Here is a 241,347-nt window from a genome sequence, read left to right on the forward strand (position 1 = left end):
ACCACTGTTGCTAATTAGCATAGCATCAGTGCTTCTGTATATACAGTAGTAGTCAAAAGTTTGGAAACACCTTCAAATTCACAACGATTTTCAAGCTATTCACGCTGGATAATGCACAGCTGTGAACTAAGTCATTCCAGGTCCACATCATAAAGCGGACCGAGCAAAAATATGCAAAACGCTGTTACCTGGGCAAAAGGGCCCTAGTTCGAAGACGTGAAAAAACATTTTGGTCTGATTACCTTTTTCTTTTGTCTACCAAATAATTCCATCAACGTTTTCTCCATAATGTTAAGTATGAATCTACAATTCCGGATTTGTTTAAATAATGGAAAAAAAAACTGAATTGAAGGGTGTTTACAAACTTTTCACTGGTACCGCAGTATCGCCCCCGTACGAGCCAGTCTGAAGCCTTCATGACACAGCTGCCTGTTGGATTACTTTGGTTTGCCTTTTGAAACAAGCCAAACATACTCTGCTATACGGTAAAGGACGGAACATAAAATTGGGGTGTTATACGATGTTGTAGTCACCATTTGCAAGTCAAGTCCAGTACAGTACGGTCAGTAATGGCCGCCTATGGGTCATCGTGAAACATTGATCAAGTTCTGACCTTCTGAAGTTCTTACCATTTTGCGTTTTATGGCGAGCCATCAAACCTAGCTGGCGTGCACCGCCCACACACAATGACAATAACTCTTGACAATTCAGCCTCGCTCGGCTGTCTAGTTTACAAGGTTCAAATTTGGTAACTTGGGACTTAATCTCATGGACGTAAAAGACGTTCGTCTTTGGAAGAGGCTCTTGGAAAATGAGCATAAAATGTCCGCTTGGGCCCAAAATAACAGACTTCCTGTGTCTTTTCAGTAATATTTTTTTTATCATTTTTTTGTGGCTCTTCTAATACTAGAAGCGTCTAACAAATTTCATATAGTTAAATCAATCTGGCTTGGAGGCAGAATTTTCAAAATCTCACAAAACTCTGCCGTAAGACATTTGGACAAATCACCTAAAATGGCCGCTTTGAGCCAAAATGTGGGACCTTTTTTTGTGGGTCTACTCATTCTTGACGTTGCTACCAAATTTCATGTTGCAAAACTAAAATTGCTTCACAGGGACTGAATTTTCAAAATATGTACAATGACACCACCTATCCCCCACTTACAACGCCGTTCTTTTGTCCATTCCAAAGAGACTCCAATTTAGCCAACAACAAATAAGAAATATTTTCGGGGCTGTTGAGGCAGTTCAACTAACTTTTCACAACTTTATTGATGAGGGAATTCCCACCCAACAACTCTTGTTGTCGGACGGACAAGTCATCGTCACATCGGTTTGCGTTCCAGAGCAGTTATACAATTCATGGTTGGAACGTTACAATTCTTTCCCCACAGCAATTTAGGCTAGTTTTGTCCTAACTAAGCTTTTGTTGCATGAACTGACATAGCCTGCTCAGATGAAAGGCGAAACGTCTTCTGAACGTCTAACGGAACGCTCCAGATGCAATCGATCCAATTCCGTGAGAATGAGACGATCGCATTCCCGATGAGTCCATCTTTTAAGGGCACCTGAACATAGTCGAAATAAGCCCAAAATGACCAGTTTAAACCAAAATGGCTGTCCTTTTTTTTTTTTTTTTAGTGTGTGTGTGTGTGTGTCCATGTTACGCAGCAAAATTGGCTTCGGGGTGGCTGAATTTTCCAAATCTCGATCGAATCATCTGTTTAAAAAAAGAAAGTCACCGAAAATGTATGCTTTGAGCCAAAATGGCTGACTTCCTGTTTTTTGTTTTTTTTTCCAGGCATGGCTTCTTGAGACTTTTTTGTCATTTCAGTGAAACTGGCTTTTGGGGCTGAATTTTCAAAAGGACTCGAACGAGTCCATCTTAAAAGGACAACATAAGCTACGTGCTGCTGCTTCACAATCAAGGGCTGACGCACTATTGTTTATCCGTGTCATAGATCAATCACGTGTTTGTCCTGTTGACTGAAAGCCACGTTGCCTTCCTTAACGTTAAAACAAAGCACACCACTGGACTTTATTTTCACAATGATAGTATATTTTTTATGAACGAAGGCACGTAAAACAAAACACTCTGTTATGTTCTTTATCAAGCAATAGGTGTCATTAGATGGGCTGGAACGCCGGATGTGCATTAAAGGTGTGATTTATAAGCCCCTCCCTTTCCTGTTCTGTGCAATAACGATGACAAATGCCTGTAAATGGATCCTAAATTCCATCCAATGCACTGTAACTATTTATTCCCTGTCATTAAAGGGCATTCCTTATTTTGGAATACAACCATTAACCCGCCTCTTATTTGGTCGTGTCGTTGATGTGGTATGCTTTGGGTAATGGACCGATTTGGATTTAAGAATTGAAGTTTGCTCGTCATTACCTTTTGCCACCATGCTAAGCTATGTTAGCATTTCATCCTTTTTCCTTTCCTTAGGCCTTCCCTGCTTCTTTCCTTCCATATGTCCTTGTTTTCTTCTCGTTCCTAGCTTCCCCAGGTATTTCTTTGTTCTTTGCTGTCAATCCTCCTTCCTTCATCCTTGCTTCCATCTGTCCTACCTTCCTTCTTTTCCACCTCCTGTTATTCTTTCGCCTTTCTTGCTACCTTTATTCATCTCGTCTTTCCTTCCTTCCATCCATGCTTGTGGCCGAGCTTCCTTCCTGTTCCCCCGTTACTACATTGATTCTTCCTCCAAACCTTCCTTCGTCCTTTCTTTCATACTACCCTTGTCTCCTTTTGTCATTTAATCTTCCTTCATATGTCCTTTTACCTTCCTTCCATATCGTTCCTGTGTCACTCACACTAGGTTTCAACCTTTCATCCCTCCTCTTCCTTCCCTTCCTTCGACTATTCAATATGCTTCTTTCTTCAATTTTCTCTCCACCCTCTCTCGTTCACATACCCTTCTCCTTTACTTCCTTGCATCCTTCCTTCCTTGCGCACTATCCTTTTACCATTTCAACGTTGTGGTAAAGTTGTATTTTCGTTTCTACTACTAGTGTCCGACTTTTTGCAACGTTTTATTTCATTTCCACACACTCGTGTTGCGGTGAACGAGCAGGAAATCAAACTTGCTCACAAGATTTGTTTTGGAATTGCAGTTAGGTACTCTTCACTGAGGTGTAAAGTTACAAAATGCTTGCCATTGTTTTGGAACGACTGCGTGCAGATGCGTAGGAAGTCTGGCTTTTTTTTTTTTTTTTTTTTAGAACAAAGGATGGATTTGTGCGATGTATGAGATTCTTTCCGAGCCACAACCGCTGTCGCTAACAACAAAGCGGTGTTCTGATGGTTTCAATGGGCCTTCTTGTGATTTTGACGCAGTCTGTGCAACATCTGCACGGGTCCGCAGGGAGCGCATAAAACATGGAAAGGCGCGCCGGGAAGTGTTTTTCCGTGCCGGGCCAGGAGAGGTCGGTCAAGTATAGCTAACGCGGGGGAACAATGGCTCCTATTGAGCCATCTGCTCACAGGCTACTTCCCCTGCTGTTTCCATTTATGGCCCCTCTGCTCACTCACATGGATTGTCGGTGAACCAAAAACAGTTAACGCACGAGGAGGAGTGGGACGACATCCATACGCTTCTCAAACTTCACCCTTCCAAAGAACCACACCCCCCTCCCTTCCTTCATTTTTTTACCACTTAACATAATTTCTCCCTCCCTTCCTACCTTCAATTTTGTCCTTATTTTCTTTCTAGTCGTATTTCCTGCCTTCCCACCTCCCTTCAGTTCTTCTTACATTCATTTCTTTTCCACCTCCCATGCTCCAATACCTCCTTCGTTCTTCCTTGCTTTTTTTTTTCCTTGATTCTTTCCTCCCTTCCATCCTTTCCTCCTAATTTCCAGTCTTCCTTCCTTTCACACCTTCTTCCTTCATTTATGACTTCCCTCTGGCCTATTTTCACCCTCTCCCTTGCTTCATTTTTTAATCCTTTACTTTACATGCCTTCTTGTCTTCTCCTTTCCCTCCTACCCTCCTTTTATTTTCCCTTCCAGCCTTGATTTGTCTGCGTCTGTACGTTCCCTGAATTCTTCCTTCGTTCGTACCATCATTTTCGCTTCCTTTCCCATCATCCTTGTTTCTATCCTTATTCCTTCCATCCCTCCTTCTCATCCCCTTCCACCCAACTTTAAATGATTTCTTCCTATCTTCCATTTCCTTCCTCATAACCTCTCTCCTTTCCACACCTTTATTTACTTCCTTCTCTCCCTTCATGTCTACGTTCCGATCTTCCTTCCATCCTTCGTCCCTTGCATTCTCGGTTCAATACCCCCCCCATTCATCTTTCCTTCTTTTTTTGTACCATACCTTCCTTTCCACCCTCATCCCCTCTTCCTTCAGACACCCCCCCCTCCCCTGCCCCAAATTCCACTTTCCATACTGGTTTCCTTCCCTCTAACTTTCTTTCAAACCATTCTTGATTTTTACCCTCCTTTCATTTCTCCCTTCCTTCCCTTTGTACATCAGTCAATTTTAAAAGTGGCTCCCTGCTTTTGTACGAGTATATTAAGCATGATGGAAGTGAGGGCGAGGAGACGTGGGATTGGAGCAGTGACGTGATCCTCCGCTGAAAAGAGGAGGAGGAGGGGGAAGAGGAGGAGAAAAAGGGGACGGCTGGACTCCATTAGGACGAAGCCTGCTGGAAAAGTGCTTGGGAATACTCCACTACTTGTTCTAAGGGCGACTCGTCGGGATTTTCTTTCCTCTAATTTTGGACCGTCTTCTCCTCCCCAAAAAACTCACCCTGTATGTTATAACCAAGGACAACGCAATTTTGTATCGTGTCGTCGAGAGTTTGAGTGTCTTTTTTCGCGTGAAGGTGAGTGTTTTATCCAGTTGACTAGAACAGTTTAGGTATACAATGCCGCTTTTTAAACGCTAGCTTTTAGCCGTTAGCATCCAACTTTTAGACGTGTTCATTTCAGCTATTTCGCCGCTGTTTTAAATACTTATTGTGCGTTTGAGGGACGGTACGACGCTTACATAATGAAGCAGAGGCGACGAACGTGGACTTGTGTGGTGTACAGCGCGAGACCGTTACTTTACAACAGGTGAATCACTTCCGCAGGTAACAAACTGCCGTAAAGAGGTCCGGTGGCCCCCACGGGGACCCCCACCCTCAACCCGGGCGAGAGGCTCCTTTTTCGGCCACGTTTAGCCCGGTGTAGCTGCCCCACCCCCTCTCCTGGACTGGACCGGCTCGCGTTGAAAAGTGACAGATTGGCATTTACTTTATTTCTTCTTCTGCACAAATCCACCATAGGGCGCGTCTAGGACCACCACAAGTTCGCCAAATCGCGTTTTAAAGCGATATTATTTTTTTTTTGTTAATGTTAAGCCTTTTTTTGCGTGTTGTTGCGACTTTGGATGGAGGCGGTAGCATCTGCGAATTAAAACAAACATTACGAGAGAAAAATGGTGGGCAAGCTGGCTAATTTGTACTCTAAATGCATTAAATTAATGTCAATGTTAGTAAGTGGAATAATGTTAATTCTAGCAGCATATAACCATTTCAAACACACATTATATTTAAAGGGCCGTATACCAACTGCCTTACCTTATTTTCCATATTTGGTCAATTTTGACACATGCCAATTTTTTTTTAACAATTATCTACATCAAATAAAGTCCAGGTCATTTCAAAGTGTTTTACAGGCTTGTCTGGTTTTAGTAAAAGGATGATTAATACGTTCAGACAAATATTATTGCCTGTTGCAAGTAGTGAAAATCCAAGTGATTCAAACACTACTTAAAAAGATTTTCTATTTCCTATGGATGCTTCAAAATAGTGGCTTATGAAACGCTTCAATTCACTTCAACATGCATCCTCGACACCAAGATGCTACCAGATGGCACAAGAAACGGGGGAGCGGTTCCAAAAAGAATCTGCGGATTCCGCCTGAATGTGTGAGGGGTTCGCTTATTTGCTTTTGCGGGTGCAGATCTCATGCCTGTGTCAAGACACACTTTGACCTCGGCATGACTTCTGTTCTACTCCATCATGGCTCTTCAAACTTACAGGTTCATGTTTCCAGGGAATCTGTGCAAATGTGGTGGGAACACAGACAGTTCAAGCTTTCTGTTGAACAGTGGTACCACTATTTCATAAAGTATGCACGTATTCCCACAATTTTTCTTGATTTAATACAAAATTTTAGCTTACATGATTCAAATTTGACCTGGAACAGCACCAGTGTCGTCAATTTCAGGATGAATGAATGAATATTTAATTTTTTTTTTTCTGTCAAATGTCAAACTGGGTCACGTTTGACCCAGAAAATCTGTAATGGTTGAAAGGATACTATTGTAGATGTTCATTTCAGAATGTTTACTCCTTTTTTTCCTGTGTAGATTCTTAGTCAACCAGGTCATGATAATCTACAAAACTTGAATTGAGGCAGCTGGCTCTTGCTTTTTGGCGCGGCTTCACCTCTAACGCAAAAGCCTTTTTCAGTCAAATCTGTTGTCACTTAACTGTAGTTTGTGTGTTCTTTTTTGGGGGATCGGGGGGGGGGGGACAGGAATGGCGCTGGACGGGATCCGGATGCCTGATGGCTGCTACGCCGATGGGACGTGGGAGCTGAAGATGCACGTCACTGACCTCCACCGAGACGTGTCGCTCAGAGTCACTGGCGAGATCCACATAGGCGGTGTCATGCTAAAGCTGGTGGAGAAATTAGGTGAGCTACGGCTTAGTGTTTTGAAAAATCTCTAGCGCAGTTTTGTGGAGCTTAATTGTGCTCCACCATTCAAACGGTGCTTGGACCAACTTGACACCTGCATTTGTGTGCGTTTATGCCGTGAAGCGTTCAAGTATTGTACACTTTGCCAGTTATTTATAATCTTCACTACCTTGCACAACATAATCAGAATAACAAGAAGTTTTCCAGAGGAAAACCAAAAACAGTTATTTTCTGGATTTGGTCACGTGTAGTTCGCAATATGAACCCTGAGCAACTGTGATGTGATTTTCAGTCGACAGCAAGTTGGAAAATGGCTGCACCCTGAGATGTGGAAAAAAATGGCGGTTTTTGTGGTTTAATTAAATTTCCACAAACACAATATTAATCAGAATGCCGTGTTTGGTGCATAGAACATATTAGTGTAAAGAATTATTTTTTCAGAGTGTTATATAAATAAACTTTTCATATGAATTCATGGTTACTTTGCCTTTATTTCCATGTAAACCTAACTTACAAGACCAAGGAAAACATTTATGTATAATACATCTCATATTGTTTATTGTATTAGAGATTAATTCATTGCTTGTGTTTGTTAAAAAAATAAATTGCAAGAGGACCTTCAAAAAACAATCGCTTATTAAATCGAAATTGCGATATTGAGGGATGGGGGGGAAATCGCAATTATGTATATTTTCCAAAATAGTTCAGCCCTACCCACCATCTTGCTCAAGAGAAATAAATAAAAATAAAACCATAAGAAATAATCCACAAAAGTCATTGGCTCAAGCTATAAGGAAAGGATGCAGTTGTGCAAGAGTGGTTCTGTGTTGCAGCCACTTGAATAGTGCACTGTTTCACAAGGGCCACAGAGAAAAGAGCTGTGATTTTTTTTTTTTTCTCCTCGTCCCTCTCTGGAGGAGCGGGGGTGCTGGTGGGACAGTGTATCGTGTGTGGAAGGCTGCCTGCCCGAATGCCCGACATTCCTGCAGGGCTGCACTAGGCTTTTATTCCCGGCCCACGCTCCCGTTTTTAGCTCTCCTGTCCCGGACAGTTTCATGATTGAGGCCTTTGTTCACTCAGCTCATCTTCTGACGGTCAATGAATTGCGTTTTTGAGTTTGTTTGTCTGTTTTCCACTCGCCATTTAGCCTTTGCTAACTTTTTTAGCATTCGAACACCCGCAAAAGCTAGCATGTAGACAGATAAAACCGCTGACGTCTTCGGTTGGTATTATATTCCACAGTCTCCACTTTGTGGCAGGGCTCCCATTCCTTGTTGTGCTGGAGCTCATTTTTTTTTCTCGATGCCATCAGTCTCCTCTGAGATAAAGGTGGTCGCCTTATGTGGAAAGGTAAATACAGAAAACCTTTCTTCTTCTACATTGTAGTTGTGGTACTATGCACCACATTCTCCACTTTTTTGCAGCACTCCCTTTTCTCACTGCCCACAATCTCCTCTTAGTTAAAATGTGCTATACAATACAATATAGTAAAAGTTTATTCTGGTTTATCGTTGTAGCATTTTCTGCCACATAGGTGAATTGTTCTCTTTTTTTTTTTTGTGCCCTTAATGACCTTTTGCATAGAGTTGGTGTCCTTCTCGTGAAAAGTAAATGAATCTCATTTGTGTTTTTCCGCCATCGCTCTTTTACAGTATACTCCACACTCTCCACTTTCGAGACACTTTCTTTGCTCTGCTCTTATTCTCATCTTGGATAAAAAAAATTGTCTCTTTGTTTTGAAGACAAATACACGCGACCCACGTTCTTCTCCATTGTTGTGGTTTTATACCCCACAGACTCTACTGGGGCACTCCCGTTTGTCTGTGCCCTTTATCTCCTGTTGGATAAAAGAAGTATCCTAGAATTGAATACTGTAATTCACCTCCATTGCTGATTGAGTATGCGCTCTCTTATCTAGCTGCCCTCAATCTCCTCTTGGATAAAACAAGTCTCCTTATGTTTATGAGGAAATGGGTGGGAAAATTATCACCAGTGTTTATTTTAATATGGTACACTTCAGTCTCCACTTTGTTAGTATGCTCCATCTTCTCACTGCCCTTAAGCTCCTCTTGGATAAAAGTAGCCTCCCTATGTGGAGAAGAAAAATCTCGTTCATTGCGTATGTTTATTTTTAAACCTAATCGCCTGATGCTCCGTCCATGTTGTGAACATTCGCGTCCACATGTCGTCCATGTTCAGCACATCCACGCGGCAATGTGTTGACAATCGCAGCTGTCCTTCCAAAATGCATTTCTCGCCGGTACCCACGCACGTGTTAGCGCACGTGAGCACGCCCACGCCATTGGGCGGACGCTTGCTCATTTACTCGCCTGCTTCAATCAGTCAACTCTTTCTCTCCCGTCGTCCTGTGCGCACTATCCCAGGCTGAGATGGCCTTCGATAATGGATTAAATAGCCAAATGCCAGAAAGGCACTCAACTATTGATCACAGCTGTGCTCCCCCACAGTAACCCTTATTTAAAGCCAGCCTCTTGTAATGCTTTCACAATTCTCTCAGTTCACTTGTTCTCTGACAAAGTGCTGCCCGTGCCTGTAAAAGAGAATACGAATATTGCACAAACAACGTTTGCGGGCGGGGGGTTTTATTAGATTTCAGATGCTCTCGTTAAAGGGGCAGCTTCAAGCGTCAAGTCTGGGGTTATTGGCTTGTATCAAGTGTTGTTGGCCGGCAAAAATACAGTATAAACAAAGTGCTGTTTATAAAAAGTCTACACCCCCCTGTTGGTTTGTGGTGATAAAATACTAAAAATAACTTCAAAACGTTGTCCACCATTAATGTACCTAAAATCTGTACAAGTTAATTAAAAAATGTTTTTGAAGGGAATTAAAAACAACCAACAGCGATATTTTTGGTTGCACAAATTTGCCGTTCCTCTTAAAATTGGGGATGTGGCAGTGCTGAGAATGATCCCATTCAAACTCATGTTGAATGGGAGATGGCATAGCACACATGGTGCCCCTGATTGATCCCAAATCAAGTCCATTTGCTCTAGTATGCTTTTCCTAACATTTTTGAAGTCACTGTTTTACAGTACAATGCAAGCCAAACATGAGTTTGAATGTATTTTTTTTATAGCAAAAAAAACTGGCATGTTATATTCTTATAGTAACATTTACTCTTCAGCCTCTCCTTTGCCTCCGCTCTCTTTTTCTTTTTAACCATCCCCTGTATAAGTAAAATCAGTCTCCTTACTCCTGATGCCGAAAAACTTTGAAAGATTTACAATTTCGTCAGAGATGATGATGCCCATTTCTTTTTCAATTAAAGGCCCAAGAATAAGGTTTATTAGCTGTTATCACAAAGTCCAAAGAGAGGCAAACGGAGTGCTCTTTGCTAATGGATGCTCAGTGGGATGCATCAAAGTCCTCTATAATCATCCGTATTTAGTTTGATACTCTTAAAATATGTAGTTGTGTCACAACGCAAGGATGCTTATGCTACTGAATTTATTTTTCTAGTATCAGCTGGGTACAGTATTAATTAACAGTGTTGCAGCTGAGTGTAGGACGGGGCTGCAGGGGTGGGGGGGGATAACGGTGGTGAGGGGTGACGCATGAAGTAACAATGGGGAGGGGTCGGAGAGAGGAGCTCATCAGCCACACTACTACTAGAATTCCATAAAAGTCTTGGATGCAGCAGGAAATGACTTCCAGGGTCTGGCATGTAGTTTCCCCTGTCGCTGCCGTCACCGCTGTATTCTCAGTTCCCTCCCTCTATCGAGTCACTCACCCCACCGCCGCATTACTACTTTTTCCAACTCTGAGTTTATTCCGTCTAGTGTGGACGGACAAATAGTTGGAATCTTTGGATTATTTGAGGCATTGTAACTGAAACGGGGACCCTTTGCCCAGAATTTCATCGCACAAATTCACAGACTGAGCTTTTTATCACAGATGTCATCATCACTGTTCAAAAAAATAATTCGTCAAATTTTGTGGTTTCAATTCATCCAAAACGCTGATTTTTTTTTTTTTTTGGGGGGGGGTTATCTTATTTGTTTTTTTTAGAGTTTATATGTTACAGTACATATGCTTGTTGTCACTTTCTAACAAACATATCTGTCCATATTGTCTTTCTATATTTTTTTCCAAGACATGTTTTGGGGGGCGGGCAAAATTTGGGGATGCACCAAAAATTTTTTTTTCTTTTTTTTTTTAAATAAATGCACTTGGAAATACTTGCTTTTTATTGCAGTTGAACAAAAAGCCGGAAAAATTTTGGGGGCGATACTTTTTTTTTTGGGGGGGGGGGGGGCATTTAATTATTTTTTTTTTATCATAAAACATATCCCCCCCCCAATTTTTTTCTGAGCCGGGACAATAAGAATGTACCATAGCTCCGGATTAAAAAATAAATAAATAAATAAATCCAAAACAAAGGGGAAAAAAAAGAAACTGAAATTCAGAGATGACGTGTTTGTTGTTGTTGAACTATGAAAACCTAATTCGTAACTACTCTGTCCATTTTTAAAACATTGTTTTGTCTGATTACGTCTGTGTTGACGCTAACTTTTAAAAATGGCTGGAAATTATATTCCCTGTTGAAAAAGTCGCCATCTACATGGGCATTAAGTGTTTCTGACTCCTGCCGATCTGCTCGTAACATATCAGAACACTGCACCGCTAACTATTGGACTAACATCTTCCAGCATCCTCACTTGCATTTTTTTTTCAGATCAGACTAAAAGTTGTCCTTTCCATTTATTACTGAAATGTTATGGCATAAGCAAACCTCCAGTCTTTTGTTTCTCTGCTGATAGCTCACTGTAATTGCGTACTCTTTGCACAAGCGAGCCATGACCAACCATGGCAATGATTTAAAAAAACAAAACAAAAAAAAAAACAAGACAAATGCATAGTGCTCCATTTTGAGGCGATACGTAGACTGCGGTGCTGCCTGCTCAGCTGTTCCATAAATAGAAGTTGAGCAAACATAAAATGTTGTACTGTGATAGTTCATGTCGTTGTTTCCAGTGAAGGGGAGCCTTGAAAATTAGCCGACCGGAGAACTTTCCTCTCACGTCATGGATGCTTTTAAACATATAGGTTGGTCGTCAAACTTCTCATCTGTTTCTTCTCAAACACAAGTACGAAAAGAATGCCACGTGCGCTCCAAAGTGTCAGCAACCTAAAAGCGGCAAGCGGCTCCTGAATCAGGTCCCGACTGCCCAAAAAGGCAACGTAGCTTGCTGTGTTGGTGCTTGTTTATTTTGCTCATCCACACATCTCTTAATCTTCTTGTGGACTCGCTCAGAAAGTGACTACTACTTCTAAATTTGGTGTCCTGCTAGGAACTCTGTCGATTTTTCATTTTGCTTTTCCAACAATTGGAGGGCAAGTTTTGTGCGGAAACAGATGTGATATACCACAGGATGTCAAACTTCCTCTGGCCTTTTATACGCACCTTCTTTTCACCCTCGGCAGCTTGGCCAATTCCCGCTATTCCGTCACTTTTGATTTTTATTTTTAGGTTGGAGCGCTCGTAACACTTCTTGACGAAATCTAACCATAATCACTTTACCCAACTGCGACGTCATTCTCAAAGTGTAGAGTCATGTCATTGGAACTAGCAAGGATCTGGCTTTTATGAATCGAAAAGTGGCCCGGGGATCATCCTGCTCCCTAATCTCCCTGGCAGGAAGTAGTTAGCCTAAATAGCGGTCCTGCCCAGGCTAGCGCTTTCCTGTTTCACTTGCAAGATGCTGCAGGGCAGTGATTGTGCCGTTCTCTACTCATATGCTGACTATGGACAACATCCAGCTTACAATAAATCTGCAGCAAAATATCGATACCATATTGTATTGTATGGTTTTGGCTTACAATACACTATCGTATTGGTACTTTGACAAATTGAAACTGTAACCTGTTGTGAACGTGTTGTGGAGGCAAATGACGATTCATATAATATCGTAGATGGTTTTATTGCAATATTTCCGTTACCCCACAGTCGCTGATATTATTGGTGTCATTGCAAAATGTAACGTACATCATACAAATGATGTATTGCGATGTTGTTGGCATTATTGGCAAGGTATTGTGATGTGATGTGATATTGAGGGTTCATTCGTTACGTAAATATCGTGATGTTTCACACGTGGTTTTCTTCCAATATGCTGATTTCCGCCCAATCGAAGGCTTGATTGGAAAAATATTGCGATTATAAATCCGATTTCGTTAGTTATATATGAGACATCGTGTTGTATTGTTTAAGCTTTTCCAATATGAAATGGTTAGCGCACAATTGCCGTCGTCTATTATTGGTATCGTTGGTACAACTGTTGAGCTCAAAGCATTTTGTGGGTTTTCAATAGTTACGGTAGTGTTCTCTCAACTTTTGCGTTTCCATTAGTTGTTTGGACTGAGTGATTTTGTCTTTATTATGATAGTTTGCCAATGCCAATAATATCGTGAATTTGTATCATCTGATTTTGAATACCTCCGATTAACCACACAGAAGCTTAGATACCCCTGCATTCAGTCCCTTCACTTTTCCTTCTGTGGTTTATGATGTGACGTAAGGAATTCAGCGCGAGGACATTTTAGAACCTCTGACATTGTTGTCGCAACACCCCACACCTGAGTTTCAATGCAGTAAACTGATCTGGTGCTTTTTTTGTTGGAAGTTCTACAGTCATTGAACAATGAAGACCCAAACAGGTCCTGTTTATCCATCGCCAAGGCGTAACCTTTTACCCAGCTGGGATTTAATGTTGTTTATTGTCGCACAAAGAATAGTTTAATTTAAAACCTGAAATTCGCTTTTGAGTGCCTGTCCTCCCTCCCCCACTTCAATTAAATACAATGAAACATGTTCTCGTTCTTCGATGAGGTATCACTGACGAGTCGTTAACGGGCTTAATTGACCGAGTGTAAAAAGGAGTTGATGTCTACTGTTTGAATATAACGTAAAAAACAAAAGCTTCTTCTTTTCTTGGATGCAGGATTCAGTTTATGAAATTATTTTAACGCCCTCGACACTCTTTCTTGGTGCCCATGGTTATGAATAAGAAGCATTGCAAAATACTTGCTCAAAAAATATTAAAATGTTCACAGAAAAAAAATGGTTCTTGTTAGCTGATAATGGCTGGATGTTGTGACGTTTGCTGTTGCCATCTAGTGGTGGAGTTCGTACACACACAGGGCAAATAAAAAAGGACGCTTCGTCATTCAAAAAACTCAAGTTCGGACACTCGCAAGACAACTTCATAGCATCCAACCTCAGTTTATTGCATTAGTTCTCCTGAAAGTGGGGACGCAGCTCACGATCAACCCCGGCGGAGGCCATTATGCATATTGCATATCTGCGCCATTGATCTGAGTCCCCTCTAAGCTTTCTTGGTAATGTTGTTATTCCGCAAGGACTCTAATTGTATCAAGCTGCGTCAGGGTGATGCGAAGCACTAAAGTGTAATATTGTTTTGCTCCTTTCTGGATGTTGACACAAATGGACACAAACTACCTGTCTCAAAGGTTTACGCTAATAGCCATTTGGCTTCTAATGCATCATTGCTAGCACAGATGTACTCGCGGACTTATTATCTCGCACTACCTGCTCGCATTCTGCCTTCACCTACTAAAATGTTTCATGTACAGATCGCGCTACTATTTAAAACAGATAGCCAAAAATCCAGAATGATAGATGAGTTTTGTTTCTCAAGAAAACACAGAACTGCTACTCTTGGGTAAAATTATGTATAAAAAAAATAATAAATAATTATTCAATGTTGGGTTAATAAATGTCATGATTTGACATATTATGCATTAAGCCGCCCCATTTCCTGAGAATTTAGTAGAAAATTGTACAAAAGCAGTCAAGCCTGCATGCTATTTAGTATTAGCGGTAGGATAAATCGCAATCTTTTTGTGTCACAGCGATCTTGTGATAAACAATATATTGGAAGAAAACCATCAATGATGAGTTATGTGTATGTAACTCTAATGTTGGCAATCTTGACCAACCGCGTTGCAACTCAAATTTTGCCCTGAAATTTATGGTTGATTTCCGAATTATACAACTCCAAAAGCATCATATTTTAGAGTGACCACTGTACCTGTAGACGGCCTTTTAATCCATCCATGCCAATGCTCGGGTACAGAGTCATCCCCACCCGGTGTCGCGTCCTAGGCGAGATTAGAGTTGGGCGGTTAAAATGCCAAAGATGCATGTGGCAAAATAACTTTATATGAGACGCCGTGGATAGACTTCCATAGATTGCGTTCCACCGTGTTTTGTCAGGCAATACGAATGGCCAATAAGGATTTTTTTTTTTTCCATGTTGAATCAACCATGACGTGCATAAAATCATGCCAAGTTAAGTTGACACACACAGCACAGTCGCAGCCCATCATAGCAGGCGCTGTTTGTATTGTTGTACTGCTGTAGCCGAGTATATACTTAAGCAAGCGTTTCCTTAGAGGAAAAGATGGGCGACACAGCCTCAAGGCTCAACGGATGAAAAAGCCCAAAAGTTTGGCAGTGTGGACTTTTTTTGGTTTTGTAATGTCAGGCAGGAAACAGAGTAGCGTGCACTACAAATTATGTCTTGGTGCATGTTCGCATAAAAACAGAGGATACCACTGATCCTTTTTTTACCGCCTGAAGCAGTGCCACCCACAAACGCTCGTGCAACAACAACAGACCTTGAAGTTGATTTTATTTTATTTATTCTTTTTTTTTTCTTTTTTGTAGCTCACATATGGCCCAAAATGTGTGTCATCCCCCGGGTGGGAATGTTTGTCAGCACCCCCTGTCGACAAGCGTTTCCCGTTGTAATGGTTTTAGCGGAACATATTTGTCAAAAATGATGTATATTATCACTCAGACTGTGTCAGCAATTCCATCCGGTATTAATTCATGACTAAGATGTTCTCAACTAGACTTCTTAATGGAAATCACAGTCGTAATATGCCTCTGAGATGGGTATGTCGAATTTCTGCTGCAAAAATGATGAGTCAGGTGAACCCGTTTTGCTGCTTTTGTCACGAGCTTGTGTTTTCTATCACTTCAATCAGCCACGCCAAGATTGTGTTTGTATGTGCTGTGCAGATGTTGTCATCACCTGACTTAATCGCATTCATGTTGACTATGTGGTGTTGATGGTATCTCGCGCACGAGACTGAGTGAAATGGCGGGCTTAGTGTTAAGACCATTTGCATCATGTTTTAAACGTTAACCAACATTGCCTTTTCTCAAACTGGATGTTTGATTTAGGCACGCCAACCCGCAGATGTGTCTATGTTGTGTATAGAAACAAAGTTGCCGTCTAGCGGCGCCAAATTGGAGTCACTCTAGAAACATCATAGCGAACCTCCCCTTGTCGTGGTTTTATCAACTGAAAATGGTGAACTTTGCCATCATGCCCCGGCAAAACCCCTCCCCCGTAAGCAGCGCACCTTTGGAAAAGCATCACAGACTGTAAAAGATTACACTGCGCGTGGGGGTGTGTGTGCGTGTGTGTATGCGTGCAAACACTGTGACTGGCAACATGTGTCAACTCTTATCTGTCAATGTCACGAGTCTCGTGTTTTGCATGCGGGCTCAGCTGACTGTCACTGCTATTTCTTTTTTCCTCTCAGTTGAACCACACTAAGCGTTTCTTATCAACAGTATCTGCATTGTGCTGTTTCAAGACAATTTAGATTGAATAAAATTAATCAGCATCTTGTAAATAAAATAAATTTCAACCATCTCGGCTTGAACAAAATCAATTGCAGGATTTTTTTTTCTCAATATTAATATAAAGCTTGGCCTAACAGTAACCAGTTTGTGCATTTATTTATATCTTTTTTTTTTTAACCCATCCTCCAATATTCTAAATATGCATCTTGGTGCCACGGAATTGTTTTGACTAGGGCTGCACGATATTGGAAAAAAATGACATTGCGATTTTTGGGGAGGCTGCGATGTAGATTGCGATATTGAAACTCGAAAAAATTTTCACCAGATGACTCAAATAGCAGTTTGGGAAGACTTTGCTTTGTTTATCATACAGCTCTGGGATGGCCACTTGATAGAAATACGTGCGCCACGCCATTTTATACCTTTTGTCGAGCGTTTTTTTTAAACCACTCTTTCGTGACGGCGTTGTGTTGCTTTCGCTTTCCCCCCGGGAAAAGTTATTGCCTTGACTAATTAGCAGGGGGCGAGAGCAAGACGGTCTGTGTAGTCTCAACAATGTAGAGCATAGTGTAGCGTGCTGCTTTTATGAAACAAACCAAAAGTTTCCGTGTTCTAAAAAAAAAAAGAAACATTGCACGTCCTACGATGTGACTATTGCGAATGCGCACATCGCAATCGCGATGTTCAAACCGCATATCGTTCAGGCCTAGTTTCGACCATGTGTCTCAAACTCTTACCTCTACCATCGGTGGTAGAGTCTGGGTGAGGCTGGACCGCATGAAGTAATACACAAAAATTGATCCAACCCTTTAACGGTTCATCTAAACTCGGACAGGTACTTCAGAACATGACCCATTCTTCCACACATTGCCTTCTCTTTGCCTGCGCCCTTTCCTCAAATTGTCTGTGCAGCAGGTTTTGAGAAAGACGCGACTGGGGCTCAGTGACAGGATTTATTTCCCTTCCTCATAGTGTCACTTCGGAATCACGTTGCATCCAAATGACTAACATTTTGAATTTGAATAGGATAATTTGGCGTTAAACACATCCAGAAGCTGTCAACATGATGCTAAATTTGATAAATGATGATGACGCATTTGGAGTCTTACTGCTTGAATGTGAGCCTGCCTTCCTTTTTGTCATTTAACACCCCCCCCTTCTTTTTGTAGAAGAACAAGCAAAACCTGCATTCAAAATTGTGCAATTCATTCGTATTTAATCACAAGAGCGAAATATTGAAACGAGTTACTTCTTGTTCTGGCCTGCTTAGTCACTTATTACAATGACTCCTCTTATTGATCTGCCTCCATTTTTTTCCATGTCCTTTTCATTTTCTCCTCCATCCATCTCTATTGTCTCCTCCCCCAAAGGCCTCCTTGAGCGTCAGCGCTAACGTGACCATGCGATATGGTATCTATAGCTTCTGAAGAATATCTGCCTTTACGGATTGACTTTATTCTTCTTAGTTAACAGTGTTAAGCCGTTTCGCTGACTGCTGTAGCAAGGCAAGCGGTCCTGCTTGGAAAGTGTTAAATAAAATGAATCACTTTACCATAAATTATGGATTAATTTAGCTCGTTAAAGTGTGCCCACGTACAAACACACGCGCGTCTAATGCATTTAATGGATGGATAAGAACACGGTACACGCATTCAATCTTTGCCTCATCTTTCCCTGTCCTGTAGCGGTCATAAAACGCCGCCTCTCCTGTTTGCTTCCCTTACCCTTGTCTTTCAAGACACAAGCCCATCACTCCAACAAGGGGCTCGCCGGTCCACGTTTAATGCACCCAATTACTTAGCCCCCTCAGCCAGCCCCCCTCCTGCTTCTTCTCCGGGCTGCCGCATTACGTCAGGTTTGACAGGCTGTATTTTTAGCTTGGATATGCCATTGGCCCTTCCCGTTCGCTGCGTGTGGATTAAGTTACAGCCTTGTTGCAGAAACAACCCATCCAACGTCCTCCCTCAAGCCCCACGATGCTTCCAAACGCAGACGGGACGCTGTTTGTCCCGTTGGGGGGTTGAGTTAGGAACAGTAACTGAAGTGAAACCTCTTTCAGGAGAGCCTGCAAAATGATTGCACCGGAGCCGCATGACGCTTTGACACTGTGACGCAGGATTGTGAATCGGCAGAAAAATATCAGCCAACATTACCACGTTCGAGTTGTAATAGTAGAAACAAATCGGATCAATTGATGACGCTAATATTTGTCCACTCTAGGTTTTTGAAGCCCTTTGAAACTGTTTTGACGAAGGGCTATGCAAATAAACTTGACTTGACTTGAGGGTAACTGAGCTCTCTTTTCACACAAAGATCCCTCAGAATTGCCACATCGAAGTCCAGCGACGCGAGATATGTCTGCAATGTTGCGGTTTCACACTGTGACATTGCTGCATCCTGAAATCAGATAATTGGATTGTGTGCGGTAGGTCCAAACTAGTTAAAAGTTTAGCACAACTTGGTGGGAGCCTTGCAGCTGGGAAGGATTTGTACCTTTAAGGTTGTGGGTGTACCTTGGAACAGGCAGGAGCCGACCGGTGTCCTGCTTCCATTACGGCTCTGATACTACTTAAAATGGTGGAAAATTCCTTGGTTGACTTCTTCATTGCGATCATGTATACGGTAACATCACAGACAAAAAGAGCACTTTGACAGGCAGTGTGGAAGGGGCTTAATGTGTATTCGTGGTTCCCTCCAGTCAGCGCAGTGGTTTAGGTAGGCTGAGTATGTGCGGGCTTAGATTTCCCTATTTCTATAGAATTTGGTCTGCGGTGAAGAAGGAATGGTTAAGTGCTAGCGTTGCTGTCAGACACTAGAAATGACATGTTTTGTTATAGAAAAAAAATCTGCTATGCAAATACATTGGACTATTTTCAGTTTTCCCTCCCAATCTCTTTCCTGATTAGTCCTGTTGCCCTTTTATTTGATCTTATGTTGTGAAGCTGTAAATCTTCCACTTTTTGTGCATGTGATTGCCGTTCATACACGGCGGCAATGTTGAATTGGGGTATGAAATTGTCCCTGCAATATTCCACCTCTGAATTTAGTGTCAGATGCCTAACAAAGGCACCCTGGCTGCATTCTCCACGGGCAAGGTTGTGCAGAAAAGTGTTGTCTTCAACTCTCATAGTCAAGTCCTGAATGCAAATCTTAACCCCCTTTTTATGCCGCTGCTTCCTCAGTTTCAGTGTCAAGGTGGGAATGGACTAAGACCATCTGACGTTTTCTGCCATGCAGCATTTTATCCGACTGTGGTATGCCGTGTAGTTGTGCGAAAGTGCACGCAGAAGTGGCAAGACCACGCTGTTGGGCGAATGCTGGATTTTCTGATATGGCAATTTTACGACGTAGCTCTTCAGATGAAGCTTCAGTTTACCATCAGCGTGCTTCTTCTTTGTCCCGAGAGTCCACTGGAGAACATCTCCTGTCGAACTAGAGCTACCATTCGTGCTCTGAAACAGAAATTGTGCAGGATCTGTCTGTGAAGTCGGCTTCAGTTGTCCTCCGTTTTTTCCTTCTGAATTTCGGTAGTCTCCCCCCACTGGACAAAACCTTCCTGTCTGCTGTTACGGCTCTGATGCAGCAATTGTCCGGGATCTGTGAGTGAAATATGTTTCAGTTATCCTCAACGGGGTTCTGATTTCTGGTAACTTACTCTCAAACTGATTAACACCTTCCAGTCTTCTTCAGTCTTTTGTTTCAATTTTAGTGAATCTCAACAGATTCTGGCTCCACTTAGTCCCAACCCATCCTCAAAACCTAACAAAATCTTCCTGTCCTCCTTCTTCTGCTGTGACGGTTCACATCTGTCAATTTTACTTGGATATCTAAATTTTGCCCGATCACTTGTTTTGGTAGAAATGAAGAGGTGGTGCACAGCTGAGACATCAGGAAGTGGTGATGACAGCTCGACCCCATGCCAGGAGTAATGCACTCAATACCCCCCCCCCCCTCAAAGAAAGCTTTGGAATGTTTTCACACTACTACCGAGTGTTTTGTAGCATAAACCTCAGTCCCCCACTTGGGCCCCGCAATAATGACTTCTGCATTGAGAGGCTTGTGGCCGCTCTCTTGTTGAACTTTCTTTGCAGTCCTAATCACCTTTGTAATCTCTTCCTCAACCCGGTTTGCTTTGCCCGGCATCACAGCGGTCTTGTTTCCTGATTGTAAGCAGCCAATCTTGTTTCTTTACCCCCTTAATCCCTTTCATTCAGCCTGTTTTCGATAGAATCTGCAGGAGGGCGTCAACAGTTTTTTCGGATGCCCCTTTCAAGGGTTCCAGTTTCCATAGCATCCAGTCACTTTCAAGATCAGCGTAATATTTTCCTTTTTCGAAGGGACAGAAGCAATGAGTCAGTAATTGCTATTTCTGATTGAAAAAAAAAAACACGCACTTTCAATGAGAGCTTTCCACCTCCTCCTTATGATGCAGTCATGTTGTTGTGACATTTGGTGCCACATTTGGCTAATGTGTTGGGCCTTGAATGATAATGAGCAACTCTCGTCTGGTTCACTTCGGCCTGGAGCTTTGAGTAACTCTGCGTGAGCGTTTACATTTTTTTTTTCCATCAGCTATCACTGAGGAATGACATATTTTACTCCAGGAGGTTTTAGAAATATGTTGTGCCATCAATTTTAGTTATTTTTTTCCCACTCTGGCACTCTGTTTTTATATGAACCCTACATTTACCCCTAAGTGCTTTTTGTCTGGTCAGGTGTGAACACGCTAATTGAATTTGAATGCGGAAAAAATTTCGTGATTTCAATTCCACACAAATTTTGGCACATTTCATTGTTGTCCTTGCAAAACGATTCAATGCGAATTTAATCTAACGGAAAACAAGTGAATTGGGTGGGACCCTAAACCACAAAATGGTGACGTGACAGTAAGGCTACTTATTTCTTTTTTGACAGGAGGTCTGGAAACCTTCCCCATCCACTATAGGGTACCGGCCAGACCCAGGAATCACAAACAAAAAAAAAACAATCTGGGTCTGAATTTATGTCCATTTTATATTTGGGACCTGAACCTGTTGTCGCTCCAGGAATGCCAGGAAACACTCCACAGCAACACGACGGTCTATAGCCGGCCAGACCATTGTTTGGTCCACGTAACGGATGATAGCTTGCGCCGCGTTAGTAAATCCTCACTCCTCTAAGCTTTCAAAGGGGCTGCTGGCCGTCGAGTTGGTGGCCCAGGCTTTTAGTTCAGCGGTCAGTGGCTCAGCGCTAGCCTTCCAAGTCGGTGACGTGTTGGCTTCGGCAATTTGAACATTGAGTGAACGCGGGCTGGAAGGCACATCTGGACCTGTTGTGTTTTTTGGGATTATTGGTTTCATCGGTTTATCAACTTTATCTGCTACACGTCACCGTTGTGCAATTTATTTAGGTTCTTAGCTGGTTTGCCAATTGGATCATTTTCTTATCATAATCGAATGATGCTGTAGTTCGCATAGCGACTGGTCGATTTGGTTTTATAACGCTCACTTCCTTGGCAGAACAAACAAGGTCGATTTTTAGGTTGAAATTAAAATATTGTAGCTGTGTTTGCTGTTAAAACCAGCGACACAATTTTCGACTCATGAAAAGACAACAAAAAAAGTTGGAAACAATTTACGAACCTATCGACTAGAAATCTAAAATAAAATTCTGTGGTGAAACCGTGATCTGAGCCATTAAGTAATTTTGTAACGTCTTCACTATTGCTTAATTAGGATGAGGTTTGGTGTAAACATTTAATATGGTCATTTTGCTCTTTTTTTCCCCCCTTTATTTTGATGTATTATTTTTGCAATAACTACACATCTTCGTTCACAGAGCCTTTAAAGACCTGTGCCCTATCTCAATATAGTAAGTCAGCTAAACTGATAAAAGGATGATTTAATAAACGAAGGTCTGCATCCGAGCGGTGACTCAGCGAGCAAAGGGAAAGACCCGCAGGGAGACTGCGCATGGGCTGGACAGTGTCGAGAGAGTCCATGGGCGTCGGAAAGAAGACACCACTTCTTGAGTAATGACATCACTACTCCAAGGGGAAAATTTGAAATTATAATGACCAAAGTATTCTTTCTAGGATGTAACTTAAATTAGGGCGTTAAATCAGTTCTGCATGCAATAGTGGAGTTGTCACCTGAAATGGAACACACATGGTGCCCAATGTGAGCAAGGCTCAGTCGTCATTATGTCGAGTGGCTGTCGACCAACAGCCTGGAAGCATTGTTGGGTTTTGGGTGGGTTATCGCGATCACAGCGCGACTTTTGCCAATATACCCCCTCCAGCTTTCACACAATTGCTGGTCTCCTCACACACACTTTGACTTCACAAATATTCTGGAAGATCCCCGCATATGATCTTCTACCCAGAAGGGACATTTGCTTGACACGTTGGACCAATGACAATAGTGTCATTCACGTATGCATTCCATTGGATGAAAGGAATGACATTGGAACCTCTCCATTGTGTCAGCCTGGCCCAACCCAGATTTCTTGGGCATCAACAGCGACGTTTGAAACCATAAACACTGGCAAAGATTGCTACAAATTGTGTTGCATATTGATATGTATCTGTTAATTTTTTACTGTCAGTCATTAACATGATCGGTATCTTCATAGAGATGAACAAATAATAGTAATTTATTTAATATTCTTAAAGGTAATTTGAGAAAAATGTATTTAAAATCAACTTGGTAGCCCTTCGCATTAATGAGTAACCAAGAAGGAGCTCGCCCCTTCAAAAAGGGTGAAAAGGTTGTTGACCCCTGCTCTTAATTGTGCTTCGGTGTGTGAATGGTTGTCTATACGGTTACTTGCCCTGTGATTGGCTGGCGACCATGCCAGGGTGTACCCTACTTCTTGCCGGCTTGGATAAGCGCTAGCTCCGTTGAGAATAAGCGGTATAGAAAGTGGATGGATGTTTGATAACAATTCTTATCAGTACTTGATTTATTTATTTTTTATTTTTTGAAACCCTTAAGTTGTGCACAAGCCACTAAACGACTGTTTTGTAAACCAATAATGATGTTTGCTTTCTTGTTCCGAAATTGATAAATATTGTGATTTGGTAGAAAATAAACAAGATTGGAATTGTGACTCTAGACCAGGCGTGGGCAAACTACGGCCCGGGGGCCACATGCAATCGTTTTAATCCGGCCCGCCGGACTTGAAATAAATTAAATCAATAAACCTTGTTCATGTTTTATTTTCTAAAAACTGTGGCGTGTCAAAGACAGATATTTTGTTATAAATCATTTGTTCATTATCATTGAAAATGAAATGTATTTTTTTTTTTTTGTCCGATGAGGTGAGGTTACCAAAACACTCCATCTGCTCCTGGTCCGGACCCTCTGTCAAATTTTAGAAACCATTGTGGCCCACCCCTGGTCGAGACTGAAATCTCCTTGAGCCACATTCCATCTATCATTCAATCAAGAAAATGACGAGAAATTAAAAAAAAAAAAAAATAAATAAATAAATAAATAATTCTTGGACTTGAATTGACCAAAAGTGGGCACAATAGAGCCTAATGGTACAAAATAATTATTATGAAATGATGGATATATTTAAAGAGATGATCTTGAAGCAGACTAAAAAATGTTTGAAGTGCTCCTCCATTTTAATTTTAATTTATTTTTGCACGTTTTGATGCTAACATTATGCTCCCACCACCAGACGTGAAGAAGGACTGGTCGGACCACGCGCTGTGGTGGGAGAAGAAGAAGACGTGGCTGCTGAAGACCCACTGGACGCTGGACAAGTACGGCATCCAGGCCGACGCCCGGCTGCTCTTCACGCCGCAGCACAAGCTCCTACGCCTGCAGCTGCCCAACATGAAGCACATGAAGGTCAAGGTCAACTTCTCCGACCGCGTCTTCAAAGCCGTCTCTGACATCTGCAAGACCTTCAGTAAGTGGAGCGTTATCATTCTTTTTTTTTTTTTTTTGTTTCTCCCCCAATATTTTACAGACTTGCATCGTTGTGCAATTCCCACCACTCGTATTTACCCAACACGCTCAGTCAGCTCTGCCAACTGGTAGCGCACTGTTTTCTCTCGACTCATGTTCTTGGAACCCAGGCTCCATCTTGTCTTGTGCTTCTATTTGGTAAACACACATTATCATTTTTGGCTTGGAACATAGCAAGTGCAAATCATGCAATATCAACTGCCTGCTCACTGGATTACTCCCAAAGACAACGGAGATAAGAGGGTGGATGATGTCACAGTTGGATGTCTGGATAAGTTCTCATGGACAAACATGTTGCTTTCAACTCAACAGGGCTGGAGAAGTCACCGTCAGGTGTTCAACTTCACATACTTATCACGGTATTGCGGAATACCCGTAAGGCCTTTTCACACTGCGCTTCTTTTTTCTTGGTATACCATGATGCAAGCTTCTCTAAATTTGGATATGGTTGCTGGGCGATGGCCCAGAAAGTAGCATGGATACTTTCCCACTAGTCAGTCTATTGCCTTTAGCACTCTGAAGTCACTCTGCCAACCCTTTTCCGATTGGATGTGCCCTCCAGTGTCACGTATTGGATTTTTATTTTTTTCATTTATTTTTTACTCAAGGTGTGTCATGTCAAACATCCACCTCAACGTGGTGTTCCATACTCGCTTCCTAGTAGCACATGCACAATGAATGAGTTCGTCGACTGCATGTTGCTAAGTGCAGTGTGAAAAAGCAGAACGTTGTTTCTGCAAATAGATAACGCCGCAGAACATAAACAATGTGAAAGGACCTTACATGGCACCATCCCCATCTGAGATGTCAGACTTAGCGGGTCAACCTGCTAATTTTCCTTGGCCTTAAATCACTCGCCTCCTTTCTGCTTGTGCTTCTTTTGCTTGTTTTTTTCCCCAACTGCGCCTTCCCAACAATTTTGTGACAGCAGATGCAGCTTTCTGTAAATGCATTCCAATCTTGGCATTGCAAAATGGCCAGCGTCTGGCATGTGCCTACAGCTCTGATACCCTTTCTCAAAAAAACGGTGATTTTGCAACTGGTACCACACTATCTCTATCGCAGACCTAACAGTCAGGGGTTGGCCCCTTTAACCTTCTACTTCCAACTTTTCTTTATGAATCTGTCCATCATGAAGTGTCATTGCACACGTGTTGCCTGCTTCTTTATGGATGGCGTTCGGCTGGCAGGCAAGATCAGGTGGCAGTGTTTACCTGCATTTTATTTCATCAGAAAGGCGCACATTTTTATTCTCTGTAGGGCACAGAGACATTGTTTTGGAAAGCGACAAATTGTGGAGAAACAGGGCTGTATCTTTGGCTGGGGCCGCCCTGGTCGGGAATGCGTCTGTATTAGATCTATTTTAGCCGCTTTGGCATACTTGGTGCATGCCGAGTCGTTGCAAGATTTGGCTGTCAAGGCGGCACTTGGTTGCAAAACGCAGAGACGAATGTGCTATTAGTAAGAGTGAAAGTCAAAAATATTAAACATTCTGGCAGAAAGTTGTGAGCTAGTCCTCGTTTCTATTTACTTTTATTATAAGTAGCTCCCAAACCTGTTCTTGTTAGTTTAATCCTGGCGTTTTTCTATTGACTACGATATTGGCACAAATCTCCAATTCTACAATGTAAACAAACTCTTAATTTATTTTCCAGATATTCTTTCACCAGTCAAAGCTCCTGAACACAAACACTCCCATTCATTAGCACAGTGTCGGAAGTCCAGAGAACACTCCCATCTTAACAGCTTCTCCCACGTTCACAGACAGTCCTATACTGCGCTTTTAATAAATGCTGTAAAAATCGCGCCGTTCCACCCCAGTTTTGACCTTTCTTCCACGCGGCACTTGTCACAAGACGATAACGCTTGAGGACTCGTGCAGCCTTTTTAGGAAATTGGAGACTACAGTATTTGTGCCCATTCCAGTCATAAGTGTGTCTCAACTTTAATGTAAACCCTTAATATGTTAAAGCAGCGTTTAAGATAAGATAAGATAAGATGTCCTTTATTAGTCCCACAATGAGCCCATCTATCAATGCATCCATCTATCTTATCAGGTACTGTATGTGACACTCGATATTACCAATTTGCGTTAAAATGCTTTATTATGCCGTTCCGCAACCGTGTTTGTTTTCCACCAAAACCAGCCATCTGCCACTAATCAGAACCACCTCCTCACCCATTTGTCCAGTCAGACATGAGTTTGTCTTGTCTAGACATCCCAGAGTTAACTTCAGTCACCTTTCCCGTGTTATAAGCACAGAGCGCCATTGTTTACCTCCTCATGATTGAGTCTTCACAAGTGACTAACGCATGACCGGAGCTGCAAGTCCAAAGGTGCTGCAAAAAAAAAAAAAAAGGGGGGGGGGGGCTTCTATTTCCCAGCTGAGTTCCACCACTTAACGTAAACAAGAATCAGGTTGCTCCACTTAAGCACCACATGAACGACTTTAGCGAGCATCTGTGCGAAGACAAGACACTTAGTGTACTGAAGGCTTGTAAGCATCAAGCAAGTACCAGATTTCTTAAAATGTGGAACTTCTTAATCTGTGCCAGGACCTTTTTTTTTTTTTTTTTTTTTGCGTTGTACTGATTTTCAAAACAAAGGAAATGATGAAACAATCTTGCACATGATATATGATTATGGTCACTATCGAGCGGAATCAAGAGTTAAATGAGGCCGGGCGTTTATTTTCTCAGATTTTTCTTACCATAAATAAGACAAAATGAGTCAACATCAATGACGTTTTCTATACACGAGTAACGACGAGTTTATAAATAGTTAAGTTATTTGAGGTGGAATATGTTTTGGCAATCATGAATCTGACTGAATGTTTCAACACCAAAGTTGCCAATCTATGGCATATTTGATTGTTTTGTTCTGTTACATCCATTCATTCATCCCCAAGGCGGACGGTGGTCAGTGCGTAACAACATGTTGATTAAATAAAGTGATCAACAGCAGTTTCCATCCTACGTTGCTTTTCAAGTGTTGTGCTCGAGCACTAAACATGCATTTCAGAATGCCAAAAAGGTCCGTCCTTGAATACATTTACAGCCCGTCAACTGACGTCTGCTTAGCGTGCCTGAACTCTCGTCACACCAAATGTGCTTTTGCTTTCAGCTAAAAGTCCTGTTTTAATGAACATCATCGGCGTTTTTGCTCCTTTCTTGATTTTCTTGGTATTTCTGTACCTCTTCCAATAACTTAATCGGGCCTTGGCGGCCTCGTTTTGATCTAGTTAGGCCAGAAAAATTGCAACGTAATGATCGAATTGAGTTTCTTCCCTCATATTATTTCTCAGTCCACAGTTTATTAGTCTCTTATTAATTGACTGCTTTGTTATTGATCCAACAGACAGGAAGTCGCTCGCGTTGCATCTAAGGTACATGAGGGAAATATCAGCCGATACATTTTAGTCCTTTTAAGGTCTTTTTTTTTTTTTTTTAAATCTCCGATTCCGTTCTTACTCTGTAAATTTAGAATGTGATGGTGTCGTGATTGGCCTTAGTCACTGCAGTGAATCATGTGTTCCACTGAGCACACATCTCCAGCACAGCTTTTTTTTTTTTTTTCTCTCTTTTTTTTTTTTTTTCGTTGCTGGAATTATGTCAAGCCCTCAGTTCTGGCTGTAGGCCCGCACACTGCCACAAGTCTGCAGAATGGAAGATTGACTCTTCTTCTGGAGGTGTCAATTCCGCTAATGGACCTTGTTTTTTTTTTTGTTGTTGTTTTTCTCGTAAGTGTCAACACACTAGGCCGCAAGTATGTGGCATGTGTCGGAGAACTTTTTCCTGCTGGCTTGTGAAATATTATGATCCTATAATTCAACATGCGCTGTCAGCAATAAATTAGAAAAATACTAGCGGGGCGCAGTTAGTCACATGTATCTCTATTGTTTCTCTGCCAGGTAAATTCTACTTCTGCTGGTGTTTTTTTGTTTGTCTGAATTTTCCCAGCAACGGAAATCCTTTAGGCCTTTTTTTCTTTCAAAAGTTAGTGACGTTGCGGCAAGGGGAGACTTTGTTTCTAAGAAAGAAACACAGTAGTCATTCATATAATTTTGGCGACGAGATTAGTTGTACTAGTCAAGGTCAAAATTAATCACACAAGTTTTTTTTTTTTTAAGGTAACATTTTAACATTCCTAACTGCCTCGCAAGTGTAAAAAAATGAGTTCTTTTAATGAGAAAGCTTAAAAATAATAAATCGAATGTTCTATACTTGTACACTTTCCTGTTCTGAGATTTGTAGAACTCATTGCATCGCTGGTAAATTTCTGTGAGGTTGTCGCAGGGGGAAAAAAATAAAAATAGTAAGCAAAGAAAGTCTCACACATAAGATTTATTTAAAAAAAAATAAAAAATGAGAGACAAAGCCTCTGCCTCTAAGCTTTGCAGTCATCATTTTTCGTTTTTTATGGTTGCTACAGACTCGAGCCCCCCCCCCCCCCCCGTCGAGAAATAAGTCTGCAGGAAGGTGGTGAGCAGTTGTTTCACATTTCATTTCAATGAGTAACAAAATGCAATGCTGACTGCAAAGCAGAACTTGCTAAAGAATCACAATCCCAACACACAGACTGCCTCTGGATTAGTTGCTCATCAGTAAAACACTAACCTGAGCGCGCAACCGCCATTTTTACAACTTTCATTCACCGGCTCCCATATCACTCACCAGGCCAGACCCCACCTTTTTAAAGCAACACATACTCAAAGTCACAGTTGTTAAGATTTAATAACGGCAAATCATTTTTTTTATCTGATTACTCGATTAATGCTTAGGATAATCTGTAGAATAGTTATTTCTAAACATCTACAGGAGCTCATCCCGTTTCTCCTCGTTTTGCAATACCCTTCTGAGGTGGTATTACAAAAAGTCCAAATGAACGCAATGAATATTACAATTATTAAACCCCCATTTTCCCTCAGTAGTAAGTAAAATTGCCACGTGTCTCCCAAAACACACGTGTGGGGGTGCGCGTGAGTGTGTGTGTTTGTGCTGGAGCCCAGCTCAGTGGGCCTGAAGCTCACATGGCTGTATAAGGGCACAGGGATTGTGCTTGAACGCTACAGTGAAGCCAGAGGAGTAGAGGGGGAGAGCCCGAGCGAGTGAGAGTGAGCGAACTCCCATCTGGTAGTTTTTAATACCTTGGAATGCTTTTGCTTTAGTTACACAAAGCAAACAAGGAGCTTTCTTGCTACCATGTTCTCCCTCTGCTCACGCTTCCCTTAACAGACTCTTCAGTCACACAGCGCCATCCATTATCAGAGTTCCAGTGGAACCTCCAAAATTGTCCAAATAATTTTGCAAAATGGCACCTTAAGATGATGACTTCAGTTTGGTGTGCTTGGATGTGATAATGATGAGAACCAGAGAAAAGAAAAGTGTGACGATGGCGATGGCTTCACGGGACAATATGTGAAACTGGATTGGGGGCAGCTCACGGTCATCATGGTTAGCAATCCTGCCACACAATTTTGAGGTTCCGGGTTCGAATCTCCGCCTTGGCGAGTAATTTTACTTTATTTAATCAAGCATGTCAAAAGCACATTGGCTGACAATAACATGGATTTGACTACAGAAGGAAGTCTGTTGGACGTCTTGGGTCTGGGTGATAGACTGGTAAACGTTTTTTAATACTTGAGAATACGCGAGAAGCACCTCGCCAACACAAGCCTCACCATCTTGTGACGTCTATGCGCACGGATGCTTTCCTGGCCTCCGAGACTCGAGGAGGGGGGTAAAGAGTGGGAAGAAACTGCTCTGGTTTACTCATCATTTTGAATTGTGAAGTTTTCAAGGCACAAGCACGCTCTCACACACACACGCACACTTTTGAGATGCGTTCAAAATTCTACTGCTCAGCAGCAACCCAATCGCACGAGTTTGAGAAATGGTTGTTGAAAGTGGGGGTGGGATGGTTGAGGTTGTCTGGCCTGTCTCACTTGGGGATTACACTCCGAGCAAAGATTTGTGGGGCCTTGAGAAAAGGGATTTATATTTTTTTTTTTTCCAATCCTCATGCGCGGCAGCTGTCTGTGAATTTGTTACCTTCGCCTGTCTCTCTTTGCCATCTCGTTCCATAGTTTTTTTGGGGTTTTTTTTACTAGAAATGCTTTCTTAACCATGGCCTTTTCAACCCTGACTTTTTTTCCCCTGTTAGGTTCAAACAATCAACCGTCTGTTGATTGTTCATCCTGTATCTCTCTCCACAGATATCCGTCACCCAGAGGAGTTATCTCTACTGCGCAAGCCGCGTGATCCCAAAAAGAAGAAAAAAAAGTTGGAGGAAGCCGAGGAGGATGATCTGGAGTTAGAGGGTCCTCTGTTAACCCCTGGATCAGGTCAGTCCCTGAGGCTATTTTATCATGAACTAAACGTGTCACACTCAGATGGTTCCGATGGTGCCTGGATTTTGAATCTGGGTCCGACAGCCACCAAAAGATGCGTTGATCCAAATATACGAGCTCTACGTGGCCTCTGCAGCCCCGGCTTCCTTGGCGGGGAGGAGGACGGATGGTTGAGATTCCACACATAGTTGGTCACGCTGCCGTTTTAAACCCCGCTTTTAGCCTAGCCGGTGATGAGTTACGACCCAAGTGGCCGCTAGAGGAGGAGGGTCAGCGACACTTTCACCGTTTAACCTAAACACCCATTTGTGTGTGCAAGCAGCATCCCCAAAACACAATTCCATTTTAAATTTTTTTTTTTTTATATAATGGAGGACTGCGGCAACACCCAAAAACCCTCGTCATTACATTTCCTCCAGGGTGTCTTTATCTTTCGATGGACCGATATATGATTTCTGTTTGATGGTGCCAAGGGTTCACTTAACGACAAGAATGTGCGCAATCCACCCCGCCCCCCACCCCCTCCCATCAGATCACATACTATAGCTCGCCAAATTGCTCGGCGTTCTTCCGTCCCGTGTGTCAGGGCCTGGCCGGTTAGCCCGGCTCTCCTGATTGAAATCACAATGAGGGAGGAAGCGATGTAATCACTTCCAAAGCCGACGTGGTCACTTACTTTTCCTGCGTGCTTAATGTACTCAGGGTAGAGTTGCGCATATCTTGGATGGACGTTTTTGCTTTCCTACACACAATTAATTATTGCGTTAAAATATTTTCAAAGGCAAACTATTTTGAACTCCTGTTTCATGTCATTGCCCCGCGTGGAGTTATGTGCGAGGATTTGGAAAATTTTACTGCTTTTACGTTGACTTCTTTACATGGCCATCAACTCAAAGCTCGATTCCCCACATTCCTAAGAATTTTTTTTTTTTCAAATGTGATATTCTCAATGGGATGCAAGTAATTCTTTCTGAATATTTATAACACCTGCTTCAATGCTTTTGCACTTTTCCGCAGATGAATGACGTTGCATAAGCAGATTCTGCATGATTGTCCGTCGACTTTCAATTTGACAAGTTGACGTTTTTTTTATTTTATTTTATTTTTTTTTAAAGATAGCGAATTATCTGTCACTGGTTGCTGCTTTGAGATGATGCACTCCACTTAATGTAATTAATCAGTCAATTCTGAACTATCTGACCCTGGTGTTTTTAGAAATTAGCTGCCCGTGGATGTTATTCAACTTCCCTTAGCGAGCTTTGTGCACCTCTTTAGATACTGAATCAACAGTGCCTCCCTTGGTCGCTGCTAAGCGGTGTGCTCCATTGTGACGGAACTAAGCAATCAAGTCCAAAGTTTTATTTTTTTTCCCACCTACTAATGTTTTGGGGGAGAATTTCAGTTTCATGAAAATGATGTTTAAACACATAATAGCGTACCCACGCCGTATGGTCGGAGCCACAAATAACAGTCTGCGAATAGCCCTGAGGTAATGACCAATTATTTCCTCTTGGAGACTGAAAACCTCACCCTCCATCTTTTAAAAGTACCGTTTAGAAAATACCTCGTGCCAAGAACACTGAAGAACATCGAAAGAGTCCATTTTAAGACTTGAGCTAGTGTCTCCAGTTTCTTGGCTGGCATGTTAATACATTGTGTTCGACATGGATCAACATGGACGCTTGGGACTATCACAACAACGCCTCGCCTGTTTTGACGCCCCAATGAGTGTCTCAGAACGGGCGGGCCTTCCATGCCTCTACCAAGAGGCTAACTTGAGTCATTGTCGCTCTCACCTCTAAAAATGACCAATATCTCCTCCTACTTTTTTCCTTTCTACTTCTTTTTCCATCCTTCCTTGAAACAAACAAAACAAAAGTATCCTGAATATTCCCATTGACATTTCGTCCACTGTCCTCTTTTCCCTGCCTTTCTGTCTTTATCCTAGCCTCTGAGATAATATACATCGGACCCGTCAAAGGTAAGCTTTCCCCTTCTGTCCTCTTCTGTTTCTGCAGCATTGCTTCCTCGCCAAGGCCTTCCCTTTCCTTCATCCTCACCCTGACCACAGCTGCCGTGTGGAGATCACACGACGTCCATATCCTTCGCAGGACTCGCACTAGTCCGGGTGGTCTCCCTTTTTTGAGGGGGAAGTCAGCTGACTCGCAGGGCCACGTAATGAGAGCTTTGGCATCCCTTGAGCTGGGCTTACGCTGTAGTTGTTGCAAATAATGGCAAAGTGTGTGAGTTAATATCTGATTGAACAGAAGTCCTTTAGGTGACATTAGCGTGCATTTTAATTGGCCGACGACTGTCTGTTCAAATCATGATCAAGACTTTTTCACTGTGGGATGGGATTTCTAATTGTAAAAGCAGGACTCACAAATTGTGTTTACGATATCAGTTGTGAGGAGATCGCAATGTCTGGTCGAGTCTTGCATGGTTCTGTGTGAATGGCAGAGGAAGACCAATGCTGTTATACCACTTGGATGTACCAATGTTTCCGGAACGCGTGTCTGCCTCATTTGTTCCAGATCACTGTGTGAAGGCAACCCATCTAAATGCTACGTATGTGTCTCAGATGGGCCGATTTCTCGTGGCGGTTTCCAGCTTGAAATGTAAAACGTCGTCCTAATCGTACAGTCTATGGCTAGCAGTCGTTTGTTTTGTTAGAGCGTCGCTGAAAATGCTCTTTCTAGTGGAATTCCAAACATTTTAAGGAGTGAGAAAGTTTCTCCTTAACAGCCTTTGGTGGTCTACAAATCCCATGTGTGGGAGTCTTAGGGAGTTGATGCATGTCGGCATTCAAACTGACTTTGACTCGCATATCAGAGTTTGTAAACAGGATGGAGGAGTTGTGTTTTGAAACCGGCTTTTCCCCCCTTATACAAGGTCTCCACTTTTGGATTCCTCAAGAGACCCCTGTTGGAGTGACTTCCTGACCTGCTGAACTTGGGCATTAGAGAAAATCCAACCAAGGAGCGCATGAATAACACGCTTCTCTGCTGAGGATGTGCGGCCCCGTCCTCCGAGCTTGCACCCTGTTCTCATGACCTCCGTTTGAAACCCAAACCAAGCCCACTTCCTGATTTCAGAAGGGATTCGCTACAGTGTTGCTTGTTGACGCTACAGAAGGCGAGCAGCAATAACGCTGCAACGATGTTTGACGGAATCCAACTAGATCCGATTCACTCGCTTAATTGTTCAATAGTAAGGTGCTTTGGCTCACATACCCGGAAATCTTTCCGCTTCCCCTCCGTGCCAAGTTGTGCGATGTCGTTTTCTCCTGCCCCACTTTACTCACAAAGGGGGTACACACATTAAGGTAATCTGGCAACTTTTCTAGCATCATTTCCCTCTTACTGACAAAAGCAGGCAAAAGCTTGATTATCCATCCCGTGGCCCTGAATCAGCCTTTCCCAAACGGACATTTAAAATATAAAGACGATTCAGTGCAATGGAGATAAGCTAATAAATTCTTTTTGTGGCGGTGAGGAGGTTGTCAATCTTTTGTGTGTACCCCCCCTGAGTGAGTAAACCCTAATCATCTCGTGCATCGTGTGCATGCTGATCCACATCGGTCCCACCGGGACGTCGTTATTGAAGTCACTCATCTGCAACGTGTGGAGCTGGAACATGGCTGAGCTGCTAATAAGTGTGGGAGTGTTCACCTTCGGTATTTGTCAACGTGCACTTAGTGGAGCAGCTAAACTTGATTTATTTTTTTTTTTTGTTTGTTTTGAGCAAGCATTCAGGTGATGATGCAAGCATGGAATTTGGTTTGAATATAACCTTTAAGTTATTTGAGGGGAAAAAAAGTGCTTGTCATCAAAAACTTTGAATGGCCACCATTTTTCGTTCAAAATGGCAACCAGTGCTCTGAAAACTTTGTCAAAAGATAACAAAAAAAATATGTTGTATTGACAGATATTAAGTAATGCTCTGGGTCGTGGCATATTATGCAAATGAGGCAGTTAATTGGTGAACATTTGGGCAAAGAATGACCCTAAATTATTTCATTAATTGCACTTTGTTTATAAAACAATAGTGTTGTTCGAATGATTTTTTTTTTTTTTTGGGCTAGCACTTTTTTTCTAAGTCGATCTCACAACGAGTATATCTCTGCCTAATTTCATACGTGCATCACCAAACAAACGACAGCTTTTCGTTTGTGCTCCACTGTTGTTTTCCCCAAGTTTCTAATACGCCCCCCCCCCCCCGATGACTTTCAGGAAGCATCTACTCCAGCCCGGGCTTGTACAGCAAGACCATGACGCCCACGTACGACTCACGAGACGGCAGCCCGTTGTCACCCACGTCCGCCTGGTTCGGCGACAGCCCCCTGTCGGAGGGCAACCCCGGCATCCTCGCCGTCAGCCAGCCCATCGCCTCCCCGGACATCCTGGTCAAGCTTTACAAGCCGCAGTCTCTACTGGATAAAGCCAAGATTAACCAGGGGTGAGGGGAACGTCACTTAGTTGCTTGCTGCGCCATATTTTGTTGGAGTTTTACGACCAAACGACTGTTTGTGTCCAGGTGGTTGGACTCCTCCAGGTCTCTGATGGAACAGGACGTCAAAGAGAACGAGGTGTTGCTGCTAAGATTTAAATACCACAGTTTCTTCGACCTCAACCCAAAGGTAACTGTCCATAAAACACAATCAACACGGCTTTTTCAGGAGACTGCGCTAAGTTAAAGTATTTAGGCGAAACTATTAAAACAGCCCAATCCGGTTCGGGATGTTAGTTGAACTCAAATTTTGGCATATTTAAAAAAAAAAAAAAAAAAAATGAATTGCTATTTAAACACGCCACTGTTGGGCATTTTCTTGTATTTCAATGATATTTACGTAATTTATCATATTGCTTCATGTGGTACTGATCAGCCAAGAGCTGTAACTGGTGCTGTTCGGCTCTTTGGTTAATGTCACCCTTTTTATTTCTGCTATTTTCCTTTGCATCTTTGAAAACTTGCTGGGAATTTATACTGTCAGATGCTTTCCAATGCCGTGCTAAATTTTATGGAAAGTCCTATTGTTTATAGGTGATATTTTAGTTTAATCGTCATTGACGTGTCCAAACCACTGTGAATATTAAGTCGTAAAAACAAAGAGTCAGTCTTACTCTGTGTACAGTGAAAGTTTGTCCGTCCTTGAATGCTCTCTAAATTGAGTCGTGTGTGACATAATCCTTGGTGGTGGTCCATCTTCTTGAATAAAGGTTGGGGAAGAAACCAGAGAATTTGGGTTGGGACCCAAAGTGTGCCACATTGGGGGCTTTCGACTGTCGTTTTGAAGGTTTCCACTCGTACCTCTTTTGACTGTCAGCCTCCTGTGGGTGCGTGTATTAACTGCTGTAAACAACCTCTCATTGCCCAGTATGACGCCATCAGGGTGAACCAGCTCTACGAGCAGTCCAAGTGGGCCATCCTGCTGGAGGAAATCGAGTGCACGGAGGAGGAAATGATGATGTTTGCCGCGCTGCAGGTAAAGCTGCCTTGTCTTTGATGCTTTGTCAACGGTCGAAATGATGATGATGATGATGATGATAACATTACAGTATCTTAGTTGCTCCATTTCTTTTTTTCACTTCACCCGAGTGGCGGTACATCTTAAGTTTGCACAAAGAAAAACCAAGTGATTCTCGTAAGTTGAAAGAATTATAAATTCGGGCACTAATAAGTCAAGGCCTTGATTTATCTATTTATTTTTTTCAATTAATTAATTGATATATTTATTTAAAATATCTGGTTTATTCCTGTTAATTTCTGTGGTTTCCAAATAACCATGCGTGGTGACACACTAAACAATAAAGAACAGTAAGCACACTTGCATATTATTTTTAGCCTTGTCATTTTAAAAATCAGTTACAATGTTAAGACTCTCTGTGTGTCCACCTCTTTAGTCTGTAACTATTTCGGACCCTCGTTTAAAAAAAAAAAAAAAGAAAGTGCCCATGCCAGGTTCCTTAGGACACCACCCTGTCCTCACCCTTGGGTTTAATTATAGAGCATCTTCAGGCCACAGGATGCTGCATTTTTGACCAACCAGTACCCAGCGGGACACTGTTCTCGCTCATGAGTTTCATCTGAGCGGTTATAATTAACTGGTTTCCTGTTACTCCCCACTCAGGAGAGACGCTAATCCAACTTGGGTGTTTGGACGCTCCCCACCGTTTGAGACTATTTTTCATCAAGGGTTGCATGAGCTCACGGAGTTGGCTGAGGTTTCACGGGAGGGGAAGGTGGATACTCGAGTCTAAATAAAGAGCCCGCATTTCCCACATTCAGTACGTCGCCGGCTACTGTTGGCGGCACACTGAGATGAGATAATCAGGTGTTAGAAAATAGACTCAGGTGACGTTTTGAACTTTGCTGCGAACAGGAAGTGACCTCGCCAGGCCTTGCAAATGTTTAAAAGGCAGCTGTAGAGGAGTGATGAGTCACATATGCACCCTTTGTCCCACATTGGCCAACCTAAACTATCACAATATGTCTGTGTGTCTTTCACAGGTCAGCAGCTGTTCATTCAAATAACAGAAGGGGGGGGGCTGGCATTAGAAATACTGTTTGTCAACAACTTGTGTTTAGTGTTGTAGTAGCTAACGTTGACGCTTATCCTTTAACTTGGCACCTCTGACCGTCTGGGCTCTGTGCTGACCATTTTTTGTCCACATTGCCTTCTTTTTGTCAAGCATTTTTTGCTGTGTTGATATAAATGTAATGAAAGTCACCAATGGTGCGGATTTTTATCTTGAATTTGTAATTTTCAACTTTAGCTACCTGTCGGCTTGGTTGTGTTCACTTTTGAAAGTATTACATGAAATTGCTTTCGTAAAATCTTAAATTTCCAAAAGAGGTGGTTTATTAGCTTATTGCACTCCAACAGAGAAAATGAGTGACTTAATAATAAAATAAGTGTAAAGACTGCACTGTTAGCAAAATGAGGATAAAATTGGGCGTTACTGAGAATTAGCGGTTGAAATATCACCAATCACCATAGCTGCATTCAATGTAATTGTGATTTATTTATTTATTTTTTAATTCTTAATTAATTTTGTCTATAGCCGTCAATCAAAAATGTCTTCACATGAAACTGGTCCAAGGAACAATAACATTTTCGGACTGCTCCGCTATACTATCAATCAACTTTGACTTTCATCACATGATACTCAACTGCAGCAAATCTTAAGTCATTCAACCGCTATTGACAATATAACAAAATAAAAAATCTATATTTTCATAGTCGTCTTACGCATTGTGCAAACAAGTTGGAATTTTGAAGGGTTTAAACATTTCCAAATCATTTCAATGGTGACAGTTAATATTTAGACGCAAGTGAGTCACGCGTGTACTCACAACAATGAACAAATTAAACGTGGTGCTCATGATTCCCAGTCATGGAGTGTAATCCGTCCTGACTGTCCTGCTTCTCCTCCCGCCAGTACCACATCAACAAGCTGTCCATCATGTCGTCGGACAACCACATGAACAACAGCGAGAAGGAGGTGGACGAGGTGGACGCCGCCCTCTCCGACCTGGAGATCACGTTGGAGGGAGGAAAGACATCCAACGCCCTGGTAAGGAAACATCCTCCAAATGACTCTCCCCAAAAGTCCCACAAATATTTTCTGGGGGAAAGAAATGCATCAAAAGACAAATGAATCCGATCAACACAATAAAGGACGACTGGTGGCAAAGAGGGAAGGTATGATGATAACCATAGAACAAGAAATGTTATTGTGCAAGGTATCTGGTCTGGATGCTCGGTAAAATAATTTAGCAGGCAGATGAGGCAGAGACTTGCCACAAATTGTAAAAATCTGCCAGTAATTAACCGCAACCACAAAGTTTTATATTATACTGCAATTGCCTCCTGATGGGGTGGCACGGTGGACGACTGGCTAGCACGATGGCCTCACATTGCAGAGGTCGGGGGTTCGATTCCACCTCCGGCCTTCCTGTGTGGAGTTTGCATGTTCTCCCCGTCCCTGAGTGGGTTTCCTCCGGGTACTCCGGTTTCCTCCCACATTCCTAAAACATGCATGGAAAGTTGATTGAACACTCTAAATTGCCCCGAGGTGTGAGTGCGGATGCTTGTTTGTCTCTTTGTGCCCTGTGATTGGCTGGCAACCAGTTCAGGGTGTAACCCGCCTACTGCCCGAAGCCAGCTGGGATTGGCTCCAGCACGTCCCTGCGACGCTTGTGAGGACAAGCGGTACAGATAATGGATGGATGGATGCCTATTGATGCCGAAAGATGGTGCCAAATGACTACTCTTGTCAGAATGAAGCTGCTCAACTCACATTAATAGTTCTTTTGCACCAAGTTGCTGGGTCCCACTTTATAATTCAATTAGGTTTTATGACAGGATTTTAAGCCTGGAACTAATGATTTTTTGCTCCAATGGGAAAGTTTTACTAGGTTAATGGATGGATGGATAATTCTACTTTCAAAGTTCCACAATACGTCTGCAATCCTTGCATAACGGATGTTGAAACCACTCTATACTCAGCTAAGCATGACATCATTGTTTCACTTTGTTAATTGTTAGGATTTCCTCAGCTTCGGCTAACAATGTTTGGATTTTTTTCTGCCCCTATTCCTCGCAGGGTGACATCACGTCTATTCCCGAGCTAGCGGACTACGTCAAAGTCTTCAAGTAAGCCCTCCGCCAGCCGATACCACGAGACAGCCTTCTCATTCAGAAAACATTATCAAGTGCGAGGGTCGGACGGTGCATTTATCCAAAAAGCAGGAAGCAGGAAATGGCCTTAAATAACTAGTCTGCAAACACGAAGGCCTGTTTAAGATCCACGTTGGGTTGTTTGCCAAAAGGCCTTTCTGTTTAGCTTTGAAGTTCAATAGTAAGCAGGTTTTAAAACTTAATTACTCAGTTTTTGGCTTTGAGCCTTTGCTGACAGGCTGGGGGATCTTGAGTTGGAGGGTAGAGAGGGGCTCTCATAAAATGATTGGAGTTGATTTGAAAATGCACTGCATCCAGCCTTGTCTCCCCCCCCCCCTCCTCTTTACTCACTGCAATAATTCTGAAACTTACTACATCGACTCCTACGTACGATGTGTTTCCCAGACCGAAGAAGCTGACACTGAAGGGCTACAAGCAGTACTGGTGCACATTCAAAGACATCACAATTTCCTGTTACAAGAGTAAAGAAGAGGCACATGGGACGCCTGCTCACCAAATGAACCTCAGAGGTGTCAAAAAAAAAAAAAAAAAACTTTTTCCCCCCTCCAATTTTGTGTTTCTGTGTACTTGGGCTAACGCTGGGCTATCGCTGTACTACTTTAGGTTGCGAGGTGACCCCAGATGTGAATATATCGGGTCAGAAATTCAACATCAAGCTGCTAATTCCCGTGGCGGATGGCATGAACGAGATCTGGCTGCGATGCGACACGGTGAGCCCTCCGCCGACATTCTGTTGTGGCGCACTGAAGAATTTTCGAACGTTTGGATTTGGGGTCAGTGTGGGAATTTGGAGATTTTTATTGATTTATTTATTTTTAGGAGAAGCAGTACGCCCACTGGATGGCCGCCTGCCGCTTGGCGTCCAAGGGCAAGACCATGGCGGACAGCTCCTACAACCTGGAGGTGCAGAACATCCTATCCTTCCTCAAGATGCAGCACATGAACCCCGACCCGCAATTCATCGAGCCCATCACCACGGACATCAACCCCGAGTGTCTGGTGTCACCGCGCTACCTGAAGAAGTACAAGAACAAGCAGGTGAGTCGTGTGGGGGCAGATAGAGGAAGCGAGACACAAAAAAAAAAAAAGCAATGACATTACATTGCGGTTATTCAGTGAGAGTCTCCAAGTACGCAGTGTGTGCTCAGTTAGACTGTTAGCGTTGTGGCTGTGTGAGTGTTTCGTGGGAGCTTGTTGACATGTTGATGACTCTGCTGGAGGAGTGGGTCGGGACAGAGTGGCGTCTGATGCTTCCCAGATGGGCGCCTCCTGGCATCGGCCTTGTCTTTCCCTGGAATGCCCCCCCCCCCTCTTCTACTGAGTAACTGACACTATAGTCGACAAGCGCATTTGAAAGACGTGAGGGTCCCTGCACCCCAATGCACCCATCTCTTATTTTCAGATTTGCGAGGGGAAAATCATTTGCTGAGGATCAGGAGTCAAAAGTACTGATACTATTTCAAATGTAAGGATTCAAAGTAAAAAATGTTGCCGGAAAAATAAATACACAAGTAAAAACCTAAAATATTTTTACTTCGTTACTTCCCACCGCTACTCATTGTTACTCTCATGCAGCTATGTCACATGTAAGCCATAATGAATTGTGGCTTTGCATGTAAGCATCAGCTGTCTGTGTGCGCTTTGCGAACAGCTGAGTACACGGCTGCCATCAATGTGTTAGCAGTAGGGTGAGGTGGTCTCCATAGTAGAGTCACTCCATGCGGTTTCATTTCAGGAAAAACACGGACTACAGTAAAGTCCCATTACTCACTCATTTTTAAGTGAACAGAACAGCTCATACTGTAGGGGGTCAAAGAAGTACTCTGAAATGGGAGTAGTGCGCGCGAAAACTGCCTGGGAAAAGCAAGGTCAGCTTTGATTCCCCCATCCCCCTAAAGCCCTCCCCATCCTCCTTCAAAGAGGACTTCCTGTTAGCAGAAAGTCCCAGTGGACGCACACGGACACGCACTCACTCCCAGGAATTCCCCATCCAAAGCGCGCGCATGTTCAGAGAAGAGAAAACAACAACATAATAACAATCAACTTCCTGGGTGTGTGTGCGTGTGTGTGTGTGTGTGGTTCGAAAAACAAATGGCCAGCAGACGTTGCGTGACACTTGCTCTCCATCCCCCTCTTGTGGCTGTAAAAGGAATTGCAGCATTAACGTATGTGTGCCATAGACCATATACATTGCCTGATTGGAATTGAGATTGATAAAATCTCCAATGCTGGAGGAAAGACATTAAAAATGCAACTTCTAATAAAGATAGAAAGTTGTTTCCCAAACGAGGGTCAAAATGTATGTATATATTTCCCTCAAATATTTTGAATACAATTTAAAACATGTCATTACGTTTTTCTGAGCACGTCAGGTTTTTGAAAGATTTTCATTTTTTGGTTTTTAAATTTGATCTATAAACTCTTGAGCAATCTGGATTATACCATGCATTGTAATTTATACCTCCGGCATTTAAAAAAAATCATTCTGTTACTGAAGCTAACCCTTAAATCATAGATATTGTAATAGTCTTTTAAATAATATATAGTTATTATTATTATTATTATGAAAACCTGCTAAATGCTAAATAAAAAAAATGCCGCAAGATTAGGAATCGTCCCAAAATAATAATTTAAAAAGTTTGCTCATATGTGTTTTTGCCGTCATTTGTGAATGCTGTGAAATTATTTGTATTAATGACATGCAATCACAAAATAAAATTGAATTTTGCCCAGATCTGACCAAATGTGGGATGACCTTAAATCTCGACAAAGCAGACCTCTCTCTGAATCGCCACTTCTGTTCTTTTCTTTCCTCTTTACTTCATCCTTGTGGACATGACTTCCTCCGTTCAATCCGTTTTGATTCTTTCTCCTCCGTTTCTCATCCCTTCTGCCCTGCCTCTCCAGCAAGGTTTAATCAGGGATTTGGTAAGTCAATCCTGAGTGTCCACTGGGTGCATGTTTGATAACCTGGCAACTTGTAGCGAGTAGCTTTCTCTCATGTAACCACATCTTGGTGTCAAATAGTGGCGAGCGTGCAAGATGTAGCATCTAACCCGTTTTAACACGCAACTCATCGCCGTGTTAAAGAATCGATTCAGCTTTTATCTGATCGCTTAAAAGCCTGAGATTTTACGCACAATCCGGTGAGAGCGCAATATTGGCTCAACTGTCGTCGCTTTCGCACAGTGACGAGGCATCCACGTCCGGTGCGATGTGGAATGTCGTTTACTTGACGGGCCGCGACAACTGCTTTCCACGCAACAAGAGTGGATCAAGTTTGGATGAAGAAATTTGTCCTGGCTTTAATGCGGCGTTTCGGATCGTATCTTGGTTTACAACCATAACACAGATTTTAGACCAGGTGTGGGCAAACTACGGCCCGGGGGCCACATGTGGCCCGTTAAACGTCTTAATCCGGCCCGCCGAACTTGAAAAAAAATTCAATGAATAAATCTTGTTAATGTTTTATTTTTTAAATACTGTGGTTTTTCGAAGACATACATATTGTTGTAATGCTTTTGTTCGCTTTCATTTAAAATTAAATGTATTTTTTTTTTTTTTTATCCGATGAGGTGAGGTTACCAAAAAATTCCATCCATCAGCAGCTGGTCCGGCCCCTCTGTCAAAATTTTGAACCCATTATGGCCCGCCAATCAAAAGGTTTGCCCACCCCTGCTTTAGACCAGAGTTCTAAATTGTAACCCAAGCTTGAAACCCTAACATTGTCTTACAACCTGACCCTAACACGGGTTTGGTTACCCTAATTTGCAACCCCAACCCTAGTTTGAAACCCTTACCCTATCTTAGCACCCTTATTTGAAACCCTAACCCCGGGATAGTTTGAGGAATTTCAAATTAGGCTTTTAGAAGACAGATTTATTGTTTAAAAGTAAGGACCTGAAATACGGTTTTCAAGCCAGGTTGGGGTTTTAAACTAAGGTTTGGGTTTTCACGATATTATTTTGAAATGGGGCCTCAATTCAGTTTTGAACTAGGATAGGGTAGATTCTAGCCTGGGTTGGGCTGGCAAACAAGGGTAAAGATTTCAAATCGGGATTGGCAGTGTCAAATTGGGGTTTCAAGACAAGTTTATAGTGTCAAAGTAGGGTTTCAAGTCAGGGTGCATTTACGGGAAGGTCCTGTCACGGGCGGCAGGTCATGCATGCAGTGTTGCACGGGTTGGATTTTCCTTCAGCTCGTGTGTGCAGCCTGGTTTCACTTGGTGTGGATTTTGTTGATTGCTCAGCAAACAAGGAGAGGATTTATTGTGTGTGTTTGTTGCTCCAGATCTCGGCCCGCATCCTTGAAGCCCACCAGAACGTGGCCCAGATGAGTCTCATCGAGGCCAAGATGCGCTTCATCCAGGCGTGGCAGTCGCTGCCCGAGTTTGGAATCACTCACTTCCTGGCCAAGTACGATTAAGTCCCAGAATAGACGTATCGTGACGTCAAAAAGTATTTTATTTTTTTTTTTTTAAAGCCGTTCAGAAGTTAGCTTGCTAGTGTTTTGGATCGTTGTTCAGCTGCAGAACCCAAGTTCGGATTTTCGGCTATAGAGCCGAATTCATGGTTCCATCAATCACAGATATCACTTATGTTTATTTATCTGTTCTTGATTCCATTTTTGTTTTAGATCTTTCGGCTGACTGCATCTAGTCTGGAAGGTTCTTTTCAAATGATTTCTTGATTGAATACACCTGGCGGTAATCGGTCTTGGGGTGTGGTCCATGAAAAGGAACGTAGCTTTGCAAAAAATGTGATTTTTTTTTATTTTTATTTTTTTTAAAAAGGGGGCGTGGCACTTTTTCCATGCAGGCCTTATAACTTTGAATTCCCCCCCCCTGAAAAGTTCACAAAAGCTCCCTATTCATTCTGGTGATTTGGAAGTAGTAGCAACTCGGAGGACTGTGTTCGGAATTAATCACCTGTTTCCTATTCCCTAATCACTCCTAAGCGATTTTAGGTGTTTGAGTGGCTAGGGAGGGTTTTTTTGTTGACACACAGCTGTCGTTAGGTTCCAGGGCGGGAAGCGGGACGAGCTGATCGGCATAACCTACAACCGTCTGATCCGCATGGACGCCGGCACCGGGGACGCCATCAAGACCTGGCGTTTTAGCAACATGAAGCAGTGGAATGTCAATTGGGAGATCAAGATGGTAAGGAAACAAATCAAATCAAATAAAACTGCCGTCTCCTCACAGGTTTCAAGCCACGGACGGGTAGGCTTTTCTGTTCAGAATTTCAGTCTCAAAATATGGTTTCAAACTTGTCTATTTTGGTTTGGGGCTTTTGTTAGGATTTCAAATTAGCTTTTCAAGGTGGGGTTTGGCTTTCAAACCTAGTGTTCAAGTTGTAGAATAAATCAGGATTTCAATTTAGTCCTTAGAAGTAAGGTTTGTAGCCCGTGGTGGGATTTCAAGACAATGTTGCAGTCAGGTTTCGCATTAGGGTTTCAAGGCTGGGTCAAGATTTTATATTGGGGCTTCAAAGTAGGGTTCTGAGTGTAATGATTTCATGTTGGGGTTTTGAGTGCTTGGTTTGTTTTTCATTCAGGTTTCAGGTCATGTTATGGGTTGAAAGTAAGGTTTCTAACACCAGGGTCAGGGTTTCCAATTCAAGGCATTGAGCCGAGGGTTAAGGTTTCAAACGGGGTTTAAGCAAATATTGAAGAAGGGTTACAAGCCTGGGTTTGGGTTTTGAGTTAGTTGTGTACAACAAAATTAGGGATTAAATGTAAGGTTTTTAAATAGGTTTATGGTTTTAAAATAGTTACGGTGTCAAGACTCAACACAGATTTTAGCATAAATAGCATGTAGCATTATCTTGTCTTCATTTTTCACCCCTGCCTTCTGCAGGTGACTGTGGAATTTGCGGATGAGCCCAGCCTGTCGTTCATCTGCGCCGAGGTGGACTGTAAGGTGGTCCACGAGTTCATCGGAGGTTACATCTTCCTGTCCACGCGGGCCAAGGACCAGAACGAGACCCTGGACGACGACATGTTCTACAAGCTGACCAGCGGGTGGGTCTGACCACGCGTCACGTCATCTGGACCACCCGCTCGTCCACTACAGCACGCTCCGTGGACCGCCGCGCTCTTGGTTCCCACTAGTAAAGCGCGCACTACATGCTAACTAGTTGAATTTGATGGCACTAGTAGTGTCCCGTATTGCCTCACCGAGTACCATGTAGTTGTCCCACTAAAGAGGACAAAGAGCGTCGTAGTACGTGGACCTTAGGATGGATATCAGATGAATAGTATACAGTATAATATTTATTCAATATCCTTCATATCCAGAAATGGCAAGTTCAACTTTGTCATACTAGTAATGTTTTTTCCACCACTGTATGACATTTCTACACGCTAGTTGTACAGCCCAGGCGTCCTGGTGGAACAACTATGTGTTACTAGTGAGGCAAAACTACCAGTGGTAACTTTGGTGCTATGAGTAGGATCCAGGTGGTTACTAGTGTGTGACACAAGCGGTTTGAGCATTTAATTCGTTTCCTACTAGTGCGCTCAACAACTGGCGCATGACGAGGGTTCACGAGTAGAATAACTAAGTTACTACTGAGGCAAAACTACTAGTTGGCACTTTGGTGCCACTGGTACGGTCCAGGAGGCTACTAGTTTGTGACACATGCCTCTACAGTCTTTTTTTGTCACTAGTAAAATGACAAGCGTGTATTAGTCGACTTATCATGGCGTATTAGTAGGATAACTATGTTGCCTGTCAAACAAGACTACTAGTTGGCACTTTGGTGCTACAAGTTGGGTTCAGGAAGTTACTAGTTTGTGATATGTCTTTGACCTCGCAAGTAAGACAAGCGTACTAGTAGAACATTAAGGGTGCACTAGTTTAAAGACTAGCGCGAACCAGCGCACCATTTTTACCACAAACTCAGCAGGAAAAAGGTTTTTCCACAGCATGCGTTCTTATGTGTGCTTTCCAGAGAATCTTTTACCACAAACTGAGCAGGCAGTTTTTTATTTGATTTTTTTTTTTTTTTTTAATAAGTAGCACAGTAGTGCATAGTTTTGCCTCATTAGTAACACAAAGTTGTTCTACTAGTGCACAAGAATGCCATACAGTAGTGAAAAAACGTTAGATACACATTTTACTTGCGCTCTAGTTGTTCCACGAGTGCACTAAATTGTTTTACTAGCAAGGACAAAGAGTATACTATTGTATGAGTAGGGTAAGGAATAAATGCTCAAATGGCTTCCCCTGGCCTCTCCCCCAGGTCCTAAAAGCCACCACTTTTTTGTAAGCACTTAGACACCATTGCATTGAATTTGGGCCAATGTTATTTGAAAAGACAGCGTCCACTTTGCATGAAGCATTATGGTAGGAGGCTGGACCACTTTTAATATCAAGCAAAATTATTATGAAATATTAATTCAGCATTTAAACATAAAATACAAACACTCACAAAATGGATGTCTAAGTAATCTTCATATTACCTCTACATGTCTCTCACGCCACAGTATTATTATTATTCTTCTGATTATGAATTGTATGAGAACACACCAGCAAAGGCCCACAATCAATTATGCAAGCAAAATGAAGTATTATTATTTGTTTTGTAACTAATGTACAAACACAGCTTTTATAGAATTGTACAGTCTTTTTCTCTCTGCTTTCAGGGGTAAATATGTTTTGTGTGTATGTGTGTTCGCGTGTGTTGTGTGTGGGTGCGCGCGTGTGAGTGTTCTTAACATGACTGTCATCACGTTAAGATGAAAATATCCTAAACTCACGGAAATATATATGTTCTTTTACCCAAACACTACTTTTGCAGCTTTTTGTTGTCGTCCAAAAAGTGAAATATGAAGGAATTCGCTTGGTATATATTTTTTTGTTTTTTGTTTGCCATTCTTGTGTCAGAAGCGACAGTGCATGTCCTGTGGTTTCGTTTTGCTTTTTTTTTTTTGGGCGATTGTTTTTGACTGTAAAAAAAACAAACAAAAAAACATGCATTTATTTTAAAGTAAAATAAAAGTAATTTTTATTTAACGCCTCATTTTTGCAGAATTCTTTTTGTGAATTTATGATACTATACAAATTTTATGAAATTTTCTTAAAAAAAAAGACTGCTTTCCTGAAATTAGAATTAAAAAAAAATAGGTATATAATAAGTTTTTTTTTTCCCACATTATGCATTTCAATTTTTTTTATTCTATTTCTAACAGTTTTCTTGTAAAAGATTTTATCGGTGATTTTCTTGTTTGTTTTTGTTTTTGAAATTGCGAAAAAAAACAAAATGTTTCAATTCAAATATATAACAGGTCATGCACAATGTATCTTTTTTTTTCATAAAGTAAAAAAAAAATGAATATTTAACAAGCAAAAGGCACGACTATTCTCGTTATAATTCACTTCAGGAAGCAATTTTATTTATTTTTTCGCCAAAAGTAGGACTTTTCCCCGCATCATTTTTTGTAACTGGAAAGAAAGAAAAGTATTATTTCTACGGCTTTTTTTTTTAAATGTGTAACTTTTCTGAACTTTCCCTCCAAGAAACAAATTCCCAAAATATGGTGAAAAGTTGCAGTATTTTCTTGTATTTTACTGAAATTGTGAAGAAAGTCAAGTCATTTATGCAACTACAACTACTTTTAGTCACAAACATCTGTAAAATTACATTCCCATTTTCACCCCCTCCCAAAAAAAAAACAATCACACTTGCACTAACTATGTTTTTCCACCAGAGGGCAGTACAGTACCTTGTATTTGGCTTGCCCCGCCCCCCAAATGGATATTCCCTTCCCTCCAGTGTGTCAACAGCAATCGAACAGCACATAGTGGAGTGACGATAGACGACAGATTGAAAAGTGGCAGCCTCGTCTTTCACGTTCGGATGAGCTGGCCTGGTTTCATCATAGTGCAGCGATGAGACAATATCACACTTTTTTGGTCACCTGAGTGTATCACACACAGATGAAAAAAAGGTCAAGGGGGCGACGGCTCAACGCCGGAAAAACAACGCACCACCCTGAGCCTTAACACCAAATAACACTTTATCTCCTTTTGTCCTCGCCAGACGCTCGACATCATTAGTCAAAGTCAACGAGGCCACTTGAGAGCCGTATCAAAACATAAGTCACTTGTTTCCATGGAAAACGGCTAAACATGACGCCGGGCCAAGACGCTAACGGCAAAAATCATCAGTAGTGTGTCACAATGTTCTCATCTCGCGTCTTGTGGGATAACGACAAGCCTTTTGTTCAACAATTTGTCCAGCTTGATGTCATTCGTAAGCAACCATTACAAATGGAGTCTTTTGGATGCTAACGTTGGAGCTCAAAGGAGCTCAACCTAGTCATGTCACATGATGACCCAAAAAAAAAAAAAAATGGAGCCTTGTGCTGTTTTTGATGACGATGAGGATGTTCCTTCTCATCAATTTCATCTGATTCTTCTCAGCACTCACGTTCACTCAGAACTTGGAGCATTTCAAAGATCTCGTAAGAACACGATGCAATTGAACTGTTCTGGCGAGCTTATTTCAATCATGCAGAATTCCAATGCGGCGGGGATGCCTCGGCATCTGAAAACTATTACGAGCCGCTGGCCATGATGGATGGCTGATATCTGCTTTAAATCTCCGTTCAAGTGCCTGCCACGACCATTCCTCAGCCATAGTTTGGAGGAACAAAGCACTTTTTTGTGTTTTTCAGAAGAGCCTTTAAAGGTCACGCAGGTAATTCCAATGTTCTGTTAATCAATTTAAACAAGGCCGTTTTGACAAGCATCGACCCAAAAGAGATAAATGAATCTGCCTTTTGAATGTCATCCACACATGCTGAGCATGTTAGTTTGAAAATATTTTTTTTGTAATTACATTCCGATGTAAACGGCACATTTGACACAATGTGAATCTTTTGAAGTGAATTTTATCTTGCGATGTAGATGAACAGAATTTACAATTTTGCCATTTGTTGCTTGGTAGAATTTGCCACTCGTGCCTCATGGGCCAGACGTATGTTTCCGCTTTTTGATGTAAAAGGTAAGCGTCCCATAGTGATAGGAACCGACATCCCTGATTTTAAGTGTCCACCAAATGTTTACCCTGCTCACCATGGGGACCCAGGCACCCCGCTCACGCTCCCCCCATCCAGGCCGCACACAGCCCAGGCCCATCTCCATGTAGCTGAGAGGATGTTTACGTATTCCAGGATTTAGGGAGGGAAAAAGCCGGAGATGCAAGCCAAGGGAAATGGCGTGCCAGGTCGGCCTCCGATTGCGGCCCTCCACCCGCCTCCTTTGGGAGCGCTTTACATGACGGGATGCCAACTGATAGGAATCGAGGAGGAGGAGGAGAAGTGGGGCAATTAACCTCGAAACCTCTTCAGTTCTTTTGTGGCTTCCTTCATTAATCGCTCGTGTTAGGCGAACAAACTGAAGTTTCTTCACATCTGTTTTCTTTGGAACGACATGACAAAGTTTCGAGATATTCTGCAGAGACTCATGAAGTGCTGTTGTGATGTTGTCAGACTAGATGCAAACTAAAAAATATCATCCTCTAGGTGGCGCCTGAAACCAAAGTATATAGCCCAGAAGAAGTTTCTGAGAATGTGAGTCAAATTTTCCGAGAAGAGTTGCTAAGATTGTTATGCATACTTTATGTGCATTAGCGTTTTTTTTTAACACGGAGCTTTTACAGTTGTGCTCATAAGTTGACATACACGAGCAGAATTTGAAAACATGAGTGACCAACCTGACTTGCATGTTATTCAACAAGCACGCACAAAAAAAAAATGACATTTAATGACCGAATAAGCGAGAGGCTCGGGTATCATTTTTTTCTTTGTCTGATACTCCAGTGGAAGCGCTTTGAAAAAGTGTTGTCCATGCTTCTGAGATGTAAACCTCAATATCCGTCGTTGTGAAACTACTTTAAAAATTTTGGGACCATTTCTTGCAACTTCAAAATTCTTTGCCTATCTTGTTTTGAGGGAAGTAAAAGCTTGGTTAAAAATAAATTAAAAAAATAAATAAATACTATATATATATATATATATATATATATATATAAAGTTTTGTGTTGGTGCACCAAGGTAAAAAAAAAAAAAAGAAGTTGGGTGCACTGGTGCGCGCATCCAAAATGTTCATCGAGAGCCCTGCATTCACAAGGAGATGAAATATAAATTATCCGTATGCGCATGTCATGAATCCGACGGAGATTTTGCATATACACTAACTCTGATGGGAAACCGCTCTGTTATTGAGCCCGGCAGCGTCCGTATGAAGCTGAACTTGGTCAGAAGTAAATCACCAGTCAGCTTTTTTCCCTCAACAGATGCAGCTGCCCGAATTCTCAAAGTCACCGTCAGAGTCGATGCCCTTTTGATCCCCCCCCCCCCCCACTCACCCACCCACCTCCGCCCGCCACGTTTGCGGTACACCCCACTAGGAAACGGTGACTCATTACTCTGAGCAGGTTTACTCATCTCGGGGAGGTTTCACTTCTGCCTTTCCATAGAGTTTCCACAACCATCTTGTTGTTGTCCTTCCCTACGGACCTCCCTCGCAGAATTGAAAAAAAAAAAAATCTCTCATCCGCATTTACCAAGCTTGTTGAAAATCAGAGTGGATGGTCTCAAAGTAAGCATAAAAAGCTCAGAGGCAAACATTTGGGTCCCAGTGGACTCTCCAAACGAACTGTTTCCACATGCTGCTGCAGCTGGCGGAGCAGCTTGCTGTCGTTGTGTGTTCAAAGAGCCAGACAAACTGTAACTTGAGAGGCTTAAACAAGGAACATTCAGACTTGATTATTAGGGATTGCCAGCTGCCAAGTACATGGTTTCGTTCACGCTGCATGGTTAGTGAATAATTTGTAATAATTTGCCACCGGTGAGAGGAAAAACTCAGCGTTTGTTCACAGTTGGGATGAACTCCAGTGGGATTTTTTTTATCCCTGCAGATTAGATGCGAACATTATCATCGGAACGCTGGTGTCTTAACGAGACTGCTTCAACAGATGAGTCAACAGGCAATATCATGGACGTTTGGATATTGTTTCACGTTTTTTTCCACTAAAAGTCTTCCCAGTCGCATTTGATCATTATCGTCGCTATCCGAGCCTCACGCGTCTGTTCGTAACCACAAAATGGCCTTTTTCACAAATCTCTAGTCAATGCTAAAATTGACAGAGACTCAAATGAAGGTAACGTCCAGATCTAATTGTCGTTACTTCGTTTTAATAATGACCAAAATGTTGAGATGATTGAACTTCAAATTGCCGAAGCAAATCGGAACAATTTCTCCAGTTTGCGGTTATCATTGGAAATGAGACATCTTTTGAAATTTAACATCGCTCCCAATTCCAGATCCAGGCTTCATTTTCATGCAGCCAGTGCAAAACCTTCAAGCGAAGCACACCATGAGTATCGATCAAATTTAAAAAGAACACAACAGATAGATAGCAACAAAACTTGACTATAAGTATGTGGTGGCACTTTCAACTAAGTGAGCAAAAATACCTGTGGATCTAATGAAGAGCCAGGTGGAACTCCTACGAGGTATTTTAGCTAAACCTTGTAAAAAAAAAAAAATATATATATATATAAAATAAAAAAATAATCTTATGGAGGTTCTCTGTGGTTCCTTACCAATAATTTGAACATGTTTAGTCAAATTATAATTCTTAATGTTGCATAAACCCTAAACCACCATGGGCAAGGTAGTGATGTCGACAAAAATGAACGGCGGCCAAAACAATCAGGAAATGACTCCGTAACTTAGCACGGGATTGTCTTGGATGACTCACAATTGGCCAAGCAAAGCACGAGACAGACACACACATACGCAAACACTTGTAGACGCTCTCGCAGCTGCACAGCCTTGCCGTGGTAGCATAGAGTTGCGCTAGCATAGCTGCAGAAACAAAAGCAGCTGGCAGCTAAGGACTGTCATAAACACAGACGCCTCCCTGGAAAGCGTTCATGGAGCATTCAGGAATTTGCCGAAGCGTAACGAAACCTTCTGTGGCGGACGGGCTAGTTACTGTTCACCCGACGATTGGGAGGGCAAGGGCATGCTACTGTGTCGGAGTTATTGGAGGTTTGAGCCAGCGACTGGCTAATTAAATCGTAAAATATTATGTTTGGTGCCATTATGGGCCCGTCACCGCGGAACGGAATGGTTTTATGTCCGCTGAACATTGTCTCACAGCCCAGCATGGTGTGCCAGAGCCCATACAGATATAGAACACGGAAATACACCGACAACATTCTGTAGCAGGGACCACAGGGTCGCAGAAAAAGCACAATGAGGTGTGATTCGGTTATCCTTCATAACGCAGCTACCTTGATGGCAGCTGAAACGATCCATGGTGGGGGTCTACAAGGTGTGGCCAATTATTTTCTGGCCAGGTTTTATGAGCCTCCGGAGCGCTGTAGATTCCCATAAATGCTACTGTTATGCGTTGGGAAACCTTTTAAGGTAGGGCGATGGTGGCAAAAGCACCCGCAAGATTTCATTTTTATGACAACCTTGAAGGGCGTTTTTTGTGCTTTTCACTTTTGGAAACAGTTCCACTGCAGTGGATGTTTGTGGTGTTCTTTGAAATGGCATTTTTATGGAAGCATAAAAAAAAACTATGAAATACATGAAGTTTTTCTGCTGCTATGGGGAGGAAAATAACAAAACCATGCTGATCTTTGTGGGTGTTTTTAGTTGGGAACTCAGATTACAAGAATAATGCGAACAAATCTGTGTCTTTATCACATCAAGTTTTCATGATTTGTAAAAATGTGAACAGCACTCATTAAAGGGACAGCAAGGAGAATTTTGTGCCTTCTAGTGGTGAATTTATAGAATGCAACAACGTCTCCACGTACACGATGGTGCTGCAGAGGGACCACACTTCCTAAGCCTACCACAAATGTCTTCAGCAGAGGAGCATGCAAAATATCATCACAAACTAATTCTAGCATTCGATCAAGTGATGAAGTACGTTGCTTTTGTTACACATGTTGTGGTCATTGAGCTATGGATTATTTATAAAAAAGTGTACAGTGGTATGATAAAACATCCACCCATTATCTGATCCACAAAGGTCGCGGTGGTGCTGGAGCCTCACCCAAACATAGTTGGGTGGTAGGTGGGGCACACCCTGAGCTGGTTGCCAGCCAATAACAGGGTACAAAAGACAAACAAGCATTCACACTCACAATCACAACTACGGACAATTTTGAGCTTCCAATCAACCTACCATGCGTGTTTTTGGAGTGTGGGGGGAAACCAGAGTACCCAGAGGAACCCACAAAGGCCCGGCGAGAACATGGAAACTCCACAGAGAAAGGCCGGTGCCAGAATCGAACGCGCTGTGGGACAGACATGCTAATCAGTCGACCAACTGAAAAAAATAAAGCATACCAATCAACTGAAATCTGCAGGTTGTTTTCCCTACTTGCAGTCTTTGTGATTTGAAAATTGCATTCAACTCAATTGCTATATATCAGCCTAAGCAAACTACGGCCCGGGTGCCACATGTTTAATGTTTCGATCCAACCCGCCAAACTTGAAAAAAATTAAATGAATAATGTTTTATTTTCTAAATACTGTGGTGTGTCAAAGACATATATTTTTATTTTGTTGTAACGCTTTTGTTCATTTTCATTTAAAATTAAATGTACTGTTTTTCTCCGATGAGGTGAGGTTGCCAGGATGGCCGAGTGGTCTAAGGCGCCGCGTTCAGGACCCAGTCTCCCCTGGAGGCTGGGTTCGAATCTCGAATTTCCCCATTGTGGGACTAATAAAGGGAATATTATTATTATTATTATGTTACCAAAACACTCCATCCATCTCCTCCTGGTCCGGCCCCTCTGTCAAATTTTAGAACTCATTGTGGCCCACCCATCAAAACGTTTGCCCACCCCTGCTATATATGTTTGAATTTGAGTAATTGTTAAGCCCTACTAGAAAAAAAAACAAATATAAAATTCCATTGTGATGGTTTAAGTCATACCAAAGTAAATTACTGATAATAATAATCGCTACTTTCCAGCCCTTTTGAACAAAATACAGCAACTCCCACCAAAACAAGTCTGCTTACGTGTAATGACAGCGTGCGCGTGCAAATGTGTGCGCGGGCGTGCGCGCGCGGGAAACCTGCTGCTGGCTCCTCATCCAAGCAGGCTGACGCTCACTCACTAAGCCGCAGTCAAGACGACGAGAGGACTCTTCCCGAGACGAAAAAAAGAAGAAAAAAAAGTCGCCTTTCAATCAACCGACTGTGGAGGGTTGAGGAACAAAAAAAAAAAAGAAGCGAGGACATGTTTGCCACGACAAGCTAGCTTTTTGGGAGACGAGCAGGACGGGATTTGATTTGTGGGGAGGCACAGGCAGCACGTGAAACGTTTGAAAGAAAAAACACACACGCCGGTGAGTAAACATTAACGTGTTGTGTGTGTGTGAAAGCGAGAGATGGGTAAAAAAAAGTTTTAACTCGTGTTCAAAGTCTGATTCCATGTTTGAAATCATTCCAACTTGCTTTGTTTGTATCGGAACACGTGTACGTGCAGGTAGCTAATTAAACGCCCTTTGGTCCTAACTCATTTTATTTCTTCCACGTCAAACTACGAATTAAACATTCTTTTCGTCAATGCCTTCCTTTTGATATGCTGATTCTGGAAGTTCTCCGCTTCAAGTGTTCATTTAGGTGACGTAAGGTTCCGAGTGGGAGGTAAACGACTCCTCACGTGATCATCTGGAAGGATACGAAAGTGGCGCTTCAAGCCTCAATGATGTGCAAGTGACATGGCTGCCAAACTAGGCTCCAATACCGAGTCAATTTGGCTAGATATCAGAATTACAATCACATTATATTACAAAATAATTGATTGGACTTTTAGCGGTTTGACATGAAATGCGTTTTCCCATGTTGAATTCACATTTCTGACAAATCTGCCTCCAGTCCTCATTAACATCACCTTGGTTTGACATATTATTCAGGTGTTGCCTATTGGAAATTATTGTTCTGTCCAATAAAACTTGAGAAATATTTTCATTTGTTGGATTGCAATTGCTGCCAAATCCAATTTCGTGCATCATAATATTTGACTCGCCATGGACATCCAGTTTTGACTTGCCAAATCTCATGTGGTTTAGTCAAATTAATTTTGCATTACTGCCAAATCTTTACAATACAACTTTATTTATATAGCGCATTTCACAGCAGCTGGAGCTGTAACAAAGCCCTTTCCATATGGTGAAATATAAATTAAATTTCATTGAATTCAGAACACAAATTAAGACAATAAACACCAGAAAAACAGCAGAACAACAACCGTCTCATGCTGAATTGAAAGCTAAAGAATAAAAATGTGTCTTCAAACGAGTCTTAAAAGTGGACAGAGTGGGGCTTTGCCTAGCATTTAAATGGAAGCTCATTCCATTTAGAATAACCGGCAACAGAAAAGGCACGATCCCCCCTGAAGCTGCGCTTAATCCTCGATACCTCCGGTAGCATTTGGTCCGCAGACATGAGGCAGCGGGCAGTTGTGTAGGGGCGGAGGAGCTCGGAGAGGTACGCTGGGGCGAGGCCATTTAAAGATTTGAAGACGAACGGAAGTATCTTGAAGCGAAGCCCAAAGTGCACTGGTAGCCAGTGAAGAGAGGCTAAGATTGGGGTGATGTGATCCGTCTTCTGAACTCCAGTTAAAAGACGAGCAGCAGCATTTTGGACCAGTTGGAGGGGCTTGAGTGAGGACTGGCTGACTCCAAAGTAAAGTGCATTACCGTAATTTATCCTTGAGGTATCGAAGGCATGGATTACTATTTCTAAGTTTTTCGTTCTGCTCGGACTTTAGCTGATTTAAATGAAAGAAGCTGGATTGAACACCAGCACTCATTTGCTGACCTAATTTATAATCCCTGTCCAATTTAAAACCCAAGTTTGAGACTGTTGTCTGGATTACATTTGTTTTTTTTCTGTCACAGTTTGTGACTGTTCTCAAACAGAGTAAATTCCATACAAATTAGGGCTGGGCTATGATTCAATATCAATGTGTATCGCGATTGACACAGGATTGATGTCAATCGAAAATTCCTTTGATAAAATATTTGATAGAAAAAAATCAGAAAGCAAACCCGAACGTGTTTTTGGGCGTGTTGTAGGTAGCACGTATCTCACGTACATCAAAAATATTGCTTTGGGGTGGCATTACACTAGATTAAAATGTACTAAAAATAGATAATTATTTTTTTTAGTAGAATTAAAAAAAGAAATCAATTATCAGTATTGACCGATGTGAAATACTTATTGTGAAACATTTTTCAGACACATTGCACATTATGGTTGAAGGAGTTTATTTCATCTTTATATTGACCAGTATGAGTGTACCTCTACACTAGGCGTGGGCAAACTATGGCCTGGGGCCACATGCGGCCCGTTTAACGTTTTAATCCGGCCCGCCGAACTTGAAAAAAAATTAAATGAATAAATCTTGTTATAAACACTGTGATTTTTCAAAGACATATATATATATTGTTGAAATGCATTTGTTCATTTTCATTTCAAATTAAATGTATTTTTTTTTCTCAGATGAGGTGAGGTTACCAATCCATCTGGTACTGGTCTGTCCCCTCTGTCAAATTTTCGAACCTCTTGTGGCCCGCCAATAAAAAGGTTTGCCCAGCCCTGCTCTACACCATCAGTGACCTACGTATCATATGTTAAAATAAAATAACGTAAATCCAGCCTTTTTTCTCTGGGTCCTTAGTTTAAATAGTAAAACAAAAATAAAATATCAATACACATATTTGAAGTACTTTTATTGTGATATACTTTTCAGTCATGTCGCCCAGCCCTAATTCAAATGTGACAAGATTTAACAAAAGCTATAAATGACTTCAAAGTCATTTTTACGTGTTAGATTTATGCTAGATCTGGATCCAGTTTGGATGAAACCACATTTGATGTAATTGCTTTTGACACGCCATCAAAGGCAAACTTTGACTTTACAAGTACACTAACTGACTCAACATAACACGTTAAATGATTTGACAAATATCTCTCGGGACAAAATGTCAAATGGGGCTTGTTATCCAAAGTATTTACAGTGCTGCCAAATTTGGCTCCAATCCAGAAATTTTACAACACTGCTTCTGAAAGTGCCTATGCAAAAAAAAATGTTCACTTGTCTTGTTCAAGTTCCATATTAATTTTTCATAGTTGGAGGTGGATAACTTGCTTGTTTTTTCTATTTGTTTGTTGTTGCACAAGAATGACCCTTTTAGATCAGCGCACAAAGACAGCATTATTTCCTGATTTTTGACATGGCATGACATCACGTTCCTCCTAATTTCTCAGAAAACATTGTTTGAATTTTGTCCAATTTGGAGCACTGTATACTGGCGTGCAATTTGGTGTCTGTGAAAAGTTAAACCTGGCTGTCTTTTTTTTTTGGGGCTCTTATTAGCCTGGAGGCTTCTTATCTGACCTGTGTTCCCAGCTGTGAGGCCCAACTAACCCACTTAGGAAAAATTATTGCCTCTTCTCTGGAAAGTGTTTAGGGGCAGGGCTTGATTTGAGATAAGCTTATATCTTGCTCTGTATTTTTTTTTTGTCCAATTAATTCTAACATCATGTCTGTTGTTGGGTTCTCTTCTGAGCTGCGTTTACCGCCTGAGCAAAGAGAAAATATTTTCAATTATTTAATTTCAAACCTGATGGAAAATAGTGTGCAAAATTTTAGTGGCTGGCATGATGTTTATTGATTCATTGTTAACTTCGTTCATGAGTTGCAAAGTCACCGAAAAAAAGTTATTCCTTAATTTTTTGGAAGGAAAAATGTTTGAGATCGCTAATCTTTATCAATGTCCCCTCATAACTAAATTTCACTCGTTCTTTTTGGTCCAGGCTTACAGTAAGTCGAAAAAAAAACTGATATGGAAGCATAGTCTGAAACTGGTTTCAGACTATGTTCACACTTCAGTCATTTCATGACCAAAACTGAAGTGATACATTTGCTTCACTTTGTGTTTAGACTTAAATCTTTAAAGGGGACATAGAGCTGATAATCGGCATTGGAATAGCTTTAATATAGATAACCGGGTCTCTGGAGTACCTGCCCACCTGGGAAGTGTGAAATTAAACAAGTAAATCCTGTGTGAGCTGCCCATTATCGAAAAACATGTCTGCAAGGGAACCTTTCTAATTGACAAAATACCAATGCCACACCTTTGTTTCTCTGCCTATGGCATGACAGCTAAGATGGGCAAAGACGTGTCATATAGAATATATGTCCTGGAGTTAATTTTCTACAAAATTACTCGAATGTTAACAATTATAGGACTGCAAATGCTGCAAAACAAGGTCAAAGCTAAAGCTCAGCTTCAAAGCACCAATAGTTAAAACATATCGTAATGTTCCCACAAGCGACCAAGGATAGACATTAAACACAGCCACCAGTATATTTTAATTCACTTTAAAAAAAATGTAACAAACGTTCTAGCTAGATTAGCGAGTTAATAGCTAGCCGCTAACCTAAGGTCACAACAACAAACTCTTCTTTCATTTGCTGGCGCCCACATCACTCACCGGGCCTGGTCCTACCTCATTAAGCCATACACACTCAAAGTCACAGTTACGCTATAGGACGTAGCAATAGCGACCCCAAGTGGACAACAATAATAGAACTAGAGATTCGAATGATAAAATGTGTCCAAACCTTTGAGTCGTTGTCTAGCATTTTATGAATGGGATTTCCGAGACAAGAACACTAGATATTTTTGGCATTGTTTCTAAATTTTGCTAGAGGACCCATATTCTATTTTCTTAAATCTTCATGTAAGCTCAATCGTGTTAAAGCCAAATGTTAAGCAGAGTTGCGGCAGTGTTGGATGCACATGTTTTTATTTTCTTGTTTCGTAATCGCCACTAGCTACCTTCTAGCTCCTCCCCCATTCATCATGGTAAACAAAAAATGTGAGTGGTTAATGTGGTAAAGCAATTGTCCATTCATTTGGGATGGGAATTTTACAAAATGTTCTTGGATTAAGAAGTTACGGGAGGAGAATGTGTAATGTATTTATTTATTTTATTTGAATGCGTGGTTTCTCAAGTGCAATCCATGTCATGAGAAGTTGCAACACAGACGCATTTGTTTGCCTTCCTGATGTGTCGTTTTCAGAGTTGCCAGGGACGTCACATGCACAGTCAACAGTGCGGTGTTGGCACAAGGTCGCTCACGAAAAGCCTCTCTCTTCATTTGTCACGAGCTCAAGTTACCCCGTTGCCTTAAACTAACTAAACAAATAAGAGACTCGTAAAACTGATAAAGCCTAGAATATCTTTTCAATGTTTGGATAAAACCTAACATTTAAGACGGGTGGAAAACAAATCAAATGGAATTTTGTGGTGGATTGAATTCTTGCCTGGCCTGGATACGCAATCCTACCTTTGTGCTTGTTTTTCCCCCCACTTTGCGGCAATAAAATATAAATGTGTTGCTTTCTATGCCAGGAAAAAAAATAATGTTTTTACAACAGCGCCTCAAAGCAGGAGAGATTTGTGCGCGAGTCCCCAAGTGTAGCATTGGAATGATGCATTGTAGGACTGCTCAAAAAGTATCATCAGGCATTCATACCGCCCCGTAAATAAGAGAGGGAAAGTTTTTCCGCAGAATGACATGACTTGGAAAGCTTCGGTGCACATTCGAAGAAGTCATGCAGTTACTGTCGTTTGCTCAAACTTTGCATGCTGGAACTTTGCAATGTAGCATGTTGCAAAATTCCATTCCTTGCCGCAGGAATGTCACTTTTACTGTACTGTACATCCCCAAATGTGCACACGTGGCCATACTGGATAAACAGCTGCCCTAAGAAGCACTGATGGTTCGACATCACCCTCAAAGGATGTTTGCGATGTAAAATCCAAGCCTGTGAGTCATTAGGAAAGACGTCTTTTTACGACTACTGCTCGGAAACAAATTCCCATATCTACGCATTGGTTGTTGTAGGCTCACAAATGTGTGTTTGGCGGCTGACAGTCCTGACAGGTTAACAATCAATCAAACGGGGACGCTGTTGGCTGCTTTTTGCTAGCATCTGGTTGAAGGTAGCCGCCTGGCCCGCGCTCCTTCGCTGTTGTCTTTGCTCAAAGTGAGGACTGACTTCATTACTGTCTTACCGCATAAAGAGGCCGTAACCAAACTTCATTTTCCTCATTGGCATTGTGTAATGCAAGTACAGTACTGTAGTATGCTTATATGCATGTGCCTTTAAGGGGTGTGGCCTTCTAAACAATAATTCCTTCTAATTTTGATCTCTGAGCATTCATGCAAACTCCCTGAGCCTTTATCGGTCCGAGGTGAGCAACATTAGACATGCACAAGGCGGCCAAATCGGTATCATACCTGTCCAAAATGTGAGATAATAAGTTATGTGGTGTATGTTCCAAAAAAAAAAAAAAAAAAAAAGAATCCTTCATGTCATCGTCACAAGAATGCAAATCGGCAAGAATTGGGTTGCAAAATTAATTAGTTCCCTCACCATTGTGCCACTGTTTCGGGTCAATCCTTATCGCTTTGCCCTCGCAACTGAATCACTTGTAGGTGGTCTTGGTTTGAATCTGGGTTTGATTAACGTAATGATCCGGACCAAAAGGGGGGGAAAAAAAACCAAACCGCAATTTGCTTTCTGAGTAACATTCAAACTAGCATCACTCTTTCCATAAAGCAAGCCGCGAGATTGATCTTTGCAAAACAAGATGAATGCGACTTCACCTCCGCGAACTGCTGCTTCATTACTTTCTAATGGAATCGAAAGATTTTGAAGCGGCACCATGCATCCGTGTCTTTTCGTTGCTTTTTCCCGGGAAAAGAACGTCTACTTTGTAACAAAGCCAAGAAGCGAGCAGGCCCGGTGCCTTTTGGCCCAGCTCCGTACTCTCGGGACTTAACGCCGTGTTTTTCCTTACTGGGTGATAATCGGCCATGAAATTTCTGCACGTCGTTTGGCTGCCCCATCCACCGAACATTTCGTAGGACGGCTCCGAGTCGAGGCATACGCTTGGCATCATAGTTGGTTTCATGTTACTGCCTGGGGGCTGCTGTCTGCCTCTTCTTGGTGTTTCTTCTTCCTCACATCGTCATTTTCTCATGCTTCAGTGGGCCACCTGAGGGGGTGGAAAGCGCTCGCATTTGCCTGGTGACAGCTTGCGGGTAGATGCGGAGCAACCTTCCTGCTCAGCTGGAGGAGGAGGAGGAGGGGATTAGGGTTCCCACTGAGAGCATCTTTAACGTTGGATTGTAAGTTTGTTTCTTTGTTTTTTACAGGTAGGTGATTCATTGAAACATGAAAAAAAAAACGTTTTTTTCTGCAATATACTCTGGAGTAGTGAGGCACGGACAAGTGAGAAATTAATTATATTGAGGTCACGCGAAACCAATAAAACTCCCTTTGTAATCTTAATCACAGAAGTTGTTTTGCATCGCCTTGCACGTGTGGAATTTTGAATATTCGAAATGGTCATGCAAAAGCGAACTGGTAACGTCACATGACGATGGCTGTTAGACTCTCAGTCCTTTTGAATGCGACTTTGCTTACCTCGCGTAACTTCCGTCGCATATTTTTCTTCTTTTTACATCATTCGTCTCCACAGCACATCAGCTGGTTCTTTATATAACTGTCACGAAAAACGACAAAGTTTTACAGTTTTATGTTCTCACAACCGTTGACTATATGGGGCGGAGCTAAAGAAGCATACTAATTGTCTAGTTTGTGTTTCTATGGGTACGACAGAATTAATTTCCTTCCATGTGTTCAGTTGTTTATTAAGCCAGTGTACTCATCGACGATGCCGATGTAAATCTTTCACCAAAGAGCCGTCTGGCGAAAATTTTTTAAGCTGATCACGTACATTTGTTGCTGTTGCAGATCTCTATCACTTGGCTTTGCCTTTGCGCGCTCTGCTAATCAGACTCGCGTTATTGCTTTTTTTTTGCATTGCTCACTTCCAAGCCCAAGCGAGATGTTTCAGTTTGAGTTTTTCTCCCAGAATCGCTCTTTAGTCCGGCGCCAGAGCTTTTTATGTTGCACTCTGTTCCCTGGAGGTCGACGTCATCCCGACACAACAATGACCTCCGGCCAACAATAGCCCCCCCCCAACCCCCTTCCCGCCCAGACGAGACTCGTTTGTTTGTGTATTATTTACTGCTCGACTGTAGCCTGCTTCTTACTTTGCTGCTCCCCTCGGCCCACTAGATTATTACTTTTGAAAGATTGCGGCGATGGAACAAAGAAACTTTTTAATTTTTAAGTCTGTTATTTATTATCTTACTAAAAATAATCTGTTGGGTTTTTTTTTTTTGGACGGACTTTGCTTTGCCGCACAGTAGTTCCTTCACTGGTTACGAATGACAAATTGATTCCTCGGCTGTAAGGGTGGTGTGTGTGGTTTGGAGTTTTTGCGTGTCTCCCCATTGTGTAGCCGATCACATCCACAGACCTCATGGAAGCATTTGGATGGAATGAATCCACTTCTTTGCAAAGGCATGAACTTCTAGTTCGCAAAGTTGAGGACTAGATTGACCGACTATCTTGTGATGTTGTGCTTCCTGTTTGCAATGGATTATCTTCATTCAACACCAAATAAATGTCACTTGTCGACTTGGCTGCGTTGACAAAGAATTTGACAAGCTGCTAAAAGCAGTCTGCTCGCCACGACATCTGTCAATTAGAAACTGAGTTGCGCTGTTTGTTTCCAAATTGCCACATGATGTGGCAAGAATATGAAGCAGTTCCACTTTTGGCCCCTTACTAAATACATTCCATGCCAGAACTTGGTATTCCTCTCTATAGAACTGAATGTTCTGTGCCGAAAGGTCAATTATACATAGACCTCTACACCTCTTGACTGTGCCGAAGCAGTCTGCCAATTCAATGAGCGTTTACAAATTTCCATAAGACAAGAATTATTTTTTTTCTTTCGTCTCTTTTATGTTGTATTTTGCTTTTATACAATACAGGGCTATTGTTCTTGATTAAAAACGCTTTACGAATTATTTTTTTTTTGCGGGCTGGAACGGATTCATGGAATTTCAATTAATTTCAATGGGCAACACAGATTTAATATACTGTACATGTAAATTTAGTTACGACTGCAGCTTGGTCATAGAACAAATTTAATTTATGTAACGAATGAAAAGGAAATCTCTGTTCAATATAGAATCCTGTGAAATTGAAGCAAAATTTTGGCCCGCATGTTTCTATTGGCCAATTTACAGAATTTCATTCATTTTGGTTGACGTACCAGTGCTGTACAGTGAGCGCTAATGACGCCATACATCGCACGAAAATGAAATGTGTTTGTTCGATCACAGTCCACGTGATCAAATGTCAATTTCTAATTAAGATTACCTCTCAATACAATGCGGCAAGTCATTTTTATGTGTTCAGGTCAATCTCATTTATCTTCCTTGTCCCGTCTCTCCCCTCCACCGACACAGCCTGAGAGTGCAGCTCACCGTCGCCCTGCGGAAGCCCTTTGCCAGCTGACCCGCCAGCTTCCAAAATGAGTGCCAAAGCTGCCATCAACAAGGAGGTCTTCGTTCCCCACGACGAGAAGATGTTGGCAGCCGTGCAGGTGAAGCGGAAGACTAAGAAGAAGATTCCTTTCCTGGCTACTGGCGGTCAGGGAGACTACATGACATTCATCTGTCTCTCAGGTCAGACCTTTTTAACGTCTTCCTTAATTCCCTTGCTGATGTCCGCAATCATGAGCTTGTTTTCCCTCGGCCAATAAAATGACACACTAAATCAATTAAATGCCGAGCTGTAGGTCAATACAGATTAGATTAACGCTGAAACCGAATTATTGTTTTGCTAACAATTGGTTTAATTTTTGTTTCACGGCGTGTTAATTGAATCAGTCCTGCATAGCATTCATGGCTGGAACGTCAAGGGCCTGGTAATTTATGTTTCACAGGATCATTGAACTTTGAAATTTTGACGGCTGGGTTCATGCTGTGTGTTTGGTAATGTGAAAATGAACTCTGGTGTGATAGCGCTGCGAGCGCGATCCATTTTGCTATGTGTAAAAATTCAATACGTGAACCGTGGTGTGTACCCAAGAAGCAGACGGAGTGATAGTTAAAATGACTTAATCTCCAGTTACCTGGATAAAGACGGTGTATTTTCTTAAAAGGAGAAACAACAACCGTAAAGCAAAAGCAGCGTTCACACTGAAAACTCTAGATTTCTCCATCCGTAAATCCGTAAATCATGTTGGATCATTGTAACTCAACTGAGCAGCAGCATTTTGGACCAACTGGAGAAGCTTGAGGGAGGACTGGCTGACTCCAAAATAGTGCATAAACATAGACAATGCACTTTCTGGCTACCATTGTTTTCTTATATCGTAGAAAAAAAGCATAATCAGTCAGTTCTTGCTGAGTTTGAAGTAAGTTACATTATTTACGAATACATCTAAATGTCCCAATCATTATATGCATTTTTCATGACCTAGAACACTTGAACTCTGGCTGGAACGCTGCATGACCCACCCTCATAATAACAGCCAAAAGTATAGTTGGGCTGTGTCCACCACACTTTTCGTGCGACTGTTTTGCTATTACAGTTTGTTAAGTCAAAGGTAAACTGTATAGAGCGAACACTGGTGCGCACCCAACTCACATTCGAAGAGGTGCCCTCTGTCTGTTCTGGTGCTGGTCGGTTCAATTCAAATCTGAACGCTGCACGAACCAACGAGACAGATTAATATGGAAATTCCCAACAATCATCCGAACGATGGTGCACACCATACACGGATTTTCAAGTCAAATCTGAAGCTTTTTATTTCACTTCGGTGCTAATGTGAATACCCAGCGTTAATGTTACTGATACTGTGGTTTGATTGGTCAAGCGTGAAAGCCATCTTCTTCTAAACCCCGATGCCCAACAAATATACAATCTCAATCCGCTTGCAAGCGAACTCTAGTGCGCCTACTTGAGATGACATTTTTTGTGTGAATGTGTGCATTCGCTGCACAGCCATACAAAGAGTGATTATTCAGTCATGGCCGGTTTCTGCTGACTGAACACGAGGTCAATGCATATGCTGTACATAAAAGTGAGGGGAGGGGACTCTCTGAGACTTCCAGTAGTGGAAAGTTGAGGCCCTCGGGTCATACAGTGGCTGAGTTATGTAACGTGTGGTATGTCACAGCTGAAGGAAGCCCACAAACTGAGGGAGGAGACTGACTGCGGTGTTAGCTACAACCAAGGAAGGAGAGAGTACCACCGCGAATGCTTTGCATAATATCCAGAGGCAGTTTCAAGAGATAACTTCAGGTTCATCTTGTTATAGGAATTTCTACTTAGTGTGTGATGTCTCTTTTTCAGGAGAATTAAACTGTTTTATAGCTCTCATATGTATATAACACTCCGCAAATTCCGGTTGTCTGACACATTTAGCACCAGAAATTCTATGAAATCTTTCCACTGTGTCAGAGTGACGAACGTGTGCATGTTTGCTTATCAGGACGGAAGCCGTTTATTCAATGGGTAGCATAGTAAAACGACGTATTAGCATGATAGTTTACATTTGGATTAAATAAACGCAACAAAGTGCAGTGGCACCTTGTCTCACAAGTTTAAGTTTGCATGACCAAGCTCATAAGGTGAGTCATTTTTAAATATTTATTCCTAATTTGAAATGAATTAAAAGGCCATCACTCTTAATAAAACACAACCAATTTTTGTCACTTTTTTTTTTTTAAATAATGCATTAAAATGTACTGGTATTTTAGAAAAATGTAAAGAAATAAATTGGTTTTATAAATGAATCAGTGTACGTTGTGACAAGCTAAGTCCCAGTTGTCGTGTTGTATGTGTGCCTTTAAGGGGCGTAGCCTAGTGAGTGATATGAGGAGCTCTCCTCGTGAGTCTTGTGAATGCCAGGACATGACTTTGGGCCGACTGTACCTGCTTGCAAATGTTCTTGTTTTGTATTTGTATTTTGTTTTGACCGTTTAACGTTTAGTAAACGGCTAAAAGTGCATCGGGGACAGTTTCGCTTCCCTCGAGCGCTGGTGTAGCTGAAGTTCACTCGAAACTCTTCGCAACAAGAAGCAAAAAAAATCACCAAGCAAGCGGCTTGTGAGCTGAAAAAGTCTTGTCTGGTCTAGTTGTGAGTTTTTAAGTCGATGAGTCAGTTGGCATTTGTCTTGTTCGGTCTTTGCTCGTGTTCAAAAAGTAACTGAGGGAGTTGAAATTTGAAGGTCAAGTGCCAGTTTTGATGGACAATTCTGGTGGCCACTGGAGGTTCTCAGTTTTCACACTTTTAAATTTATAGTTTATATAGAACGATGGACGGATGGCTGAAGGTTTCACTGGTTCCGCAATTAATGAGAGCAGTCCGCGTGATGTTTTTTGTTGGACCTCGGGTCATTCCTTCAGTTTTGGAAGCGGCGGAATAATCAAAAGGTCTGGCTTGTTCCCCACTTGGAGCGCAAGGCTTCTTGTCCTGTGTGGCTCTTTGAAAATAAGTCTGGATTTCCTCACCGGGCTTATTGTTGTTTGGCCTCCAAGTGACCTTGTATTTCAGAGTCAGAACAACACTATGGCTGTGCTCAATTTGTTTTTTTTTCAATCCATCCCCCTCTGTTCAGCGTACTCTTATCCAAATAAGGTGCAAAAGCAAACCGAGAGTCTCGCTGGTCAGTGCAGCAACGATCTGGCCAAGTAGGCTCGCACGGAATTGTTTGAACGCCCTAACAACAACATCACGGGAGTGTTTGCTGGAAGCAAGCCAGCAGCTCGACATGGTCCAAGTCAGTTAGCGAGCACCGTCTTTGATCACTGGGCTCCATGCGGTGCCTTATGGCGGGACCTCGGGGCCGAAAGGCTGCGACGCCAACAGAATGTTTGGCAAGGGAGAGACGAGAGGCCCGTTGAATAAGATAAGACCCAGTCAATGTTTCATCAGCGTGAAGCAGACATTGATTCGCACAGCATCCCTCGCCACTGTACGGTTTCAGAAGTGCCGTTATCGGATTCACACTGTGCGAGTTAATCGCGTGCGACGGAAAATCAACGCTAACGATTGAAGTGCTCACATGGAGACGAACGACTTGACACCGTATGTTCTGCTTGTTGCTGTTTCGTGTGAGGTTTGTAGGTGACACCACTTCAGTTTCAGACTTTTTGTAATGCTACACGTTTGTAGCCTTTTTTTTTTTTTTGTATGGGAAATTCTGTATTTTACAGACGTACATAGTTACCATGTTAAACATTGACACAAGGATCTGTAACTGTAACTTGCGTTCAGCTCTGCAAAAAATAAAAATAAAATAAATAAATAAATACAAATAAATAACTAAATATATAATAAATAAATGAATAAATACACTGCAGCTCAACCTATGACAAGCAGAGGTCATGGCGAATGATACTTTGTTTTTGGCAGAATTTAGTACGAGAAGTTTTCAATTTTTATATTTCATTTTTAAAACTCTGCTGTGTCTGACAACTACGACTCACATTACACAAACCAATGTTATTATTTCAATTGGATGTGAACTTGTCATGCGAATACTAAAATGGTAGCGTTGATCTGCGCTAAATGAGACACAACAACAACCTTCAAAACCCCCAAAAGATTACCTTAAATTTGTTTTGACTTTCACGCCGATACTGTAATTTATTTACTTGTGGTGAATCCCTCCTATGCGCACATCCTCATTGCTTTTATTTATTTATTTCCATCTCCTTGGTGATGTGTTTTGGAGTGCTCATGTTATCTTCCGAGCAAGCCCATCGGTAATCATTTTACAACACAAGCCTGGTGCGTTTATGCTCTTGTGAGAATTTCAAAGTGGGATGCATGTAGGAGTATTCTTGAGAGAGTATTCCAGCTCATGCGGTTGTGCGGGCATATTGTTAAGGTTGTTTGTTTGCATGCGTAATTCGAAGTGTAGGCCGTCTCATACGCATCCGCATGCTTGGGGAATCTCTTTGTTTGGCAACATTCAGCCGCCTTTTGGTTGGACTCACAGAGCAGGTGTTTAGTGCCTATATATATTTATATATAAAATCTATTTTCTGATATTTTCAAGAAGACCGTGATTGCTACCACTGTTAAATTTATCGATCACCTGACAACAAATTGATTTAAGTGCAGGTTCCCGACCAGATGCCACATAGAACGGCCCACGTTATATCACAAGTAAAACAACTCCATTTTCAATAATCTTATTCCAGAGCTGAACTCTGTGTCAATGTTTTTGCTTCAAGCCACCTGGTAAATAAAATCAGCTGTTTCTCCTTGGGCTTCTACATTTCAGTCCCTCCTTTGCTGTTTTGATCATCAGCTCGCTGCCCCGAAGCTATTGATTACCTTGTGAGATGGATGGGCTGGGAGCCTTGTGTAACTCGCTGGTAAATTAAGCTCCATAGGCCAGAAAAGTTATGATTGTTTGTTTGGTAAAAAAAAAAAAAAAACTTTCTGTATTCCATGTATTCGTTATATATCCAGTTGTAGGTGTGCTCATCCAAGTTATCTCAACCTGAAAAAATAGAAAGCAGGACAATGGATATTTATATGAATAAAGCAGTTTTTGATTTATTTGTCTATAGGTGCATGGAATAGGCCCACTCTGGAATCTAATTTCCATAGTTTGGGGACTGAGCACTCGGTGTGACTGCCTTCTTAAAATTCTTTCCTTTGTTTGTTGTTATTAATGTGGGGCTCAGTAAAATTTTATTTTGAGCGATTTCCTATACAGAAAAAAAAGTTTGCTCATCCTGGTTAAGTCTTGGAAATCTTTTTAAATATTAAAATTAAATTAAAATATTCCACCCCCAAGCCGGTTTCACATAGTAATCATGAGTAGGCCTCACCAAAAAGTCTGTAAAACCAACGGCCTTCAAAAACAAACTCCTCCTCGAGATTTTGTCCAGTTGCTACCAAGTTTTGCCCACATGAAACTGATAGGTGGATGGAAAATTGTCGTTATCGATCACTCAACTCTAACAACTCCACATAACCTTGTCTTTGTAAGATACTCACAGGTGCTTCCCTCCTGAAATAAATGATAGCGCATTGTTCAAGTGCCAATTTTTTTTCATAATCAGCATATTCATATTGCATTTTTTTTTTAATCAGTCTTCCTAAATTTCTTGTGAGGCATCTTATTGCATCTAGTCAGACCGATTAGGTAAATATATCCAGCACATATTTTCTACAGTTCTTGTCCTCATTAGGTTCACATATGAGCTGAAGTTTATCCTAGCTGACTTTTAGTTCAGAGGTGAGGTACATCCTCTGTCGCCCATTAATCAAACGTCGATTCACATTCACACCTTTAGGAAATTAAGCATTTCTTGGAATGGAGGAAGCCAGAGTACATGGAGAAAACCCACGCAAAGCCTGGGGAGAACATGCAAACTCCACACAGCCCAAGGCAAGCAAAAATGACTTTAAACGGACTTGGCACAAATATATTTTATAATGTGGACAAGTGATGTAACCTAAGGTCTTAGGGAGTTTGGACCAATGTTTGTTAATGAGGCGACGCCAGACTTGGGTGTGTGGGCGGCCTGTGTTCTGAAGAATGTTGCCTTCTGTAGGCTTCTTGCAGGGCCTGTGCATCGCTTGCGATTGATGCCAGCCTCCAAGTATTCACTGACAAACGGCCCACTCACACTGGACTAATAGCACATTCTGCGTCCATTCCATGCATGCACGGGTCGTGTGTGCATACCTCAGTCCCTCCCCATCATGGTGGACTTCATTCGTACTAATTAGCCCCTTGCTACAGTTCAGATACTTTCCAAAACACAGACAGACTTCCCACTTGCATCCCCACCCATCGTGAAAAACTCCTCCTCCTCTCTGTCCACCATGCGCATATCTCAGAGAGTCTTTCAGGGTTTGGGAAAGTTCTCTGTGATTGATTGACGAGAGCTCAACTAGGGAGAGACGTAAAAAGAAAGATAACCTGAGGGGGAGCTGCAAAGAGTGATGGATTTAAGACAGGTGGACTATAAGAGATTAAAGATCAGGTGCAGTGCAGGTGGACTGACAAATACACAATATATGCGTTGGGGTTTAAAATGTCGACGTGAATATGCAGTAGGTTTGTGCATTTGCAATTCATCCCAACTCTGTCAGCTCTGCGTTTCTGTTTTATACCAAACTCGGCGTCATCCATATTAATCAGCAATTCCAGAGTCTAACTTTGATTCATGGAGCACCCTATCATTTTCGCTATAATGTCACAATGCAACTCTTCTTCTCCCTTTTTTTTAATGCGTTTTTGTTTATGTGCCTCTTCCCTGTGTCAGCTGTAAAAGTGAAGAACTTGGGTCATGGAGTGATTTCCTGGCATGAGTTGAGACACAACTTTTATTGAGACTATTGGGATTGGGACGGTCCAGGATAAAAAGTTCACAGGAGCATTTGAGCGGGATTTAAATTTTCTTTCAATTCGTTCTCTATTGCATGTCGTACGAAATAGAGGGAGTTCATGAGGAGAAAGCGGGCAACAAACTGTTCAATGAATTACTTCCCAAAATAAATATAAATATATATATATATATATATATATATATATATATATATATATTTTTTTTTATTTATTTTTTTATTTTTTTAGTTAGTTTTTGTAAAATGTAGCTGACCTCCAAAATGGGAGTGGGATTCATTTTGAACGGGAGTGGGAGTTGAATTCATTGGGAATGATACGGGACAGGATTTTTTTTTTTTTTTTTTTTTTGGTGGTTCTAGGTCTGGGCATTTTTTAAAAATTTTTTTAATTTTTTTTTGGAGTGGGATAGGGCAGGAGTGAAAATCCAAGTCTGAAAGAGTGTCACTTGAATGCTGCAAATCACAATGAGAGGGTGGTTAGCAAGTATGTCGTGCAGTCAAGATCCAGGTTTGAATCTCTGTTGACCAGTGGAATTGACATGTTCTAACTCTGTTTACCCCGCCGAACTATTTTGGTTTCACTTTAAAATACAATGTTAACTTGTTAAAAAATAACTCTGTACTCTGTTCATTTAACACCAACTGAGTAGTTTACTCATCAAGCGTGGTGTCCAGTTAAATTGGTAACGGCCGTACAATAATATCAATGCCTCATTTTTTTCGCGCTGGTTGCACCCACTGTTTATTTTGGTCTATTCTTGCGCGTGACTCAGCAGGATTTGCAGCTACAGATCAGTTGATGGTGGCCTTGTAATCCTGGAAGGTAACGACCAAACATAACTGCCATTGTTTATGCCTGTTTGCCATTCACATGGAATTCTCGACGTATAATTGGGTATTTGTACCAGTTTTTCAACTGAATATTTTTCGATGATGATATTGAAGGTGTCCAAGTGTCAAAATAATTTGGTACTTGTGTGCTCAGTATTTGATGTCCTTGTGACAAAACCATACTTGCATGTAACAGCCTAGACCCCAGCGTTCAATAATCTCCTGTGAACAAAGAACTGAGTCAACTACCTTTATTTATTCATAGCATGGTTCAGGAATTTCAATTTTAAAAAATTATGATTTGAACAGTTTTTATACAAGTTGAGTTTTGGGCTCACATATCGTACTCCTAGCCCATGTTTTCATAGTAATGTGTGATTGAATTAATGCTCGATACTCCCTCATGTCCAAATTTAAGTTTAGTGGGTGGAAATGGAATGAGTGACCGTAGCAATCTTTGGCTGTGAAGTTTATTTTAACAGAATAGGATACATTTTAGTGACCAGTAGAGGAAAGAAATTTGGCATTGTTCCCACCCAGGAGAGTTCAAACGTGTCCTCGGGATGTCATGTCAGGCTAGCCGCAGAAATCTCACTCGTTTCGACGACTCCTCTGAATTGTGCTTCCGGTGTGGACAGAGCAAGCGCCCACTCCCTGCAGATGAATGCAAAAACAAACTTCACTCGCCGCCTCATCAATTACGTTTAGATTATAGGAGCGTTCTGCAGACGGTTTCATCCGAAAGATGGATAACCTCACAATATAAGAAATTTGACTTTGTAGTGGATGTGCAAGGAGCCTTCCCACCTGGTGCCGTCTCCACGTTCATCGGAGTCGGTATTACCGCAGCGCTAGGCGCGGTCCTCCGCGTTGACAGTGAACAGGTTGCTTTTCTGGCCTCCGTGCCGGGGATGAACTCTTGAACCAACATGTCGTATGACGTGTTGATGGCACCCGGCGGCAGGAAACAGAGGAGGCAATTATTTGCGATGAGCACACCGCCACATGGTTTTGATCATGTGGACTCTGACCGTACGTATTGGCTCGGACGTGACAAGCAAATTCCCCGCGTACCTGGAAAAAGTAGTCATTTTCTTTTGTTTCTGCAAGGCATAGTTTGGGGAGAATCAAAGAATGTCCGGACGGAAGAAAGTTGAAATCCAGGAAAGATAGATTTGCGATTGACCTGAATGAGGAAAAAAATGCTATATAAATTTTTTTTTTGCACACTAGTGGCGAGTATATGGCAGGTAGCTAGCTAGCTAGTTATAGGCTAGTCTGAGACAACATCGTCTCCACCTTAGACCATATTTGATATGAAAATGATAATGGGAATAAAATAGGAAGTAGAAGTACAAGAAACGTACCAAGATATAACCAGCCCCAAAAAAAGAAAACAAATGAAACATCCTTCAGGATATTTTAGTAAGACTGCAAATTTAATTGAGGCCTTTGAGAGGGGCAAGTCCATGGTAGGTCAGACGTGGTGGCGGATCAGTTGAACAAAAGCAAAATAACGCTTTCTTGCTCTTTGTCTGTGTGTGGACCATTATTTATAGACGTGTTCCTCATCTCCTTTTCAGTTGCTCAAGTCCATTAATTCCTGCTGCTCAATTGTTTCTGGATTCTCTTGGATGCACTTAACAGACTTTGGACACTTTTGAGAGGCCACTGGTTCAGTCGAAGTTGGGTGTAACGAAGTTATTGTCATGTGTTGAATTATTTATCTATATGGCTAATTTTATACTATCAGGGCAATTCATCTAGTTCTATCAAATTTAATTCATTTACATTTTTTTACAATTCTCAAATGTTCACATAGCAATGTCTATCTTGCATTTTTGACGAAGTTCAATTAAAAAAAAAACACACACACAAAAACTGGAAAATAGATTTGGATGCGGCACAAAAAAACGGTAAAACTCAAACAATGGATTGAGATATTAAACATGTCTTTAGCTCAACTTAATGCAGACATGACTTAAAAAAAAAATCAAAACATTCTGTTGACCTTAGAAAACATGAAACATTCCCTTAAAAATTCCCCCTTAAATGAAAAGCCTCCAGTCTACGGCTGCATCCAAAACGCCCGTTGATCATATTCCTTGTGAATAAAGCACATTATCTTCATGGATGGACATGACAGATATGACTTTGGCAGCATCCCCCATCGCGTTAATATACAGGTGCAGCCCGTAAATCTGCTCGGTCCGACTCCCCGGATGCTTCTATTTGTCAGGAAAGATTTATCTGAATTATTAGAGCACAATACCCGCTCCGCCACTGGGACTGGGCCGAGGGCGAGGCGAGGCGAGGCGGGGAGGATAGGAGTGGATAGTATCACAGGAAGCAGACATCTCATGAGTACTAACCTCTTCAAGTCTTGACTGGAAAGTACAATAATAGTCTTTTGTGCTTCAAATGGAACAAACAAGATGTGATTTTTTTTTTCTTTTTGTCTTAAAACGGACGTTGGAATGACAGAAAAAAAAAAAAAAAACTCAAGTAAAACAAGATAAAAGGGAGCGCACTGCCTGGCAGCAGTCGATTGAGATGCCCTGGTTTTAGAAGTCGAGATGAGTCTTCAGCAAAGTGACATTTAGATTCGTCCATCACTTCTTGTTTCCCTGAAGCCTTAAATTTTAAATTCATTGATTGTTCACACTCAAATCTCCGTTGATAGGCAGAGTTAGAGTTCGATGAGAAAATCACTTTAAAAAGAACATGGAACTCTTTTGAGCATTTTTGGAAAACAAAAAGAAAAACTTTTAACAAACACACTTTAAAAAATATATATTAATCATGAGTATTTTAGTAATAATTGAAATTAAAAAAATATCAAACGATTAATTTTTGGGAGGGGAACTAACAAAAAACTTACTACTAAAGTCGCAAAATTCATCTTTTCTTCATTATATTAAATCGTTGATTTTTTTTTTTTTTTTTTCCCTCCCGAGACAAACGGAGGTTCTTTTTTTTTACCTCTACTTGTTTTGATGTGCAACTGCCGTCTTCTTTGAGATCTTTAAAAAAGTCCTTGATGATCCAATCACATTCAGGAAACTAGTAGAGGTAAAAAAAGAACCTCCGTCTGTCTGAGCAAATGAAAAAACTCAACTACTAAGAATGACTACTGAATACGACACTGACATTGAAATTAATTAATACCGTAAACGATAATATGCATATCAATTTATTGATTGTTACTTTTCTCCTTGGTGGATCAAGGAAACTCCTTTCCCCCGGGACAATCAATGCCACTTTTTGTCTCCGTCAACATGACAACGCAGTTCAACTTTGACGTCTTACATCTAAATAGCAGTTCTAATCTGATGTTTATCGTCCGGTCGGTCAACGGAAATGGTTGAGCGGAATCTTCGTCGTGTGTCGCTTGCTGTTGCAATTTACAAACCCTGTAATGGCAGCAAAGGCGTCTGATTCCTAAAAGCGCATAATATATTATCTGCGACAAATAGATTTGGATTTACAGCATGCCTGTCAGATTTCACCTTGCCAGCTCGTCGATCCACAAACATGCTTCTCAGAATGCATCTTGATTTGACCCTCTTCAGCCCGTAAGCCGACGCAATGCATATTATCAGCCACAGCCCAAAAAAATAAACTCATTCAGTCTTGAAGCAGAATCTGAGGAGTCGGACGTATTTATTCAACTACCAAAACTACAACACGTAACGCCCCCCCCCCCCCCCCGCCCCTCCCCCACCCCCAGACAGCCTGAATCCAGTGCACTTGAATAATTGGACCCGGCGGGCAGATGCGCATACATACGTACCCTCGCGCCTCATCACTCTTCCATTGCATTTATCAGATAAAACCAGCCTGTTGTGAGATTAGAGTAAATGGGCTCTCTGGACTATGCTTGCCTTTCTTGGCCAGCAACAAATCTAGCAACAGCGGTGGGGCAAAGCCAGACTCCCATCGGGTTATCGGAAAGAGACATCGCCTTGGATAAGCCGCTCCGATTGTACGAGTGCTTTGCCCTCTGAGCGAGGAAAACCGCATACGGCTTAAAAAGTCTGAATTGGCAAATGTCATCCTGGCCAAATATTTGACAGATACATGTTTAGAGGGCTTACATGATCGGCATTTCTTAAAAGTATTTGCTGCATTTGTCTTGCTTGCACCAACAAAGAGTATATTGTCTCTTTCTGATGTGAACCATGTACAACCGGTTTTAGGTTTGCAGCGGGCCTGACATCAATGTTTAGAGTTTGCGAATGCACTTAATTAGGTCCAGGGGTGTTAGAATATGCGGTGATGCAGCACGTAGAAGTGTTTGCCGTAGTTTTGACTTCACGACTGTGCCATGTTCTGATGTGTTCCACTGTCGAAAAAGAACTCCACAGAATCCCACTTCAGGGGCACAGTTGCTTTTTCTTGAGCAATTAAAAATGGGTTTCCAGTGACATATTTTACAATACCTACTAGGGCTGTGTTGACAATTTGATATCAATATGTATCGTGATAGTTGGGTGATTGATATCAGTAGAAAATGGTATCGATAAATTATCGATAAAAAATAAAAAAACTAACAGATTCGACCTATTACTGCCCAACTGGCAAAAGGTCGACTTACCGGCCGTCTTGAGGAAATGGCCCGTAGCTCCATCATTCGAGAGCTCCGGAGAGGTGAGGCCGGCGTACGTAGCGGTTAAGCCGCTAACAAGCACCCTCCCCGGACACGCATCACAAGGGAGGCTGGCGTGCGTTTGACTTTTTTTCTAGTTCATTTTGAAAGTTAAATTTTTATATTTTGAAATAAAACAAATCGGAAATCAGCCCTTTTCCCTTTTTTATTTTCAATAGTAAAAATAAATAAATAAATATAATAATAATTCAATATATATCAATCGACCGATGCTTGCGTCACAATATAGTTAGTTATAATATAGTTTTCAGCCATATCGCCCAGCCCTAATACCTACCACAAATCGCCGCTATTAGACAGCTTTTCACCCATCATCATGATGTTGTCTGTACGCTGTACATTTTGTTTAAGCAGATTGCTGACTAGGCTAGGGCAATACAATTCGTGCAAATGGCTTACTATAAAGAACGGTTAACGACAACCTGCAAAGCGCTTGATGCACCAAAGCCATTCTTCCGTTAAATATCCAAGTTTTACGGCTCTTGGCTCATTAAACCAAAGGGCAATCAGCTTTTGTCTTGTGAGTCAAAGTTCATTGTTAAAAAATATCATAAAATGCCTTGACGAGGTTACCAGCAGCCCAACGCACGTTCAACATAATTGAACTACAAACCATATAGCTTTCTTCTTCTTTTTTTTTTAACTCTCATTTGCTCTTTGCCCTGTTTATCATCTACACTGTTACCAGCAGTTCCAAACACATTCACGTAAACTTTTCCTAATATTCCTTACCATCGTACAAGCTCATCAATGGAACGAGAGATGCGTCTTAATTTAATATGCCTGTTGGGTAGAATTCAGGAGCTCTCAAACAAACCAATTAGGCCTCCTGTTTTGTTCCCGCTGCTGCTTTGTCCTGGAGCCTGATCAGGCATATAGATGAATGGCAGTGTTTGGACAAGAAGAGCAAAAGGGTGGCTAATGGCCTCTTTGTTGACCTGGCTTGGCTTCGGCCGCGTGATCGATCAGCGTCGGTATAACAAACAAAATTGGGGTCATCAGCTGCAATATGTTGATTCTTTCTATCTTATCTTCTTTTTTTGTCTTTTTTCTGTTATTCAGTTAAAATCATTTTTTTTTTAAGCCTTTTTGATCATTCGCTTTCTTCCAATGCATTCATCCCAGCGTTGCATATCAAATATATGAGTGGCACGCATATTAATTGTGGTAATGAAGGTCAATCGGAGGAGCAGCTGGAGTCCTCCTCTGTTTCGAAAACACTGGCGGTGGCTAAGTAGCCGCCTGCCGCGGAACAAGCCCAAGCAATCAAAAACACCATATGCTTCCTCGCCATCACCCGACACCTTTTGCAGGGTCGCCACAGCGAGTTTTAGCCAAAGCACTTTGAAAGATTTTTTTTTTTTTTTTTTGTGCTATTGGATCCAATCTGATAAAACTTGCTTTTTACCCAATAATTGTTGACTAATTTTCGAAAGGTAAAAAAAAATAACAGAGTTAACTCAGGATCATCTGGTCTTTAGTGCTATCGTTATATATTCCTAACTCAATGCCGTGTACCACTAACGTTTACTAACACGGTGGTAAATTCATGATTATACTATTTTTTTCCTATAGTGATAAATTAAGGTCAAATTGACGTAATCATCTCCATCTTAAAACTGAAGACGCCGTTGTGACGTTTTCCGTATTCTGTTCAGCTTAGTTCATCAGCACATTATTCCAATTTACACCACTTGAAAACAAAGAAAAAGTACAACTTGAAGTTAGTCCCTCGTCTTGGATTCTTTTGAGTCGTCGCTCTCTGGGTAATTTCTGTAGCCTGGCCTCTCCTGCGCCACGTTTTACTTCATTTATGGATAATGTCTGGAGTCCTACAATTTTAGGAATGCTTTTGGCAAAATGCGGAATATCGGTACTGATTATTTATTTATCTAATTTATATATTTGTCTGTATTATTGTTGTATTGCACTGGAGAGGGGAGCCCTCTAATCTCGTTGCACACTTGAGTACAATGACAATAAAGGGATTTCTATTCTTTCTATTCTATAATTAGCTTGGGTTATAATCAGTCTACCACTTAGCTTGGGATTTGGTTGCGTCTTTTTGAGATATTTTGCCCAACTTAATTTTAAAAATGAACAGAAAAATGTGATTAGCCCCAGTAAATTTTTGATTAAAAAACGGGGGCCAAGTACTTTTTTACACCAAAAAAAATTCTCTGAACAAAAAAAAATAAAAAAAATAACACAAGTCAAAACCTCCTGTAAAAAAAACACAATTCAAAAACTGCTTTAAAAAAAATGCACCAGGGGAAATTCCACCCATCCATTATCTGATTCGCTTTACCTCACAATGGTCACGGGCGTGATGGCGCCTATCCCAGCTGTCTTCAGCCAGTTGGCGGGGTCCCCCCTGGACTGGTTTCCAGCCAATCGCAGGGCACACAAAGACAAACGATCATCCATGCTCACAATCACACCTACGGGCAATTTAGAGTGTTCAATCAACCTGCCATGCATGTTTTTGGAATGTGGGAGGAAACCGGAGTACCCAGAGAAAACAAACCCTGCACCTCTGAACTGTGATGCCACCGTGCCGCCCTCTGGGGTAAATGCTACACTAAATTAATTCAAGAGTCTAAATAGTTTATCACTGCAGTGTGCATTATGCTGAAATCTTGCAAAGTCTGATGAGGTTTTGCCTGACTTTTTCAATTTTATGTAATTCCACTGCATCTCATTTTGTCTTCATCTTCAATTCTTGCAATAGAAGGAGGTAACAAAAAAGATGTTTGCCTCATTTAACATTTCTCACGTCAGCTTCGTGGGAATGAACACCACGCCAAACAACTGTAGACATGCATCGCAGTTCATCAGTTGATTCTGATTAATTTCAGGTAAAATATGAGAGTGCAGATGTGTTGGGTTGGGGAAAAGAAAGCAACGGGAAACTTATTAGCAGTAACTCAAACCGTAACAATGTGCAAAGTGACTGACAAATGATTTGATGTTATAAAGAAACATCTAGATAATAACTAAAAGATGATTCGCACACAAAGCAGTCCATGCAGGTGGCTCATCTCCCAAAATGTGTCCTGGAACATGTCTAATGTTGACTTGACGCCAACGGCTGATGAATCAAAAGAAGTTAAGGTAATCGCTGTGTGAATTCGAAGAGTGAAAGCGGACCAGAAAAAGTGTGACCCTGATGGGCATGTCATCCTTCCCTGTACGTATTCATCAAAACGGTGTCATTAGAGGGCACAAATTGCCTCCTCTGCCAAGATGGCTCACACACACACGCACACACACACACACAGGAAGTTTCATTTGTTCGCTGTGTTAAGTGCTTTTCCCCCATCTGGTCTCTCCGTGCAGCAGGAAAGCAGCTGGGAGTTGTGTGAGTGATATTAATCTATGATATCATTCTTCCTTTGCTTTTGTGCGACAGGAAGAACATGTTGGACAAAAAAAAAAAAATACAAAAATGAGATAACCTCAATCATTACCTTCAACACACCCCGAGACTACGTAAAGAACAAGCCTGATTATTATTATTTTTCACCACCAGCATAAATTACACAACATATCCAGAAAAAAACTTTATGAAAGTTGGTGTGTTCTGTGGGCTAAACAGATTACTGGGAACTTTGCGGGGGTGGTGGAGAGGGGTAAGGGGGGGGGGGGTCATCCATGCCCTTAATGTGAAATACCAAAGCAGAGCCCACCCATCATCTGACTCAGGAAGTCGCAGCAGCATAGCCGCGGGGGCCCAGCAGTGTGCCGTCTCCAGGCTGTTGGGTGACATCGCCTCCTGAGGGGAGATAGATGCCAAGGTGCCGGTCCACATCCCGTCTAACCTTTAAACCCTGATCGGTACCAATGTGATCACCGTCTGACTTTGAACCACATGAATTCCATTCATGGATATTGGGGTCACCCGTCCCAAAGTGTCCTTCAACTCGACACCACTCGTGGCCTCACGGCTAAACAGTCCACCTATGACTTCACCAGAGCGGTCGCAGAATATGAAACAAGGTTTACTGGGGTACATAATTCATAGACGGGGTGCTCGCTTTACGGCAGAATTTGTTCTCCTTCACATACCGAAACTATTATTCAGAAATAGACCATTACCTCAATTAAGGTGAGAGACTAATTTGATTCACGCGCCCACGTTATTAATGCCCAAAACATGTCATTACTCACTCGTCAACGTCAAACTCTAAACATCATTGTGGTGTAAAGTAAAAGAAATCAACTTGACTAGTTTGTTATACGGTTAATGTAAAATACAGAGCTGGGCACTTGACCCTTTTTTGCCAGTCAGTCCCCGCCCTCCGGCCTCAACCCTCCGGCTTTATTCATAAAAATTGGCGGCCCTCAACCCTGTTCCAGCCCCCCCGCCCCAACCAAAAGAAAAAGCATGATGTAATGGTGCGCCCCTGTAGCAGGTGGGAGGCGTGGGTTGCGTGAGGTCAGAATTAGGAAATACAGGCACGCTTGAACGCACATTGCTGTCTCGTGTCTTTTCATACACAAACTGTTGGTCGTTGCGCTTTTGTAGCGTTCTGAAGCGATTTTTGTCATTTGCCCATTTCGCAGGATGTTCATCACGCGCACAAGGGCCAATTCGTGGGCCGGACTAAAATGAACTCCAGCCTTTTTTAATCGAACACTTTTTTAAAACACCCCAGGGACAGACTGCCCAGCTCTGGTAACATGTTAATAAACCTTTCCATGAACGGCTAATAAAAGTTTCTCAAAGCCGTTTCGAAATAAGAAATCTGCGCAGTCTCATTCCAGAATAAATGATGTGTTCCTTAGTCACTTTGCCATTTAAAACTCTCAGAATGCTCGTCTCTGTGTCAGCTTGTTGATCTCCCTTGAGTGATCTGCAGAGGAAATAAACCTTTAGATAAAAAAAAGTGTAATCCAATAACTCCTCTCCCCTACGGAGCACGTATGAGGGTGCTGTTATGCACAAGGGCATGTTTTTATTAAATAACACGTGGCTCTGTCGTGTGTCTGTCCAACCTTGACGCAAGATAATACTACCTGAGGAGTGGGCCTGTCAGTTGACAAGACGATTGATGGCTGTTGTATAACAATTCAGTGACTTTGCTCATCAATCACAGGCCTCAAAAAGTTTGGAGTCCAAAACGTATTCACGCTGTTCTTTGAAATTTGATGAAAAATGGATGGTTTCGGGATGGAGAAGCTGTGAAAGAATGGATGGATTTAAGATCGCTCATCTGCTTCACAGCTGTGTGTGATGAAATATTACCTTGCTACAACATACAGTGCTTCCTCAGAGGTCAAAAGCTTGTAAAATGTTTTCCCCCTTGCTTTTGGGGGAAAAACCTCATCTTAAGACGTTTAGTGCTGTTGCTGGTATTTGTTCCTTACCTCGATTTTGTTTTTTTTCCCCTTCTCATTTCCATTGCCATTTTAGTTCACAAGATGAGCCAGTGCCAGATATTGATTGACTATAAATTTTTGTGACCCAACAACAACTTCCAATTCTGTCTTCTTTAGCCAGCTGTCAGCCTTGTGAAAAAAAATCGATTTTGTTTGGAATATGTCTTCTCGTCCTGATGTCCTGCATTTCAGTCCATCTTTGTGATTTTTGACACGATACGTACATTAGCTTCCCATGCTAGTTGCTGGGAGGCTAGCGGCCAAATTTTGGCACAAAATTGTTTTATTTTGATATTTTGACTGGTGTCCTTTCCATTTGTTTGTGCTGCTTGACGAGGTGGAACACGGAATAAAGATATCGTAACAACTGCTACAGTAGCTTCTTGAGCTAGCTGCTGATTGGTTAGCTACTGACTGACAGGCTAGATTCTGAATGCCTAGCTGTTAAACTTTTTCTGAACGAAGACTTTGATTACAATATTGTGAATTTTTAATTTTATAGATTTAGCTGTTTGTGATTTATGTCAAAAATTAGCACTAGCGGCTGACTGGATCTGATCTGTGAGTTGGTCCAAAGTTCTTTGAACATTTTATTTTTTTAATATATTAATATTATGTGTTTGGTGTCATAGATATGAGTGCATCTGCTGGTGGTGATTAACAAAAAGGAATGCTGAGTCAGGATGTAGACTGCTAGTTTAGCTTGCTGCACTAGCCTCTTCTGGCTAACTGCTGACTGGCGAGCTGCCAACTTGTGTATCAACACATTTTATTTGAGCCCCTCTGCCTGCTCACCAGTGTTTGAGTCCATCTGTTTGTGCTGAGTGAAGACTTCGAAAGTCATTTTAGCTTTTTGCGCTAGCTGCTGTAAGCTAGTCAGGTCAAAAGGTAAAGTTCCTTTCCAAAACTGCTGGATGTCAATTGTTGTGTTTTCTTAAGTGTCCTCAAACGTTATCCCATTTTTGGATCTTTTTTGTTGCGCGGTTGTGCAATCTTAATCCCGGTAAAGCCGTTCGTATTAGCTACAGAGACACCCTCCACTAGACCTTGTTTAAAGGAGAACAGCTGGATGAAGGAAATGAGGTCTGGAGACGGGCCCGAAATTGAATGTTTTGATACATCATATGTTTTCACTTTCAACGAGCTCGAGGTAGCCTTCCCATCACAGTGAGTTACGACTGAAATCTGTGACATAAAGTACTGCAATAATCTAATGGAAGAAACTTTTTGATATAAATAATCTTTATCAAGCAATTTGTGTGGATTTTATATGAATTATCAGCATTAAAACGTCTGCCTTGTTGCATGTGACCCAGGTTTACAGATTTTTTTTTTTTTGCTTCCCGGAATTCAGTTTAGATCATCCTGAAGGCCTAAGTGTCCAGGAATGTACTGTACCTTCTTTTGAAATAACCCTGTTTATTCGATGTTTACTGTGTGATGACAACCGGACAGTTTATTATGACGTCTTTTCGCGTGAAACACTCTCCAGAGTTTTGGCACGGAGTACTGTACCTAATAGACATATTTTCCAAATAAGGCTTCTGCAACAGTTTGGTAAATATCTTTAAATCGATGTGGAATTGAGCAACTATTTTTGTAACCCTCCTTTTCTATCTTGCGGGTCAAATGCACTGCTTTTTTTCAAGTAATTTTTGGGGTTTATTTTCTTATAACAAAGTAAGTCAAAACAATAACAGCTCAAAGTACACAGGCAGAAATGAAATGGAACGTAAAACACTTGGTACAAAAACTTGAATGCCGCTAGTGAAGCACATTCCTCTCATAGCAAACATCACGGAGAGAAAGAATGCTCAAGTCCGAGGCCTGGTGTAATTAAACATTTGCCCGTATCCGAGAGCTTGATCTCCAGAGGAATGCATTGTGTGTGTGCGGAATTGGCACAGCCTGAATAGCAGGATTATTAAGTGGCCTAAGGGTTGTAAGGTGATGGACAAACTTTCTGGGACAATAATGTGCATTTATAAGACTTGCAAATGACTTTAATATGATGTTTCCAGGTGGAGGAATACATTCTTGAACACAATGACTGTCATTGCGAATAACCTAATTGCTTTCTTAGCATCTGGATCAACTATTCTGACACTCATTCGACTTGGCGGGAAGAATTTTGCTTGTCATGCTGATGAATTAATTAATCAACTCAAGTTCTACTATGCATGTTAAGAGGGGAAATGTGGGAAATGTCACAGTAATCAGCAGCGTCTTTGTGCCGCACAGCTCTTGCTCGACAGCCAAAACACTGCAAAGATGTTATTAAATTGGTCAGTCCTTATGTTCTAAAAGAAAAAGTTGACGTGCTATGAGTATTAATGTTGTGTCCATACTTGGGAAGATCGTCATCTTCGGTTATGTAATTAGCCACTAACTCTGCAAGAGGTCCTCAGTTTGCAATGGTCCTGAAATTTGACATTTAAAGGGTACGAACGACATGCGACATAAGAATTCGTGGTCACTCTGCACGAGATGGAACATTCGGTTCTCTCTGTACTTTGTTTCATTTGATTACCGTAAAAATCCTGTGCATTTTCCTTCTTCATTATGTGTTTTTTGATTTGTTCAACTTGTACTTCGGAGCAAATTGCTCTCAAATATATGCTACTTGGCAACTTACTCTGGCGAACTTCCAAAAGAGTAAAAAAAAAAATGCAAATAGGTGAGTTTTTTTTTAACAATTAGCGGAATAAATAAATCGGTGAATTGACCAATTAAATATAGCTTGTTTCTGTGCTTGAAATGAATTGTGTGTAAAATGCAAAATTAGTTCCCTTTGACGTTGTCAAGTTTTTATTTCTCAGATCCGAAGCTCACCAGAAAGCTCCCTCCTGATTCTGCCCCGAGTCGTCATTGTAAAGAAAGTTGCACCCGCCAGTGGACCCGCAGTTAGAGGAGGCAGTGTGAGCAGTGGCTCATTTGCATGAGACAGGATTGCCTCTCAAAACCGGCTAATTTTAGCCATGTTTAAAACTTCAATTCTTAATTTTGCAGGGGATTTGGATGAAAGCAAGTCACATTTTGAGACTTTTGTGAACCGTTAATGTTACAATATAAGTTGTAAGTAACTTGTAATACCGTTATTCTCGATGTCCCTGCCTCCGCTAAGAGTGCACTCGTTTTTGTATGGCTTATGTTGATTTTCGTCTCGCTTCCAGAATGCTTTTAAATGTCAACCTTGGCTAAGTGTTGAAGCCGAGTGAATAACTGGTACAACTGTGGACAAAAGACGACTTTTTTTCCACCCAGTTTATTCATCCTTGTTGACCTGAGGCAACCACACATCTTCAGACAACCTAGTTCTGAACCCAACAGCTTTGCTACTTGATGTGGTGTCTATTTAGTCGTCCCTCCGTTAATCTCTTAAAGGGCCGATTGTTCACCGAGGTACACGCGGTCCTATTGACTCCTTGTGTCTTGTCACTGCATGGCCACCATTCTGCCTGGGAGCAGACGTCGTACATTGGAGTCACAGTGTTCAAACTTGGTGAAAGCACTCAAGAGGCCTTTTGTTCTACGCCGTTGACGCTGGTCTCGCCACTGCTGACGCTAAATCCTCTTGGCAGCCTTTCTGAAGATAACCACTCCAGCAGAGTGTACAATGTTGACCTGTAAGACTGATTTTATTTTTCATAATGTATGAAAACGGCCGGCATTTTGTCACACATTGCTGCTACTTTTGTTAATGACAGAACAGATGAATTCAAGGTCATGTTTTCTTGACGTGCTGTACAGAAACGCATTCCCTTGGCAACCGTCTACTTGATCTTGGTATTGAGCCATTTTGCACAGAGATGATGCAAAATTCACAGAACACTCGTTTTTAGGCTAGCTATCCACTCTCTGAAACTTGGCAGACGCTGCTAATTAAGCGGTTTACCGTTATATTTCTTGCACAAAGCGGATAAATGCAATGCTAAAAATCTGTTTTTAACTCTTATTATATCCCTGTGTATTTTTCTTTGACTTCTAGCTGAAGCTTGCGCATAAGGATAAAAAGAAGCGAGGCGGCTTGTTTGGCAAAGGAAATTACTAAAGTGTCATTTGCTTTCGTCCTCCTAAAAAGCAGGGATTCGTTCATTCTGCTATGATAACATCCTCATTCGTCCCCGCTTCCCTCGTTTCCCCCCCCCCATCTCAACACAAGTCTAATGTTTCCGCATTGGATAGCCAAACATTTGTCGTGAGTAGAATTTTTGCCTTTGGGCTGTGACAATCCTCGCCAAACACCACAAGGAACTAATCCACTGGTGGAAGTGACTGCATGTCACCATCAGAGCATGGGAAAGAAACTCCGTCTGACAGCCAGCAAGCAGGGGAACAAAAGTCTTTGCAAGGTGATTGCCGCAGGATTTATACATTTTCACAATGCAGGCTTCCGTTTGAGGGAAGTCTGCCATTCTCCAATTTTAAAGTCTATCCACATGCGACCTGAGCTCGCAATAAACCAGGAAATCAGTTTGTCACTAAGATGAATAACATTTGTTGTCGGGTTTGAGCGTGTGCTCTCCGTGGATTGATTGATGGTTTCGGTCAAGTCTGCACTTGTAACTTTAAATCATTGTTTAATATTCTCGACTGCTCGGACAAAAAGTCAAAGTCACCTGAATATGAAATTAAGTTGAGAGCCTCAAAGTTGTTTGGCACTTTACGGCTTCATTGCCAGTGTGGGATTGTTCCATGACCTTCAGACAGATGTTTTCCAACATTAAGTGGCAAGTGTCACGAGACTTCCTATTTAACGGAATAAAACAAACCGTTTGACAAGACTGCCAGTGAACATGCAATGACTAACATATTTTCCCTGTTACATAACCGCTTTTCTAATCCTCGGGCCCCTGCGTTTGTTTACAATACAAAGATGGCGTCAGTGAATATGTTAATTTCTTTTCACATATTTGGTTCGTGTCAATTGCACTCAGATCTTATCTTTTAGGACTTACAGGGCCGAATTGTGAAATGTATTTAGTTTTCTTTTTCAATACAAGATTAGTCATATTTTTATGAGAAATAAATCTTAAAGGGGAAGTCAAGTCAAAAAATTTCTTGACGACAATATGTTCTCCGCTCCTCCACAAGTCTCAAGACTGTATTCTGATTACTATTGGATTTGTGAAATTTGAATCAGTCAGCAAAATCCATCCATTTTTATCCATCTCTGCAGGCGGCCATTTTGCCAATTGCTGTTGGCTGAAAATGACATCACAGTGGCTAAGCGCTCAGCTTGGCAACGTCCCATAAGCAAACGCAGAAAACAGGTGATCCGCGATTCGTTGTTAGCCGAGGCACTGTGATGTCATTTTCAATTGTTGTTGTTACTGCTCGCAGGCGAAGACGTGTGGGTTTGGATATTGACACTGAAATGGTCGATCGCGGGAAGATGGCTGCTTGAATAGTAAATCTTGGGTCGGAAAAGGTTGAGCGCCCCTGATTTACCGCAACATCTGTGCTATCGTAAACGATAGATTATGTTGGCCGAAGCACAGAATGACCCCATATTGTGGTCAAAAAATATTTTTTTTCCTCATACTTTTTGGCCTGAATACTCCTGCAATAAATGTAGTTGAGTCTTTGCAGAATGCAGCATGCTTTTATTTTTTTTTTTTTAAATAATAATTTTCTCATGTGACCCGCTTTGAACATTCTGAACATTCATTTTTGCTCGACCACTTTCTGGTGGAGTGACATGAAGATGTGTTTCACTATGCTGTTTCTGGTTGAGTTTACAAAAAAAGCACTTCTCTGGTTTTCCATTTCGCTACTGCCAATCCTCCTCGGGAAAATATCATTTATCAGTAAGATCTCTGGCTTCTCTTCAAAATACACTGCCGCAGATGTAAGAAATTATTCTGTTGTGAATTCGAGCACCTTTCGTGTCGTCAGTCCTCCGCTACTCTGTTCCATTGAATCCAGCTGTCATTCTTTTAGTTTTTGGGGGGGGGGGCCTTAGAAATTCTGTATTGTGATGATATCGCTCACCTCATCGGTTTGCTCATGCTTGTGGCTTTCCGTCAGCCTTTGTTCCTTCCCGTGACCACTGGCCAACACCTTACGTATTAGCCGCAGCTGTCCAAATGCACACGCAAAACATCCCCAAACATCCCCTCGCTCGCCGGGGGAGCTCGCTCACTGAATAGATCACCTGATGCAACAATAAGGCCCTGCCCGTATTGAGTCAATCATATCTAAAGAGACGGACAGCAGAGCCGACGGGAACCAAACAAAAGTGGGGCGCTTACGTGATGGAACGTGACATGAGCCAGGGATAGGCGCGACTTTCGCAGAGCGGCGGAATGGCGCAACAATGGAGAAAGTGACCTGAACACTTCCTCTTATCTGAGGCGACACAATAGATCACGCCGGATGGCGGAAGCGGAGGTCTACTCGCCGGGTTATAAAAGCAATAAAAGGAACAGGTCCTCTCCGAGAAGTATGATCTGTAAACAAACATGGACGTTCAAAGGAAGTGTACATAGTACTGTAAGAGAGGGACGGACGGGCCAATTGAGGACAGGAAGCGAACAGAGAGTGAAACCAACACCAGATCTTCTAATAAAAAAAATTGAGAACACATTTATACATTTGATTCCGCCGTGGAAAGGGTGGTTTTTGCGGCGCACGCCTTGAACATCTCACATTCCTGTCTTTTGTTGATTTTGAGCGAATGAAAACCACCACCACACCTGTTTGCATTTTTTACTTTTTCTTTTTTTTTTTTCTCTTTTTGAAATGCCCCAAGATGGCTCAAGCACTGTCCACATTGGACCGATTGTACTATTTTCCTAAGAAGTTTGAAGTGATACGTTTCCACTAACAGATGAGATTTTTATGTTGAGGAAGAGCGAGTCTTTGGCGCATGCTCCTTAATTGATATGCATGATATTCTTTATATTTTGAATAAGGGTCAAAAACATTTTGGGGGGGGGGGGGGCGTAGGGCTGTGATGATAATTCGATATCGATATGTATCGCGATAGTTGGGTGATTGATATCAATAGAAATGGTATCGGTAAATTATCGATCAAAAAAATAAAATAACGGAGCAGATTAACTCAACTCGTCACAACTCGTCCCTCCCATTTAGGAAATACAACCTGAGGCTTACACATGCACCGCTGAGCTAGCGTGACTCCAAACAAACAAAAAACAAAAAATGGGTAGCCAAAGGTTGACTTACCGGCCGACTTGAGGAAACGACCCGTAGCTCCATTACGTGAGAGCTCCGGAGAAGCGAGGCCGGCGTGCGTAGCAGTTATGCCGCTAACAAGCACCCTCCCCAGACACGCATCACAAGGGAGGCTGGCGTGCGTTTGACTTTTTTTTCCTAGTTCATTTTGAAAGTTAAATGTTAGATTTTGAAATAAAAATCGGAAGTCAGCCCTTTTCCCTTTTTTATTTTCAATAGTAAAAAATAAATAAATAAATAATAATAATTCAATATATATCTATTGTCCAATAAAACATACTTGCGACATAAAGAAGACAATATGAATTTTGTGACTCCATATTGCCCTAACTTAGTTTAAAATAAAATAATAAAATTACGTATTTGCTTCAGTTACTTGCAGTTTTTCGGTATTCGCTTCAGGGCTCTGATTACTGTGCGCGTATTCTGTTTTACTCTCTGACATTGCAATGTGACATTTTCTTGGCCCATCTATTCATCCTGAATCCCTTCTAAAAGCGAACTTTTCTCATATGTAATTTCTAAACATTTCTTCCACAGTGACAAATAAGAAGCCAGCCCACGTCACCATCACCAAAGTGAAACAGTTTCAAGGATCGTCCGCCTTTGTCAAACGCTCGCAGTGGACTATCGACCAACTACGGCAGGTCAACGGCATCGACTCCAACAAAGTAAGCCACGTTAAATTTCTGTTTTGCGTTCTCAAATAGTAGTCGTTGAGCAACAAATTCACTTCTTCACCCACGCTAAGGACTCCCCAGAGTTTGACCTGACGTTCGATAACGCCTTTGATCAGTGGGTCGCTGGTTCTGCGGGAGAGAAGTGCACCTTTGTCCAGATTCTTCACCACACTTGCCAGCGCTACATCCCGATGCGGAAACCGGAATTTGTCAACTGTCAGTCCAAACTACTGGGAGGTGAGAGACTCTTGTTTCTGCACACTTTTTGGAGTTTCGTGCTCCCCTGCGTGAATTATGAAGTGTATTAAAATGCATGCTCTTTTCTTGTCTAAGTGATTGTCAACACAGTTTGCCTAAAAATCTAATGTTGTTCTAATTAGGGATGGGCATAATATCAAAAGTTAATTGGGAGTTAAGAATTAATTTTAGATGAATTATGCAGTGGAACTTAAATTTAAGGCTTTTTTTTTTTATTTTTAATAATAATGCCTTTATTAGTCCCACAATGGGGAAATTTGAGATTCGAACCCAGGCCTCCTGGGGAGACTGGGTCCTGAACGCGGCGCCTTAGACCACTCGGCCATCCTGGCAGCCGAAAAATTTGAGATTCGAACCCAGGCCTCCTGGGGAGACTGGGTCCTGAACGCGGCGCCTTAGACCACTCGGCCATCCTGGCAGCCAATTTTAATTAGTCAACTCCCCCCAAAAAAGTCCTTATTTTGAGCATTTATTGGTGCACATTATTCAAATGTAAGATGACAATTTTGTAAGGGAGAATATTTAAACGCTGCAAAAATGGTGGCTTCACTGTAATCAAGTACATTGAAGTAAAAAAAAAAATAATAATAATAATAAAAAAAATAAAATTAAAAAAAAGCAAAATGATTTGCTTTGCTTGGCTACGTTCACCACAAGTGTTGTAGATCTTTGGTCTAAAATTGAATAAAATTCCACCTACTCCCGGAAGTTGAGCTCCAGCCACGCTGGTCTTTTACTATGACACGACTCATCCCATACTCTGAATCAGGAGTTCAAAATGTCTCAATAAAATCATTTTTTTATTTCATCAATGCCCATCCCTAGTTCTAATTGTGAAACATTCCAAAACATTAACAAACGAGCTGTAATAAACCCCGTCATTCGAATTGCTGAGTTCATTTCTGCCCCTTGAGATAACCTTACTATTTTATGCATCACAATGTGTGTAGTTGCAGCACCGCAATCTGAAGCCCCAACAGCCAATTTTGTCATTTCCTGGCCGCAAGGATGTAAATAGTTTGCTCATAAAGCAAGCAGAGAATGTAGCATCCTGCTCGGATAAATCAGATATTGATCTGTTTACCCTCAACTCTCATCTTTGAGCACTATTCCGCTTTTGTATTATTCATGGCGTTGTGAATACAAACACATCTCGCCTTCTCCGCCACCCACTCTCGGCCCGTCTTGGCTCTCGCCTGAGTTCCATCAAGCGCAAGCACCTTGGCTCTGTTTGCGCAATCCCGCAAAGAGACAAACACGCCTAGTCACTTAATCTTCTCTCCTTGGCAGAGGTATCGTTGCTTGTTATGAGCTGGAGTTTTGTTGTTGCCCAAAGGCTACTTCAGGAGGTTTTTCCAAACGGTGACGTCGTTGTCTTGCTTAGTCTTGACTGCTGAATGTTGTGAATTCTAGACAGTTGCATTGACTGGTAAGGATCGAGGAATTGAAGAAATGCAAGAGGCTTTACTTTACAACTCTTTTACATAAGGCTGAGTTTTCATTCAAATTTCCAAAATTGATTCGATTGGATACACAAGGGCCCGAATCGATTTGATATTCGATTCACTTTTATTGGTTTTCGATTCAATCAAGGATTTCACACAGTACCAATTTTACTTTCTTATGAAAATCATTCTCAGCAGAACCAAAGCTGCAATTAGTTTAGACTGCTTTCTGTAACTCCTTACATGAGTAAAAATATGATTTACATTCAAATTAAAGCCAATACAGTTACATTAATCGTACATTTTACTTGACAGGAGCTGCTCAAAATAATAAATACATCTGCCTTCCTGCTTGTCTGCTTCCGCCATGTGAAGTCATGTCAAATTATGGGGGGAAAATACTATATTACAAGTATCAATATGGTTTTATGAATCAATATTAGACTATGAAAAAGAAAATCGTTTGAAATCGATATCATTTATTTTTTTTTTAAATGAAGCCCTGGTTTTACGTGGGTGGAACAATCAAAACTCATTCAGTTGTTACCTAGTTTTTTATAATGTGCTCAGTAAAAAGATATGAAGTCTTTCATTTGACTTTATTACATCCACAGATACGATATAAAAAGACTTGCAAAATATAATCCAGCTGTTCTAGATCACGTTCTCCTGACATTTCTATGCACGAAACGTTCTCATTGGTTATTTACGGTTTAAAAAAAAAAAAAAAAAGCAGATTGCCATTATGTTCAAGTCAAAAACCTCTTAAAGTAGACCAGATGAACTTGTCGTCATACGACGACAGTAGTTGTTCAAGTAAACAAATGATTGTTTGAATTTGTAAATCTAAGTAACCTCGAGTTTTATTGACATTTCGTTCTTGAGGTCAGATTGCTCAGAGTGTGTGACAGGGTTCGCTTGGAAATGAGACTGAAGTTACCTTGTGGCTGGAGCCTCACGGGACGTCCGCAACGCTGTCCACTCCAGTTTAAGTCTCACACCAGTGCAAAACAAAAATCATAACGCTGCTCAGGTGTGGGACCATAACTGTGGGAGACTTTCATCGCCTGAGACTTCTGTGATTGCCTCACTCCCAAAAAGTTAGATGGAACTGATGGCGCAAGTTTTTACAAGAATAGGCTTGAGGATCTTCCATCTTCATGTGTCAGAATTTTAAGGCTTCTTAGAGGCACATTGATGATATAAGGAGCAAAGTCTGAGGAGAAAAAAAGTAGGCGGTGCTGGTAGTTGTGGCGGTCGCGATATTTGCGATTTTTTTATTTTTATTTATTTTTTTTAAAGGTCCTTTAGACTTTTTAACAGATGCCTTAACTGTCCATTTAAGTCATGACTGCCATTTTTATATTTATTTATATTTATTTTTTAAAGCTTATTTTAGAGTTTCACCTTAACGTCGGCAGCCTTCCTCCTCCATTTAGGAGCCCCTGTCTGTCATGGACGCACTATTTCCCTTTTAGACAGTTTGAAAGTTTGCATGCGTGTGTGCGCAACAAATGTTTTGGCTCACTTCTATAAAAACTACAGTGGCCCCGAAATGGTACCTTTATCATCCGTGGCTTAAACATCTGTTTTCCGTAACATCAAGTTTTTTTGTTTTTTTTTCTCTCATTAAAAGTAACTGCATGTCAAGCTAGAATATTTATGGCCTTCATACTAAACCCATCACGTCGTAACCCAAAACTCCTTCGGACTAATGTAAACCAAAATGGTTTATCGTCCTAAAAAGGAATATTTACTGTCGATATTTCTTCACTGCAGAAGGCCAAGCGGTAGATTCAGTCGTTGTCCGTTGCAAAGTGTTTATGAACAGAGTGAGGAAAGATCTGGTTGCTCACCATAGTCATCTCCAACGACGAGGTAAGACATCTGGACTACCGTATTGCCTGTAATACTGTACTGTAATAAGCGCTGCTGTACAAATAGTCACTAGGTACCAAGAAGAATAAATGCGTTTCTCAAATTAATGCCTCCCTGTTCTCTTCGGGAAAAGACAATTGGTCGTAACCTTGAATTATCTCAGTTTATAGATGCTATCATTCACACAAGGTCATTCAAGACTAAACAAGAGAGAGCATTTGAACGCGTTTGCCAACCAAAACAGCAGCTCCTACCAACGCATGTTGAATTAACATGGGGAGACTTACCAGAAATTGCAAACCAGTCAAAGATAACCATTTAGACAAATTATGTTTCCAGTAGTCAGTCTTGTGTGCATCTGTGGGCGAAACTTAAGACAAATAAAAGCCATTTTGCCATTTCAACTGTTGCTAACCAAAACAGCAGCAGCGACTGAAGCACATAGACAGACTCTCAGATGAATTCAAAGGTGGAGACGACACAAGTTAACGATGACAATTTTGCTGATTAGCGTGTTAGACTCTGACATTTGATGGCTTCACAATATTGTGTGCATCGCAGGCTCCCGCTCAAGACTATTATCACCCCTTCTTGTTCCCGTCACAGAAACACAATCGATCAATACTAACTTTAATTATCTCAGGTCATCAATGCTATCGTTCACATCGACATTAAAGCATTAACTGCTGAGCCAATGTGCTGCTGACCAAAACGGCACCGTTGACCAAAGCCCATAAACGGCCGGCAGTTGAATTAAAATGTGGACGCTTTCCGCATGTAAACGAGTAACAGATGAAGACAAATCGGACAATTAGCGTGCCAGGATTCTGTAGTCGGCCGCATTGTTCTTTGCTTTTCTGCCCTCCGTAGCTACGTCACTATTTGTTTCACTGCTCTAAACTAAAAATAAATCAATCCTGTTTTATTATTATTATCCAAAAAAGTGTTCCCCTGCAGCTGAAGAAAATCAATAATCTCTGATTTCTCGGAATACAGTAAACACATCCCTTTTTTTTCCCATTATATTTAAGACATTTACTAAACCTTGCATCGGTGTCTCAGTGGATAACTGCGAATGACCTCGGCTGTCATTTTTTTTTTAAGGCTGACACTACTGTGGATATGACTGGACGCTCACAGCAAGCGTGAGGTCAAAATCATTCCCCCCCTACCTCGATATGACTTGTCACTGTAAGCAGGGAGTACAAGCTGGAAGGCATGTACAGTTTATCCCTAAAGGTTATTTGTGAGTTATGTCCACTGTCCGGGCCTCTCACTGTCAACCCGGCGCGTCGCTGACAAATGCCACAGAAGGAGAATTACGTTCCGAAGGGCAGCGCTTGATGGAGTGTTCTTCTGCTAATAGTTTTGCGCGGTCGCCCGCGCAGCCGCGTTGCCTTTTGGCAAATTCATTCAAGTCGGGACTGTAATGATTAAAATGATGCGTTTCTATATATATGTATATATATGTATATGTGTATATATATATATATATATATATGTATATGGTGAAATGTCTTGTCAATAATAACCGAGAAGTTGTACAATTTGGAGTTCCATTTTTTTCTTTTTTTTCATATGAACTATTTTAAAGCATTGAAAACGGCTATTAATACTCTCTAATGCGCCATGTGAGAAACGTAAACCCCGGCCTCTTCCCTCACTTTGTGAAGCAGTACGAAAATAGTGAAAAGAGTTCGATTTGATGCAATTTGAGTAATACAGTTTTTTTTTTTTTTTTTTTTGTTTTTTTTGTTTTTTTTTTAGAATTAGAATTAGAAATCCCTTTATTGTCATTGTACTCAAGTGTGCAACGAGATTAGATTTTAAATGGATTGCCTAAATGCTTTGGTGCACTGAAGTGGGTCAGCCACAAAGGTAATTGCGTGCTGATTCATTTCTTTGTTTTAAACGGCTTTCTCAGTGCACCATTTTATTTATTGCATCACTCATGACTCCCAAGACCTTTTGGAAATGAGTTTGGGATGATGAGGTAACCAGTCATTTGCTTTTAGGAATTATTAAAGGCTGTTTGTCTGGCACTGACCTGCCCAGCTGGTGCCAATGCTGTATTCTATCACATTTTAATCAATGACAATATAATAAATTGGTGATTTTTTTTTTCTCCCCCCTTTTTTATTTTTATTGTTCATCTGAGCACGCAACACCATATGATAGCAATGGATAGGATATAATACCAACTTGAACAATGCGGTTTGTAGTGACAAAAGAAAGATAGCATTTTCTTCATTTCCTTGGATTCCGCCCAGCAGCAATATGTGGCTTGTCTTTGCTGAATATTTGCTAACTGCGAATGGCTTTCTTAGTAAATAAAGCTTCAAAATGTGCCAGAACTGGCAACCACACGTTACATTCTAAAAAATTCACACCCTCATGAGAGCGAAAAGGCTTAAAAATGACGGCCCCCATAAGTAAAGGGCACAAAGGCAGAAGCAATGTTTTAATCGTGTTTTTTAGAATGAATACTTTATAAACAGCTGCTTGTAGACATGCACATAAAAGACAATTTTGACATCTTGGAATTTGTTTGAACAATGAAAAATTGGACAATTCTGGTTTCAAAGTTAAAGTCATGGTAATATGGCTAGTTTAGGCTTATAACTCACCAGCCACCTAAAGAACGAGCAAAAAATACGCTTCAAGTCAAAAATCAATCAAAAAGTTACTTTTTTTAATTTAAATGGGCCTCTAAAGTCAACCATGCCTCAAATTAGCATTTAATCATCAAACTTGTAGTTTGATGATAACCATCAACCAATCGGAAATTGAATTTGGTCGTTTTTCCAAACTCATGAATTTAAGTGCAGAGTGCACAATCGTCGATGGCATCTCTTATGTGTCTGATGGGTTTTCTCTCTTCTTCCTCTCGTGAACATGAGTCGCTGAAGGTCCTCTCACAATGTGCCACTCGTTAAGGAGATTATTTCGATGGAACTCAGTGAAGCGCTGATAAGTATGTGCTTGCCAATATTTGAGTGCGGCGATTGTAAAAGGAAGCCTCCTTGCCCTTCCACCCCCACCCCCACACGCACACACACGAGCGTCCCCCCCAGTGTTATCCTTGCACAGCAGTGATAAGACACAGCGTATGCCCAACTCTGGAGTACTCACCCGTGCACTTAACAGTCCGAGTGAATTTTTGCTTTTTCTACCCGGCAACACAGCAGCGGATCCCGCAATGGCAATCAAGAATGATATTTTACGATAAGAAATCAAGCTGCTGGCGTGGTAGCAATCGCTCCTCACGCCCTGTTTTGACTGCCAACCAGCATATTGTAGGATGCAGTGAGACTCTCGACCGGCTTGCATTGATCATGTCATGTGCTTCACGTTGATGACTGCCATGTTGCTGTTGTTTAGATCAATAACCGCGACTGTCCACCGCTTGAGGAGGTATTCACTCTTGAGATTAGATGCAATTAGAAATGTAGTTGTTCACCTTGCTGACTTCCAGGCAATGACGGTCAATCAGTCCAAAGTATGGTCAGTCTTAGGTCCAGACTGACTAGCCCTTGGCAGTGTGTTGATTCAAATGTCCTTTTAATTAAAACAAAAGACTCACCTAATATATTTCTAATATTTTATTTATTTTATTTTTTTTTTCAATTAAAAAAATGTGCTTTTTAATTAATTATGAAATATTTACGAGATTTTTCTTTTTAATTTCATTCAAATTGAATTCTTTATTTCTGTAAAAAAATATATATATACAGTTATTGTATATATTTTTCAAATTTTTTCCAATTTGCCCACGGCAGTTAAACAACAAAAATAAGTGCACGCCCCGCTATTTGCATGAATAGGAACCTGATCAGCCGGTGAATAGCATAATATATATTTTTTTGTAATCCGAAAAACATCTTCAATAACACAGGAGCAAACCCCTAAAAACAGGGAAAAATTAAAATAAAAAAACTAATCAAATAAACCACATGACTTGAACCCAGAGTATTTCATGGCGTTAATTATTTAGGTGAGATTCTCAGGGAATTAATTCCTGCACATCTGAGCTTTTCTGATCTTCACAGACATTTAGGTGAGATGCAAGTAAAGCGTTTGCCATCCATTTTGCCCTTCTTTGGTGGCATCGCAACAAAAACGTTTGGCTGCTCACTGGTAAACTCACTCGACACTTTCTGAGATATGTAGGAATGGCGGTTTTACGCCTATTATTGTTTTTTTTTTGTTTTTTTTCAGCATGATCCACTCACATACCTTCCAATCAGCCCCGTCTTCACGAAGTGTCTCCACCCTGCTTGTCTGTAATTATTATTCTCCACACCGGCCGGCAATGACGGAGGCCTCGGGAGAAACGGAGGCAGAGTGAAGACAAATACGATGGAGATGTTTTCCCCGGCACGCACTTGTGGGAGGGGGTCAGGAGCGTGGGATGATTACGATGATGGGAGTATTACTTCCTGGACTCCCTTGAAGGGATTTGTCTGAAGTGGACACCAAGAGAAATTGTCTTTTTTTCCCTCTCTCATCCAGACAGGAAGTAGGCAAGAATGTTATACCTCCTCTGAAGGAATAGCAGTTCTCCTTGCCGTGTGCTTCCTGGCTGTCGTTCAACACGCGATATGTTGGATGTTCGGGAATATTCTCCCTGACATGTCATCGTAAAATGACAGATGACATGCCGGCAGCTGCGGGCTTGCTGTTCCTCATCTCGCCGTTAGCGTAGCGCAGTAGCGCAGTTGATGTGCTGCAGATGGATTGCTTGTCAGGTCAAAACCTGCACTCGGGGGGCTTCCACGAATATCCGAGGATCCGTCCTGTCTTCGATCCACTTTTAAGCGTTCAGTGAGTGCTGCATGAATTTCTGGTTCAAACTCCAGCCTTGAGAAATCCAAGCACACATCATGCCTTTTGTGGAAATGACTTAGTAGCGATTGACAACGCTTACGTGCTTGCAAATGGCATGGAATGAGTTCCCACCAAACTTGACTTTCAACTTACAACTAACTAACTTTCAGTGTAGGGTGTTGCAGGACGTCTTTGTAATTTTAACACAAAGTTAGTTAGGTCTAAACTTGAAAAACAATTAAATGCATAACCCTTGTTAATGTTTCATTTTCTAAATACTGTGGCGTGTCAAAGACCGATATTTTGTTGGAATGCTTTTGTTCTTTTTCTCCCTATAGTCCAACCACGAGGACTGGTCTGGTCCCAGACTCTCCTCGATCATTTGTTAAATACTCCGCTCCATCTATTTTATTCCCCGGCTGATCATGTCCGTGGCTTTTTCCTTTTCTCTTCTCCCCCGTTGGACAACAGGCAACAGTATACTCCACTCGGCCGCAGACAGCGTGACGAACGCCGTGCAGAAGGCCAGCCAGGCCCTGAATGAGCGAGGCGAGCGACTGGGCCGCGCCGAGGAGAGGACGGCCGACATGATGAACAGCGCCGAACAGTTTGCCGTCACTGCACACAAGGTGAGACCACCGTTGCGTTTGACATGTGGTTAAATAGCGTTGCATAGCGAAACGCACTCTACTGGCCGACAATTATGGGGATAGACTGCTACTCCTGTGAACTGATATGATACAATAATATCGGAGAGAGAAAGAGGAACGCGGCCTGCTTTGATTTCATCGCACTAAAAGAGAAAATTAAATCATGTTAGAATTACATAAAATACATCTTGTGTTTATATTTTAATAACTAACCCAATGCTTCCACATAATGTCTTATGCTTCCTCTCATTTGCACTTGCCCTCCGTTCGTTCCATATCCCTCCCAAGTACTTGGCATGCTGTTCAATTCAGCTATTAGCATGCAAAATGATGAAAAAAAACAATTTGCAGTGTGGCTGATTATAATGGTTACACCGCAGTTGTCTGTCTAATCGCGCAATGCATCACGCGCCACCCAGGCAGACCCAGTTTCATTGATAACATTTGCATTAAGCCCCGTTGCTTGAATATTCTCAAACTGTACAGAAAAGAAAAAAAAAAAACATTGGAATGACCTTTTTGCACAGTTGTTTGTGTGTATGGAGCGTCATTAGCGACGGGCGGGTGGCTAGCTCAACATGAAAAATTAGGGCTGGGCGCTAATGGCCTTAAAATAAAGTGTCAGATTTTTGTGGAGGTTTTTTTTTTTTTGTCCACAAAAATTAGATTTTACATCTCCTCCGCCTCCCTGCTTCACTTGGAGAAACAGCAAGTGACATCACATTATTCAAAACAAGTTTTGCTTCTTTGATTTATGTCCCTTGTGGGAGTTCCTTCATTTCTCTTGATGCAAAACAAGTTTTGAAACCCAACTTCCAAAGAAATGGAAAAACAATGCCTAGTTTATCTTTAAATATAAAATGAAAATATTATAAATATAAACACAATCCTTAATAAATGTTAAATGTTCCAAAATTGACAAAGTGTTCACAGTGCTTAACATTAATTAAAAATTAAACAAAGAAATCAAATGCATTAAAGATGAATTTTCCCATCTTTAAAATTCTTATTCCGTAAATCTGTGATGATGTGAGTCCTTATTGGCCACTCCTCGTGATCATTCAGTGCTAGTGAATAAAAGGTTGCTGACACTCTACTTTTGGGGCCAAGGAAATGATGGTTTCTCCCATTCGGACAAGACATCTGTAAAAAAAAAAAAAAAAAAAAAAAAAAAACTCAAAACAAACCAAAGTCGTTTAAATTTTTCATTTTTGCCACTGTGCTTCTCTCATTCCTGCACTTCCCTTGATGTGTCGTCCCCTCTTGCTAATGGCAGACTCTCCAATGATGATTCGAATCCAGGTGTCATTCATCTGCCTCCCCTGCATGAACCACTTAACTCTTCAATGATATTTTGACTTTGTATGTCCATCTTTAATATTTGCTTATAGTCAGCCATACAGAAGAGAAGTGTGCAGGCAATGAGAGGTCACCTTTTGACTCCTCCTACTTGTACAAAAGCAGAAACACTCATTCCTGTGTGGTGCTCTACTGCCCCCTTCTGTCACGGCGCATCATAGCAGCCCAAATACGCTGTGCGCGTGTGTGCACGAGCATGCCCGTGTGTGAAAATGTCTTCATGTAGTGGCAAAGTTGGTGAGAAGAGAAACAGTATATACTAATATTTTTTTTTTCATGAAAATATCAAGTCACAAATTAACCATAATCTAGTAAAATTATATTTACTATGATATTGATATATAATTTATTATAAAGTATTTTTTTAAATATTTATATATATTTCATTATACACATTGGGAATTGATCATAATATCTAGGAATCTTAATAAAACCGTTATACCACAGTATTAACTCATATCGTTGTTTTATGCACAATTTGCAGAAAAGAAAATTAACAAGTATGCAATAATTACATTACCGAGGAAAAAACATTAACGAGGTATACATACAGTTATGTCAGCTTACGGCACAAATGAACAATGCTTCACAAAGATAATTAGATGCGATTTGCCTAATGATCCGTAAAATATGGTATGTAATACTGTTTACATTTTGTGATCTTATTTACGCAATCTTACAACATAAATGTTCTTATAACAATATAACAATACAAGACCTTATTGTGTTTACATTTATGACCATGTAAGTAGCTGACAGCTTTTTCTTCTGAAGTGCAAACACCCTACCGATATTGTGTTTTTCCGACAGCTTGCCATGAAGCACAAGTGTTAAAACAACCACTGCCAAAACCAACTTGTCTTCGGGAGACCAGGAGGGCCGGAGGTTATCGCCAAACGCAGCTCACCGTCCAGGACTCTGGATTTTTGTTGCTTTTGAAAAAGACATTATAATATTTTAGTATTGAAGAAGATGGAGAAGCGGTAAATTTGTTGACTTGAAGGCAAATGATGTGCTTTTCTGTTAACGACTTTTTCTCATTTGTTCACACTGACAAGCGATGACTCAAAGATGTGGACCATTTTCTATGGCGGTTTTACTTATTTATGAGCGCTGCAGTGGGTGGTAGCCAGACATACACAATCACACACACCTTTTTAAAGCCAATCCCGTCTCAACATTAATATTTAGACAACTCCCTTGGGGGAAGGCCTAAATGAATAATAACCTCTGTGGTATAAACGAAGAACATCTGCTCGCCTCAGCTTTGTGATCGATAAATTAGCAAGTGTCCACTGGAGACATCCTTAGGACTGTTTGGGATGTGGTACGCTTTAAAGTTGACGGTTGTTGTTAATCATTTAACAACATACAAAACATGTTTGGCAGAAAATAAAATAAATAGCACATACAGTGGAACTTCCTTCTAACGGTCTGATTCAAAACTAAATTGAAAATTGATTATCATGAATATTTTTTTTCTCCATTTTTCACACTGCCAACATCTTTAAATTTTAAAATAATTATAATAAAGGAGTAAACATAACACATAAAAGTAACCAATGAAAAATATTTGGCCCCTGGCTAACGGCAACAGCTAACAGTCTGCATTGTCTAATTAAACGGACATAACAGTAATTTGTTTAAAAAAAAAAAAAAGTTGATCAATACCAGCTGGGGTTACTTTGATTGTAATCAATAATTAATGTGATAACACCTACTTTTTGATCTCAACATGAAAATAGCTGCTGGTTAGCTAGCAGAAACTGCAAAAAGCTTACGAAGGAGTCTGTATCGTTACTCGGTTCTCTTTGTCACACAGAATCAGCAAATGGACTCAAATTCACAACACCAGTCACAGAAAAGCTCAAACAACGCCTTAACTCACAAAAGTTGAGTCAATATCAGCCCCATTCCAAGTGGATTGAGATTAAAAAAAAAACAAGTAGAAACCTTGCAAAATACGATTACTGGTGACGATCTTATAGCCGCTAGCTAGCAGCTAACGCAATAAGTGTATGGCTGCTCGCTAGCAACTAGCGCATCTAGCATCATCTCATCATCCCATCTCATGCAAAGGCTTAACATTTACAATTGCCGGTCTTGACTGTTTTCCCGAAAAAGGATATTAATGACTTCCGAAATTTGAGAGTTTGAGGTTCCACTGTAGCTCACAAATACATGTCACAAACTAAGCCAGACTGAAAATATTTATTCCCGTTTTTAATATGTTTTTGTTGTTGTGAGACCGTCCTGCACTTGAAGAACAATATATTATTTTACGTATTGGAAAATGTTTGTATTGCGGGAGGCCCCATGTGTCGCTTGGATCCGCTTAGCTTCTGCGTGGTGAAAAGCCAAACGTGTCAATCTTCTCTGGTCCGTGTTGTACTGCTGGTGATGCCATTCAATGCTTTTTTTTTCCACTTCAAAGTGCTTTAAGATGGCTGCTGCTTCTGTAACGGTGGTCGCACATCACAACTGCTATTTTCTTGGAGGAAAAAGTTATTTCACTGAATTTTGATGTGACTGACTTCCGATATATTTTCCAATTGTCATTTTAACACACACTTTCGGCAAAAAAATGTCTGTGCTTTCACTTCCTCCGTCTAACGCAGCTCTTTTGATGTTTATTGTTTTAATAATAAAAAGAACAATGTCCAATTCATTTATCAGTGTCCTTTTCTTCCCCAGAGTCAGTTATTGCATTGCGCTGTGCATGTTGGTATTGAATTGTATCTTCCAAGCCAATCAGTAAAAAGTAAGTTTTTTTTATTTTATTTTTTTTTCCAGCTAAATGTCACTCGTCAGTTATTATCGGGCAGCACATGGCATGGACACAATTCTTTTGCTGGCACATCACTCCCAAAGTTCAAGTGGATCTTCTCGTCCAACTTTGATAGTTGACTTTATTCACTGTAATGTTTTTCATAGTATAAAATGTTCCAGTTTTACGTGTACGATATACATATGATGCAAGACTGCCCCCGTGTGCGTGGCTTAGACAATTTGTCATCCAAAATGTATTCTGTAACCGCAGTAATTACAAATCAGTTCTGTAAAATATATTCAAATGCAATCCTAGTGAAAAGCATGGCCTCATTTGTGTTTCCTTATGAATTTATTTAACATTTTTTAGTTTTTGTATTTTAGTTATTGAAATTGAAAATAACATTTATAATTTAATGTACCCTACTGTTTTAATTTACAAAGAAAAGACATTTCTATTTATTTTTCATTTTATTTCCGATAACATAAGGGCACTTTTGACTTTAACATAAATTATTTTAGTTTACTGGAAAATAAAGGACATTTTTACTCTAACACAGTTTTATTTTGATATTTCTTCACCGATGGTGGGTGGTCAAGGCCTTCTCTGCTGGCCTAACATAATCAAGAAATCATGATCATATTCTTCACATTAATTTCCCATTATATCCTAGTGTTGTATTTTTAGTGAGGGAATTTATCTGAACAAAATTCAGCTAGCTTGTGTTGCCAGGCAGATTTCAAAATACCAGTAGCATGCACTCAGATACAATCGTGTCTTTCAGAGTTGATAGACAGTTGCGATAGCCAATCAGATCACGAGTTGGTTTCAGTGAGCCTTCTCGCTGGCTGAAGGTGATGAATGCGTTTGTGATTGGATACTCACTCGTGAAGGGGTGGCGCTATATGCGGAATCAATACGCTCGTAAATCGTAACTGGTAACCGTTGGAAAATGTAAAATACATTATTTCTTTTTTTTACACCACAATGGCCGAAGGAGGGAAAAGTGTGGATTTAATTACAGATACACGTTCGAGGCCATTTTCAAGACGGACCTTTAAAGAGAAGCTAGGTTGTCCAACACTCACTCAGTACTGCGTAAGTGTCTTTCTGTATTTTGTTTGTCCAGTCGTGGTGTCATAAATGATGATAATATATGAGGGGTTCATTCAAGTAGGACTTCACTGAAGGCCTGCGTGTGAAATGCACGCCCGCCAAGAAGCAACTTTCCCTGTTCACTCACGTGATGCTTCTGCTACAGAATATGTAGCGTATGTATCGTGACATCTTACTCTTGAAATATCTCGTCTGGAGTTATCCCACTCTGTCTAAAGATGTCTTCGTCTGTCTTTTTAATATCTGTGCTATGTACATCATGGTCTCCTTGTGATGGAGCCAGCTAACAGAATGCAGGCGACATTAGCAGTTGTGCCCAGCAGACTGTGAGAAGCCTCTGAAATGATATCGGGCATAGTTGGGGGGTGCGCCGCCATGGGCGACGCGTTCTGTCTCTTCCGGTTTGTTGGTGATCCATCCGCGCGGCCTCATTGATGTTCTCCATATTATTCCACTTGACTGGGTCACGCCACAAAAGTTTTTGTGCCGTCACAAACCGTAATGTACAGCTTCTTAACTGTGTGCCACAAATTGGCATTAAGGTGAATCAACAGCCGTTTTACTGAGATGTTTGATTATCTGAGCATCGCTATATCAAAGTGGCGTGAAGCATGCTCCACAAAAGTTAACGATTTATGCCACTAAGGCACGGTCACCTTGGAAATCTTCCTCCAATAGAACGATAAAACAAGAATATTGAAGTTAGTTTTCTATTTACTTTATATGAACTCTCGTGAGTAATTGAATCTCCAATATGAATGTTGTTTGAATTAGTCATTTTAAAGTCTTCAATTAACTGAATTAAGTTAGTCACCTTGTTAACATAATGACTTATAATTTAGTTTTCTGGTTAATGCATTCTTTAGCACGACTTTAGCCTATTTTAATGTTCAATTACCTTGTTCAATACTTGTTCTCGTACAAAGTAAAGAGTCTTCAATTAACTTGGAATATGTGCTTTAGTAAGAATTAAAGCGATTTTCGTCTTCAATTGCCCGGAACATATTTTCACAAGAGTTGGAGTTACTGTACTGTATTTCACTCTTCATTTATTCCCAAACCCAAACCACTTTGGTCTTCAATTACGCAGAATGCATGTTTTAGTAAGAATTAAAGCTATTTACGTCTCCAAGTTACCCAATACACATTTTTGTTAGAATTACATGTATTTTCAATTACCCAACAAGCATGTATAGTAAGAATTAAAGCAATTTCAGTCGGCAGTTAATTTAATATTTATGTTTTAAAGACACTTTAGACAATTGCCTAACAAGCATGTTTAGTACAGATTAAAATATTTGAGTCTTAGTCCACTTTAGTCATAGCCATTTTAACTAATATGTACGTTTTAGTAAGAATTAAAGGATTCAGTTATCCATCCCGTTTTATTAAATTGCCCTAACGTGCATGTTTTATTGATGATCAAAATATAAATTTCACCTAATGTGAAGGTTTTGAGGTGTTTTTTTACGTTGTGTCTGTCTCCAACTTCACCACTAGATGCCACTAAACCATGCCTCCTTAAAACCGACGAGTGACTTCATTAAGAAGCCTCCAAGCATGACTCTTTCTTCTTCTGACGTCTCTTGTTGCAGCCATGCTCAACTCTGGACGACAAGTTCCACTTCCCACCACTGAGTGGCGCTGCTGCACCAGCGAGGACGAACCCGTCTGAACCTGCTACCACCAGCTCAAGGACCAGTTGCAAAGCAGCCAGTAAACGTTATCCGGTATGCCTAAATGTGCTGAGACTGAGACTTTTTTTTTCTTTCGTTATGTTGCACTCTTCCTTTGCTCTCTCTCTCTGCTTCGATCGTCCTCTTTCTTTCTTCGAGACATGAAGTCCAATCCAGCTGCAGTCAATCTAATCCCTCTAATTCAGTTAATCTTATTTTCTGGGTATGCACATTGCGGATCTTTGCTTTCTGGCGGATTTCTATGCGTGTGAATGTAGTCCTGAATACCCGCACAGTCCATCTCTAGTCTACCCTGGCCTGCTTGCATTTGCACTACATTTACTCTTTTAGACTGGCGCTCTGTATCGATAAAAATGTTGCTTGTGCTTCTTTTAACAGCACTTAATGCTTAAAATTTTGATTTGTTCCGAAGGTGACCAATTGTTGAGCGGCTGAATGTGTGCAAGCGCAATCCTTTTTGCCCGCTCAACCATTGAAACATTATGTTGGCAACACCTGTTAGGCCATTCAAATTGCTAAAACCCTCTAAACCAGTGCTTCTCAATTATTTTCCATTACGCCCCCCTAGCAAGAACAAAACAATCACCCCCCTCCTCCCCCCGCCCCATCCTTCCGCTCTTCGCCGCAAATATAAATAATAGCATCTTCGTTGTAAAACAAACCTACACCGCTGCGCACAATAGGCATGGAGAGCGCCACTGCCAACTATTGGAGTGGATATGCAATTACACTTTATTGTACTACGGCGGGAAAAAAAAAAGTTCCCCAGGTTCACACACGCCCCCCCCCCACTATTTGAGAATCACTGCTCTAAATACAAAACAGAACAAAATGTGTCCCTGTTGTGATTTTGGGTTAAGAATTTTAGCAAAAAAAAAGGTTTTTTTTAAATGAGGTTGTAACATCAAATGTGGAAGTTGAGTTGGGAATACGGTGCAGTGTAGTTTCTAGCGGCCTCATCAGTATTCATCAGCGCCTCCCCGTGTATATGCTACATGCGTGTTTGAGGGATTAGTCAGCTCTATTAGCAGATAAGAGGGACTTTCTCGGTGGAAATGGCAGCAGATAGGCTATGTAGGTTAAATGACACTCGCTTGTTAATGACATTGACGGATAAGCACCCTCGCCACTTGTTTTAAGCATTCAGCGCTTTCTCTCCTGCTGTTGAGGGAGGGTGGGGGAATCCTTCAACTTGTCATTTAAAAGTAAAGCAAAATCCAGTTGGCGACAGCGAGCGTTCTCAGCAAGAGGACTAGCGACAGGACGCAACCTGGTGTTGCTGTCTGCTTGGGTTTCTTCTGCCTGGCGGTAAAGTAAAACAAAGCACATCATGTTCATGAAGTTGCCAGGTGACGTTGGCATTGGGCGGCTGAATCAAGCAAAATCTCTAGGACATGATCAAAAACACTCTGAAATGGCTGCTTCAAATGACAATGGAGAACTTCCTGTCTCTTTTTAGGCATGACACAGGACACTTGGAAATGAGTCTAAAATGGCCGCTTCGAAGCAAAATTGCTGCCTCCATGTTTTAAAAAAAAAAAAGGGGTTTTGAGATTTTTTTATGCGTATACACATGATGGACATGCCCGCCAAATTTCATAATATTTACCGGAACTGACTTATGACTCTGGATTTCTAAATCTTCAGGGCAAGTTTGACATGGTCGCGCCAAAGCACAATGTCCAACGTCCTGCGTCTTTTTTGAGCATTAATTATGATGGACATCCATCCATTTTTTTAGTTGGATTCTGTCGCATGACGCTCTTGTCACTCTCTTTTTGTATCTATCCTTTAATCCTGTCTTTCATTTAACTAAAATTCCTTCACTAAAATTGTGTATTGATTTATTGATGGCGGCTTCCTGTGATCTGGAGGTTCATCATTTGGCATGTACAAAAAGAAAAAGAAATCCCTCAGCTGTCAAAATAAGTGTGGGCCTGGTAGGTTATCGAGGGCACTTCATCAAAGGTGCTCGGAGAGCTTCCTTCTCAGTGGGTAAGCGATGCTACAAAACCCTCAGTGGGGGGAAAAAAAGGAATGATAAAAAAGCATCTGAAAAGTTAAAAACTTTAGACCCTGAATTAAGAAGACAATTTCAGACCTTTCGTGCAGCATTTGCGGATCCACACACTTGTCATTTGGAAGCTTTGTGATGAAGTGCTGCCTCCGTGAATGAAAACACAATCCACACTTTTACTGTCTTTTATAGGAAATCTCTTTCTGTTCACTTTGTGGGATTCCGCTTCAATAAGTAGTTTTCTCGTGAAGTGGTTTATGATACGTATGCAGATTGGGTCACTGACTCTAATGTAATAAATTGGAAACATAATCGGACCAAAAACTACTTTTTGGCGCAAGATTCACCATCACGATCAATGGGTTTGTTATTAAAAGAGCTTTACAGTCTCGATTAGCAGAGGCCGAGATTGACGCTGAGCCAAGAAGCTCAACGGCGAATGTTGTTTTTTAGGCTTCATATTTATGCAGAATTGTAATAATTGATAATTCATTCATAATTCAACATCTTTTAAATTAGGTCAGCAAATCAGTGCTGTTGTTCGATCCAGCTTCTTTCATCTTAGGCAGCTGGCGAAAGTGATGCCCTTTCTTTCCCAACAGAACTTGGAAACAGTAATCCATGCCTTCGATACCTCTAGGATAAATTACGATAATGCACGTTACTTTGGAGTCAGCCAGTCTTCCCTCATGCGCCTCCAATTGTTCCAAAATGCTGCCGCTCTGAACAAGATACTTATGTTCGTCTTTGAATCTTTAAATGCCCTCGCCCCGAGCTCCTCCACCCCTACGCCCCTGCCCACTGCCTCCGATCTGCGGAACAAATGCTGCTGGGACGTATTCCTCTCGATAAACAGGGTTTTACTGTATTATCATATATTGGCATATTTTGCATTGTTGCAACCTTATAGCTCATACGTGGAATTTTAAAGTATCTTTCTCCCCCTTCCTGGCAGCCTCTCTTGTGTTTCTATTAACATCAGCTCTCCATCACCCATCTACACCATCCCTCCGTCCCCCGACTCCCGGGACTACTGCCGTACTGCTGATGCATCATCGCCTCCACATAATTTGTTTAAATGACAGATTAGGCGCGTGACTCCGTTTGCATACACTATGTAGTGTCTGTTACCAATCCAATAAAGCCTTCGTTCTTAAAAAGAAAAAAAAGGAAAAACAGCCGGAAGGGCTGTAACATCATCCTGAGGCCTCCGCCCCATAATTGAATCGTGCTGGCTGGGGGAAAAAAAAAAAAAAGCGTGGAGGTTTTGGGCATTGATCGGCGCTAAGGGGGCTTCGGAAATATGCCTGGCGAGTCCCGGCCAATCAATCAAACAATTAAGCCGTCTCTCCGGAGCCGCCTGTTCTCCGTTTAAGTCTAACCTCCTCTCTCCTCGGCTCACCGCACTCCAAATTAATTGCTTCTCACCACACACGCACACAAAATAAGCCCGGAAGCTTCTCCTCGGCTCCCTGTGGACGTCCCCTAACCCCACCCCCGCCTCACCCCCTCTGTGGACTTGGGGGAGGTAGCTGTGACTTTGCATTGTTGCACTAATAATGTCTTGGCACAGCTTTTGGTGGCGATGCTACACCATCGCTGCACTGCGTGTCCACCGGGAAAATGAGCCCGTCGACAAAAAGCAGAAACAAATCGACACCGGTCACAATGTTCACACCAAGCAATGAGATTCCCAAATAGGGCCGACAGTGTTCATCGTCAGCTCCTCTGGCTTTATCGCTGATTTTTAAGAGGTTGTTTTTTTTTTTAATTCGTTTCCATCTCGTAATGCTCTCACGTGTTAGAAAAGAGAGCACAATTGCTGATGCACTTTTCAGTTTATTGCACACAAGGAGAACAGTGAGACATGCTGATGCGTCCATTGCGCCACAGACACACACTCGTGGTTGAATGATTTGTCTTTTTTTTTTTGTGTTCGACGCTAAGATAATGTGAGTCCAGTTGACGTCAATTCATCCGTGACGTATGTAGATAACACGACGTGGTGACAGAGCAGTAGTATAGCACCTGTGAAATCCATTGCTGTCTACGATCTGTCAGCTGACACTATTGCATCATTCCCGGTCTGTAGCCGAGTTGTCTTTTGAAACTAGTGCTAGCACATAAAATAAAAAATTGAGGGGCTTAGTTCCCCTAAAACTCAAATTTCTTAACGATTAAATGCAAAATGGACGAAACTTAAGTTAACGATCACTGAAATGTTCTTAGGGCGTGATTCTTTCAAGGGGCCTCGCGTACCACCATTGCGACGTGTGCCGCACTATAAAAATCTCTCCTCTACATGTAATTTATTAACTTAACAAATAGTCGCGTCAGCGAACTATCTAGGAATCGGGAATAAAGAATAGAAATGAAAGAAGCTCCTTACACTTCCTTCCTTCCTTCGCCCCTTCCTCCATTTTCCCGTAAAGGCAAGCCTCAACAGCGCCGTAAAATGTTGTCCTCTCACATCGTGTATTCCTCACACCCCCATCTGTCGCAGGGCGCCAGTGACTCTTTCTTACACTTGCTGTCCTCCACCATTTTTCTTACCGTATCTTCGTAAGTCATCACAGGGGCTGATAGTAGCCTTTTTTTTTTTTTTTGGAGGCAAAAAGAATGTCCGTGTTGTGCACATCAGCTTGATGGGACCAAACAAATGTGTCTTGTCTATTCTTTATTTTATATTAGCAAGATGTCCGCAATCTAAACAGCCATCTGCTCTCTCATATTCTCGATGTAACCTTCAACACGTGTGTGTCAAGACGCCACAATGTCTCGATAATATGCACACACTTATCCAAGCTGTATGTCCTTGGGCGACGCTCAGGAGAACACACAGCACATGCAAAATATACATATACAAACAAACACACGGACACTCAATTTGCATAAATGTCGCACATAAATACACGGACAACACTCAATGAAAACGACAATGCAAAAGACACACAAAAACAAAATCATCCGTACACATCAGAAATATGCACACGGGAAAAAAAAAAAGCCCCATCCAACTCAAATGACGCAGACACACGTAAACATCACAAACTCTTACCAAAACATTCACTCAAAACAAAACAACAGCATCAGCACATGACAGAAAACTCGCATCACAGTCACACAACCTCAGAAAATAAATTCCTACACCTAAGACTGGGGAAAAAAATAGACCACAAAAAGCGTTTGCCCTGAAGCTTTGTTGGCACATTTCTATTTCTATATAAAACTACTTTATTCAAACTCCTCGTGTCCATTTCAAAATCTAGTGGTGCCCTCGTTAGGTGGAAAGTTAAAAGTGGAAATAGAAAGTTGGAAATGGATACGAGTTATATTTTGCAGAGAATCAAAAAATATGCCTGTTGTCTGTTTACATGTGTTGCTGTAGCATTTGTGCTCAATCTGTCCCTTGAAGTTTTAAAGCACTTCAACGCAGTTGCTATTTAGTGTGAAAAATCCATAAAGTATGACTGTTTAAAAATGTTAAAATACTTAAATTACTTACCAGATAAAGGATTTATCATAGTTGCTATTTGACTACTTCCATTTCTGGTCATTCCTAATTCTTATGTGGATAAAAATGGAAACTCCGCGTTTTGGAACAGATTAAGTTCCACTTTAGAGGTGTCATTTGAATTGGAAATGCTAAAAAAAAGTCAAAAATGTTCATCTTGTTGAAAATCTACAAATTCCCTGCAAGACTCAATATGGTCACAATCGTGAGCTCGTGACAGTGACTCGGTGCTCTTGCAATGATTGATGGGTACATATGCGTGTGTCTGCGTTCAAAATGTGTGTGTGTGTGTGTGTGGGTGTGTGTGTGTGTGTGTGTGGGGGTGTGTGCGTGGGTGTGTGCGTGTGCAAAGAAGAAGCTGGTCCCATCCTGAGACTGCTGACAGTGTTCAGCTTTGCAGTGGGGTCCCTCAGGGATGCTGTCCGGCTGCTGAGGCTGCACTGCGCACACACGCACACACACGCAGACTTTCTCCACTGCACTCTAAGTGGTGGAGTTTTGTGGTTGCATTTTTATTTTGAACACACCAAAAGCACTTGTTCATATCAAATAGTGTTATTTTCCATCCCACTATTTGTTCTCTTGTTTATCTAATTTATATATTTAATTGAATTATTGTTGTATTTCACTGGAGAGGGGAGTTCTCTAATCTAATTGCACACTTGAGTACAATGACAATAAAGGGATTTCTGATTCTGATTCTGATTCAAGCCCAACTTGACTCGTTTTGGCATTTGATAGCAGTGGACACAAACAAACGATTTAAATGTAACGGATTCACACAGATTTTTCTTTTTCCTAAACTGAACCAAAATACAGCATGGAAAGTGGTTATTTTTTTTACCAAGTTTTACTACCATTAGATTTAGATTTAGATTTTTTTTTCTTTCCCATTGAAATGAATAGAAATGCCACTAATCAGTTCTAGATTTCCACTGGTAAACGGCAAAAAATACAAAAAAAGCTCAAAGAAAAATGTGCTCTACAAAAACATGCATCAATGACATAATGTAATATAATTAAAAATAATAAAACATTTTTTGCCTCAATGCTTCAATTGGCCATTGTGCTCTTTGGGGGCTGGATAAGACATACAAGCAAGATATAATGTTTTTCGAAACGTCTCGACTCCTCACAGCTCATCAGTACAGCACTAATATTCGCCATTCTACGAAGAGGATAAGGATTGTATGACTGATGTGTTGCTGGATTGTTTGTGGTCATCCGTCACTTAAAGTTTTAATGCATTGCATCGAATATGCTACACAGCTTCAACATTAACCTTGGGAGACTGAAAGATATCGAAAATTTCTACGACGAATCTCAAATAGACCTGGAACATGTGTTCTTCTGAAAATGAACCGTTTGCAATGCAACTAGAGGAAAAAGCTTCTATTGAAGACGTTAAAGGGCGCATTGATCGTGCCTGGAAGTGGTCAATAGAATGAGCCTCATGATAATCAAAGATCAGATCAATACGTGACTCCGTTGGCTAAAAAGCAATCGATACTCATTCTCGTTTTTATGGTAATGAATACTCCCTTTTGTGCGCGCTGCATTAGCAATGCGACTGCTTCTACTAAACTGTATCGGCAAAACCTTAACTGTCTCGGATCAGTGGATGGGTAGAAGAATGAATGATGTGGTATGCTTTGGATCCTTTCCATGGGTGGATGGAGAATCGATTTAAGTGGTGTGGTTGGAGCTCGAGTTTTTCCTCTGTGAATGTATGAATGATGTGGTATGATTTGGATCGTGAGCTTTGAGCAAGCCCAGTTTCTGCACTAATGCACCCCAATGTGAATGACCCCTCCCCGCCAAAAAAAAGGTCCAGTGGGATGGAAAAGCAAGGAAAAAACAGATACAGGGTGTGACGGGCGATTTAGAGCAAATCAGAAATTGTGGTGTCTGTAGCAGAGACGATGCATATGTTGTTGCAAACCAAAACAGCAGCATGTAAATTGCCTCTCTATGTGGCAAATAAACAAGCCTAGTATTTGAAAAAATGTACAGGTATGCTCAGATGCCGTCGTTTAACGTTCTATTAGAGACTGACGTGTGGTCGCTCCACAATGTTGTGCAAACTGTGCTAAAGTCATTTGAACTCTGTTGTTAACCAAAAAAGCAGCACCCACCAAAGCACTCCATATTAATTAGTGTGTGTGTTTAGGTTATGTGGCTTCCCTGCATTTAATCCATTAAAGTGACACGTGGTCGCTCCACAATGTTGTGTGCTTGTTTATATGCAGTTGACTTAAAGCAGGTAGCGAAGGATGTGTGTCATGCCGTTGCATGCATGTGATTCACAGGACCGAGGTCGTGTCATGTGATTCAGGCATATGATGTCATTGAACTGCCCGAGCTGACAGGGCGACATGACGATTGTGTGCGGGCGTGTGCGTGTGCCTTTTGGTGAATAATGTGTCTGTTAGCCAAGAAGAAGAAGAGGAGGAGGATGGAAGAGGGGTCATGGGTGTCTAGACATTTGTCATACAAGGAAAATGATGCCCAAGACCCCCACAAACATTTAATGTCACTTGGAAAACGGTTGCGTAAGAATGCACCAGCGAAAGGAAGGGCTTATTATCCAACGCATCCTTCTACAGTATCCATCCTAGCCATGGATTGAAAAGGAAACCACATGTCCTATTTTGTATTCATCCATATAAAAGAAAGGTTATCGATCCAAAGCATACCACATCGACTTTGTCCATCCAAAGCATAACCGATTACTTACCTATCCTTCCATAGGTTACACCTTGCAATCCAAATCATACAGCATTCATACTTTCAGCCATTTGAGAAACATGCTGTGGCAGGCGCTGCTGTTTTGGTTATCAATCATCTCAACTTTGTCGAAAAAGAATAATTTTTTTCATTTTTATTTTGGCAGCCCTTTGTTTGTCTTCAGCTGCATGCGTCTGTCCACGTGATATCAGTGCAGTGGGCGGTGTCATTTAAAGAAGCGTCTGCCAGTCTGTCTCAATCAGCTGTTGCTCAATTTTAACCATGTCATTTATACCTCATCTGAGGCTTCTGATTATCCTCCGTTTTGTCTAAATTTGTTTGACATTTTAAATATTGTTAACAAAAAAAAAAGACGCTAGCCATCACCCGCTTTAACCTTCCTGCCCTCATTGAGTTAACAACCTCTCGTAACAAAAGCGCTTTTATCATCTTACCACTACATGAACGCGTCCGTGTGCAATTAGGCAGTGAAACTGCTTGTTGTGCGTTCATGTTAAAAAGCTATTGATTTCCGCCGCCCCCGCCCGATCAATAGCCATCCGGGACAATGCATGTGAACACGCAGTTGCAAATCAGGATACAAGGCTTTTTAATGTGATTTTTGTTGGAAAAAAGCACTGAAAGGTGTCTAATGCTTAACGTTCCCATCTCGAGTGTTACCATTTACAGTGGGTTGAGTGCTTACTTGCAACCAGTGGTGGGAAGTCAAATAAATAAATAAACTAAAAAATAAGGTGCTAAAACAAAAGCCAAATTTATATAAATACAATACGCTGGATTGTGGCTCAACATACAATATAGCATTGCTGTATTTTTGAAAATTTTTTGTGAACCACAGAAACATGGCAGGGTTGTCAAAGAAGTAAATTGAAATTAAAGGAGAAAGTGTGAATATTTGTGTGTGGATGTTGGCAATTATAAATCGCCCGTTCCTTGACTGCAGCTGCGTATTTCCCGTGAGTTAATGTGACATTACAAAGGTAGTTGAGTATAAAAGATCATACACTTTTGATTGGATTTTACGGCTGTGATGTTGCAACGAAACCAGTGGCCGGCAGCAAAACCCGGCTTAATGTGTGGTAGCCAAATTGGTTTTGACCATGTCGCTCAGGGTGGGCCGGGCTGAATATAAAAAAAAAATATATATATACAAATGAAGAAGTTTCTTTTTTATTTTTTATTTTTTTTTACTCTACCCAGTTTGCAATGTTAGCAAAGCCAAAGTGGAACAACAACAACGTTACCTTTTTTTTTTTTGTTGAAAATTTCACATTTTTTAAATTTCTACTTTTTTATTTTTACATACGTCAAATTACTTCTTCTACCAGAAGTTGTTTTCTTCCAGATTGTGTATTTTTGTCACCTGCTTGTTTCATGCTAATATTAGCATTGTTATTACTGCAAGTTAATTAATCTTGGATTTAGAATGTCGGCACAGTTTTAATTACTGCAGCTTTTCCACCTGACTTCATTGGCCGAGTGCAATTAAATATTCATTGTATGAAAACCAGTTGTGAAGGTAATTAGGTGCCGCGATAATGTACAGGCTAATCCGCCGCGCGGCTTTGAAGTGACTGACAGCTGTCACGGGCCGTGTGGATCCTTCCACTGTATCCATTGAAGTCTGTTTTGTGTACGTATTTCATAATGTGCGTTGTGCTTACAGTTCAGTGCGTGACGCTGCAGATTAGTCGGGCTTAGTTTTGTTGTATGTTCATTTATATGATGATATTATAGCATGCGGCGCCACGGCTGCTGTTCCATCTGCTCGGGTCCTTATGGGGGAAAAACACCAGAACCTGATTGGAAGTCATGATTCCATTTATCTTTCCAACTCCCAGATGCTGACTCGTAAAGATAATTTCAGCAAGGGGACTGAAAGGTATGTTGCTTGAACCTTTAGGTATGATCAGTGGTGATTCCTGGCATGTGCTGAATGTGAAGCCGTCTGTACGTGACTCAACATCTCTCAGTAAGTGCATGAGTGAATCTTGGGGCTGATATTGGAAGATGGCCTCCGATTTGTGTTTGTGTCCTTGATCGATCGGGCACTACCCAAAGTGTAGAAGCTCCCGAGGTATTTTGAGGCCAATTAGCCAATTTGATTCTCTGGTCCACCTTGAGCTTATTGCAGATTCTCAAGCAAGACAGTGAAACCCGTTTTTATACTGACTGCGTTTTAAGGGGAAATTTGAGGATTTAGGGACGGGACAAACAAACACACCAACAGCTTATGAGACACCACAAAAATCAACACAACAGAACTTTATAATTCGGTTGTAGAAATGCCGAGAAAAAAAAAACGTTTTTGGTAAAAGAAGAAAGTTCAGAGGAATGAACTAACTCACAGGCGTCTGTTGTAAAGCTAAAATGGCAACGTAGCATCGTTCAGTTCAGCTTGTTTTCCCCCAAATGTCTCGCTCATTCCGTCAAGTCTCTTATCTTCGCATCTGTCTTGTCCTTGAGGACGTGTGCCGTATATTTCCGTCCGCCCCAAGTTCACATATTCTCAATGTGTTGGCCATGTCTAATCTTTTACATGTACAACATTATTTTAATGGCACCATTAAATGACATCATCTGTCAGAATAGCGACTGCAGGGATGTTGCCCTTGACCTGTTGGCTTCTGCACTTTTTATATGCTGCAAAGCGGAGGATCTGCATCCTCGACTTCTCGGTTGTTTCTTGATCTGGATAATACTTTGCCCTGTCTTCTTTCATATACTTAGGGTCTAGGATTAGGTTATATCTATATATAATTAAGTTGAAAAATAAATAACAAACACAATTTAAGCATCAAATTGTGTAAACATTTTTCATCTGCGCAATAGAATTCAATTTGATGAAAGGATCCCGTACAACACATCGTAAAATCAGAAATTCAGAATAAATAATAAACTGTATATCGCCGGCGTTAAGATGAAACTTTCTGTCACATTTTAGTGAAATTGATATATATATATATATATATATATATTTTTTTTTTTAAATAAATGTTACTATTGGTCAGTCCACACATGTGGCGTTATTTTTACAAATTATTGATAAGTGTTGAAAATGCCTCACTTGCTTTGCTGACGCAATGTTAATTATTGAACATGTTTGATTTTTTTTTTGGGCTCTGCGTACAAGTAAATTGTGTGAAAGCATGAAAATATGGACGTTATGGATGTTGCTATATTTAAGATAAACTATTTCTACATTTTCCTTTTTTTTACCCAGTTCATATTGTTTCATGTTTGACAGCCTCGACTTTCTTGCCCACATCTGCGGGCCACGAATGCTAATCCTAAGTGACGCAAACACAAAGAGATGTTCACGGATGAGACAATTCAATCATGTAGGACGGAGCAGAGAATTTATTTATATATTCTTTTTTTTTTTTTCATTCGGGTTCCAAATCATTGTTTCGTGTAAATATGTCAAGAAAATTCTTACAGTCGCCATAACATTTTGAAACACGAGCCCATAAAAGACAGTACAAATGTATTCCGGGCACGCACAAAAAAAAAGAATAACACTCGTGAAAAAACTCAAACACAAACAAATAAAAATGCAAACACACAAACACACACGCTAAAATACACACAAGAACACGCGCCAGAAAATGCCCACACCCCTAAACGCACATGCAACAAAGCACAAACACACACAAATGCACACACATTAAAAAAAACAAAAAAAAACACAAACACAAATTTGGCCAGCTCAGCTTGCACTTCATCACTTATTCACCAACACAGCACACTGCGACCAGGCGCATCCTTTCACCAGAACATTTCTTCTCAGCATTCCTCACTTTCCCTCACTAAGCTCTTTTCTTTAACGATGCAACGTAGCATCCATGTTCCAAGATAATAGCGACATGTTGTTACGGTGTCAAATAGTGCTGAGGGGAGGAGACGTTGGCGTAACCGAATACTTGCATGCATCGACATGGAGTCATGTTTAAGACCATGAAGGTGAATTCCAGTGGATTAGATGTGCCCGTCTTGGTCACCAGAGGGAAGTGTAGTACAGACACACAGAGAAGAATTTCTGACTCTGTATTCTTGAAATGATGAAGAAGTTGAACTTTTTGTACACTGCCAGAAAAAAAGGATACTGCATTTTGAGTTAATAAACTCGATTAGGAGCAATCAAGACCTGGGATGAGCAACTTAAATGCACTTAAGACACTTTAAACGAACTGTCAACGGTTCTTGTGAATTATTTTTCTTTATGTACTTTTCGGCTGCTCTTCAGTTTCCAGGATGGACTGCAGCGTGCAAAGTGGAACGTTTTCCATTATGAAATTATTAATCATATTTAAGTGTGTTTATGTACCCGCAGTTAGTTCATTTTGTGTCTTAATTGAAGTTTTAAATCACACATTGTTTAACTTTTTTTTAACATGAAACCGTGACTATGACTTGTGTACGACATCCTGTTGGGTGTGCTACTCATCTAATGCCATCTAATGGTGAACAGTGGCATTACAACATAGAACCAATCGGGTATGGCAGGGGAAGCGTTTTTATGTTGCTAATCCCTTACCTTGACAGTTCCTTTTTGTTGGCAAATGTAATACACAAACCAATGTTGTAATATTTTTTAGATAATAGTTTTTATTACGTTTTGACTTGTTTTTTAAATTCAGTTAATTTTAATTAGTTTTTACGGTGTGTTTTTTAGTTTAATTTGGTTTTTATTTGTTTTAGTATTAGTTTTAGTTTTTATGTCGCGAATGTCACAATGAAAATTGTGTAATAAAGTAAATTAAACTGCGATTCCCAAATGACTGTTTGACCTTCCTTCTTCAATACGGCCAGACATTGACCCTAAAACCTCGTGTAAAATTATTTACTATTTTTATAGTTATTTTTAGTTAGTTTTAAGAATGTAAAATTTAGCTTCAATTAGTTATAATTTTCTTAAAGCACTTTAATTTTTTTATTTTATTCCGTTAAATAAAATATTTGCGTTTTAAATAAATTGCCTTTGCTTTCTAGCATGGCAGCATTTTAACAGACGTGGTGCAACGAAAATAAACAAGCAAACAAAAAAGAACCTCTAATAGTAAAATTCCAAGGCGCGTCGCATTGGAGGATGTGTGTGGCGAGGTCACAGTGTCACCGCTGTCTCCAGGCGGGCAGGCGGCCTACGGGTTTACTTCCCTCGGGCTGAGTGAGTCGCATATGCCACTGAAAGACTCCTTCACTTCCTGTTAGTCACATGCACGCGGCAGAACATGGCTGTCCACGTGTGAGTCCAAATGGCTTTCTGCAATCGTTGCTTTCACTGTGATGGACAGATTTTCTCATGAGGCCTTCATCAGGACATTTTTCCTTCTCATAGGATCGCCCTCAAATAAACCGATTAAAAAAAATAAATAAATAAAATAACATTTTAAAAAAGGCAGGTTGTCGGTGCAATCAAATCAGTTCAGAGATGCTGATGTTCAAAAGTGTGAAATTCTATGCTCATTTGAACTCTGTTGCTAACAAAATCAGCAGCTCTTTCAAAGGCACAAGAACAATTTCTGTGTGTGTGAGTGTGCAGGCTGACTGCATGTTGTAAATGGCAGATATTAGTTTTCCAGTTAACACCGACGTGATCACACCAAAACAGCAGGAACTATTGAAAGACCTAAAACGAATTAAAGACAATCTTATGTTGGATGTGGACAGCATCTTATGATGACATTTAGCGTTTCAGTTGACTAGCAGTGGATCACCTCACAATGTTGTGTGCATTGTCCATTTGAGCCCTTTGAATTCTATTGCTAACCAAAACAGCAACAGCAGCACCAATCGGAGGACACGAACAGTATTAAAGATGAACTTACGTCACTTGGAGATGGCATCTTAATAAACGATTAGAGCCCCACTAGATGCTGACGTGTGGTCGCCCCACAATCTTACGTGCATCATCCATAATAGCGCTTTGGACTCTGTTGCTAACCACAACAGCAGCACCTATAAACCATATTAAAGATAATACGGATTGTTAGATGGGGATGGCGTCTTCGGCAATCATGTGTGTTATGTCCATGGTCGTTCTTTGAACTTTGAAAGCCTCCCCCCTCCCGTGGTTGATTCGAAAACTGCCCTCAACCTCTGTGAAACTATGTTATGAGCTGACATCATTCTTCCACTCGCTTTCTTCACTCTGTGCACAGTTTAATATTTTCATCTTTCCACAAGGTGTATTTTGAAATATGGCCCGCTCAAGCAGTATCGACGCTTCAATAAAAAAATGGATGTTTGCTCATTACTCACCATGGCTCATACACGCTATTGTATGAGAAATGGGTTTATAACACACATTGTATTGTATTGTGGGGGTGTTAAATTGCACACGTTTGTCATTTTTCACCGCGCTCCTGCAAACATGTTTAGAAGTTCCATGTCTGACATGAAAGAATGAACTGCTGGGGCACATTCAAACTCTATTGCCAACCAAAACAGCAGCACATACGAGCCTTGTCAACAGTCAGCGTGACGACTTAGATCTTGTAAAGGAATTGCCTACAGATGATTATTGGGCTGTTGAATCTTCTAACGTTAATTAGAGTTTCAACAGACTGACAGGGTCGCGCCACAACATTGTGCGCTTTGTCCATAATAGCCATCAGAACCCTGCTGCTAACCTAATCAGCAGCACCTACCGCAGTAATGACATTGGGCTGCCCCACAATATTGTGTGAATTGTCCGTAAGAGTCATCAGAACTGTGTTGCTAACCAAACAGCATCAGTGACTAAAGCACATGAATGATTTTCTTAGGTTAGGGGCAGGTGGCGCCTTTTATAACCATTAACATTTCAGTAGACTCTGACTTGGGATCGACCCACAATGTTGTATGGGTTGTTGATAATACACCTTTAAACCACATTACAACTCAAAACAGCAGCAAGTCTATAAATGGTAATTATAATGATTTCAAAATGTATTCTTTTTAAACGGACGTAGATGTGTCGTTGCCCCACAGTGTTGTGTGCATTGTTCATAACAGTTATTTATAGCTAGTTGCTAACCAAAACAGCAGCACCCACTGACGCACATGAACAGTATTAAAGATGAACTTACATTGGTTGGGCACGGCATTTTTAATGATGTTCCAGGAGACTGCAAGTGGTCGCTCCACAATATTGTGTGCATCCCACTTTGCTGCACTTCTCTATTCGTGGCTCTATTACATTTGATCTACAGTATTTTATTTCTCAATTCGTTAGTTGTTTATTAGTATGTTTTATTCATTCTGTGATTTTTTTTTTTTTTAAACACATGCATTCCCACTGTAGGATTGGGCCTGGCGTGCTGCATACCCGAAATGCCCTCCCCCTCCCCCTCCCCCAAAACCTTGCCAAGGAAGTAGCCTCCCTGCTTTAGCTTTTGCCGCTTAGCATCTGCTTGACCTTGAGGGATCGATGGCAAAGCGCTACATTCGAGCCGGGGCTCATAAATAACAATGAAGGATGCGGCGGAAGATGGCGGGGGGTCGTCACACGACACCCACGCAGTCAGCCCTCGCTCACACAAGTGAAGATTAAACCGACCCGTTTCCTCCTCGTCCTCCTCCTCCTCCCTCTCATTTATTCCACGAAACACTCGATCTGCACACGACATCACTCCCATCTCATTTTTTGAAAATGTTGCTCATTTTTATAAAACAAACATTTTTTTCAAACTGGGTTTATGTTTTATGCTATTTTTACACAATAGCTGGAAAATTAATCAACTTCAAATGTAATAAAATGCTTTATTTTCACAAGAGGTTAATCTATGAGACCACAACATTTATGTCTAATAAATCTGATATTTTCTATTTTAATACTGATTAATTTAATGCTTGTGTTTGTAAAAAAAATAAAAAAATACGACAAAAAAAACATGGGAAGATAACTGACCATAAAAATATAATCGCATATTATATCGCAATTGCAATATTGAGGGAAAAAAATCCCTTCCCTGTAACATTTCAAACTGCGTAGGTGCTATTTTTAGATATGTTAAAAACAAGAACAAGAAACAAAATTGTTTTATTTTTCCATTTTATTTATTTATTTTTTTTTTGCTGAAACATATTAGTGGCACTACATTTAATTTCATCGGGAAAAGGTGATTGAAAAAAGACACCGACCTGTTTTATATCTGAATTCAATCTGTTTCGGTGTTAATACACATTTTTGGGTCAACGTTTGTTTTCAATGCCAAAACTTAATAGCAGTGTTTTGGCTTCATAATTTTTGGCATAATACTCCTTCACAAACTGTGAATTAGAAACAAAAATATAGTAAGGTTCTAAAAACAGGGGTCATTATACCTACTGTAGCTGCCAACCTAACTAAATCTTTGAATATCCCAACACAATCGATACACTTTTGCTATAGATCTGATAGAGTGCGATATGGAGTTATCACCATTCCAAACCACTTAATTGTTAAACTCATTTTATCTGGTGTGCGTTTCTTTGTGTGTATTATTTACCACTCCCCTCTGTAGGGTTACGTCGCCTGAGGAGCCAAAACAATGGCAAAAAAACACAAAAGTGTCAGGCGGTGAGATGTGCCGAAAAGAGATTAAAAGAAGAAAATGGCAACATCAGCTTGGATGCTTGAATTCACGATAAGGATTCCATCTGATCCATTAGACGTGGCCCTCGGAAAATCAGGAACGATCATTTTTCAGAAGAGTTAAAAGAGTGCGCATTAATTGGAAAAATTTAAAATTTGTGCTGATGGTTGTACATTTGCTGACTTTATCGCTAGACTCTTTTTAAACTTTTTTTTCCTTGGCTTTGAGAGGGTCCGCCCTCCCCTCCCCCCATCCCCCCTCCTATTAGCCCGTCCTTTGGTGTCTCTTCCACGCTCAAGCTGCAAGAATCATTTCAATGGCATCTTTAACTCCAATACACTGAAATGTAACCAGCACTTCGCATTAAGGGCATTGTCTTTTAACGTCTGTTGTTAACCAAAACGGCAGCACCAACTGAAGCGCGGCAATGTTAAAAAAAGGCATCCCACAATGTTGTGTGCATTTTCCATGTTAGCCCTTTGAACTCCCTTGATAACCAAAATGGTAGCACCTCCAAAATCACTTAATCAGCATGAAAGAGCTCACAGATCTGACAAGTGGTTACTCCACAATGTTGTGTGCTATGTCAGTAATGGTCCTTTGAACTCTGTTGTTAACCAAAACAACAGCACCTATTGAAGCACGTAAGTGTTAGTGAAGACGATCTTATGCTATGCGAAAATGACATTTTTAAGCCGATTAGACCGCCAGACTTGTATCTTCCCACAATATTGTATGCATTGTTTGTAATAGTCTTTTGATCTCTGTTGCTACCAAAAACAGCAGCACCAACTGAGCGATGTCAACGTCAGTTAATACTATTAATGTAAGATGTCTTTAACCAAAATTAGCATGTCGGTCGACTCTGCCAAAACGTCCTCCAACAATGTTGTGTGGATTGTGCATTACGGTCCATTTTGCGCTAACCAAAACAGCAGCAGCATCGCGACCATTAGCACGGCAGTAGACTCCACAATGTTGTGTGCATCCAATGTTCTTGGTTTGCTTTATTTCTCTATTTAGGTTTTTTTGTTTTGTTTTGTTTTGTTTTTTAACCAAAAAAAAAATCTATAATAATCTGCAGTCCACTTTTTTTCAACTAATCTCATCTACTGGCCTGTCTGTTGGTGTCTTCTTCACATTGCAGGATTGCCAGATGTGCAAGTGACTTGTAGTGGCACTGTGACGATGAGTTTCCTGACTTGGCTTTTTGTTGCCGTTCCCTTCAGTCGCTGTTTCGGGCTCTTAGTATGAGGTCGTATTGTTCTTGTTGTGCATACTACGGAGAAGATTGCGATCGGTGTGAAAGAGCAACACAGACGGTCTTGTTTGAAAGTTAAGGGGGGAAAAAAAGAAGCTCAGAAACTTTCCCTGCTCTCTCCGTGGTACTCTTTGCTGCGGCCCTGATCTTTCGGAAATAAATTTGGCATGCAGCAAGCGCAACTTGCTTATATGTATGCAGTGTATATCTATATCGTTAAAGCCTCCACCTCCCCTTTTTCTGTCAGAATCCTCTTTGCGAAGGGGATGAAACATTTTTGAACAGCACGTCCCGGAACGCTGCGGCGTTTTTTTTTTTTTTTCATTTTCTACTGCAGTGCAGTAAGAGGGTTATATTGATCTATGTGGAGGCTCGCTCCTCCCGAAATAGCCGCCGTCAGTGTCGTTGAAGGAGAGGAAGCAGGCGGGATGTTGTTTCAGGTCCCCTGATCCGATTCCCGGAGAAATACCTTGACCCACTCCAGCGCGTTGGGGGGGGGGGGGATTGTGCCGTGCGTGCGGGGAGTGTCATAAATCACACTTGTGTTGTCGTTAATAATGATATGTGGAGGCTGCAGCTTGCTGATGATGACATTTGGGTCTCGCAGGGTGGCCTTGTCGTCGAGACAAGCGGGTGAAACAGGACCGTAATTCGGATGCGGATTTTCGGTACGGTACGAAGGAATGCCGACTTCGCGCATTGTAAGATAAGAGATAGGAAGTGTCACTGTCGTGCTCTGTGGACAACTACAGTGCAGCTCAGCCTCTGACGAACGATAAGCATTTGCAGTACGCCCGCTCGCCCGGTTGTTTCGACCGGTCTCGTGATACCTCTTCTGATAATCTTCAAATGAACTGACGCGCCATAATAATGCCTCGATACGTTCCATGAATTCCACCTCAGGGAAAAAAAACATGCTGGGTTCTTTTCCTCCACTTCTTCTTGTATCTCCTCCAAGTTCTTGACTCAATGTGTGCTAAGAAATGGAGCAAGCCCTGTGGTCCAGGAAATATTTGAAACTAAATAAAATTAATACAAAGAAAATTTGTTTAAAAGGGACAGTATCATTTTAACCAAACATCCCATTCTCTGAATTTGACTCGCTTTAATGCCGATCCTGTCTGGCCGTCCTTAGGACATGATTTGGCTGATCTGTTCTGCGTAATGCAAGTTGACACCCACGGATGTCAGCAGAATTTTTTATGGAATCCAACTTCCACCTCCCCCTCAGAGCCACGGCGCTCTCAATAGGACGTCACAGCACATACTTCAATCCTGTCGAGCGCTCACCTCGCGGAACAAGGGTGACGTTGTTGTATTGGTATGACCTTTCATCCTTAGTTTCAATCAATGTTGTGATGCACTTGGAGGTGGAACTTGGAATGTATTAGAGGGGCGATTTGATTTTGGCATTTATTTATTAGCCATTGTAACGGACAAAATGGAGGCATCTATTTCGGGGCAAATGTGTATTTTTTTTCATTAATACAATTATTACCCAGGTGACACTGCCTATTATTTTTCTTCCTCAGAGGTGAGGTGTCTATCAATGACGGCACCATCAATTATTTGTTTTACGGCATTTACGGCGTTCAGTAGCCTAGGTAATTAAAGCCTCCCTGTCGTACTAGTGGTTATTTGGTTTCCTCAAGGAGGAAATGCGGTAGCTATTTGAATGGATTACGCAGCATTTTTTTAAGCCGTAGAGGATATTATAACTATCCATCCATCCATTATCTGAGCCGCTTCTCCTCACGAGGTTCGCAGGGGTGCTGGAGCCTATCCCAGTTGTCTTCAGGCTGTGGGCGGGATACACCCTGAACTGGTTGCCAGCCAGTCACAAGGCACACAACCATCTGCGCCCACACTCACACCTAGGGGCAATTTAGTGTGTCCAATCAACCTGCCATGCATGTTTTTGGAATGTGGGAGGAAACCGGAGTACCCAGAGGAAACCCACACAAGCACGGGGAGAACATGCAAACACCACACAGGAAGGTCAGAGCCGGAATCGAACCCACGTCCTCTGCACTGTGAGGCCATCGTGCTAACCAGTCGTCCACCGTGCCGCCCGATATTATTACTAATGGCATTTTATTTGCTTTCTGGGCCAGAGAAAAAGGTATATTTGAGGAGCGGTGTTTATTTTGATTTGAGTAGACTAGGTAACTACAGCAACCTGGCGGCGCCACCTGTTCTTCATTTTCCACACGGGTTCGGTATCTCTTTGAGCCAAGCTGTATTTTTTTAACTACAATTACAGCTACCTGGTTAGCACCACCTGGTGTTTGTTTTCCTGCAGAGAGGAGGCGTCTATTTAAGGATAGGTGTTCAAATTAGGGATGCTTACCAGTGAGAGATTTCATCAACCGTTGTGGAAATATGGATTCATTTCACACTCAATGATCTGCAGAAGCAGCTCCTTCGTTATATTCTGCAGGGATGACTTTTTTGCCAAAACATCTCATGTGACATTTTCAAATCCAAGTCTGAACACACGCACCCCCCCACACACACACTTCTTATTTGGTGCCAATTTCGACGACGGTCACAAGTATGGATTAAAGCACCTCAGACGAGGCAAACACACCTTGTTATCTTTTTCTTCCACCCACGTCTTTGGGCTTCAAAACAGAAATACAGATTATGGATGTTTAGAATATTAAAAAAAAAAAAAAGGGAAGGAAAATGTCCATGAGAGGATTCACAATGGAGATGGAAGATGTTGTACGCATGCACATCTTCAGGCCTTGTTACTTCTGCTATGTGGACACAACAAAACATTTTTCAGCCAATATGCTCCCTCCTTTTTATGAAATAAATGCATGCAATCTAACTGCTGTCAGCAAATTTTGCTGGCGTGCACATGCAATGACAAAAAAGAAAACGCCTCTCAGTTTGTCACCGGCCGTTTGGCTTGTATACGGGTTTCGGATTTGGAAGTTATAGTAGGCTCCATATTGTCATCTCTAAAGGGAGTCCATTTTTGAATGACTGGAATGCTACTCGTGATAGATGCACTCTGTTTAAGTGAAACCGGCTTGAGGGGCTGAATTTTCAAAATCTCTTCAAGTCGTTCGTCTTCGAAGGACACTTGGAAACAGACAAAACAACCCTAAATGGACCCTTCAAACCAAAATGGCAGACTGCTTGCCACTTTTAGGGCTTAGATTCTTTGGGGATTTTATTGTGAGTCTACTCTGTCTGCCAAATTTCATGCTGTTGAATAAAAGTGGCTTCAGGTGCTGTATTTTTATAATCTCTGTCGTAGTCTGTTTTTGAAGGACACCCAGAAACGGACAAAATGGCTGCTTCAAATCAAAATGGCTGACTCCCTGTGTCTTGCAATTTTTTGGAGACTACCCATCATAGACACACGTCTTCAAAATGTCATGTTTCCAAATGAAAAAGACTTCAAGGGCTGAATTTCCAACTGCCTACAATCGGCTTTCGAAGTTCCATTAAAGGCTGTTCGCGGGGCTTCATGCTGTCGTTATTCGTCGCAAATCAAGAACTTGGCAGAGGGCGGTTATTCGTGCCATTGAAATGACTTTCTTCACTTTAACCTTAAATGTCTTTAACAACTCATCCTGACATCACCCCCTAATGAGAACATCTGCTGCGTACTGCACATATACACTGTAGTCATCGGTTTGTACTGTTTGAGAAGTAGAGCACTGACTGAAGCTATAAACTTGATAGCTGCCGACTGGCTAGCTACCATATGCTTGTCACTTGGTAGAATGTAACGTTTAATGTTTTAAATGTAACTTTAGCTTTCCTCTTTTTAGGAGCTAGACACAAGTGGACCAAGAGATACTTTGTGTTTTGTCTTTTAACTGTTAAATTAGCATATCATGCTATCCGCTAGCTAGATAGCTACCATATGCTTGTCACTTGCAAGCAACATGTTGAGTAAAATGTGTGCTATGCTCTTTTCAAGCTAGCCATTGGATAGTGACTGACTGGAGAACTGACATATACTCAATTTAGAGCAAAAAGGAGCACAATATTGTCTTTGTACTCTTTTGTTTCAACTGTTGTATTATCTTCTGGCATTATCCGCCAGCTAGCTTAGCTACTCTTTTTTGACACTTGTCAAAAGGCAGTGTGTATTAGTTACATGCGATTGTCATTCCTGCTATCTACTTGTCACTTGTGACCATGTTAGCGTGATGCTAGCCACAGTGACTGGCTAGCTACCATATGCTTGTCACGTGCTTCAAATGTTTTTTTTTAACTAGTCCAGCTGCCAAGAGTTGTATGTGATGATTAATTTTTACATTATTGATTTGGATTCTACCTTAACTTGCAGCATTACACGTTCTATTTGTAGTGTCAGGTTAGCTTCTCAGGTCTGCCGCTAGCTAGCTTGACTATGCCTGGCTAGCTACCATATGCGTGTCAATTTTGTTCAAAGGGTGCAATGTTACCTGTGTGTTATGTATTACCTTAGCTTCTTCCGCTAACCAGCTAACTTAGCATCCAGCATTTTTCATCTATGCAGTTCCATCTTTATCTAGCTCCCACTTTGTCCTCTGAGGCATCTGCCTCAAATTGAAGTGTCTTCCAGTGAAGCAGGTGAATTAAGAGTGTAACAGGGTTATGAATGTGTGAATTTATTCATTTAGTGACCATTACGTTCCTCCGGCTTCACACGATTTGTTGCCACCATCCATCTTCCATACAGATCAAACACATTTGTTTGATCTGCTGCGCCCCCTCCCCCATTCCACTGCACATGTGCACGACATGTTTATCTTCTCCATGGATGGCAGCAGAAATGGGGATCCGGAAAATGTGGATTATTTCGAGTCGTTCTGTGTCCCTCAATTTGGCAAGGAGGCGGTCGTGATGATTAATTTGAGAAGTGAATCCATTAATTATGAACATTTACTGTGCATCTGCCCTTGAGTAAGTTTGTTGTGGACACATTTTTGACTTTGTGGATTATTTCTAGTTCTGTTTACTTCTGTTGTGCGTATTAATTACGGCGCATGCATATGCCTGTGCAAACTATGGACTATTACTTTGACTGTGGATTATTTTGGATTATTCAATTTTGTTTATTTCTATTGTGCAAGTTTTTAATTTTTTCATGAACCAGTGGAAGCACATTAATCTTTGTTGCATACATTGTACACCTTGTCTTCTAACCTATTTTTCTTAGCACTGTGTATTATAGTGATGACTTGAGATATGAGTTTAATTCATTCCTTGACCATACTTGCAACTCAAAACACTCAAATTCTCTTTTCCCATTTAAATGCTTGAAATTCCAGTAATCCGTTCCAACCTTGTGAAAAAAATATTTTAATATGCTTTTTGAAAAATAGCACTTTATAATATTGTACTTTCGAAAAACATACAATCACCACACAATTAAATAAAACGTCAAGAATTATTATTATTTTTTTAACTTGGTGACAGTATAACACAGACATAGATAATTGCTCAGTAAGACACCGTAGTATTAGGCATTCTACGCAGAGGACAAAGAATATATGCCGTAAATATTATTATATTATTTGTCTTTGACATATTAGTTTGGCATATAAAAGTCTTTTTATTCTGTGGACTATTCGATTTCTTTCTTGCTCTGCTTTTTCGGGAGTACCTGGCAATTATAAGGAAAAAGAGTGAATCTGTCTTTGTTGTGTTCTTCCAGTCTTGGCTGTCGCGACCTTCATCCTAGCGGATTGTATTGCTCCCTTGTGTCAAAGCTTCCTGACCTTTATCGCTCCTCAAAGTGATCTCGTCTCAGCAGCTTGTCTCTCGTGCTAGATGCTATTTTTTTGCATTGTTCTTGCCTTTTAACCACATCTCAGATCCACACTAGCAGGGATTTTTTTAAGCATTTTTTTTCAATGCTTTTTGCTCTGATAATCAAATGAAATGTACATTGTGACGCACGCCTGAGTGTGCTGTGGACTTTTTGGGACTTTGTGGATGAACAGTGCCGCTTCTGTATATTTCTATTGTGCAAATGTGATGCTCATCAGGATAACTTGCAGCCGGTGTAGTCAAAACTGAATAATCGGGTTGGGTACCAAATGGAAACACACAACAAAAAAAAAAAAAATCACTGTTTAGTGGGCTTAATCTTGGCGACAAGGAGACAAACAGCACCTTGGTGGAGGTAATGATTGCTCGTTAAAGTGTGTCCCAGTTTTCCTGGGAGCACCTTGGCCGGCATCCAGCATCAAGACGGATTGTCCAGCGTCCGATCGGCACGCCTTCACCTCCACATGAGTTTACATCCTGGCTGCCCCTGTTGGCTCCTCTTTGCTTATCGATCGCACGTTTTCATCAGCAGTCTGCTGTGAGGGATGGCGCGTAGGTGGGGGTCGTCAATCTGAACGCGGAGGGGACATAACTTAACCCAAAATACACCCGAAGATGGAATGGAATCTGCCACTTTGTCAGGAAGGAGGTGGAAGCCTGCCTGCTGTATTCCGATAGGAGTGAAGTCATTCCAGATTTGCAGATGTTTCAATCCTTCTATGAAATTTTTATCTTTATCTTTAAATTTAGCAGCGCAAAATAAAAAAAAAAATGGAATTCTGTGTAAAATAATCACTAAAATAAATGTTCAACTGTGCATACTGTTCACTTTTTTGTTTGACATTAGGGATGGGTGAGTACCAATCCCAGCTAAGAAACTACCTCCTGGTTCACAAAATTTGTTATTGAACAACTTGGGCAATATCTTTTTTTTATTTTTTGGGGGGGTCATTTCCAAACATTCTCCTTTCCTTCTCTTCTCTGTTCCTCTTCTCAATTTTTCCTTTTTCTCCATAGATTCTCTTCTTTTTTTCCTCCTCACATGTTCTTTTTTTTTTCCCAACCCCTTTGCTTTTCCTTTTTGCCCCTTCTTCCAATTCTTTTCCTTTCTCCTTCACCTTGCAATTTCCTTTTCTCATTTTCCCTTTTTCATAGTTTCCCTCCTCTTCTCTCTCCGACTTCTCTCCTTTTTTGCTTACCTTCTTTCCTCACCTCTCCTCTTTCCACATTTTCCCCTCCTCTCCTGTTCTCTTTCATCTGTTCTGTTGCGCTTCTCTTCTCCATTCTCTTGCTGTCTTCACGCCGCTCCTTTTCTTCTCCTCCTCTTCCTCCTTTTCATCTTTTTCCTCCTTCATTCATGGCTCCCTTTTGTCTTTTTGTTTCATTCTTTACCTCCTCCTCCTGCGCTCTCTTCCCTTCTCTTTTTTTCCCCTCCTTTTCATTTTGCTCTCCTCTTCTCCTCTCCTTTCCCTCTGCCCTTCTTTTCTCCACCACTCCTCTCCAGCTCCCTTTCTTCTTCCTCCTTCTCTTCTTTCCTCTTTAAAGTCTCCTCGTTTTCTTCTTTTTTCCTGCATGCCCTCCTTTCTCTCCTGCTTGCCTTTGCTCCTTTTATTTTCCTCTTTTCTTCTGCCATTCACATCTCCCTCTCCTCTTCTTGTCTCCTTCTTCAGTCTTCACCTGTTCTTCTTTCCTCCTTTACCTCTCATTTTCCTCTCCTCTGAGCTTCCTTCTCACCCCCCCTTCATTTCTCTCCTCACATCCATTTGCTGTCCTTTTAATCTTCTTTCTGTTCTCCTCTCGCAGAAACAGTCTCTTCTCCTTATTCTCCATCGCCTTTCCTCACCTTCTCATCCCCTTTTTAATCTCCCTGTTCTGTTATCGCCTCGTCTCTTCTGGGCTTCTCCTAGAGCTTGCATAACTATTGAATGACGTGCACCTGACAAACAATCGTCTACTCAAGTGTATATAAACTAATTGTAGTGTGTGTAGGTATATATGTGTGCGCGTCTGGTAACACTGTGTTGTTCCTTTTAAGTTGCGTAACATTATCATCAAGGTACAGTCGCAGCAGACAGATCCCAGATCAGTTACATGGTAATCCACTTTAGGGTCTCTTCTTCACATGATAAACACACACAATCTGGTTAGCCAAAGCCTTCTTAGCGTTCAAGGTGAGGCAGCCGCCTGCCAAGCTGATTGGCCGTACGCGTGCGTGTGCGCGCGCACATTCGAACACAACGGCATAGTTAATTGTGTGTGGACAGCCTCCCTGGAATAATATTACATTTATCGCAGTGGAGGTAAGACAAATTTGTCGATGAAGTATAATGCATAATATAAGTATGAGCTGCAGTTGGTCTTCTTTGTCGCTCTTCACGAATGAGCATGTATCCCGCTGGCAACAAAAAGACAGCAAAACAGCTTCATTTCTGCCAATCTATGAATCAAAAATAGGAGATCAGCAAAACGCCTGGAAACTAGGTAATGATTAACTCTGCTTAGGAAATATATTTTCACTTTTTGTGAAATTGTGAAAAAGTCACTATTGAACACCCCACTCACACTTCAGATGAAAAAAAAAAAAGAGTACTCAACTCATCCTCAAAGTCACAAAGTAGTCTGCTAAAAAAAAAGTGGTATGGTCCAGTGTTGAACCTGCAAGTGAACAACCCAAAAATAAAGTATTTCTTGTTTTTACCAACTTTTTAATTGCCATTTAATTTGTCTTTTTGTCAATTAAGACATGATGGAATTGCCTCAGATCTCAAGTTAGCGGGACATAGCCCGGTAGTAAATCCTTCCTCCCCATCCGATGATCAAAAATGGTACAATCCGGTTGCCTTGAGTCTTCCGACATCATCCAGTAGTGAGCCTGCTAAATAACAAATCTACAGACAAAGAAACAAAAAAAAAATCCTCTTTTAAATTTAGCCAGCTCAGAAGCTACGTACTTAGAATACCGTCTACTTTGACATAATATGACACAAGCTAAGCATTGCAGTCTTGTCACGAACGTCTCATTTTTTTTTTTCATTAGCTTAGCAATTTGTCTATTGTCACACTTTTGAGGTCATCTGGCTTGTTTTCCGGCCGTCATGGTGGCTTCTTCCGCTTTTCATTTGGGTTTTTTTTTAATTCCCCAACCCTTGTGTCCTCAAGCCAAGGCCAAACCAATAAATAGACTTTTAATTAGATCCCTCTACGCACGCACACAGTGTGTGCGTGTACGTGCGGGGGTGGGCGTGGGTGTGTGTGTGTGTGTGTGAGGAAACAACCAGTCGGATCATTTAAAGGGAGCTTAATGACTGTGTGCCCTGCAAGTGCTCTTCTAGTGTGGGGTTCTTCCTTTACACATATACTGAACAGTGAGTCGGCTATAATACCGTAGTTTATTTCGCCGTGACTATCCCTTTAAAACAGCTGCTGCTGTTGTGTGTGTGCGTGTGTGTGCGTGTATGTGTATGGGTCAACTTCATCTCCTAAGTCAAGGTGATGTAAAAGAAACCCTGCTGACTGCTGCCCTTTGTGTCTTTGGCCATCTATCATGCTGAGTGCGTGCACGTGTGCCACGCTCATATTCAGACGAGTATGTGCAAAACGTCAGCCATCACGGCGCCCAAAAGCTGCATGGCACGCATTGTCCTGGCGACAGGAGGTGCTTGTGCAGACAGTATTATTTTTTCGATGTATTCATTACGCATCTAATTTTTCTGTGACCGCGCTCATGTTAGTGAACTAAATGGAAATGTCATTAATCTGTTCACATTTTTTTTTTTTTATTTTGAGTTTGAGTGGACATAGTGCACGTGTTTTTATTGGACGTCGATAGATTTATGAAATTCAACACTGTTTTTACCAGTTATCAGTTTTGCATGTGCAGTCATACACTCTCACTCCCCTTGTAGCACTACTATGTATTATCGTGTCTTTTTATGATAAAACATGTTTCCTCCCAGAAAAGCCATATAGGGACATATATATTCCCAAGAACATTATAGCCATCAGCATTCCGACACACTAGGAATGTTGCGGTGGCACCTCAGAGGGGATTAGCGCTGCTGCCGATTCCCAGCGGGTTAACACTGCTGCTCTCGCTGCAACTGTTGTGTGGGTTGGATGTGTTTATCACACCAGGCGTTCCCCAAGGCTCCCTATTAGAGCCACTACTGCTACTTTTCTCTTTCTATTACTCCTTTGAAGAATAGCCATTTAATCTCACCCACGCCCTCTTTCTTTTCTTCGTTCTTTGTCTGCCTGCCTTCTTTCTTTGTCATTACACTGCTGGTGCGTGTGTGTGTGTGTGTGTGTGTCTGTGTACATCACACTGATCACTCAAGGCTGATTTAATGCCAAAGGTGCAGGAAATGGAGGTCAGAACTCATCATTAGTGGCCAATGAATGCTTAATTAGGGAAACAAGTGGTGCAGTGCCCGCAGTCAGTGGAGTTAGAGCAGAAATACCAGTCAGCACCACCCTTTCTTATTATGAGATACCCTGGTAGGACTGCTGCATTCCATAATTGCATTTTTTGGGTGGCTTTCTGCAAGAAGAAGAGCTCTGAGCAAAGTGTTGATGTGCTTTCGTATTCCAAGAGCCATCGAAGATAAGAAGAAATGCTCTGTGCCGTTTAATGAGGATCCAACTGCTACTTTGAGACAATGGCAGCAGCTTCGCTACAGTTTTCCAGAAATTTGATTGATAAGAGTTGAATCTAAAAGTTAGTTGAGCTTGTTATTTATTCGTTTGATAAACTTGATTTCCTTTAGGAAATAATGTGAAGCAAAATCATTTTGTGACAGGCATTTACTCTTGAATTCCTTTCCATTGAAATTATTTTCCCATATCTTTAGTCGGGCTAGTAGCCCTTAGCACTAGAGTTAGCTGTGAGTCTCAAAATGGTTAGTGAGTACAAAACATGACTCCCTCTCATGTAATATTGTTTATTTTTTGTTAATTGGTTTTGTTCACCATTAAAAAATTAAACAAAAATAATTGGTTAGTAAATAATCAAAAGAAAAGGGTTTAGCGTACATTTTAATGTGAAATATATATGTGAATTTAATATTTTAATTAATGCATGGAATAACCGATTAAAAAATATTTGATAGTAGCTGTAGTAATCTCAAGACACTCTTGTGCGTTTGCTGTTTTTCCATTTTATTTTTAGGTATTTTAATGCTTTTTTTTCTGGAGGAGGGGGCATGTTTTTTCCTCCTTATTAACGTCCGCCGACCCCTAATTTTCCAAGAATATTTTTCGGAACCCACCATATGAAATATGGTTGCTGAAATGAAAATACTGTGTGAGAGGCTCTACGTCACGTTAACCTGAAAAACTTCAAAATTATTTTTCCAACTTAATAATCAAGGCTTGGAACATTTTCTTTCCATCTTTTCCCGCAATCTCCCTCCCTTCCTCCTGCCGTCCATCAAACGTCCTTATCCTTGTCGTGTGCTGACAAGCTCCCGGGCTATTTGGAGAGTGGGAGGGGGGGCACGGTGGGGGGGTGAAGCCTCTCCTCACGAAGCCCCCCCCCCCCACCGTAATGTCCGAGTGAATTCACTCTGCCAAGCGGTCATCACGGTTGACCCATCTCGGGAAAACAAACCACGGCTGTTTTAGTTTGTGCATCTGTAATCAACGTCAAACATCTCTGGTGTGCAAACTGTTGACGTTCAGGCAGCTACCAGAGGACATTGCTAGTTCACAAAAGCAATTTGCATTCAGTCTCGACGTCTAGATTCTAGATGGACCGAAATTATTATTATTATTATTTTTTTTTTTTTTGGGGTGTGATAGCAAACAATCTGGATCAATGTTCCATATAAGGATTCAAATAAGGAATTTAAGGTGATTGATTTATTTATTTATTGGACCAAAAGTGTATCAATTCATATATAATCATAATATAATCCAAAGGGAAAACGTTTGTCCTGAACCACACCAAGTTAGTTTACTACCGAGTTGCAATTCAAATAATTAGGAAAAATGACCTGGATGCAGATCCACATAGTAATCCAAAAAAAAAAAATGTTTTTTTTTTTTGTTGAGTGTCCTAGATTATTTCTATGATAATAAAATGAACAATTCCAGATAGATGCCGGAAATAATGATCGTCATCAAGGTAACCCATTTGTCTTTAAATCAAAGATAATTGAGTTTTTATTGAAACTTGTTCACAATATTTTCAGTTATATCCATTGGACAAAAATATTCTTGAACCAGGTTTCAAATATTCATAAAATACCTGCATCTGGATTATGAACTAAAAGTAATCACTGCTTCATTAAATCACACCAAATTTACACATCAACTTTAATCAAATCATTTATGGCTAATCAGGACCAAAGGTTGGAGTCATTTGAATTGAATCCTTGCACACACACAAAATCCTTATCAGTTTCAAGCTATGCAATATATTTCCATTATTCATAACATAAATATGCTATGTTGCATATTAAGTGCTTATAAAGCAAGTCAAGATAGGATTAGATAATGTAATGTTTGTGTAAAATGTGCTGCTTCTTCCCTTTTTGTCCTCGTATGAACATCTGGCATGACTTCCCTTCCGATCTATTATTGAGTTTTGTGTCGCACACGCACACACACACGCACACACATGCATGCACCCCCACGCACACACACCCACGCACGCACGCACACACACACACACACGCACAAACGGTCACAAGTGATGAATAAGTAAAGGCGACACCACGAGAGTTGGAGATGAGCCCAAAGCGAATGACAATCACGCTCTCTCTCTCTCTCTCTCTCTCTCTCTCTCAGTCTCTCTCTAAAAAAAAAAAAAACGAAAAAGATTTGTTGCTCTTGGTCATGGGCTTCCCTTTGGGCAGAGAAAATGATCCCAGCTAATCAATCTCACTCTGCTTTGCAAAGACTCTTCTGCTTCTTCTACTTCTGCTCCTTCTTGTGTGCCCTGTGGGCGAGGATTGTGTGTTGGCATGTGAGGGCGGATTCATGCTCTTCAACCCCCATATGAAGATGGATAAAACAAACAAACAAATAATCTGTTTTTACATAAAATGATCGGGATCCAAATGTTGGATTCACATTGTATGTCTTGATCAGAATTACACGATATGCATTTTATCCTTTCATCACATCAAACGGCAAATTGATCGACATCTCTTCACAATTCATACGCATGTTCCAACAGTTAATCCGGAACCAAATTTTGGATCTATTGTGCATTTTTGGATCTGGATCGTAATCAAGAATATCACAGCTTCACATGAAATTGTTGAAGTTTAAAAAAAAAACATTTTTCGATTCTATATTTGAATCAGAATTCAAAGTTAATTGATCGACAACATTTGCAGTCACTGTTGTGCAAAATGATTTGGATCCATTCATAGCAAAGCTACACAACAAATTGTATAAATCTATTCTTAACATTTTAGAGTTTGGCTTTGTAAAATGAAATGATACAGACCCAGATTCCAGATCCAGACTTCAGATCTGGATTTCATATCTGGATCTTAATTATTAGCAAAAACAATTATTTATTCTTTCCAGATCTCGAGCCAAATCATGATTAAACGTAAATAAATGTGTCCTTTGGTCACAGCAACGGGATCCACAAAATGTCATCAAAATCTCAATTTCTGATCTACAAATGCAGGAAAATTCTATTTTTACATTGGTGGAAGTAATGTCGCTTTCTGAAACCTTCACTTCCCGTATAACAGACACACACAGATGCACAAACACACACACACTCACACTTGCACACGTTGACAGTGTCATCCTCCCAGTTGCCCACAGGGTGTCACGGCGGAACGTGACAACAGCCCTAATGAGCTCGCCGGACTGGGTGACCATGTCGCCTGGCGGGGGAATAAGTGCTATCGCCATAGCGACAAAGAAGTTCTAAGTCATGGTGTCATGCAGGTGTTTGAATATGAGAAACTGTAAAAGAGAATTAAAAAAAAAAAAGTCTTCATTTGCTTTGGGGATTCACACACACACGCACGCACACACACGCGAGCGCGTAACAACATTAGCAAACTTTGCTTGCTTTAGCAGGCTGAGCAGGCGGCCATTATCTTACCTCATGGCCCCAAACTGCGAGTCATTGTTTTCCTGCCTTTTTAATCATGTCATTTATATATAATTTAGAGAAGTAATTCTGAAGTCAATTGCCGAATTGTCATTCAAAGAGCTGAGTGCATGCGGTGTGGCTGCTTTATGGCAGTAGAAACATCCCTTTATACCGTCACTATCGGTGGTGAACATGTGTGACCTGATATAGGAGGACATTTCTTTTTTTTTTTAAACTCGGATAAAGTCTCGGCCCCCACTTTGCTTATAGCCAAATTAGAAGGTACGCCAAATGAGCCTTTATCCCAGCAGGCTGCCCCTTCAACATGCGCAATAATGTATTTTTGATTAACGTGCACCAATAGATTTACGTTGTTATTATTTGTAAGATACTGTAAGTCATAGGTGTCAAACTCTGGCCCATGGGCCATATTTGGCCCACGAGGCAAATGACTACTATACCTCTTTACATTCTATATAATAATAGTAACATTCAAAACGATAATAGTATTTTTAAAACTAACTTGCATTAGTAACAGCACTTATAATAAAAAATTTCAATTAAAAAAAATCTGCATTTCTATTGTTTTTAAAAAATTAAATGCTGGCCCGCAGCTTTGTTCAAGTTTTACTTTTCGGACCACTGTGAGTTTGACACCCCAGCTGTGAGTAGTTGGTGAGCGAATTTGCTTTAAAGAATTACCTTTGTGCTCCTTTATATAACTGTTGCTGCGATGGTGGTTAGCATAGCATTTTTTTCCCGATTTCCTTATTTGTGGTTGATTTGGTTGATGCATCGCACATGTGTGAAATGTAACCCGTAAGCAAGCAGTTTGGTGTTTTCCGCGCACGCACAAAAAAGAAAAAAAAAAAACAGCGGCTAAAGCAACAAAGCGCTGGTGTGAAACGGCGAGAGAAACGGGGAGCCAGAAAGTGACGGGTGAGGGATTTAGAGCTGAAAAAAAAAAAAGCTTGGGGGCTCCTCTCGCCGCGCCGGGTGATGATATGCGGGGTAATGAACTTCTCCACTTTGCGCATGAGAGGCGTGACTCTCTCCTCTCTCTCTTGCCTCGACTGTCAGCGATTTGTGCCGCGGCACCACCCCACCCCAAACCCTCCCTCGCCCTCTTCTATCATGGAAGAGGCCTCCTCTAATCTCCTTCCATCCACTCCGTGGCAGCCCAAGTGGAGCCTCTGCTGACTTAAAGCCCGCATTTCACTTGTCAGCCTAATGGGGGAATTTGTAAGGCGTTTAAAATGCAGACCCCCAAGCAATTCCATCCCCCACCCCAGAGGTGTCAGGAGGAAATGGAAGAGTCATCTCTAGAAAGTTCAGACACAGTTCTTGGAGCTGAATAATGTTTTTAGCATGTAGCATTCATCTAGCTATGCTGCCCGCTGGGCACGACAGTATTATAGACACTCGCTTGACTCACAGAACAAAACGTTCAATTAACATGGCGGTTAATAGCAAGTGTTCTATAAAACACTCCCAAACTTATGTATTTATAGCAAACTCATGTGAAGGAGGTGCTGTTGAGTCATGAAATTAAGCCACTAAGAAAATCTTCAAAAGTTACGCCCAGTGCGCCCCCTTGTGTTTGTTTCGCTGGCAAACCATTCTGAATTCCCACCCCACTTTGATGCCCGTTTAGCCTCAGACTCAGTAAGGCGGCCAGATTGTTTTAATCAACACTTTAACTTTCCCTGAAGTGTCTCTCTTGAATGAGCTCACAGCCTGTTAGCATGCTAGCTAGCTCATGGTTAGCAAGCTCTTGATTTTTCATCATTCTGAAGTCCAATATAATATATTTGCAGATTTCTTTTAAATTTATTTTCCTTGACAGACCTGTTAACAAGACTGTTTACGGCGACTTTCAGCAAATGTAGCACATTACGAGCCAGTTCTGCATCAGTGGATGTATTCAGTGCCATGAACGACCGGAGGTTGCCTGGTGGGATATGCCACGGTGGTCCACCACCACGCATGCGTTGACATCACTTGGCATTGTTGTCCTGCGGCGGCGAGAGGCAGGAGCCTCTCATTGCGCATGAATAATTAAAACCTTTGCTTTCCTGCAGGGTCAGCGACCAATAAGCAGGCAAGGTCGGAGCGGGGGGGGGGGGGGACGACTGTGTTTTGAAGTGTGTGCGTGTGTCGTACGGATGAAAGTGTGGTGCTGAGATTGGATGAGGATGGCGGCGGGAGGGCTGGTGCATTGAGGTGATGTTGAGGTGTGGAATGAAATGAAATGGCTTTGCCAAAGGTTGCAGTGATTACAGTACAGGATTGTGGTATTGTTGGAAGGGTTGGTACAGTACTGATTGATGATGACGGGTTTAAAGCAACACTATGTAGTAGACCTAGCTAGTAGATGGCCTTTAAAACAATATCTCCATATCCACTTTACTATACAGTTAACTGTTCGCAATCAATGTTTATCAAAAACTTGATATGAAATGCATCATGCTTACCGGAGATTTGGACGCAGACTTCGAAATAAACAAAGCTGAACTAATCAGAGAATGGAAAAATGCTGTCGTCACTCCGAGGCCGCGTCCAAATTCGTAGGCTGCGTCCTCCGAAGGACCCTTTGCAGGATCCTCCTCGTGTAGACTCCGTTTACTGCATAAACTGCGACGAATTTGGGCAGGCCGAACAACTCACACTTGACTGTCTTCTGTACCGCCACAAGATGGCAGCATTGTGCTCGGCTAGTAGAAGAGTGTCGCAAAGGATGCTACGAAAGTGTGCTCCGAAGGAGACTTTGCGTCTCCATGGTAAAGTAGGCTCGATTCGAAGGCTGCGTGAATTTGGACACTGAAGTGTAGTCGCGGGAGTGACATCATGGACGTCAGTGACGTCGGAATTCGGCCTTTGGAGGAAGTCAGACTGAGCCTTCACAAAAACACAGAGCGAAACAAAGGAAACAGCAATTTCAATACTGTGTCGTCGATGCCAGAATTCAGAAAGGCCTTGGGCAAATTGGATTTATATTGCAAAATGTAGAAAGTGAAAGCTGATTGGACAAAAAAATAAATAAATTAACCCACAAACAACCGAAAGCCAAGACACACTATGAAATGAAGACAAAATGACGTTGGAAATAAATAAGGTCTTTTGAAGTGATTTGAGGAGTTTCACAGACAGCCGTTGTGATTTGTTGCCACCTTGTGGCATCTGTAGGTAATTACATTTTTTGGGTTCTAAAATATAAAACAGGCTTGAATTTCTCTATGAGCTGCATCAACTTTTGACTTTCATGGTCTTAAATCTTAATCCCAGACTGGCATGACCTCAGCTTGGTGTCTGCCGTGGCCTCACTCTCTCTCGCACTCTCTCTCTCGCTGTTTTTCTCTCTCTCGCACTCTCTCTCTGTCTCTCTCATCATCAATTGGCAGCAGCAGGGATGTGGATTAGACACAGGAACAGGAACATGAAAAGGTTTGGCTGCACAATGCAACGAGCTGGCATCACGTGCGCCCGTTACTCACTATAGGGAGGGAAAGAGGTGGCGTGTGTGTGATGCCAGTCCAACACTGCTGTCAGGCATCGCTGAAGGCACAATAGGACCATATCCAGATTGGTGTGTGTGCGTGTGTGTGTGCGCGCGCGCGCGTGCGCTCCCGCTGTTCATGTGTGGCTTATGTGATCGCGTGTGAAGTGTACGATAGCTTGTGCCTCCTCGGAGACGTTGTTTTGCAAAAGGCTATCACTGTGCATCATGCTCACCCCTTGAAATCACACACGCACACACACACATGCTTATCCCCTCCCTTATTGCACATCTAAAAATAGATCCCCCCCCATTTTTCTCCTCAATGATCTGTCTGATTCTCAAAGGCTGCAAGACAGGCAGGGTTAACTGCAGCCCATCCTCTGAAGTGTGCATGCATGCTTTAATTCTTATCACGTTTACGTCAATTTAACATTTTCTCTTTTTTTTTTTTTAATTAATTGCCTTTAACTCTTTATAGGGACTTAATCATTTGAGTTGGATTGAAGTCTTATTTTTTAAGTCCAATGTAATCAACTTTTTAAGAGCTCGAATTATTTTTACGGCAAATAATTTGCCTTTTACGGGTGCTTTAATTCTTCTTACTTTTTACACCAACTGAACTGCCGGTTCTCACTGCTTTAATCCTTATTTTCCTCAATGATCTGTCTGCTTCTCAAAGGCTGTGAGACAGGCTGGGTTAACTGCAGCCCATCCTCTGAAGTATGAACACATACACACGCACACACACACCCACACGCATGCACACACTTCCCCATTCAGGGTGCAGATGGCAGCCAGTGTGTGTGAGACAAGAGACCCCAGCTTCTCTGCTCATTGACATGCAGGCAGCGCTTCCAGTCTTGCAGTCTGGAGGAGTGAGCTTGGCACACCAATGCTGTCAAAGCCATGTTGCACCCCCCCGCCCCCTAATCTCCATTTCTCTCACCACCATTCACCTACATTACGGAGCGTAGCACACCTAGCCTCTGATCCGACCTGCCACACATCAAATACTGGCTCTTCTCAAGGGTCATCTGAGGTAATGTTGAGTGCGGACAACTCTCTGTGATTCATTGGAAAGCCCAGCAAACCAAACGCAATTTGAGTCTGGAGCTGCAACATGCGTAGGGTATTGCAAGATAATTGGTAGCATTGTTGCCGGGCGGAATTTGCATTGCACAATTATTATGTTAGCCCAAATACCAAATAAAAATGATTGAAAAAAAATCCCCCTTTTTGGATGCACAGCTGTCTGGAAAAAGAAATCAAAGAGACATTGAAGGAATGACTCGTAATAATGGTCTGATGATTATGAGATTGCGACTTGGTTGAATTTGAAATGACCTTAATACATTTTCATACTGTTAAACATTTTTTTTTTGGGCTCATTTTCTTCATCAATGCACGTTGACGTACTCGAGGCTCAGCCCCTCTCTCGGTTTCTCAGTACAATAATAATATAATACTAGCCGTTCTTTGCAGAGGATAAAGAATATGAGCCGGTCAGTGTTGTTACATGTTTTATTGCACTGTTTGTGTTCAGGATAAAGCGAAAAAGAGGCCGATCTACGCTCTTATCTTGGAATAAAGTTGTATCTCGAGGCAACACTGTAATTGCCTTTATTGATTTTATTTATTGGTAAATTAATCTCCTTTTGAGGTTGCTTTGATTCTTATTATCTTATGAAACCTTATGTAATCTTTTTCTTACATTTCCATTTTTGTGGCTTTGTAGTTCTGGTCTGTACGATAAATATAGATTTTTATGCACCATTCCCAATAAGCTGTGGGTGCAGTTGATTTTTTTTTTTTTTTTTTTAATTCTCCTGACACTTTAGCCTGTGCTCATGCAGCTCATGTTTGTAGTAACAGGGGTTAATGGTGGTCCATTTCCTCTACATTAGACAGGCATTACACATTGTCGCTTTAATGGCGCCCAACGAGCCGTGTCGAAACACTATAAACTGCCCGAGCCATTCACATTCTTTTTTCATTTTTTTTTCATTCTCTCCATGCTGTGTTAATTAGTAACATAGTCACTGGTCATAAATTGGGATCATTTCTAAAGCTGCCACTGCCTGCGTAATCCTCTGTGGGGATGTGCCTTCATGACAGCGGCGGCCGGTCGGTGTGTGCTCAGACAAAGTAGTGTCTATCACTCTGCTCAGCCAGCCTTCGATAATAATTGGGTTAGAATAAATGGGCCATGATTTTGGGAGAGAAGGGGGAGGGAGGGGAAAAAGAGGCGATTTTGCCAGCAAAAACAAAGCCAATGACGGTTCAATAACTGAGTGAGCCAAGCAGATTGAGGAGGGATGTGCTCTGAATAAAGATAAATGTGTTACCATACACAGACACTGCAAAAAAAAGTATTAATTTCTTTGCCTTTTTAAGGGCTTTAATTGTTATTAGTTGTATGGCATCTTAATTGCATTTCGTGGGGCTTTAATTAGTATGAATTTGATGACAACTTTAATTATTTGTACAGCTATTTCATCCTCTTAATTTTACAACAACGTAATAACTTTTTGGGGACTTTAATTCTGACTATTTGTGGGGCTTTGATAATTATTTTATAGTGACAAATGGCCTTTTTAGATGGCTTGAAATTTGTATTATTCCTAAAAAATATTAACCCCTTTTTGGGTGCTTTAATTCTCACTTTCCAACAACGTAACCACCTTCCTCGGTGGATTAATTTATTATTTTTGGGACCTTGCCTTTTTAGGGGGCCTTTAATTCCGCTTACTTAAACGGCAACTTCATCACCTTTTTAGAGGGCTTTGATTTTGTTTTTGTTTTTTTGTTGTTTTTTTTAAAATATTTTTTAAATTTTTGTATGATTTGTATGCAAGTAAATTGACTTTTAGGAGGCTTTACTTTTTATTTGTATGGTAATTTCATCATCTTGTGGGTGGGCTTTAACAATTTTATATAATAGCATAGTATAAAGAACTTATTTGCTGTTTTTGGTGCTTGAATTCTTTAAAAAAAATCACCTTTCTAGGCGGCTTTAATTTTGATTAATTTTGTACATTCATGTAAACACATTTTCAGACACCTTTACTTCTTATTATTTTATTGGTAACTAAATATCACATTCTCTGGGCCTGTAATTTGCATATTAGTTGCTTCTTAATTCAATTTTAAGTGCTTTAAATCCCCTTATTTTTACAAAAGGAAGCTTGAATTCTTATTATGAGTAATTATTATTTTTTGAAAACTTAACTAAACTAAATTATAATGCTTGATTATTATTTTCATTTTTTTCTTTTTCGATCAATATTATTTTTACACCTGCCTAAACACTTTATTCAGGGATTTTTTTTCATGGTTTAAATCTTCTTACTTTAACAGGAACTTAAACACTGTCCATTGTTTAAAACAATATAATTACACACCCTGCAACCTCAGAGATGGATATTATTTCACAAGTTCTTACACTTTTTAGGGTGCTTTACGTGTGGGCGTGGCACGTACATTTTGCATTGAGTACCTCTCATTTTAAACTCAAACATGTATCCACGCTCTAACAATGTGTTTCGCCCACACATTGACGTGACAAGATAGCAGCATTTCCACGCATATAAGCACCACATGGCTCGGACACATTTCATCATACACCTCGCTCCTCGCATTTTTGGGGGCAGGGCATTCCACGGTGCGGAGAAGAGATTAACAGTGTCGTTTGAGAGCGTGAAGCAACGGATGGGATGCAGCCATGTGTTGCACGGTCCCTAAAGTCACACATAATCTGCTTTTTGAAACAATAGATAGCGTCGCCTTTCACTGGGCTCCGTTTTTAAGCCACTGCAATGAGAGAGATATTGTGTTGTGTGCGAGTTTTTTTATTTATTTATTGATTTTTATAAATATAAATAAATGTCTTGCAGAGAAAAGACTTGGCTTCAGTTGTGTCGACCGCATTTTTGGACAAAAATAATCCCTCCGAGGTGCTGATCCCAGACAAGCTGCAGTGCTTAATTTTAGCTTAATCTGCACATTGATCTCGTCTTGTGAGGACACTGCAAGTATAAGCGACAGTAGAACAATACACCGATTAGAATGGCAGAAAAGGCTCTTTCAAAAATGGGCATACAGAAAAATGATGTTGAGTCTGTTTTGACACTTGGAAGCTGATTGGATGATTGCAATCAGATCATTTAGTAGAACAGTAAACATGCACAAGTAATGAACTTTTCTGTACAAATAAAGCAGGTCACCAGTGAATATGATATCAATATTATAATAAATGTGCTGCCCTTGTGGCATGTCAAATGGATAGAAAGGTGGCGTTTATTTGCCGTGTTCGGCGACACATTCTGTGATTAAATGTGGCGTGGAACCACTTTTGGAGGAAACGTGTTCTAACTAGAGCTGCACGATATTGGAAAAAATGACATCGCAATTTTTGGGGTGGCTGCGATGTACATTGCGATACTGAAACTAGAAAAAAATGTCACCAGATGACTCAAATAGCTCTGTTTGGGAAGGCTTTGCTTTGTTTATCATACAGCTCTGGGATGGCCACTTGATAGAAATACGTGCGCCACGGCATTTTATACCTTTTGTCGAGCGTGACTAATTAGCTGGGGCGTAGTCTCAACAATGTAGAGCATATTGTTTAGTGCTGCTTTTATGAAACAAACCGAAAGTTTCCCTGTTCTAAAAAAAAAAAAAAATCGTGCATGCCTAGTACTAACTATACATTTATATAGTATAGTATAACTGCAGAACATACATCTGGAGAAGAAAATGTGAACTGATGACGATTTTTCCATTATTATTAAAGAACCACAAAGTATAGCTTTTAGTCTCTATATCTAATAATAAGCCACCCAGCGCGTTTGTGAATTTATATAAAAGCTCCACGGATCAGGATGAAGTCTTATGAACTTTTGAACCCTCAATACAAACACAGCTTGAGAGCACACACACACACACACACACAAACACACACGCAAACAAGGCGTAACGATGTGTGCTCTATATATATTTAATCTCCCCACAACCAATGAAGGAGAATTATTTATGATGTCAATTTAGACCAATCCATATCTTACGTGTTCGTAAGGGGGCAGCTTTTTATTGCCTTTATTATCGCCATTACCAGGCTGCTGGTGTGTGAAATTCACTTGCGCTGCCTCTCCAATGACTGCAGTCCATAAATTCAACCTCCTCCTACTTCTTTTTTTTTTTTTTTTTTTTTTTTGTTCCCTGGCTTTTATTTGTATGGTAATATTTGAGGAAGACGCGTGGAGCTGAATGACATTCCCGCATTACACTGAAAACATACGGCGTAGAATACCAACGAGTGCATTTAGGATGTGAGGGCGCAAAGGACATGGGATGCTCACTGCGGAATGTGTCAAAACATACACCACAAGATTGATTTTTATCTTATGGGAGAGCGGTATGCATGGAAAAGCGGTCCATGAATTCAAACATTTCCAGTGGCGATAGCGAGAAAAGGTTGAAAATGGGTTTGAGAATGATTGATATCAAACACGGCGTGCAAAAACACTGACGAAGAAATGTGTAGATAGTATCATTTGTTATTTATTTTTTACACACAAACACCGAAGAACTTTAGTGGTGATTAGGGGAAATAAACGAACACGGGGATCATTACTACAATATAAATAATTTGATGCTCATGGCGGTATCGATTGATATCAAACGGTTCTTTTTCAGGGTGTAAAATCTGCTGAGTATTGTTATATTATTGTTATTGTTTTTATTATTATTATTATAATTATTATTATTATATTATTTCAATATTTCTGGCAGTATGGATTGGTATCGTTAACATGTATCGTAAATATGTATTTTTATTAGAGCCCAAAGCTTGATGAAGCGTGTTGGTCACAGGGAGCAAGAATTCAAAATAGGTGGAACAGTCCCACAATGCCGATACTTTTATTCTCATGGAAGTATCGATTGGTATCAAACATGTTTTGTCAGTGCGTAAATATTGACGAAAAGCGGTGGAAAGGGCTGAATATAGATGGCTCGCTTATGCGAGTCCTGAAAGGTACCCGAAACAGTTATCATGTATGAATGTGCGTGTATATGTATATTTAAATGTATGTGTATGTTGCAATATCGTTAGCAATTTGAAATGTGCGTTATCCGTTATCCTGTGTAATTAAACAGCTGCCACCCTGTTCAAAAAGAAGCCGGCCGTGCTTTAATCTTTAGCAGGTGCACAAACAGGGAAAGGGAAAACGGACACGAAGGAAGGAACGAGGGAACAAAGGTTAAGTGGAGAAAAGGCTTACAAAATGGCTGCCATGGCAACCTGCCGCAGGTATGAAGTGACTTGCCTGTTGCATAATACCGGCAAATTGGCATCCACTCAATCTCTCCACAATCCCATTAAGCGACGGCAGCTCAAGTTTTATCAACCGTAATCAAGAGAGCAATTTATAATAACGTTGACGTTAGTCCGGCTCAATTTTCTGCCTCTGCTCTGACCTGTCAGCTCTTTTAACTACAGAGCATGTTATACTTATTATCATAATGACATTTTTGTCACACTATGCCCATTTTACATCCCATTACTATGGAAGATAAGAAAATGGCAAATTTGAAACGGTTGTATCAGTGTTTTGACGATGACTTTGGTGGCTGCATAACTTCAAAGGAGGAAAAAAAGAATGCAGTTGAACTGCTTAAAGTTGTCTTTTGTCATAATTCTTCTGGGATGCAATCTGCTGTTCCATTTTAAGAATCTCTGTCTGTCATGGTGATAGGCAACTATAAGATCTCCAATGTTTGGCATTTAGAATTTAGTAGCGTTTGGTGTAAACGGTACACTTGATGAATAGAAACAAAATATTTTGCTCACCATGCGTACCAACGCCCACATTGTCTGTTCCAGCAACTTAATTAACCCCTTTGTTCGTAAAGTCAGCGCAGCTTGGTTGATCTTTTCAGTTTTCGGCCCCAAATAATAATAATGGAACTCAACTCCTTCCTCCCGTTTTCATTTGCTGGATCTGTTTTTAGCATGTTTTGCACTTTGATTGATTCATTTGAATTTATTTGGTGATAGAAAAGAAGGAAGCATATCGATATTTTTTCCCCACCTCAAAAGGATTTCTTGCACAAAAATGACAATTCAAGGATGGCACAAAACTGCTTCACAGCATACCAACGTTAAGAGGAAGAACCCATTTTGTGTATTTTTTTTTTCTTAAAAAATCAACTTAGCCATAATTTGAATATTATTGAAGTGCTTTGTTTGTCATGAATATCATTCCAAATCTACATAAAAATAGCTGCAACTGTCTGCCCTCTACTGGTGAATGGTGACATTACAACTTAAAACTACAGTCGACCCCTGCAGACTAGAGGTTATTCGCCACCCGTGAATTTGTATGTTGTGATTTATTTTTCTTTTCACTTTGTAACTTTTTTTAGTATTTTGGATTTTTTTTCCACTGTTTTTCTTTTCCATGATTTTTTGTTTTGAATATTCATCGATTTTGGAGGATTGCTGTGGGTTTGCCCCAATTATTCCTTTCTTAAGAAACCTTCTTTGCCATTCTAATTACATTTCAGCCACCACGTTTTCCGAATGGACGTATTTAGCGGTATCATTGGAGTTTGCGCCTTTCTAGTTTTTTTTTTGCTGACATAATTTGCATGACCTTGTTTGTCATCTTGTTTTCCTGGCACACATTCTTTTATTCTGGACCTCTCCCCTGATCCACCTCTGTGTGTGTGCCAGCCACGCAGACACTCACTGTCACTTAATTTTTGCTGGTCAAACGAAAAAAAAAAAAGTCTGACAGGCTTCCCTCAGGCCTGACTTCTCCCCTACCAGCCCGTCCCCTTTTCCGTCCCAAAGTACGCGTCCCACATTGGCCTCTCAAGTGACGGCAAACAACGGGAAAGCATGCTGATGCCTTGATATATAAGCTTGTTGTTTGACGTGATGGTGACGCGGGACTTTCAGATGTCCATCTGAGGAGAGAGCATAGACAAAATTCTACTGGACACTCATGCTGACCTCAGCTTGTCCCATAAAGTGCTGATTCATTGTGTCTGGAGAGTCAATCTCATAGAGTTTGGGTGAATATATTTTGGCCCGTTATTTTTGGGCACAAAAACAAGTTTGATGAAGGATTCTCGTAGAGGTCCGACAAGTCCAGTGCACCAATTTGTTTTTGATACAAAGCGGTATACGAATACAAGACTCGTCTGCAGGGAAAAGCAGAGATCAGGCGCTGTTACACCTTCGTTTTGATGAATTATGCAGTTTTCGGCTCATGCCAAATGTTTTTGAGGATTTGGCTCTCTCGCCGTGGTAGTAAACACTGCATGATTTATCAAAGACTTGATGCAGATTGAACGTCTGCTGCGGAGGATGGCGAGGAGGCACGTAGGGCATTGCTCCAAAGTCTTCCTTCTAATGCTGGATGGCGACATCCCTGCCCGGTGAGGTCATTTTGTGCAACCCGCGGCGGTGAAGTAACGTCTGCGAGGAGTGGAGCGCTCGCGCGGCGCCTCCTTCAGGTGTCGTTTGTTTCCTTCTGCTCCACGTCCCCCGGCACCCCACCCCCCGCCTTGGCTTTGTTGTCATCTCGTGCTGACTCACAACACAGCGGTGATGTCATGGTCATGAATGTTTGAGTGGAAATTTCACACTCTGTTTCAATCCGATGAAAATCCTGCCCCGCCCCAAGCGTGTACTCGATTCCAAAACTTTTGCAGAATTAGAATTTCTGTGTGATTTGTGCTTCTATAAGGTCACCAGGCGGTGATTTTCCCGAACCTAATCTAGTCTGTTTGAAGGCGGCACAGTGGCTTTTCATTTTCAAACATTTCTATGGAATTTTTTTAATTGAATAATTAATTTAATTAATTTTTAATGCCATTTTTTATTGAATACATAATTTCATTTTTGCTCAGAAAGAGTAAAAAGGGACAAGACACACAGCACATCCTGTGTAGAAGTAAAAAGTAAGAGCAGCCATTTTTGTAGGTGTCGCTCAACCCCTGCGGCCATTTTGTCATTCCTCATGCTAACATATTCCTTGTAAGTAAACCTTTTTCTTCATCCATCCATCCATCCATCCATCCATCAATTGCTTGCTAGATAGCTATTGCGGTGGGTTATCTTTAAAGATAATTTGGTGGTCTAAATTAACACATTTGTGAAGCGCCGTGTTCATACGTGCACTTGGTTGCCATGCCGATATTGAATCGGTTGTTTAGTAGTGGTCCAAAATACATAATATGGTTTGTTAGCAAGTTTGCTAATTTGTTTTGCTCCCTTGCTAAGTTTAAGCAAGTGTTGTATTGTTTCTACTTTATGTTCTCCAAAATAGTTGTTGATATGCAGACTTTTTACTCAAGGTACGTGGATTCGCCTTTCTTGAATTCCAAATCAGGAGAGCTTTACCCCTGGCAGAATATAGAAATGGACAAAATTGCAGGATATTGTCCAACACTATTTATGTCCGAAGTGGGCCTCTCCTTCATGACTGTGAGTCATAAAATACTTTATGCAAATGTGTTTTTTCTTTCCCCATACATTTTAAAATATATTAAAGAGAAGGAAAAAAAACACAACCAAGGCGGTTCGGGGATTTGATACATGAATTAATAAAAATGTCACTTTTTGAATTTTAAACTCACTACAAAAAAAATATAAATATAGCAAAATAAAATAAAGTCATACATTTACAAGTAAGGAAATGTCATAAGAAGATGCCTAATTACTCAAATGCATACATTAATAACATTTCTATGTAAAAATAACACGACTAGTAATTAAACATGTCCAGAAAAAAAGAAACAAGACTGCAACTATTTAAACAACCCTCCCCCCCAAAAAAATCATAACAATCAAGCCTTTCTCTCTGCTCTCAAATGTGTGACTGTGTCTGCCGAATGCGCTGAAACCACTCCCCGCTCAATCAAATACCTCTCCTACTTTCTAATTTATACTACACATGTGGGAAGCACTTTGTTAGCGCTCCAGCTGTTGTAAAATGTACTATATAAATAAAGTTGTATTGTATTATATATTTTGAACCGCAAAACATGCCCCCTTAAATTCCAATCAGATCCTTACAAGTCCATAAATGAATAGAGAAAAGGGATTTCTTTCAAATGAATACTCTGCACCTTTTTACACTGTGCAACACCAACATGGAGCATTTCAACCTTGCGCTCCGGTGCTTGCTGGCTTTATGGCGTTTGCATGTGGGACTTTGCAAGGTTCAAACGATGGCCCTGCGCATGCGTGCTGAAAACGCCAACTCTGGCTCTGGATGCAGCTCTGCACAAGCGCATGCTCCTGCTGCTGCTGCTGCTGCTGCTGCAGGGCACGACCACTGCGGGCCAAAGCTGCTCGCTTGCTTGAGTCATGTGAGCCCAAATCTGTGTTTGGAGGGAGAACAGCTTGTCTCCAGTTGTGCATCCTCGGGCCATGTGAGCGCTTCCAGAACCGCTCTCTGTTTTCCCTTTCTTTTTCATATGTATATGGACGATAAACCATGAGAGAGGGAAATTATACATAGAAACCTTTTTGTTTAGAGGTCATGTGGTGACCCAGTTGAGTGCAACGTGTGACTCAGATTGCCCTATCATGATAGCGTCTTCACCATTGCGGCTAATTAATGATGAATGAAGTCAGCATGACTTTGTATGACGACCTAAGATGAATGGCTCATTGGGTCACGGTTGCATCATATTTTATTTAGATGCTTTAATATAAACGACATCGACAGGCCGCTACCCAGTAAACAAGTCATCAGAGGTGAGTAGCAAAACTCAAATACTCAAGTAAGAATGTTGTTATTTTAGAATAATATGACTCAAGTTGAATAAATAAATAATTACATGATGAAGACTAAAAAAAAAATGCAAGGGATGAGTAGCTAGTGAGAAACTTGTGATTTATTTATTTATTTCCAAATCAGAGAATGAACGGCAGATAAAATATTTTAAAAATAGATTTAAAAATATTTCAAATGTGCAAATTCAGATATTGCTAAAAAAAAATAGATAACAGCATAATATATTTTTTTTAAATAAAATTCCAAATGATAAATACAATCAGAAAATCTTTCTAAAATAACATAATTTAAGGCAAATACTTCCTCCTTATATTATTTTGTCTCCGCTTGTTCAACAGCGCCAGGCAGAGATTGCCAAAACAGGAACGAGTCAGCTCTACACAGAAAATAAAATGTCAACACACCTCCTTTTGTGAATGTTTTCGACTATTAATGTGACCTGTAACCTGTACAGCAAAACTTGATTGGATTTAAAAAAAACAACAAAAAAAAACTTTCCTCAAGGGGTCATAAACTGGGAATAACTGAAATAATTTTTCACAAGTGTACACACCCTCTTATGAGTCACATTTCAACTCATCAACAGCTGAGGTCATTAGAAAACGACCCTTCGGCTGGTAAAGTTGGCCTTCTGTTAACAGAATGATTTGGTATTGATCTTAGAATACCATGAAGGCGTTTTCTTTAAGGCTTCCACTACATCAGCAGCTACAGTCGCTGCTCGATTGGTCGAAAACTGCATAATGAGCTTCGACTTGTCTCTCCTCGCATGGATACATTAACTAATCGCAACCATTAGGGCTGGGCGATAAACCGAAAATTTACCGTTACCGAAATGTATTACAATGACCATGTCGGTAAATTCGGTGTCTAAAAAAAAAAGAAAAGAAAAGTCTTTTCTGTCTGCGGTGATGTTCATGCCTCTTTAAGACGGCTACGGCGCTTGTAGTCACGTGACTGTAGAAGAACGTAAACAGAAGACGCGTTCGTAGCTGGCTATTCAAATCCTGAAGCGGCTGACACGGCTGCAGACGAAGTAACGTGAGTTGAAATTGTTCCTGTCGCGCTTGTCCCGAAAAGAAATTGGACATCTGTCGTTTGGAAATGTTTTGGGTTCCATGAAGACGATGTCTGAGCAAAAGAACATGAACTACAAAGTGCGTCGTAAGCACCTGAAACAGCACGTCCAAAATTTTCTTTTTCACCACCCACAACACAACCATGCTGTTGACGTGGAGCTTGTGCTAAAAGTTCAAAGTGAGGAGCAAGTTTGGAGAAGTGACAACAGCCCATAACGGAGGCGACACCATACGAGAGAACGTCTCAGAGGTGGACGCGATAGCCGAGCACATAGCTAAAGATAGAGCTCCTCTAGTTACAGTGGAGCGCACAGGATTTAAACGCCTCATGAACGCAGCCGACAAGAGGTACGAAAATATTTGTCGCAAACAGCACTTCCCGATATGGACAACATCGGGACGGGAGCGGAGACATGTCAAGCATTTTGCATCCGACTTGTGGTCGAATCGCAACATGGATCCCTGTTTGATCCTGAATGTGCAGTACATAGACGACAAGTGGCGACCGCGCACCGGAGTACTCGCACATTTTCCTGATGAAGCACACGCGTTTATTTGGCATTGGCATTCCATTGACATTTTTTTCATTTTATTTAGCATTTTGTTTACAGGCGACTAGCTCCTTTGCACATGGCATTATCTTGACATACCTTTTGGCATACGCAAACAATAGTCTGTCCTAAGAAGTGCAGAGTCTATTAGGGGCAACGGGGCACTCGTTTATATTGAATACAGAGTCATGCGGTAATTTTACGGGAATCAGAGTCATTCGGACAGCCTGGTGGCCGTAGCTAAAATTCCAGGAAATAGATGGATCCTGTCTTACAAGTAATAAAGAGTTAGATGTTTGTTTAAATGTGATATTGTTACATAAAAAAAAAAAGAAAAGAACATTTATGAATACAATACAAAATAATACAACTTTATTTAAATAATATAAATAGTGCATTTCACAACAAAATGAAGACTGCCAATATTACTTAATTTTTCTTAATTGTATTCCAAATATATCATAGAAATAATATATATATATATAATATAATATAAAATAGTATAATATATATATAAATAATAAAGTAAATACGTTAGATAAGAAAACATAGATGTATAATAATAATATAAAAGTGAAAGTAATTATTTTCAGGAAATAATGCTAAAAATAAATATTTTATTTAAAAAAAAATACGAACATTAATCACTGATTAAAAAAACATTTTGTAAAACTTTTAATAATAATTGTCCAGGGTTAAAATTTGGAAAATCTGAAAGTACAGCAATGGCAAAGGTGCAATTATAAGTGTGAGTGTTAAACACGACTCTAATGTATCTCACATTTTAGGATGTTTAATTTCATAAAAGTGTAAAAAAAAAAAAAATAACCGGTGTAAAAATAAAACATTACCATAATAAACGGGTAACAACACCAAACTTCCTGTGTAGATTTGACTTTAAACAACAATTGTTGATGCTGCTCCTTATTTCGGAATAAATCACAAAAACCCCAAGAAAAAGCAAAACACTTTTTTTCATCAGCACGGTTAGACATGGGCCGGTTACCGGTTTGACGATCTACCGTGGTTATAAAAAGTTAAAGTTTAGTATCAAAATAAAAACATTAATTAAGGAAACATACATTTATACGCGTCTTATCAGTTTTCTTCATACGACTTATCTTCCCAATCCTAATAAGTGTTTGCTGCATCCTCAGTCGAGCTTGTGGTTGTCAATTCCATGACACCAAGATGTCCTCCGTGTTACCTTTTTGGCTGCACAAGCTTGGGGAAGTCATTAGCACGATCAACACTCGCCGTACGCCAAAGCCGGCCTGCCTGCCGATGAACTCATCATCTCGCAAACCCACGACAACACACGAGGCGCATCTCTGCTCGTTCACGGCGATGATTTCACGCACAACATCGCGAGTGGCATAACGCTGACGCATCTTACTGGCACACCATGTTTTTGAACCCGAATGTGTGTGCAAGACCGTGTGAGGGTCCAGGATGAGATTTCGCACTCTAATTAACGCCTGGCCGAAGCCGACAACAGACTACGTCTCGGCGCACGTTTTCCAGCAAGCCCATTTTTTTTTTTTTTGTTGTTGTTTTTTTCCTGCGACTCGCTCGAAGGGAACTGGGAAACGCCGACTGTGTTCAATTGTAGGTCATCTCGGGCCAATGCCTCAGTTGCATGCTGTTGGGATTGTTTGTGGTTCAAAGCCACCGCTGGACCGCAACTTTTCCGCATAATTCTTTCTTGAAAATGATGTGTAGTTGGAAGGTAACCGAAAACGCCGTGGCTGACAAAATGTCACACTTTGAAGAAGTAAGAATTTTTCATCATCATGAAAAACATTTGCAGTTGTGTAAATACACATCCTCGTCCACGTCCACTAGACTTCTATCAAGTAGTGCGACAAATCAGATGCAATCATCAAAATATGAACATAATTGAAAAGATCACAACCTTACATCAAGCGAGTTAAATCCGGCATCTGTTTACATTTTGTCTTTGTGAATTGAGATAATTTTGGCTTTTCCATTGAAAGATTTGTTCCAAGCTCTTCTTCAGCAGTTGAATGAGCTAAATTCCCCAAAGCATTTGTAATGTAGAACTGTCAGTCATCTGCGTATACAAAGATATTTCTGTTCCTGACTGTCTGCGTGTTGAATAGAGGACTAAGAACGGAGCCTGGGGGAACTCCACGATACATTTTCTTGTTTTTGTTGATTTGTCTGTCTCTGCCACTGTTTTCCTGTAATGCTGCTATTTGATGACAAGCGTGTCTATCCCATTTCTGGTTTTGACGGCAAATTATATCTTAAAGACAACATTGGAGTAAATCTGTCTTTTTTTACAGCCGCCGCTGTCGGCTGTGCAAGTAACGCTTTAAGCGAACCGGAATAGCTGTGTCCGAACAAGGAAGAACATAGTCGGTCGAGTTTGGTGCTTATAAAACTCCTTAAACTGGTACTGAAGTGCATTCTGGGACAGAAAGCAGGCGTGTCATTGGCAAGGGATGAAAAACTCCGTACTTATATGTATTTACTTTGCTGTTCAGCAATTTGGTGCCGTGCTTAATTTTCGTTGGAATTTTTATGCATGCGAGCTGATCACATTGATTAGCTACACATTTTTCATTTTTAGAGTTGCTTACTGATGATTATTGTAATAATGGATTAATTAAATTATGCTTTGTTTAATTGATGAAACATATTTAAAATAAATATTCCATCCAAATTTCCATCCCGTTGTTCTGCAAAAAGCAGGCCATTATATTAAATTCAAAGTGGAGACAATGGATAAACGTATATCATGATTCAATTATTGATTTAATCTGTAACATGCAGTGTTTAAAAAAATAAATAAAGGGAGTGGACGCTACACTGCCCACAGGCTGGTCTTCAGTTGGCTGCTGGCTGCAAAGTACGAGCTGCTCGTGATCAGTTTTGTGATCGGCAATAAAGGGCATTGATCGACATTACGTATGATTGCGTACTTTTCCGTGGAAATCTTCTGATCACGATGGGTGGTTGATTGATCGGAGCACCACAAGTATGTGGTTATTTTTTTAAACATTCAAAACTCTTCATTTTTGGTAGGCTGGATACGTTTATTGAAAATATATTGTGAAAAATGAAATAATAAGAGCACATATGTTGCATGAATTTTGTCTGGCTTAAACAAGACATTTTTGACATTTGTTTATGAACTACATGTTTCTATTTGGCCCGTCAATAATACCGCTGAAAAATGTAACATTTAATTTGGCCGTCCGTGGCCTAAGATGTCAAATGCTGATGTTCTCGCGTCTGTCTGAATGATACCTGAAGCCAATAGATAAGCAATTGGATTTTTTGGACAACCTGTATGAATATATGAATGCGACCAAACGCAACAAGCGCGCACAGCCTCAATCTATCACTTTCTGCTTCAAAGCTTGTCCCTTGAAAATAATAAATCGTGGCATCAATAAAACCCTTTTGAGCCGCAACCATAAAATGTTTTTTTTTTTTTAACTACTCAGTGAAAGCATCACAGAGATAAAGAAGAGCAGGTGAGGAGAGCAACAGACTACAAAAAACGATATCAAGAAAGACTTGAGTTAGATTCTGAAGCCAGAAAAAAAAAAATCGTTGGATCAGTGGTAGCCTGTGGAAATGTATCTGGTTCAAACAGAGTCCAAAGGTAAAGCGCAGGCAGATAGATTAGACGATGAAGCACAGACAATGAGTCCATCCCACATTGTGTAATCTTACAATTCACCCGGGATTTGCAGAAGAAAAAACATTCATCGTCAATGTAGTGATTTTTCCTCTTCATTTCCTTTATTTCTTCTTTTCTTCCTTTTTTTTTTTTTTTAATTCCCCTTCCACATATTGCTCACATGATGGGAATTCTCTCCGAGCCTCCGCTACACATTGCGGTGATTCATATTCTTCTTTTGTATGCGACTGTATTTTAATGTTGCCACTGCTGTAAATGAATATCAATACTTGTGTTTCTTCCATCGTTCCCGCTGCTCCGTCTCAAGTCCAATTGTCCCGCCAATGTTCGCCGCGTCTGATTAAGACCTGCCAGCCGTTGATTTTTATTGGCCGCGTAATGGCGCAAAACCTAAACATTAATCAGGAACAATGGAGCCGTGTCTTGTTCGAAGCTATTAGGCCGTGTGAATGGGGGGGCAAGTGGGTGTACAAAGTAGGCGTCGGAATGAACTGTCACCTCTGCGGGGAAATGAGTGTTGTTACTGGAAGGAAATTGTTTTTGTTTGTTTATTGCGCCCGTGGTGCTGCATGGAAATGTAAGCAATCTAATGAGAGCCAATACAAAATGTGAAAATGTCTGCCTTTAACAAACGTGATCGTGCTAAGGTGTTTATTTTCTCAACTGCAGAGGAGGCCAGCTCCCGTACTATAAAATGGGATGCACACAACATGGCAACTGGAACGCTTACCAAAGTTATTATAGTTCACGAAAACTAACAAAATAACTGAAACTAAAATTAAAAAAAAAAAAACGTTTTGGGTTACAAAAGTGGAAATGCTTTTAAAAAAAAATAAAATAAAAATAACATCTTATATTCATAAAACCAACTAAATTGTTGTCTTTTTCAATTATTTCTCAATTAATGTTAAAGAAAATATTTGAGCACTCAGACTTCATTTTAAATCTATTTATTTTGCATAGCTGCAAGGTGACAGTTTTTTGAAAATGGTAGCTTGCTTTCTTTATTACACAATATTTGGTGAACATTCTTTTAATCTTGCGCTCGACAAATACTTCATATATTTAACAAAAACTAAAACTAATATTAAAACTAATATAAACTAAACTAAAACAAAGCATTTTCCCCAAAAAACAACAACTATTAAACACTAACAAACCTGCTCGAAAAATGTGTTAAAGCTAAATAAAATGAAACAAAAGTCCAAACTAAATAAATCTATAATGAAAAATGTAATACTATTTAATATAATCCTGATGGTTCCTGGCAGTGTGCTACACCGGGATTTTAATTTTAATTTAATTTTAATTTATTTTTATTACAGTTCATTGTTATTTGCCTTTGACTTTTGCTTTTTAAATTTAGTTATTCGTAATTCGATTTTAGAGCGGGTTCTTTCTTTTTTCTGTTTTGTTTTTTTGTTTTGTTTTCAAATACTTCATTTTAGTTTATTTTTTATTCATTTTAGTTGAACTTTTTATAGTATAGTATTTGTGGAGTGCAAGATAAAAAATGTCTTGAAGTATGATGCAATAAAACATGATAAACCCCAATTTGTAAACAACTGCTTGTCCTTGTTTCTTCTGTACGACCGCGTCTAATAAATAAATATATATATATATATAAAATAAACCAGGAAAGCTCATGTACAAAATTAATTGACAAAGACTAAAATGAAGGACATTTTTTATATAGCCTTAGTAAGTTTTAGGAATGTAAAATGTAGTTTCAGTTAGTTATTCCGTTTTTTTAAAACACATTCAATTTCATTAATTATAATGACCTTGTTCGAAACGTACGACTTCTGTCAGAAACATAGTGATACTTATATAATACCGTTTGTCAGTGCCAATCAAAACAGAGGAATATTTTTAGGTTCAATGTCACCATGTTTCACTCGAAGTTAACCTGATCTGGTGGACAATTGAAAAAAAAAATAATTAAATAGAAGTAGCGGAATGTCAAATTTTTTGTTTTGGGTGCATTGTGTCCTCGTCCAGGTGTTGACCATCCCACCGTGAACCTGTGCCTTTGGCAAATCTGTGTATAATCCGCTAATGTTCTTAATCCCCGGGGGCGGGGTCACCTTTTTTTTTTTTTAAATAAATCAGAAATTAATCTTCTGTCAGGTAGAATAATCTGTCACTGCCAGTGAGTAATATTTGCCACCCCCGCGCGCACGCAAATCCTTCTGTCATGTGCGCCAACCAGGAGCCAAACCGGAACACCAAATCTGGTCTGGTTGGGCCAGTCAATGAAATATGCCTTTTGTCCTTGACGCTATCATTCATAGGTTCACAACTTCAGTTTAGTGGACATCTAAAGAATTTGTTGCAGGAATTTGTTTTGATTTTTCTTTGGAGGTTTAGTAAGACCGCAGAAGTGTAGCAGTGATGCGATAGCACCAGAAACAACATTTATTGTCACAAAAGTATTAATTAAAAAGCAAACACCGCTTCAGACAATAAAAGCATTTTCACTCGTAGCGGCAGCACTTCGTCTTATCGAAGCGAATGTCGCTTTAAGATAATCTGTGCATACAGCAAAATTGATTGCAGTCTGCTTACCTTTGATAGCAGGGGAGTCGCACGGGTGGGTGTTTCTGCATGGTCGTGTGTCTGCATGACATTTTTTCTGATATCAGTGGGCAAAATATGGCCTGCGGGCCACATTTGGTCCGCTCATTTTTTTTTTTTTTTTTGGGGAGCTGGCCCCAAGCATTTTCATCAAGAGTCCCGTAATGTTTCTATTCTTAGTTTCGCAATGTTTTCCTTACACTTGATTCAGTAAAATGTATTGATTGATGTTTTATTACTCATTTATCTCTTTAATTGGCGAAGCGATTTATTGTTACTGAGAAAATCAAAATATTCAAAAAATACATTTAAATACTTATGGTACATTTAACATTTTCAGTGTTGATTAAAGGAGTTGCAAATAAATTATCATTCAGTTGGGTATTAAAACTATTTTACCATTTTGAAAAAAACTATTTCACATCCGCATTTAAATTTTTATTTGGACTTGGCCCGTTTAGCACTTTTAAAAATCAAATGTGGCCCACTCTGGAGCGCAAAATTAAGCCCAGCCTTGGCGCAGTTGCTTGAAAGTGGCTCTGGATCTTAGCCCAGCCTAGCTGTTTGTATTATGGTCAGAGAACATGGGCAATTATTATGTAATTAGCCGTGTTGTTACATAACATTCAGGTGAAAGTGTAGAATGGCTTGCCAACAAACACAATTTCGGAAATTGACAGCCAACAAACAACACATTTACTGGGTTGTTTAATTCGATTGGTGGGTGGACAGGCACCCCAGAGACCCAATTTGTTGTTTACAAACATCAAAAGTCGTATTTTCACAAAACTGTCCATTTAAAATGTTGCCTTTATAGTTACTAAACCGATATGTAGAATTTCCATCGTTTCCCAAGGGTAAGAAGTTGTTTTAGCGTTGCTAACTATGGCGGTTGATGGTTTCCATTGGAGTGAGTTGAAGAAGCGAATGTTTGCGCTTTTAGCAAAGTGAAGTGTGCAAAATGTGTTAGCATGTCCTCCCCCGCGTGTTCTCAACATCAAGTGTTTCCATGTTGCAGCGGTTGCCATATTGCTGCGCTACACGACAATCACCGTGCTAATGTCATTGTTTCTGCCTGAGTGCATCAAAACAAGACTTGGTGCAATTTGGTTGTTTTTCCCGTCTCTTTGCGGGGGAAAAAAAAAGAAAAAAGGCCCAATCAAAGCAAGTCTCGCCCCGCAGCCAGCCTGCTTCTTTTCAAGTTGGTCGGAAGACGCAAGGGAGGATATGCTTGTTTTTGCCATAAAAGGAGATGCAAGAAAGCGAGGCAGGAAGGAAGTCGGGATCCACACGCAGGTGAAAGCCCCTTATAAAAATGTCACTTTTTCTGACAGGCATAAAAAAAAAATAATAAAAAAATGCAAGCGCATAGCTCTTTCCGAGGTATCTAGAACAGTATAACGCAACAAACTACAACTGCAATAATAATATATAATAATTTTCTGAGGATGATTGTCAAGTTTTGAGACATCGCCTTTAGGTGTACCTAATGTAATGGCCACATGACAAAACAATTTTTACAGTTGTATTACAAATTAGATTCATTGGCAACATTGCTTTTGAATGTAAAAGAATAGCATTAAATGGACTGACTTAAGGCTGAATTGAGAAAATGTAAATATATCTTAGATTATCGCTGAAAAACACAAAATACTGATATAACATAATTGGTTTAAAAAAATAATCTCTAAAAAACTCTTGAGAAAAATAGTGAATTTTTTTTACAATTAAAAAATAAAATGTATTAAAACTAATTTTAAAATATACAAAAATATATGTTGTATTTAAAGTAGTAAGTTAAAGAATATGTTCAAACAGTAATTAATAAATAAATTAAAAAACTAGTTAATGAATTAAAAACTAAACAAACAAAATAATCATATGTCAAAATAGATACTCTGTAACATTACCTAAATACTAATAGCATTCATTTAATCAAAATACACTTTAAATCCTAAAGAAATAATACAATCATAAGCTTCCTGTTCAAATGACACATTTCAAAAATCAAAAAAATCTGGCCTCCGTTTTTCATTTAAATTTTTTAATTTCAACATTTTTTTTAAACTTTTAATTTCTCTGCAATATATGATTTTTTTTAAATGATTGAACTTGAGTGTCACATTGACGCGTGTTGTTAAGAAACAACCACAAGAAAATAATTTACTATATAATACAATTACTAAACATTTCAAATTAATTTTAATCATTTTTATTTTATTTTATGAAATGCTCATTAACAATATTCAGTATATTACAATTTAAGTGCCGGAAAAGTGGCATCTAAAACAACATAAAAAGGACTTTACAAAGAAATTCTCGCAAGTGGCGGACTGGGGACGATGACTCAAGTTAAGTGTCCCAGAACATAACGTTGTGGAGCCGCCACATGTCGCCGTCTACTGGAACGCTATCCATCAGCAGAAATGCTGACTTGCGCATTCCATCGACGTTTCAGGGCAAATATATTCATGAAGCTATAGATTTACATCAAGTCAGATGGGCTTGCCGAGCCAGTAAGCCATATTCGCATCCGCATCAGTCAGCGCTCCATATTGACACCCCCCCCTCAACATGCATGTGTGCATCCCAATCCAAATAGTCTATGTGCCTCACACACGCCTCCCCTGTGAACATTCAGGATTAAGAACGTTCCCAGCTGCGGGCGCACGTGTCCCACACGCCGACGTGCTCCATACGACATGTTTAATCTTTAATCAGCGGCGCTGAATCACACATTCGAAGGTGGGATCTGGTGGAATTGGTGGCCTTGCTCCTAAAATAGCTCGGTGCCCTCTGCTGCACTTGTCATGGTGGCTCACTGTGGCTCGGGCGATTATTAGGCGCACCTGAACAATCCGGTACAACTGGAGTGCAATCATACTGCCTTCCGAACGTCACTGTACACCTATATTTGTATTCTCAATGTGGAATACAGGAGGCACATACATATGTATTCTTGATTGAAAACATTGACTTTGCGAACATCTTGAAGTATATTTCTTGTATTGTGGAAACCCAAGGGCCAAACAATCAATACCTGGAAGATGGTCAGATTTGTTTTGATTTTAAAGAATCTCCTGGGATGTGATTGACTGCAAGTGGCAAAATGGCCGCCCCATGAGAATGACAAAAACGCCTGGATTTTACTCCTTAATTCATATTCCACAAACACAATATTAATCAGCATGCCATGTTCAGACCAGTGGAAGTGCATAGAACATATTACTGTGAAGAATATTTTTGATTTGACGTCCCCTTTAAGCAACATTTTTTAAGAATTTGATCAATCACGTAAAAGTCAACCACGGCATAATCTAAAGATGTAAAAACAACAAAACACAGCATCCCAAATCTAACAAAATATTGAATATAATTAGTGAAGGTTAAAAAAAAAAGACATTTAACGTGAAATTGAATCGAAATGTTTACTTTTGAACACAGCCACATGCCACCTTATAAGAGGGTGTGCACACTTGTGCAACATTTTTTTCTCTCTTCCCCTCTAGAAATTACCCCCCAGTGGAGTTGTACAGGTTATAAGTTACATGAATATAGATGTTTGAAATCTTAATTTATTTTTGACAATTTTAATTTAATATCACAAAACAGGGGTGTGTAGACTTTTTATATCCTTTTTAAATTTCAGGCAAATCTCAAAATGACACAAAATGTCAAATTAGCGCAATTAGGTTACATGTTGTGTCCGCGTACCAAATGAAGTTTATTCTGCTATCTTCAGGTAGTCATAAGCGAGCAAGACGTTCAGCTACTCCGTGTAATCTCCGCTAAAAAAAAAAAAAAAAAATGCACAGCAGCGTGTGTAATCGCATTGCACCACAGCCCAATTATTTCTGCCATTTTTTTATTTATTTTTTTACGTTTGAGAGGCGAGCGACCGGATGAAAAGGCGTCAAAAAGCGTCCCGGCTCACAGCTGCGACGATTTGTCATCGTGACGGACGCTGATTGCGCCTCCATTTAGTCACACTTGTGAACTGTGAGCAACAAGAGAGTTGAACATCAAAGTCATTTTCCCCCTCTCCCCCCCTCCCTTTTCTTTAGTTTTTCTTTGCTTCAAGTCAAAAAAGAGAGCATACGGAGAGACGGCTGCACCGTCGCTGCTGCTGGTCGTTTCCTCCCGACTTTGCAGAGTCACGCTGGCGAGAGGGCTTGGCCTTCACTCATCACCTGCAATGGCCTACTGCAAGTCCCCCTTTTCTTTTTTGCTTTTTTCTGTTGCAGAGGAGGGGCAGCCCTTGCTCTGTTTTTCCTCTTCTTGTTCTCTGCTGACCTTCAGGGAGCACACTTCCTCCTCATCAATCCCGCCTCGTTCCTCTCGCAAATGAGAGGCGAAAGGTGGAGGTGAGCAGACCAAAAATGGGCTGCTGCTCATTTCTGAGCTGCACGTGCACCAGAACAGTTGAATCGCCACACCGGGATGCAATGCACATCAATTAGATATAATTAAGTATAATGAGTGAATATTTGAAAAATCCAAGGTAATATAAAGCATATTATACATATTACATGTAGTCTAGATGTCATTTTTTTGTCTAATTAAAAAGAAATACTCTATTATGCTTAATTAATTTGATTAAAAAATCCACAGTATATTATATTACGGTCATGCAAAAAAATACAATATACCTTTTTAGACTAATATTGATCAAATGTTATAGGAGCATCACAGTGTCACATGAAACTGAAAGTAAAATTAAATGTCCACGAAATGTGTTTATTTAGAATAAAAAGAATAGAAATCCTTTAAAATCTAAATAATGGCAGTGATTCTCAAAGTGTGTCCCACTAGTGGTAAATGAAAGAATTGCTGAATTAAATCTGAATGAAATTTGCAACATGAATGAACTACAAGCAAACATATTAGAATGAAGCTTGTAAACATGTCAGTTTGTCATTTAAAAATCCGTTGTAATATATTTTTTAAATACTGTCCAGTTGTATTTAATCTTTGACTGTTTTTAGTTTTTAAATAAGTGCAATTGCGTGCACAAATGCAACTTTTCCGTGCAATACACTAATTGAATCAATCTTCATGTATTTGCTATGTTCCTGCATCTGCAACAAATAGGCTCAGAAATTAACTCTTTATCTGTGTTAAAAAAATCACATCTATGAGCTTAAGTAATGACATTTGCTACCCTGATGGGAAAAGCGAGTGACGACATGAGGGCGGCATTTATTTTACTTGAACGTCCAGAATGCGGTAACCAAACGTATACTGCAGTGCAACCCCAGTAATATTACACAACTGAAGACCCCCCCCCCTCCAAATAATGTCAATCAAAACTGACTTCTCGTGATTTTAAAGGCAGATTTTAGATATTGAGTCTCATTCAAAGGTTCAGGTGTACCTAATGTTGTGTCCGCTGCATAAAAAAATGGACTTGTGCTTCAGTGATGCGGCACCACTCGTGTGAAAGGTGTGTCCTGCAGTGGAGCGGGCGTGGCTACTGCGCCAAGCACACGCACACGCACACAGACACACACACGCGCACACACACACACAACTGTCGCACAGAAAAAAAACTGCGCCTCACACACTTGTGGTGTACATGAATCCCACTTTTTATTTATCATTCCTTAATTCTGATGTCTTTTTGGTTACATTTTTAAACCATTCTTTGAAAAACAAAGCAAAACTGTAGCACCAGAGCATTTCTTTTTAATGAAAAAAAAGTCAATTTGTGCTATATTTCTTATTTGGAGCTTTTTGTTCATGTGTGTGGGTGGGAAGAGCATTTAAAAAAAAAAAGAGACTTAATTACTTTATTTCCCACAGTTGAAATAAAGCTGTCCATTTGCTTTTTTTTTAATTCATTGGAATCACAATAAATGCATTTTAAGCATTCTTTAAAAAAAAAAGCAAGCCGGGGAAATAAGCTTCTCATTGATGGAGAATATTTCATTTATATGTATATATATATATATATATATATATATATATATATATATATATATATATACATATATATAGATTTATGTATATATTTGTATACATTTATTTCATGTCTATATACAAGTATGGCACTTGATTACACCTAAAGAAAAGCGAAAAAAGAGAAACACTGAATAAATAATAAAAATCTGTGGGCGCTTTGGTGTGTCCTAAAAAAAAACATTAAGGTAAAGTCACAGACGTTAGCGTTTGCAGCGACGGTTGATATAAGAAAGCAATGGAGCGGCTGTTATGTTTTAAGGTCAAGTGGTGTGACACAGGCAACAAAAAATACTGACATGTATGTATGTGTTTATACATTTATATATTTCTATATGTATATGGATATATTAGTGTCCTTTTGATGGTGCCATTTAACTACAGGTAGAGATGGAAAAAAAAAAAAAAAGCACATTTTTGGATCAAGCCTGCAGGTGTTTACCTCCTTTTAGTGCATTTTCAAGGGGACTTGGTCACATCATTAGGTACATCTAAAGCATTTAAATGAACATATTGTGGTTTTCTTTTTGCTATCAAGCCCACTCATAAGTATATTGTTCAGATAATTCGCCGATGAAAATCTCATACCACTATCGCTGGTGTACCTAATGAAGTGTCCAGTGTGTTGTAGTCAACACATGGTTGCTCTTATGGAGTACAAACTCAAAAAAGATGCATCAGTGCAGTAATAACCATAAATTAGTAAAACGGCGCACGCGTAATCCAAGCCCAAAATTCATGGAAAGAAAGGGGAAATCAAACTTGCCCACCGTTGAAAAGTCATGACATGTGTTCAGGCGTGCGTAAGAGTCCCAAGTTCCAAACGTGTAAGGAGGGAGGAAGTGGGGGAAATGCTGTCCTCTCTAGACGTAAGCCGAGTCGCTGGACTGCGTGCGCCCAAAATTGGGCACGCTCATCCGCGGCAGGTCCTTGTTCCGGATCTCGTAGATGGACTTCCTTCGGGCCTGCACGCCGCGCACCGCCGTCTTGATCTTGCGCCAGCCCAGGTGGTTGAGCTCGGCTAGGTTTAGTACCACGCAGAAGCCGCTCACGGCGAACATGAAGACCAGGAAGACGGTCTTCTCCGTGGGCCGCGACACGTAGCACTCGACGTCCTTGATGCACGGGTAGCGGTCGCACTCGTACACCGAGGGCACGTTGAAGCCGTACAGGAAGTACTGACCCACCAGGAAGCCGATCTCCAACGCGTTGCGGAACACCACCTGGATGATGTAGAACCGCGAGATGCCCTCCTGCCGCCTCATTTTGGACTTTGTAGTTCTGGCGGCCGCCGAGTTGGGCATCTCCTTCACCTCCAGGCAGTCGGGCTCGGCCTCCTTGGTGGAGTTGTCGGTGTTTTGCAGCACCACGCCGTTGACCACCGTGTTTTTGATCTTCTTGGCCAAATCGTCGCCGCCGCCGCCGCCGATCCCGCTCCGCTTCAGCAGCGAGTCCGGCTCCTTGTCCAGCGTCAGGTAGACGGTGGAGTAGCGCCGCTCTTTCTGCTTGGCCGACTGGTGCACCGAGTAGGTGATGAAGCACAGGCTGGGCGTGCACACCATGATGATCTGGAAGACCCAGTAGCGGATGTGCGAGATTGGGAACGCCTTGTCGTAGCACGCCTGGTTGCAGCCCGGCTGCAGCGTGTTGCACACGAACATGGTCTGCTCGTCATCGTACACCGTCTCGCCGACGATGGCCACGATCAGGATGCGGAAGATCACCACCACCGTCAGCAGAATCCTTTTTCAATAAGGAGAAAAAAAACAAGTGAAAACAAGTGAACTCGTTTGAAAGGGGACAAAGGCGCATGTTGAGTGCGTTTTTTTGCGCGCTGGGAGCTGTCCGGTGCTGAAGTGCTTTTCTTGCTTACCGGCTAACCCTAATTCAACATCTATAGTGCAAACCACAACACACACACACACACACACACGAAGACGAGGAGGGGGGTACACACAGGGTCCTGTGAGAGGAGGGTGCACAAGACAGAAGCTGGGGGACTGTGGACCATGCTAAAGACGATCCTGGAGGCTGCTGTGGTCTCTTGTCCTTCTTGTCGCCTTACCTTCCGATCATAGTCGAGTGCTGCTGGACAGCAGCCTCCAGGAGCCTCTCTAGTATAGTCCATTCCCCCATTTCTGAGCATCCGGAGAATCTGAAGAGGGCACAAGTGGTGGTGGTCCAGCAGCCTTTCCCACTCCCCCAAAAAACGTCGTCTTCTTTTTTCTCTTTTGGGTTTTTCTTTGCTTTACTTCCCCGCCAAAAAGAGTCCAAGCCTGGCGTCAGAGCGCATCCCGCCGCGCCGAGCGTCTCTTTGTCTGCCTGCGCGTCCCGCTGCGTGTGCCGCGCGCTCCCACCGCCACACCGCCGCCGCCACGTTGCCCCCCGTCATGTGGTGGTGGTGGAGGCAGCAAGTTGGGGGCTTGGTGGTCGAGAGGAGGGGGGGGGTTGGGGAGGGGGCGGGGGGGGTTGCCTTCTAATCCCTCCGATGTGCACGATCCTCACATCAGGTGTCTGTGTGGAGGGGAGCTCGCGTTGAATGTCTTTGCCAGCGTTAATCCGCCTTTAAGTACTGCCCCCACCACCTCCCCTTCCTCTCTGCTCCTCCTCCTCCTCATCATCACGCGCACACACGCATGCACACGCACGGGGCTTCTGCTTTGGAGTAATTCACTTCACTTGAACATAGGTTGCCGTTTATGCACAGGGCAGGCACGGTGATCCAGGAAGGCCAATTAGTGGATTTTTTTTACATGAATTCTTTAAATGTCAAATATTTTTTTCATAATATTTCATGAAACCAGCATCATTTTGAATGATAGAAATCTTTGTTTGTTTTCAGAACTATATCTTAGGAAAAGAGCTCCAAATACATGAACAAATCAATCACAATTTTCACGACTGGTCTAAATTGTAAAAGCAGATTAGACTCAATGTTAATTTCGCAACTGAGCGCACACTGACGGATCTACAAGAGGGAGAGCTGCGCCTCTTTGGGCGTGGTCAAAGTCGACTTCAAACATGCCCAAAGTGGCTCAGTTCATCCCTTTTAAATGTGGCACGCTAGTCACGTACAAGAGTCTCGACTTGGCGAGAGTACATCTGCACCATAAAGTGACATTTGGAGGCCGCCCCCTCCACCCCTGATTGGTTGTGAGCCCACCCAGAGCGATGATTTAAAAAAAAAAATGTAGCGAGTCAGAGTTGTTTATGCCGTGCTGTTCATATACTTGCCACGATACAATAACAACGTTCGATCTTGTTCATTCACGGCCCTGCAATGCTAAACAGTTTAAATGGCGCTGGCCGGAATTCTGGTACCTCCAAAATCCTCACTCTTTGATTCTTTGTTGAACCATTACCATTGCATCGACCAAGAGAGCAAGACAGTTTCAACACTTTCAACAATACGTTGTCACGTGTGTGGAATGACCACTAGTATAGAATTCTGAAAAAATGTGAAATTACGACATCGCTCTCGGCCTTTTCTGTAGAACTTGTCATGTGATGTTCCTCTGGTGTTAATTTACTTTACAAACCGGTTGCTAACTCGCCGTTTTTTTTTGTTAATAGCAGCACCATCTGCTGGATGCAGCTGGTCATTGCGCCTACTTTGCACCAATGCAAGTGGACTGTGACAGTGGCAATTAACACCGGCCAACAATTTTTAATCAGAGATGCCGACTTTTCTTGGTAATGTTTTTGCGCTGATTCTGAATTCCCCTTAAATGTAATTAAATAAATTAATTAAATCAAATAATAAAATCCATTTTGTGCAAGAAACTTAAAAACAAAAACTTTATCTTATCAGGGGGTCGCGGGTGAGCTGGATTTGGGACGAGAGCGTACACTTTGCACTTGTTGCCAGCAAATTACAGTGCACATACTGTAGACCAGGCGTGGGCAAACTACGGCCCGGGGGCCACATGCGGCCCCTTAAACGTTTTAATCCGGCCCGCCAAACTTGAAAAAATTAAATGAATAAACCTTGTTCATGTTTTATTTTCTAAATACTGTGGTTTTTCGAACACATATATATATATTGTCGTAATGCTTTTGTTCACTTTCATTTAGAATTAAATGTATTTTTTTCCTCCGATGAGGAGAGGTGACCAAAACACTCAATCCATCTGCTCCTGGTCCGGCCCCTCTGTCAAACTTTAGAACCCATTGTGGCCCGCCAATCAAAAATGTGATTATTCTTAATATCATTCTTCTCGTACGCCAGAGTGAGGTTTGCCCATCAATGTAGCAAAAGGGATTAGGGAGGTCACATGACCACCTGTGTTTTCCCTCAATGAAACGGCACAGTGGCTTATCTTCTCCGCTCGCCCTAATCTTTTCTAATTCAAATCTTTAATAACCTTTATTCGGCGATCACGTGAACAAAGGACACATTCTGTTTTTATCCCGTTTTAATTTAAGAGCAGCTCACCTTGCATTAGCCAGCCTCATTTGTCGCACTTGAAGCGAGCCGTGAAGACGACAAAGAGGCACGTGTTGTGCGTTCTGTGTTCTTGTTTATTTATAAAGCGATATATGTATAAATTGTAAACAAATTGTAGCAGATTTGTGGCTTTGGGAGGAACGGGGGGGGGGCTGTCTTAGAAGCACTTCCTGTGGACGATGGAGGGTCCGGCCTCATCGTACTCCTGCTTGCTGATCCACATCTGCTGGAAGGTGGACAGAGAGGCCAGGATGGAGCCGCCGATCCACACGGAGTACTTCCTCTCAGGGGGGGCGATGATCTGAATGCAAGCAAACACGGGAAACAAGGATATAAGGATTTTGTATGTCAGGGGAGTGTGTGTGTAATATTTTTATGCGTTTTTTTTTTGTTGCTGAAACTGTGGATAGAAACTCCATCAGAGCAGGGAACAAAAGCGTTCTCATCGTGAGTGATAACCAAAAACTAACTAACTAACAATATTTACAAAAAATAACAATATTGATTTGGACATATCAATGGCGGCAATCTCCGTGGAATGTGTTGAGGTTTGAGGTCATACGCATTAATTCTCGCCGGAAATGTTTTTTTTCTCAAAGTTTTGCTTTGCTACCTTGATCTTCATGGTGCTGGGGGCCAGAGCGGTGATCTCCTTCTGCATGCGGTCAGCAATACCGGGGTACATGGTGGTGCCACCCGACAGGACGTTGTTGGCATACAGGTCCTTCCTGATGTCGATGTCGCACTTCATGATGCTGTTGTAGGTGGTCTCGTGAATGCCGGCGGATTCCATGCCTGTGCGAGAGTACACAAGTTGGCAGTTTGTGTGTCGGGTGGGGGGGGGGTGTTAAGTTAAACTTAACCATGTGTATGCCCCGCGACCTAATCACGACAGAGAAACTGCCACAGCTGTCAGCTGCCGTAACATGCGCTACGGCAGACAGCACCCCCCCTCCTCCTCCTCAGCAGCTGACACCGGCAAAGGTTAACATTATGCAGCCGCTTTAAAAGAAAACGTTTGTGGGGTGGGGGTGAGGTTTGGTTAAAATGCAACTTCGAGTTGACTATCGGCTTATTTGTGTGTTGTTGACTAAGCACTTTGTGCAGGCACAATTGTGATCCCCTGCATATTTGGATGAGCATATTTTTTTCGTGGAGACCTAGCGTCCATTATTCACTGTTTTTGTGCTTGGGACAAAACCATGTTTAATATCAAAATGTCGCTTCAGTGATTGGGAATTCCTCAACGCAAGTCTATGAATGACTTCCTTGTAGTTGGCTTTCTACGCACCGATGAAAGAGGGCTGGAAGAGGGTCTCCGGGCAGCGGAAGCGCTCGTTGCCGATGGTGATGACCTGACCGTCGGGCAGCTCGTAGCTCTTTTCCAAGGACGAGGAGGAGGCGGCGGTGGCCATCTCGTTCTCAAAGTCCAGCGCCACGTAACACAGCTTCTCCTTGATGTCACGCACGATCTCACGCTCGGCTGCAGAAGCGAATTGTTCACGTCGGCCGAGCGGAACAAAAGGAATAATAAATAAATAAAAAAATCGGGATAGGGTCGATGTGCACCTGTCGTGACAAAGGAGTAGCCTCGCTCCGTCAGGATCTTCATGAGGTAATCGGTGAGGTCGCGTCCGGCCAAGTCCAGACGCATGATGGCGTGCGGGAGAGCGTAACCCTCATAGATGGGCACGTTGTGTGTCACGCCGTCACCGGAATCAAGCACGATACCTGACAATCAAATAACGGCTCCGTTAGTTCATGCAATCAATCACCGGATTGTCCCTGATTGACATCTCATGAATTAGAGATAAGAGGTGTAAAAGAATTACGGATTGAGCGTACCCGTGGTGCGACCGGAGGCGTACAGCGACAGTACGGCCTGGATGGCCACGTACATGGCCGGCACGTTGAAGGTCTCGAACATGATCTGGGTCATCTTCTCACGGTTGGCCTTTGGGTTGAGGGGCGCCTCGGTCAGCAGGGTGGGGTGCTCCTCGGGGGCCACCCGCAACTCGTTATAGAAGGTGTGGTGCCAGATCTTCTCCATGTCATCCCAGTTGGTGATGATGCCGTGCTCGATGGGGTACTTCAGGGTCAGGATGCCCCTCTTGCTCTGGGCTTCGTCGCCCACGTAGGAGTCCTTCTGGCCCATGCCCACCATGACGCCCTGAGAGTGCACGAAGGTGGCAAGGCTCAGTTATGGGATGGCGGAGACTTGCCTCGTGTAGCTCCAGAATGCTTGTTTTAGTAATTCTGTGTAGCTCTCTACAAAGGCGAAAATGTTTCCTTAGCTTTGTATTTCAGATTCACAGATGCAGTTGGAAGGCTTTGCAAGCCATCAATGTGCCACCACACCCCATTTACAGCTGCGCCATAATAGTGAAATGGACAGTTCTTGCAAAGTCAACGAAAGGTGTTGCGAGATAGGGTTGTGTATTATGTTTGGGTGATCATATGAGTGTGTGAGTTTTCTCTCAGCATTCTGTTTTTTTCCATCTGTTAAATTAGGCAAAACAGACTACACAGAAATGACAGATTCTTGCTAGAATGGAGGGAGTTCTTTTTTGGTCCTTGCGCCAGTTCTTAGCATTTTTTTTTGTCATTAATGTGTAATCCTCTTTGAATACACGGCTTTACAATGACTGAAAAAGATGTCTAAAACAACAACTCTAGTGTTGGGCTCAAACATTTTGGCAGCATCTTTTCATTCATCGGTCACAGAATTCTCGTTTTTTGATGGTTTTAACATTGCTAAAACAACAAAGCTAGTTGTGGCGCATAACTGCCAGAATTTTGAGACATATTTGATTGAAAGTGGAAACGTTGCGTATGTCACAATGCTTTCTTCTGTCCCTTGACAAAAAGTCATCAAATTATTTTTTCTGTAATCTTGTGAAATCCTGCTATTGCTGTACAAAATACTTAATTCTAGGACATAATTGAACGAATTGATGCTGCGATTGCAATTCTGTATCAAAATTGAGTTCGACTCATATTTTTTCCACAAATCATTTTATTGGTCAGGCCTCGCATGGGTATATTATTTTTATTAATTCTTGATGAATATAAATAGTTAAAAATCAATTTCTGTCTTTGATGATTCGATGATAATGGCTCTGGTTTTGGAGATGTGAAGTTAACGCACCCCTGACCTCTCCCTTTGTTCAGTTGTTAGACATTTGAACAAATTGTCAATGCGACTGTGGACATTTTGTCTTTGGTTTCCTTTCTACGGGCCTCGAGCCATGCCTCGACATCAATTCTCTAAAACCGCTTCTGCAGTTCAGCTTTTTCACAGTCCTGTATCTCTCAATTTTAAGATATTTAATTGAACCAAATTGTGGCCTCTATCACGTAAACGTCGGTAAGCTTTACCTGGTGACGAGGGCGTCCGACAATGGACGGGAAAACGGCACGAGGCGCGTCATCCCCGGCAAACCCGGCCTTCACCAGACCGGAGCCGTTGTCGCACACGAGGGCGGTCGTCTCGTCGTCGTCGCACATGATGTCACCTCTGAAACACACCGATAAGCGATTAATAGTTACGCTATGGAAGCGTTCCCATTTAATTTTCTCTGGCTTCTCCAAATACAGCAAAATGATGCAACAAGAACGATGAAAAATATTAGTCAATGGTAGTGAGTGAAAAATCAATTCCCGTCGAGTCCACCTTCTTGGCATAAATCCACACTTCCATGGGTTCTCGAACTCACCAGATCAGCACTGGGCACCTTGAGACCTTGGGAGAGTGTCAACCGGGGGGGTGTCAGAGTGTCAGGTCATCCCATTTTATAGCCTGAGAAGGGGGCCGTGCTTTCTCCATGTATGGTAGCCGGCCGCGCCATTGACAACTGCGCTCCATGAATGGCATGACAGGGACAAGCAAGTCTGTCTGTGCCATGTATGGATGGCGACGTTGGTCGCGGTGAGGACAGACGGACAAAGGCAAGGGTCTTCTTTAAATCTTGACTCCGACTCGTGAATCAGTCGCCTTCTGTCATGTCGACAGGGTGATCCGCTTTGCTCATCTTTTGGCTTCATGCGAGAAGAGAAAGGCAGAAGATGAGCTTGCTATTCCATTTTATTGGATTTTGTAAGACATGTAAACAAAAAAAAACATTGTAACAGTTTCAAAGTCATGTCAAAATATAACCAAAATGTATCATGTTTATCGCAAAAAAATAAAAATCACAACGCATTTCAGTCTTTTATATTAATACATGATGTTATTCAAACATGCTAATTTCTCTCGCTGAAATGTGATAATGGATTGTTATATTTAACTCATTTACTGCCATTGACGGCTAAAGACGTCAACGATCCTTTTTTTTTTTTTTTAACTCGGCTGGTAGCGAATGAGTTAAGTGAGATGAAATGTAACATTTTCAGCACAATGCGCATTTTTATGGAGGGTTCTGTAACTATTATATCCGAAGCACCTTTGAATTTTCTTTGATCTATAATTTACTTTAAGACAGCTGAATAAGACTTACTCTTTACATAGTCAAATGCATTATGGTAAAAAAATCTGAAGTTCTCGCCTAATATACTTAATCTCATATGTTCAACTAAGTGTATGTAAATTATCCTAAAATAATTTACATTCATGATGTAAATAAAAAATCTCGCACAAACACTTGAGTTTTTTTTAACGCCCAAATAATGTTTTTCTGGAATATATAATGTTTATTAAAGAATTGTTATGATGTAAAATAGTTGGGCTAAATATTAGTAATTGATTCATCTGTCGATTATATTTTCCAATTAAAAACATTTTTCAATTTCCATTGGTTTATTAAAAAACAGGACATTGTTTCAAATTGACAGACAATACCCAAAAAAACGTTTAATTGTCATTTTAATTATTGTCATTCCAGGTTACGTGTCAGAACATAAGCAAAAATATTCATCGTTGTTTTCCAAAGTAAAAGCCTATGTTTGGAAACATCCTATTTTGACGAGTCTGTTTTCATGCAGGACTACAGAAACCTGAGAATATTTACTCTTGAGATGCTGAAATTCCAACAATTTCAATTAAACAATGACCCAAAACGATTAATCGAATTTCAAAATAGTTGTTGATTTATTGATTTATCGTTGCAACATTTCACTTCTTTTTATGCTGGATTATTTGTAGAATTTGCAACACATGTTGCCCCTGTGTAGCGACATTATCAATCACTGCCTGACTATTTTCCAACTTCTTTATTGTGATTATTTTTGGGGTTTTGGGAAGCCCTGCCAGGATCAAGTTTGACTGTCCGGACCGTCCACACAGTAGCTCGGCTATGGAGTAGCGAGTGTGGCTCACTTGTCAAACAGCTGGCGTCTGCAGCTGTTACCTCTTTCAAGGCCTCGAGGCACAAAGAGCGCCCCGAAGACCTCCTTCCCCCACCACAAAAAGAAAAACAGTTTGATGCTTACGTTCCTTCTCGGACAGAAATAAACCAGTCATGGTCAGTGAGCGACAGCGGTGTTGGGCAAACACATTTGATTTTATACTGTTGTCGCTGACCTGTGAAAAACATTTACCAGTATGTCCATATTTTTTTTTTTTTTATGTCAATGGTGTTTCTGCATTACGCCCATCCTATTAACGCAAGCATTTTTTTTTTTTTACATCACAAAATTGGACATGCGTGTTTTTACAGGACAGCGACGATATTTTTTAATTTGTGATTTACAATAAATTTATAAACCATTTTTGGGAGATATAATTGAATACAAAAAAAGTATAAAAAGGGATTTTTATTGATGATTTTTTTTTTTTTTTTTTTGCATGGCCAGAGATCAAGGTAGCATAGAAATCCATACATACTATTAAGCATAATGAGCTTCTTGGATTGTTATTGACGAAAACGTCCTCATGGGAAATATGTGTTGTCATATCTTAATCTTAATTGCATGGCATTGTTGCGCAATCCTTATGCAGATAGCGTGTGGAAGAAAGAAGGAATGTACTGTATGTAGTTCATAGCACATTCCAGTAAAATCCAACATCCCTCTACTGTGTTTATGATCACTTTACGGGGTCTTTAGTTTTTCATGAAGATGTCACTCTCCATTTCATTCTCCTCGCTTGACACTGACAGCAGTGCTCCTGCTGCTACAGGAAAACTCTAGCTGTTGTCAGATGCACACATTCAGTGTTACGGTGAAGAAGATTGAAAATCCTTTGGGAGTTGGAATTCAATTTCATCATCAATTATTTCAGAAAATGAAGCGCCGCAGGAAAGGCACCCTTGGAGAAATGGATCCTCCTCAGACCTTGTCCCGATCAGTTGGCGTAAGAATTCTTCATAGCAACAGCAGCACATTCAGTCATCATCACCACGGCCGCTCTCCAAGCAGGATAGGAGGGGGGAAGAGTGTGGGGAAGCGGCAGCAAAACAGGACAACATGTGGCTCAACTAAAAGTCTGTGCCGCTCGACTGGGATCAGGTCATTCTGCGTCGTTTTCTTAACTACAGTTTGGCTGTTCCTGAATCAAGTCTGCATATTGGCAGTTCGAAGATGGAATAGGGGCGGGGCACAGTTATGATTGGTTGAAATGCGTTTTGAGCATGTAAATTAAAACTGAAACAGTACGCTAATCCAATCCAATCCAAAGATGTTTGGGGGGGGGCCCATGTAAATTCGGGTGAGAACAAATTCCACACACAGCTGCAATCCAGAACTGTGAGTCGGACGTACTCACCGCTATCCCACCGCGCGGCCTCCAGCGAAATCCCCTCCATCCCGACAAAAAGTAGTTTGAAGCTGCTGACAATGTCTATTCTTTGCGACGTCAGCACAGCGAACGCTAAGGGGACATGTCTTGTTGCGACATGTGCCATATTCTGCTTTGATTTGCCGCTCGGGAAAAGATGGAGGCACGCGGGGTGACATTGCCGCTCGGCGCCAAACGGGCGGCGACGTTGCGGAAAAAGGGCCACTGGCGGAGGAGCTGCGGTCGTTCCCCGCCGCCGCCACGTGGACGAGGAGGACGGGATAAAAAGGGCACACAGCGAGCCGTGAATCATATGTTGTTGTCAGCGGACCCCCAGCGATGACCTCTCTGCTTTGTTGGCCTCTTATGTAATGAAGGCAAGCTTACAGCATCCGCTCTTCCAACGCTGCAAAAACAATACAAGCCATTTTTTGCCCTTTGGAAATAATGGATTTAAAAATTTTTTTTTTTTTATGTTGACCTTTAACATTCTTAGGCATATACGAAACATTTTTGGTGAGCAGAGAAGAAAAACGAACCACATGCTGCTTCACTTTGCCTGAAGGCATCCTATGAGTGTAAAACCGTGGCTCGAATCGTTCCATTTTAAAATATATTGAGACGGCTTTTATTCGAGAGATGTATCGCAAATTCATTCAAATATAAAATGACAACAAAAAAAAGTCTCTGCATCAGACCGTCTCGAACTGAGCCGTACGAATCGGGATCCTACTGAATCGAACAGAATCGAATCGTTTTGCTCCCCACATATTGAAAACGGATCGAATCTTCTTTTTTGATGCTGCAATATGTTCAGTATATCAATGAATATATACACAATATACTCCACATTAAGATTTTAAAGTCAGTGAAATAAGAAAAATAATTAAATAAAAATATTTCTTCAACTGGTACAACTGTTTTCCATCCAAAATTCTGTATGATTGTTTCCTTGTTTGGTTTCATTATTTATACCTTGTGTGTTTGCCTTCAGGCGTATCCTGCTCCTGCTTTTTTTTTTTAATCTTCTGGCACACGTCGTCTATCCTCGGGATGTTTGGAATCCGCAAAAACGCAGACAGTATGATGTCAAAACAATATTTTAAATACTTTGCTGTGTGGGGGATGCCATCACGTGTCAAAAGCCCAACTTCACTCATTTTTCGACCATCTTTTGCTTCTCCTGCCATTTTTCGAACTATGACGAATCCTCAATTGCCTCGTACAGAAAAATGCGCGATTCACGCATATTCCCCCGTTTGCATTTACGCAAGTCCTCCTTCAGCGCCTGCCGTTGCGCATATTTTCATCTGCGCGTTTTCTCCCATTCAGACCTTTGACATGTCCACTGTGCGTGATTTATCATCGGAGGCTGTCTGTAAATCCTGGAAACGTGTTTTTCTTGAGCCATGATAATGTCACTGAAGTTCATCCTAGAAATGCATCACGTGATGTCTTAAGCAACGAGAAAAATTTATTTAGCTTTTTTTTTTTTTTAACGACTATATTGTCTCGAACAGTTCGTTAATCTCACGCCTTTTTTCCTTTATGTCAGAACTACTAAGACAAATAAAAAAAAATAAACCGAAATCTAATAAGAGAAAGGTGAATTTAAGTGAAGAAAGAAACTCTAAAGGAGAAACGAAGGAGAAAGTGAGGCACAGTACTTTTGTTTTTCTCCTTGTGGTATTTAATAAGTTAGTGAGGCGTAAATCCCCCGCGTCAATATGTTTGGAAGAGCTTTCAAATCCCGACTAACTGTTTCTGGGAATAGAAACATTTCCTTTAAACATGAATAAAGAACAGTGAAAACTTTTATTCCCTTCAACTCTTTTACAAAACATCTCAAGGTTTTCCTGAGACTTCCAACAGATGATACTAATAAAAAAAATCCATAATCTTAGGGAATGTGTGTGTGTGATAATTTCTCCAATATGGTTTGATAGGCTTAATAAATTGATTTTGAGGAAAATCAGGCGTAATGTTTCTCAACTTTGTTCTCCTTAAAAATGTCCGTGCTGCTCATTCCAAACTGAAATGCAATTTGAATAGAGCTGCTCCCAAGCAATTTCAATTTGCAATGCTTTTTTTTTCCAATTTTGCAAAATAATGTAAAAAAAAATATTGAATTATGAGAATGACAGTCACAACACCAAAAAGACAGAACTAAAACATGAACAAAAATTAAAGACTAACATGCAATAAAAAGGTTGTTTTTCGTAATATTATATCATGAGTAAATTCAATTAGTTTTAATAAACAGATGATTAGTTAGTCAATTAGTTTTGAAACAGATGAAAAATCAATATTTTAATATTTATATATATATATATATTATAATTTATTTTTATTTTATTGTTTATTATTATTTATTATTTATTATATTAATTGGTATATTATTTTTATTACTTTTAAATAGAGCAAGACTTGAATATCTAACTAAAAGAAATTTGTAAAATAATGTGACTAAGAAATTTCAATATCATTTTAATATTGTCCTACTCCCCATAAAGTTAAAAATGCCCAAAATATAATTTGATTAAAAAGTAAGATTGCCATAATCACATGAAAAAATAATAGAAAAATAGACTTAAATAAAATAAAAACAAAGAAAATATGCATGTCTATCAGAAACGATGAGCTCTTCCCAGTTCCTCCTGTGAGCAAATATGACGAAGAAACATTCAGTCAGCAAGCGCAGGCATGAGTTCAAAGCAGGTTTAATCGCATTAGAAGTTTGCATTTACAAGTCAGAGTGTTGCCATTGTTCAATTCTTATCTCCTCCGTGCAGCGTCATTGCAAATTCGACACCATGAAGCCCCTTTCAAGCCTGGCGAATGACAAACTCATGCTCGCTTCCAAGCTAACGCCCGCCGTCGTGTCGACCTTTTTTGACATCTCCGTCGCGTCGGAGACGTCGTCAGAAAAATCAACACAGCGGCTTGCAGTGCCTCATGTTGAGGGCGCAGGTGCGGCCCAGGTTGGCGCCCTCCAGCAGCAGGTCCGACAGTCGGTCCAGACCCAGGCACGTAGTGAGGGGGCTGATGAGGCCGTAGAGACCCCCCAGTGTGATGCCGATGGGCCAACCGAAAAACAGCAGCAGGACCAGCCACACCAGGCACCATAAACACGAGCTGGCGTTCGCCATCCTGCTCTGGAACAAACATGATGGCATTGTTTTTAAAGCTTCAACGGAGACTCCTCAAAATGATCAGCAAATCTTTTGCCGTGCCCAAATAGATCAATTAATAAGGAGCTCGTCAAAGCACATGACCTGGAAATCAGCTAACATGGCTGCTGAAAAACAAATCGGCTGACTTTCTGCTCAATCTCTTTACATGTTCATCAAATGAATTGCAAATCAGGTGTTTTTATTTTTTTTTATTTTAATTTTCCAGAGGGATGATGATGGGTTTCAAACTAGGTTAGGGTTTCAAAGTAGGGTTAGGGTTTGGAAGCCCTGTTTCCAAACCCTAACGCTAACCAACCCGAACCCTAACCCGAACCCAAACCAACCCAAACCCTAACCCTAAATCTACCATAACCAACCCTAACCCAAACCTAAACCTAAACCCTAACCCTAACCTTAACCCAAACCAACTCAAGCCCTAACCAACTCAAGCCCTAACCCTAACCAACCCAAACCCTAACCCTAACACTAAACCTAACCCGAACCAACCCTAACCCTAACCCTAACTTTTTTTATTTTTATTTTATTTTTTTAAGAAAGACCCGTTTAGTAAAGCATTTTTTAAAATATTTTTTTAAAGAACTTTTTTTTTTAAAGGTCCTTTTTAGATTTTTTTATTTTTCAAGAAATGACCATGTACTTTTTTAACTTTTATGAAAGAAATGACTAACCCTAACCAACCCTAACCCAAACCCTAACCCTAACACTAACCAACCCTAACCCGAACCAACCCAAACCCTAACCGACCCAAACCCTAACCCTAACCAACCCAAACCCTAACCCCAACCCTAACCCTAATCCAACCCTAGCCCTAACCCTAACCCCTAACCCCAACCCTAACCCTAACCCTAACCCTAACCCAACCCTAGCCCTAACCCTAACCAACCCAAACCCTAACCCCAAACCCTAACCCTTACCCTAACCAACCGTAACCCAAACCCTAACCCTAACCTTAACCCTATCCCTAACCTTAACCCTAACCAACCCAAACCCTAACTCTACCATAACCTACCATAACCAACCCTAACCAACCCAAACCAAACCTTAACCCTACCCAACCCTAACCCTAACCTTAACCCTAACCCTAACCCTAACCAACCCAAACCCTAATCCCAACCCTAACCCGAACCCCAAACCCTAACCCTTACCAACCCTAACCATAACCCTAACCTTAACCCTAACCCTAACCAACCCAAACCCAAACCCTAACTCTACCATAACCAACCCTAACCCTAACCAACCCAAACCCAAACCCTCACCTTAACCCTAACCAACCCAAACCCTAACCCCAACCCTAACCCTAACCCTACCCTAGCCCTAACCCTAACCAACCCAAACCCTAACCCTAGCCCTAACCCTAACCAACCCAAACCCTAACCCTAACCAACCCAAACCCTAATCCCAACCCTAACCCTAACCCCAAACCCTAACCCTTACCAACCCTAACCATAACCCTAACCTTAACCCTAACCCTAACCAACCCAAACCCAAACCCTAACTCTACCATAACCAACCCTAACCCTAACCAACCCAAACCCAAACCCTCACCTTAACCCTAACCAACCCAAACCCTAACCCCAACCCTAACCCTAACCCTACCCTAGCCCTAACCCTAACCAACCCAAACCCTAACCCTAGCCCTAACCCTAACCCTAACCCTAACCCAACCCTAGCCCTAACCCAACCCTAGCCCTAACCCTAACCCAACCCTCACCCTAACCCTAGCCCTAATCCTAACCCTAACCCTAACCAACCCTAACCCTAACCCTATCCCTGACCCTACCCTAGCCCTAACCCTAGCCCTAACCCTAACCAACCCTAACCCTAACCCTAACCCTAACCCTAACCCAACCCTAGCCCTAACCCTAACCCTAACCCAACCCTAGCCCTAACCAACTCAAACCCTAACCCTAACCCTAACCCTAACCCAACCCTCACCCTAACCCTACCCTACCCTAGCCCTAACCCTAACCCTTCCCCTAACCCTAACCAACCCTAACCCTATCCCTGACCCTACCCTAACTTTTTTTTTTAATTATTTATTAATATTATTTTTTAAAGAAATTACCATGTATAGTATGGCCCTTTTTTTCTTTTCTTTTTTTGCCACATCACATTTTATTCAAAGTATCTTTTTTTTTATACCTGGGATGGCCAAGTATTCCTAAGCACTGGTCTGGTTGCAGGATAATGAAAACTGAATTTTTAATTATTTTTAAATCAATTATAATGTCAGTCATTGATGCACAGTTAACATTCATTTCAATTTCCTAATAATTATTTTGACATATGACATTTATGTACAAAGAAAATGTACACTGGTAAAAAATTTAAAACATTTTTGGATTTAAAAAATTTATTTTCATCTCCACAATTTCACAAATATATTTCAAATTTCATAATCTTATGACCCAGTGTACTTGGAAAAAAAAAACATATCGGATATAAAGTGATCAGAGCATTAAATTGTGCTGTTCGATTTGACAGCCTTTGTGCGCATTGTGAATGAATAATTTTACTTCCAAGGGAATATGCAATTCTTTAGAATTACAAGAAAAATTGTGCTTATATTTGGATTTTTCAAAAGTATTGGTACTGTATTGGTATCGGCTGATACCGCACAGCCAGTTAGCAGAATCGGTATTTGGGCTTAAAAGTGGAACAACTCCGGTTTCAAACTAGGGTTTCGAAGTAGGGTTTGCAAAATGTTTGTGTTTAGCTCCCCTTGTAACAGTGGCCTAATAGCAAGTTGTGCTGGCGTCACTTGTCAACACTGATCACAGACTCCTATTTGAAGAATGCGAGCTCCCCCCAAACTAATTCTCCATGCAAAGTCATTCCGCAGTGTTGTTGTAATTTTGTATCCCAGATAACATGGTGAAAAATGTGGTCAAACGCAACCGCCCTCAGGCTTTAAGAAAAATAGAAACAAAGTGCTCAGTGTCGAAATGATGAACGTTTTATCCCCAGTACTGAAGTACAGTTTTGAAATTGAAATCTCAGAATTTTTGCCTAAAAAAAAAAATTATTATGACACACATTTGTTAAATGTTTGTAAAATAAATAAGAATCCAACAATATGATTCATAAAATAAGGAATATTTTTTAATATTTTCAAAGCAAAAAAGTATTTACTAAAAAAATCACGAGAAGACAAGTAAAAGAAAATGTAACAAATCATAAAAAAAAAAAAAAAAAAAACTCCAAAAATGTTTTATTTTTTACTGCTTTCAAGTGAAGCCAATCGTTTTTTTTTTTAACTGCTCCAAGAAACAAAATCTTCCTCTTTTGGCATCAATGTTTGCAATGTGTCATTTCCTGTTGTGTTAAGTTGCCGTCTGCGTTCCACATTCAACAAGCAGCTCAACGGCAAGCTTTGCAGACACCCGATAACCATCCTAATTATTTGAATCCGGGGGCGACATCTAAAACTGGCTGGATAGGGGCTCTCGAGGACCGGACTTGGACACAACCGGCCATAGACGTAACCCTTCCCTATGACCTGTGCATGACCCTAATCCATCCCCCAAATTCTCTTTTTTAATTTAATTTAGCAAACACTTGGCCACTAAACTCGCGTTTCACTATTCTGCTACATTCACATGACAAGCAAGTCATCCTGACGAGGACACCAAAGGCACTTCATAGTAATACTGATCCTTATGGTTGAGTCTGTGTGGAGGATGGCCGAGTGGTCTAAGGCGCCGCGTTCAGGACCCAGTCTCCCCAGGAGGCCTGGGTTCGAATCTCGAATTTACCCATTGTGGGACTAATAAAGGGAATATTATTATTATTATTATTAAAAACTTGTTCCAACTTATTTTCAGTTGAGATGCTCCAAAAAAAAAAAAAAAAGCAACAACACTGCATTTAACTCAAACAAGTGAACTAACCTTACCGAAACATTCGCCGATCTTAACCCTAACCTGGACACATTTTCTGCAGATTTCACATCTTTAAGCAACTTTTCCTTTCCAAATCCATCCTGTGAAACGTGATTGAGAGAACACGCAAATCCTCTGATCAGTCAAACCTCAACACTCGCCTCAGCAGACTTTCAGCAGCAGTTAGTCCCGCGACACACCTCAAGCGTCATAAGGAGGCGAGCGCCTTGCAGAAAAAGTTGTAATGAACCCAATCAATACCTGTCCCGGGACAAGATAAGACATTTTCACCTTCAGCCGGAGCAGCAGCAGATTTGTCTTGCGGTCGTCGGATTCCTTACGACTCACGTCCCACCGACTCGAAGGAAATAATCGAGCCCAACGATGAGGTGGTTAGTTAGTGAGAGGCCAGAAGGAGGATGTTACACAAGGCTCGTGTTCATGTGACTACACGACGTTAGGATTGCAGTCACGGGGTAGATCCCCCCCCCCCATGAAAAAAAAAACTTGTCTTTCAGAGGCATTCCATTGGACATTTTAGTAGTAGAAGTTTTATTTTTTGGAATGTCAAAATTTAACAGCAATAAAGTTGCAATTTTTTTTAAGCTTAAGTAACAGAAATAAAAAGTTGTCATGGATGATGTCAAAAATGTAATCGCAAACTTTGTTGCCGTTGGACAACTACGTGTTTTGTTGTAAATTACAAATTCATACGTTAATTTATGACAATTTTCCTAGATTAAAGATGAAATAAAAGTACAATTTATTTATTTTTTTTAAGTGAAAAATGTTTTTTTAACTAATGGGAGAAAAGTTAATTACTTAAAACCAATGCTGTTTTCTCCATGAAAAATGAAATGCAGAAAATGCAGTTAAAAAATAGAAAAAGCACAATAATGTAAAATGGTGTTGGAATTATATGAAAAAGTCACATTTAGACAAGTTATCTTGTAAACATTAAATATTGCGAGAAAAAATATTTTGGGGAAAAACAAAAAATTATTTTAAAATACTGAATGAAAATACAGAACATGGAAGCTACTGAAACATTGCAGTTTAAACAGAACTGCACGTAATAATAACAAATAATAACACTTATTTGTTTTTATTTATTTATTAGAAACAACTAAAAATTAAAAAAGGGGGGAAAAAACAGGCGTGACATGTTTCATGATGGTCCTCTCAAGTGTCCCAACAAAGCGTCCACCGTTATTGCTCTTGGTGGTCTCCTCCCTTTTGATGGTCCTCCTTCTCTTCGTCGCTGTCGCTGTCGCTGTCCCGTCCGGGATGCTCGGGCATCTTGGCCGCTTCCTGTTTTACCTCCTCCTGCTCGCTGGCATCTCCCTCAGACTTTTGCTGGGGGCCGTCTCCCTTTGCCTTCACAATGTCCTCTCCTCCATCTTGGCTCTCTGTCTCCATCGGGGTCTGCTCCGAGGGCCCCTCCTCCTCTTGCTGCTGCTTCTCCTTCACACCGGCAGCCGAGTCCTCAGTTGACTCGGCCTGCGGCGGAGGCTTGGCTAGTTGCTGCTGCTGCTGAAGAGGGAGAGCGACAGTTGAAATTTGGACGGCGGAAGGGTGGATACGTATTGCTAGACAATTATTTTTAAAAAATTGTTGCTTTATTTATTCTTTTTTTAGGAGAATATTTTAAGTACAATAAGATGTAATTGGACCAGGAAAAAAAGTATAAGAATGACGTTCGACTGTTTTCCAAGAATACGGGCATATTTTTACAAAAAGAAAATCTTGTTGAAAAAAAATATGGATATTTTATTATTTTTTAGTAAAAGTAACATTCATGGTTGAAAAGTCAGTTAAAAAAAACGGAATTGCTCAAGATGTCAAATATAGCAAGCATCAAAAGCGCAACCGTTTTACCCCCGTTGGCTTTTTTCTTTTCACAACACATTCTAAAAGAAAGCTTAGCCTGAAAAGAGGATGTTGATGTAAAAACTGCCTCTAAGGTTGCATGCACAAAACCTTCGGAAGAAAAATCCTGCAATGCACGATTTCACACAAGAGCTTTGTTGTGCGTTACTGGGTGTGATTTTTCTTGGAAATTTTTTGCAACAGGTGTTCTGAGAAAGAAAGCAACCTCAACAAAGGGATTGGAAACTGCCTCTAAAATGACGCACAGATTTCGGTGACACCTCAGTTCAACAAACATTTGCCTTCTTCATGATAACGCGTTTCCAAAAGGAGCAGCCTCAAACAGTGAGCTTATGTCAAGACGAGGCGCACGGCAATTGGAGAATGTCTTTTGTGCACAATGCACAAATAGTCAACACTAAAATAATTTTTTTGTATTCAAGCACCCAAACAAAACAGCGGTGGTGGTGGTTACCTGTCTGTACTTGTGCGACGTCTGCATCATGTGCATGTACATGTTGTACACCAGGTTGGCCATCTCGGGCATGTTTTGGACCACCTGATCCGGGCGACCCGAAGCATCTCTCTGAAAAAAAAAAACAAACATCAGGAATCCATCTATGGCACAGTGGGGGGAAAGAAAAGCAAAGCAGTTGGACATGGCAGTTGTTGGGGTAAGGTTTCAAGCTTGGATGATGCACGCGACTATTCACAGCGGCACGGCGTCTAATAGAGCGGGGGCTTGAATTGTTTACCACGGCAGCTCGGTGTAGTGTGCCAGCCAACATGAGACTTGTAATCTGCATCGGCGTGTGGCGCGGTGAGGGAGAGGCTGAGCTTTACTGAGCGCTTAAGCGGGAGCCGCATGTGTGTGCCCAAACGAGCTGTCCCCCCCGGGGGGGCCGAGCCAACACTCTGCAGTCACAGGAAGTGTCAGAGACCCCGGGCGTATTTTGGACACGCACACCAACGCGCCAGCGGGCCAGACATGGTGGACCAGACGACCGGTGCGATGGGCTTTTGGGAGATTGGGGGGGTTTGCCATCTGACCTTGGGGGGGGTACGGAGGGGGTTAATTATAGCCGGGGTCCGTGCTTTCCCAAGCGTGCAGAATGCTGTTAACAGAAAGGGGGGGTCGGAAGTAAGACTTGAGAGCGCAAGGGGGAGATTGAATTTGCATAGAGCGGCGAGATGGGAAGTGCACGTCGAGGACTGAATCCGTCAATCCATCCAACCCAATTCATCCATCCCATCGGTCTATCTAGCCATCCATCCATCAAATACATAGTCCAACCCACCAACTGTATTCATCCATCCAACACATTCAATCTTTCCAATCCATCCATTCAATCTGTTCATCCATCACATCAATCGATCCGTCCATCCAATCCATAATCCAATTGATCAATCAATCCATCCATCTACCTAACCCAAGCAATCTATCCAACCCATCTGTCCTTCCATCCGACATACCGGCTGCTCCTGGCTGTAGTACTCGTGTGGCCGGATGTGCAGCTGCAGTGGGCGCTCCGTCAGCTGGTTGAAGGCGGGCGTCAGCTCAAAGCAGTTCTGGAACAGCGCCACCCGGGCGAAGATGTAAAGGCCTAGCCGCGCTCGGGACATGGCCACCACCAGTCGCCTGACATCCCTGAGGAGAGCGGGTGGAGGGGGTAGCGTTAGTGGGGCATAAGAAATCCGACAGTGTCAAGTGGGTGCTGACGGTGACGCGGATGTCGCAATGCATCGAATTATTTAAATGCAGGAAGCCGCAATGGCTGTGAATGTTCGACTTCTGAGCAGAGTGGGCGGAACCACATCCTCTTGAAGTAAAAGGGGATTCGAGGCGAGAGTCAAGAATTCTTCGGGGATCACAAAGCGAATATTGGTGCGCATAAAATCCAAATTTTGTGAAATTGTCAACATTTGAAAAGATTTTCGTTGGACACTGACAATATTCAAATTAAACTTCCGTCTCACATTTGATATACTTCCAGAACGGCGTGTTAGTCAGCAGGAATAACTAAAAACTACATGACGTTTCCCCTTTACCACCAAATTTGGCGGAGGCGTGACAAGTGTCAAAAAGAAATTTTTCTGTTGGATGAGCGGCAAACGGGGGAAACAAAAGTTAATTGCGCCACTGTCGTCAACTTGAAGAATATGCCAATGTTCTGACTAAGGTAAATAAAATATTTTCAGACCAATGAAGTAAAATTGGATCATTTCGAGTTGCACAGCCGTTTGGAATCACTAGTCGAGGTTTCCAATCGGGAGCGGATTTGAGACAAACATTCGCAGTTGGGAGTTCATCAAATTAGGAGGTGAGGAATTTACCCAGAGAATGGTCAATTCAAAACCTCAAACTTCCTTCGCGTAGTCGTTTTCATCCATTGATGACTTGGTGAAAACTGCTTCAAATACATTTTCATCAGTAAAGGTCCGCTTCGAAAAATCGGTTGACTTTTCGTGCATGTCGGAATACACAAGACGTTGCTACTGATCCAAGTGAGGATTATTACGCCTTGAGGCCCTTTGAATGACATTTTAGTCATTTTTAAGCATTGAGGGGAGCTTAATGGCGCAACTTAAATGAGGCCCATTAACCAGCTCATTTTGGGCTTGCAGGACGTCTGAACATTTGCAGCGGGTGAAAAAAGCTTTGACGGTTTATTCCAGGGGCAGTCTTTGATTTGATGGAGAGACGTCTGGCACGCCGTCGTGGTTTTTTTTTCTTTCTGTAAACAAAATGCGCAATATGTCCATCTGATTAAGAGGATTAACGTCTTCCGGGTGCTTGGTGAGTTGAGGGTGCCGTCTTTGTGAAGCCAAAATGAGAGGGGACCAACAAAACTCCACAGAGACAAAGTCGAACAGCCACAACCAATGAGGACAGAGCGATGAGAGGCGATGAGCCAATGAGGACGCATGGTTGCCTGTGGACATGGCACGGACCAAGAGACGCCCACCTGGACATCGCTGTGTGACACGCCAGGGCAAAGTGGACCAGCACTGTGTATGTGTGTCCGAGTCAGAGTGTGTCTGCATCTGTGCATCCCTGTCAAATTGTGTGTGTGTGTGTGCAGGAATACCCCCCATGAAAGCAAAGGGTTGGCATGTCATATGGTCGGCCGTACTTCCTGTGGTTGTCACGGCAGCAGATTGCCAGGAGGAGTGAGGTAGGAAAAAAATGGGGGGGTGGAGGAATATTAGACAGGACTCAGCGGCCTGTCAGGCGGGGGGGTCCATCCCGAAATAAGAAAAAAAAAAAAAACACAACTTGACATGGCAAGAATGCAGAAACAGGGCTGTGTCGTTTTGGCATTATCATGCGAGCCAGCAAATCGAACTCATCAACCAAGTAACGAAATAACTAACCACCAAAGCAATCAAAACATACAGCTCAACAATAAAGAACAAAATAACCAACCAACCAACAACTAGCAACTAACAAACAAAACTAGCCAAAGAAGGAACGAGCCAACCAAACCAAATATTTATTTTCAGACTAGGGCGGTGACGATAATTCGATATCGATATGTATCGCGATAGTTGGGTGTTTGATATCAATAGAAAATTGTATCGATAAATTATGGAGCAGATACGACCTATCACGGCCCAGCTTGTCACAAACTCCCTCCTATTTAGGAAATACAACCTGAGGCTTACACATGCGCCGCTGAGCTAGCGTGCCTCAAAACAAACAACAACAACAAAAAAAACGGGTGGCGAAAGGTCGACTTACTGGCCGACTTGAGGAAACGGCCCGTAGTTTCGTCGCAAAGGAGGTTGGCGTGCGTTTTTTTTTTTTTGTAGCTCATTTTGAAGGGTAAATGCTACATTTTAAAATAAATCAAATCAGAGTTCTGCCATTTTTCCCCATTTTATTTTCAATAGTAGAAATTTGTTTATAATAGCAATAATTATATATATATATATATATATATATATATATATATATGTGTGTGTGTGTGTATCGACCCATACTTGCATCATGATATAGTTTTCAACCATATCGCCCAGCACTAGTTCAGACTAATTTTTTTGCCTTTTCTTTGAATTTCATGTTTTATTTTGTGTAACTTCCCTTAACAAAGTGCAGCATACAGCCAAGTCTCCTTTTTGAATATATTACCTTTGTTCCATTTCCACGCGCAATCGCACCTGACAAGCATCCAGCAATGCGTGGCTCAAAAAAGGTGTCGCAACCAGCGGGAGACAACATCGAGAAAACGATCCGAAAGAAGAGGAGCCACTTCAGCCAGCTAAGCGGATTCATCCTGCGGCCTTCAACATTTTGCCTAGTTTCCTTGCTTACATAGAGAATGGAGATTTAAGAGTTTCCCCGCAGCACGTATTTAGCTGCAAAAAGGGGGATGACTTATTGTCTCGCTTGCTTCTTTTTGCTGACGGAGCAATGTGAGCGTGGGTGAGAGGAGCTGAGCCAAAGCTGTGAACTGTGCAGGTCGACGGCATATTCCAGCCCGGGGCCAGCCAAGTGTTGTTGGGTTCGCTCTCAATTATCTTATCCGCGCTTACAACGCGAAACCTGGATGAGTGGTGAAGGGATATGGAGTCTGAGGTGGGAAGACGGCGAGATGAAAAAGTGAAACAGGAGGACAAAGAATGACGGCTCCTTTTAATGATTTTTACAAGTTGGACCTTTGCGAGTCTTTGTCTCGACTACGCGTTCAATATAATTAGCAGAGAACAATAGCGGCTTTCTCCAGTCGGCTCCAGATGTGCCGCTTGCCGAACACTCATCTAATTGAACGGGAAAAAAAAGAAATGGCGGAGTAATGCATTTGCTTTTCACTGACTACAGAATGGATTGTTTTGTTCTGATTGTGGAGGACCGCAAGTGCTTGTTTGTTGATTAGTTGAGAAGTTACTTTTTGGAATAATGTTACTGCTGGACAGACAGCGCCACTCCAATTTTGGAGTGGACCACGACATGCATTTTTATCTGGCGCTTCAATCAGAAATATAATTAAGCGCTATTAAGCATGGTGTGCATCTTTGAAATAAAAGACAGTTGAGGTACGATACGATTCAGGAACGCAACATTTTCGAGTAGAACGATTCAATGTGGTTGGATTACAATTTGATTCAGTACGCAAACAACAAATCAGGAGCATCAAAGACGATGATTCAGGGACACGACATTTCAAAATGAGACGATTCAAAAAGGTTTGGTTAAATCAAACCGATTCAAATTGTTTTTGTGAATCCATTAACAATTAAACCGATGGGAAAAAAAAAGGACCAACAATGTACCAACCAACGAAACCACAAGCTACCCAACCAGCAAACAGATTTAGCTAACCAAAAAAGGGAGGAAGCAGCTAACCAACAAACCAACCAACTCACAAATGAACTAGCCAACGAAGACACGACTTACGCAACAAATGAAAGAAATGACAAACCAAGCACGGAACTAACTAACCAAGCAACAACCCAATCAACAAACCACGATCATAGCATAACTACTTCTGGTACTTGGCAGAGGAAATTGAATTCATGATTTATCATTTCATCAAAAAGAAAAACAAAGCAGGTCAACAATAAAAACAAAAACTATTCAGAGAGAGCCCAGGATCCATTTGCCAAAGTTATTACCTGAGATGTCCCACGGCTTTGGTTCGGACCAGCGAGAGGATGATGTAGTCGTTCTGCTGACCCTGGAACCTGTCGACAGTCGTCACCTGGAAAAGACAAACCACGGCGTTATTACGGAGCACCCTCCCTCCAAAAAAAGAGCTTGAGCCGATTCCCCGACGCAAAGTAAACGAGAGTGCATTTTGGCTCAGCGGTGGGATTTATCTTGAAAAAAAAAAAAAACACATTTCCTTCACCGAAGATACAAGAAGGTGTCTGCGTTTGTGCGGGTGTTATCACCACGCGACACAGCGTCGTCTCTAAGACGGCTTACGAGGGCATTTGCCGCCACTTTGCCTCTTACCTGGACCCCTGAGACGCAGAGGGGAGCCAAGGCTGCTCAAGGATCAGAGATTAGTTGTTTAGTTTTTTTTTTTTTTTAACAAGCACTGAAAAAAGTGCTGGCAAAAAGGGGGATAACGAGTCAGCCAATTTGCTTCGACACGGTGGTAATCCCGTCACGCCGAGAGAGTGCACGAGGAGACTTGGGTGTCTTACATAAAAGGAGGCAGCACAACAACACTTTGAAATCTACAAAATGCAACTATGAACGCCCACGTGGACAGATTTATTTTTTTTTTTTTTTTCACACTCCATGACCGGAGGCGCGAGCCAGCCGCTAGCTCGCAGGCTAACAGGCTACCGGATGTCTGCGGGTTCGTCCAATATGTCACTTCCGATGACCCGCATAACAAAAAAGACTTCAATGTTAACCGTTCATTAAATAAAATACCTGCGGAGGGCGCAGATGTTAACGTGGCTCACAGCTCCAGCAAGCTAAAGCCAGCATGAGTAGAGCGACAGCGCTAACGTGATAGTGGAGCGGTATTATTTAAATCTCTTGTTGCTGTGCGGAACAGGTGCAGCACCGGAGGCAACAATGCGCGGGTCTACTACGGCTACAGTTGGGGGATGGCGTGCGCTCACACCACCCGGGTCGGTTGCAAACGGAACAATCTTGTCATTAACAAATGACTTGGGAGATGTTGGAATTTTTGAGACAATTTGAGGAATTATATATTATCATATTTTTTTTTTTTAATGGTGCTGCTGTTTTGGCTAGCAGTAGCGTTCAATGACTTATTTACTAAATCGAATTATATCATGTGGATATGGTCTCACTTTTTTTTTTTCACCAGATGATTTTTTGCCAATTTTTAGACTAAAAAATATTTCTGGTTCTCCGAGAGAGACGTTCAAGATTGACACCATTTGGATTTCAAGTAGAGGAGCAAACCTCTGCTGATCTTGGAGAATTGCATTTTCATTGAAGAAATGAAAACTTCTTCTGATGGCTGTAGAAAGACTCCACGAGAGTACGAGCAATATCATCGACTTCGCACCCCCAACATCATATATTTTTTCGAGGACCCCAAAATACAGCAGTTGTTCAAGCAGTAGCACCACATGGTCAGAGAGAGCAAGCCATGTTCAACTCTTTAGTTTGCGCAATAATTTGTAAAAATAACACCCACTCACGTCAACTGACCAATAATATAGCTATGGGAACATTTATGAAATTTACCAAATTGTGACAAGTGGGGTGACTTTTTTTTTAGGGCTTTTAGAAACTGAGCATTGTGCAAACAAACTGCTAAATGAAGGGAATGGATATTTTATATTAATCAAAAGAACTAACATATATTCAGTTAAATAGCAAAAAAAAAATCGTCAAATTGCATCTTGTGTTTGCTGCACTGGAAGTAAAATTGAATCTGTAAAAAATAAATAAATAAAAAAAAAAACGTTTTTTTTTTTTTTGTTTTTTTTAAAAGTTTCAGTCCACTTTTCCACAGAACTTGTGCCGGATGTAACATAGTAGATATTAACCTGGCATGAACGGTCAGCTGTTTGCTGCAGGGAAATTCCACAAAGCAGTAAAAGATACCCGGTAACAATTAGCACGTGAGCAGATGGACAGAAAGTGATCTTTGCTTGTTTGCGCTTGCATTTGCGACGGGACAGTCAATCCTTGTGTGTGATCCAGTTATTAGATCTCATTTGATCCCATTTCTAATTAGAATCATGCCAGTAACGTAGGCTGGCCGCTGACATTTTGGATTTTCTTGGTTTTGGCCCCGATGACACATTGTCGGTACTCGGTGGAGCCAACGTTCAGGCAACGGTGACCTTTTAAATGTCCATCTCCTTCTGTGGCCATCTTTCTTTCTCCTCAGCAGATCTCCCAGCCTGTCAACCCCCCCCCCCCACCCTCTCCACCTCCTGCCCCATCAGCTTGTCATGAGGCACGCATACTGACTAAAGCCAGCAGCGCACCCAATGACAGTGGCAGTCTTATAACGTCGCGGGACATTTAGCATGACCAAGCACAATTGCTGACTGGCTGTCACAACAGAATACATTTCAAAAGACAAAGACATGACAGTCATGTGAAAGCTGAGAGATGCTGTTGCCACTGAAGCTCACCTAATGACGTTCTGTGCGCCCTACTTGCATTCTTTGGAGTTCATGAGCAGGAGGTGAACAATTGAGGGTCGGAAGGAAGGAGGAAGAGGACGGAAAGCTTAACCTGAGGCAAATTGTGTGTGGGGAAAAAAAAAATATAAAAAAAACATTCGCAAGCAGCGATGCGGAGCTTCGCCGACTGAGACGCGACGGTTAATGTGGGCTGGCTCCAGAAAAAGCCGACGGCCTCCTTGAAGTTTGTTGCTCGGCGCGCAATCCTTTTTAATCTTACGTGCGCGCGCTCTCACGGCTACACTTTTGTTTAGGCGGGCGGCAACAAGCCGGATCAACGGCCTCGGTTGAGCCGTGGGATGTGACGTTCGCTGGCAAGCTGAGTAAGACGTTTACCTTGTTGGGCTGTCCGAAGAAGTGGTTCCCGGCGCAGCGCTGGTTGATGACGTCTCGGATCAGGTGCTTCTGCCCGTTGTAGGTGGTGAGGATGCTGATGCGGTCGGCCGGGTAGCCCAACAGACGCATGTACATGAACAGAGCCACCGAGTACTCGGCCTCTGCCAGGTTCTTTGCGTGGAAACAGAGAGACAAGTGAAAATATGAGGGATGCATCTGTGGATGGAATTTGGTATTTTTATAATTCCCAGTAGGGCTGGGCGATATGACCTCAAATCAATATCGCGAGAAATCGAGCAATTTTACCTCGATAACGATAAATGCACGATAAATTCCCCCGTGGACTAAAATCTAAATAAATGCAGGAAATGCATATTGACTGTTTTTTTTATTGACCAACTTTACTTTCAATGAAAAATAAAAGTACAAAAATCATTTGTATAAACATTCCAAATAGCTTGCTTTGCATGACTTGAACAATGTCACAAAGAAAAAGGGTACCTCTTGCAAAATCTTTTTCTGCAAATAGATTGCGCCAAGATGCTCTCATAATGTAAATAATGGCAATTAAAAAAAATGCTAAATAAAATGAAAGAAAATGTCAATGCAAGCCAAATAAACGCGTGTGCATCATCGGGGAAAATGTGCCGTCTCGAGTACTCTGGTGCGCAGTCGCCACTTGTCATCTATGTAATGCACAGTCAGGCTCAATCAGGGATCCATGTTGCGACCCGACCACAAGTCGGATGTAGATGCAAAATGCTTGACATGTCTAAGCTCCCGGCCCGATGTAGTCCATTTCGGGAAATACGGCTTTCATGAAGCGTTTAAATCCTGTGCGCGCCACTGTAACTAGAGGAGCTTTATCTTTAGCTATGTGCTAGGCTATCGCGTCCACCTCTGAGACGTTCTCTCGTATGGTGTCGCTTCCGTTCATGGGCTGTTGTCACTTGTCGAACCTTGCTTCTCACTTTCAACTTTCAGCACAGCATGGTTGTGTCGTGGGTGGTGAAAAGGCTTCTGGATTTGAATCGCCAGCTACGACAGCGACGTCTGTTTTCTTCCTCGATCAGACGGGTGGAGTCACGTGACTAGAGGCGCTGTAGCGGTCTTAAAGGGGCATGAACATTGCCGCAGACAAAGAAAAGCCTTTTCTATTATTTTTTTTTAACACCGAATTTACCGACATGGGTAAAATGATTTCGGTCATTGTAATAAATTTCGGTAACGGTAAATTTTCGGTTGATCGCCCAGCCCTAATTTCCAGGTTGCTTCTCGGGTTCCGTTTGGAATTTTAGCCCAATTGATGAGATGATGGCAAAGTGGTAGCTTCAGATATGCCGCCGTTTAAGATGAGAGAAAAGAATAAATCTGGCGCAATTAAGATACGGTAATTCCCTTGCATGTAGGTGATGGAATTAAGCAGTCGCCGATTAACTTTCAGCCGTTATATTAATTACAGAAACACACAAATACCAAATAAGAAGACTCGCGAGAAGCTGCTGGAGACCACAGCTAACATAAAGATGCTCACACTTTGCTAACCTGCCGATATGACTTTTGTTTTTTGATTCGGCTCTCTCGGCCACGCCTCTTAAAGTCATACCCGCAACACACAAATATTGACGGTATGTTCAGTAATTTTACTTTATAATGAACAGTTTCTATTTTTTATGCTGTTTTTATTAGATTTGTCACACACGCACACACACACACAAAAAGACTGAAAATCTTGAACTTAGCTGTGCCATATTGAATCAAATCGGAAAATTGGATCAAAATCAAATTGTTCCCACTTGAAAATGAACCATCCTCGTATTGTAGCACACCGCTTGTATCGAGACGCTCACACTCCTAGTTTTTATACGATGCAGGATCATTCATTTTACAGTCTGGTATGGATTCAATGAAATTTGCTGCAGTGCTCGTCAAAAAGCCTTGTTGCTTTATTGCATTTTGTGCCTTTGCGCTCCACAATCTTGGTGTTTCCCTGTGTTTATTATACAGTTATTACACAAGTGATATGAAAATTCTACTCATTATTTTACCCAAATCTTTACATGTTGCTCCTCCAAGAAATCTGACCCCTCACATGTAACTAAGAGGGAAAACAGTGGACATTATTTACCGCAGTTCAACTCAACTATTTCCTATCCAAGGTTCCTCTCTGCCCTTCAAATGTGGCGGGAGGGGGGGGGGAAGCAAAGCAAAGAGAGGCCAGTGGTATGCATTATTCATTCTGCTTCAATTAAGCCAGCCCTGCAGCCTCACATCTTTGCTAATTATTGATGCAGCCTCATCAACAGTTCCCCATCCAGCCGCACCGGAGTCACACCTCGGAAAGTGTGACAGCCTTTGTTAGCGCTCTGCTTGCAAATGGCGCACGTTCAGACGCTTTATGCTGCCATCTTTCTTGTCCGCTGTTGAGGTTCGAGTCTGCGATTGGATTGCGTTCAGTAACTTCTGTGGGTTTTCTTCGTAATTATAGGCGAGGGATTCGTGAGCATATCACAAATGAGGACTGTAAAACCAAGGCCACTTGAAATCTGGGGAAGATGACGCAAAAGGGATAGAAGGATAGATCCAAACTTGCAAAGGGTGTGAATACATAAAAGATTATTTTATAGTCAACATTAGAAGACTAGTTAACAAATCAAGATTGATTAATGACAGTTATGACCGACAATCATTTTTTTACTCTTGAAGCGTTGTTGACTGAATGTAGCGGTAGCATAATTCCCAACGCCAACACATTTTCATTTCAGAAACAAGTGCCAATTTTTTTTTTTTTGTGCATCGAAAGTTCTTTCAGTAATTTTATTGAGCTCTTTTATTTTTGCAGTCCATTTTTAAATGTCTTTAGTTCTTTGTTTTTTAAAATGCTTTTGAATGTTGTACTTTAAATGATGAAAAACGCAATGAGTTAAGTTGTGCCTGAAATGTGTTATGTGAATAAATCTGCTCTGCCTTGAAGAATAAATGAATGGTCATCAGTGATCAATACAGAATTACTGCATTTTTTCCAAACACATGTTGCAGTCTGAATATCCCAAAGTGTCATTTCTAAAGAAACCTAATTTGGAAATTCAAAGTCTGACGCAGTCCACAGCGACTTGAGGTACGGCATCTATTAGTACGAAGGTCACATTTTTTTTTTTTTAAGATAAACAGTATTGAGAGTGCAAAGCAGGACATGGTGGTTACTGTCTGCTCAGCTGTGTGCATGCCTTGTGTCCAGTGTGCCCGCGCCTTGTGTGAGTCAGAGATCGTGGGTGATTCCCTTGAGGAGTGCTCAAATGGCAACAGTCAAACGGAGTGGAGGTTCATGTGACCCGGAGCCTCGAGAAGTGCACATGGTCTGCATTTTGGAACAATCGCAGCGTTCAGTGAAACACGAGCCTGCACGCTGGCCACCAGATGACATTTACATGATGCGTTTAGGGGAACGGGACATTTTTAATTTCTCAGTAGCCACGGAGAGTTAACGCAGGCGTAGCATTTTTTTACCCGACACGCTTTATGGATAACTACAGATTTTTTTGGCGGGGGAGGAGGGGGGGGGGGATAATTTGTCAGTTTCGGCGTGTTCATTTTTTTTTTCTCCCATGCATTAAAATATTAAATATTTATTTTATTTACATTTTACAGCCGGCATAGAAATCAGCGTGGCTGTGGCGGAGCACTTGCGTAACGGCTTTAGTTTATGACGACGCTGGCAGTCAAAATACAGGATAGACTGTCTCGTCCTACTGAATGAAAGCTTTGTCCAAACATGTGCCCAGAGGTGTATATATACTGCACAGTATAAATACTTGCACAAAAAAACAAACCCCTGCCTCCATACTCGCATCCACTGTCAAGTACCTCGGTAATGTCAGCAAATGAAACCCAATCTGGTTCCAGGAGAGTCATAAGCACACAATTGTACTGGGGCAGTCCAATCAACACAGCGTATTTCAAAATAAATGGCAAATCAAGAACTTTTTTCAAAACGCCTCCTTTGAAAGGACATGTATTTAAAATCAGAAAAGGGAGAAGAAGACAGTACAAGGAGAAAGTATGAAATCCATGTTGCATTTAACGCTCGTAGCGACGAAATCAAGCTATTGGTGACATCGGAGAATGTTGCATCGTCTGCCATCTAGAAAGCATGTACCGACCTGGTAGAAGTAAGGGTTGGGCTCCGACTCGCCCACACCGTTGAAGTCCTCCACGTTTATGAGCTGGAAGTCAAACGTCAAGCCAGGATTGGGTACCTGGAACTCTGGCAGCTGCTGGACGTGCGGCAGGTTCCCCAGGTGCTTGTAGCGCCAGTTGTACAAATTACACAGACTGCAACATTGACGCGGGTTAAATTCATGAGACAACGCTACAAAAAAAAGAGGCTCGTCATCGGACGACTGACCTGGCGCGTGCACGTCCCTGCGCGTCCAGGTCGATGGTGGGCACGCCGAGGCGCACAAAGCGAGTGAAGAGCGACTGCTCCATGTTGGAATACTTCTGGAAGGCCATGTTTTTGATGACGGGGGGCAGCTGGTGGTGGTCGCCGATCATGATCCAACGTTTCAGCCTGCTGTAACCGTCCTCTGGGTTCTGCCGGGGTGGATAGAACGTGGGAGGGAAAAAAAGGATAGAAAGACCACAACATTAGAAATGTTAAAGATTCGATTTTGCACTGCAAGTTTCTACACAGAAGTTATATTTTAACAAATGTTAACAAATACAATGTAAAGACATTATAGTATGAATAATTGTCGAACTGTATCGTATTATATCATGAAACCTCGATGCAGGGCAAATACCAATTTCCGTGAAGAAATTAAGTTGCATATTTGACTGTTTGATCAACAGTTTTCCTGGTTTAAAACATGTATGAATGGTGAAACTCAAAGTGTTGTCCTTCTATGTTTTACAAATTTGGCATCTGGAATAGGGGTGGGCTAACGTTTTGATTGGTGGGCCACGATGGGTTCTAAAATTCGACAGAGGGGCCGCACATGGAGCAGATGGATGGAGTGCTTTGGTAACCTCACCTCATCGGAGAAAAAAAATACAGTTAATTTTAAATTATAGTGAACGAAAGCATTACAACAATATATATGTCTTTGAAAAACCACAGTATTTAGAAAATAAAACACAAACAAGGTTTATTCATTTCATTTTTTTCAAGTTCGGCGGGCCGGATTAAAACGTTTAACGGGCCGCATGTGGCCCCCGGGCCGTAGTTTGCCCACGCCTCGTCTAGAAGATTCGATAAATGTGGATTCACTGCATTCAGTTAAATGTTTTCTTGCATGTTATGTCTCGGGTTCTGTAGGATTGCCTTCAGCGTGATATCACCCAAGCAAGATGGTGTCTGTTATGATTTTTGTTGACTTTATCGCGAGGGGTAAAGAAAAAAAAAATAAACAAAGAAAGAAGGATTCTATCTTTCTCTGACGTACACCTATCAGTTTAGTATGACTCACTCACTCATTCAGGAAGGGAAAAAAAAACAAAACAAAGCACATCTAAAGAGACGCCGAGCTCTGGCGCGGTTGTTGCGCAGGCTGATGTGCTTAATGATCTCATCTGTAAACAGACATTAGCGCTATCGCGGACAATTAGGCGCAACTACCAAAGAAACGCGTCATTACTCTGCCTGGTGCCGATCAGTCAGACAGTAATGAACATGGAGAGTCAGGTGGTGGGAGGCTTGATGATGAGCGTCGTGCTGTCCAGCTAAAATCTGAGGGGCCGACCATCAAAATGGATACTTAGGGCGCACTCACACGAAGGAATTCTGGAGTATTTCTAGTATTTCCAGTATGCGAGTTGGCTTTTACCGTTAACTCTTTGAATGCTGGCGACGCTAATGGAAATCTTAATGAGAAGCGCTGTCGACTACTTTATTTATTTATTCTATTTAATGGGAATTGCTGGAGAAAAGTCTTTCCCAGTTCTGGTTTGATAAGTTGAGAAAGAAATAAACAAACCAGACCAAAAACTATGCATAGTTATGGCAGCATTGGGTTTCTTTTGATTGAGATCATGGTGTCTCAAAACAATGTGGCGGCGCTATGTAAATTCAATCGTTACAAGCAGCTTGTGATTCAAAGTGTGTGTGTCACGTTAGATCTACAAAGAGTGTCACAAAAGAGAGAAAAGATGACGGAGATTAGAAATAAGTCAAAGAGATGACGTACATATATTAGGGATCACAATTAAGCATTAATACAATTGTTTTTTTTAACTCAGTTAAATATTTTAACTCAATTAACTCAGTTCGATTTACTTCAGAAATAATTTGCATACTTTGTGCCATATTAGTTGTACATCTTTAGCAAGTCTCTGTCTACCACTGGGCCTTGCAAACCAACACTGCTGGAGTGTGGCGCTTGGGGGCAGTTGAGAAATATTTTGGAGGATTTAGATCATATTCAAGAATCAAAGAAAGCTATTAGAACTTTGAATTAAATATACTTCATACTTGGTGATTTTGCATCAATTCAAAGATATTATTCAAGTAAATGATTAATCGCAATTAATCATTTTTTGTGATTAATTAGTTAAAAAAATTAATCAGTTGACAGCACTAATATATATATATATATATATATATATATATATATATATATATATATACATATATATATACATATATATATATATATATATACACACACACACACACACATTACGCATAGCTCGAACATTTCACGCTGTGCCTAGGGAAAAAATGCAGTTGAATACAACCGAACTGTCCTTAGGAAGCGAGTCTTTTAAGTACCCCTTGAATGAGCCTTGATGCCACTTGTGGTACGAGTACCACACTAAGAGAATCACGGCTCGAGAGTGTCAAAAGAGAAGGATACCTGCAAGAGAAGTGGGATGAAGGTCTCGATCTCCAGAATCTGAGCGGCTTCCTCCATCAGGATGTTGTCATACTAACGAGGACAATTTGCGACTTTAATATAAACAGTCATGAGCTATTGAAATCAAAGAGAGGCGGCTGGTAGCGTTACCTTGAAGCCCAGTTCCACCAGGTCGTGACGTTTGAGGGCGGCGTGCGTGCAGGTCATAGCGATGATTTTGGCTTCCTTCACCAGCAGGTATTTGGTGCGGTCCAGTCCGCTCCTTAGCAGCTCAAAAGCCCGAAACTCCTACCAGAGCAGACGGGCGCAAGGTCGGTCACGACTTTAAAAAGAATTTGGCCACCAAGGATGGCAGTTTTGTTTGGACGTCGCCTAACGAGCCAACTTTACTTTACAGAAGGTGATGCTGACAATATGATGGATCGCTGCTAAGTATGACGGATAAAAGGGTTGCTGCAGCAGATGATGGATGACATCAATATCGACTGGGTGATGATGACACAACAAGTAAGAAAGAGGCTCTTCAACGTTGAGACGCCAGCCCTCTTAATTATATGGAAATTTGGACAATTCCATGTTTAAAAAAAAAAAAATCCTTGTCGACTCCCACAGAACGCTTTGCTGAAAATTATTTCACTTAGTATAGTTCCAAGCTTATAATTATTTAGAGTATATTTATAGTTCCATTCCAGCTGACAAAAATCAATTTCAGTGTACATTATTTATTTAGTTTTTGTTATCAATAGATCACAATTTCAGTTCAACGAACATCAATCATCTCAAGTGATTTCAAAATTAGAACGATACTCGGTGACGGTTACGTGAAGTGAACAGACCCGCATGCATACGAAACAATACGACGTTGGCCTCACTCCATTTTTGTGTTTTTAAGACAGTTAAGAATGTTAAAAAATACAAAAAATTAAAAAAATCAGCTGTGCTGCGTGATGACTGTGCCGACTCTAAATTGCCTTTTCTTATTTTTATGCTCTCAAGTTTTGTTCTTGTTGGTTGTGCTTATTTTGTTTTTATACTTGTATGACAGTCAAGAATGTTAAAAAAAATCAACTAAGTTTTCATTTGTCATTAAAGTTTGTTTGCAATTATTTCAACGGGTAACTTATTTTTACACTTGTTTAACTGTTCCTAAAATTAACGTGTAAAATAAAAACCTGCCTGCATAGCGCACAAGTTCCGCCGTCCCCCCAAAAAAAAGGCTGTTGAAAAGATCCTTGTGCCTGGAAGTCTCAGCACACTCTGCTCTTTGTCATGAAGTGCGGCAGAAGGAGTGGTTATCGCTGATTGACCCCACTGACGTGATACTATCGCGATGCCCGCCTGGGATAAGGTGAGAGTGTGTGGTTATCACCGGGCAAATCGCATTATCTGTGTAAGCGAAGAAGGAAACTCAGCCTGAATGGGGGCGGGGAGGGAGTGTTACGAACAAGTCAATATTACTTGGAAAGGAAAATGTGTGCCGGGAGCGACCAGTACTACACGTTAACGTTATCCATATTTAATAGGCTACTATTTTAGTCTAAATATTTATGAGGTCTACTTTTAACCCCAGTGCCTTCGGGCCAGATGAAGGGTGAAATCAAGTAATGATGTGGTGATGGCAATTGGATAGATGAGAATCTGCAAAACAGGACCATGCAAGGCAAAGACACTTCTAACTTCTTTGATTTAAAAAAAAACTATATATATATATTTCAGTTCCACATACTAGCTAGATGGTGGCAGCAAGCTTCAACGGAACGGATTGATGGCATTTGCATTCATTTCAATACGAAAAGACGATTTGGGTTCACCGAATGAATGGAACTTGTTTGTAAAAGCACCGCTATACTTCCTTGACACCAGTCACTACTAGACTCCTTATGCAGGGCTTTGGGGGCTTCTTAAGGCGTTTCAGAAAGAACGCTATAATAGACGAACGGGTGAGGTTTTCAGCAAATAGCTGAGAGTAACATAAGAAGGTACATTTCTGAATCTGAGGGGATCTAGAGGAAGCGCATCATAAACCAGGAAGTGGCTTGCCAATTCTCACATAAATGAATTACAAGAAGGATGAAATATGACTTCTTTTTATTTATTTTTATTTTTTTAATTGATATATTCCCTTTGGGACGCTTGAATCACGACTGAACAGTCTTGATATAAAAACAGTGCAGCGGCGACATCGTATGTGCATTTGTGTGGACCGGGAAGTCTACTAAGGAAATCAACGAGTCTCTGCCCATTCGGTGTCGAGCGTGTGTACCTGGCAGAGAAATGCGCAAATTCAGCATCGATGCCTCCCTCTCGCGAGTGGGCGTCCTGCTGCTGCATGGGCGAGGCCGAGGGAGGAGGGGAGGAGGAGCGAGGAGGGTGAGAGGTGATGGGTTTCGGATAAATCAAGGTCACCAGCCATGTTGGGATATTACCTCCAGTCAATAACGCCTTTATTGCTTTTTCGCAGGTCCCCTTCGCTGTTCCCATAAATCTGATATGTTATTGTTATCTCGATAGGATTACTCGATGTGCTAAGTAGAAATGATAAGAGTGGGGGAAAAAGGGTAGACAAGAGCACTTTGAGAGACCTCTGCTAAGGCTTTGATGGAAGCAACGCTAGACGTGGATACATAATGTATTTAGTGCTTTTTAGACAAAATGGATTTGACGCATATTCCATATAAGCAACTAAGAGTGACTTGTTAGATTTTAATCGATGCAAATGGTGCAATCAAACGTGAAACCCTGCAAACTTTTGATTTTGTGTCAAACTCCACTTTGACTTGTCATGAACTTTAATATATCCGCAATACCATTCAGTATTATTCCAAATAAAGCCCTTCTCCTTCATCCCGTCATCTGCAGGTGATCAACACCTCAAGCCCCAATTGGCTGTTGGGAGTGTGACATCATTCACACATAGTCAATGTAAGATTGTGATGATTTATCAACACTCATGAATGAGTGTGCGTGCGTGTTTATGAGCATGACCTTCTTACCTCCAGCTGGGTAAATATCTTCTTAATGTGCCGGTAGCAGCCCTCCGCGATGTCCATGTCCTCCTCGTAGGAGCGGCCCTTGAACACGGGCTGGGGGGCGTTGGAGAAATACTTGTGGAAGGGGAAGAGCGCCGCCACGGCCTCCACCTCCGACTCCGCACCCTGTTTGGGCTTCACTTTGCTCAGGTACTCTTCCCACCGGGAGATCACCTGCAGATGTTACGAGCCATTAAACATAGCGACGGACAATGAGGTTTTATGAATTTGATGGATTTTTTTATGGAACAAGTCGTGAATAGGATTGATATTTCGGAATTGCTGCTAATTTCCACATTTACCCCTATTTTCAAGGACTTAACACTATTTAGACAAAAGGGACATGCCATTTGTTTCAATGGAGATTTTCTTGTACCTTTGAAAGATACAAATTACAGTATTTGTGGATACAGTGTATGTCATATGTATTGTAGAAGATGGCAATTCATGAAAATTTACTCTATTCGTCCTCTAAATACAAAGAAATCCCTCAAAACACTTAAGCACTGAAATGTCAGATGGATCCAAGCACGCACACTACAGGAAGGGGGGGCGGATGTTGTACGTACGTCTATGCCCATTCTAAATGCTACATCAGACAACTTGCCTTGAACATCTTTTTTTTTTTCTTCCTGAAGCCAAATGAGAGCAGATCGGCACACTCTTGGGGGAGCGCTCCAGCTGTGAACCTAATAAAGCGGCTTCAACCAACCAGCGGGCAGCCACAGTCTAAAAATATCGAGACCCTCTGTGGAAAGCAACTTTGACGACGACTTTACCAAGCTGGCTCAAGAGTTCAGGCGTAAACAACCTATGAAAAGCACGATTGGAATACAGCTGTACCTTGCCTGACCAGTGACCGAATTACAAGATTTTCAAGAAATGGCGACGGCGGGCGGGGAATAGAATCTTACTGTTGATGTTTAGCTGGTGATTTTTAATAAGTGCCCACATCCAGAAACACATACACACATACAACCTGAAGTACAGCTAACCCCTAAAAAAACTTTCAGGGGCTCTCCATTTCAGAGCTTGTCTCATGCAGGGAATGCATCTTGAATAAACAGCATAGCGTTGAACTCATCTTTCCTACGACTCAAGAGTCCGGTGATAATTAGGTGTCGAGAATAAACACTGAAGGCTGACACTGTCTCGATCGCTCTGCGTAGGTTATTTGCGGTCTCTCGGAAAACACAGCAACAAGTCGATGACAGTAAGGTTTCAAATTAATCGGACTAATAATACTTTAGACACCTCTAAAAAAAATTCTAAAAATATTAACCAAAATCAGAGTGAAAGAAATCAAATGTGTTTAATATGACACATTGATTAATGTCCTAATAACTTAATCAAATACCTTGAACCATGCAATGCATTCTGGGAACAAAAACTAAATATTTTTAATATATATTTTATTTTTAAATCGGATGATTTATTTTTTTTTTTTGCCAAAAATCAGCATCGAACCATATTGAACGAGCAGAGATGAAGCATGTGATGTGACGCAGGTGTTCCTGCGACAGAAAAACAGAATTGCCGCATACCTGATAGAGGTAGAAGTGTCCCGCTGTCTCGCAGGTGTAGGAGACATCACCGGGGACGCCCAAGCTCTCCTGAAACCTCCCCACCTCCGTGAGTAGCTCCAGTCGTCGGGCCAGGACATAGTTCACCCGGCCGTACCTGCAGATAATAATCAACGCTGACGTTAAGGTTCAATATTTTGTTCACATTTCTAATTTAGTTTGACGTATTCTTACTTTTTCATTGACGTAAAATGGCAAACCATTTTGTCCTAAAATGTCAAACGTTGTTCTTATGTTGACAAGGTTAAACCTGACTCCAATAATAATGTAACTGAAGTGAAGTCATATGCATAGATTTATTATTATTCCTCCCCCGAAAATACTGTTTTACTGATAAAAATTCATCTTAAGATATTGTCCTAAAAACAACTTTTTTTTCTCATTTCACAACTCTAGGACTTCTTATTCATATTGTTTTTAATTCTGAGTCAAGCGCAGCATATATAATAAAAAAAAAAGCGAAACTCGATCGAAGCCATTTTCTTCTTATTTGACGTCTTTACCCGTCAATGGCACTAAATGAGTTAGATTTGACATTACATTCAAGCTTTGACAGCTGTAGCAGTTGTGTCCTTTAGTGGAGAACAAGCAAGTTAAGCACGTCCTTGATGGCTGTGTGTGCGCTCGTCTTCATGCAGCTGATTAGTGTTAACGCAACGCAATCAGAGAGCGGCATTAAGTACACACAGACAGGAAGTGGGAGGTTTCATAGAGGTTGCGCTATTTTTAGACCGTGCGCAAAGATCCTCAGTCAGCACATGACTCAAAAGACAATGGCAAAAGCTACACCTCGTTTTGCCTGACTCTAATTTAAAAAAAAAAAAAAAAAGAAGAAAAAAGTCAAGTGACCTTGATGCCCAGGAGGACTCACCTGTGATGCAGCTGCTCTCACATCGAGGCCAACACACGTTATTGCTTGTAACCTTGGCGCAGAGACACGAAACTAATTTGCACCAAGTAGCACCTAGTGGGACGTTTTTTTTTTTGCTTTGACTAACGAGCAAAAAGTTTAGAAATAAGCGGTGTAAGGTATGGTTGCAGTGAAACTTTAACAGTACAACACATTTCAAAATGTGTTGCTTTTTTGGCAGGCTGGACTTTTGGCATTTCCGCTTTTTCGGGGAAATTCATCCATCCATCTTCAAACATATTGCACGTAAAATAAATTAAAATAATAATTTGAAAGCAAACATTTTTTTAAAATATTAAATGGAAACAAATTCAACTTAGATGTTAAATACAACTGAATGGTACTGCAGGGATTCTCTCACGCACCACTAGAGGGAACCGGCGTTCCGCACGATGAGAATGGCTGCACTTGACTAAATTTGGACTGTCGGTAGCTGGAGGGTGATGTACTCCGACAATCAAATTAAAACGGAAGGAAATGCATAACGGCATCATCATCCCATTTGTTCGGCTTCCACCGCTCGCACTGCTTTGCGTTTTCTTTGCTCGCATATGCGGTGTTAATTAAAACTCCGGCGCTCTGTGACACCGGGGTGGAAGGAGCAGAGGCACTCGCATGTTATAACGAGGCGTCCACAGGCAGGCGGGGATCGCATTAAACGCTACTAGTGAGAGTGCTTTTCTTTTCATGAGCACCCCGCCCTCCCTCACGTTCTTTTTTTTTTCTCTGCATAATTCACAAACAGACTTGCTCGACCGCTATTCATAAGCGAGCGCTACGTTCATTCTGAATAGCGCGCATGCGCGAAACAGGCAACGGAGGCACATGCATAACCTCCCCTGCCCCCCCACCTTTCTCCCGCTATAGGGTGCAATTTTATCTGCGCTTCAGATGGACAAGGCAGTAATTAACAAAGTCGCCTATAAGGGAATTATAAATAGTAACGGCATGAAAATGTTCATTAATACTCAATGGCACTGGCCTATTTATATTCAAAGCTGCTTGGAAAATTTTAAAGGGTAGTGACTCATATTTGAGGAGCCTTTTTTTTCCGCAATTAAAAACGCAGGTGTTAGACTAACATGTCCGTGACATGCTTTCATCGACATAACCCAAGGATCTAGAACTATAGCGTGAAGACGCAAGAACAAATTTTATTAATATGAAAATCAAGGCCGTAGCGAGTGGGACGGCTACTTGGCTACGGAATTTGTATTTTATTGCATTTTCAAATCATGATAGTGATGTTAAATGCATGCACCACATAGACAAATCTGTCTCTTGTCTTTTTGAGAAATGTTTTTCTTTCCTCCAGATTCTGCACTGCCGCTCACCTTGTCGCATGTGACTCGCTCACAGTAGTCATGGTGATAAAACCCTGCAAATGAGTCAATGCTCATCCCATCCCAACTACCAAAATGTGAGAACCATTGAGGCAGTGACGATATGGGCAATAGAAAGAAGGGGCGTGGCTAATTATTTGAGGCCTCATATACAAATGAAAAAGCAGCAATTATAGTATTACTCGTGGAGGCAACACTTTCACAATTGACAATTCATGTGCGATCTGAGTATATGGCGCATGCAGCGGACACGAATCACCATCACCCACCCCCATACCCTTGTGGACGAATTCTCAAACAATCAAGTTAAAACAAGCTAACACAATCTATGCATCAAATAATACAGCTCCGCTTAGTTGTCGGGTTTACCAAGCCGAGCCGCCAAGTAAGTCATGGGCAGAGACACTCGGAGTGCGGGCGGTTATGTAAATTACTCGTCTTGTGGCACCACAATCCAGTAGAAATCTGATACGTTTGGACATTTTACAGTTTACTAAACATTTACTAGGTTGTTAAAGTTCACACTAGATGGGCTCTACCGTATACTCCAAAATTGAATCTTTTTTCTTTTCAATGTGAGAGCTGGTGACGGATATTAAATGGATTGAAATAGAACGCATGCAACACATTGAATAAAATGTACCAAACTGGCCTCTTGCACTTATTCATTCAAAACCTCCACACTAAATTTTTAAGGATTAACCCGCTACTCCCAAAAAACGACGGGCTGTAGAATTGATGTAATATTCTAATGCTTTTAAACCCTGACATGTAGTCTGTCATTCCTTTATATTTGTGTGATTACACCATGACATACACTTCCTCATTATGTCGCTGCCGTAAAATACTTGGTGCATAATTAATCAAAAGGGGAGTTAATGTATATAAGAGATTTTTATGGAAACATTAAGGCTCTATTGGACTTTTGTCAGTGCATTGCACGGTGAGGAAGGACTGATACCTGATACTTTCATTAATATCCATGAAAAAAAATGTGTAAAAAAAAAAAAAAGGTTAAAATCAATCAAAATATAAAAAAAAAAAAACAATTTCAGGAAACAATGCCTCAATAAATACAACATCTATTATAGGTCATAAATGCTCAGTAGGCTGGATTTAAAAGCTGAGCTGTAGCTGTACTTGCACCTCACGGCATGCTTGGCGGTCCGGAGTAGTGACGAGAGGGTTAATCACTGGGTGAGCTGTGGAAGAAGCCTAAGAAGCTGAGAATGTCTCACCAAGATACACATATGGGAGTATCATGTGGCTCTGTCTCTGTTTTGGCTGAGACTTGTTATGCGTGTGGGCAGCTGGGCAAAGATTGTGTGTGCGTGCGTGTCTGTCGACTTTGATTGAGTTATAAGATCAAGAAAGTTTGTTTGCATCGACGACATCTCACACCGCTATCTATGGAGTGTCATCGCCGCACTCGCCCGTCCCTCACCTGCTGAAGTCCTTCTCGGTCTCCAGCTCCTCTTCCCCGTGGCCCAGACGCAGGAGATGGCGCTCGTCAATGTCCAGGGCCATGATCTTTTCAAACAGCTGGTTCAGAGCCTGGTGGACGAGAGACGACATGAGACACGGCCCATAAAGACACCAACCTTTACTTGTCGGGTCATGTACACGACAGTGGGCGAACCTGATTGGAGTGGGTGACGATGAGCGTCCTCTGATCGGGAAAGTTGTGGTAGATGTTGGATATGATCTGAACGGCCACGTCGGTCTTGCCGGTACCCGGTGGGCCCACAACCTAGAGACAAAGAACAAGATGTAGAGAGAATTAAATGAATTGTGCGTTAAAGCCAAAATAGAGATAATAATATATACAGGAAAAATAATGCTATCATAAACAATCCACTTAAAACTTAAAAAGAAAATCATAAAAAATAGTCATTGTAACAAACAATAAAAAAATGCATAAAAATACATTATTACTGAAGTGTTTCAACTCTGAAAGACTAACATCTTGGTATGTCGGGTTGTGTTGTTAGTGGGAAGTTACAGATACACAAGTATAAATCCGGTGTATAATTTTCAAACCCCCAGAAATCTGTACGTTACATATTTTTAAGATTATTTTTGTAAAATGAGTTTGAATTTATACTTAACAGATTTGGGCTCATAGCTTATTGAGTATGAATTGCGGAAATTTACGATATGACTTAAAACATTGTGTGAACAGTCAATGACGGTTTTATGACATGTAGTGAATGAAGTCCATTTCTATTATGTTTTCAGATTGGAACAAAACATCCTGTACATATGTTTGTCCAGTGAGGCTTCACTATATTTATTCAAAGTTATAGGAAGCATCGGTATCCTTGAGGCCTCCCATCAACATGAAATACGGCTTGTTTTAGCAGGGGGGGGTGTTACAAATGAAAAAAAAAAATACTTTACTAAGCATCTCAGGTGAGTCATTTGCGCTGAAAAATAATGAGTGCAATTTAGCATTCCCGAATAAATCAGCGTGTAATCAGCCGACATGAAAGAGGAGGCGGGCGGATGGGGGAGGCGACCGCCGTGTGTTTACTGTTACTAGTGGCCATAAAGCAAAGCGACTTTGGCCGTTTCATGACTTGTATCCTTAAATTAACCACAAGCATTCCTCAAGGACCAATCATAACACTTTTGCTAAAAAGGTACGTGTGAAGTTGCAAGACGGTAGAAACAAAAGTAGTGGTCTGGACCTGGATGGTCAAAGTGGGTTGAGTGGCACATTCACTATTATAGATGTGCAAATCCAGTGGAATGTTCACTTCAAAGACACGGTTGAAAAAAATAAATAAATAAATATTGGTTCCCTTTCCATGACGCTATAATGTTTGGGGGGTCGTGGGTTTCCACACACTCGCCATTGCTAGTGGCATTTAAAACGAGTCAATACTGTATCGAGCTACTTACCATGGTGAGCCCTGGCTGCATGCCGGCTCGGATGGCTTCGATCTGAGTAGGCGTGAAGTGAATGGTGTTCCTGGAAGCATGTTATTAAGGCAGGTAATTAGTCAGACAGCCTAAACTGATTTGAGGTTGAAATTGGACAATGCAATTCAGAAACATTGAGGCCAGGGTGGAGCAAGAAGGAGATGAATGTAGAATGAAACAGACAGCGAGATGATCACATTAAATGACGTCTGAGGATCCGAACGATTTAAAACGACAAAACTAGCATAGTAACGATAGTATTGCAATGAATATAGAGGCTGCAGTATAACATATGTCTGAATCATCATTGGCTGGAATAAGCATGAATGCTAACATTAGCCTCACATACTAAAACAAACACGCATGCTATCTCTAATCTCGTTGCACACTTGAGTACAATGACAATAAAGGGATTTCTGATTCTATCTATCTCTATCCTCTCATTTACTGTATTTTCTGGACTAAGCCGCAGCAACTCTAAAAAAAAAAAAAAAAATATATATATATATATATATATATATATATATATATATATATATATATATATAAATAAAAAATTATATACAAGCCGCACCAGACTATAAGCCGCAGTTTTCGATGTTGAAAAAATTAGTTGTTTACTGCTTGTACAGAACAAATTTGTACTGTGAATGCGCATAAAGGTAACACGGTCACAATTTTGCTAATTAAAACAGAACAGACCCAGGGGAAAAATAAAAAAAAAATCGAGATTTATTTAGCGTATTTTCTGAACTACCGGTAAAAGAAAAATCCACAGAAAAGCTGCACCGTTGTTTTAGCCGCAAGGTTCAAAATCGAGGAAAAGGGTAAGCCAAAAGTTCGGAAAATACGGTACTTCGGAAATCAAAGCCAAAGGCATATGGGTCAGTCATCCGCCATTTCATTGGAATTTTTGAAGCTACATGGCAAGAAATGAACAAACATGCTAACATTAGCAAAAAAAAAAAAAAAAAAGATTAATATCAACTGTGGAGAGTCACACAGTCTCCTCTTTGTTACATTTTAGCTTATCATTTTGACCGATGGTTCAGTGCGATGTGGTTTTCGCAGTTTCCCGTAGTACCACGAAAATTAAACCGCCCAAACGTGATGAATAGATGCGGGCCGGTAAAAAAAGTGTCTTTAAGAGTGGATTGTTCACCTCTTGGGCTGGTTATATGGGTAGGGCCCACGATTGGGGGTGACATAGGGCTCAACAATCAAGGGTTTGTCCTCCTCTTCCACCTTGACTTCATCATTTGCTTTTCTCTTCTTCCCTTTGTCAGTTTGGCTTGAGACTGGAAACTTTATTCTTGTAACAGAGAGACCAGATGATAGATAAGATACCCGTTTTTTTTTTTTTCCAAATTAAAAACAACAATTTGACATTCACCTGAAAGGCGGGACTTGCAGTTCAGGGTTCTCCTCGACCACCTTAATGGACGAACCGGGGAAGCACGAGCGCAGGTGGTCCAAGGACAGAAAGGTGTCGTTGAAGTCCAACGTGGAGATCTGATTGGGCATCTTGGAGTAGTGAGCGCTCCCCGGGTCGCCGTAGCCTAGGATGATGTCGTGCAGCCAGTCCGGGACGACGCACTCGGTGTTCATCAGGTTTCTGATTGTTTCCAGAACGGCCTATTGTGACAGGCATGGAAGAGAAAGACAGGTAATTGTGGGAGTTTTGTGTTTTCATGACAACATCTCACGGGAGGCTTTGATGGTACCACGTTAAACTTGTACATCTGTCAATTTGGTTTTAATGAGCTTCAACGGTGCCTCGTGCCCGGTGCGTCAATCAGCGGGAAGGAAACATGTTTGCTTTTATCTGTGCTGAACATCAAAGATGCCGAAGAATGTTCGGCGAATACACATCATCTCCTAAAGTCTTGCGAAAAACATCTGTCGTTCTTTTGTTGTGGGTAGGAAATGGCAGATTCATGTGCCCCGCATTGGAAAATGGCAGATTTGACAAAGCCCCAGTTGAGTAACTTTCAAACAAAAACACGAGGTGGGGTTTGACGCACAAGTTCTTTTGGGGTTTAAACTTAACTTGACCTACATAAAAACATTGAGACTTCGCCTCCTCTTAACCTTAATAAGCCTTTATCTTTGAAGGCAGGGTTCCTACGCTAAGCTTCTACTGAGAAGGGCCTTGGATGGGCCGTAATCTCAGACGTGCCCCGGCCCCAACCTTACAGCTACAACACCCACAGAGACCGTTGATGCGCTTCAAACCTTAAAGTTATTCTCCTTCGGCTTGCGTCTCATGATGATGTTGAACGTCTCGTACGGGTCCTCCGTGCCTGCCTGAATGCTGCTTGTCATGTCCTGCTGATATTGGTTGGGGTCCAGCCAGACGCGGAATGTTCGCGAGTCGCCCCGTAGCTTAGGTTTTGGTTCGGGACCTGCATAGGAACAAGGTGACAATGACAATTTAAAGAAACAAAAATGGCAGCAGAGGAAAGGGAGGGGGAGTGTCGTCCTCTCCAGTCAACAGTAGTTTTCAGACATAGTAAAGCTAAGTGCTGTTGTGAAAGGAATGACTTTACTTTAGCCAGCTGCCCAAGATTAAAAAAAAAAAAAGGCTTCAACAACAGCACCAATTTGTCGGCCCAATTTAAAATCACTGACAATGACTGAAATCCAAACCATGATTTCTTCCCATAGAACCCAGGGGCAGCAAATGCAATCAAAACAACAGGGGCCCCAATATTGAACCCTGCGGACCACCATACGGCAGTCGTTCAGAGTGGGACTCGGAGCAACCAAGGCTAACACGAAAAGTCCTGCCTGCCAAGTAAGATTGAAACAACTCTAGAGCACTACCACCTGGTGTTGCAGACCAGCCAAGAGAATACTGTGGTCCACCGTATCGAGTCGAGTCCAACAGAACAAGAAACACATTCTCCGGTGTCATTAGCCAGGTGGATGTCATTAAAAACTCATTACAGAACTGACTCTGTGCAATGATCATAAATGATCATCCTTCTCTCGATGAGACAAGGGTCCCCTGTAGTATAATGCTAGCCTAGTAGAGAAAATGGACGACTGAAACAAAGTATAGCTCGCAGAGCATAAAACAGCAGCATCAAAGCTAAGGCACAGTAATAACATTAGCGTGCATCCTTACTGTACATACAATGACGTGATTTTGAGGAATCGGCCCAACGAATGAGTAAGCTGCAGTGGAGAGTGACACTCGATCCGGTTGACCTCCTGTTGTGTGTTTGCATGCCTGTGCCCGTGTGTGTTGATATGTGTGGCTATGCTGGAATTGTTTAAACCCTCCTGGCTTTAGAAATGAAAAAAAAAAAAAAAAGTGGCGATAGCTTCAGAGTGAAAGCGCTACCTTCACTGTGGAGAAAAAAACTTTGGACAGCTGGGCCCGGGATGTGAGTGAGAGTCCTCATAGTATTTAAACTATCAGTGCAGCATTAAATCAACACCACTGCGGGCTACTTAATATCCTCAGTGGGTATGGCGCAATCTCATAAGACCTGACACATAATGAAAAAAGGATGCTTTGACAAAGACATTAATGCTCAGCTTTGATGAGAGCGCTCAGCCAGGTATTAAGCTAACAATATGTTTATTATTCTGGTGGTCTGGAACAACATCAAGTCATGTAGCTCTGCAGGAGGCATTGCAGCATGTAAGCAATATACGATTGGAAACACGGATGAAGGAATAGGATCAACATGTTACGACCTAACCCGAGAGATCTTGAATGTTCTGAATGAACCTGGAATTTTGTAGACACTTGAAGCAGCCATTTTAGGGTCACTAAGGTCATTCAGGTCAGGTGTCCTTCAAAGGGAGGCGATAGATTTTCAAAATTAAGACCCAGTCCGCAAGACCAAATTTGAGAAGCATTATCTATCATGTATACTCTCGCAAATATCCTCTCAAGACAAAGCTGCCTGAGAGATTCAACCCAAATTCAACAAAATTTGAAGATGTCTGCATTTATGGTCGTCGTCGTAAAGGCAAAATTTTACTAATCCTTACATTAGATTGTGGAGGGGTACCTAATAAAGCATCCAGCGAGTGTAAATACAGTATCAAGTGTAATCTGACCAGTAAAGCATATTTTCACAAACTTCGTGTTTTTTTTGCAAAAACACCGGTGTTACTTCTACAGATGTAAACGCCACACAATTTCTCACTAGGCTGCGTGATCGATGTGACACGAACTGACCGCCCAGTTAGCCAGGCTATCACTTAACCACCTCAGGTGGGATGGTGGGGGGTGGATCAAAACGGTAGGGCGGGTTCCTCCAGCCGGACAACTATATGGAAAAAGGCTTTGCGTGCTGCATATTTAATGCAAACAGAGGAGAGAAGGGCGAGGGCATACGTGCTGTGACAAACGAGAAGTGCAAAATAAACACCGATGGCTGCCGGCGGTGTTTGGTGCGAGCGAGGAACAGCATTTGCTGGAGGGGAAAGCGATAAATATCATATCATCATGTAACTGTTGCATATTTTACTTTCTAGGAAAGACAGAGTTAAATATTTCCTTCTTCGTTACAAAAGTGGACTATCACCAATGTATTTGAACATTTAGTGAAACTGGAGTTTAAAATAAAATTTAAAACTGACTGCTTCTACATAGATAAGACCACCCTTAACGCTGTTTGTGAACAATAGAGGTTGTGGCTTTGATTCCGGCTCTGGCCTTCCTGTGTGGAGTTTACATGTTCTCCCCGTGCCCATGTGGGTTTTCTGCGGGTACTACGGTTTTTTCCCACATTCCAAAAACATGCATGGCAGTTTGATTGGGCGCTCTAAATTGCCCCTAGGTGTGAGTGTGAGCGCGGATGGTTGTTCGTCTCTATGTGCCCTGCGATTGGCTGGCAACTTGTTCAGGGTGTACCTCGCCGACTGCTTGAAGACAGCTTGGATATGCTCCAGCCCCCCTCATGGCCCCAGTGAGAAGAAGCAGTACAGATAATGGACAAGGAAGCACACATCACGCCACAATCAATTGTAATTCTAATCAATGTTAAACACGTCACCTCCACGTGGCAATACAATGACGGGAACTCGTTTACAACACACGCTGAAAGAGAGACGACGTCGGTACTGCTGTTTTGTTTCGCAACAATGTTGCAAAATGCCACGTAGTGAAATCTTCCTGAAAAGGGGAAATATTTATTTGTCATGAATGGGTAATGGGTGAAAACAAATCATGGCAAGGCATCTATTAGAACAGGGGTGGGCAAAGTTTTTGATTGGTGGGCCACAATAGGTTCTGAAATTTGACAGAAGGTCCGGACCAGGAGCAGATGTATGGAGTGTTTTGGTAACCTCATCGGAGAAAAAAAAATAATACATTTAATTTTAAATGATAATGAACAAAAGCATTACAACAAAACATCCGTCTTTGACACACCACAGTATTTAGAAAATAAAACTTTAACAAGGTTTATTCATTTAATTTTTTTCAAGTTCGGCGGGCCGGATTAAAACGTTTAACGGGCCGCATTTGGCCCCCGGGCCGTAGTTTGCCCACACCTGTATTAGAAGGATGGTCAATACTTGTGGTAATACTGCATTGAAGCCCACAAAATTATGGAGCAAAACCCTGTCAGTCTACAGGACACCTTATCTTTTAAGACGTCACAACATTTGAGACGTTTCTATTGGCACCACCCCCTTAATAATCTGCTTTGGTGCTGATGTTTTGGTTAGCAAACATTTCAACTGCAGCTGTGAACTGAGATGATAACAATGAGGTGTCCAACGAAGAGAAGCATTTTTCTTAAGTGGATGACTAATTGGGGCGTGGCATCTAGTCGCTAAGTGAAACGTCATAAATAGAGAATGACGTACAAACTAACCCTCGCTGGTTTCTGCTGTGTTTTTCATCTTGTTCGCCTCCGTATGAACCTCCTGTCCTGTCTGTCACGCTCCCTCAGGAGACCAAGCGGTAGCCGGCGCACCGAGTTGTTTATTGGGTTGTCATGGCTCCAAGAATGACTGACGCCCTGTCACCGTTCCAGCGGCTGGTATCTCAAAGCGGAGGGGAAGCAGACAGCCGCTCGCGTGAAGTCAGCAGAGATGACAGCTCGCCCGCGAGCGCTGTTCCCCCTTTAGTTGCGGCCCAACTCGGAAGAAGAACTTGGCTCAGCTTTTAAGTGTCCCAGAGTGAGTTTAATCAGACGCTCCTCTGGCTTTTGATTGGCCACTACTAAAGTAGCCTCTGAGGATGTGCAATTCACCAAGCGAGCAAAATTCTGAGAAAATAAGCTTCCATATCCAGTGAGACCTCAGCACCTCTCACGAGACTGCAGCACATCTCTTGAGACATCAGATCAATGAGGAAAGGATTAAATTCACAAGTAAGTATACAAATCCCAATTCCATTGAAGTTGGGATGTTGTGGAAAACGTAATTAAAACAGAATGCAATGACTTGTGTATCCTTTCAACATGCATTTTTTTTTAAATATCCTCTCAGTTTGAATTTTTCGCCTGCAACATATTCCAGGAGCAACAAAACATTGAAAAGTTGATAATTGCCAGTTAACACAGCTCTTCACTATCTCCACAAATACAAATTAAAACTCGACCATGAAAAGCAAAAGCCATCAGCAACGCTCTCGTTTCACTGGGCCCAAGCTCATCAGAGACGGACTGACGCAAAGTAGTAAAGCGTGATGTGGTCTGACGAGTACACATTACAAATTGTTTTGGAAAATCATGGGCGTCAAGTCCTCCGGGTCAAAGAGGAAAAGGACCATCCGGACTGTTATTGGTGCAACGGTAATTTTCACATCTGTTAAGGCACCATTAATGCTGAAAGGTACGACAGATTTTGGAGAAACAAAGCCTGCCATCCTAGCAATGTCTAATTCAAGGATGTCCCTCCCTGCCAGCAGTCCAGATTAGTCATCCATTAAAAATGTGTGAAGCACAAAATATGACAATGGAGACTCTGCAATTGTTAAGAAACTCCCAAAAGTCAAATTAAAGTTTATCAGTTCGAACATTAAAGATCTAGCGTTTGTGGTGTATTCGACTGAATTGAATAGTTTTAAAAGTATTTACAAATAACAGTATTTTGTAATTATGTTTTTCACAATGACTTTCCTTCATTGGATTTCGGATGTGTAAAATTTATATTACGAGTTGAATTTGTGATTGAGCTCCTAATGTCATGACCCGTGTCTGCCACGTCAGTGTTTTTGTTATTTTCTTCCCTCCTTCCTGCCATGTGCCTTTTGTTATTGTTTTCATCACCTCCCTGCCATGTGCCTTTGTTATTGTTTTCGTTCTCACCAGCTACGCACCTGTTCCTAGTCATCATCACGCACCTGTTCCTAGTCATCATCACGCACCTGCTTCCCATCTGCTCCCCTAAGTACCCGGACTATTTAAACCTTCCAGACCGACAACGCAGTGTCGGGTCATTACCCTGTTTGCCTCCTGTTGCCACGTCACCTCGGACTCTCACGACTTGCTCCCGTTGTTGCACTTGTCTTCGTTCCCTGTCCGCCTGGCTCGTTCCCGCCTCGTGTTTGGTCCTTGTCATCGTCCAGTTAGTCTCGTTCAGTTGCCTGTGTTGTTTCTATGCCCACGCCCCGTTGTTCGTCCCCACCAAGCTCCACAATAAATCTCCTTAAAGCTTCACCTACCCCTGCTTCCTCGCTTCTTGGGTCCACCTCCTCATCGCCGCAAGGCGACTCCTGACAGAATGACCCGACCCCGAAAAAAGGACCCAGCGAGGGGCTCGCAGCGGCGTCATGGACACCGCCGCACGGACCCCCCCCACCAACCCGCCGATCAGCTCAGCGCCACGTCTGCCACGCTCCCCGCTTCCCCAGATTACGAGGACTTGTTCGAAAAGACTGCCTACCTTTTGGACTCCCGCCGCGCTGAGCTGGGGGCACGACTGGCCCAGATAGCGGAGCAGGTGGCCTCGATCGCGGAGAAGGGCGCCGCCGCGGTACCACCCCGGGAGGCTATCATGGAGCTGACAGCTCAGATGGCGGAGCTGGAGGTCAAGATGGTGGAGAGCATGAGGCTGGCACAGCTGGCCGACCGACAGCTGGCTGAAAGGGGTCCCGCCTCCACGTCATCTGCCGCAACCCACGTCACCTCCATGCCAGCTGCAGCAACCCACGTCGCCTCCACGCCAGCTGCAGCAACCCACGTCGCCTCCACGTCAGAAGCAGCAACCCACGTCGCCTCCACGTCAGCTGCAGCAACCCATGCAGCCCCCACGTCAGCTGCACCGACCGTGCAGCCTCCGGTGCCTGCCCCTCACCAGCCTGCCGACCAGCCCCGTACCTCGTCTTCGTTTCACGGTAACGCCCTCGACTTCCCTCCCAACCTTCCTCCCCACTGTACCATTGATTCCGATTCCGACGACAATTTTGATCACCAGGCCAATTCACCCACTCACGCTTTAGTTGATAATGATTTAGCAGAAGTTTTTGAGCACTACGCCCCGCACGTTTTTGTCGACTCGGATCACGAGTACGATGCTGACTACATTTACGCCTTGTTAGACGCTCAGCGCACCCCGGACACAGTTAGTACCAGTCACCTTCTTCCCCCCGAACCATTCCTGACACCCTTTTCGTTCGAGTCTTTCAAGACCACCTCCCACTCCACCTCGCGCGCTTCACGTCCAAAATCTCGGAAGTCACGGTCACGTCGCACACCTCGTTCACCATCGGTTTTAGCACCTGCTCACGTTCCCCTGGCACCCCCTAGCTCACGTTCACCAGCCCCAGTAACCTCGGTCCCTCGTGTTCCCCCTTCCCCTGATTCCCTATGGCGGCAGGCTGATAGGGATCAGGGCCCCCGGTTCGGCTGTGCCCGGTCCGACTGCTGCGCCCGGCCCTCTGTCGCCCCCCCGCCAGCTGCTGAGCCCTGCCCCGGCTCCTCTCCAGCCGCAGCGTCCCATCCCGGCTCTCTGCCAGCTGCTGAGCCCCGTCCCGGCTCCCCGCCAGCTGCCGAGCCCCTTCCCGGCTCCCCGCCAGCTGCCGAGCCCCGTCCCGGCTCTCTGCCAGCTGCTGAACCCTGTTCCGGCTCCCCCCCAGCGGTGGAGTCCCGTCCGGACTTCCTGCCAGCTGCTGAACCCCGTTCCGGCTCCCCGCCAGTTGATACGCCCTGTCCCGGTTCACCCCGAGCTGTGGGGGCCCGTTCTGGCCTCCCGAGAGCTGCTGACCCCCGCTCCGGCGCCTCGCCAGCGTTTCAAATCCCTGGTCCGGCGGACCCAGCCCTGCGTCCGCCACCAGTCCCTGTTCCAGCGGAGCACGCCCTGCGTCCGCCACCAGTCCCTGTTCTGGCGGAGCACGTTCTGTGTCCGCCACAAGTCCCTGTTCTGGCGGAGCACGCCCTGCGTCCGCCCCAAGTCCCTGTTCCGGCGGAGCACTCCATGCGTCCGCCCCAAGTCCCTGTTCCGGCGGAGCACGCCATGCCTCCGCCACAAGTCCCTGTTCCGGCGGAGCACTCCATGCGTCCGCTCCAAGTCCCTGTTCCGGCGGAGCACGCCATGCCTCCGCCACCAGTCCCTGTTCCGGCGGAGCACTCCATGCGTCCGTCCCAAGTCCCTGTTCCGGCGGAGCACTCCATGCGTCCGCCCCAAGTCCCTGTTCCGGCGGAGCACGCCATGCCTCCGCCACAAGTCCCTGTTCTGGCGGAGCACGTCCTGCGTCCGCCACAAGTCCCTGTTCCGGCGGAGCACGCCATGCGTCCGCCACAAGTCCCTATCCCGGCGGAGCACGTTCTGCGTCCGCCCCCAGTCCCTGTTCCGGCGGAGCAGGCCCCGCGTCCGCCACAAGTCCCAGTTCTGGCGGAGCACGCCTTGCGTCCGTCACAAGTCCCTGTCGCGGCGGAGCACGCCCTGCGTCCGCTACCAGTCCCGGTCGCCGCTGCGCCCGGCCCGCCGCGGCTCCAAGTCCCGTTCTCGGCGGCGTCCGATGAACCGCCGTCGCCTCTCGCCTCTGGCCCTGCGGTGCCAGATGAACCACCGCCACTTCTCGCCTCCGTGTCGGCGGCGTCCGACGATCCACTACCGCTCCAGATTCCTGCCTCAGCGGTGGACGATGACCAGCCGCCGCCTGCCGCCCTTGCCTCGGCGGCATCCGACGAACCGCCGCCGCTCCACGTTCCTGTCTCAGCGGGGTTGGAGGACCAGCCGCCGTGCCACGTTCCGGTCTCGGCGGGGTTCGAGGACCAGCCGCCGCTCCACGTTCCTGTCTCGGCGGGGTTCGAGGACCAGCCGCCGCTCCACGTTCCTGTCCCGGCGGGGTGCGATGACCTGCCGCCGCTCCACGTTCCTGTCTCAGCGGGGTTCGAGGACCAGCCGCCGCTCCACGTTCCGGTCTCGGCGGGGTTCGAGGACCAGCCGCCGCTCCACGTTCCTGTCTCGGCGGGGTTCGAGGACCAGCCGCCGCTCCACGTTCCTGTCTCGGCGGGGTTCGAGGACCAGCCGCCGCTCCACGTTCCTGTCCCGCGGGCACTCGACGATCATCCGCCGCTCCAAGTTCCCGTCCCGCCGGCGTTCGACGACCAGCCACAGCTCCACGTTCCTGCTTCGGCGGGGCTCGACGACCTGCCGCCGCTCCACGTTCCTGTCTCGGCGGGGTTCGACGACCAGCCGCCGCTCCACGTTCCTGACTCGGCGGGGCTGGACGACCAGCCGCCGCTCCACGTTCCGGTCTCGGGTGCGCCCGGACGTCCGCCTGAGTGTTCACGGGTGGACTTGTTGATCGGGCCTCCCGGACGCCCGCCTGAATGGCCCCGTCGGGACTCGCTGGTCTGGCCCCCTGGACATCCGCCAGACTGGCCTAGTTCGCGGGCCTTGGTCCCGCCTCCCGGACGTCCGCCCGAATGGCCCCGTCGGGGCTCGCTGGTCTGGCCCCCTGGACATCCGCCAGACCGGCCTAGTTCGCGGGCCTTGGTCCCGCCTCCCGGACGTCCGCCCGAATGGCCCCGTCGGGGCTCGCTGGTCTGGCCCCCTGGACATCCGCCAGACCGGCCTAGTTCGCGGGCCTTGGTCCCACCTACCGGCCCCCTTCCGCCCACCCTCGTTCTTGGACTTGGTTTCATTTTTGACTGTTTTCGTTTGGGACGTCTGGAAGCCGTCCCTTGAGGGGGGGGTACTGTCATGACCCGTGTCTGCCACGTCAGTGTTTTTGTTATTTTCTTCCCTCCTTCCTGCCATGTGCCTTTTGTTATTGTTTTCATCACCTCCCTGCCATGTGCCTTTGTTATTGTTTTCGTTCTCACCAGCTACGCACCTGTTCCTAGTCATCATCACGCACCTGCTTCCCATCTGCTCCCCTAAGTACCCGGACTATTTAAACCTTCCAGACCGACAACGCAGTGTCGGGTCATTACCCTGTTTGCCTCCTGTTGCCACGTCACCTCGGACTCTCACGACTTGCTCCCGTTGTTGCACTTGTCTTCGTTCCCTGTCCGCCTGGCTCGTTCCCGCCTCGTGTTTGGTCCTTGTCATCGTCCAGTTAGTCTCGTTCAGTTGCCTGTGTTGTTTCTATGCCCACGCCCCGTTGTTCGTCCCCACCAAGCTCCACAATAAATCTCCTTAAAGCTTCACCTACCCCTGCTTCCTCGCTTCTTGGGTCCACCTCCTCATCGCCGCAAGGCGACTCCTGACACCTAACCCAGTATTTTTTGGTTAATATGCTCTGTTAAGGAAAATGTATGCTTAAAAAAATACTGTAAAAAGTAAGACTATCCATACATAAAAGGGATCGATTTCTTTTCATCCTAGTTCCGTATATAGAACTGAATGGGGCAACCATAGTCCCGGAATAGTTTTGTTATATTACTTATCATTTGAAGTCGATGGGTTACTTGAAAGTCGAATGAATCCCCCAAAGACAAACGAACAGACATTGATTCACACGAGTCAATGGTGGCATGATTCTGCACGACAAGCACATACTTCAAGGTTTGCACATCCACATCTAACCTATGCGGCGAAATTAAATGAATCGAATAAGGTGGAGCGGGGGCGCAGGGGCAGGGCCCGAAGCTCCCGGGGCGTTGTGTCCGTCGACCTCAGGTTAATGTAACGTTAATGCGAACAGGTCAAGTCTTACAGTGGCTGTCACCATGACAACGCCACTTGTGACCCTCTCCCAAGGATCAGCTGCTGGGGATGATTGCTTTGATGGCAAGGATGGATATTACGTGTCACGCTCCGTGTTTGTGTACGAGTGAGGGTGTGTGTACGCTTTCCAGCCGTACCTTCCTCTATGACACGACCCCGATCATCCAGCATGCCCTGCACCTCGCAGCCCCGCACGTACACGAGGCCCGTCTGCTCCACGAAGGCTTGGCGCCGGTCAAAGCGTGTGCCGTAGGGCATGTTGGGCCGCACCGTGATCAGAAAGCAAACATCGTGCTTACGCAGCCCTGTGGAGGAGAGAGCGAAATCGTTTGAGAGTCAGGTAAGACAGAAAGGTGGACGGGGACAGATCAGTGGCCTGGTGGGGGTCGGCGGAGAGCAACGAGTGAAAAAATGCCCCGTCAGCGTGCGCCTGATCTTTAAAACATGAAGTCCTTATTATAGTAGCGGAAGGCAGGATAGGAAGTGATACTCAAGTCTGCATTTAAATTTGAGGAAATAGATTATTAAAGAATGCCATTTAAAAAAGGTCTCGCTGCAGAGGGAGGAATATTAAGTGTTCTGCAATGGCTTAAAGAAAGTATGTGAAAGTTTGACATCCATTATTGCAAATTTGGAGCAAGGAATCTTATTGGTCAAAACAGACACCACAAGCCTCACAAAGAGATAAAAATGACTGAGTGATTTTTTCTTTTTTAAATCATATTACATGAGTAATAATAATGTACCGGTATACATATTATTAATACCATAACAATAATTAATATTACCTGTGGTGATTTGTTTTTAAATTCAAAATCTTATTTTACCAATTTTCTGGGTTCATTTTTTGTTGTTCAAATATTCACTTCTAAACAATATGCACGACTAAACGTTTACTAAATTCTACATTTTACGCCTATTAAAATAGTAATTAAGAATAAACGGAAAAAAGAAATAAGTAAAAAAAATATTTCATGTACAACCGGTTAATGGGATTAAAAACGTCCATGAAAATGTTTTTTAAAAAGTAGTAATTTTATGCCACAATTATATTATGCTTTTAAGTCTAAAATACTGTAAACCGGTAATAATTGTGTATTTCCCAAAGTGGCCTCTAAAGAATGGACATGTTCTTGCACCTTCTACGAACTATACGACTGTACAATTTCAATAAATATTCGAATTCTATTTCTAAATTTTAATTGAAAAAAATTACTCAAGTTCGGAAATAGATTGTAACGTAATACAACAATTTTGGCAATTTCAAAACATATTAATAAATTTTAAGTAGAGCAATATACTATTTAACTCCCTATACACACTGAACACCTCATTTGCGGTTCATTATGTTAAGAAGCGAATATTTCAACAATAAAAGTAAATAGGGAAAAAAGGCGGTGGTGGGCTGTAACAGATTCAATTTTAAAATTTCCAATTGCATAATTCCACACATTATATCACACACCCCATGAAGATCCCACGGTTTAAGACATTAAGAGGCTAGAGTGTTATGTGGAGCTCACGTGGTCGGATTGTAAACAATTCCAGTCAGTTTCCACTCTTAAGCCGTTACCTTCCCACTCGTTCTTGATGTGATCCTGAACGTTGAGGTGGACAGTGACGTCGGCCCGCACGCGTGCAGGCCAGCTCTCGCCAATATTGGGCTTGGCCACCTCCACGATGGTGAAGGCGGTGATGGTCTGGGCCATCCTGGCCCAGCCGCCGAACACCACGCCGCCGTACTCGGACTGCCTGTGAGTGTGAGTGTGCGTTAAGGACAGACGGAAAGGAGGGAGATGGTGAGAGGTGTGACAAGTGCCGCGGGCCGCTGTCAAGCTTGAAATGAGTTGGATTTGGGGCAGCGACAGACAGCACCGCCGCTGAGTTGTTTACTTTCCACTGGAACAACAAGTAAAAAGTTGCGACACCGTTTGACATAATGGGAGCACTTATTATGTTAAGCAATGGGTTTCCAAATGCGCCATAGCGACTGTCACAGTCTTTGAATTAAATATAATCAATGTGCCGTGCCGTCGCACCGTGAGAGCTCTTCATTCGTAAAAGTTAGAAAGGACTTAGTAAGTGCGCTCTTGCTCAGTTACAAATAGCCAGAGCAATACTCCAGTCAACCCTCGCATAGTCATTTTTTTTTTTTTAACCTAGCCTTTGTTATTTGAAAAAAAAAAAAAAAAAAATCATGTGAAGCTGGTTTGTTTGTGCTGAAAACTGACCTACTGAATAAAGTTATGTAACATGAGTTAATGATTGTGTATATGACAGATGTATGGTGCGGACGCTTTACGGATGATTCTCTGTCTGTAACAGACCATACTAAACCAATCAATGCAGACAGAATAGCATTTTATGTTTTAAGTGTTTTACATCAATATGCAAACAACCCATTATTTGGAGGCGGCGTCAATTATTCATAGGTTTTTAGAATTCATAGCAGGGTTTAGTCGACTATACCCTGGCGAATAATGGGAGTTTCACTCGAAACGTTCCTCGCTGCAGATAGTGGACGGCCTACCAGGGTTTCATGCGCCACACTACGTCTTCGATGTCCTGTCTGATCTCGTAGGTGGACTCAAGGCGGAACAGGTTGAAGTTCCTAAGCAAGTAGTCGTGGAGGGTCAAAAACTGGAGGTTGAGCTTGGGGAGCGCAAGGCAGCCTGAAAAAGACGAGACAAGGGGCGTACAAGAGTAAGATTTTGTATGAGACACGGACAAGGGCGAGAGAGCAGCAGTGAGGACAGGCCTCACATTTATTTATTTGTATACCTTCGCCAGAGAAGTACTCCGTTGGGACGATGTTCTCATCCCAGATGATCTTCTCGGTCGGGTAAAGGGGCATCTGGTTCAGTTGCTCAATCTGAGAGATTCTGCGCTCATGACGGGACACCTAAAAAAACACATTCAAAGTTTTTGTCTGTTTTCTTATTTGGAAGAAATAAGATTATATAACTCCCATTATATTCTATTGCAAAGTATTGTGTTTGACCTGCGTTGTATTTTGGTAAGTAGTAGGTCTGCGTGTGTGTGTATATATGTATGGAGCAAGAACTTACCAGGAGCTCCAGAAGGACCTTCTTGTCGTGGGTTGTGTCTTGGTCCTTGGGCAGTTCAGGCAACAGACACAAGTAAGATGCCACCCGGTGGAGCATATTGGGGCTGCGGGGGAAAGATTTATGGTGAACATCAGCGGGAACGCTTGTTGGAACTAAGGGAGATGCAAAATAATGAAATAAAAATAATTTTTAAAAAACGACCTCTTCACATAAAAATGGATTAACCGCACCACCGTATGTGAAAGTGGATCCAGACACACAAACTGCATCCGGGTGTTCACACACGCTTAACGTAACTCTGCTTTATAGGGAAGACGAGCCAAATGTCTTCTCGAGACCGATTATCGCCGAGCTGATTATTGGTGTCAATAATCCGCATTTTGATGAATATCTGCATTTGTCTGTTAAAAAAATAAATAAATAAATAAGACGGCTGATAATAGATCAATTTAAAACTGTGTGAACAATTTATTTTAATTTTCAGTTAACTTTAAAAGAGATGCTGCTCACCCAGGAACTTTCTGCGTGTTTTATTTTGTTTGAAACTAACACAAAGACAAGTGATATATTGGAACTCTTTATTTACTTTGGAAAACTATAGGGAGCTATTTATTTGTTAAGTTTTCATTTAAAGACACGCTGTTGACCTTGGGAGCACCTTGAAGGTTTTTTTTTTTTAGAACAAAGTCGATTTTCTAAGATAATACACTAAAAGACATTTCAACAGAGTTGGAGTTGTTTTTTTTCTATAGGCCAAAATAAATACCGACACCAAATATCGGTTACCAGCTTCCTTGACCACTAATAATAATTAGTATTTGTCCTGAAAAAAATATATCGATCAATCTTTAGTCAAGTCAGTTGACTGAGACAATACAATACAATACAAATTTGCTCGTTGTAGAACATTAAAACTTTGTGCTTGTTGCAGCATGTTTTGCATCAAAGTGTCAATACTGCAAACTAAAACGCCGCACACACGTGCTCTTTCATAGATTCCTAATGGAAAGCGTAGTTTCAGTCCATTCGAGCCATGGCCGCCCGACTCGCAAGGGTTTCTCCAGCGGTGATACCGCATGAAATCCGTCGGTCTTCTGCAATCCGTTGCTCTTGTTAGCACTGCGACACAAAGCCGCTCCTCTGTTTGCTTTGACACTTGCGGTCCTGCTACATCAGCACGTGTGCATTAAATGGGCCGGGCCGCATTGATGCGACAGGATTATGAAAATCAAAGTCTCCGCAAGCTGAGGCGTGGCTGAATCAGGTTGACATGCAGTCACACGGACAGGGTCTGCGCCGCAAAAAAGGGCGGGGTCGGTCGGGGAAGGAGACGGGGGGGCTCTGGAAACAAGCGTGACAGGTTGTGGACAGCCACACGTGGCCCTTCTATCCGTGCACATACTCATGACACGGAAAACTGGATGACAATAGTGCCAGTGATGCACTTTGCTGGCCGCTGGATGACCTGGCACAGGCCGTGTGGGCATCCCTGCCCCTCAGTGAGAAGACACAACAAGCTCGCTGGCAGCATTGGCGATGACTGGACCAGGTTGTGATTGACAGCTAGGCCACTGGCATGTACTGGAACTGGTGTGCTGCAAGTTTATGTTACAGCCTGCAGGCTTGTTTTGACCCTATTGATGTGGGCTAATCCAGTGACTTTAGAAAAGTAATGCTGCATTTTTTTTCCTGCTATGCACTACTGGGCACCATTGTCAGTTTGACACAATTTACCACTCAATGAATAAAACAAACTCAGCTCTCTTGTATTATCGAGGCAAGCGTCTAGTTTTATCCAAGAGTGGAATGAGGGCAGACACAAAATCATAATTCCAACGTCAACCGAAGTCAGTAAATCAGAAAATATGAATAATGCAAACAAATCTGTGCCTTTAACACGTCAACATTTCACGTAAACAAGTAGACTGCACGTGAACACTGAAATTACCGAAACAGTATGAAAATAAATCAAATATACACATAGCAAATCAACCTAACTGAAGCAGTTCAGCCCACCAAACTGCAGCCTTTGCAATTTGAAAATTGCATTGACTCTACAAATCTGTCATCGATTTCAATTTGATTAATCATTCACCCCAAGTCTCCGGTATTTATTTGCCAGGACTAATTAAATCCGAGAAGTGACTAAAGGCTGATTTGCTTCAGTTTGGGGCGGACGAGTAAACTTTGTAACAAGCTTGGGCAGGAACCAAAGTATGACTGTCATCAATGGTTGACTTCTTGTAAGATAACAGTGAAGCAATGTAAATACCTTTAAAAAAAATATGAATGTACCATGATATCAAAAGAGTAAATGCCTAAAGTCAGGAAGAAACTAAAAAGCTTAACATAAAATACGAACAGTAACGATCTTTCATTGCATTTCACAAAGTGCTGTCTTTGATCATGAATTAAATTCATTTGCTGGCCTAAAATGACACTTGCCGGCGCTTTATGCAAGTGTCAGAAGCTTCTATTTATAGGCAAAGCTGAGCATTAATACTCAGTTTGTGTGTTTTGGGGAATTAGTGGATAAATTCGGAGCGACGGGTGACTAGGAGCTTAGCGAGAGGGTTGCGCAGCAGGAATAAAGTGGCATTAGCATGAGTTGCTTGGATGGGGGAAAAAAATTGCCTCGTTAAATCTGATAGTGGCTTATTTCAGAGGCTGGTGGTGGTGGGGGGGGGGGGGGGAGTTACCCAGGGTGACAGTTGCGGATCGGGGAACAATGGCGTTCCGGCTCGCGCCAAAAGCTGGAGGCTGCTTGTGAGGGGAAAGGAGCTTGCCGGAATACATGAAATGATTCAGCAGGAGCATTAAAACTGATTCAGCAGCGCTTGGCTCATAACCCTCAAAAGAGAGACAGTGTGAGGGTCCAAGCACTTCTAATCTACGACCGGAGAGGATGATGGGTGGTGACTCGGCTATGGTAAAAAGGAATTTGATGTCGTGTCAAGCCAAAGGTTAGTTAGATGGGGTTTTTTTTCTTAATGGCTGTTGGTCATCGAGTGCATCTTAAAACTGGCAATGACACACGTACAGTACACATTGATGGCATCCGGCTGAAACCTCTTTTGTCTAAATTGGACATTTTTTCACACAACTTAGTGCTATTAATCAGTCCCCATGTGACAAGGTGATTTGGTTATTTTGTTCATTTTTCACAAATTATTGACCAATATAAAGTGTCAAAAAAGACCTCCTGTTTTTGACCATGCAATGTTAAGGGTGAAGTAATTAACTAAAAATTATTAACTAATATATTAATTAATTAATAATATTAACTAAAAAAATGAACAAAAAATACTTTTAGGAATCATCATGCATCATATTGCTTAGCACAAGGGAGCAACGAAACGAGATGATAAGTAACAATGAAGCTCCGTTCAAAAAATACAATAGAGTGGACCCGTTTTACGAGTGCATGGTGTTTGTCTTTTGTGTTGGAGTTGAAACAAATCCATCCTTAATGTCCCTGACAAAATATGACACACACTTTAGCTGAGCATCTCCGTTCTTGTAAAACCCATCTTAAATACGAGTAATAAACCCTTCAAACCGCCGCCAAACAATTTGTCCGCCTTTAAAATTTTAATTGAGCCAATCATATTGAACCAACACGGCAAATCAGAGCAATTAAAATATACTAGGATCAATTACACGCGCTTAACAGCTCCACACAAAAAAAAAAAAAAAATCAGCCCGAGCCTCGTTGAGCGAACTAAATTTTCCGAGGCTCTCATAAATCCGAATATAATGTTCATATTCACCTGAAACTGGAGTAACGGCCGCATAACGGAGCGTTTTATTAAAGCTGGTGTGCTTTTTGGCTCTCCTGGCAAGCTAATACGATGTGACAAACACAGCTGTTCAAAGAGTTTATTCTCAAGCCGCTGCAAATCGATTAAATTAATGAGGCGTGTCTCTCGCTCTCTTTGCTGCTACCAGCTGCTTGTTGGGGGGCAGCGCTGGCTGCCATTTAGCGGCGGCACTCAGGCGGCAACGCCGGTGCCGTTCGTCACAGATTTAACACGGGGACACGCAATGTGGACGTCTGTGTGTCGGATGAGGTAAAAAAAAAAAAAAACGGTTCATGAAAACATGCATTTGTCTAATTTACCTGAGAGAGCCAAAATGATTGGTCAGGGATTCCCGGGTGTCCACTGCAGCGACGTTGGACAAAGCAAAGTAATGCAGCTCCGGGAAATGAGCAAAGGCTGCTCTCTGCAATAAAGAAAGGTGACATTCATGTTTATATAAGTGTGTCTTTTTAGCTTTGCTTCCGCAAATGTTGTGATTAGATGGACATTTCAGCTCGACCAAAGAACATTCATGATTCTCACCATCTCGCTAGCATCAGCTGTTTGGAAATTGATTAGCAAATTCTAGTTAGCATCCATTATTATCAGATTCCGGTTAGCGTTAATGATTAACATCAATCAGTTAGGAATATCTGAATCGCATCGATGATTGGCATTAGCCAATTTGTGTCATCTTTTTTTTTTTTTTTTTATTCCCTTTATTAGTACCACAATGGGGAAATTCGAGATTCGAACCCAGGCCTCCTGGGGAGACTGGGTCCTGAACGCGGCGCCTTAGACCACTCGGCCATCCTGGCAGTTAGTTCAGGGATGGGCAACATAAATACTGGAGGGGGCCACATTTTTTCATGAGCCGTACTTCGGGGGGGCCACATAGGACAAGGTACTTCCAAAGACAAAAGTTTTAAATATGGTCACATTATGTGCAAAATACTTGCACTTAATTTATCTAATTTTGATTAAAGACATTTAATGCATGTATAAAAAAAGAGTCTAGTATCCGAAACTAACAACAGAGGCTTCGAAGGAAACGACAAAATAATTCCACATTAATTTAGTCTCTCATTCAAGGACGGCACAAAACCACTCAACAGTAAACTATAATCAAATGCAAACACTAATTTTGTATTTTATTTTCCCATAAACTCAACTCACTGAAAATTTTAGTATTATTGAGATACTATGTCTGTCCTGCGTATCATTCCCAATAGGCAAAAAAGTATTCGGCCTAATAACATCGTAGTATAGGGAAGGATAAAACTGAGTGTTTATGCAGCTCAGACATGTCTCCCATCTAGTGGTGAATTGTGATATTACAACTTAACACTACCATCGAACCCTCCATATTTGCAGTTCCACACCCATATTTGCTGATTTTTCCCAATATTTTTTCACATTTTGGATTATTCCCCATTTCTCCAGGATTTTTTTGATGAAGATTGACGATAGCATCAATAATTAACAATCTCATTGGCTTCAGTCGGTAAAGTGTTACTGACATCTAGTTAGCATCAGTAATTAGCATCAGTGTGGCGATTACCTGCAGCGATGTGATTCTGTCGTAGTGCAGTGTGGTCATCTCCTTCTCCGTCAGGGCATTTCCCGTCTGGTCGTTAATCTCGAAGCCCGTGTAGAACTTGAGCATGTCGAGCAACTGTGCAAGGGGAGAAGCGTCGTCACGTTTTTCTGCTAATCGCCTTTCAGGCAACATGTGCACTGATTGTGTTGTGAAGGTGCTGGCCTCGTACCTGACAGAAGAGGTGGCCCTCTTTCGCTCGCTGGGTGAGGCTGGAGAGGTGGCAACTGACGACCAGGTGGGAGTCATCGAGCACCGTGTTGAACCAACGCCTGGTGGGCAGCAGGGCCTAAAAACACAAGGCATTCTGGGAATAAAAATAATCGCTGTACTTTGAAAGCAAAATGGTAATGTGCAGTCACCTGACTTTAAATTCAATACACATTGCACATCTGTTGCAATAAATCACTTAATAAAACAAAAAAAAAAGAAAAGACACCTTCGGATGGCCTTGGTCATACAGCAAGCAGGAACTAAAGTGATCTACTTTGGCCGCACTACACTTTATAAAACGTCAGCCCCCAAATGGAGTTTCACTTAGCAACTCAATATTTGGTAGGTAGGTAACCCAAGAAATAAAAAACTCAAGAAGCTATGTCTGAAAATTTTGTTTCCAAGCAGCCATTTTAGACTGATGATGGTATTTTCCCAGGGGGCCTTGAAAAGAAGACCCATTCTCAAAATTTGGAAAATCGAGCCCGACGCCAATTTTAATCAACGACATGAAGTTTGTGAGACTTGTCTATAATGAGTAGACCCAAGAAAAAAAAGTCTCGGAAAAGAAATAAAAAGTCTGCCATTTTGCTGACAAGCGGCCAATTTAGGACAAAAATGCAGCTTTATTATTAGGGACATATTAGTACATTACTATTAGTATTTGCAGTATCAGTGGTAATTGAACATTGTAACAAAGGTGGGCCCTCTGTTTACCAATTGTTTCAAACTACCGATAAATAATTTTTTTAAAATAATTAAAAATAAATAAATAAATTATTCTTTTATTTATATCTGAAGATGTCTACCACTAAACTATGCTGAAGTATTAATTACTTGTATGGAGAAAAGGTCCATAAACATACAACAATGAAATGGAAAACAGTATGAGGACCTCCTACATTAGATGCAATGCCCGTCTTAACTCATTCAACCCATAAAACATACATTTTTGAAAACGTAGTCCCCGCCTCCCAAAGACGTATTTATACGTCTTAGCCTTTTATGTTTTTGCGTCATAGCTCTGTGTTTTTGCATTAGAACACAATATTCTGTTGGCCTCGCAAAATCAGTCAAAATCCAGAAAAATGCTGGAATTAGGTGGTTTCCTCTCGTGAAAATTTCTGGGATTAAATAAGTTGACAAGGCAAGTGTAGTATGACATGAAACCTCACAGAAGGCACACAAGCTCAAAAAAAAAAAAAAGTCAGCAGAATCTGGACTGTGATCTCGCCCGGTCCAGCTTTTATTGACGGAATACTGGCAGCGACACGGGCTTAGCGCAGAAGCGAGGACTTGACGTAAGAACTTGATTTAGTTGCTGGTGGCAAAACAGTATCAAGAGAGGGGAAGCGGGGGGTCCTGAAAGCTGTCAAAATGAGATAGTAGAGCTGCTTTGGTGGGAATAAATCAGCTATAGTTGTTGACAAATTGACAGCCTGAGCAAAAGGGTCACTTGGTGGCCACCAAAACAAAACGTGCCCATACGATATGATATTGAGTATTCTAAAATGAACTGACGAGATCGCTTCAAAGGCTGCAGGTGCAGCAAGTGATACCGCTTCTCGTTCATCCAGCGATAATCTTTCATCTGAGCGAGCACAATAAAACGGAGACGGAGCGGGATCTTCTTCCCGCCCCCTCTGCTTTCATTTGAACGGAGGAGAGAAGTATAGATTTCAGGCGACGGAGGCTTTGTAAAAGGAGAAGGCTTGAAGGACAGGACGCTCGTCTCTGGAGACAGCGGGCGGGCTCGCTGGCTGGCCGGCCAACGGACGATGCCAGGAACAGCAAGGCCGGCCTGTCAGCAAGATGGAATCTATAGAGCGCTCCCGGTTGTAACGTGAGATGTGCACACGCAGCAACACCTTATGGAACATTGTGTCTCGATTGGAAACACTTTCCTACTGTATCGTCAAGCGAACCATTTGCGGCTATATGGTCGGTGCTCAAAAACAAGCAAAGACCATCAGTTGACATTTGACTTTGATTTGAATTTATCATCTATTAATTATTTATTTAATAAGAAATAATTTTTAAGACAACATAAGTTTTTTTTTGGACAAAGGCAGTCAGGAGGGGGTAAATTCATTATTCATCTTTTTCAAGTAATGATGACAAATTTAATTTAATTAATATTTGATTCAAATAGGGTTTACATCCGAAAAGATGACACATTCTGAGTTTGTTGGGAAACCTATAGTTTTGCCAAAAATCCACTTCCAAAAAAAGCAAAAACTGTTGAAGATAACGCAAGGCAAAGTCAAGATGGGAGACCCAAGTTGACAACATAGTTTCCATAAACCTTGTAACATGGATTTAACCAATGGCAGAGCAATGTGGCGAGTTCAAGAAGTGTCCAGATTTCTCTGACTTTGGGTGGGATAAAAGTCAAATGCGTGCGGATGCCGACCAAGGTTGTCGGAGGAAACCGAGAATCAGAGCGAACCCTCTTCCACGTCAAATGCAAACACACCCACTCTAAAACAATAAAGTGGCTCCTCAATGTGAAAGCAGCTTAGAGGCTGACTTAGTAGAAAAAAAACAATCTGCTTCAAAAGCTGCAACCCTGATGTCATGCAAATGTATTAATGCCAACTTTGACAGCAAGCTTCACTCCAACTTATAGAATTAGGAACTTCATAAAGTACAGTATCGTTGCAAATAAGGGCGAGTGCTGGTTCTAGCAAGGACACCGCAACTTGGCTCATGATGGCCCGACAGGCTTCATGTTGGACGCTGAGGTTACGCATGCAGACAATGCCACAGGTGGACATCGTCAGTCCTTCACTAAGTTCCCGTCAGTATTTCAGGACAACCCACGTGGGCCCAGTCCGTCCCTCATTGGTGACCATAAACATAACATAATTTCCAAGGTCAAGCGCGGGCGCCGCCCAAGCAGACTCTCAGCCAAATAAAGACAAAATAAAACAACAGACACACACAGTGTGGTAAACAGTTGAATAAAAACAATATAGGTGTGTGTGAGTGAAAGACATACAACACACACATATAACACATTTGTTATTAATTTGGCTGCCTGACAGGTATGCGGCACCGACGCGTGACATGGAAATTAGGTTCTTGATGCCGTTTGGCTGGCTTGGACCGACTGGGCGGGCCTGAAATGCTGACAAAAACTCAGACGGACGAAAGCACCAACAAAAGCTCACCTCGGGGCAATACAGCAATATTTACAGGAATACCTTCCTTCGAAGAATGACTAATTCTTTTACTGCTTTACCGAAAAGCTGATTCTGATATCTGTCTTATCCTGACCCCTGGTGGCCAAGGTGCACATTACAGAGGGAGCAGCAGTGTAACAAAAACTGTTTAATTATTTTTAATACTATTTGATGAAGTCATTTCTTAAGTATGGGCTGAACGAAAATATCCACTGCATTACATAATTTGAAACATATTTAGAATCGAACAAAATAAATATAAATGGAGACAATTATATATTGAGACATTGATTGACAGTTTAGTCAAGTGCCCATTCCTAACCTCCACCTCCGATCACGAAAATTAACCACAAAAAAGAATAAAATACAAGAATTCTCCTATTAAGGGTTAACCCAAACCAAACTAAGTGTGTCGCATCTTACCTCTAGGTCAATCATGAGTTCAACAAATCTCTCGCAGTAATGCACCTTGTCCATGATGACGCCCCCTATACGAGGGAAACAAAAGGCATGGACATGTTAAGTTTATGAAACAGGCAACACAGTCAAAGTGAGAGAGGCAAACAAACGTGAGAGGAGGGCACATGCACACACGCGTGTGAGTCGACAACACCAGCATGTGTAGCAGGTGCTGAGAGTGATGTGGACCCTGCTGGCTTTGCGACTGTTATCTATTGTGTCAGCTCTGAATTCCACCTAAACACACACGTGTTCTGTTTTTAGCGTTCCAGGTGGGTGGTGGGGGCGGCTGAGGCCTCGGTGTCGGCCCGCATTACGAGCTGCCAACGGCGTGGCAGTGGGGGTTCACGTTCCTTCTGCACGGCACCGGAAAGGGAGGGACTTGCACGTCGGATGAAAAGGTGACTCTTGTATTGATATTTGATCTGTGTTATTCCGGGTTGAGACACACCACAATTTGGGGAATAATAATAATACAGCTTACCTGACGCTGGAATTGACTCGAGGACCCCGTGAAACTTTTTAATGAGAGACGGGAGGAAGGTTCGCTCCATTTTAGCCCTGAAAGAAGACAACAAAAAAGAACAAAGAAAAGCGAATGAGAGGCAAAATTTTTGGTTGCGAGCCCGCGCAAAAGGGAATCTGATTAACTGCTCGGCTGCGTCGGCATCCATCTTGTCGAATTTCTTCTTGATGAGATTCCAGAACTTCTGCAGCTTAGGAACTTTCTTTAGCTCGTGTTGGAGTCGGGACTGGAGAAAAAGCGACAAAAATAAATTCAGCCTTTTGGTGATTTACGCCTCCAAAATTCAAACTATTTTGATTTCACCTCCAAATTTATGGACAAAATACCACACAAGTCAAACAACTTCAAAATTGGATCCGAAATATTCCTTTTGTATCGTGATATAATCAATTAATCAATTGTTTCGGTGAGGCCAAATCGATATCTTTTTAAGCAGTTTCTGGCGTCAAAGCAGCTCTCTGCGGATGTACACAGTTTACCATGTTGACATGAGGGTGAACAAGAGGAAACAGGCCAGCATGGAAAAACAAGCAAACAGCACACCAAAAGGCATTATAGGCAGATATGCCAACCAGTACTAAATGATATCACAGATCACTTCACTTATTGCTAAATAAATACATAGTGTCGACAATCTTACTGGTATTAGGCACATCCACATAGGCAGAGAGATGAGCTGCTGCACCTGCTCTCTGATCAAGTCTACTTCCTGGGACAAAAAAAGAGACAAAGAGAGAGAGAGTTAACAATGTATTATATATAATGCTGCAATGATTTTATCTTTTTGGTAATTCAGCGCATTAACAAAATTCTAGCACTAAAATATTCAAAGGGTGTTACAGTATCACATCAATAGTGAGTATGCAACTGTAGCACATTTTCAAATGAGACCTCTGCAGTGCTTCAATGCAGCACTGGACAATACACAGTCACCAAAATGATGTCACAGCACAATACTGCCACCTTGTGGACGAAATAATGCACTGACTAGTTGTTGTGTGATGTTCCTGGCAGCGAACCTTTTTTCTCAATAAAATGTCTTGATGTAATAACCATGCAAATGTTGATTATAAGATAATAAAAGCATTCTTTTTTTAATGAGTTGCAAGGCTATTTTCCAGGAATTTTCCTGCAAAATGTCAATTGGAAGACAAGATGTAGAATTTTTATAATTACTGTATTCAAAATGTATTGTATTTGATTGTTCAAAATGGGTAAGTGTACATTAATGAACATTTTTATAGTTACAAAAAGTGTAAATACACTACTACTCAGTTATAAATATATATTTTTTATATATTTTTTTTTTAAATATATATTTGTTTTTCGTAAGCAGACATCCTCGCCCACATGCAAGGGCCCGTTGTATTTTTTTTTTCACTTCACTTGAGCTGAACATTACTCATATTTGATTTTTTTTCAGTTTTGGACATAAAATGATAAAAATATTTGGAGCACAAAGAATAAGGGAACATTTTGGATTGGATCGAAAAATAAACAAATGTTCAACTGATAGAACAAAAATTCAAAAACATTAGAAAATAATACAGGAGAGTTAAAAAGACAAAAATTAATAATTAAATAAAGAATGGGGAAAAAGTCTTTCAGAAATGCGGGGAACAAAACTAAACTTACACTAGAATGTAACAATCTTTTTTGTATTCTGCACACAAAATGTGAAAAAAAAGTAAAACATTTTTTTTTGATTATCAATATTTGAGAATAATCATTACATATGCTGCCCCACCCCCAGTAATTAATATATCAGATGGTACATACAAGACTATTGAAGCAGTGGTCAAGAAACTCCAGCAGCACCGTTTGCTCCTTCAGGGAGAGGCCGCCTTCGTCGCCTGCTAGCAGCGCTTCCATAACACATTTGAAGAAGAAAGAAAAATGGCCAGGCTCCTTTTTGAAAACCTGATAAAGTGAGAGAATTGTTGACGGTGAATAAAGCTGGTGAGTGTAGTATGTCAAATAGTACTGGTAATTATTACCTCCCAGGCGGGCACATTTTCCCTGAACTTCTCATTGACAATGCAGCAAATCGACATGAGGAAGGCGTTGCTGGACACTTCTGGAGTGTAGTTGACCCAAAGATAGTTCTCCAGGTATTGACTACAATGAGATTACAATTATATATTTAGATTCAGTCACATTGTTTTGTTTTTAATAAAATGAGGTGTCAAAGACAGCACCTGAACTCCAGCAACATAATTTTTCTGATGGCAAATCTGAAAATGAATTGACAAAAGAAACATATTAGCTGCAAAAAGTGGAACAGATTGATTCCCCAAATGTCACTTGTAAAATTACTAACTTGGACATGAGAATCTCTTTTTCATAAATATCTTCCATCACCTACACAAAAAGAAGGCAATCTTTTTAATTAACTCACCGGATTTATGATTAACATCAAACTGACAGGAATGAACAAAAACTCACCTTTGGGTCAAATGGCAATTTGTTTTTTGCATGAGGGGCCCAATATTTGTTGGCCAACTGGAACAACACAACAAACAAAACAAATCAAAGCAATCAATTAAAATGTAATAGATGTAGGATTTGTTTTTATCTTAATGTATAAAATTCTGCCCAAAACTGGAATAAAACATGTAGAAATACCACAAAGAATCTATTAGCCGAGGGAACAATTTTAAGGAATTTGTTTGAAAACCCTATAATATTTCTTCAGCGTGTTTTCTTAGCATTAGTAAACATCTAAGCCTGAGCCTACAACATACTTTATATACAGCATGCAACATTGTCGTGACGGTGTTTTTTTTTTTTTTGGCGTGAGTGACATAAACGTTATTAAGACTAACCAGCAAAAAAATCTTTCACAGGTAGGATCAACAAAATTAAGTGTAAGCATGACTTTATTTTTTTTAATCCTCTCCATAACTAAGTGAATAAGTAGGCCAAAATATATGTAAATAACACATTTTTAGCATACTGCAGATGACAATACAAATCCATTCAAATTCAGTATAATGGGGAAAAATACATGTCGAAAAAACATTTTGTTTAAACTCTACTAAATTTTGTGTCAGGAAAGGACTGAAGATTTTCTTTTGAGAGATGTTAACCTTAAGGAACAAAAATTAAGACATAACTTAACTGTAACTTATTATTCTGACAACAGAGAACAATTTAGGGATTTTTTAAAGCACAATTTCATTCTTTAAATGTGTGCGTTTTTGTTACATTACACATTAATGATAACCATGCATGAACTGTACCTGTGTGACATATTCTGCATTAATCTGCGACACAGATGGCGCCGCAACCTTTTTAGCTGGCGTTTCCTTCTCCGTGGTGGCTGTCGCCAGCATCTTTGCGTCGTAAACTGGCAGAGAAATAGATCATATCGACGTGACATGCAGAAAACAAAACAAACACGTGAATGAATGAATGAATGTAAAGAGCAAAGCTATGGTGTCAAAGTTCCTAACTAAGGAAAAAAATAATATAAATAACATACTTCTACGATTAAACGTAGTCCAAAAAAATATCAAGACAACATTAGATGGCTGATAACTTTCCGGATTGAGACGACAGCACAAGTAAGACTTTAGCTAAGCTAAAGTTAACACATATTTCTCGTTATTTTTATCGAGTCTATATTATCTTCTGACTGTTATATGGACATTAAAAAATGAAATTTCAACAGTATAACAGACCTTTTCTAACTTTATTTTTTCAGGATGGATGAGAAGCAACCTTATGTCCACTTGGCTCACGCATGTACACAACAAAAAACGCGCAGAACGCGACACACTTCCGGGTTAAAGTCCGTCCAAAAATATAAACCGAAAGAAAACGAAAACAATCAACACTAGTTCCTACTGTTTAGAATAAGTTTTTATTAAAACAAAATATTGTACAGTAAATTCATACATAACCGTCGCTTGGAATAAAAAAAGTAAAAATATTAAGACGAAATTATAATAGTAGCGTGTCAGTTGTAATAATATTAATGGGTTGAAATCGGTCCCATGGCAAGCAACACCAACTAAGAATGAGGCTGTTTTCATTTGTTTTTCATGTGTAAAACATCAAACGAAGAACTACATTAGAAGTAAATAATAATAATACAAAATACGAAATATTTAATAATTTTTGTTACTAAATAGTAGTGCATTTGACAGTGGGAGTTTTTCCATGTTGTCACTGAAAGGCACTGATACGGAGCCCCTTAGGGGACATCAGGTTAGCTGCGTTTCTCTGATTTTAAGTGCGATGTGCTAAATCAGGTGTGGGCAAACTACGGCCCGGGGGCCACATACGGCCCGTTACATTTTTTAATCCGGCCCGCCGAACTTGAAAAAAATTAATGAATAAACCTTGTTAATGTTTTATTTTCTAAACACTGTGAAACGTGTTTTTTTTTCTCCGATGGGGTGAGGTTACCAAAACACTCCATCTGTCGGCTCCTGGTCCGGCCCCTCTGTCAAATTTTAGAACCCATTGTGGCCCTCGAATCAAAGAGTTTGTCCACCCCTGTGCTAAATGATCCCAAGACGGGGACGATAACAATAGTTTTGCTGGTGCACTCAGTGTGATGACCTGTCAAATAGAAGACAATGAATCATTTTAAAAGAAATTAACGTGATATTTTTGAACGCGCAAAGCTGAAGATTTACATTGCGGTCAGCTGTTTTAAAAACAATGCTGCATTTGACTTGAAATCAATTGAAATAAATATACATTACATTTTAGTGGCTGAACAGCGAGCACATCCACCTCACGGTTCAGAGGTCACAAGTTCAAATCTGTGACAAGGCCTTGCAAAGTTGAGTCCATGTGTTCGGTTTGTGCCTGTTTCGCTGCATGGGTTTTCTCCTGGTTCTCTGGTTTTGTTCCCAGATTCCAAAAACATCCAGCTAATTGTAAACTGAAAGCTGAGTCTATTATTATTATTAGTAGTAGTAGTATTAATAATAATAATAATAATAATAATAATAATAATAATAAAAGCACATTACAACGGTAAACCACACTGAGGTTTTTTTTTTTACAGAAAAAAGTACAGCTCTTTGTGCATTGCTCATTTTAGGCAACAGAGGGAGGCACACACCATCCAATGGCCCCATTTAGGGGCTTCATGAGTCAACATTTAGCAATTGTTTGACTTTGAAAATAAATCAATCACACGCACACGCACACGCGCACTTACACACTCAAAAAGCAGCCATTCTAAAACAGAAAGTACTCAAACATAAAAACAAACAAACCAAAGGATGTCAGGAGGCGTCTCTCGCCATGAGGTCACTCCCAAAACTCACTTTACTGTATGTAGCTATGGAGAACGAGAATCTCCTACGCACACACATTTATACACAAACGCACACACTTCAGCCTGGTTGGCCTGGAGGAAGCAGCACACAGTTAAGTCCATGTGCAAGGCCAAAATGACAAGGGCCGCAGGCTGGTTGGTGCTAGGCGGTACAAAGGACAACAACGTTGGTCACAAAAAAAAAAAAAAAACACTTTTGTATGTGGAGCGGTTGCAGCTTGGCAGACAACGGGCGCATGAGAAAAGCAAATGTCAGCCTGTCTTTAGTCATTTTGCAAGCCGGGACACAAAG

General features: G+C 41.6%; 5 protein-coding genes and 3 long non-coding RNA genes across 13 annotated transcripts; 3 read left to right on the forward strand and 5 right to left on the reverse strand.

The window, feature by feature from the left end:
- The first annotated feature begins 4,601 nt into the window (after window positions 1–4,601).
- fermt2 (FERM domain containing kindlin 2) lies at window positions 4,602–47,374 on the forward strand. 3 transcript variants are annotated; one of them, XM_088313751.1, is made up of 17 exons: window positions 4,602–4,838; window positions 6,541–6,699; window positions 24,011–24,244; window positions 30,519–30,647; window positions 32,602–32,634; window positions 34,886–35,111; window positions 35,190–35,292; window positions 36,031–36,138; window positions 38,096–38,230; window positions 39,263–39,312; window positions 39,742–39,866; window positions 39,961–40,067; window positions 40,177–40,395; window positions 42,265–42,285; window positions 43,648–43,772; window positions 44,374–44,515; window positions 45,215–47,374. In XM_088313751.1, exons 2-17 carry the CDS (start codon window positions 6,543–6,545, stop codon window positions 45,386–45,388), a joined length of 2,088 nt encoding a protein of 695 aa, XP_088169877.1. In that variant the 5' UTR covers window positions 4,602–4,838; window positions 6,541–6,542; the 3' UTR covers window positions 45,389–47,374. The 3 variants fall into 3 exon arrangements, with proteins under 3 accessions (XP_088169877.1, XP_088169887.1, XP_088169897.1); XM_088313761.1 differs by lacking the exon at window positions 42,265–42,285; XM_088313771.1 differs by lacking the exon at window positions 32,602–32,634.
- Window positions 47,375–54,429: 7,055 nt separating this feature from the next.
- On the forward strand, window positions 54,430–102,583 carry stxbp6 (syntaxin binding protein 6 (amisyn)). 3 transcript variants are annotated; one of them, XM_088313792.1, is made up of 7 exons: window positions 54,430–54,748; window positions 56,910–56,993; window positions 63,817–64,035; window positions 89,359–89,489; window positions 89,570–89,735; window positions 98,378–98,535; window positions 100,726–102,583. In XM_088313792.1, exons 3-7 carry the CDS (start codon window positions 63,882–63,884, stop codon window positions 100,747–100,749), a joined length of 633 nt encoding a protein of 210 aa, XP_088169918.1. In that variant the 5' UTR covers window positions 54,430–54,748; window positions 56,910–56,993; window positions 63,817–63,881; the 3' UTR covers window positions 100,750–102,583. The 3 variants fall into 3 exon arrangements, with proteins under 3 accessions (XP_088169918.1, XP_088169910.1, XP_088169925.1); XM_088313784.1 differs by lacking the exon at window positions 56,910–56,993; XM_088313799.1 differs by lacking the exon at window positions 56,910–56,993 and having other exon boundaries at window positions 89,615–89,735.
- LOC148343002 (uncharacterized) lies at window positions 71,989–77,109 on the reverse strand. The gene is made up of 4 exons (XR_015844240.1): window positions 76,969–77,109; window positions 72,642–72,753; window positions 72,375–72,485; window positions 71,989–72,221 (listed from the first exon to the last, which is right to left on the reverse strand). It is a non-coding gene; the product is annotated as an uncharacterized LOC148343002 (long non-coding RNA).
- A 1,039-nt stretch (window positions 102,584–103,622) lies between the features above and the next one.
- LOC148343003 (uncharacterized) lies at window positions 103,623–164,136 on the forward strand. Its single transcript, XR_015846369.1, has 3 exons — window positions 103,623–103,783; window positions 105,397–105,531; window positions 163,706–164,136. It is a non-coding gene; the product is annotated as an uncharacterized LOC148343003 (long non-coding RNA).
- A 1,069-nt stretch (window positions 164,137–165,205) lies between these two features.
- Window positions 165,206–168,107, reverse strand: LOC148343004 (gap junction delta-2 protein). The gene is made up of 2 exons (XM_088313813.1): window positions 167,665–168,107; window positions 165,206–167,342 (listed from the first exon to the last, which is right to left on the reverse strand). The coding sequence occupies exons 1-2, from the start codon at window positions 167,733–167,735 to the stop codon at window positions 166,463–166,465; spliced, it is 951 nt and encodes a 316-aa protein (XP_088169939.1). The 5' UTR covers window positions 167,736–168,107; the 3' UTR covers window positions 165,206–166,462.
- Window positions 168,108–170,014: 1,907 nt separating this feature from the next.
- Window positions 170,015–173,828, reverse strand: LOC148343005 (actin, alpha cardiac muscle 1). The gene is made up of 7 exons (XM_088313834.1): window positions 173,763–173,828; window positions 173,425–173,563; window positions 171,892–172,216; window positions 171,616–171,777; window positions 171,338–171,529; window positions 170,660–170,841; window positions 170,015–170,347 (listed from the first exon to the last, which is right to left on the reverse strand). Exons 2-7 carry the CDS (start codon window positions 173,551–173,553, stop codon window positions 170,204–170,206), a joined length of 1,134 nt encoding a protein of 377 aa, XP_088169960.1. The 5' UTR covers window positions 173,554–173,563; window positions 173,763–173,828; the 3' UTR covers window positions 170,015–170,203.
- Window positions 173,829–179,462: 5,634 nt separating this feature from the next.
- Window positions 179,463–184,263, reverse strand: LOC148343006 (uncharacterized). Its single transcript, XR_015845681.1, has 2 exons — window positions 184,125–184,263; window positions 179,463–179,913 (listed from the first exon to the last, which is right to left on the reverse strand). It is a non-coding gene; the product is annotated as an uncharacterized LOC148343006 (long non-coding RNA).
- Window positions 184,264–184,361: 98 nt separating this feature from the next.
- Window positions 184,362–239,556, reverse strand: aqr (aquarius intron-binding spliceosomal factor). 2 transcript variants are annotated; one of them, XM_088313876.1, is made up of 36 exons: window positions 239,440–239,556; window positions 238,999–239,105; window positions 238,202–238,258; window positions 238,077–238,117; window positions 237,955–237,990; window positions 237,754–237,874; window positions 237,536–237,676; window positions 236,397–236,465; window positions 235,882–235,982; window positions 235,715–235,791; window positions 235,195–235,259; window positions 231,546–231,662; window positions 231,338–231,451; window positions 230,097–230,200; window positions 225,977–226,079; window positions 225,690–225,810; window positions 225,439–225,580; window positions 224,482–224,660; window positions 223,046–223,213; window positions 213,051–213,220; window positions 212,209–212,450; window positions 211,978–212,127; window positions 210,795–210,864; window positions 209,530–209,640; window positions 209,335–209,444; window positions 205,599–205,734; window positions 204,019–204,228; window positions 201,176–201,313; window positions 201,026–201,097; window positions 198,577–198,764; window positions 198,332–198,503; window positions 194,172–194,342; window positions 191,319–191,404; window positions 187,176–187,350; window positions 186,178–186,288; window positions 184,362–185,363 (listed from the first exon to the last, which is right to left on the reverse strand). In XM_088313876.1, exons 2-36 carry the CDS (start codon window positions 239,089–239,091, stop codon window positions 185,043–185,045), a joined length of 4,482 nt encoding a protein of 1,493 aa, XP_088170002.1. In that variant the 5' UTR covers window positions 239,092–239,105; window positions 239,440–239,556; the 3' UTR covers window positions 184,362–185,042. The 2 variants fall into 2 exon arrangements, with proteins under 2 accessions (XP_088170002.1, XP_088169993.1); XM_088313867.1 differs by having other exon boundaries at window positions 184,362–185,366.
- Window positions 239,557–241,347: the final 1,791 nt, after the last annotated feature.

This window comes from Idiotropiscis lumnitzeri, chromosome 1, assembly GCF_059441095.1.
Source record: "Idiotropiscis lumnitzeri isolate Australia: NSW breed Sydney's pygmy pipehorse chromosome 1, RoL_Ilum_1.0, whole genome shotgun sequence".
Lineage (NCBI taxonomy): Eukaryota > Metazoa > Chordata > Actinopteri > Syngnathiformes > Syngnathidae > Idiotropiscis > Idiotropiscis lumnitzeri.

Excerpts from the sequence above, each read along its gene's own strand:
- LOC148343004 (XM_088313813.1), bottom strand. The coding sequence starts at position 167,735 with ATGGGGGAATGGACTATACTAGAGAGGCTCCTGGAGGCTGCTGTCCAG. Across the intron at positions 167,343-167,664 it reads CACTCGACTATGATCGGAAG|GATTCTGCTGACGGTGGTGG; the intron begins GTAAGGCGACAA and ends TTATTGAAAAAG.
- LOC148343005 (XM_088313834.1), bottom strand. The coding sequence starts at position 173,553 with ATGTGCGACGACGACGAGACGACCGCCCTCGTGTGCGACAACGGCTCC. Across the intron at positions 170,842-171,337 it reads CTTCCAGCCCTCTTTCATCG|GCATGGAATCCGCCGGCATT; the intron begins GTGCGTAGAAAG and ends ACTCTCGCACAG. Across the intron at positions 170,348-170,659 it reads CCAGCACCATGAAGATCAAG|ATCATCGCCCCCCCTGAGAG; the intron begins GTAGCAAAGCAA and ends GCTTGCATTCAG.
- stxbp6 (XM_088313792.1), top strand. The coding sequence starts at position 63,882 with ATGAGTGCCAAAGCTGCCATCAACAAGGAGGTCTTCGTTCCCCACGAC. Across the intron at positions 89,490-89,569 it reads ACGGCATCGACTCCAACAAA|GACTCCCCAGAGTTTGACCT; the intron begins GTAAGCCACGTT and ends ACCCACGCTAAG. Across the intron at positions 98,536-100,725 it reads TTGCCGTCACTGCACACAAG|CTTGCCATGAAGCACAAGTG; the intron begins GTGAGACCACCG and ends TTTTTCCGACAG.
- fermt2 (XM_088313751.1), top strand. The coding sequence starts at position 6,543 with ATGGCGCTGGACGGGATCCGGATGCCTGATGGCTGCTACGCCGATGGG. Across the intron at positions 6,700-24,010 it reads AAAGCTGGTGGAGAAATTAG|ACGTGAAGAAGGACTGGTCG; the intron begins GTGAGCTACGGC and ends TCCCACCACCAG. Across the intron at positions 32,635-34,885 it reads ATACATCGGACCCGTCAAAG|GAAGCATCTACTCCAGCCCG; the intron begins GTAAGCTTTCCC and ends GATGACTTTCAG.
- aqr (XM_088313867.1), bottom strand. The coding sequence starts at position 239,091 with ATGCTGGCGACAGCCACCACGGAGAAGGAAACGCCAGCTAAAAAGGTT. Across the intron at positions 226,080-230,096 it reads AATCATTTTGGCTCTCTCAG|CCCCAATATGCTCCACCGGG; the intron begins GTAAATTAGACA and ends TTTCCCCCGCAG. Across the intron at positions 191,405-194,171 it reads TCTTCGGACAGCCCAACAAG|GTGACGACTGTCGACAGGTT; the intron begins GTAAACGTCTTA and ends TGTCTTTTCCAG.